At 38.1% G+C, this 282,455-nt stretch overlaps 2 protein-coding genes across 10 annotated transcripts; one reads left to right on the top strand and one right to left on the bottom strand.

Annotated features, from left to right (window-relative positions):
- The first annotated feature begins 44,652 nt into the window (after positions 1-44,652).
- On the top strand, positions 44,653-187,699 carry MME (membrane metalloendopeptidase). 9 transcript variants are annotated; one of them, XM_079922158.1, is made up of 24 exons: positions 96,537-96,605; positions 100,840-100,863; positions 101,558-101,727; positions 102,460-102,495; positions 128,767-128,928; positions 129,893-129,973; positions 130,060-130,155; positions 130,275-130,393; positions 132,378-132,443; positions 140,377-140,511; positions 142,497-142,598; positions 144,270-144,406; positions 144,516-144,609; positions 145,758-145,886; positions 146,656-146,754; positions 149,346-149,426; positions 150,763-150,866; positions 163,789-163,847; positions 169,178-169,297; positions 171,008-171,141; positions 171,485-171,550; positions 174,508-174,603; positions 174,947-175,023; positions 185,732-187,698. In XM_079922158.1, the coding sequence occupies exons 3-24, from the start codon at positions 101,568-101,570 to the stop codon at positions 185,829-185,831; spliced, it is 2,253 nt and encodes a 750-aa protein (XP_079778284.1). In that variant the 5' UTR covers positions 96,537-96,605; positions 100,840-100,863; positions 101,558-101,567; the 3' UTR covers positions 185,832-187,698. The 9 variants fall into 9 exon arrangements, with proteins under 9 accessions (XP_079778289.1, XP_079778288.1, XP_079778282.1 ...); XM_079922160.1 differs by lacking the exon at positions 96,537-96,605 and adding an exon at positions 96,634-96,874; XM_079922163.1 differs by lacking the exons at positions 96,537-96,605; positions 100,840-100,863 and adding an exon at positions 44,653-44,946.
- Positions 187,700-274,596: 86,897 nt separating this feature from the next.
- Positions 274,597-277,144, bottom strand: STRIT1 (small transmembrane regulator of ion transport 1; the record flags this gene model as incomplete). The annotated part of the gene is made up of 2 exons (XM_079922817.1): positions 274,597-274,691; positions 277,132-277,144. The coding sequence occupies 2 exons, from the start codon at positions 277,142-277,144 to the stop codon at positions 274,597-274,599; spliced, it is 108 nt and encodes a 35-aa protein (XP_079778943.1).
- Positions 277,145-282,455: the final 5,311 nt, after the last annotated feature.

Genomic DNA, 282,455 nt, shown 5'->3' with positions numbered 1-282,455 from the left:
TATACCAGAAAGCAGAACAGACATGTCACTTGCCCTGTTGAAACTTAGATTCTAGCAGGGAGATAGATGGTAGATTAAACATCTATCATGATAAATTGTGGTAAGGTCCATAGTAGAAATAGGGGAGGGCACCATAGAAACTCATATCAGGGGTGTCTTATCACAAAAGTTGTCAAGTCAGGCTTCAGGAGGAAGTCTGACGTAAGAGTAGGAGTTGATGAAGTGACTCCTGAGGGGACTATTCTAGGCTGCCCGCTAGCTTGGCTGGCCCTGGAAGAGAATATCTAGCAGGTGAACAGTGAGTGACCAGAGCTCACAAACATCTCCCCCTTCTGCTTAACTTGTCACATCTTGTCTCTTCCAATCCACTGGTGAAAGTAGAAGTTGTTGGGCACAGTTGAGGAATGTGAGAACTGAGGCTCAGAGAGAAGAAGTCTGTTCAAGGTCACACAGATACTGAGTAGCAGAGCCAGGATGTTGATTGTCTCTGCCATGTTTGAAAGATCAGTAGACTTTATCTCATGATATTGAAATTCTGACTCAGAATCAGCTATCTAGGCTTTCAGCCACACTACAGGATACCTAAAACACTGCTTGGTGCACAATAGATGTTCAGTAAATATATCTTGAATGAATGAATAAATTCCAAGTTCAAAGGATCCCTTTGAGGAGGCATCCTCTACCTTTTGAATAATTTAAATTAATCCATGCTCCAGTCCTTGAATGGAAATTTAAGCGTCTTAAAGTTCTTACAGAACGTCAGAACCCTCCCAACCAGGTGTTGTGAAACTGGATTTATTCTTTCTACAAAATGCTAGGGGGGCATGATGGAATCTAAAAACAGCTCCAAAAGGTCCACTTGGGCTCTGAGATGTGTGAGAACAGACATTTTATAATAACTGTCCAAATTAAAAATTAGGAAAATAGGCTAAAGAATCAGGAAGAACCATCCAAGGATTGGGAATTTAGCTCAGAACATGGCTCCCTAGTATGAAGTCAATATGATTCATTTATTTGGAGCCGGCAAGAGAAATTTTAGACATATTTCAAAAAGATCATCTAGTTTTCCTCTTACTACATGAATTTGATTGTCACACCAGCCAAACCAAAGAATATAATACATTGGAGATTGTGCCTAACAATGAGAAACAGGACAGCATGACTTGCTCTTTTTTCTTTTTACCTAAGACCAAGGTGTGAGGTTCCTGAGAAATTAAAGCTTCAGTGCATTGAACAAACTCTAGTGCTTTCTGAAGGACTTTGGTCTTTTAGAATTACACTGGGTATACTTTCTAACATTTAAACGTGGCATCTACATCTTAATTGCCCTATTTTAACTCTGAGTAATCTAATCCTGGGAGGTAAATTAGGCCCTTTTAGTGGTCTATTAACTTTATCCTCCCCCTAAGGGGAAATTTATTAAATTCTCTTTAGGTGTTTCCAGAAAGCAAACCTTGAAACTTGCCAGTAAACTTGTAAGCGCCTAATGATGACTTCAGAATGAGTTTCCACCAGCTTTTATTGTCCTTTTAATTCATTCCAAATGTAGACTTAAACCATTAGCTATCTAGCTTTTTCTCTTTCTTTTCCTTTACGTTCAAACACGTGCACACTCTGTCACTATCCCTTTCTCAACAATACAAAGACTTGGATAACTCCTACTCACTTTTCATTTTCTGCTCATTTTCAAATCTCTCTTTTCCTCAATATCTTTTTCCTGACCACTAAATCTAGGTTCAGGTGTTCTCCAATGTGCTCTTACTGCAATTGCTTATTTGTCCATCTCCATACTAACCTGCAGACAGTATGACAGCAAGAACTCTGTTTCTCTAATTGGTCACTGTATCCCTGATCCCTGGCAAAGTACTTGGTATGTGGTTGGCGCACTACACTTTTGTTAAATAAGTGAATGAATGAATACATTAATCTTTTTTTTACTCTGCTGCCTGTTTAATCTTTTTTTAATTTAATTTTTATTTTATATTGGGGTATAGTTGATTTACAATGTTGTGTTAGTTTCAGGTGTATGAGTACATTAAACTTGCTCATGGATGTTTAGCAATATAAAGAAATATACTAATTAAATCAATTCTTTGACTATCCTCTATTACCGAAGAAGTCATTATTTTCTCCAGGTAAAAAAATTCTTCTTTGGGAACATGAAAACTTTCTCTCGAGAACCTCTGGAATAAATAGTTTTAATATTCAGACAAAAAAATATAGATAGTCAAGTTAACTCTATTTAATGACGTGTTTCTGTAAGTATTAGAAAACAGTTTATGAGCAATGTGATTAGCAGTTGTGAATAGCAATTATATGTTTGCAATATATATTCATTTCACAAAATAAGAGGAAAAATTCAGTGTTTTGATTCCCAGATTAATTGTCCTTCAATACACTATGCAGCTAACAGAAAGGCAATAGAAAAAAATCAAACAAAAATTCAGAATTGGCACAAAGAAACTATCTTTGGTGTAAATAAGCAAATAACAGAAGTTGGCTTCTACAAGTATGCACTGAAAAATGGAGGAAAAATATAGGAAAAATACCTTAATTATGATTTAGACCCTAGAACCAATTTTGAAGATGAAAACTTCACTTTACACCTCTTCATTTTACAAAATCACACACCAAGGAACACATGAGGTCATCAGTTCTTGGAAATGAAGTAAATCAGTGGTTTACCTCCCAAGGTCTCTCCCTGGTTTCTGCTATCACTGGCAGCAGAGCCAGTGTTGGAAGGCCACTGTGAAATCAAGAATTCACACGATCTGAAACTGCTTATGTCAGGCCTTTCTTCAGGGTGAAAATAATATTCGACAACTTTCAGCATATGCTTACCACATCTGCACCCATTTTGGGTCAATTAAAAAAAAAGAACTGCTGGAAAGAAATAAGCTACCCATTCAAAAGTAAAAACAGGGAAAGCCAGCTGCATACAAATCCTACAGATTGTGCTGATGAGCTCCATGGATGGGCAGAAAGAGCTGCTTCAGGAAAAGAAAATCTAACTTCTGAGCAGAAAAGCCTCAGAACATAGATGGACAAAAGTACTTACTCTCTACCAAAGGCAATTCCTAGGAATTAAGTGAAGGTATTTTCATTCCATTCCCAAAGAATGCTCAAAACAGTATTTCTTTTCCATATGGATTGATTGATTTGATGGACTGATTGATTGACTGCCCCCATCTCATTCTATTTTTTTTAAGAAAATACAGAGAAGCACAAAGAAGCAAAGATGAAAAATCACTCATAATCACATTACTCAGTAATACCCCTGTTAAATTTCCACCGATGGTTGAAACTTCACCAATAACTTTACATGGCTATCAGTAAATTGTAGGAAAGGATTTTCTACTAAACTTGCTTCCAAAAAATGTATGTTAATTCCTTCTTCAATCAAACCTCTCCCTTGGTGTGAAAGTTTTTAGTCAGCAAAACAATACTCAAGATAGAATCTGGTGTGTTCCATAGTTGTTCAGCTTGTTTAATGGCTTAAGTTTATTGCACTAGGTGAGTGGACTGAGGCATGATTATGTCAGAATAGGGGTAGATCAGAGTGTTTAGAGAGGTCTCAATGCACCCTAGTTTCTCTCAGAGACGTGAGTGAGGAAGACAGATGAATCCCAAGACTTCCTTCAGTGGTTCAACTGATGAACCACCCAAGTCTGCAACTGGTTAGCCTTCATTGCTGTCTGCTCATGAGGTCAGAGCTCCAGGTTTGATTGTGGCATAGACAGTTATTTTACTATTTCCCAAAAGCCACAGACTGCATTGTTAACTGGTTATCTCTCAGAGGGCGTCCTTCATTCATGAATGAAGAGATTGGGAAAGATAGTCTAGATGTATTGGTACAGAGTAATCCTGATGCATATTGTATCTCAGGCACCTTATCTACATTATTGCATGAAGTCATAGCAGTAACTCTACAGAATGATTGTTATGATGATTAGATGAGAAAAATGAGACTCAGTGAAATTAATAAGTAACCCAAGTTCACACTGTTATTATGTGACAAAACCAAGATTCAAAACTCCAGATTTATACCTTTCCCACTTTAACACCTTGCCTGGTTGGTGAGAAAAATCCTTAAATGCACTTTTTTAATGACAGATGAATGAGAACTTTTTCACCTGTATATATATGTGTGTGTGTGTGTGTGTGTGTGTGTGTATATATATATATATATATATATATATATATATATCACTGTGACTCCAAAATTCTTAAGGTCTTGTGATCCCAAATGGTCAAAATCCCTATAGGACTTTTAGTAAAGCACATAAACCTCATATCTATATGCTCTTTATGTTAAAATCACACCTCTCCTCATATAGTTTTAGTCAAACTTAGAGAAGAAAATAATTAGGGACAAGATATATAAACTATAAAGCACTGTGAACATATAAAATATTATTGTCTGCCAAGCCCTCAAGGACAGAGCTGATTTAAAAATAAAAACAACAACCTCTGCAAACAATAAACATTGAAAGTGTAGTCCAAAAAAATGTATATCTCTTAACTATCTAGTGAACATGTCTTTTAAATCCTGTTCAGTCATTCAACACACAACTATTTATTGAATTCATTTGTGTCTTGACCATGAGTCTGTACAGATGCAAATCCCTGCTTCACTTTTGTGAGATTTCCACAAGTCATCTGTCCGTAAACCTATCTAGGAATATAAGTAGAGCACATCTAGCAGCTCATGTTGTCATTAGTCAGTGCTATGTGATATGGAATAATGCCTACCCCAGTCTCTCTACTAGCTAAGCTGAAAATGGTTTTCTACATTCTCCTCACAGGACCTCTGTATATGTAGATGGAGAGCAGGTGTATCCGACCTGGACAACAAAACTGTTTACTTAGCTGATAGCATGAAGTAGCCAAACGAGCTGAAAATTGGCCAAGATAGCTGATTTCTGTCAATAACACTAATAAGATTCCTGGAACAAAAGCTCAACTCTAAGGATTTATATAAAGATTATATAAATGTATTATATAACTTTAAAATTTATATGAAGATTTATATAAAGCTGAACTTTATAAGAGCTAACATTTTCTTAAAGTTGCCCAGCATGACATGTACTGACCTTGTGAAACTGTTGGGAAAATCACAAGAAACTAAATTTTAGGGTAATTAACAGTATGGCTTTGGAAAAAAATTTTTTTTTTTAAAGAGAAATAAGGAGATGAAGAAAGAGGTGCAGGAAGACAAGGAGGGGACGATCAAGGAAAGAAAATGAGAAAGGAGGAAAGGGAGGGAGAGGGAATGGACTCCAGACCAAATGAATTCCACCACTGTTGGTATAGCCCCTGTCATGTACAGGAACCCGTGTGAGATACTGGGAGGCTACAGAGATAGATGAAATACATCCATTCAACAAATTCAAAAAATATGTGTTAAGCTAGGAGCGAGCAGCCATTTCACTATGCCACATCAGCTGGAAATAAATCTAAGATTACCTAAATGAGAGATAAATCAGAAGCGGACTTCAAAAACATCCTGCTTATTTAAACAATTATTAAAAGTTTTGTGTTTTTTTTTTTTTTCTTAAAGAAGCAGTCTTGGTCTTTTCTTTGCACGGGATTGGATGATGGCTGTTACCTGTGACTAATAGGACTGGGCCCAGATCTACCAGCCACAGAGGACCATTTCATTACCTGGCAGCAGGGCCTACATCACATGGACAATTTAGTGGTGATAGCAATTTCTCAGAGGTTTTCTGACTTTAGCACGATATAACACAGGATCAAGTGGGCTGTAGTTCAGATGCCTGAGTTCTAAAACTTAGCTATGTCACTAATTACCCTCAACATAATCAGAGTAGATTCTCCAGTACGTTTTTAGTTGTTGTTGTTTGTTTATCCTGACAAGTTTTGACTCAGTGTATATACCTCAAATAAATACAAATGTTATTTTGAAAAAAATTCTCAAAGAATTATATTTGGAAACAATATGAACATTTAATTCTTAGATCTTTTTACTTTGAATATACAAATACGAACGTATCGCAATAGAGAGGCTTAACACCTGGGTGGATCAAGAATCAATACTGTGAATATGGAAGAGTAGCTGACTAACTGAACTTTATCAGTTTACTTCTATATCTTGAACATATCCAGACACCTGCCAGCTAAGTCTTGAAACCTAAGTAGATCCATTGTTTTAAAGAATCACTACTATAAAACCAGTAGAATAGTATGAAAAATGATACTGCTCTAGTGCACTAGTTTCCGAATGAAGCATACAGCTCTGTTTTGACTGAACACAGTTCAAGAATTTATGCCTTTATTCTTGCCAAGATTTACTCAAAACATGTTTTCAGTGCCACTGGGAATGAAATTTTATCTGGAAAAGACAATAACTAGTACTATAAATAATGAACAAATGAGTACAAATTGCCAGGAAACACCTCAAATAATTCTCTATAAATCAAAAGGACATGGAATTGAATTCATGACATGTATATTTTAACTTGCTTCATTAAAAAACGTATTTTTATTAAAAATGTCATGGTCACTTTAGTAAAATGCTACTTGTGTCTAACCTCAGTTATATGACGTTGGTTCATGTACTGGAGAGGGCAACATTTTTCAAGGGTTAAAACAAGGCAAGGGTTACAAACTACATATAATACTCTTTACGCACAAAGAGAGAAGGGAGGTGAGCTGTTATGGGAAATATTTCTGTCCATTAGAGAGCATTATTCATGAAAATATTCAAAAGTATTAATAATCAGAAGAAGCAATCCTTGGAATAAGCACTTTTACATGACAGTTCTAAATATTCTAGGGCAAATAAACCTAGAGGAATAAGGAATGGAGGGAGTATTTGTCCCCTTGCTCAGGCTTTCACATTCAGTTGACTTCAGTCTCACAGAAGGCCCAGTTCCTCATCTCCTGGCAAAGGCCTCCGCCCAACCAATGCCATAAGCTTGTGGCAGCCCAGGGACCCTCGGCCACTGCTCCTTGTCTAAAACTTTTAGTACCACTCCTAGTCTCCCAGCAAGTTTTCTCCAGAGGAAAAAGAAAAAAATATTAAACACTAATCATGTCACCTACAGCTGCAAGGTCTATTTTTAATCATCTTTCATCATTTTAAATACAAGATAGATGGCCTTGTTTGGTTGATCATGCTGATGATGATAATGGTAGCAGAATGCTTTGTGTATATTTTACTACTTTATTCTTGAATTAATTTCTTACTATTTTATTTTAGTACAATTCAATCAGAATATAGTTATGAAGCATCTCCTTTCCTCCAGGCACTGTACAAAGACATGGACAGTGGCATATATTCTACTAACTGCAGAGCAAGGATATCAAACCCCACACTGTCAGTGTGCAGATAATGCTATGGGGACATTAGGGAGGAGCTAGTACTGTTAGGATGGAGAGAGAAAACAAAAGGCATTAAATCTAGAACTTTAGGGAGAGAAGGAAAGGGGCAAAAAGCAGAGGAGCGTGAAAGCGTAGGTGTGTTGACACACTAATAAATGGAAAGAAGTTAGGTTAAGAACATAGCTGTGGGCCATACTATGGAATGAAAATCCATGAATGTCAAGCTGAGGGATTCAGACTTTATTTTTCCTATAGTAAAAGGTGGGAGGGCCGGGGAGGAGGGGTGTGAGGAATGAAACTAATATTCACCATATGTTTTTAATTTAAATTTTATTTTTTTAGAGAGCAGTTTAAGGTTCACAACAAAATTAAGGGGAAGGCACAGAGATTTCCCATATACCTCCTGCCCCAACACATGCATAGCCTCCCCATTGTCAACACCTGCCACAGTGTGGAACATTTGTTACAATTGGTGAACTTACATTGATAGTCATAAATGCACAAAGTTGTTAGTTTACATTAGGGTTTATTATTGGTGTTGTATATTCTGTAAGTTTGGACAAATGTATCCATCATTATGGTATCGAACAGAGTATTTTCACTGCCCTAAAATTCCTCCATGCTCCACCTATCTGTCACTCTCCAGCCTCCCCTTCCCCCTGCAACCACTGATCCTTTATTACTGTCTCCATAGTTTTGCCTTTTCCAGAATGCCATATTCATAGTTGGAATCGTATGGTAGCCTTTTCAGATTGGCTTCTTTCACTTAGAAATATGCATTTAAGTTTCCTCTGTGTCCTTTCAGAACTTGATAGCTCATTTCTTTTTAGTGCTGAATAGTAGCCTGTTGTCTGGATGTACCACAATTTTTTGTATCCATTCACCTACTAAAAGATAACTTGGTTGCTCCCAATTTTGGCAATTATGAAAGCTGCTATAAACATCTGTGTGCAAGTTTTTGTGTGGACATAAGTTTTCAACTCTTTTGAGTAAATACCAAGGAGTGCAATTGCTGCGTCACATGGTAAAGCATTCACTATACTTTACTGATTCTAGGATGTACATTTTTGACAATTCTGGCATCACAATCTATCTTTCAATGGATAGAGTCTTACAGCAGGGTTTATGACATAATTGCATTGCCTATACCTATAGCTTATATTTTCCTCCTTATGCATTTACAGGGGTGATATATAATAAAAATCTGGCAAAATAAATTTTAAACTGTCTAAAGATAGAAAAAGTCTAAGTGATAAGAAAGAATTATTTCACAGCATTTTTAAAATTTGGTGATATATAAAATACCTATGAGGTAGTTTGCTTTTAATATATATGGGTCACAATATTAAGTGCTTAAACAGGGGAAGTGGCGTAATCAAAATTGTTCTTAAGGAATATCTCTGATGAAATGCTAAAGAAGGTATTGGGGACTGGTGGAATGGAGTCCAGTGACAAAGCTGGAGGCTATTCTAATAGTATAGACAAGAAAAGATGGGATATGAACTGTACCAGTGGCAGTAAGGATGCAAGAGAGCCAGGATTCATTTTAAAGGTACACTTAATGAGAATTAGTATCCGTCTGGATGTGGTCTGATGAGGGAGAAGGAGTTAGAAGTAACGTCTTCTAAATTTTTGTTGCGTTTTTGCTTTTTTGTTTTTTACTGTTATCTGCATTTCTTAATCAATGAAATCAAAGTTCTGGTGTAGGGACATAATCTTGTAAATAGCCATGCTGCCAAAAAAAGAAAACCAAATATCCTTCTCCGTTTGGCTTTGTGAGCAGACTTCTCAAACCTCCAGTTTATAAGAGATGTCATTTTGGTCCATCCACATAGTCTTTATGACCTTGAGGGTGACCTATAGTGAATACTGAGAATCTGACACATAAAACCACCCATCTAGACAATCGGCTGAGCTGTCAGCTCAAATTTCCCAAGAGATAACCCCTGCCCCAAAGATAGTAGGAAAAGCTCTGGAACATCTGTGTCATCTCCAAGGCCATTCTGTATTTATTTGAAGGGCTAAAGTCATGGGCTTCATCATACATGATTTTCTGATACTAAATAAGCCTCTTGATTGGCCTATAACATGGGCTGAAAAGGAAGTACAGCATGCCCACAGGAAACCTTCCACACATCTAATTTTGGAAAACTACCATAGCCTTAGACATTTTTATGACCCTCTTTGAACATGGTATAATAAGCGAACATAAACAAAGTGTGAGAGTTCTTCTAATGTTTATTTACCATTGATGAAGTTTTAATTAAACCAAAAGGCAAGGTTGAGATCTTCTAGAGAAGAGCTTTTTTTTTTCTTTTTTTTCTTTCTTTTTTTTTTTGCGGTACGCGGGCCTCTCACTGTTGTGGCCTCTCCCGTTGCGGAGCACAGGCTCCGAACACGCAGGCTCAGCGGCCATGACTCACGGGCCCAGCCGCTCCGCGGCACGTGAGATCTTCCCGGACCGGGGCACGAACCCGTGTCCCCTGCATCAGCAGGCGGACTCTCAACCGCTGTGCCACCAGGGAAGCCCGAAGAGCTTGATTTTTTAGGAAAGTAAAAAACTGGACTAGGGATGGAATGAGCTTCTAAAAAGTTCAAGGAACCTAACACATGGGTGATGATCACTTTTGGCAAAGAATCATCTCATGAACCTCCTTTGGTAACCAACACCCTGGACTCTGGAACTTCCAAGAGCAAAGACTCTGTGACACGTTTGGATCATGCCAGTCTCCAGACTGCCTGAATAAATGTTGAGTCTTGGGAGTCAGAAGGGAAAAACTAAATCGTTTACTTTTTTATACAAGTTCATAAACATAAATGAGGGTTCATTTGTTCATAAATTTTGTGTTTATATGGACATGTTTTAAAGTGTACTAACAAACATACAGATCTTGGCTTCAAATCCTTCCTCCCCCTGCTATTTTGTTAGCTCTTTAACAAACTTCTTAATTTATCTAAACTTCCGCTTCATTCTCTTCAATATCATTTAGCTATTCATTGTTTTGACAGTGGAATTAATCTAACAATATTCACTATAACTTTCCTCCAAATTTTCAGTTGAGGCCCCAACATTTTAGGTTAACTCTTAACCTGGCCTCACTGCATGCCACCCCCTCCCCCGAGACAAAATCAGAATCCTGCGCATATGACAGACTCATCAAATTTTTAGAGTGACATATAAGTAGGGTGACCATGTAATTTATTGTACATACCAGGACATTTTTGAGAGCAAAAGGGAACATTACTAATAATTACACAGGATCAATGGGTGTAATCCTACTCAAGATGAATGGTCATATTAGTTATAAGGCCCTGGGTGATCTGGTCTCTGACTAGGTGCCCAGCTTTATTTCTATGTTGTTGTGTTTTTTTATCTTGTTTGTTTGGACACATTTCTTTGCTGATTCAATAGTTTTGGACTTGAGCAAAGTTCTTCTTTGGAAAATCAAATTCTGACAACTACTTCCCAATGGTTCACTTTTTGGTCAAGTCACCTGAGTTGAAAATGAAAATATTTGGTTAAATTAATTTAGTATTGTGATCTAATATTGCTAAAACAGAGTTGGAACGATAAGGTTAAAGTAGCATTCCCCTGGGCGTGTTATAGAAAGATGGTTAGTAGGATTCCCAAAAAGTTCTGGGCCCCAAGGAGATTAAAAAACTCAGGTTAAATGACTTTAAAGTGGTTTCCTAACTGCAGGCCTCTTTAAAACCACTACTTGTGAATCTCCAAGGGAGTGGTGAACTATGCTATAGTTCTCCCAATTTACTGTTCCATGGAACACTTTCTGAGAAATTTTGGTCAAGAAAATAATTATAATTTATCTCCATTTAAGGGGCTAAGGTTTTTGTTACTTTGTTTGTTTCCATAGATAATGTTTTAATACTTATTTATAACCCTGAAGTAGTAGTTTAGGCTGAGTTGAGGGTAATTATTTCCCTTGCCAATTTACTTCTGTACCTTGGTATTGTTACAGTTAGGTTTGAGCAGATATGTAAATGTAGCAAGGAGACTTGTAGGATACAAAAATCATTGATATAGTGTGTTGTGGGTAGGAGTCTCTCCAATTCCATAAACTGCCTCTGAAGGTCTAAAGAATTTATAGCATTCCCTTCAAACTCTTTCTAATAACCAGCTTCCTCTTTAACAACATATTGTAAATGGACTGAAACCAACCTGGATGTTTCCTTTCTTGGTAATCAGGAGACAGGCCATGCTTTCTCTTAGTTTGATAAGACTATCAGGATGTGAAAAATAAATCTTTGCAGAGTTATTGGGATAAATCCTCAAACGAAACTCAGATAAAGTACACGTAAACTTAGTAACTGCATATCCTTTTGAGAAAAAAAAATTTTTAAATGCAATAAAAATTTGAGGACCAGCCATAGAAGACAATTTTTTTAAATGAAAATTTGGAAACATTGTCTCTCAGAGTATGATTTCTGAAAAAGACATACTTTAAACATGGAACTCTTTTGATAAGTGGGTAAGTTATTTCACTCTGCCTTGGAATTTTAAAATAATGTACCATATGTCATCTGATAAACCTGAAAAGGACCCCAAGAAAAGACTTTTTATTGCCAGGTTTATTTATTTTCCTTTGTTTTGTGGCCCCAAAACTTACAAAGCATTTTTACTACAATTAATCTTTAATTATAATTCTTTTAGAATGTACTTCCAAACACACACATTGACCACTAAATATCACACTCATCCACATAACATATCAAAAATACTCAGCTTTATGTGGGTAAGATGTTACCACCTTATTTGGAGAAGCCTTATACTAAAAGTATATTCATTTCCTTATTTGTTTCTAAGAGAATGCATATTGTAGTGGCCAAGACTTCAGACTTCAAGTCAGATATATCTGGATTTAAATCCTAGCTCTATCACTGAATACTGTAACATTCTACACATCTCTACGCCTCATCTGCTAAATGAAATGACTCGTTTATGAGCTTCTTGTAAGGATTTAATAAACAGAAATATGTAAAATTTTTGACTCAAGTTCTGGCATATAATAAACACTAAATAAATGTCAATATTAAACAGATTTAGTACATATAAACGCTTTCCATTAAGGGGAGTTTTAGTTGGCATGATACGTACCAAGATTCTAGCTTTCCAATAATTTAGCATTTAGCATGTCTTCTGTTCATAGCAGAAATGCATCTATGTTATCATACATCTTCCGTCTGTCACTATATACCAAGAATCAAGCTTTTACTAGCTTTCCCTATCTTTCTCCTCGCCTCTTTATTCACCAGCTTGTACTTTCCATTTTTTTTCTCCTTCCTCGGGTGGGTAGCAGTTTTGAAAATTCAAATCTGTTGAATTTTCAACAGTTGCCGTTGAAAGAAAATCTACAAAGAGAAGTCTAAATAAAGCAAGTGTTAGAGTCTGCCTGTCAGTGTTTCCAGGAATCAAAAACTGTTGCCCTCACCACAACCATACCCTAATATCACTCCAGAAAAATAACCCTATGTAAATTGTTACAACCAGTCAATATCAGCACCTAGTTCCATGGGACCATGTGTTAATTGGCTAAGGCTGGCATAACAAAGTACCACAGACTAGTGACTTAAACGAGAGAAATTTATTTTCTCACAGTTCCAGAGGCTGAAATCGAAGATCAGGGTGCCATCAGGGTTGGTTTCTGGTGAGAGCTCTCTTCAGGGTTTGAAGACAGCTGCCTTCTCACTGTGTCCTCACACAGTCTTTCCTCTGTGGTCATGTACATATAGAGAGAGCCCTCTGGGGTGTCTCTTCATCTTCTTATAAGGACACCAGTCTTATCGGAGTAGGACCCACACTTATGACCTCACTTAACACTGAATTACCTCCTTAAGGCCTTATCTCCAAATACAGTCACATTGGAGATTAAGGCTTCAACATATGAACTGAAGGAGTTTACACAATTCAGTCCATAACAGTCCTGCTTTTTCCCATTACCATGAGGATGTGTAAGCCCCTTCCCTTCTCCTATATTTAGACATCTTCTTGAAAGGAAAAGAAGGGGAGGAAAAGGTTCACCCAGGGAAGAAGGAAAAGATGGTAGATGGCTGAAGTGGTTTCAAATAATATATTTATTCTTTGCACCTTTTCAGATAAAAAAATCAGGATATTTTTTGGAAATTCAGAGTACGACACTGATTTCTCATCTGCTTTCTTTCCTTCTAATGAACATGTATAGCACCCTTCTGGCTCTCTCATAACACCTATCACCTCCTTCCTGGCAATATTTAGTTGCTTACATGTTCCATTTTTTAAATTAAAAGTGGAAGTGTCTTGAGAGTGGGATCTGTGTCCAGTTATTTTATTCCTGATAATAATTAAGTGTCTTTCAGAAAGCAATTTTTCATTTATTCAGTAATTTTTAATTCAGTGCCTATAAAGGCTAGGCCACTACTGCTTGATTAGAATTTCCTATTAAATGCATTAATAAACTTATAAATAAAAATTATGAAATAAATTTATGAATAAATTCATTAAAATGTGAAATAAGAATAGTTGAAAAATTGAATGTAATAATATTTTAACCCAACATTTGTTTATTTTTTAAATAAATTTACTTATTTATTTTTGTCTGCATTGGGTCTATGTTGCTGCGCGCAGGCTTTCTCTGGTTGCAACGAGCAGGGGCTCCTCTTCGTGGCGGTGTGCGGGCTTCTCTTGTTGTGGAGCAAGGGCTCTAGGAGCATGGCCTTCAGTAGTTGTGGCATATGGGCTCAGTAGTTGTTGCTCATGGGCTCTAGAGCACAGGCTCAGTAATTGTGGCACATGGGCTTTTTTGCTCCACAGCATGTGGGATCTTCCCAGACCAGGGCTTGAACCTGTGTTTCCTGCATTGGCAGGCAGATTCTTAAGCACTGTGCCACCAGGGAAGTCATTAACCCAACTTTTAAAACCTACCATCATTCCTGTCATACATATGAGCAAACATGGCACAGAAATATTTTTCTTTTGCTTCTGCTTGTACAGAATTTAACAAGCTAATATCCTGAATATTTCACAATGAGAGAAGAATACAATTTAAATTATTCAGCACTATTCCTGACACATGTTCATTGCATAGAAAAAGTACAGTTTATAGAAATTCTACATATTACCAGATAGCAGATTCCTTAAGGACAGGAATTGGTTTCATTTTCTTAATATATTTAGTTATCATAGCCCCAAAATGTTGTCTTCAGTTTAGCAGTTGTTCTAGAAATATTTATAGCATAGAATAAAACAGAACTACGTGTATTGGAAATGTTGTTTAATATAAGATGAGCTCTGAATAACTGTTCTTACTTCCCTTTGCTTTACTTTTCTAAATTAAAATATAGATGACATATAATGATATTGTTAGTTTCAGGTGTACTACAGAAGGATTTGACATTCACATATGAAATGATCACCACGATGTCTAGTAACAATCTGTTCCTATATAAAGTTATTACAATATTATTGACCATATTCCTTATGCCATATAGTACATCCCCATGACTTTTTTTATTATAAAATAGGAGGTTTACACCTCTTAATCCCCTTCACTTATTTTGCCCACCCCAACACCCCCCTCCTTTCTGGAAATCACCTGTATCTATGTCTGTTTTTGTTTTATTTTGTTTGTTAGATTCCATACTTAAGTGAGATCGTGTGGTATTTGCCTGTCAAACAATTCACTTAGCATAATATCATCTAGATCCATCCATGTTATCTCAAATGACAAGATTTCATTTTTCATTTTTTATGACTGAGTAGTATTCCATTCTGTATGTGTGTGTATGTGTGTGTGTGTGTGTGTGTATACACACACACACATACACACACACCATGTCTTCTTTATTCAGTTGTCTGTTGATGGGCACTCAGGTTGTTTCCATATCGTGACTATTGTATATAATGGTTCAGTAAACATTGAAATGCATTTATCTTCTCAAATTAGTATTTTTGGTTTCTTTGGGTAAATACCCAGAAGTGAAATTACTAGATCATGTGGTAGTTCTATTTTTAATTTTTTTTTTTTTTTTTGCTATATGCGGACCTCTCACTGTTGTGGCCTCTCCCGTTGCAGAGCACAGGCTCCGGATGCACAGGCTCAGTGGCGATGGCTCACAGGCCCAGCCGCTCCACGGCATGTGGGATCTTCCCAGACCGGGGCTCGAACCTGTGTCCCCTGCATCGGCAGGCAGACTCTCAACCACTGCACCACCAGGGAAGCCCTATTTTTAATTTTCTGAGGAACCTCCATACTGTTTTTTATAGTGGTTACAGTAATCTAAAATCTCACGAACAGTGCAGCAGGGTTCCTTTTTCTCCACATCCTTGCCAACAGTTGTTATTTATTGTCTTTTTGATAATAGCCATTCTGACAGGTGTGAAGTGGTATCTCACTGTGTGTGTTGTTGTTGTTTTTAACATGTTTATTGGAGTATAATTGCTTTAAAATGGTGTGTTAGTTTCTGCTTTATAACAAAGTAAATCAGCTATACGTATACATATATCCCCATATCTACTCCCTCTTGCGTCTCCCTCCCACCCTCCCTATCCCACCCCTCTAGGTGGTCACAAAACACCGAGCTGGTCTCCCTGTGCTATGTGGCTGCTTCCCACTAGCTATCTATTTTACATTTGGTAGTATATATAAGTCCATGCCCCTCTCTCACTTCGTCCCAGCTTACCCTTCCCACTCCCTGTGTCCTCAAGTCCATTCTCTACATCTGCGTCTTTATTCCTGTCCTGCCCCTAGGTTCTTCAGAACCATTTTTTTTTTTAGATTCAATATATATGTGTTAGCATACGGTATTTGTTTTTCTCTTTCTGACTTACTTCACTCTGTATAACAGTCTCTAGGTCCATCCACATCACTACAAATAACTCAATTTCGTTTCTTTTTATGGCTGAGTAATATTCCATTATATATATGTGCCACAGCTTCTTTATCCATTCATCTGTTGATGGGCACTTAGGTTGCTTCCATGTCCTGGTTATTGTAAATAGAGCTGCAATGAACATTGTGGTACATGACTCTTTTTGAATTATGGTTTTCTCAGGGTATATGCCCAGTAGTGGGATTGCTGCGTTGTATGGTAGTTATATTTTGTTTTTTAAGGAACCTCCATACTGTTCTCCATAGTGGCTGTATCAATTTACATTCCCACCAACAGTGCAAGAGGGTTCCCTTTTCTCCTCACCCTCTCCAGCATTTATTGTTTGTAGATTTTTTGATAATGGCCATTCTGACCAGTGTGAGATGATACCTCATTGTAGTTCTGATTTGCATTTCTCTAATGATTAGTGATGTTGCGCTTTCTTTCATGTGTTTGTTGGCAATCTGTATATCTTCTTGGGAGAAATGTCTATTTAGGTCTTCTGCCCATTTTTGGATTGGATTGTTTGTTTTTATGATATTGAGCTGCATGAGCTGCTTGTAAATTTTGGAGATTAATCCTTTGTCAGTTGCTTCATTTGAAAATATTTTCTCCCATTCTGAGGGTTGTCTTTTCATCTTGTTTATGGTTTCCTTTGCTGTGCAAAAGCTTTTAAGTTTCATTAGTTCCCATTTGTTTATTTTTGTTTTTATTTCTGTTTCTCTAGGAGGTGGGTCAAAAAGGATCTTGCTGTGATTTATACCATAGGGTGTTCTGCCTGTGTTTTCCTCTAAGTGTTTTATACTGTCTGGCCTTCCATTTAGGTCTTTAATCCATTTTGAGTTTATTTTTGTGTATGGTGTTAGGGAATGTTCTAATTTCATTCCTTTACATGTAGCTGTCCAGTTTTCCTAGCACCACTTATTTTAGGGGCTGTCTTTTCTCCATTGTATATTCTTGCCTCCTTTATCACAGATAAGGTGACCATATGTGCGTGAGTTTATCTCTGGGCTTTCTGTCCTGTTCCATTGATCTATATTTCTGTTTTTGTGCCAGTACCATACTGCCTTGATTGCTGTAGCTCTCACTGTGGTTTTGATTTGCATTTCCCTGATGATTAAGGATGTTATACATCTTTTCATGGATCGTGGCTATCTGTATATCTTCTTCAGAAAAATACCTATTTAGTTCCTCTGCCCATTTTTTAATTGAGTTGTTTGGGGGTTTCTGATGTTGAGTTGTATGAGTTATTTTTGGATTTTAATCCCTCATCAGATATATTGCTTGCAAATATATTCTCCCATTCAAGAGGCTACATTTTTGTTTTGTTTACAGTTTCCTTCACAATGCAAAAGGTTTCTAGTTTAAAGGAGTCTCTTTTGTTTATGTTTTCTTTTATTTCCCTTGTGTAAGGAGACATATCTAAAAAAATATTGCTAAGACCAATGTCAAGGAGCATATCACCTATGTTTCCTTCTAGAAGTTTTAGTTTAATGTCTGAAACTTAAGTTAAATGTGTCTTTAATCCATTTTGAATTTATTTTTGTATATGGTGTGAGAAAGTAGTCCAATTGATTCTTTTGCATATAGCCATCCAGTTTTCCCAACACAATTTATTGAAAAGCCTGTGTTTTACCCATTGTATATTCTTGTCTCCTTTGCCATAGATTAATTGACCATATAAGTGCAGTTTATTTCTGGGATGTCTATCCTGTTGAACTGATCTTGGCATCTGATTTTGTACCTGTACTGTACTGTTTTTATTACCGTAGCTTTGTAGTATAGTTTGAAATCAAGGCACATGATACTTCAGCTTTGTTCTTCTTTCTTAAGATTACTTTGCTTATTCAGCGTCTAACATGTTTCCATACAAATTTTAAAATTGTTTGTTCTAGTTCTGTGAAAAATGCCTTTGGTATTTTGATAGTGATTGTATTTAATCTGGGGATAACCTGGATAATATGGTCATTTTAACAATATTAATTCTTCCCATCCATCTGCATGGTATAACTTTCCATTTATATCATCTTCAACTTATTTCATCACTGTCTTATAGTTTTCTGAGTACAGATCTTCTCCCTGGTTAGATGTATACCTAAGTATTTCATTCTTTTTGGTACAATTGTGAAATGGTACTGTCTTCATAATTTCTCTTTCTATTACTCCATTATTAGTGTATAGAAATGCAACAAATTTGTGTATATTAATTTTAGATCCTGCAACTTTACTAAATCCATTTATTAGTTCTAATACTTTTATATAGTATCATATCATCTGCAAACAGTGACAATTTTACTTCTTCCTTTCCAATTTGGATTTTTTTTTGCCTGATTGCTGTGGCTAGGACTTTTAATACTGTGTAGAATAAAAGTGGTGAGAGTGGGCATCCTTGTTTTCTTCCTTGGAAATGCTTTCAACTTTTCACCATTGAATATGATGTTGGTTGTAGATATGACATACATGGCCTTTATTTTATTGAGGCATGTTCCCTTGATACCCACTTTTTGACACTTTTATCATAAATTGATGTTGAATTTTGTCAAAAACTTTTCTACATCTAATGAGAGGATCATACACTTTTTATTGCTCAATTTGTTAATGTGGCTTATCATATTGTTTAATTTGTGGATGCTGAACCATCCTTGCATCCCTGGAACAAATACACTTGATCATAGTGTATTATTCTATTAAGGTATTATTGAATTAAGTTTGCTAGTATATTGTTAAGGATTTTTGCATCTGTGTTCATCAGGGATATTGGCCAGTAATTTTCTTTTTGTGTGGTGTCTTTGTCTAGTTTTGATATCCAGGTGATTCTGGCCTCAAAGAATAAGTTCAACAGTGTTGCTTCCTCTTCAATTTTTGGAGTAGGTTGAGAAGGAGAGGTGTTAACTCTTCTATAGATGTTTGGTAGAATTCAGCTGTAAAAATGTCTGGTCCTGGAGTTTTGTTGGTTGTTTTTTTTTTTTAATCAAATAATGGATTTCATTACTTATAATTGGTCTGCTCATATTTTCTATTTCTTCCTGGTTCAGTCTTGGAAGATTGTATATTTGTAGGTATTTAGCCACTTCTGCTAGGTTGTCCGTTTTACTGGCGTATAATTTTTTGTGGTAGTCTCTTATGGTTGTTTGTGTTTCTATGATATAAATTTTAACTTCTCCAGATACATTTTTTTAAACATCTTTATTCATGTATAATTGCTTTAGAGTGGTGTGTTAGTTTCTGCTGTATAACAAAATGAATCAGCTATATGTATACATATAACCCCATATCCCTCCCTCTTGCATCTCCCTCCCACCCTCCCTATCCCACCCCTCTAGGTGGTCACAAAGCACTGAGCTGATCTCCCTGTGCTATGCGGCTGCTTCCCACTAGCTATCTATTTTACATTTAGTAGTGTATATATGTCCATGCCACTCTCTCACTTCGGCCCAGCTTACCCTTCCCCCTCCCCATGTCCTCAAGTCCATTCTCTACATCTCTGTCTTTATTCTTGTCCTGCCCCTCGGTTCTTCAGAACCTTTTTTTTTTTTAGATTCCATATATGTGTGTTAGCATATGGTATTTGTTTTTCTCTCTCTGAATTATGTATGACAGTCTCTAGGTGCATCCACCTCACTACAAATAACTCAATTTCATTTCTTTTTATGGCTGAGTAATATTCCATTGTATATATGTGCCACATCTTCTTTATCCATTCATCTGTCAATGGGCACTTAGGTTGCTTCCATGTCCTGGCTATTGTAAGTAATGCTGCAATGAACATTGTGGTATATGACTATTTTTTGAATTATGGTTTTCTCAGGGTATATGCCCAGTAGTGGGATTGCTGCATCGTATGGTAGTTCTATTTTTAGTGTTTTAAGGAGCCTCCATACTGTTCTCCATAGGGGCTATATTAATTTACATTCCCACCAACAATGCAAGAGGGTTCCCTTTTCTCCACACCCACTCCAGCATTTATTATTCGTAGATTTTTTGATGATGGCCATTCTGACCGGTGTGAGATGATATCTCACTGTAGTTTTGATTTGCATTTCTCTGATGATTAATGATGTTGAGCATTCTTTCATGTGTTTGTTGGCAATCTGTATATCTTCTTGGGAGAAATGTCTATTTAGGTCTTCTGCCTGTTTTTGGATTGGGTTGTTTGTTTTTATGATATTGAGCTGCATGAGCTGCTTGTATATTTTGGAGATTAATCCTTTGTCAGTTGCTTCGTTTGCACATATTTTCTCCCATTTTGAGGGTTGTCTTTTTATCTTGTTTATGGCTTCCATTGCTGTGCAGGTGTTTTAGTTTGTTTGTTTTTATTTCCATTTCTCTAGGAGGTGGGTCAAAAAGGATCTTGCTGTGATTTATACCATAGAGTGTTCTGCCTATGTTTTCCTCTAAGTGTTTTATAGTGTCTGGCCTTCCATTTAGGTTTTTAATCCATTTTGAGTTTATTTTAGTGTATGGTGTTAGGGAGTGTTCTAATTTCATTCCTTTATGTGTAGTTGTCCAGTTGTCCCAGCACCACTTATTGTAGAGGCTGTCTTTTCTCCATTGTATATTCTTGCCTCCTTTATCAAAGGTAATGTGATCATATGTGTGTGGGTTTATCTCTGGGCTTTCTATCCTGTTCCATTGATCTATATATCTGTTTTTGTGCCAGTACCATACTGTCTTGATTACTGTAGCTTTGTAGTAGAGTTTGAAGTAAGGGAGCCTGATTCCTCCAGCTCCGTTTTTCATTCTCAGGATTGATTTGGCTATTCGGGGTCTGTTGTGTTTCCATACAAATTTTGTAATTTTTTGTTCTAGTTCTGTGAAAAATGCCATTAGTAGTTTGATAGGGATTGCATTGAATCTGTAGATTGTTTTCACTAGTTAGTCATTTTCACAATGTTGATTCTTCCAATCAAAGAACATGGTATATCTCTCCACCTGTTAGTATCATCTTTAATTTCTTTCATCAGTGTCTTATAGTTTTCTGTATACAGGTGTTTTGTCTCCTTAGGTAGGTTTATATCTAGATATTTTATTCTTTTTGTTGCATTGGTAAATGGGAGTGTTTTCTTAATTTTAATTTCAGATTTTTCATCATTAGTGTATAGGAATGCAAGAGATTTCTGTGCATTAATTCTGTATCCTGCTACTTTACCAGATTCATTGATTAGTCCTAGTAGTTTTCTGGGAGCATCTTTAGGATTCTCTACGTATAGTATCATGTCATCTGCAAGCAGTAACAATTTTACTTCTTCTTTTCCAATTTGGATTCCTTTTATTTCCTTTTCTCCTCTGATTGCTGTGGCTAAATCTTCCAAAACTATGTTGAATAATAGTGGCGAGAGTGAGCAATGTTGTCTTATTCCTGATCTCAGGTAAAATGGTTTCAGTTTTTCACCATTCAGAACGATTTTGGCTGTGGATTTGTCATATATGGCCTTTATTATGTTGAGGTAGGTTCCCTCTATGCCTACTTTCTGGAGAGTTTTTATCATAAATGGGTGTTGACATTTTTTTTGTTTTGTTTTGTTTTGTTTTTTTGGTATGCGGGCCTCTCACTGTTGTGGCCTCTCCCGTTGCAGAGCACAGGCTCTGGACACGCAGGCTCAGCAGCCATAGCTCACGGGCCTAGCTGCTCTGCGGCATGTGGGATTTTCCCAGACTGGGGAACGAACCCATGTCCCCTGAATCAGCAGGCGGTCTCTCAACCACTACACCACCAGGGAAGCCCTGGATGTTGACTTTTGTTGAAAGCTTTTACTGCATCTATTGAGGTGATCATATGATTTTTTTCCTTCAATTTGTTAATATCGTGTATCACATTGATTGATCTGCGTATATTGAAGAATCATTGCATTACTGGGATAAACCCCATTTGATCATGGTGTATGATCCTTTTAATGTGCTGTTGGATTCTGTTTGCTAGTATTTTGTTGAGGAATTTTGCATCTATGTTCATCAGTGATATTGGCCTGCTGTTTTCTTTCTCTGTGACATCTTTGTCTGGTTTTGGTATCAGGGTGAAGGTGGCCTCATAGAATGAGTTTGGGAGTGTTCCTCCCTCTGCTATATTTTGGAAGAGTGTGAGAAGGATAGATGTTAGCTGTTCTCTAAATGTTTGGTAGAATTTGCCTGAGAAGCCATCTGGTCCTGGACTTTTGTTTGTTGCAAGGTTTTTAATCACAGTTTCAATTTCCGTGCTTCTGATTGGTCTGTTTATATTTTCTATTTCTTCCTGGTTCAGTCTCGGAAGGTTGTGCTTTTCTAAGAATTTGTCCATTTCTTCCAGGTTGTCCATTTTTTTGGCATATAGTTGCTTGTAGTAATCTCTCACGATCCTTTGTATTTCTGCAGTGTCAGTTGTTACTTCTCCTTTTTCATTTCTAATTCTATTGATTTGAGTCTTCTCCCTTTTTTTCTTGATGAGTCTGGCTAATGGTTTATCAATTTTGCTTATCATCTCAAAGAACCAGCTTTTAGTTTTATTGATCTTTGCTATCGTTTCATTCATTTCTTTTTCATTTATTTCTGATCTGATCTTTATGATTTCTTTCCTTCCGCTAAGTTTGGGGGTTTGGTGTTCTTCTTTCTCTAATTGCTTAAGGTGTAAGTTTAGTTTGTTTATTTGAGATTTTTCTTGTTTCTTGAGGTAGGATTGTATTGCTATAAACTGCCCTCTTAGAACTGCTTTTGCTGTATCCCATAGGTTTTGGGTCATCGTGTTTTCATTGTCATTTGTTTCTAGGTATTTTTTGATTTCCTCCTTGATTTCTTCAGGGATCTGTTGGTTATTTAGTAGTATATTGTTTAGCCTCCATGTGTTTGTATTTTTTACAGATTTTTTCCTGTAATTGATATCTAGTCTTGTAGCATTGTAGTCGGAAAAGATACTTGATACAATTTCAATTTTGTTAAATTTACCAAGGCTTGATTTGTGACCCAAGATATGATCTATCCTGGAGAATGTTCCATGAGCACTTGAGAAGAAAGTGTATTCTGTTGTTTTGTGATGGAATGTCCTATCAGTATCAATTAAGTCCATCTTGTTTAATGTATCATTTAAAGCCTGTGTCGTCTTCTTTATTTTCATTTTGGTTGATCTGTCCATTGGTGAAAGTGGGGTGTTAAAGTCTCCTACTCTTATTGTGTTACTGTCAATTTCCCCTTTTATGGCTGTTAGCATTTGCCTTATGTATTGAAGTGCTCCTATGTTGGGTGCATAAATATTTACAATTGTTATATCTTCTTCTTGGATTGATCCCTTGATCATTATGTAGTGTCCTTCTTTGTCTCTTGTAATAGTCTTATTTTAAAGTGTATTTTGTCTGATAAGAGAGTTGCTACTCCAGCTTTCTTTTGATTTCCATTTGCATGGAATATCTTTTTCCATCCTCTCACATTCAGTCTGTATGTGTCCCTAGGTCTGAAGTAGGTCTCTTGTAGACAGCATCTGTATGGGTCTTGTTTTTGTATCCATTCAGCCAGTCTGTGTTTTGGTTAGAACATTTAATCCATTTGCATTTATGGTAATTATCGATATGAATGTTCCTATTACCATTTTCTTAATTGTTTTGGGTTTGTTTTTGTAGGTCTTTTCCTTCTCTTGTGTTTCCTGCCTAGAGAAGTTCCTTTAGCATTTGTTGTAAAGCTGATTTAGTGGTGATGAATTCTCTTAGCTTTTGCTTCTCTGTAAAGATTTTAATTTCTCCATCCAATCTGAATGACGTCCTTGCTGGGTAGAGTCATCTTGGTTGTAGGTTTTTCCCTTTCATCACTTTAAATATGTCCTGCCACACCCTTCTGGCTTGCAGAGTATCTGCTGAATGGTCAGCTGTTAACCTTATGGGGATTCCCTTGTATATTATTTGTTGGTTTTCCCTTGCTGCTTTTAATATTTTTTCTTTGTATTTAATTTTTGATAGTATGATTACTATATGTCTTGGTGTGTTTCTCCTTGAATTTATCCTGTATGGCACTCTCTGTGCTGCCTGGACTTGATTATTTCCTTTCCCGTTTTAGGGAAATTTTCAACTATAATCTCTTCAAATATTTTCTCAGTCCCTTTCTTTTGCTCTTCTTTTTCTGCCACCCCTATAATTCGTATGTTGGTGCATTTAATGTTGTCCCAGAGGTCTCTGAGACTGTCCTCAATTCTTTTCATTCTTTTTTCTTTATTCAGCTCTACAGTAGTTATTTCCACTATTTTACCTCCCAGGTCACTTATCTGTTCTTCTGCCTCAGTTATTCTGCTTTGATTCCTTCTAGAGAATTTTAAATTTCATTTATTGTGTTGTTCATCATTGTTTGCTCTTTAGTTCTTCTAGGTCCTTGTTAAACATTTCTTGTATTTTCTCTGTTCTGTTTCCAAGATTTTGGATCATGTTTACTCTCATTACTCTGAACTCTTTTTCAGGTAGACTACTGTCTATTTCCTCTTCATTTTTTGATCTGGTGGGTTTTTACCTTGCTCCTTCATCTGCTGTGTATTTCTCTTATTTTGCTTAACTTAATGTCTTTGGGGTCTCCTTTTTGCAGGCTGAAGTTTAGTAGTTCCCATTGTTTTCGGTGTCTGCCCCCTGTGGGTAAGGTTGGTTCAGTGGGCTGTGTAGCCTCCCTGGTGGAGGGGACTGGTGCCTGTGTTCTGGTGGATGAGGCTGGATCTTGTCTTTCTGGTCAGGAGGACCGCATCCAGTGGTATTGGTTGGGGTGTCTGTGAACTTATTACGATTTTAGGCAGCCTCTCTGCTAATGGGTGGTGGTGTGTTCCTGTCTTGCTAGTTGTTTGGCATTGGGTGTTCTGCACTGGAGCTTGCTGGTCTTTGAGTGGAGCTGGGTCTTAGCATTGAAGCAGAGATCTCTGGCAGAGCTCTCACTGATTGAAATTACATGGGGCTGGGAGGTCTCTGGTGGACCAGTGTCCTGTACTCAGCTCTCCCACCTCAGAGGTTCAGGCCTGACCCCCGGCTGGAGCACCAAGACCCTGTAAGCTACACGGCTCAGAAGAAAAGGGAGAAAAAAGAAAGAAAAATAAATAAATGAAATAAAGTAATTAAAATTTAAAAAAATTTTAAATTATTAAAATAAAAATTTTTTAATTAAAAAAAAACAAGAAGAGAGCAACCAAACCAATGAAGAAATCCACCAATGATAACAAGGACTAAAAACTATACCAAGAAAAAGAAAAAGGACACACAGAACCCTAGGACAAATGGTAAAAGCAAACCGATACATACAAAAATCACACAAAGAAGCATACACATACAGTCACAGAATGAGGAAAAGGAAAAAAGAATTATATATATATACAAAAGAAGAGAGCAACCAAATCAATAAACAAATCTACCAATGATAACAATCTCTAAATACAAAACCAAGATAAAGATAAAACCAGAAACAAATTAGATGCTGAAAGCAAACCCGAAATATACCGTTGCTCCCGAAGTCCACCACATCAATTTTGGGATGATTCGTTGTCTGTTCAGGTTTTCCACAGATGCAGGGTACATCAAGTTAATTGTGGAGATTTAATCTGCTGCTCCTGAGTCTGCGCAGAGAAATTTCCCTTTCTCTTCTTTGTTCACGCAGCTCCTGGGATTCAGCTTGGAATCTGGCCCTGCCTCTGCATGTAGGTCACCCTCTGGCATCTGTTCTTTGCCCAGACAGGAGGGGGTTAAAGGAGCGGCTGATTAGGTGGCTCTGGCTCACTCAGGCTTGGGGGAGGGAGGGGTATGGAATGCAGGGAGAGCCTGCGGCAACAGAGGCCATCATGGTGTTGTACCAGCCTGAGGTTCCATGTGTTTTCCCAGGGAAGTTGTCCCTGGATCACAGGACCCTGGCAGTGGCTTGCTGCACAGGCTCCCATGAGGGGAGGTATGGATAGTGACCTGTGCTTGCACACAGGCTTCGTGGTGCCTGCAGTAGCAGCCTTAACGTTTCATGCCATCTCTGGTGTCCGCATTGATGGCCACGGCTCTCACACATCTCAGGAGCTCGTTTAGGCGGTGCCCTGAATCCCCTCTCCTCGTGCACCCTGGAACAATGGTCTCTTACCTCTTAGGCAGTTCCAGACTTTTTCCCGGACTCCCTCCCAGCTAGCTGTGGCACATTAGCCCCCTTCAGGCTGTGTTCATGCATCCAACCCCAGTCCTCTCCCTGGGGTCTGACCTTTGAAGCCCAAGCCTCAGCTCCCAGCCGCCACCCACCCCGACGGGTGAGCAGAAAAGCCTCTGTCTGGTGAGTGCTGGTTGGCACCAATCCTCTGTGTGGGAATTTCTCCACTTTGCCCTCTGCACCACTGTTGCTGTGCTCTCCTCCGTGGCTCCGAAGCTTCACCCCCGCCCACCCCCCATCTCCACCAGTGAAGGGACTTCCTAGTGTGTGGAAACTTTTCCTCCTTCACAGCTCCCTCCCAGAAGTGCAGGTCCCGTTCTTATTCTTTTGTCTCTATTTTTACTTTTTTCTTTTGCCCTACCCAGGTACGTGGGGAGTTTCTTGCCTTTTCGGAAGTCTGAGGTCTTCTTCCAGCATTCAGTAGGTGTTCTGTAGGAGTTGTTCCACATGTAGATGTATTTTTGATGTATTTGTGGAGAGGAAGGTGCTCTCCATGTCTTACTCCTCTGCCATCTTGAAGGTCCCCTCCAGGCACATTCATTTCTGATTTTATTGATTTGGGCCCTCTTTTTATTTTTCTTCATGGGTCTGGCTAAAGGTTCTTCAATTCTATTTATCTTTTCAAAGAACCAGTTTTTAGTTTCATTCTGTTTTCTATTGCTTTTTAGTCTCTATTTCATTTTTTCAACTCTAATCTTTATTATTTTTCTTTCCCCTAATTTTGGGTTTTGTTTGTTCTTTTTTTAGTTCCTCTAGGTGTAAGGTTAGATGGTTTATTTAAGATTTTTCTTATTTCCTGAGGTAGGCTTGTATTGTTATAAACTTCCTCTTAGAAGTGCTTTTGCTGCATCCCATAGATTTTGGATCATGGTGTTTCCATTTTCATTTGTGTCCAGGTGTTGTTGAATTTTCTCTGATTTCTTTAAGGACCCTCTGGTTGTTTAGTAACATGTTGTTTAGCCTGCATATATCTGTGCTCTTTGCAGTTTTATTCTCATAGTTGATTTCTAATCTCATACCCTTATGCTTAGAAAAGATGCTGCATATATTTTCAACCATCTTAAATTTATTGAGATTTGTTTTGTGACCTAGCATGTGATCTATCCTGGGGAAAGTTCCATGTGCTCTTTAAAAGAATGTATATTTGCTGCTTTTGGATTCAGGGTTCTATAGGTATCTATTTCCTGTCTGGAAGATCTGTCTTTTGATGTAAGCTGGGTGTTAAAGTTCCCTACTAATATTGTGTTACTGTTGGTTCTCCCTTTTTTGTTTGTTAGTATTTGCTTTATGCATTCAGGTGCTCCTATGTTGGGTGCATATATATTTACAATTGTTATATCTTCTTGTTGGATTGATCCCTCGATTATTATGTAATGTCTGTCTTTGTCTATTGTTTCAGTCTTTGTTTTAAAATCTATTTTGTCTGAATTAACTATGGCTACCCCAGCTCTCTTTAATTGCCATTTGCATGAAATACCTTTTCCATCTCCTCACTTTCAGTCTGTATGTGTCTTTAAGTCACAAGTGAGTCTCTTATAGGCAGCATATGTGGGTTTTTATTTTGTATTCAGCCACTCTGTCTTTCGAATGGAGCATTTAGTCCATATACATTTAATTATTGATAGGTATATATTTATTGCCACTTAGTTATTTTCTGGTTGTTTTTTGTAGTTCTTTTTTGTTTCTTCTTTTGCTCTGTTCCTTGTTATCGATGACTATCTTTAGTGTTAACTTTGGATTCCTTTCTCTTTTTGTGTGTATTTATTATAGTTTTTTGGTTTGTGGTTCCCATGAGGTTCATATATAGCAACATATATATATATATATATATATATATATATATATATAAACAATTATAAGTATATATAATTTTAAGTTGGTGATCCCTTAAATTCAAATGCATTCTAACCACTCTTCATTTTTTACTCTCCCTTCCATGTTTAGTGTTTTTGATGTCATATTTTACATCTTTTAGTTTTCTGTATACCTTAACTACTAATTGTGGGTATAGCTAACTTTACTACTTTTATCTTCTAACCTTCCTCATAGCTTTGTAATTGGTTGATTTGCTACATTTGCTGCATGTGTGCCTTTACCAATGAGATTCTTCCTTTTGTAACTTTCATATTTCCATTTGTGGTCTTTTCTTTTATGTTTAGAGAAGTCCCTTTAACATTTCTTGTAAAGCTAGTTTGGTGGTACTGAAATCTTTTAGGTTTGCTTACCACTTTATCTCACCTTCAAATCTGAATGACAGCCTTAATGGGTATAAGTTTTATCTTTCATCATTTTGGACATATTGTGCCCTTCCCTCTGGCCTGCAAATTTTTGTGAAAAGTCAGCTGATAATCTTACATAACTAGATGTTTTTATCTTGCTGCTTTTAAGGTTCTCTCTTTATCTTTTATTTTTGCCATTTTAATTATAATGTGTCTTGGTGTAGACCTCTTCAGGTTTATCTTGTTTGGGATTCTCTGTTCTTACTGGACCTGAATGTCTGCCTCCTTTTCCAGGTTAGAGAAGTTTTAACTATTATTTCTTCAGATAAGTTCTCTGTCCCTTTCTCTCTCTCTCTTCTCCTTCTGGGACCCCCTATAATGCAAATGTTAGTATGCATGATGTTGTACTAGTGTTCTCTTATTCCTACTTGTTTTAGTTCTTTTTTATTTCTCTTCAGCTTGGGTGATTTCCACTACATTGTCTTCCCTTTTGCTGATCCATTCCTCCGTATCATCTAACCTACTGTTGATGCGTTTTAGTGTATTTTTTTAATCTCATTTATTGTATTCTTCAGCTCTGTCTAGCTCTTCTTTTAACTTTTTGTTAAAATTATCACTGTGTTCATCCATTCTTCTCCCAAGTTTGTTGACCGTCTTTTTGATCATTACTTTGAACTCTTTATCAAGTAGATTACTTATCTCCACTTTGTTTACTTCTTTTTCTGAGGTTCTGATTTTTTTTCATTTGGAACATGTTCCTCTGTTGCCTCATTTTCCTAATTCTCTGTGTTTATTTCTATGTATTAGGTAGGTTAGTTACATTTTCTGATCTGAGAGGTGGCCTTATGTAGGAGACATTCTATGGGACCCAGCAGCACACTTCCCTCTGGTCACCAGAGCTATATGCTCCATGGCACCCCCTATGTGGGCTGAATGGGCCCTTCTACTATCAACACACTGGCAGGTAGGACTGGGCCCCAGCCAGGTGACTGCCAGTCCTTGCCTTTGTAGTGCCAGCCAGACCACTGGTGGATGGGGCTGTGGGAATCTGGAATTGGTGCTAACCTGCTGGTGAGAAGGGCCAGTTCCCTGAGCAGCTGGCTACAAGGTTCAAGGGGTACTGGGACTGATGCTGGTCCACTGATGGGCAGGTAAGCCCCTAGCACTAGTAGGCTACAGGAAGACTCCAAAGTGGCACTTTGTTGACACCAGTGTCTTTATGGTACAACAAGCTCCCCCAAATGGCTGTCACCAGCATCTGTGTCCCCAGAGGGAGTCCCAGGTGCCTCTTGCCTCTCCAGAAGTCTCTCCAAGATCAGTAAGTGGGTCTGATCTAAGGTACTTTCAAATTATTGCCTCTGTGCTGGGACCCAGAGTGTGAGATTTTACATCTGTCCTTTAAGAACAGTCTCTGTTTCATACAGCCCTCCAGTTCTCCTGTATGGAAGCCATCTGACCTTTAAAGCCAGACATCATGGGGGCTCATCTTCCCAGTGCAGGGCCCCCAGGTTGACTAGCCTGATGTGGCACTCAGACTCCTGATTCTTTTTTTTTTTTTTTTTTGCGGTACGCGGGGCTCTCACTGTTGTGGCCTCTCCCGTTGTGGAGCACAGGCTCCGGACGCGCAGGCTCAGCGGCCATGACTCACGGGCCTAGCCGCTCCGCAGCATGTGGGATCTTCCCAGACCAGGGCATGAACCCATGTCCCTTGCATCGGCAGGCAGACTCTCAACCACTGCGCCACCAGGGAAGCCCTCAGACTCCTGATTCTTAGGGGGAACATCTGCATTAGTGATTATCCTCCCATTTGTGAGTTGCCTACCAGAGAGTGTAGGTCTTGGCTATACCACAACTTTGCCCTTCCTACCCTTCTTTATGTCTTTAGTTGTGGAAAATCTTTCTGCTAGTCTTCAGGCCATTCTCATGGATAGTCGCTCTGTAAATAGTTGTAATTTTGGTGCGTCCATGGCAGGAGGTGAGCTCAGGGTCTTACTACTCTGCCTTCTTGGTCATATCCTCCTTTTTCTTCAGTTCCTTTTAACAGATTACCTCCACCATTAGCATAACCCTACTTTGTTCAATACAAGAGCCACTAGCAATATGTGGCTATTTAATACTTGAAATATGGCCAGTCCACATTGAGAGGTACTATAAGTGTAAAATATTCACCAAACTTCAAAAATTTAGTACAAATTAAAGATATTTTATTAATAATTTTTAATATTGATTACACGTGGCAATGTTAACATTTTTGTTGTATTGGATTAATAAAATATTATTAAAATTAATTTCTCATTTTTTCCCTTCTTTAATGGAACTGCTGGAAAATTTTAGATCTCGTAAGTCACTGGCATTATATTTTCAATGTACAGTGCAAGTGTGACCTTTTCACAGATGCAGGTTAGGTTATTTCGCCTAGAATTATACTATGCTAGCACAGTAAATGTTTTAAACTCTATTTTTGTAGAAATCCTTCACCTCTTAAAGCTTGTTAGAGGAAAAAAAGATGTAAATACTTGACGTGGTCCAAACAATATATTATTTTTCAGTACTTATGTAAAACAAGCTGTTGAATATTTTGGAAATTCACAGTGTGACATGGAATAGTTTAATTATTGTCACGTGGCTTCTCTACAATTAGTTTCTTAAACAGTACTCAGCTGTAAGCTAAATAAATTATAAATTGTTGTGGTTTAGTGTCTTTTATGCAGCATGAAGAAATTAAAAACTAGACACTTTATAATAACCACCTCTAGAAAAAAGTAATTGGGGCTCCTGTGGCAGTACCCATTTTGAGGAATTAAAAAAAAATATTGTCACAAAAAGGAATTTTTATTTAGTAAGCTTTTAAATACTATTTTAGTGAACTGATATTTACATCAATGGCATTTCAAGGTTGGTGCAAGCACTTGGGAGAGAATAAAATTAAGTTCTCGTATATTTGTTCAGTAGAGCTGACAAACTTCAAAATTCTTCTTTTATCTATTTACTAAATATATTTCCATATGTAATTTTGCTTTCTTTTCGATTCCTGATATCAGCATTCTGAAAACTGCTGACATCAGTTAACCTAAATCATTAGATAAGTCATCTACATCAAGCAGTTAACAATACATTTTCATGTTAAATGCAGAGGTCATTTTCTTCCACAATCAGTGCTTATAGGCCACCCATTCCAATTAAATACAATAATAGAGAAGCCTCAAATCAATAGAATTAGAAATGAAAAAGGAGAAGTAACAACTGACACTGCAGAAATACAAATGAGAAATTACTACAAGCAACTCTATGCCAATAAAATGGACAACGTGGAAGGAATGGACAAATTCTTAGAAATGCACAACCTGCCAAGACTGAATCAAGAAGAAATAGAAGATATGAACAGACCAATCACAAGCACTGAAATTGAAACTGTGATTAAAAATCTCCAACAAACAAAAGCCCAGGACCAGATGGCTTCACAGGCGAATTCTATCAAGCATTAAGAGAAGAGCTAACACCTTTCCTTCTCAAACTCTTCCAAAATATAGCAGAGGGAGGAACACTCCCAAACTCATTCTATGAGGCCACCATCACCCTGATACCAAAACCAGACAAGGATGTCACAGAGAAAGAAAGCTACAGGCCAATATCACTGATGAACATAGATGCAAAAATCCTCAACAAAATACTAGCAAACAGAATCCAACAGCACATTAAAAGGATCATACACCATGATCAAGTGGGGTTTATTCCAGGAATGCAAAAATTCTTCAATATACACAAATCAATCAAGGTGATACACCATATTAACAAATTGAAGGATAAAAACCATATGATCTTCTCAATAGATGCAGAGAAAGCTTTCAACAAAATTTAACACCGATTTATGATAAAAACCCTGCAGAAAGTAGGCATAGAGGGAACTTTCCTCAACATAATAAAGGCCATATATGACCAACCCACAGCCAACATCATCCTCAATGGTGAAAAACTGAAACCATTTCCACTAAGATCAGGAAAAAGACAAGGTTGCTCACTCTCAGCACTCTTATTCAACATAGTTTTGGAAATTTTAGCCACAGCAATCAGAGAAGAAAAGGAAATAAAAGGAATCCAAATCGGAAAAGAAGAAGTAAAGCTGTCACTGTTTGCAGATGACATGATACTATACATAGAGAATCCTAAAGATGCTACCAGAAAACTACTAGAGCTAATCAATGAATTTGGTAAAGTAGCAGGATACAAAATTAATGCACAGAAATCTCTTGCATTCCTATACACTAATGATGAAAAATCTGAAAGTGAAATCAAGAAAACACTCCCATTTACCATTGCAACAAAAAGAATAAAATATCTAGGAATAAACCTACGTAAGGAGACAAAAGACCTGTATGCAGAAAATTATAAGACACTGATGAAAGAAATTAAAGATGATACAAATAAATGGAGAGATATACCATGTTCTTGGATTGCAAGAATCAACATTGTGAAAATGACTCTACTACCCAAAGCAATCTACAGATTCAATGCAATCCCTATCAAACTACCACTGGCATTTTTCACAGAACTAGAACAAAAAATTTCACAATTTGTATGGAAACACAAAAGACCCCGAATAGCCAAAGCAATCTTGAGAACAAAAAACGGAGCTGGAGGAATCAGGCTCCCCAACTTCAGACTATACTACAAAGCTACAGTAATCTAGACTATATGGTACTGGCACAAAAACAGAAAGATAGATAAATGGAACAGGATAGAAAGCCCAGAGATAAACTCACGCACATATGGTCACCTTATCTTTGATAAAGGAGGCAGGAATGTACAGTGGAGAAAGGACAGCCTCTTCAATAAGTGGTGCTGGAAAAACTGGACAGGTACATGTAAAAGTATGAGATTAGAACACTCCCTGACACCATACACAAAAATAAGCTCAAAATGGATTAAAGACCTAAATGTAAGGCCAGAAACTATCAAACTCTTAGAGGAAAACATAGGCAGAACACTCTATGACATAAATCACAGCAAGATCTTTTTCGACCCATCTCCTAGAGAAACGGAAATAAAAACAAAAATAAACAAATGGGACCTAATGAAACTTAAAAGCTTTTGCACAGCAAATGAAACCATAAACAAGACCAAAAGACAGCCCTCAGAATGGGAGAAAATATTTGCAAATGAAGCAACCGACAAAGGATTAATCTCCAAAATTTACCAGCAACTCATGCAGCTCAATAACAAAAAAAACAAACAACCCAATCCAAAAATGGGCAGAAGACCTAAATAGACATTTCTCCAAAGAAGATATACAGATTGCCAACAAACACATGAAAGAATTCTCAACATCATTAATCATTAGAGAAATGCAAATCAAAACTACAATGAGATATCATCTCACTCCAGTCAGAATGGCCATCAGCAAAAAATCTAGAAACAATAAATGCTGGAGAGGGTGTGGAGAAAAGGGAACACTCTTGCACTGCTGGTGGGAATGTGAATTGGTACAGCCACTATGGAGAACAGTATGGAGGTTCCTTAAAAAACTACAAATAGAACTACCATATGACCCAGCAATCCCACTACTGGGCATATACCCTGAGAAAATCATAATTCAAAGAGAGTCGTGTACCAAAATGTTCATTGAAGTTCTATTTACAATAGCCAGGAGATGGAAGCAACCTAAGTGTCCATCATTGTATGAATGGATAAAGAAGATATGGTACATATATACAATGGAATATTACTCAGCCATAAAAAGAAATGAAATTGAGTTATTTGTAGTGATGTGGATGGACCTAGAGTCTGTCATACAGAGTGAAGTAAGTCAGAAAGAGAAAGACAAATACCGTATGCTAACACATATATATGGAATCTAAGAGAAAAAAAATGTCATGAAGAACCTAGGGGTAAGACCGGAATAAGGACACAGACCTACTAGGGAATGGACTTGAGGATATGGGGAGGGGGAAGGGTAAGCTGTGACAAAGTGAGAGAGTGGCATTGACATATATGCACTACCAAACGTAAAATAGATAGCTAGGGGGAAGCAGCCGCATAGCACAGGGAGATCAGCTCGGTGCTTTGTGACCGCCTGGAGTGGTGGGATAGGGAGGGTGGGAGGGAGGGAGATGCAAGAGGGAAGAATATAGGAACATATGTATATGTATAGCTGATTCACTTTGTTATAAAGGAGAAACTAACACACCATTGTAAAGCAATTGTACAACAATAAAGATGGAAAAAAAAAGAAATTTTAAGGGAAAAAAAATAATAGAGAAGCATTTCTAAGTGGTCGAGTGTCTCATTTAAACAGAAATGTAATGATATCTCTTCTGTGTCATCTGAAAAGGTATAGATGGAATGAGAAGATATTCTGTCACAGTTAAAAATGGAAGTTAAGTCTGAGAAGAATGCAAGAGTGAGATATTAGTGAGACAAAAGAGCAAGTACAGGGGCCATTTTCAAAGTAGAGGGATCATTAGAAGTGCAGAAGAATAGGAGGAACACTTGTCTCTTTAAAAAGAGAATGAGAAAGTGTCCGTTCTCAGAGATGAGTTCTTTAACTCCAGACAGCTGTGAACAGTTCATCACCTGTTCTCAAGTGTGGCAGAGTCAACCCCTGGGTCTTAGCCACATGGGTTGGGTACTGGTTTCCATGAGGCTGAACACACAAGAGGACACTTCTGCCTCAAGTATGTCCTAATTGTCATTGCAATCCACAGAATATCAAAACAGTAGAAGAGTAACTTACAAATTAAAAGAACTAGACTAATAGGCACCCTGGGTGCATGAAAAAATATCAGACCAGCAGAAACTAGCAAATAAAAGAGTGCACATTGCATGGCAGAAAAATCACAGCCATTTGATTCATGGCTCTGAATCCTGGCTCTACAATTTAATGTGTCATCCTAGGCAACTCCTTTAACTTCTGTGAACCTCAGTTTCTTCTATAAAACAAAAGTAACACACATAGGATTTAGAGAAATCATGCTACTTAAAGTTTCTGGGACATAATATGTCCTTAATATATGGTCGTATCTCTCTACAAAAGTAAACCATAGCAATAAATGCACTGATAAAACTTAGAAAGGGAATTATTTTGCTTTCACTCTTACAATCTTTGTGTTTTGATATGACAGCAGTATAATAATCTAGAAACTTTCTAGGCTCCTGCTTTGCTCCTCAGGTTTCCTTAAATCAGACAAGGACTGATAGAGCTAACCTTTTTCATCCACATGGCCCCTGAGTTACAATATTCCTTACTACCCATCTTGAGGAGTCCCTAGACCTTGTCTTCTGCTTTGGATTTTATTCTTAAATTCTTCTGGCCTCAAGTCGTGGTGTCAGCCCCCACTCTCACCCTCAGTGACAGGTGAGCTACACTACCACTTCTCCTTCCATGATCATTCAGTGCACCCACACAAGGACTGTCCAAAAGATCTGACAACCAAATATTGAAAACATCCCCACTGGACTCTAACTTCCCAGTGGAAAGCCCCGGGGCAGAATGGGGCTCTAACCTCTTAGTGGAAAGCCCCGGAGCAAAACTGTGTGTTCATAGATAAGCTAGCCACACCCTTCAAAGGCCAGGATCTGCCTTAGCTTGATGTCTGGCACCCATTCTGTTGTCCCAGGGCCCATCCCAGCTATCCAGGGACTATATCCTCCCTGTCCATCCAATGAATACCAGTCTTAAAAACAAAGCACCAGAATACGTATTATATTTAGTTCAATTTTTCTTACAATTCTAAACTTAATGTTGACTTCATCTTGTAGAGTTGAGGGGAGAATACAGAAATTTCCATGCACTGTGCAAAAAAAGTGACATTGAAGGCAATAGTAGGGTTGTGTTTAGGATTTTTAGGAAGGCAACTGAAAAGGCCTTGAATCAAAAAGTGAAATATACACTTATTTCCCATCTTCATTCTTGGTCCTCAGTTCTGAACTATGCTCAAACCTCCCTTTGGAGTAACTTGTGTTTCTTACTTGGATTTGCTCCTAGTGGCTCAAGGTGAAAAAAGAGAATTTTCATCCCTTAAGCATAACAATGAAAAACAAAGTGCTTTCCTTTATAACTCTGGGTAATATGTCTAATAAATTTGCCAGCAGTGAGGAATGAGCCTGTGAGGAAGTAACAAAGTTACACATCTAATGGAATCTAGTGACCTAATACAAAGGCCTGATTGTTGCTAATTTATGAGTTCAATGTCCTTTCTCTTATCAGCCAGGAGAAACAGTCTCACCATATTCTGAGCATCTGCCATCTCAACATGATTCTCCTGTATCTCTTTTGGAAACAACTGCAAAATGCTATAAACTCTCTGATATATGGAATTCTGTAGAAACTAGATATACTGGTTAATCCAAGAATTAATAAGCATTTTCCGTATGTATATGTGACAAAATAAGGACAAATCCACCTTGAAGTACCTTGCGCTATCTCTGATTCTAACAGCCCTGCAATCTCTCTCAAAGCTCCACAGTTGCTATTAAATGTCTCCACTATCTTTGTGCTATTGATAAGTGCATGTATGAGTTGATCAGGAGTTCTCATTGTTGGAATGCCAAGAAACAACAGCTATATTGTAGTTTTGTTTGTGCATTTTTAAAAAAGGGAGAATGTCATTATCTTCACAAGGCATATGGTAGTGTTCCCCAAGTTACACTAAGAGAACAAAGCCTGCTGCTGATTAAATAACAAAGTTCCTTTTAATTAATGCTCATGGAGGGTATGGGTTAAGTGGTATGCACACCATGTTCTATGAAAGCAAAATATACAATTTAAAAGGGCTTTTCCTTTTTTTCTGTTTTTAAGTTTGTTTTACTTTGCTTTATTTTTCCTATGGGATAAATTCTTCCCCCTAGTCCCCTCTTGATTTCTTTCAGAGTGATACATGACTAACTATGGATAGAAGTTGGTTGGGGGGGTGGCGGTGGTCAAGAAAGATAAAAAGATAAAGCAAGGTATATTTCATGACTTGTTTCATTTTAAACTCATGATCTGGGGAACTCCTAGGCAGTCCACTGGTTAGGGCTCAGCTCGTTCACTGCTGGGGCCTGGTTCCATCCCTGGTCAGAGAACTAAGACCCCACAAGCTGTGCAGCATGACCGATAAATAAATAAACTCATGATCTGAAACCTCAAAAGCATATTTAATATGACCCTGCAACTTCTTCATAGTGGGGGCTCAATAAATATTTCCTGATGGAATAATGCAAAGTTTTAGAATACTATATTTAAGCAGGAAGCACCTCCTACACATTTGAATTTAAAAGTTCACGCTGTATTTATTGGTCTACTGTAATTACTGGCTGCACAGTTAATGTTATTAAATGAGAAGATAGGCAAGTGTGTGTGACCTCATCAGAAACAGGAGGGAAGGGGGCAGGGCACGACCTTTAAAAGAATGAAATAACCACGGGACGTGACAAAGACCGGTTAGAACCAACTGGGTCCAAGATGGTGGAAGATTCGACTTCCAGGAGACCTTGAGCCTCATTATACGCTCATTGTAATACATTAGCATATGCTAAGTGACACACCCACCAGCGCCATGACAGTTCTGAGGCTGACCGTAAAAGGTCAAAAAGTGGGCAGTGGCCCAATTCCTGGAAATCTCTGCCCCTTCCCCAAAATAATTAGAATAATCCTCCCACTCATTAGCCTATGAAATTACCCTGCCCATAAAAACTAACCGTGCCATATTTTGAGGTTCTCTCACCTCTGAGATGGCCCGCACTCAGTATGTGGAGTGTGTTTCTCTCTAAATAAATCCACTTCTTACCTATCACGTAGTCTCTGAATTCTTCTGCGACGAGGCACGCACCTTAAATTCACCGGGAACATATTGGCCAAGCCAGCCAGGAGAATTCGGTAAGCCTCAACCTCTCACCTCCCTTGAGCTTGAGAGGCACTACCTTACTTCCCACCGTTACTCTCTCACTCTCTCCTACTCTCTCTCTTACTCTCTGTCTCTTTTGCTTTCTTACTTTCTGTCACCTTTTTGGACTTAGCCTCTCCCCTCCCTTGGGCTTGAGAGGTGTGGCCTTACTTCCAGCCATCTCCATCTCTCTCTCCCTCTCTTTCTCCCTCTCTTATAGTCTGTCTCATTTTGGACCTATTGCCACAAAAATGTGGGCTCAGGACAAGCAATTAAAAGCCATCAGGGTGCTTGCCACGGAAGAGCCTTCTGTGAGAGAATAAGTGGGTTGTGGAACGGACTAGAGAGATGCTAGGTCTGTCTGTCCACCTCAAGGCAATTACTACACAACAATTTCAGGCACACAGTTAAAAGAATAACACCACCCTCTCCCCGTGGCTACCCTCATAGGCTTATTATTGGTCCACCTATGCCTATCCATCCTTGTCTCAACTCTGCATCCCTACTTCACTCTTACTTTCCACTCTTATCTCGTGCCTTACTCTGCTGGAAGTGGGCAAAAAGAAATCTGCCAGGCATTTCCCAACATTGCTGCTAGGTCTTCCACTTCTTACTGTTACATATGTGTAGGACATGTCAGGGAAAGTTTCCAGCCATCCTCACAGGCAGCTAGGGACCCAAACCATAGGATCTTTGCCCTCTGGGTTTGCCTTATCCACCATTTAACTGTTAACAGGTCCAATTGTGTAAAAATATGAAATACAGCCTTACTTAGAGTTTGTGCCATGGTTGCGGCAGCTGCCATCCCTTCCGTACAGTACCTGGTCTGTGAACATACCCCCAGGTATTAGGAGGGGGATGGTCCCGCCACGTGGTTGGGACTCATGATGGTGGGACCTTCGTTCACCACCTGCCTTCTGGTGTTTGGCTGGCCCCCTCCTGGGTCTGCCCTGACCCCACCTCCACCCCACCCTCTTAGGGCAGAGTAGGCGACTCAAGCTGGGTGCGTTGCACACATGGCCACACCCCGGGGATACATGCCTGGGCAATGACCCACAGTTGCTGTGCTGGCCTCCCAGGGGTCGCACGATTGGGAGTGTCCTTCCAGGGTCACAGGGCCCTCCATTCCCCTAACTATAGTCACGGTGCCTCTGCCTCAGTTGCCATATTCGCCCCTGCACCCAGCCCCCCTGCCCGCTAGCCAGAGTACTGTGGGAAGGGGGGAGGGAGACGATGCCACCAAGGCCCCAGGGCTGCTGCCCACAAAAAGGAAGGGGAAAGAGAGGTTTCTTTTCTCTTTGTTTTCTTTCACAAACCATCTCCCTTAATGGTCAGTGCCTGTTTTCTGAAACTTACCACCCTTTTAGAGAAAAAGGCTGGGACTTAAACAGGTCCTAGAACTATGAGGATGTTTGTTCCAGGGGAACCTATCCCAGAACACAAGAGATTCATCTGTAGAAGCGATAGAGAAGCCTTTAGCTTCTCTACTGATGAGCCTTCTCAACAGATGAGCCTTCACTCATCCTGGGTACCGTGGATGCCAGGAGAGGACCTGGGTCCCAGGACACTGGGGCCAATGGGACTGCCACATGGGGGAGTAGTGGCAGTGGATAAAGTTGACAGGACTAGGTGGACAGGATCGCCTGGAACCAGTCGTGTCTTAGATAGCCCCCATGGGACCTCCTAACGCTAGTACTCCCCTCTGATACAGGAGCATTCTCTCCCTGAAGGAACGAGGGGGGACACCTCCTCCATCTCCAAGGACTCACCCTTCGCGTGCAGTTTGAGTCACGGGGACAAGTTTTCTCTAGATTCTTTAAAATAAAATAAGCTCATTTTCTTTTGTAATGAAGCCTGGCCCCAGTATAAACTTGAGGACGATGAGGCCTGGCCAGAAAATGGGAGCCTCAACTATAATACCTTCCTACAGTTAGACATCTTCTGCAAAAGGCAGGGGGAATGGACAGAAGTTCCTTATGTACAGGATTTTATGGCCCCGGAGCTATGCAAGTCCTATGTTAGGGAACCTTGCCAGCTGGGACCCATTTGAGCTTCACAAAAGCCCTCTCTAGTGGCACCCCTGGAAGAACAGGAGCCCCAGACAGAAGACCCAAGCCCCAACACTCTTCCACCATCTTCAGCCTCTCCCCCGCCCTGTAAGCCTCTTCACCCTTCCATGCCAGAAATGCAACCAGAGCCTCTTTGCCCCCTTCAGGAAGTAGTAGGTGGGCATCATGGGATTACCAGAGTCCACACTCCTTTTTCTTTGTCTGACCTTAACCAGTGCCGCACCCACTTAGGCAGATTCTCCGAGGACCCTAGCCGGTTCACTGAAGAATTCCAGGCACTGACTCTTTCCTTTGACTTTACCTGGAAGGATGTAAATATTGTCCTTTCCCACTGCTGCACATCCACCCAGGGTACCCTGTATGACATGTGGCCTAGGTTTCTGTGTACTGCCCAAACGGAACACATTTATTTTTGAACAAGAAAATATTGACTATCAGAATTTTGATTATGTATTTCTCTGCCAATATTTTGTATATGTGATATCACTGAAAAGTCCAAAAAGACCAGCAAGGGCCAAATTAAACACAAATGTCCACATGGAGAGACAGCAAAATTCCACGAATTGCTGATTCATGCATGTAAAAGTGCACGTAGACACCACATAAAATTGAGGAAAAATGATATTTGAATTAAATTCAAAGTGTTGAGCAACAGATTCAACTTCTGACAAAATACTGGGATTCTGAAGAAAAAAGCGTGATTGCAAAGAGTAACATGATTTGCAAAATGGGATTCACCACTCCCCAGAAATGCTAAGTAGAAGAGGAAGTGGAATGCCGATTGGATATTTCATGTACACTCATCCACACAGATAGTAACATAATAATGTTATCCTTGATCAGAAAAACAATGCCAGCCCCTTTTTATTTGTAGGTAATGTGGTTGAGTCACTCACAAAACACTAAACTCTCTTGTTTCTAAGTTGTACCCCAAAGTCATTCAAGCTTGATTAGTTTATATTGTTTTTACATTTTTAAGAACCACATTATAAAGTAGAACGATGTCTCCATTTGTTCTCTGTACTTGGTGATACCTTTCAAGAGTTACACATCGCTGGGTCAGTCTGGATTGATGCACAATGGTCACAGCCTGAAAATTCTCTGGGAAGAGTAGACGTTATTTCCATGCTATGGTCCACACTGGATTCTAGTTCTTAATTTTTATTTGCTCACAAATTACTTCTCCTGACAAAAGCTATATTTAGCTGACTATGTGATTTGATTTGCAAATCCTCCACCCACATACACATATATTTAAGTAATTGTTTCAAACAAGGTTCACAATCATAGCTTTGTAAGGAAGGAAAGCAGAGGGTATAAGTAAAGTGGGTTTAGCTATGTTTGCTTCTGCAACAAGTAAAAACGTCCCTAAATATGAATAATTAAGCAAATTCCTGTAGGTGAAAATTATTCCTATCATCTGGCCTTTGTGTCACACTTCCTTACAGTGTAAATAGACAAAGCTCTTCCGAGAATCACCCACACTGAGTAAAACTGCTTTGATAGGGTTCACTGCTTCTTTTGTTGTTTCAATGAAGATTCCAAATGATAGGCATAAACTAAATACAACTCCACAGTAAATAGGAATGTGCCCTCTGTCATGTTAATTGAAATAAACCTGCAGTGCAGTTTAGACTAGCAGAGAAGCATCATTAAACCTGAAGTCTGGAGATGATGCAGTCTGGCCCTTGTTCTGCCGTTTGCTTGCTGAGTGACACTGGGCAATTTGCTTAACTTTTCTGAGAAAATTTTGTTTGTGAAATTGGAGGGTTACTCTTAATCTTTACTCTTTCATGTAGCTATTTTAAAAATTCAGTAATCAAGGCATTGTTTTAATTACATTTTCTCTTTACATAGCAATATATTCTTGGGCGCTGGAGATATATAGATATGGACATAGATTTATAGATATATCTGAATAAGCATAGGAATGTCTAGGTACGTTGGGGGCCTTTATGGGTTTCTTGTTTGTTTGTTTTTTAAATGGGTGCTTGAACAAGTACATATCTTTGATGGAGTGGAGTGTTAAGTAATGTCAGTTAGATCCTATATTGATTGTGTTGTTCAGTTATTACTAGTTACTAGTTATGGTTGCATTTCTAGGGCATTGGGTCCACAGATCTTACACTGCCATTCTGGAAATGGAAACCCCAATAATGAGATTTTGAAGCAGTGTTTCCTTTGTCTTTTATTTACTACTGCCATTCTGCTAAAAATTCTCCTGATATTTTTTTCTTAATTTCCAAATGCTTTGGTTTGATGGTTTGTTTCATTTTGAAATCTGGAGGTTCACGTTTGTATATTGTATTATTTATGTCATTAGTCACTCTGAAAGAGTTCACATTAATAGTCTATAAAAATTTGAAGCCATCCTTACAGTTTCCAAGATGTTGTAAAAACTCATGTAAACATAGTTTAATTGATAAGAAATTTAAAGAGAATTTTTAAGGAAACAAATAGAAGTATACTGAGTAAAGACTATGTTTTTTTCTAGGGATTTTTTTTCCTTCAATTTTATTCTATGTGTTATCCTCAATATTCTTAAAATCCTCTTAATTTTCTATCATCCAAGTGGTTACTTTTCCTTAATATTTTGTATTAGTTTACTAAGGCTGCCATAGCAAAGTACCACAGCACGGACGGCTTAAACAAAAGAAATCTATTTTCTCACAGTTCTGGAGGATGGAAGTCCAAGCTCAAGTTGCCGGCAGGCTTGGTTTCTCTTGAAGTTTCTCTTCTTGGCTTGCAGACCACCACTTCCCTGCTGCCTCTTCCCATGGCCATCCACCTGTGCACACACATCTGTGGTGTCTCTCTGTGTGTCCAAATTTCCTCTTTTTATAAGGATCCTGATGCTGAAACTTGGCCTCTGTATACTGGTGCCGAATTGAATCTCGGAGACAGAGTTTTGGGTGAAGTAGAAAAGAATAGCTTTATTGCTTGCCAAGCAAAGGGGCACACAGCAGGCTCATGCCCTCAAAAACTGTGTGTCCCAACCCAGGGGGGTTTGTGAGGAGTTTTATAGTCAAGGGGGCAGTGTTGCTGGCATCACGTGATCTTGTGATCTGTAGTTCTCGAAGTTACTGAACTGTGACCTTCTCTCCGGAACATCTTCCATAAGGTAGGGGGTTTAGTTCTGCAGAAGAGCTCAAAGATATTGTTATGTGTATCCCTTGAGGGGGAACCAGGACCTGCCCCAAGGCTGCATATTGTTTCTTGACTGCTCCTCCCTTGTCTCTGTATCCGCTCTCTTCCCTGATTAACAACTGTTTGAACCTGCCCTTTGGAACTCAGGGAAGGGAACACAGAAACGGTTTTGTGCCCAGGACCCCCACAGGGTCCTGCTCAGTTTCAATACCAGTCAGAATGGATTAGGGCCCACCCTAACAGACTCATTTTAGCTTAACTTAATTATCTCTCTAAAGGCTCTATCTCCAGATACAGGAACAAGTACTGGGGTTATATGAATTTGGGGAGGGGCACAATTAAGCCCATCGGATATTATATTCTAAGTCTTCCTTGTATTGATATATTGTTTAGTATTATTGTAAAACTAACATATTTTCAACCTAATAATCACCATACAACTTCCTCTAAACAGACTTCTAGTAGGCATTGTAATTTTAATTACATGAATCAGTGCTTATAGGACTTTATGAGTCTTTCCAGCGAACATATTCATTTTTTCATGAAATGGTACAGTACAATAATTTCCTAGTTTCTTTTTCCTTCATTCTTATACCTGACAAGGAAATTTGTTAATAGCTAATCACTCATAAACCAGCATTACAGAAATCCTAGTGTCACCTCTGGTACTACATGATCATATGTTCCCGAAGGGTGCCCAGTAAACACTTGTTAGATTAATTTAGTTAGGTTTGGGGTATTTTTGGTTTTGTTTTTACTTGTAGGAACCTAAAGGCCAATAAAAACAGGGATAAGGATCTAGGAATCAAACTGCTATTTGCTATATGACACACAGTAACAACTGTTAAAATCGATGGTAATGGATGACAAAGATTATGCTCTCTGGTTCATGTTCTTCCTGTTGGTCGATGCACAGTTAGCAACTTCACTCTCCTGATACAGCCCTAATCACCTACACCTTGTCCCCATTAGAGTAAACTGTGATTATGAGGTTGGGACTGTGAAGGCAGTTTTTAGGATCTCTACAGAATCTGTTAACAGTTTTAGAGTCTCTCTCCAGGGTTTTCCTGGCCTTTTAGAGAGCTTGGGATGTTAGCCAGAACAAGCTGGCCAACCCCTGCAGGGACCTATTTAACCTCATCATTAGCAAGAAGAGAAAACCTAAGCAATTCCCATGTCCATTTGATAGAGGATGAAGCTAAAGGTGAAACAGACTAAGGATTTTGCCTGGTAAATTCAAAGTCATAAAATGAATAAGTGATGATGCCGCAGACTCCAGTTTAATGACTTCTATCCTGCAGTAGTTCCATCTCCTTACATGGGTGCCAAAGTAGGAACTTGGTAAGTTTTGCTAACTACGTAAGGTTATCAATGTCGTAACCATGTGTTAGGCACATAGATTTCTTTCTTTTTGCTGGAATGACGTTATCTAAACTGCTAGAGCAGATAATCTTGAGCAATCTCATTCAGCCGCCAGACTCAGATCTCAGGAAATTAGGTTATCTAAGAGATATGGGCAGACTTCTAAAAAAAAATAATTCGTTTAAAATTTTTTTTATTTTTTTTAATTGGATGAAAGATTCTTTAAATTCTAATAATGATTTACAATTTTCAGAAGTTTTATACACGTGATTTCATATAATCCCGTAATAACCCTTTCTCCCCCCACCTCTGTTATTGCTCTTCCTCTCTGCCCTCTCCCCACAGGTAAACGCTACTTTGTTTTCTGTACCTGTGAGTCTGCTTCTTTTTTATTTTATATACTAGTTTGTTGTATTTTTTAGATTCCACATATAAGTGATATCATATAGTATTTGTTTTTCTTGGTCTGACTTATTTCACTTAGCATAATTGGGCAGACTTTTTACAGCAGTTGATTATATTCAAAGATTTCTTAATTAAAGCAGAATAGAAAATTTGGTGTCCATTCTTCCCTAGAAGTGGACACAAGATAAAAAAAATTAGAGTTGCTACATGTATACAGGTCTGTAAACTAGTGGAAACTTGGTGGGGGAAAGAGACTAATCCAAAACTATTCCTGGCCCGTGCTAACCATCCTCTCCTTAGCAATGACCCAGTGCCTGGAAAATAGTAAGAGGCCAAAAATGTGTTAGCTGAAATAAATTAAAGAGTCAAGGATTTTCTAAAGTAATAGCCTCCCTGCTTCCCCTGTTGCCCTACTGCAGTCTCTTCACATCCAGCAGCCAAGTGATCCTTGAAAAGTATAAACCGGAGCATGTAATCAGAACTCTTCAGTGACTCCCATTCTTACTCTGAACAAAAGCCAAGGTCCTTGTAACAGTTTATAAAGCTCTGCAAGATCGGCCTCTCTGTCTCTTTGAACTCATCTCCTACTTTCAGCTTTGCTCGCACCCCTCCATCCACTCTGCCTTCTTTGCTGTTCCTCCAGCTTGCCAAATATGTTGCCATCTGGGGGAGCACCTCCCCACCTGGAACGCTGCTACCCTAGATTTTGCTGCTGCTCGCATCCTTTGCAGTGCATAATTAAAAACTGAAACAATTCTCCCCCCAGTTCCATATTCACCTCCCTAATTTACTTATCTCTACTATTTATGAATAATAAATAATTTACTTGTTTATTGTGCCTATCATCTATTTTATCCCAACTGGAATGTGAGTACCATGAGTGCAGGGATTTTTGTTTGTTTGTTTTTCTAGTACCAGGAACATAATAAGTATTCAGTAAACACTTACTGAAAAAATAAAAATAGTACAGGGAAATATTCTGAATTCAGTAAAATCAGTGTTTTTGTGGAATGTCAAAAGCAAAGTTAAAGGATCTGTTAACAAAGAAGAGAAAGACGAGAAAATATTTTCAGAATAACCTGGAGAGGAAGTTTTAGGACTATAAAGGAAAAGTGGAGCTTTACGGACAAAAGAAAGAAAAGAGGGAGGAGAGGAGGGAGGAAAGAAGAAAGGAAAGGAAAGTGACTTTATGTTGGCTTAACAGGGTGCTGTCTAAGACGTTCCTCTTCAAAGAGTGTTTCCAAGCTCCCTTCCATGGAGCATCATTGGTCAGGAGAGGAGGCAGCTAGGACTTCAGGCCCCAACATCCAAATCTGCCCCTTAATTTTATATCTTCAATATTTTGAGTTTCTCAATAAGATTTTGTTTTGAAAAAAAAGTACTTCAGATTAAAAATGATAACAGGAGAATGAAACTACTGCCACAAAGTGCGTTATGCTGGGCAACTTCTAAAAGATGTTCACTGAAGCCTGCTGGTAGAAAAGGTCAGAATCACAGAGAGTGGTCTGTAGAGAATCCCTCTCTCAGCAGCCAGCCTTCAAGTTCTGAAGCTCAGGAAAGAGAACGGCTCTAAGGCAAAAAAGAAGGAACACGTGGGTCTTCAGGGAAATGCACAACTGAACCTGGAGTTGAGGTGGTCCGGTGCAGCAAGAACGGAGAGGGCCAAGAAAGGAAAACTGCTCCCACAGTTCGGCGGTTTATCTGAGGGAGTAAGGGTGCTGCGCAGGGCATTTACACCCTCAGAGGACACCAAGATAAGAACACAAAGACATTCTTGGAAACTACTCAGAAAACATGAGTTAGAGCTCTGTGGAATGTGGTGGGAATAAAAAAGCAGTGGGGTTTTTAGTGTTGAGAACAATGGTGTGGCGGTCTCGCTGAATAAGGGTTGTTGATTGTCCTTGCTGGAAGCTGAGGAGTGGGATTCCTTATCCAACAGGAATTTGTGCCTGCACTGAGGGATTTGTGACAAGTATGTATGCAAGGATGTATAGTGCATTTGGAGGAGTTTATACTACCCAGGCTCTTGGCTTTGAGTAGTTCAGTTCCATTTTTAAAAATTATTATTAACTGTTGAAATTTACTTGGAGCTTTGAAATCTTCTCTACCCTGGTATATCCTATGCTCTTAGCATTTCACTTTATGCTGTTCTAAATATTCCCTGCCCATGCTTAATTTGGTATATGTGATGATTCATGTTGTTTGCACAAAAATAGTAAGTCTGGTAGTCTGAGGAAAGAACAAATAAAGTTGTAAAGAAAGGGCAATATTAATGTCATTCAGTCTCAGTCTTACATATTAATACTATTTTACTTTTTTCTGTTGGAATTGATATTATTAACATGTGACTATTTTGTTGATACTTTGTGCCCTGATATTGCCCTGATTTGGTGATTTGGGTTAAGGAATATAGGAATCTGAGTGTAACATAGAAACAGGGAGGATAAATTTCCTATAAAGATGCATATTGATATGTACAGAAACCATAATAGAAAGTTTTATTTAATGATAAATAAAAGTGGTCCTACCTATATAGAAGTAGAGGGGAATTGTAGCAAATATCTTTGGAAACACAGAGAGAGCTATGAAGCCACTGAAAACCATGCCACATGAGAAGCAGCTGAAAAACTAGGATTTCTTAACTTAGGGAAACTAGACCCACTGAATATAAAAGCTGTCTCCAAATAGTTGGAGGCTTCTGGAAGAATAAAAGATTGGGCTTGTTAGGTATGGCCTGAGGGGCAGATGATGAGAGATGCAGTTTCCTGAAAAAATGGAGCAGAATGTCTGTGACATTCACATCTCTGCTTCTGGCTCTGAGAGGAAATATAGCACCCGGGTGTGCAACCCAGCCACGGTGGCCACATGCCCGCCAATGGAGAAGACAAATAAAATGGGAACATATTGACAAAGTGTCTGCTCTGCTGACTGTGCCTGCACCATGGCCAGAGATAAACTGTGACCGGCTCCTGACTTGTTCTCCTGAAATCTGGCCCCAGGTGTAAAGGGGGAGATACATAAGCCAAAGTAAAGACAAGGTAGATAACAGGTGATGTCAGATTTTTGTAGAGATTAGCAGAAATCAGGTATCAGGTTTTTGCAAACCTTAGAGACAGTGGCAATTCCAAAGAAAAACCTATGTGAAGACCAAGTACAGATTCTTCCCATCTGGCCAGTGCAGCCATGGACATCCCAGCAGCACCTACGTTGATTTGGTCTACTGTATGCTTGCCCCATGCTGGTCTCTGGGAAAACTGCTGCCACAAGGATTTGAATGCTTAGAGTTTGGGAGTGTATATTTGATTTTGTCCTTAAAAGCTTAGTATCTGTTCCTGAAGGTCCTTGCAGCCCACGTGTCAGACGACTTGAGTAGTTAAAAGAACTGAAGGGGTTAAGAACATGTTACCCTATACACACTACCAAATGTAAAATAGATAGCTAGTGGGAAGCAGCCACATAGCACAGGGAGACCAGCTCAGTGCTTTGTGACCACCTAGAGGGGTGGGGTAGGGAGGGTGGGAGGGAGGAGATATGGGGATATATGTATACATATAGCTGATTCACTTTGTTATACAGCAGAAACTAACACACCATTGTAACGCAATTATACTCCAATAAAGATGTTAAAGAAAAAATGTTACCCCAAAGTATACTACACGCAGGGGCATGGTAGCATGCCTAATGCCACAGGGACTAATTGACATGCAAAACATGCTATAGGACAGTGGTTCCCAACCTTTTTGGCACCAGGGGGACCGGTTTCGTGGAAGACAATTTTTCCATGGACGGGGAGGGTGTGGGGTGGGCGGGGGGAAGGTTCAGGCAGTAATGCGACTGATGGCGAGCGCTGGGGAGCGGCAGGTGAAGCTTCACTAGCTAGCCCACTGCTCACCTCCTGCTGTGCGGCCGGGTTCCTCACCTGTCCACGGCCTGGGGATTGGGGACTGCTGCTATAGGATGTGTCTGAGAGGCAAAATGTTGTCCAGGGTGCCAGGGTTAAATCCCACTTCCACAAGTGATTGGCTGTGTGACTTAGGCAAATTCCTTATCTTCTCTGTGCCTTTACTTCCTCTTTTGTAAAATGGAGAGAACAATAATAGTAACTACATCACGAAATGAGGATTAAAGGAGTTAATTCACGGAAAGAGCTTATCTCAGTGCCTGGACATAGCAAGCAATTAATAAATGATTATTATTTGAGTATCAAATTGTTTTTATCATCGCTGTGCTTAAGTCAAAGACAGAATCATACTCCTGCTTCCCTGTAAGAAAAATAAGCCTAATCTAGTTATCTAAGTATTTGGGTATGATTCTTGACAAAGATGTAGAAAGACATATGCCCAGGGGCATGTTGATGTTTCCTACCTCTTTCTTCCTTGATGTCTCTAAACAAGAGTTTACCACAGACTCACTACTTTATTCTGTCCATCTGTCCACTCAGTAATTCTAACTTTAGTAAACATTCATTCAAATATTAAATTCCTCAGTAGATCTATAAGTCTAGGTATCTTGCAGATACCTCCCAACATTCCAAACATTGAAGTCTAGTTCTTCTCTTTGCATTTCTAATATTTGACAGTATACTTGGCCCTTTCCAGAATCATCTTTGGCTTAACAATGCTACCTTACCGAATTTCCCTCAAATCCATTTTTCTCTTTAAATTCCCTCAAATCCATTTTTCTCTTTAAATCTTACTATGGACCTACCCAGATTCAGGGCTTCTTGATTTATTGCTTGGACTACTAAAAAGGATTCCAGCTCTAACCTTTTATTGTCTCCTGTCTCTCTCCTTTCTTCTGCATAACACTTCCCTCTTCTACACGGTCATCTAGACCGCTCTAAAATGCAGATTTGATCAAGTTTATATACTCCTCATTGCCTACATTTTAGAGTCTAAAGCTCTGGGTGAGGTATTTATGGTTCTTCATGGTTCCAGTTTACCCTTCCAGTCCTGCCATGTCTTCCTGTGCTATTCAGACTTGAAGACTATTGGCTGATTCTTCCCCACTACCTCCCCTGTCCCAGACAAACACAGATTACCCAGGACCCTTCTGGGCCTTTGCTCATGCCAGTTATTTTCCTTAATGCCCTTTCTCCTTTCTCTACCCTGAAAAGCTCTCCTCAGTCTTTAAGATCCAGCTCAACCATCACTGCTGTAGAGGTTTCTTTGCCTTCGGCTTCCTTGCACAGAATCCCTTGGCATTGCTTTCATATAGCGTTTTGACAGCATTGAAGACATAGCTGGCTTAAAGGCAACAGATTAAATGCATAAGTGGCTTACTGTGTTGATTAGATTCGGTGCTTTTTAAATATATGAATTCTTTCTTCTTCTACATCTTAACCTCAGTAACTAGCTCAATCCTTAGCACACAATAGTTAATCAAGTAGGTTTATTGAATGAATTAATTAATTAATGAAATCTCCCACCTCCAGTATATTTTCACTTTTCATCAGCACAATCAAATAAAAGTTTGATTGGTTTGCTTTAAGTTATCTATTTACTAATTTCTAGCAATCTACTTGTGCATGGGTAAATGCCACACTAGAGAGATGGTTCTGCTTTTCTTTTGGAATGCCAGTGGACTCAGCTACAGGAAAGGGGTGATGACCACCATTTATTTATTCATTGCTTATTATGTGTCAGGCCCTGTTCTAGGCTCAGGTGATTCAGTGAAAAGAAACACAGACAATGCCCTTACTTTCCAAGATCTTTAATTCTATAAAGAAGAGACAGAAAATAATCAAGTAACCAGAAAAACAAGGTAATAGTGTCTAGCGATAAGGACAGAAAATAATCAAGAAACCAGGAAAACAAGGTAATGGTGTCTAGTGGTAAGGACTAAAAGGACCATAAAATTGGGTGATATGGTATATTGTAACTAATTAGGGATGGGGGTTAGAGTGGGTGGTTCCTCTCTGATGAGGTGAGATCTAAATGTTGAAAAGGAGCCAGTCATGTAAGATCTGGGAGTGGAGAGGACAGCCAGGGCAGTCTAAAGATAGGAACTGTGAAAAGAAAGGCAATAAGTGTGGTTGGCACATCATCCGCGAGGAAGACCATATAGTGCCAGATACTTACTACCTGCTTTCCATATTTCTACCTTTACATCTAATCGCATCCTTGGAAGAAGGCTGTCCACATTTTATAGAAGAGGAAACTGAGAGTCAGAGCAGTGAAATAACTTTCTCAAAGTCCCATATGTTGGAAATGGAAGGAACAATTATTCTAAACAAATTGTGACTGTCTCAAAAGTTCAGGATCAAAGTCAGGCTTAAGTAAAATGATTTTAGATATCATTGCATCATTACAGTCTTTTGATAAACTACTGTGTGAAAAGAAGCAAATACACTGACATCCCTTAATATATTGCTGATATTAGAAGAGATGATATTGCCCACCTTCAAGGGTAAATGTACTTTTAACTTTAAGCTTTTCCTTGTTTGCAAGTTATATATTTCAAAAATAATTTTTATCCATTTAGAACTATGGTAGAAGCTATGTAACAACAAATTTCATTTTAATGGAATTCTAATAGGTCAAATTAAAATGCCAATTGGTATAAACACCAATAAAATGAAAACTCATGGTTTGATGAGAATATAGACTATTTGAAAGTTTTTTTCTACTGAAGTATAATTCACTTATTATATTGATTTCAGATATATTACATAGTGATTCAATATTTTTATACATTACAAAATGATCACCCAAATCTGGTTACTATCTGTTACCATACAAAGTTATTACAATATTAGTGACTATATTCTCTATGCTGTATATTACTTCCCCATGACGTATTTTATAACTGAAAGTTTGTTCCTCTTAATCCCCTTCACCTATTTTGCCCATCCCCTCACACTCTCTGTTCTGGCAACCACCAGTTTGTTCTCTGGGTATATGAGTCTGTTTCTGTTTTGTTATATTTCTTCACTTGTTTTGTTTTTTGGATTCCACGTATAAGTGAAATCATACAGTATTTGTCTTTCTCTGACTTTGTTTAATATAATGTAATATCATCTAGGTCCATCAATGTTGTCACAAATGGCAAAATTTTATTCCTTTTTTTTTTTTTTGGCTGATCAATATTCCAGTGTGCAACTTCCCTGGAGGTCCAGTGGTTAAGACTCTGTGCTTCCACTCTAGGGGGCACAGGTTGGATCCTTGGTGGGGGAACTAAGATTCCACATGCCGCGTGACACAACCAAAAAAAAAGAATTCCTCTGTGTGTGTGTGTGTACTACATCTTCTGTCCATGAACATAGGTAAATAATGCTGCAGTGAACATTGAGGTGGCATATATCTTTTTGAATCAGTGTTTTCTTTCTCTATGGATAAATACCCAGAAGTGGAATGCTGAATCGTACAGTAGTTCTATTTTTTATTTTGTGTGGAACCTCTATACGTACCATTTTCCATAGAAGCTACACCAATTTACATATCCCCCAGCAGTGCACAGAGGTTCCCTTTTCTCCATATCCTCTTCAGCGCTTTTTGTTTTTGACTCTTTTGATGATAGCCATTCTGACACATAGGAGGTCATAACTTGTAGTGGTTCTGATTTGCATTTCCCTGATGATTAGCTATGTTGAGCATCTTGTCATGTGTCTGTGACCATCTGTACATCCTCAGTAGAAAACCTTCTATTCACGGGCCTCTGTACATTGTTTTTTTGGTCCCACAGCACTGGGATCTTAGTTCCCCGACCAGGGATTGAACCCACTCTACCTGCATTGGAAGCACAGAGTCTTAACCACCGGACTGCCAGGGAAGCCCCTGTACATTTTTTAATTGAATTGGTTTCTTTCTTTCTTGTTCTTCTTCTTCTTGTTCTTCCTCCTCCTCTTCTTCTCCTTCTTCTTCCTCTTCTTCCTCTTCTCCTTCTCCTTCTTTGTCTTCTTCATTTTTTGTTACTGAGTTTTATGAGTTTTCAAAATAAATTTTGGATATTGTTTGCAAATATTATCTACCATTATTGTTTGCAAATATTATCTACCATTCAGTAGATGGCCTTTTGTTTTATTGATGGTTCCCTTTGTTATGCAAAGGCTTTTTAGTTTGATGTAGTCCCATTTGCTTATTTTTGCTTTTGTTTCCCTTGCCTGAGGAGACAGATCCAAAAAAATAATGCTACAACTAATGTCAGAGATGCTGACTATGTCAGCTACAACTGCTACAAATGCTACAACTAATGTCAGAGATGCTACAACTAATGTCAACTAATGCCTATGTTTTTTTCCTAGGAGTTTTACGATTTCAGGTCTTCCATTTAAGTGTTTAATCCATTTTGAGTTGATTTTTGTGTATGGTATAGAAAGTGGTCCAGTTTCATTCTTTTGCATGTAGCTGTCCAGTTTTTCCAACACCATTTATTGAAGAGACTGTGCTTTTAAAGTTTAAGGATAAAATAAGAGGCAATTCAGTGTTAAAACACAACATTTTTCTGTTAAGCCTTGTTTCCTATTGATATTAAAACATTCTACCAATTCTTCAGGGCTGACATAGCACATTAAACTAATAAGAAAATGCAACCATGAAACAATTGTGGGCACTTCAAAAAGAGCATTCAGTTTATAGTGAATACAATGAAAAGATATACCTCTGTTCTGTTTTTAAAAATTAATCTGTCAGTGGTCAGTGATCATGAAAAGGCTGATTAAAATGTTAAAATCCCATGTAACTTTATTCCCTTGGGCCAGAATAAACTTGAGGTGATATGGAAATTAATTATACTAACACTGGGAGATATTTCTTAAACCAAAGGTACCAACAGATTCAAAATTAGAGTAGTATCTAAATTAATGGATATAGAAAACTTGACCAGCTGCCTTAAAGAATCAGGCTGCCAATTTCTAGAATGTACACGAGGAAAAAGTTGACCTTCAAAGTCTTGTCTAAGAAACATGTCTCCTCTCAGCAGTAAGATTCAAGTTTTGAGAAACTGTCTTGGAGAGGAACTAGTATAGGAAAACTTTATCTATCTGGCAACTACCAGGGTGTCGTGACCATAAATCATAAAAAGGAAGTAAAAAGGATTTGGGCCAGTGTGTTCCTTAACCATCAGAGAAATTTACTAGTGTAAATTCCTGAGTCTTAGACACATGGCAGAATGGGCAAGGGCTGTTTGCTGAGATTTATTTTTCGCTCCAGGTATGCTTTTCCTGTCCCAGTGATCTCCTGGTAATAATAAATATCCTACTTTACATCCAAAAACCTCATTAGAAATAAGGACCATAGTTATCAATTTGATTTTAGGAGCAAGAGATTAGAAGTGATGTTTCCCTGACTTTATACAGTCTGCCTCACTTCAGAAGAGGGACAGAGCTTTGTCCATAAAGGTGTCTCCTTATAAACAAAGAAACAAACAATTTGTAAGGTTTTCTGTACATGCCTTGGAGATCTGTGCTTGATTAGGCTTCGGGAGGCTAAGGAGGAATATGACTCAATTAAGTTCAGATTTTGTTAAGGCACAGATGAAGGAGAACTGAGAGTTTTATTTTTAAACCACCCCCCTAGGGTCTTAATAAAATACGAAGTAGTCATTACTTAACGTACTCTTTGGTCCTTCCTAACAAAACTGGAAGAACTTTAAAGAGCATGTGATTTCCATTTTACCCCATGGGTCCATGTCTCTTGGTCAGTTTGGAAATCAAGCCTAAAACAACAACCAAAGAAACTTTAAATTTACATCCAGGTTAACAAACAGGTTTCATATTTCCTGCCAGATCTCATCAATTAGAGGTGGCTGCCTGGAATTCTGTGTTGCACAGAACGGTAAAGTAGATTGACTCAGTGGGAAGGAAGCCAGGATGGGTTATTTTTGTTTACCATGGACTCAGGGAGGAACTGTGACAGGGCCTATGCCATGTGTTCACTGACTCTGACGGAGATATTCAAAGAGACAGTGAAGACAGATGATTGTTTCAGGGATCATGACGGAGGAAAAATAAAACTTCCATACCAAGAAGGGAGAAAACATAAAAAGTACATACGTGTATAGGGATTCCAGAGTAAAGTCATTTATTCATTCATTTAAAAAGTTTATTGCATGCTTATTTAATAATAATATTATAAAATATATTACATATAATATAAATATATTTTTATTTAAGATACTAATATATTAAATATATAAATGTAAAAATAATGTAAAGTATGCATTATATATGAATAATGAAACAATAAATATTTACTGAGTGTATTTTCCAGGTGCTAGAGATGTAATAGGAAACAAAACAAATTTCCAACTCTGCTATATTCCTTGTGAGGAAAAAAACAAACAAAAAAAAGCAGTTAAACAAATAAATACATGCCTGTGAGTTATAAAGGCTGAGAATAAAAATAAAGCAAGGAAAGGGAACAAAGATTATTGGGAGTGCTGTTTCATATGAAATGGTTGGTGAAGGCTTATCTGAGAAGGCAGCCTTTTGGGTCCTGTGGAGGACCCAAAAGAAGTCAGGGGCAGAGCTGTGCAGATGTACAGGGAGGGCACTCCTCCTTCAGGGAGGAGCAAGTGCAAAGACCCTGATGCCAGGGTGTCCTTGCTGTTTGAGGAACAGCAAGGATTTCAGTGGGGCTGGAGTCGGGACCACTGAGAGTGGAGGGGATGAGGTGAGAACAGGGGCAGATGATGAGGGCCAAGCCTAGTCGGCCATGGTGAGAAAGTTGTCTCTTATTCGGAGTGAAACAAGTTACCAATAGAGAGTTCTGAGTGGAACAGTACCATGATCGACCTGGCTGTGTAGGGAAGGGAAGGGGAGAAAAATAGAAAAGAGTAGACCACTTAGGAGGCTGCTACGATAACCCAGACAAAAATGATGGTAGCTTGAACCAGTTTAGTTGTGGCAAAGGTGAGGAGAAGTGATTATATCACGATATATATATATATATATATATATACACACACATATTTCCATACCCATATAATATTTACATTTTTAAAATTTTATTCAATTTATTTAAACTGGAAAGATAAACTCAGCTTGCCCATTTCTCCTGCTCCCCACCCCCGCCTCTTGTAGCCACCAATCTGTTCTCTGTATCTATGAGTTTGGGTTTATTTGTTTATTTGTTTAGATTCCACATATAAGGGAGATTTTACGGTATCTGCCTTTCTCTGTCTTACTTATTTTATTTAGCATAGTGTCCTTGAGATCCATCTATGTTGTCACAAGTGGCAAGATTTCATTCCTTTTTAGGGCTGAATAATATTCCATTGTATATATGACTCCATTAAGTTGAGGTTTTGTTAAGGCACAGGTCAAGGAGACTGGGAATTCTTTACAACTTTTCTATTCATTCCTCCATTGTTGAACACTTGGGTTGTCTCCATATCTAGGCTATTGTAAATATGCTACATGGAATATGGTGATATATATATCTTTTTCAAATAGTTTTCATTTGGAACCCTTATACTTTTTTCCACAGTGGTTGCACCAATTTACATTCCCACAATTTACATTCAAAAGGATGTATTTTGAAGGTAAAGGTGATGGAATTTGTTAATGGATTGGAAGTGAGATGTGAGAAAAAAATATCAAGAAAGACTCCAATATTTATGGCCTGAGCAGCTGGAGAAATAGATTTGTCATGTATTGAGATGGGGAAGATTGTGAAAGCAGCCGTTTTTCAGGAAAAATGTTTGGACATGTTAAATTCTTTTTAGCTTTTAAAATCAACTTCATTGTGGTATAATCCACAATAAAATGCACCAATTTAAAGTGTTCAGTTTGGGGCTTCCCTGGTGGCTCAGTGATTGAGAATCCGCCTGCCAATGCAAGGGACACAGGTTGGAGCCCTGGTCTGGGAAGATCCCACATGCTGTGGAGCAATTGAGCCCGTGTGCCACAACTACTGAGCCTGTGCTCTAGAGCCCACGAGCCACAACTACTGAAGCCCGCGTGCCTAGAGCGCGTGCTCTGCAACAAGAGAAGCCACCTCAATGAGAAGCCCACACACCACAACAAAGAGTAGCCCCTGCTCGCCGCGACTAGAGAAAGCCCGCACATGGCAACGAAGACCTAATGCAGCCCAAAATACATAAATTAATTAATTAATTTTAAAATAAATAAATAAAGGGTTCAGTTTGATGAGTTTGGGCAAATGTATACACTTGTATAACTACCATTGCAGTCAACATATATAATGTTTTCTGTCACTTCCAGAACTTGTCCTAGTCCTTTCCCCAGCCACCATAGGCCCCAGGCAACCACTGATCTGCTTTCTATCCATATAGTTTAGATTTGTCTATTCTAGAGTTTCATATGCATGTGGTCATATAGTATATAATTTTTGGACTGACTCCTTTCAGTCCAGAGCAATATTTCTGTGATTTCATCCATGTTGTGTGTATCAGTAGTTCATTTCCTTTTATTGCTGGGTATTGTTTGCCTTTTTATTACTGAGTTATAAGAGTTCTTACTATATTCTGAATATTACTCCTTTGTCAGATACATGCATAGCAATATTTTCTCTAGTCTGTGGTTTGCTCTTTTTTTGAAGAACAGTGCACATTGATGAGCAGAACTTTTAATTTTATTGAAGTCTGATTCATCAGATTTCTTCTGTGGTTTGTGTTTTTTGCCAAAAAAATGCTTGCTTACTCCAAGGTTGCAAAACTTTCTTCTATGTTTTCTTCTAGAAGTTTTATAGCTTTAGCTTTCAAGTTAGTTTTTTTTTTTTTTTCGGTACACAGGCCTCTCACTGTTGTGGCCTCTCCTGCTGCGGAGCACAGGCTCCGGACGCGCAGACTCATGGGCCCAGCTGCTCTGCAGCATGTGGGATCTTCCCGGGCCGGGGCACGAACCCATGTCCCCTGCATCGGCAGGTGGACTCTCAACCACTGCACCACCAGGGAAGCCCTCAAGTTAGTTTTTATATATGATGTACAGTTTATTTTTTTCAAATGGATATACAGTTTTTCTAGCACCATTTGTTGAAAATAATTTACTCTCCCCACTGAATTATGTGGACACCTTTTTCAAAATTCAATTGACCATAAATGTGAGGGACTACTTTTGGATTCTCTATTCTGGTGAATTGATCTGATTATGCACTCTCATGGCAGTTTCACACTGTCTTGAGTATTAGTTGTTGTTTTTTTTTGCGGTACGCGGGCCTCTCACTGCTGTGGCCTCTCCCATTGCGGAGCACAGGCTCCGGACGTGCAGGCTCAGCGGCCATGGCTCAGCCACTCCATGGCATGTGGGATCCTCCCGGACCCGGGCACGAACCCACGTCCCCTGTATCGGCAGGCGGACTCTCAACAACTGCGCCACCAGGGAAGCCCCTTGAGTATTAGTTTTATAGTAAGTTTTGCTTTGTCCTTCCAGGTAGTGGTAGTAGCTTATTGTTGTTACCAATATCTGGATTTTCTCATCAGCCCTTGGTTGGCTTCTCAGCTCTTCTAATTAACTGTGTTACTAACAAATACATTAAATTCCCTTTGCTGTAAATACTTCAAGTGGTTTAGGTTTTCCAGGTTTAATTTGACTAATATAAATTCTTACAAAATTGGTGGGTAAGTCCTATAATTATCCCCACTTTACAGATGAGGAAATTGAGGCACAGAGAAGTTAACTATTTTGCCTATACTTAAAGAGCTAGTAAGTGGTGAAAGGCAAGTTTCAAAGCCAGGTAGTCCAGCTCCTGAGGTTGTGCCTTTAACACACTTCTCTGCTGCTGGCAGACATCATTATACAGATGATATTCAAACCTTGAAGCTGAATGAATATATGCTGAATGGAAATAGGAAGAGATGAGGTCAGAGGACTGAGCCAGGAGAACTCCAATATTTACAGCTCAGAAAGATGAGGAAGAACCAACAAAGGAGACTGAAAAGAAGTAATGCGTGAGAGAGGAAAACCACAGAAAGGAGTGTCCTAAAAAGCAGGGGGAGAAAGTGTTTCAAGAAGGAGGGAGTGATCGACTACGTCAAATGCTGCTGGTAGATCAAATGAGGTGAGAATTGGGAAATGCTCGTTGGATTTGGCAACATAGGTTGTTGATGATCTTGATAAGAACAGCTGTGGTGAAACTGTAGGGGAGAATTAGCCTGATTAGAGTGGGCTCAAGGGGAGATGGGAGAAGAGAAAATGGAGATGGTATACACAATTCTTTAGCTTCATTGGTTTTGGGGGGTATGGGTGGTAGCTTGGAGTGATAGTAGTAGGGGTAGATGAAGTCACGTTTGTATGATGATGTGGATGATCTAATGAAGAAGAAAATATCTATGATGCAAAAGTGAGGAGAGAAAACTGCAGAACCCAAATCCTGGAGGGGGCAAATGAAGATGGGAGTTAGACCCAATGCCAAGAGGGAGAGTCAGCTGTAGGTAGGAGGAAAAATAACCCCTTTCTAGTAGCAGGAGAATAAGGCAGAGGATGTGGGTACAAGGTGGTTTGACAGGTTTTGTGGTAGGAATGTGTGGAAGTGCTCTTCTGGGAGCTTGTATCTTTTCAGTGAAATAAGAAGTTGGACCATTAGCTGAGAATGAAGAGAGGCAAGAAAGTTACAGCAGCTTAACAAAAATGGAAAAGGTATCAATTATGAGAGTAGGAATTAAATAGATCAGGGAAATATAGTAGAATTGCCAGGTGGTAGCACCAGGGACTTGCTTGAAGGTAATTATCAAACATTCAAACTGAGGTTCAGTCAGTTGATACTGAATAAGTAGCTCTCATTTTTTAAATGGCCACTTTCACTCCAGTAACCATGTTGGGAAAATTTAAAAAGCCAAATCTTTGAATTTTTAAAACGTGGCCAAAGGAATCTCCCTATAATTTTCCAATTAAATTATACTATTATATGAAGATAACTTCCTGATTTTGATCATTTTACTGTGGTTCTGTAAGAGAATTGGTTTTTTTTAGAAAATACACGATGATATTTGAGGGGAAAGGGACATTATCTCTGCAACTTACTCTTAAATGGTTCAGAAAAAGAATAATGGGTATGTAAATGGAATATTATTCAGCCATAAAAAAACGAAATTGAGTAGTGAGGTGGATGGACCTAGAGTCTGTCATGCAGAGTGAAGTAAGTCAGAAAGAGAAAAACAAATACCGTATGCTAATACACATATGTGGACTCAAAAAAAAAAATGGTTCTGAAGAACCTAGGGGCAGGACAGGAATAAAGATGCAGACGTAGAGAATGGACTTGAGGACACAGGGAGGGGGAAGGTAAGCTGGGACGAAGTGAGAGAGGGGCATGTACATATATACACTACCAAATGTAAAATAGCTAGCTAGTGGGAAGCAGCCTCATAGCACAGGGAGATCAGCTCGGTGCTTTGTGACCACCTAGAGGGGTGGGATAGGGAGGGTGGGAGGGAGACGCAAGAGGGAGGGGATATGGGGATATATGTATACGTATAGCTGATTCACTTTGTTATACAGCAGCAACTAGCACAACAATGTAAAGCAATTATACTCCAATAGAGATGTTAAAAAAAAGAATAATGTGTATATATAAATGTACATATACATATATACATGTATATATGTACATTATGTATATTGTGTGTATATATATGTATGTGTGTATATAGAGAGACACTGACAGAAAGGCAGGGAGAGCAAGAGGGAGACAGAGAGAGAGAGAGAGAGAGCGTGAAAATAGAGCAAATGTAGCAAGTATTAATATTTGGCAGAATATGGATAAAAAGAATCTAGGATTTGTTTACACTATTCTTGCAACTTATCTGTAAGTTCAAAATTATGTCCAAAAAAAAAAAACCCACAAAAAGACTGGCTAAAGATTTTTAAGCCTATCTTTGAGATGAAACACATTTGAAAAATTACTAAAATCTGATTCTTCCTATAACCTTACAATGCCACGATTCAGAAATTTTAAGTAACTATTCAGAAGTTATATTTGAGAAAAAAGTCAAGGCAGGATTGGTGCTAGTTTATTTTTAGTCTGTGTCTCAAAGCATTAGGAGTACTCTTCCATTGAGATATAAATGTCTATTATGAAGAAGGAACATGGTTATACTGCTTGTTGCATAGACCCTCTCTGTATTTGCATTTTCCCCAGGACTGTGCAGCATAACAAAGAACAACTTACTCAACACAAAATTCCAAGAACCATAGTTGATCCCTCTCACTCCGTCTGCACATCTAGTGCATCAGAATATGCTGTTGATTTGATCTCCCATATCCATCCTGAATTCCTCACGTCACTCCGTCTCTGTGATCTCTTTGATCATCATTCTAGTCCATGTCACCACCATCACTGCCCTGCAAACCTGTTTTCACTATTGCCTCCCCCTCCAATTCATTTTCTACATTCTAACCAAGGTCTGTTTAAAGTCAGTCATGTTTATGACTGTTAGGGAGTTTGGGATTGACATGTACACACTGCTATATTTTAAATGTATAACCAACAAGGACCTACTGTATAGCACAGGGAACTCTGCTCAATATTATGTAACAACGTAAATGGAAAAAGAATTTGAAAAAGAATAGATACATGTATATGTAAAGAAAAGTTTTTTAAATGATTGATGAGGAGAAATATTTTAGTTTTGAAATTTATTTCTAAATTTTCAAAGAGCAAATTGAAAGAGGACTCCCTTCATCAACAACAGCAAAAAATAGAGTCAGTCGTGTTTAGATACGTAAAATATTCCAATGCATTTGGAGTTTTCTGGGCCCTGCATAGGCGTCCAAGCATCTCTCCTCTCCTCCCATCATTCCTCACACTCCAACCACACCAAATTTTTCATGACTCCTGGAACAAGTCATGTCTGTTCCCATATCCGCTGTCTTGGCTGGAATGCTCTTCTCTCTCACCTCGCACATCTCATCATTCATGCAGCAAAGATTGACGAAGCACTTGTCATGTGCCGGGCAGTGTTCTAGGATTTGAGGTTACAATAATGAGAGTGCAGACATGGCCTTTTCACAGGGCTTACGTTCTTGTCAGTGACATACTCAGGATGCTTAGAGCCTGAAGTTAACATAAATTTGACAGGCCCTCACTGAGAAAAAAAGAACCTACAAATTACAAGTACAAAATTAGGTACAAAAGTTAGCACTTATTTAGAATAACAGAAGAAATTTCAACCACTTTCTTGGCCTTGGAGATCAAGCCTTCCTGATACAGCTTGCCTTCCCCTCTTCACCCTGAACACTGCACAGCTTCCAGAAACTCCCAGCACTTATAGGGCCCCCAGGCAAGACAGGGACTCTGAAGTTTAAACTTCACTAGCTTCATGGGAAACTTGCCCCTAATTCTGTGAACAAGACAGGTAATAAACAATTACACCAATAATATTTTTAGGGAGTGATAAGTACTATAAAAAATATAAAAGTAGGCCATGTGACACAGAGTACCTGGGCAGACAGTATTAAATATATTGGAAGTGAAGATCTTAAACTTGATTCCAGAGTAAGGATCATACAAAAGCCACAAGCCTTTAAAGGTCACAAGTTCTTTGCTTTCTTAACTATTTCTATTGCAGCACATTTTAAAAAAGTATTTCATAGAAGGGTAGCAGAAGGCTATGTTGCATTTATTATGATACAAAATCGTTTATGTCTTTAAAGAATCTATACATTTAGTTTTCAGAGAAAGGAAGGATTTTGCCATAAGATAAAGCAAGCAAGATAGGCAACTGTCACTTTTATCTTTGAGATTGTGTTTCAGATCATCTTGCAGGGTATTAAAGGCATATTAACCTACCCAAAGCCCTTTTGGAAATTGTCTTCAAACTCCAGGGCTTCTATTTAAACAGAAGCGCACAGTGCAGTATCTATTAGAGAAATTAATGGAAAGAAGAAATTGTCTTCAATTTTAATAGAAGACAAAGAGCTAGAGATGCGGATATAGGAAAAGAATATGAAAAACGTTTAAATTCTCAAGTACCTCACTGTAAATGGTAAAGACCCAAAGCCTGTGTGTCAATTTAAGCTACTGAAGGGTACGGTCATTTAGAGTCAGAGAGAAATGGAGATTGTCAGCAGCACTGTACTGTCTCAATCTGGAAGAAGAAAAAGATGAAAACTCTACATGTTTCTAGACTTTCATTGAACCACTTCTTTTAATCTACTTGAAATTGGACTTTGTCATTTTACAAGAACACTACTTAGCTCTGCAAGATTATCTTAACAAAAGAGTATTTCAATTCAGGAGTTTAGAGAAATTAATCAAATGGAGTTGGCTGTCATAATGACCATTCTGGCTTTCATCTTCACTGAGATAAAGTTATACACTTATAAACAGTCAGGAATGAGAGTGCTCCCATCTCCTCTTTCAAATTCTCCTGTCAGAAAAGTTCAGAACAATTGATGCAAACTAGTTGCAGAGAATTTTTATAATGGAATTCCTTCTGTCAGCCAGCTTTTTTGTTTGCTTGTTTGTTTTGCAAAGGGTGGGAGTCTGGCTAATTACTTTTTATTTCAGGTGATATAGACTATGGTAATTTATTTTTTTTAAAGTCAGTAGACAGAAACATATACAATGCAAAGTAAATCTCTCTTCCCATTTCATGCCCAATCTTTCTCCCCAAATGTAACTAATAAGAATAGTTTCTTATGGACCCTTCAGGGAATAGGGGAAAGATATACACACACACGTACACACACGTACGCGCACACACACACACACACACACACACAAAGGTATACACATGTTTAATGTTTTACACAAATTGCATTATACACCAAAGAGTGTTTGAATCTTTATATTGTTCAATTTGAATAACTGTTGCCAAATTACCTTTCAAAGGGATGGTATATTTTATTTTCCCACCAGAAATGTATGAATGTGTCTGTTTCTTCATACCCTCTCCAACATTGAATGTTAGGAAACTTAAAAAAATTTTTTAATCTAAAAGGTGAAAAAGATCATCATTTTTGCTTCTGCTAATTATGAATGAAAGTGAATATTTTTTCGTTTTTTTTGCCATTTATATTTCTCTTTCCATTAAGTACTTATCACCTTTGCATGTTTCTCTACTATATTTTGTTTTATGTGGCAATGTGTGTAAGCCATTTGTAAGTTTAGAAAAATCACCATTTGTAAATAATATCTCTTACAAATACTTTTCCAAGATTTTAAAAGCACCTCCCATGGTGCTGAGACCCAGTTGTTTCTTCCTCAGAGCTTTGGTATGAATACCCTCATTTTTCTAATTATGCATGAATTGGAAGAATTAAGTTCAGCTTTGGACAACCACAGGTATATGACCTTGCCTATGTGCTCTCTCATATCATTTTGTTAGAAATTCACCATATAAGAAAATGGACAAAAGACTTCAATGAGTACCTCACAAAAGAGGAGATCCAGGGACTTTCCTGGTCGTCCAATGGTTAAGACTCCGTGCTTCCACTGCAGGGGGCATGGGTTCAATCCCTGGTCAGGGAACTAAGATCCCACATGCTGTGTGGCCAAAAAAAAAAAAAATCCACACAGCCATCTCGGAAAATTGTTGGGTAGCACCTATCCACAGAATCTGACAATATGTATACTCACTGACCCAGAAATTCAACTTCTAGATATATACCCAACAGAAGTGTTTCACATGTTCACCAAAAGACATATAAAATGGGTTCATAGCATTTCTAAACTGGGAGCTACTCAAGAATGCTTCAACTATAAAATGTGATATGCTCATGCAATGGAATACTATACAGTAATAAGAATGAACAAACTAAAACTCCACACTATAATATGGATGAATCTCACAAAGATAATGTTCAGAAAAAAATAGAGAGAGAAATCTGTTATGGATTGAATGTGTTCATCCAGAATTCATATGTTGAAGCCCTAACCCCCATTATGACTGTATTTGGAGATAGGACCTTTAGGAGATAATTAAGGTTAAATAAGCTCAAAGAATGGGCCACGATTAGATAGGATTAGTATTCTTATAAGAAGAGACACTAGGGAGCTCACTTGCTTTCTCTCTCTGCCATGTGAGCGTGCAGCATGAAGAACTGTGAGAAATTAAATTTCTGTTGTTTAAGCCACCCAGACTATGTGGTTTTTTTGTTCTTTTTGTTTTTTAATGGCATCCCAAGCACACTAATACAGAATCTATCATAGTAATCCTCCATTTATGTAAGTTCAAACACAGGCAGAATTAATCTATGGAATTAGAAGTTAAAATAATGGTCACTCTTGGGAGAAGTAGAAAATGACTAGAAGGGAGCCCAGGGAGATGTCTGAGGCACTAGCAATGTTCTGTTTCTTGATGTGATTGCATGGATGTCTTAACTTTGTGAAAATTCATTGAGACATACACTTATGATTTATGCATTTTTCTAAATGTACATTATACCAAAAAAATTACAAAAATTGTCTTTTAAAAAATTTCAGTGCCTTAGTTCACTGCTCCTAGCCAGGACATAGTTTTCTGGGGGTCTTATTTATTTATTTATTTTACATGGAGCTACTCTTAGGAAATAGCTCATTCCCCCCATTCAGCAAATTTAAATAGAGAATCCCAGATCTTCAACTCCCTCACTGTCTTTCAACAGCTGTAATTCACAGTTCCCTCCCATTCAGACATTCTTTTTTAACTACAAAACATTAGTTCACAGAAAAGAAAATTAATTGGATTTCACCTGTAGTTGTCCAAGTGCCTCTTCTCTCAGATGATTTTATCTTATTTTCTTTTCTGGCATCCTCTATATTAGATCCCTAAACAACTTTTAAAAGATCAATTAATTTAGGAATTATTATAATTTTTTAGACTTCTTACCTAGCCTGCCTCCCAGAGGGTGAGCCCTGATGGACTTGCCTACCTCACTGATAGAAAGTGGTTTGTATTTCATACTCTCAAAGGATTTGGTATGTTTTGCCCAAGCTGACATCTTCATTTCTCCATTTTTCTTCAAACTGTGGTGATTGTCTGTAGGAGGGGAGGGGAGGCATGAAGGGGTGGAGATCAGTGATCCTTTAGGATACAATTCATCTTCTTTCCCCCAGATGCTTATGGTATGGATGGAGGATGCCTATCATATTCTGGTTCTCTTTCCCTGGCTTGGTTATATAGCTATTTGTTTAAATCCTGCTGCCATAATAAAATTTTCTTTCAGCCATGTCTGTAGTTTTCACTGTTTTAAACTTATTTTTAATTTTTAATAGTTTTTTTATTTTTGGACAAGGAAAGGTCTACAAATACAAATTTTTTCATTATCTTACCCCCAGAAAGTCCAAGTCAAGTTTTCCTAACTACCAGTTAATTTACTTAGTTACCATATCTTCTAAGATGCATTAGTAGGTAGTTGATTTAAAAACAAAAAACTTGTATAAACCCCTATAAATGACAACAATAATACATTTATGCTAAGTTAAAATTGTCAAAACTTTTAATAAAGACTCCTGATCATGATTGACCCAAAATGTTACATAGTAGAATTCTATCAGTTCAGACCCCAAGAAAGAGGAAGAACATCTCCTTCTCCTCAAAGGACATTTAACCACTGAATTATTTTTTTCTTGATGATGACAGTGTCCTATTTACTGTTCACTGTCCTACCCCCACTGCCAGCACCCTGGACAGTGTCCAGTTCTAAATAAATATTTGTGAGTGAATAAATAAACTAATGAATGGGAACGTAATCATAACCAATAAAATATAAATATAGCATGCTGAAACTATAAAAATAGAAAGGAGAAACATCTCTTAGCCATTTCTTCACACTTTTTTTTTTTTTTTTTTTGGCGGTACGTGGGCCTCTCACTGCTGCGGTCTCTCCCGTTGCGGAGCACAGGCTCCGGACGCGCAGGCTCAGCAGCCATGGCTCACGGGCCCAGCCACTCCATGGCATGCGGGATCCTCCCGGACTGGGGCACGAACCCACGTCCCCTGCATCGGCAGGCGGACCCCTAACCACTGCACCACCAGGGAAGCCCTCTTCACACTTTTAAAGCACTTTGCCAGAATGGTACCAAAAATCAAACTAAACATTTCACTTAATAAGCTAGAAAATTGAAACCCAAGAATAGAAAATAATTTTAAAGGATGACACCAGGAATGAATGGAAAATAAACACATAAAGAATAAGTTGGTAAACAAAACCATAACCTGACTCTTTGAAAATGCCACAAAATGAACTATTGTTTAAACCTCAACAGGAAAAAGATTGAAAGCAAAACTCTATATTGATATATTTGAAACATCTCAATATTTTGTAAATAGTAAGTGTAATTTTCCAGTAAAACACCCATTTCCAAAATTACTCCAAAAAGGGGAAGAAAATATGAATTTGTCAAAGCACTACCCTCTCCAAAAGATACCGCTTCCAGATGATTTCATAACTGAGTTATTTCAAATCCTCAAGGAATAAATAATTCTTCTGCTTTCTAAGTGTTTCCAGATCTAGAAAAAGAAGGATCACTTCCAAGTATATTTTACGAGGTTAACATATTGATACCAAAACCTGGCTAGAGAATGATATTAAAATAGCTAATACTTAAAATGACCTTTTAGTATAACAAGCACTATTTAACTGTTCTAGGAAGATCAATCCATTTAATTCTCACAAAATGCTTACGAGATAGATGCATATTATCACCCTTTGCAAATAAGAAAACTTAGACACAGAGATGTTAAGTAACTTCTCTAAGATCTCACAATTAGTAAATGGTGGAACTGGAATGCAAGCTAGGTAACTTGGTTCTAGAAAACAAGCTATTAACCATTATACTTCCTGCCTTCCATAGAAAACAGAAACTACAGCCCTACCTCATTTATGAATGAAGATGCCACCATCTGAGATAAATTACTAGCAAGTTTAATTCAAAAGTATATTAAATGGTAAAAGAAGAAAACAAACATATATCATGACCAAGGTAGGATTTATATAAGAAAATCAAAGAAGATCAAGAGTATAAAAACAATTTATATAATTCTAAAATTCTAGGTAAATTAAAATTGTATGTAGTCATTCAATCAGATAAGAGAACAAAATAAATCGTATATGAAAGAAGCAAAAATTATTTTTGTTCTTTCACACACATATATGAAAGAAGCGAAAATTATCATTATTAAAAGAAAATATAGGGAACACAAAACAAAATGAAAAAAATGTTTAATAATATGAAAATTCAGTAAAGAGGTTGTTGAATAGATTTGACTGGGGGCAATTAGACCTAGAGTCTCAAAGCAGGAGTTGTTAATCAGTTGATCACTTTCTTGAATGATAAGGATAGGATAGAAGGTGGCCATAAATACAATATATGCCACCTAAAATTACTTTGGGCACTCAGTCAGAGGTTACTGACTTTAGGAATAGACCTTCATTCATACTTGCCCTTTGGGAAGCTGGGGCAAAAATAATGTTCTGAGACATTGCAGCAAAAGTATGTAATTTTGTGTACGTAAAACAGCCTCTTTGATCTGCAAATGTCCCTTTGGGCTAGCTAAAAGCTGAAACCACGTTATAAAGATCCTTCTTTTTAGCTAGAAGCGTTCTTTATGTGTTAAGTGAAATGCCTATGGTCATGATGGTTTACTAAGGCATTTCTACCCTAATGCAGGTAATTTAGAGCAAGTATGTTGGCCTCTTTGGTCTTCAGTTTGTTCATTTGTAAAATGAGAGGGGTTGAACAAGATAATCTAAGGTTTTTTCCAGCCCTAACATTCCTGTTACTAATTTCTAGTGTGGGTTTTTTCCCCCACACCAAGCAATTCCCTGGCACCAGCTAGGTGTCTGTAAATTTAACTCAATTCTGACATTATGTACCTGGAGATAGCATCAGATTCCATAGTTAAGAGTTCAGTCCCACAAGACTGCCCTCCATTTTAGGTGCCAATAGCAAGTCCAAATTATTACCTGTGTTTCTAATGAACTGGCTATAAATCAGAGTTTCCCATGACCCCGCTCCTTGTGTTCAACTAATTTGCTACAGTGACTCACAGAACTCAGGAAACCAGTTTACTCACTAGATTACTAGTTTATTATAAAAGGATATAATTCAGGAAGAGCCAGCTGGGAGAGGTCCACAGGGCAAGGTATGAGGAAAGTATGAGGAGCTTCGATGCCTTCTCTGAGCACTACTCTCCCCAAATCTCCATGTGTTCACCAACCCAGAAGCTCTCCAAACCCTGTTGTTTGGGGTTTATATGGAGACCTCATCACCTAGGCATGATCAATGAAATCTTTGACCATTGGTTATTAAACTCAGTCTCCAGCGTCACCCGCTTCCCCAGAGGTCAGGGATGGAAGTGGGACTGAAAGTTCCAACTCCAGGGTTGGTTTCTCGGGCAACAAGCTCCATCCTTCGGTGACTAGGGCCTTTCCAAAAGTCACCTCATTAACAAAGACACCTTTATTATGCTCCTTACTTTGGAAATTCCGAGGGTTTTAGTAGTTCTGTGCCAGATAGAAACAGAGATCAAATATGTATTTCTTACTAAAAAACCAGAATATCACAACTACAAACTTGTATTTGTTACAGGTATATAGAAATGAAGTTTTTTTTTTTTTTTTTGCGGTATGCGGGCCTCGCACTGCCGTGGCCTCTCCCGTTGCGGAGCACAGGCTCCGGACGCGCAGGCTCAGCAGCCATGGCTCACGGGCCCAGCTGCTCTGCGGCATGTGGGATCTTCCCGGATCGGGGCACGAACCCATGTCCCCTGCATCGGCAGGCGGATTCCCAACCACTGCGCCACCAGGGAAGCCCGAAGTTGATTTTTTAATATTTACTTTTTATGTGTCTTATCCTTACCAAACACATTTATTAATTCTAACAATTTATCTGTAGGTTCTTTTAGATTTTCTAGGTACATATCATTACATTTGAGAATAACAACAGTTATATTCGTTGCTTTCTAAAACTTATAACATTTTTATTTCTTCATTCTGCCTTATTGCCCTAGTTAGGATTTTTTTGTTTCATGTTAAATTGAAATGGTGGTAGATGGCATCCTTGTCATATACTGTAATTCTTTTGTACAGTTAATTTTTATACAATTAGCATTTATTTAGATTTACCTGTTTACCTTTGTCTTGCTCATCATTCCTTCCTGCCTTTCTGAGCTTTCACCTGCATACTTTTCCATACTTTAACATTTCTTTTGGTATGGATCTGTTGGTAACAAATTCCTTTAGTTTTTCTTCCTTTTTGAAGAACCTATTCTTTCAAAACTTTGAAGACTATCTTTCCATTGCCTTTGGGCTTCCATTCTTCATGTTGAAAATTTAGCTCTCAGCCTAACTGGTCAAGAGAGTTAGTCCCTAGTTACCTGTAAGAAGCAAACATAAATCTTTGTGGAGAAAGGTAATATAGGCTTGGAATTATATCGCAAAATTTTTTTTGTCTCCAGCACTCAATCAAAACTAACCAGGCATCTGAGAAGAAAAGAGAACAGAAACAAAACTTTGGAGAAACAGTGGACAAAACTGACAAAACTACAGGTAAAATCCTGCTTCCTCAGCCCCCACTGCTCCTCTGTTAACTGCTTTTAAGGCTTTTCTCCTTGACTTTGGCTCTCAGCGTGGTCACTCTGACATACCTAGTTATGATTTTCTTCTTTTTTTCTTTTCTTTTTAAATTTAGCTTCAGCTTTCTAAATCTGTGAATGATATCTTTTATCAGTTTGGGAAAATTCTCAGCCACTATCTCCAAATAATGTTTCTTACCCTACTCGCTCTCCTCCTCTGGGAATTCAGTTACAAGTATGTTACATCCTCTCAATGTATTCTGTATCCTCCTGCCTTTTACCTTCTTTTCTTTATTGCCCACCCCTTTGTCTCCCAGTGTTTCATTCTGGGTATTTTTTGGTTTTTGCTTTGTTTTGTTTTATTTTACTTTTCTGACTTAGGTTCAGGGTCATTAATCCTATACTTATCTTCAACTTAGTTCCTTCTTTTTTAAAGTTTCCAGTTGTGTGTCAAAATGCTCATGCTTCTCTTTTATGTCTTGTATCATAATAAGCATAATTATTTTAAAATCTATTTCTGATAATTCCAGTATCTATTTCTTCTCTATCACTTCTATTAGAGGTCTATTGTTTATGGAAAGTTTTGTTTCTGTTCCCTTTTTTGCTCGTGTGCTTGGTTATTTTTGATTGAGTGCTGAAAATTGTGTATAAAAAATTGTGAAATAATTCCAAGCATAGTATAATATTATTTTTCTCCACAGAGGATTTAGATTTGCTTATTTACTGGTGAGGGAATAACAATCTTGGTTTACCTTAATCCAGTTTAAGGGATAGATGTGTTTGACACTGGACTTCAGTTCCTGGAATAAAAACAGATTATTTTCGTACACCCTGATTCTTAACGTGTGGCCCTTTGGGTCTCAACCGAAAGCACAGAGACATTTACTATTTTGTTTGTTTGTTTGTTTCTTTTGGCAGGTGCTAGCCTCAATTTTTTTCTGTCTAGCTGTACAAAACTTTTAAAAGGACTGCTCAATCTCAGGCTCTCAGACATCTTTTCAAGAATTGACATATGACCCTAGAGGAAAAGTGCTCCAAATTGAGGACTCACTTCCTAGGTTACCTTTTTCTCCTAGATCTTGATCCTGTGACTTTTCACTATCACTTTTCACTATCTTCCTTTGTTTTTCTGTTGTTCACAGTGGGAATTTTGTTCTGAATTATGCAGTCTTCTATTATTGATAAATTTATTGATAAATTTTTCTTAACCATAATATAGCTGGATAAAAGTTACTGACTGAGTGATCACAGAAGTACCTTATACATTGTATATTAAAAGAGGTAAAAGGATTTTAAAATTATATTTCTAGTTCTCCAAAGTATAATTCAGATAGAAACATTTATCTTTCAGGCAGGAAAACATGACCCTGTGTTCATTATGTGATTGATTTTGTTATACCAACTGATCTCAGCAAATTTTACACCATATCATCCTCTTACAAGGGATATAATAATTGTTGTCAGGCAAAGGCAACCATACTACAAAATAATATTTAACAGAAAGTTATTTAGAATCACATTGTATCATATGGTGACCTTTCTGTCAGTGAGATATTTAGAATGTAGCAGTTAAATGTATAGCCTTTGGCAACAAAAACACCTGTGTTTGAGTCCTAGGCCCATCATTTGCTGGGGTAAATTAATTTCTCCAATCCTAATTTTCTTATTTGTAAAATGGGATTCATAATGCTATGTACCAAATCAGGAATATCTTGAGGTTAAAGAAACCACTATTTAGAAATGAATTATTTAGCATAATGCTTGGCATATGGTAAATATTTAATAAAGATATTTATTATTAGCCATTATGCTAGATCACAATTTTCCAACCTTGGCTCTATTGACATTTTGGGCTGGATAACTCTTTTTCTGTGCAGGTATTCTATATATAGTAAAATTTTCAGAGGTATCTTGACCTCTATTCACCAGATGCCAGCAATATCCCCTCAGTGGGACAACCAAAGATGTCTCCAGACATTGTCAAATGTTGCCTGGAAAACAAAAATTTCCTGTTTAAGAACCTCTGTGCTAGAAAATCATGTATATACAATTAGTCATCCTATTTAAGTGGGAAAAATGCTAAATTTGAAGTTAGAATATCTGAATTACTATCCTAGATTTTCCCATTATTAATCTATGAACTTCAGAAAATTCCTTAATTTCTCCCATCTGAGCTTCCCCACTGTTTCTGTATACACACATATGCATATATATGTTCATATGTTATATAAATGTGTGCAAATATCTGTAGCTATTTAATATACATGGCAGTTCTTTTTATCCTTAAAAGGATCATACATGAGCAAACTGTGAAAAATAGCTTTGTAAACTTTCTCAATATTTCATTAGCTTGGTAAAGAAGAAAATAATAACTGCATACCTCCAGTTTTGAGACTTATAGAAACAGAAAACTGGGCATCACATGTCTTTTACAGTGAAGTAGAATCTTACTGAGAAGTTAGGTCAATTCAGTGGGTAGACAAAAATTAGGTAGAGCCAAAATTACCCTTGAAAACCTATTAGAAAGGTGCTAAATTGGAGACCTTTTAATGACCTCTTAGTAATTAAAATATATCCAACGTTTAGTTCATATTGGAATAGATATCTATTTCTTTAATTGAGTACCAGATGAAGTGTTTGGAGGCACATTTTTTTTTTTAGGAGGCACATTTTTTTTTTAACTACTGTATTATGTTTAACAACTGTATTAACCCTCCAATTAGCAAAACACTCAATGATGGGAGGCATAAGCGACAGGCTAAAGAAAAGAAAAAAATCAGGCTAAAGTTTGTGTTTCATTTCTATTGTTCATTCTGAGACAGATATACTCAATTGCATGGTATGATGAGGATCATCACACACTGGTTGTTTATTCATTATTCATTTAACCACACATATGTCGAATTTAAGTAACTCAGTTGTATTGATGGGACTCTGAATACTCTTCGATTCCTTTGCCTTTGAACATGCTGTTACCTTTACCTGGAAGACTTTCTCCTCAATCTACCTAGTGAGCTTCTAGGTATCTGGATTCGTTTTCTAGGGCATCTTTAGCAAAGTACCACCACTGCCAGCTTAAAACAATCAGAAATTTATTGTCTCACAGCTCTGGAGGGCAGAAGTCCAAATGCAAGGTGTAGGTAGGGCCAGGCTCCCTCTAAAACTTGTAAGGGAGAATTCACTCTTGCCTCTTCTAACTTCTGGTATTTGTTGGCAACCCTTGGCATTCCTGGGCTTGTAGATGCACCACTCCATTCTCTTCCTTGATTTGTTGCATGGTTGCCTTTTCCCTGTGTGATTCTGCTCTGGGTCTCTTCTCTTTTTATAAGGATACCAGGCATATTAGATTAAGGCTCACTCTAATATGATCACATCTTAACTAATTATATCTGCAACGACCCTATTTCCAAATAAATTCACATTCTGAGGTTTCAAGAAAGACATGAATTTGGGAGGAACACTATTAAGCACAGTAGAGTAGCGTTCGGCAGTTTCCTCAAAGATAATCCCTGTGAATTCTTTTTTGTGTTTTTAAATTGACGACTTTGGGCCTTCTTTCATCAGCACACTCAGGTAGCTGTAGCAACTGTTTCTCATTATCACTCTCTCCCCTACCAGACTGAGACTCTTAAGGAGAGAGAACACATTCTGTTTATTTTTATATCTTAAGCACCTACTATATACACTAGCACATGTATGTCCTTGATAAATGTTTGTGAAATGAAATGAATGAATTATGCTTCACCTAGATCCTGAAGACCATCCAGATATAAAGACAGGTGGAACTGTTCTCCTTTAAATCTCAGCTAAGGTAAAGTGGAATGGAATATAATAATACACAACTTTCAACAAAGTACAGGCTATAATTATCCTTAATTCTTTATAAAATCTATGTCAATAAAGTGAAATTTTGTCTCTTTATCTGTTACTACATAACAAAAAATAGCATAACAGAGTCTCACAAAATTTGAAGGGACATTGTCTAATTTAAAACATGAGCTATATGACATAAACAAAATCTACTTTGTAGAGCCCTGGGAGGTGCTTTAAATAGACAGGCAGTCATCGTCCAGAGCAGCCAAAGCTGAGGTAAAGTGAGGGCAGTGACTAATTAGAAGAAGCATTCCATACATAATAAGACACTGTGGTCATAAAAGAACAGTGTTTTCAAATTTGAACCAAACTGTACTGATATGGGCTGATGTTCCAGATTACTGTTGTTGCTGTATATGGAGCTGCTTTCACACAGGCAGCTTCGTACGTATGTATAGTGTCTTCCAGGATGAATAAAGAGGGATTGATTTTTTTAAGCCATTTGGGAGCTTCTAGCTGGTTCACTTAACAGAATCAAGGACTGTTAGACCAGGAAAGTATGTTAGATATCATATAGTCCAACTTGCATTTTGTAGAAGTGAAACTGAGGTTCACAGCTTAAATAAATATTCTGAGTTTCAAAAGTCAACTTTTAAAGACTATTTAAGATAGAAAATAAATATTTCCCAGTATTTATCTCTTAAAGAAGTATATAAAATTGTGACATAACCTCATTTATAAAATAATGTATATGAACATAGAAAAAGAGTGGAAGATGTATAGTAAAAGCATATACAAATACAGATGATTATTGTCTTCTTTACATTTTCTGATGTTTCCTATTTCCTATAAATAAATAACATGAGCTGCTGTGGTTGATCCCAAGGCTGGGCTCCCTAAAGTTGTTTGTTCACCTCTCCTTGCTCACCCATTGCCAATAGTGAAGGCACCTCCATGTAAAACTTAATTTTCTGTGGAGCAGAGTTTTAAAGTAATTAGGATGAACATTAAAGCAGTTTTTCCCAAATTTCAGTCATTTGTATATCATGTTAGTGAGTTTAAAATATCTGAGTACCAGCTGAATATTACTTACCTTACTGAAAGTTTTTAAAAATTATTTTTGAACAGACACTTTAGCAACAAGATATAAGGATACCAAACAGGCACATGAGAAGTTATTCAAAGTCACTAGTCCTTAAAGAAATGTAAATTGAAACCACAATGAGACACACTACACACCTGTTCCAATGGCTAAAATTAAAAGATTGACCATACCAGTGCTGGCAAGGATGTGAACCAAACGGAACTCTCATACATTACTGGTGAGAATAAAGAAAGCTCAAACCACTTTGGAAAACAGTTTAGCAGTTTGCTAAAAAGTTAAGTATGACTATCATATCCAGCCATTGCACTCCTAGGTATTTATCCAAGAGAAATGAAAGCATATGTTCATATAAAGGCTTGTACATTAGTTTTTATAGCAGTTTTATTTGTAATAGCCTAAGTAGGAAACAACACAAATGCTAATGGACAAACAAACTGTGGTGTATCCATACAATGGAACACTACTCAACAATAAAAAGAATGAACTTTTGCTATTACATGGTTGAATATAAGAATAACTATATTAAGTGAAAAAGCCATACAAAAGAGTATACTTTTATAAATCTAACTACATATATATGTGTATATATATATATATGTAATGATTACATTTACATAAAATTCTAGAAGGTGAAAACTATCATATAGTGACAGAGAGCCAAAAATTGTTGCCTGACCATGAGAGAAAGTTAGGGGAGGTCAGGAGAGGAAGATTATCAACGGGCAGGAGGAACTTTTGGAGAAGGATGGATAAATTTATTATCTTGATTGTGGTGATTCTTTCATGGATATGTACATATGTCAAAACTTATCAAATTGTACACTTAAGTATGTGCAATGAATTATATGTCAATTAAACATTTATCACGGTGTTGAAGCCAAAATAATTCCCCCCAAAACTTGGATACTGTAAGCCTGTCTGATACAGTATCATTGGTGTTATTAATCAGCTACTTCTTTTGAAGTCGCTATACTTATAACCACCTTTTCCATTCCATTCTAGCTGGACTACCACTCACTTAACAGAACAAGTTTTACTAAATTTGGCTTAGCGTAAGTGACATTTGAGACCACAGAATTTTACAGCAGTAGGGAGTAATTGAAAGTTTTTGAACAGCTGAGGAGTGAAATAATCTGAGCTTCTGTTTAAAATAATCAACCAGGGAGTAAAGTGAACAATAAATTGGGATAAATAAAAGATGAAATTGTGCATTTGTAAGGATAATGATTAAAATGTTAGTATAATAATTCAGAAAAAAATAAGAGCATTCATGCTGGTTAATGTTGGCTTTGGGAATGGCACGTAGGGGAAGAATTCAAGAGATCCTGTGGAGATAAAAATGTTAGTACTTGGAAACTTCCTGTATGGGTAGTAATATAGAAATCATTAAAGATCACTTGGATGTGTCAAGCCTAGATGAACTTGGACAATGTTGATTCTATAAAATGTATGGGTTCACAAAAGCATGGGTATGTGAAGTGTCCTGCAGATGGAAGGATAGGTGGGTCTACCACTCAGGAAATACACTGGACAAACTGATGTAGACTTGGTAGTTGTCTGTCATGAGATCATAGCTGAGATAATGAGAAGGGATAAAAATAATCAAGGAAGAAATGGTAGAGAGAGATTGGTTCAAGATGGTGGAGTAGAAGGACATGCGCTCACTCCCACATGTGAGAGCATTGGAATCACAGTTAACTGCTGAACAATCATCAAAGGAAGACACTGGAACTACCAGAAAAGATACGCCACATCCAAAGACAAAGGAGAAGCTGCAATGAGATGGTATGAGGGGCGCAATCACAATAAAATCAAATCCTATAACCACTGGGTGGGTGACTCACAACTGGAGAACAATTATACCACAGAAGTCCACTAACTGGAGTGAAGGTTCTGAGCCCCACATCAGGCTTCCCAACATGGGGGTCCGGCAATGAGAGGAGGAATTCCCAGAGAATCAGACTTGGAAGCCTAGCAGGATTTGATTGCAGGACTTCGACAGGACTGGGGGAAATAGAGACTCCACTCTTGGAGGGCACACACAAAGTAGTATGAGCATCAGGACCCAGGCGGAAGGAGCAGTGACCCCAGGGGAGACTGAACCAGACCTACCTGCTAGTGTTGGAGGGTCTCCTGCAGAGATAGGGGATGGCTGTGGCTCACCACGGGGACAAGGACACTGGCAGCAGAAGTTCTGGGAAGAAGATGGTGGAGTAGAAGGATGTGCGCTCACTCCCTCTTGCAAGAGCACTGGAATCACAACTAACTCTGAACAATCATCGATAGGAAGACACTGGAACTCACAAAAAAAGATACCCCACATCCAAAGACTAAGGAGAAGCCACAGTGAGATGGTAAGGGGGCGCAGTCACAATAAAATCAAGTCCCATAACTGCTGGGTGGGTGATTCACAAACTGGAGAACATTTATACCACAGAACTCCACCCACTGGAGTGAAGGTTCTGAGCCCCACGTCAGGCTTCCCAACCTGGGGGTCTGGCAATGGGAGGAGGAGTTCCAGGAGAATCAGACTTTGAAGGCTAGCGGGATTTAATTGCAGGACTTCGACATGACTGGGGGAAACAGAGACTCCACTCTTGGAGGGCACACACAAAGTAGTGTGCTCATCAGGACCCAGGGGAAGGAGCAGTGACCCCAGGGGAGACTGAACCAGACGTACCTGCTAGTGTTGGAGGGTCTCCTGCAGAGCGGGGGATGGCTATGTCTCACTGTGAGGACCAGGACACTGGCAGCAGAGGTTCTGGGAAGTACTCCTCAGCATGAGCCCTCCCAGAGTCTGCCATTAGCCCCACCAAAGAGCCCGGGTAGGCTCCAGTGTTGGGTCGCCTCAGGCCAAACAACCAACAGGGAGGGAACCCAGCCCCACGCATCAGCAGACAAGTGGATTAAAGTTTTACTCACCTCTGCCTGCCAGAGCAACACCCAGCTCTACCCACTGCCACTCCCTCCCATCAGGAAACTTGCACAAGCCTATTAGATAGCATCATCCATCAGAGGGCAGACAGCAGAAGCAAGAAGAACTATAATCCTGCATCCTATGGAATAAAAACCACATTCACAGAAAGATAGACAAGATGAAAAGGCAGAGGGCTATGTATCAGTTGAAGGAACAAGATAAAACCCTAGAAAAACAACTAAATGAAATGGAGATAGGCAACCTTCCAGAAAAAGAATTCAGAGTAATGATAGCGAAGATGATCCAGGACCTTGGAAAAAGAATGGAGGCAAAGATCTGAGAAGATGCAAGAAATGTTTAACAAAGACCTAGAAGAATTAAAGAACAAACAAACAGAGATGAACAACACAATAACTGAAATGAAAGTTACACTAGAAGAAATCAATAGCAGAATAACTGAGGCAGAAGAATGGATAAGTGACCTGGAAGACAGAATGGTGGAATTCACTGCCACGGAACAGAATAAAGAAAAAAGAATGAAAATAAATGAAGACAGCCTAAGACCTCTGGGATAACATTAAAGGCAACAACATTCACATTATAGGGGTCCCAGAAGGAGAAGAGGGAGAGAAAAGACCCAAGAAAATATTTGAAGAGATTATAGTCAAAAACTTCCCTAACATGGGAAAGGAAATAGCCACCCAAGTCCATGAAGTGCAGAGAGTCCCAGGCAGGATAAACCCAAGGAGAAACATGCCGAGACACATATTAATCAAACTGACAAAAATTAAAGACAAAGAAAAATTATTGAAAGCAACAAGGGAAAAAAAAAAAAAAAACATACAAGGGAACTCCCATAAGGTTAACAGCAGATTTCTCAGCAGAAACTCTACAACCCAGAAGAGAGTGACATGATATATTTAAAGTGATGAAAGGGAAGAACCTACAACTAAGATGACTCTACCCAGCAAGGATCTCATTCAGATTCGAAAGACAAATCAAAAGCTTTACAGAAAAGCAAAAGCTAAGAGAATTCAGCACCACAAAACCAGCTCTACAACAAATGCTAAAGGAACTTCTCTAAGTGGGAAACACAAGGGAAGAAAAGGACCTACAAAAACAAACCCATAACAGTTAAGAAAATGTTAATAGGAACATACATATCAATAATTACCTTAAATGTGAATGGATTAAATGCTCCAACCAAAAGACACAGGCTTGCTGAATAGATACAAAAGCAAGATCCATATATATCCTTTCTACAAGAGACCCACTTCAGATCTAGGGACACACAGACTGAAAGTGAGGGGATGGAAAAAGATATTCCATGCAAATGGAAATCAAAAGAAAACTTTAGTAGCAATACTCACATCAGATAAAATAGAATTTAAAATAAGGAATATTACAAGAGACAAGGAAGGACACTGCATAATGATCAAGGTATCAATCCAAGAAGATGATATAACATTTATAAATATATATGCATGCAACATAGGAGCACCTCAATACATAAGACAACTGCTAATAGCTATAAAAGAGGAAATCGACAGTAACACAATAATAGTGGGGGACTATTATTATTAATAGTGGGGGACTTTAACACCTCACTTAACACCAATGGACAGATCATCCAAACAGAAAATTAATAAGGAAACACTGCTTTAAATGACACAATAGACCAGATAGCTTTAATTGATATTTATAGGACATTCCATCCAAAAACAGCAGATTACACTTTATTCTCAAGTGCGCACAGAACATTCTCCAGGATAGATCACATCTTGGGTCAAAACTCAAGCCTTGGTAAATTTAAGAAAATTGAATTCATATCAAGTATCTTTTCTGACCACAACACTATGAGATTAGAAATCAGTTACAGGAAAAATATGTAAAAAACACAAACACATGGAGGCTAAACAATATGTTACTAGATAACCAAGAGATCACTGAAGAAATCAAAGAGGAAATCAAAAAATACCTAGAGACAAATGACAATGAAAACACGATGATCTTAGAACTGCTTTTGCTGCATCTATGGGATGCAGCAAAAGCAGTTGTAAGAGGGAAATTTATAGCAATACAAGCCTATCTCAAGAAACAAGAAAAATCTCAAGTAAACAATCTAACCTTACACCTAAAGGAATTAGAGAAAGAAGAACCAACAAAACCCAAGGATAGTAGAAGGAAAGAAATCATAAAGATTAGAGCAGAAATAAATGAAATAGAAACAAAGAAAACAATAGCAAAGATCAATAAACTAAAAGCTAGTTCTTTGAGAAGATAAACAAAATTGATAAACCATTAGCCAGACTCATCAGAAAAAGAGGGAGAGGACTCAAATCAATAAAATTAGAAATAAAAATGGAGCAGTTACAACAGACACCACAGAAATACAAAGCATCATAAGAGACTACTAAAAGCAACTCTATGCCAATAATATAGACAACCTGGAAGAAATGGACAAATTCTTGGAAAGGTATAACCTTCCAAGACTGAGTCAGGAAGAAATAGAAAATATGAACCAACCAATCACAAGTACTGAAATTGAAACTGTGATGAAAAATCTTACAACAAACAGAAGTCCAGGACCAGATGGCTTCACAGGTCAATTCTATCAAACATTTAGAGAAGAGCTAACAGCCATCTTTCTCAAACTCTTCCAAAAAATTGCAGAGGAAGGAAAACTCCCAAACTCATTCTATGAGGCTGCCATCACCCTGATACCAAAACCAAAGATACTAGAAAAAAAGAAAATTACAGACCAATATCACTGATGAATATAGATGCAGAAATCCTCAACAAAATACTAGCAAACAGAATCCAACAACACATTAAAAGGATCATACACTATGATCAAGTGGGATTTATCCCAGGGATGCAAGGATTCTTCAATATATGCAAATTAATCAATGTGATACACCATATTAACAAACTGAAGAATAAAAACCATGTGATCATCTCAATATATGCAGAAAAAAACCTATGACAAAATTCAACACCCATTTATGATAAAAACTCTCCAGAAAGTGGGCATAGATGGAACCTACCTCAACATAATAAAGGCCATATATGACAAATCCACAGCGAACATCCTTCTCAATGGTGAAAAACTGAAAGCATTTCATCTAAGATCAGGAACAAGGCAAGGATGTCCACTCTTGCTACTATTAATTCAACATAGTTTTGGAAATCCCAGCCACGGCATTCAGAGAGGAAAAAGAAATAAAAGGAATACAAATTGGAAAAGAAGAAGTAAAACAGTCACTGTTTCCAGATGACATGCTACTACCCATAGAGAATCCTAAATATGCCACCAGAAAACTACTACAGGTAATCAATGAATCTGGTAAAGTTTCAGGATACAAAATTAATGCACAGAAATCTCTTGCATTTCTATACACTAATGATGAAAAATCTGAAAGAGAAATTAAGGAAACACTCCCATTTACCACTGCAACAAAAAGAATAAAATACCTAGGAATAAACCTACCTAGGGAGACAAAAGACCTATATGCAGAAAACTATAAGACACTGATGAAGGAAACTAAAGGTGATACAAACAGATGGAGAGATATACCATGTTCTTGGATTGGAAGAATCAATATGTCAAAATGACTATACTACCCAAAGCAATCTACAGATTCAGTGCAGTCCCTATCAAATTGCCAATGGCATTTTTTAAAGAACTAGAACAAAAAAATCTTAAAGTTTGTATGGAGACACAAAAGACCCCGAATGGCCAAAGCAATGTTGAGAAAGAAAAACGGAGCTGGAGGAATGAGGCTCCCTGACTTCAGACGATAATACAAAGCTACAGTAATCAAGACAATATGATACTGGTACAAGAACAGAAATATAGATCAATGGAACAGGATAGAAAGCCCAGAGATAAAGCCACACACCTATGGTCAACTAATCCATGACAAAGGAGGCAAGGATATACACTGGAGAAAAGACAGTCTCTTCAATAAGTGGTGCTGGGAAAACTAAACAGCTACATGTAAAAGAATGAAATTAGAGCACTCCCTAACACCATACACAAAAATAAACTCAAAATGGATTAATGACCTAAATGTAAGATGGGACACCATAAAACTCTTAGAGGGAAACATAGGAAGAACACTCTTTGACATAAATCACAGCAAGATCTTTTTTGACCCACCTCCTAGAGTAATGGAAATAAAAACAAAAATAAACAAATGGGACTAATGAAACAAAAGCTTTTGCACAGCAAAGGAAACTATAAACAAGATGAAAAGACAGCCCTCAGAATGGGAGAAAATATTTGCAAATGAATCAACAGACAAAGGATTAATCTCCAAAATATATAAACAGCTCATGCAGTTCAATATTTAAAAAACAAACAACCCAATCAGAAATGGGCAGAAGACCTAAATAGACATTTCTCCAAAGAAGACATACAGATGGCCAAGAAGTACATGAAAAGCTGCTCAACATCACTAATTATTAGAGAAGTGCAAATCAAAACTAAAATGAGGTATCACCACCTCACACCAGTTAGAATGGGCATCATCAGAAAATCTACAAACAACAAATGCTGGAGAGGGTGTGGAGAAAAGGGAACCCTCTTGCACTGTTGGTGGGAATGTAAATTGATGCAGCCACTATGGAGAACAGTATGGAGGTTCCTTAAAAAAGTAAGAATAGAATTACCATATGACCCAGTAATCCCACCACTAGGCATATACCCAGAGAAAACCATAATTCATAAAGACACATGCACCCCAATGTTCACTGCAGCATTATTCACAGTAGCCAGGTCATGGAAGCAACCTAAATGCCCATCGACAGATGAATGGATAAAGAAGATGTGGCACATATATACAATGGAATATTACTCAGCCATAAAAAGGAATGAAATTGGGTCATTTGTAGAGATGTGGATGGACCTAGAGACTGTCATACAGAGTGAACTAAGTCAGAAAGAGAAAAACAAATATTGTATATTAACGCATATATATGGAATCTAGAAAAATGGTACAGATGAACCAGTTTACAAGGCAGAAATAGAGACACAGTTGTAGAGAACAGACGTATGGACACCAAGTGGAGAAAGTGGGGTTGGGGGGGTGGGGGGATGAATTGGGAGATTGGGATTGACATGTATACACTAATATGTATCAAATAGATAATAACCTGCTGTATAAAAAAATAGATAAAATTCAACAAAACAAAAGAAAAAAATAAGAAAAAGAAAAGAAATGGTAGAGAGATGAAAAGAGAAGAAAGATGCTTAATTTACTGGACACAGAGAGGGAAAAGAGGACAGGGGAGGCTAGTGTAGGCACAATGATAGCATAGTGTTGCAGAAGCTGAGAACTGAAAGTTCAAGAAATATATGTGTTAAAGATTTCCGGACTAGAAATGATGGAGAAAATTAAAGCAGGTTTTCAGTAAGAAGGGTGAGAGTGGACAGCTCAGAGTTAAGAGAGGTTTGTCCAGGCCCGGGATAAGGTAGGAGGGAACGTGGGCATCCCTATAACAGAAGAGCACTAACCTGACACTATTTTTTTGAGGCACTTTAGGAGAATATTAATCATTTCTTGCTAGAATGTGAAATGGTGCCCTAGCAATTTATTGAAGATATTGGAGGAGGAGAAAAATTGTACTTTATGGAGAAATCTTTTTTATTTTTATATTAACACCTACTTCAAAGAGTTACTGGAGAAATTAATCTGGCCCTGGATTCCTTAGCAGAAAGAAACTCACTAAGTTTCAAATGAGTAAAAAGCAGCCTAATGGACTGGGAAGAGGCTCCATTACCTTCAGCTATTTTAATACCCAGATACTGGCTCAATTTAGCAAGAATGTGACTGAACTTATCCCTTATCTTGTGACGTCAGGCAATCCTAGCAAGAACACCTTACTGAGATCTGCCTTCCTACCCAGCTCCAGAAGCAGCTAGAAGTGGGCATAACCAGAGAGATCAGGAAGAGATTATTTTCCCTTGGGAATGTAACTGCCACCTCTACCCAAAGCCAACAGGTATCACAGGTGGACTAGGGGAACAGACAATAACTCTTCTATAAAAATACAATTTGTTTGATAGGACAGAAAACATGACAAACCACATTGTTTAATAGTTTTGAATCTTTCAAGTACATCAGTTTTGTCCTATTCAAATTTCTTTAATTTTCCTGGCGTAGTTTTGAAAGTTACAACGTATTAATGTGTATTGAACAAACTATTGTGAAGTAGCACTCCCAAATCACCATACTTGAAAAGATTTTTTACTTTAAAAAGTATCTTGGGGCTTCCCTGGTGGCGCAGTGGTTGAGAGTCCGCCTGCCGATGCAGGGGACGCAGGTTCGTGACCCGATCCGGGAAGATCCCACATGCCGCGGAGCGGCTGGGCCCGTGAGCCATGGCTGCTGAGCCTGCGCGTCCGGAGCCTGTGCTCTGAAACGGGAGAGGCCACGGCAGTGAGAGGCCCGCGTACCGCAAAAAAAAAAAAAAAGAAAAAAAAACAGCATCTTGCAGCAATGAGCTGTTAGTTTTACTTAGGAACTGGCATTCAAATATTTTAAGCATTCTTAAATAATACATGCACTAAAAGCCACTATGTACATACATCTGCATGTACAGATCAGATTGAATTTTAACAAGTTTTCTTTACAGTTGAATTAAAGAATGTAGGTAAATGCAATAATCTGAGTCGGTAAGAATGTCTGGTGGAAAGGATAAAGCGATGGGGTTAAAATAAGCTTTATCTTTGCAAATGAACTGGTGTAGCATAAAGCAGAAAACATGAGTCTAAAATCAAGATATTTCTATTTCACTTGGCACTTTTCCTGGAAACATTAGGGATTCAGGAGAAGTTGGGAATCAATTATATTTAAAATATGAGTATATCAAGGTAAGATGCAAACTTTCCCCTTCACGGGTTACTTAGAAGCCACATTTCTTTCCTTTATCTTACTTGTCCTAGTTTTGACTATTTGTAAACAGCCCTCTCCCCCTTCCGCAGTCAGAGTCAGAAAGTACCAGAGATTTAAATGTAAACTGTGCCAAGGCTAAACAGCTGTCCCCAATCTGGGTTCTTCCTGTGGCTGCTGCTGTGTAGTACTCAACTCCCTGCTCCTACCCCGAGTCAGGGCCACAGATGTCCACAGGAAATGCATCAGAGAGGTCTGACGGGAGTGAATCAGATGCATATGTTTCTTGGTATGTGGTGATAGGCATCCTCAAAGTGCCTGTCACAGGCAGTACTCCCTCCAGGCCAGAATTTGTGAATTTAGGTTCCAGGCTTGTGGATGCCAAGCATCCACACAAGTTTGCTGTGAAACCACCTCTCCTTCCCCTTTTCTGTACATGATCAGTTACGGAACTTTGGAGAGTTGCCGTGATGAAACGTGTAATCATTTTGGGATGTGGAGGGATGAGCACATCTTTGCAATTGAGCTTAGTCACGTCCTCATGTGAGGGGGGAGTGCAGGCTGTCCCCAGAGGGACTTTACTGCCCCGCAATATCAGAGCACATGGAACAGTTTAGCCAGAGAATAGGCTCAATTCCACGTTTTAAAATGTAATTTTCATTCAGTTATAGTCCGTCAAAAAACTGCTTGATGGGTGAAGCTTGAAGTTACGATGTTTCTGAGCCTTATTTGTCCATCATCACAATTAAGTATTGCCTTTGGCACATAACAAATATTTAGATGTTTTGCCAGATTGTCAGAAACAACAAACATCCCATTGTTATGTTCTGTCATATGACAGAAATGCTACAATTTCAACAATTTGTTCAACATTCTATCTACAACTCACCACCACCAGCACCAAGTATTCCCTGTCTCAGTGAAGTGATAGATCCAACTATTTGCCCCAAACTACAGGAGTCCTTCTAGATTCCTTCTTCTGTACCTTCAATATTAAAAAATCCTAAGGCCTATGGTTTCCACCTCAAAAATCTCTCCTTTGATTGCCTTTGATCATGTGTTTTTAAGACACCTCTCATAAGAATTACTGCGCTCGCTTTCTAACATCTCTCTGCCTTCATTTTTGCCTCCTCTGGCCATGCTTCTCATTACCATCAGTGCGGCATAGGTATTCTCATGTACAACTCCGACCTTATTGCTCCCTTGCACAAATTTTACCATGCTTTGTATTGCATACATCCAAATGTAAGCAATTTACAGAGCATACAAATTCCTTCATTATCTGGTTCCTACCTCTTCAGTCTTCTCTTGAGAAACTGCTCCCCCCTCTCCTCCCTCCCCATGCCTTTTATACTTCAGCAGTACCAAACTGCTCAAAGTCAGCAAAAGTTTGCAATGTACCTCATACAATATTCAAGACATAGAGAAGGTTCTCTATGTTCTCTCTGTCTTGAACGTTCTTATCCTCTCCTTTTTCTGCCAAATACCTCCAATCAAGTAAGAAATGTGTTAAGTGATGGAGTGTTCTAATGTACCCAATGGTAAAAAGTTGCCCTCTCACATATTTCAAATGAACTTTGTATATATTACTCAGTTATAAAAATAACCATGTTCTATTGTAAATGCTTGTTTGCATTTCTCTTACCCACTAAACTATGGCTTCCTTGATTACCGAATCATCTTATCTTTTGTTTTCTTTGTATCTACTCAGTCTTGCAAAGGATTTGCTTGCTTTTTCACTCAACGTTATCTTTCTGAGTCATCCATATCGATTCGTTTAGCTGCAGTTGGTTATTTGGCATTCTGGGTAGTATTCTAGTATTCCATTTTATGAATGTATTACAATATTTTATCCATTTTTCCATCAATGGACTTTTGTTTTCTTTCTAGTTTTTTTCTTCTTATTATTATAGACAGTGCTGCTATGAAGCCTTGCGCACATCTCCAGATGCACATGTGCACAAGTATGTATTTGAAGGTAGACTTGCTGGATTGTGAATCATGTACCTCTTCCATTTTTCTAGATAATGCAAGTATTTTCCAAAGCAGTTTGCTAAAGTGTAGTTTTGTTTTTTTTCAAAACTATATTGGCCAGTCAAAATTTTATTGGCCAATGTCAGTTAAATGTTATGTTTGGGGTTATCTTTTCAATGGAAATCAGTAGAATCTATGTCAGAAAAAGTTTATTTGCATTGTTTTAAAAACAATCATTTCTATTGCTGTCGGTTTCCTACAAATTACTAAATCTTTGAATACATTTACATTACTTTGATTTCAGAGTTGTAAAATAGCATGGCCTGTAGAGAGTCAACTGCTGTATAGACCAATAGAATCAGTTAATCCTGGAGGATCTGCTAGCCAGGGATCTGCAAACTATAGCTGGCTGGCCAAATCCAGTAGTAGCCTGCTTTTTAGGCCCAACATACTAAGATTTTTTTTTTACATTTTTAAAGAGTTGTAAAAAAAAAAAAAAGCAACAAACATATGTGGACAAAGCCTAAAACAATAACTATGTGGCCCTTTACGGAGTAAGTTTTCCTACCTTTGTGCTAGCCAATTCCCCAAATTCCATTAAAAATAATCTCTTTTTTTTTGGGTAATTTATTTATTTATTTATCTCAGTTTCCCCATTTTTTTTAATTTTATTTTTTTAACACACACACACTGTATTTTATTTTTACAAGAGATAAATCAGCTGACACCAAGCATTGTTAATGGATGACCACAACAAAAGCAGCAATGATTGCAATTACCAAACACAAAACACACTCATACTATGTCATAATATTGACATGCAGTCCAGTAATCCTCCACTGTAACATCTCCTTTACTTTGCAGTGAAAACTGATTTGTATATTTTTTGCCTCTGAGTCCTTGTGGGATCTCTCTTGTCCTTTATAAGGACAATTTTTTTTTCCTCCAGGCAGATTGTACAAATTAATATTCTTACCAGTGGTGTGTAAGAAGTCAGATGAGTAAAATTTGGTTTTATGTTGGAATTTTAATTGGCATTTGCCTATTAATTAGTGAGATTGTGTATCTTCTTATATGCTATGGTCATTTCTATTTAATATTCATTTTAATGCCTGATTATGTCTCTTATTCATTTGGGGTGATTATTTGGCCTCCATTTGCAGTTCTTTGTATACTCTAATAATTTTCCACTTTTATGTGTTGGAGATATCTTTCCCTAGTGCATCGCTTGTCTTTGTATTTTCTTTGCAAAGTTTCTTTGGCAAGCAAATAGAATTTAATTTGTAATTAAACTTATCAGTCTCTTTATGTTTTGAACTTTTTGGGCTTTGAAATCACTCCATATCACAAGGTCATAAAGATATTCTCATATATATTTCTAACACTTTTAACACTTTAAAAAATTTTGCTTACCACATTTAAATTTCTAATTCATGTATAACTAAGTTTTTGTACTGTGTAGAAATGCAGTATTTTTCCAGCTGAGGTCTCATCACAATTTAAAGAATTTTAAATTCTTTCTATTTGTAATATCAACTCTGCATATATCAAGTTTTCTTAAATACATGAGTCTACTTTTTCTATCCCTATTTTATTCCACTGATATATTTTCTTTGAACCAATAAACTACTGCTAATTAGTAAATTATTATTAAAATTACTTTGTAAGTCTTGTCATCTAGAAGGTCAAATCCTTTCTAGTGGTTCTTCTTTTTCAGGATTGTCTTGGCTATAATTTTCTCTTTGTTCTTTCGTGAACATTTTATAATCAGCTTATCATCTTTCAAAAAAATGTCTTGGGCATTTGATTGACATCTAATTTAATCTATAAGAATAACTGATATTTCTATGATATTGAATATTCAACTCTGAGTTCTTGATTTGTCCCTTAGTTTACCTGGTTTTCTTCAGTAACTTTCAGTGAAGATTTATAACTTTCATGTCTTTTATGAGATTTATTTCTAGGAAATATCTTTCTGTATCTATAATTATATTTATATCTATCTATCTATACAAATATCTGTATTTGTTACTGTAGACAGGTCTTTTTAAGGTTACATTTTCTAAATTTTTATTTCTGTTGTAGAAAAATGCAATTAACTTTTTAATACTGACCTTATATTCATTGATCATATTACTCTTTTACAAATACTAATTTTTTTTATTGATTGCTTTCATTTTCCAGTATTGACGATCATACTATTTTCAAACAATGGAAGTTTTGCCATCATTTGCTTAGTTCTTTCCTTCTTTATTCTTTTCTCCTTCCTCCTGCCTTCCTTTCCCTGCCTCCTCTCTTTCTTTCTTTGATTACTTTCTAACTGTATCGTCTCAGTCCTCTAAATACTGTACTTAATGTTGAACCAAACTTGTATTCCTAGTTTTTGGGTCATTCTTATACATTGCCTGCATTCCGTTTGCTATTATTTTGTTTTTGCTTTGAAACTCATGAGTGAGTCTGATCTTAATTTTCCCTTCAGATACTCTCCTGTTATTGGTGTCAAGGTTATATTAACCCATAAAATGAATTAGGAAGTATTCTTCAGGAAAGTTTGTATGAGAATGGAATTGTCCATTAATAAGGTAGAATTTGCCTAAAAAAAAAGTGTAGGCCTGTTTCTTTTTTCTTTCTTTATGGGAAGATTCTTAACTGTTAGTTAATTTTATTTAATGATTATAAGATTATTTAGGTTCTCTATTTCTTCTTGAAACAGTTTTTGTAATTTGTATTTTCCTACGCAACCGTTCATTTTATCCAATTTCTTAAATATATTGGATATAGCAGAATATAACATTTTCATGCTTTTTTAATTTCTGCTCTATTTTTTGTTTTTTCTTTTATTCATGCCATATAATGTTCAATTACAACCTCCCGACTCATCCATCTTATTTAGCCTTGCCAGTTTTATTTGTCTTTTCAAAGATCCAACTTTGGATTTGTTGCTCTTCCCTATTATATATATTTCATGAATTTATTATTCTAAGGTAATTATTTATTTCCTTCCATTTTCTTATGATTTATTCTGTTGTTCTTCTTCTAAGTCCTTAAGTTAGATGCTCACCTCATGAACTTTCAGCTTTTTTCTTCTAAAATAAAAACTTTTAAGGCTGTAAATCTCCTTCTAGATAAGTCAATTGTTATTGATATGCAGTATTTTCACTGTCATCCAGTTATGTTTTTTTAACTTTCGCTATGATTTCATCTTTCATTCATGTGTTATTTTAAAACACAGTTCAATTGAGTAAAATATAAAGATCTAATGGTATTTATCCAACGATTCAGGAAAGAGGCAGCATTCAACCTAGCAGGTAGATTGGAGCTCTGAAGAGCTATACAGGGCAAGAAATTTTATAGACATAAGGGAGCAGGAATATGGCAGTTGTACTAGGGGAAGAAAAGCAGATTAGATATTCCTTTGGAGGATGGTAGTGGTCCACCAGGCAGATTACCTAACTAGTGCTGATCAGGCAATCCTGATTGGCTAGTTTAAAATTCCATTTTTGGAGTAGCCAAACCTGTAATTACGTTCAGTCTCACTTTGGTGTTGTGGGGCTTAACATAAGCTAAACTCCATTTGGGGCCTGTTATCTTGTCTTTAACGTATTTAAAAGTGTCTGTGTGCATCATTTAACAATTTCTAAATGTACATGTGGTTTTGATTTAGCTTTCCTTAGTTGTGCTAAGTTCCAAGAATGTGTTATTTATAATGAAAAGTCTTTGAAATTCATTGGACCTTGTTTAATGGCTTGGTGTATAATCAATGTTTATAAATATTCGATGGATGCTTTAAAAACGTGTGTTCTCCAATTCTTGGGTAAAATATTCAATACATTTCCATTAGACAAGCTTTTAGTATTGTTATTCAGATCTTCTGTATCATTACTGATGTGTGCACATGCTTTATCAAGTATTGTGAACAGTGTATTAAAATCACCCATTATCATGGGGAATTATCAGTTTCCTCTTGCAGTTCTTCTGTTATTTTTTATAGTACACAGTTCAACTTTATGCTATTGGATGTAACCAAGTTTAGAATTGTATCACCCTTCTGAACTGATTACTGTCTTCTTTGGTAAATTGTAAGTTTATTTTGTCTGATTACAATATAGCTACACTACACCAACTCTCTTTTGGTTCAAATTTGTTTGACATATCTTTTTTCCATCATTTTGCTTCAACCATTCTATATTATTATGTTATAGGGGTGTCTCTTAAACAGAAGATAGCTGGATTTTGTTTATTTGTTGTATTACAATCTTTGTCCTCTAACTGGAGAATTGGATCCAATTATATTTATTGTGATTAATATATTTGGATTTATTTCTACCATCTTATTTCTAATATTTCATTTTTTCTCTTTCCTTATCTTCATTTAGATTGCTTTTTATTTAATTCTAGTTTTTTTCCTTATGCGAAATTTGACCTTATACACTCTATTCCTATTTTTTTGGTGGTTACACTAGTAATTTTTACATGTATAATTAATTTAATAAAGTCTAAAATTAATCAGTATCATTATCCTCCTTTGCAACAACATAAGTAAGCACTTTAGAGTGCTTTAACTTAATTAACACTTTCGCAAGTTACAATCACCATTGTCCAGTATTTTAGTTGACGTTTTCTCCCCCACACATTTTTTTAGTCAATGTTTTCTTAGATTTACCTATATTGTTACTGTTTGCTTACCATTCCTTTTTGCATATCAGATCTTCTATCTAGTATTATTTTGTTTCACAAATTCATTCTCAACAAGTTCCTTCAGTGAGAGACAGGTGGCGATAATTCTCTCAATTTTTGTTTGGCACAGTCTAGATGGGACCACTTTACTATAATTTTTAACTTGGGAATTTTCAGGTCGCACAATTAATATAAATCTCAGCCCTACATCCATCTGAAGTCTGATCTGATCATGAATTTTCACCAGAAGCTTTTTGGTATAAATTTACCTGCCTGAAGTAGAGGCTAAAAAAGCAAATATATTTATGTTTGGGGACTGGGAAAGAGTGGAAATGGGATTTGAGTTTTTTCTTTTTTCTAGTTCACCTCTTCACTGCAGATGTTTCTTTTCAGTAGTCTCTGCTTTATGTAGGAATCTCTGACCTGATTTTCACCTTGTTCTGCACTAGGTTTTGTAAGAAGTCACAAGCTGTGTTAAAATTGAAGCTCTAGGTCACCTAGGTTTGACAGGGCCTCCTGAGATAGGTAAATGTCCCTAGGGCAGCACCATCTTCATCACTCAAATACCCTTCTGGATTCCTAGCTCTCCATTTTTTGGCTTCTCATGTTTTCCTTCCCTTTCTTGCTGGCTCAATGGTGCATTTAAAGGGGCTTTAAAAAATACTTTATCAAGCATTTGTAAGTGTTGCATACAAGTACAGCTTTTAAGGATCTATTCTGCATCTTTCTAGAACCAATGCATTCCACTCTTAATAACTTATGCATGGCAGCCAGGAGGACTACTGTTGTTACCAAAAGGGGGACCCCTTCCAGGGCCCGAGAGTGGGCTCTTGTCTAACACTTGGAAATGAATTGTCTGAGGAGAAATACGTGCTGACAAAGCAAAAGACTTTATTGGGAAAGGGCACCCAGGTGCCCTAGTAGGTGCCCTACTACCCTGGAGAGTAGCAGGGTAAGGGAACCCAGGAGAACTGCTCTGCCACGTAGCTTGCTGTCTCACGTTTTATGGTAACGGGGTTACTTTCCGTGTTGTCTCTGGCCAATCATCTTCTCCGTGCCCATATTTAGCCTGATTCAAGGCCCTCCCTGACAGTGCGCAAGAATTTCTCAGACAGGATGGTTTCCAGCACAAGGATTTCTGGGAGGTTGGTGGGACATATTATGGACTGACATCTCCTCCCTCCTTTTGGCCTCTCCCGAATTCTCCAAGTTAGTTTTCAGCGGCAGCACTGTGTTCCTTATCGTGACCTCCTGTTGTAAAACAACTTACGCAAGTGGTTATTACCATGACTGGCCAAGGCGGGCAGTTTCAGTCAGCAGTTCCCTAACATTTTCTCCTCCATCCCTGTAACTCACCAAACTGCATGCCTTTGGACAACCTCCGCAAACCTCAGTTTTCTGAGTTTCCTTATCTGGTGCCTCCTTATTAGATCCGTTAAAACAGAAATTTTTTCCGTTTACATAACCTCCTTCAGGGAAGAGATTTAGCATTTTTGATAAAACCCTTAAATTTCTGGGGACCTTTAATAAAATTAAGACTTCTTGTAGGAAACACACACTTGCTAACAGGTGAAAGTCTCAGTCTAAAAATAACTTTACACTTTGATTTTCGTTAACTGTATACTCTATCCCCATTCTTTTCCCCTATGAAATACCCTTATCAAGAGTGAATCTTTGAATTGGATTCCTGCAGGGCTTTTTTTTTAATCTTACAATAAGATAGACCTAAATATATGATATATGATCATAACTGAATAGTCTGAAAAGTTTTTATTAGCTAATCTTTCATTTATAAGAAAATTTAAATGAATTTGTTTTCATCTTTCAGCTCTAAGTTTAGAGGCACTATAAACAAATCAGACTATCTTAGTTTCTACTGGAAATAAGATATTCCTGAACTGCAAAGATAAATATTACCTTCCAAAGGAACTTTTTCTGTTTTAAAATTTTGTGCAAATTTGAAAACAGAACCTAGCTTGAAAAGTTTAAACAGAAATGTTAAGACCAAGCCCATAAGTTTTACTTGCATTTCCTGTTGATATGCAAATTTGGTGATTATTCTGGCCAAGGCATTCCCCCTCTACCACAAACTTTCATCATTATGTTAATCAGAAGAAATGTATTAAATTTTTAATGACCATGGCTCCTTATGAAGAAACTAAGGACTGGCTACATGAAAAAAAGAAAAGACTTTTCTAGCTCATTTTAATTTATTGTTAATTATGTAAGTTTGAAATAACATGTTGATGATATAGCTGAAAAGTAATAAAAATTAAGTACTGGAGTGTTAGAAAAGCTAGATTTCTCACAGATTGAATTTGAGTAAATCACCTTTCTATGCTTCAGTATTTTCTATAAAGGGAGGATAACAGTATCTCAGCATTTGAGTCAGAATGAACTGGATTCAAATTCCTGGCAGTTTGAACTTAGAAGAGCTCCTTATGCTTCTTTGTGGGGTAGTTACATCCATACTGTAAGGATTAAGTAGTGTCTGCACCATGCACCAAGAAAGAGTAAAGAATAAAGATATGAGGAGAGTACTTTTGCTGCCGGTGAATTTAAGGTCCTTTCCTCCTCGTGAAAGAATTCAGAGACAAAGTGATAGGTAAAAAGTGGATTTATTTAGAGACACCACAGACAGAACATGGGCCATCTCAGAAGGCGAGAAGCCTTGGGGGAAACACACTCCACAGACAGAGTGTGGGCCATCTAGGAAGGCAAGAAGCAAGAGGCCTTGAAATATGGGGTGGTTAGTTTTTAATGGGCTGGATAATTTCATAGGCTAATGAGAGGATTATTCCAACTATTTTGGGGAAGGGGCGGGGATTTCCAGGAATTGGGCTATGGTTGACCTCAAAACTGTCATGGCACTGGTGGGTGTGTCATTTAGCTTATGCTAACGTATTACAATGAACATATGATGAGGCTCAAGGTCTACTGAAAGTCAAATCTTCTGCCATCTTGGATCCAGTTGGTTCTCACTAGTTGTCATGTACTGTGGCTATGTCATTCTTTTAAAGGTTGTGCCCTGCCCCCTTCCCTCCTGTTTCATTTTTGATTTTGCTATATTAATCTAATTATTTAATGATTGTTTTAACTTTTTCTTAATGTCTCTCCACTGTATTCCCTTTACCCTTTCATTAGCAAGTACCACTTTTTCTCCTTGCTTTTCAACTTTCTCTACTATAAAAAGGATGCAAAATTTGTCAGTGCAAAGGGACATCTCTCAAGCACTGCATCATTTTGATGTTAAAAATAGCAACTGCATGTTCAGGAAAACCCACCTGTATTTCCCTATTAATTCCCCAGGGTGTGTGTGTGTGTGTGTGTGTGTGTGTGTGTGTGTGTGTGTGTGTGTGTGTGTGTGTGTGTTTGCAAATATATAAGGAAAAGGGGATCAATGTTAAAGCTACTTATATACTTGGCATTGATTCATTGAACCAAAAATCATGGAAGCAAAAAAAGAAAAAATTAGGAGAGCTTTAGTTCTTCTGAGTTTATAGCTGCTAAAAACAGCTTTTATAAAGGAATCGCCTTTGTGCAAAAAGTATTTTCTTGTTTTTTACGCCCTTGAAAAGGAATCACATATCATACATGAAAATGGTGTGCTGCTTGACTGCATCAAAATGACAAGGGTCCAGCAGACACATTATAGCTAAATTTTAGTAGGTAGAGCAGACACACTTGAGCTTATTTTTCTCTGACTTTCTCACTCCCCATTCCAGCCCCTCGGGTACGCACGTTACACGATTCCCTAGAGTCAGAAGATGGGATTGGAGAGTTTCAGTACAGAATGTAGCTCTGGACATCACCAAGAAAAAGGAAGGGAAGAAAGAGAAGAGAGGGTAAGCAAAAGGGAGGGGGAAAAGGAAAGGAAGGAGAGAAGGAAAAAAGGAGGGAGGGAGCGCAAGAAAAGAATGAAAGAAAAAAAAACAGAAAGCAAGGAGAGAAAAAAAATAAAGAAAAACTGAGAAAGGAAGAAGCTTCGCTGAAGGGAGGAAAAGGAGCGAGGAAGTGGAGAAGGAAGAGTGTGAGAAATGTTTTTGTCTCAGGTCCATTAGAGAGAGAAATAGAACCCTTATCAGCACTACAGAATCTCGAAGAGGCAGTGTATTTTCTTGAAAGCCCCGAAGCTAAGCAATTCCAAGAATGTTTGGCAAAGCCTTTGGCGAAGGGTGAGGGGGGGGCGGGCGTGGGGGTGGGGGCTTTCTCACACCCCCACCCCTGGCCCCCTCACAGGATGTGACAGGATTTGGGAGACCTAGAGGAAACCTTCAGGTCACCCAGGGAACTGCTCCTCTCGCTGGTCCTGCAGTGGCGAGGCGGGGTGGGGGTGGGGGGGTGAGAGCGCCGAGACGCGCGGGGCGCGGAGATGTGCAAGTGGCGAAGCTGGACCCAGCGCAGGCGGGAGAAGCCGCCCGACTCCCGGCGCGGGATCTGCTGAGAGACCAAGGTGAGTCTCTCCGGGTGCGGGTCCGAGAGATGTCCGGGTTCCCCGTCGCCCCCGGGCCCGGGCCGAGGCGGGCCCGGAACCTCCCTGGAGTCCGGCCTGGGCTCGGCGCCGCCGCCCGCCGCCAGGAGCCCGCGCTGCTCGGGACGCGCCTGGGCGGACGCACCGACCGACCAGCGCTCTGCGGCGCTCCCCGCCGCCCGCAGACCCAGTGCGCTCATTGGTCGGGATGTGTCTGCTCAGCAGCCTCCAACTTCTCCCGAATCCCATGGGTGAGTCCCGAGAAAGCGAGCTGGCACCTGGGAGCTGGGGGGAGATGGGTCCAAAGGGTGCGAGATTTCCCTCGGGGGCGGTGGGAGCCGTTGGGACGGGAGCCGGAGGGGAGCGGCGGCCGCGCGGAGCGCCTGCGTGGAAAGCGCACGGAGCAGGGTCCGTGGCTCAGGTCCGGCGAGATCAGAGCGCCCGGGACCCCGCGGCTGTGGGCGAGGGAGGCGTGCCCTGGGAAGAAGCTGCAACTGAGACTTGAAGAGTGAGGGACTGGGGTTAGAGAGGGTGACCTGGACGAGGGCTCTGCAAGTGATGTCAGGTCGACTCTTCAGGTTCATTTCCATAGCTTCCTGCAGCCTCCGCCTGGGAGAGTTACGTCCGGTTACTGAGATCAGCGCTACGAAATTGCAGGCTGGCTGATTTGGGGGCTGGGAATTTGCCATTCCGCTGTAAAGACACTGTTTGTTTTTGTTTTTTGTTTGTATTTTAAAGTAAGGTTTGTTTTCATTTTGGTTTCTGTCAGATTTTCTTCTCATTTGTAACTCACTTGCCTATTTTTACTTTCCCTACCCTGAAGATCTTTTCATTATCCTGCTTCTTCATCTTGCTTTAAACCTTAGTTTCCTCTTACATAATTTATGCTGATAGAGTGCTTAAATCTCGAGGGTTGGTTGGTGGGAGTGGTGGTGGGAGTTCTTTTGCAGATGAAAGTTTCCTTAATCTGTCTTAACCTATTTGTAGTATTTGAACAAAAGAGTAATTGCAACTGAAGTGTTCTCTTTATTTATTTATTTTCCAATAAATTTATTTATTTTTGTCTGAGTTGGGTCTTCTTTGCTGCGCGCAGGCTTTCTCTTGTTGTGGAGCACAGGCTCGCGGGCTCAGTAGTTGTGGCTTGCGGGCTCTAGAGCGCAGGCTCAGTAGTTGTACAGGACTGGCTTAGTTGCTTCGCGGCATGTGGAATCTTCCCAGACCAGGGCTTGAAACCCTGTCCCCTGCATTGGCAGGTGGATTTTTAACCACTGCACCACCAGGGAAGTCCCAAATTGTTCTCTTTAGCCTCTTGGTCAAGTTTACTCCTCCTCCATATACGATGCAAATGGTAATTTTATTAAACTGAAAAGAAGTACCTCGATATGCAGTGTCAGCATTTGGAAGCTACTAGTCTGCACACCGACTATGAAGGCATCTAGCTGGCATTATTGCTGGGTTCCAGCACTTAATCTTGGACTCCATGCTGTGTCTTTTGTTGTATAGCAACACTGCACATGGGAGTAATATGTTTGGGGCTTTGCGTTCAGAACTCCGTATTATCAGATCCAGGAAACACCTACAAGTTTCCCTTGTCCGGGGAAACAAGGAGGTGATTCCTCTACCATATGTGCCTCCTCAAATCTGCAGCTATCGTCTAAATATGGAACCTGTTTCTCTCTGTATTTTTTGAATTGAAGTACAGTTGATTTACAATATTGTGTTAGTTTAAGGTGTATAGCATACTGATTCAGTATTTTTGTAGATTATACTCCATTATAGGTGGAACCTGTTTCTCTTGCTTCCTGTGCCTCAGTTTCCGTAATACAAACTGTAATTGCATAGTGTAACCTCAGAGACTTGCAGAAATGTTAATGTACTAATGTGTTGTGAAGATGAACATTGCTTTGGTTTATACTTTTCAACAAGCCAGTTATCCTCTGGGTTCTTTGATTTGATGATGTGATAAAGTAATGTGTACACTCAACTGGTATAAAAATTGCTGCTGTATATTGCTTTGAAACTCAGTTTCTATTTAGGCAAAATAATCTTTTATTCTTTTGGAGATGTTGTCAAGCTGAAGTTTGCAGTATTCTCGTTAGGGTAGATGTCCTAATCCTCTATCCTCTCTTGCGGAAGTGTCTACTTTTTGGCTTGAACTTTCCAACATATCTCCAATTGAGGTGGAATACTTTAAGGATGTAGGTATGTTTGGGGATATCCTGCTTTATATGGGACTACAAGTATCGACTTTATAATTTTTGTATTCTTTTGTATAATTGCCTCCTTTTCCCCCTCTCTAAAATGGGGTTGGGTGTGGTTGCATTGGACATCCAGGTATCTGAGGGATGGTGATATGTTTTTTCCTGAGGTTCAAGATTCTGACCCCTATTTTCTTAAAAGAAAATAGTGAATCAATTGGAATTACTGGAAATGAATGACAAAGTTAATTAGGAGGTTAAACTTGCCTCATTTCTGCTTTGGTCAGTGCTGTTGAAAAGTGCTTCTTAGGAGCAAAAGACTGAAAATTTGCAGGATGTTTATAGGAGGGGCAGATGGAGAGTTTGCAAGTGATTCAAAGATGATATTATTTTGATTCAGGTATAAGGACTAAACAGCTTCAGTCACTGCCTTTATTTTCCCCTGTAACAATTTCTGCTAAGGTGCGGAACCATTAAGAGCCCAGCTGCCTCAGTACCCCAGTCTCAAGGGTAAGAAGTAGACGCCCGGGAAAAGTAACCCAGAAGGGAGAAAGACATAACTGCCTACTAGTTTTCCTGCATGGTGAAAACCTGGTGGCGCAAATGAGCAGCTTCAATTTAACCCATGGCTGCCCTGGTTCCTGGCCCTAGATTTTACTAGAGAAACTAATTGTTTTTTCTAAGAAAGAACTAAAAAGAGAAGTGGGTCATATTATAATATATCAGGAGAACGTTTCTCTAGATTGTTTTCTGAAATATTATCAGAGCAGGGGGAGAAATACTCAGGAAATGGAAATACTCAAGCAAATGCGATTAATATTCAGATGCTCTTGAAGTCAGTCTTGAATTCATCTGGGAGAAGCGGGAAAATTATTCTTTATTGTTTACCTCTCTGTATGGTGTCCAAGCGTTAAGTATGTTTCCATCTTTTCTTTCCCCACCCACCTCCCCTATTAAAAATCCAAGGGCTACTATCAATGCAATTCCATATCATAACCCAAGAAAGAGGCTGTGAGACTAAGCCAACATGAGTCATATAACCATTAAGACATTTTAACATTCAGGTACACTACATTCCACTTTTATTGAGCAGACATGGTTTTCATGGTCTAATAAAATATTTTTATTTGATAGTCTGTCCTTGGTTATAGCCTCATGTAATCCCAGGGACAGCATGCTTAAGACTTTGTATCCAGAACTTTAAAGTCCACCTGTGACTCACTTATTAATAACTCACTGGGGAAATTAAATTCCTAGTTATCTGCTGATAACTGATGGCCTGATCACCCAGGCCATACTTCAAACGTAGAATCCGTTTCTACTTTATCCTGTGCCTCAGTTTCCGCAAAACACACTCTCAGAAAATTATGTGTATTCAACAAAGATTTCTAACTATGAGAGCATCTCTGAGCAGTCACTTCATCTAGGAACTAAATTATATGCTTAATTTGCATCAGGCTATACACAGCTAATCTGTTAGTTTACAATGCTCTTTTCTACAGTCAGGCAGAAAAATTGAACTTGTGTGTTCTAAGCTTTGGTGAATAGCTGATAAAGAGTCACTAGGCCTCTAAAAGAAATATAATGAAATCTAATATTTAGGCTAATATCCCCTTAATTTTACCCCCTAGACTTCTGCAATAAGGTTTAAAGTAGCTATCATTGTATGATGATGCAATTTTCTTTCAAAATGTGTTCTTTGTAATTGTATTCTTTGAAATGTGTTCATTGTAAATGTGTTCTTACTTGTGTAGCTTTGGGCAAGTTACCTGGCTTTTCTGTGCCCCACTATCCTAAGGTATAGAACTGGAATATTCAAATCCGCCTTACAAAGATTCAGTGAAGTAGTACATGCAAAGCACCAAGAACTGTGAGTGGCACATGGGAAGTACTCAATAAATATCAGCTATAATTAGCAGAAGTATTAATATTATTAATTTAAGAACAAGTTAAGTATCTTAATTGTTATCCTGACCTGCAAGGTTGAATTTTTTTAATCATATTTTCTTCTTCTTCAGTTGCACAAAGAAACAGTACTTACGGTTAGTATCTTTCATCCCAGATTGTAAACCATGACTTTTGGTCCAGTGAGTGACCATTTTCAAAATGTTGTCTAAACAGTTAATAGATACCCATATTAGCAGTTGTTGTAATTTTGAACTGTAAAATTAAAGATGTTTTTAAGATGAAAAAAAATACTACAAGTGTTTGTTCCTTTTTGTTTTTATCTGTATTCATATTTAAAATTATTGCTTAGTCAAAACCTCGAAGTATTAGTCATTGATTTCTAAGCTTATAAAGGAAGCCAGTGGAGCAAGCTATAAAATTCACCTTTGATGTTGTACAAAGTTCAGAAGGGTGAGTTTAAAACTTTCCTTAATGATGGTACAGAAGTTATTTGCTTATGAACTGCTGAAGGAATCGTCCGTGAGTATTTAACTGAGTCTCCTTGTCTGATTTTGCTTGGATCTTCAGTGATATGTCAAAAAAATCCAAAAGATTGTGACCAGAATCTGTCTAACTTATGTGACTATAGACTCTTTGCTTTCAGAATCAAAATTTTGACTTTCAGCAAAAAAACTTTTATTTCTAATTTAAAATGAGTTAAGCTTTTACTTTATTCAGCCACATTAAGCATTTAGAAAATTGTATATAGATCTCTTCTTTTTATCTATTGATTAATTTATTATGATTAGTTTGAAAAAAACTTTTTAACGTGTTTTTTTTTTTTTCCAGACTTTAGGTAATGGGCAGATCAGAAAGTCAGATGGATATAACTGATATCAGCACTCCAAAGCCAAAGAAGAAACAGCGATGGACCCCACTGGAGATCAGTCTCTCCGTCCTTGTCCTGCTGCTTGCCGTCATTGCAGTGACAATGATAGCTCTCTATGCAACCTATGATGGTGAGTTACTCACACACCTGTGCCCACAAACATGCAGAAGACAGTGAAACCTTCATCTTAGGTTTTTCCCATCTATTAAACAATGTGTTAAGGAAAGAGACACTTAAAGATGGTGATATAAAGATTCATTTATAAAATGTAACATCAGTATGCCAAAACACCTAACTTTGACTAAAGTACAATGTGTTTTATGCTTGAGGTAAGTTATTAATTGCCAAGTATGTTTCGTGCACTCGTATGTATTTTAATGAAGATTCTAATGTATAATTTTACTTGATGAAAGTATTCACAATTTTATAGCCAACTTCAATTAGTCAACTTCTGTTGTGTCATTGAAATTCGAAACGGCTTTACAAGAATTTAAGAGGTCTAATTTGAGCCTTAGAAGTTTTTCACAATAAGGATTAGAAAAGGTTGGTTCATTAATGGAAAAAAAAATGATTACCAGACTAAAACAACTGATGTTTCAACTTAATAGACCTAGGGCTTAGTGGTCAGGGATGATATAAGAAATACATTTTTTTCCTTCATTTAAAAAATTTTAAATTTAGGATTTGCTTATTTTATTCCTCTATATTTTCTTCTAACTACTGTCAATGATATATAATACTTAGGTTTTAGTTCTTGCTTTAAGGAATTGATTATTTAATTGGCCGTTTATAAAAGAACAAAAGGTAGGGAGAAAGAATATGTGTATTGCAAATATTTATGCATATATCCTCCTTTTTCTAGATGGTATTTGCAAGTCATCAGACTGCATACAATCAGGTAAGAAGATAGTTTTTAAATTTAATAGTTTTACAGTTGATGTATAACATTTAAAAATCAAATGCTAATAGATCTCTATATTTGCTTTGTGTATATTTTTATTTGTTATAGGTCATTAATTAATAGTCAAAGAACATCAAAATATACTTAAGTAATAGATTTGTTAATTTATTCATTCCAAAAAAGAATTCACTCTTTTCAACCCCAGAGTATATGGTAGGGTAGAGATGGAGAACTATATCTGTAGCTTTATGGAGCTTGCCATGTAATTGGAGAAAAAAAATCAGCACTTGAAATGGCACGCATCATACCATTAAGTGCTAAATTTCTCAATTCAGATCATTAGAGGGGTAAGAATGAAAAAGGGAGTGACATATAGTTCCGTAAAGCAAGGTGGAAAAGTTAATTTGGGAGGGGTCTTGAAGCAGGGCTAGGATTTGGAAGTGGAGGTACAGAAGAGGGAATTCCAAACTAGAAGAAAGAACAGGAGTAAATCGTGTAGAGAAGCAGTGAAAATGTAGGCATGATAGATAGGGACACGTTATGGAGAGTTTGAAAATTCATATTTAGCCTTGATTTTGTAGTAAAAGAGAAAAGGATATTTTCCTGAACAGATCACTCGTTAAGGTAAAAGTTGGAAGATGATTCTGAGAACGCTAGGCTGGGTGGATTGAGTGAAAAGCTAGGGAGGGAGGGCAGGTAGGGGCTGCTTCTGTAATCCAGGTGTGAGCTTAGGAGGGCTGCTTGCAGTGGGATGAAAGAGCTCTGAGACAATGTGAGGAACAATTGGATGGCTTAATAGCACTGACTTGCTAAATGAAGGCTATGAATACTTTGAAAATGACACCAACTTTGAAACCTCAAGGGACTCAGGAGACCGTGGCAGCTCATACTGGAATAGCAAAGTTACGAGGTAAGTTTGTTTTAGGGAGGTTGTGATTAATGTGGATTTAGACCTATTGCGTCTAAGTCAGGGGTAACATCCAAGTGGTGATAGACAGCAAGAAAGTAGAGATCAAGTGAATTTAGGATCTGTCAGCCAAGGGGTGATAGCTGAAGCCTTGGGAATATTTGAGTTCCTAAAAGTAGAAGAAGTGTAAGAGCTGAACTTAAGAGGACATCAAGAATTAGAGTAGAAGGAAAAGAAAAGTCAGAGAAGGGAACAGAGAAGTGTATGGAGCTATAGAAGTCACATCAATTAGAATGTGGTGAAAAAAAGAACATTTTGACAAGGAGAAGAAAGGTGGTAGCTGGCATAGCACCTTGGATATGATCACAGTGTTTATGCCCTTTGACAAGAGATTCTAAACTTCCTTTCTGATGTCTACATTTCTTCCAAGAAATAATCTGTCCCAAATGATTTTTAACCATTTTCTGTTGGATTGTCTTATCTGGGTTTTTGTTATTCACTGACCTTTGCAAAATAGTAATGGGAAAATATTGTGGGATTCTAGGTTATAGTCTAATGTCCTTAGTATGTATGTGCTCTTTGTTTTTCTGTATTGCTTTTTGCCTTTTTTCCCCCCCGCACTGCATCTCAAGTACACTGACCACATGTACACTCTGGGACATGATGTGGGTAGCTTGAGGGAGACCTGATTGGGATACCAGCCATTTGCTCCTCAGTGTAATAACATGCACTTTCCCATCCAAGGGCCTTCCCAGAAACAAAAGAAGTTTCTTTATTCCTCAGGGAAATGGCTGCACAGGTGCCTTGGCTGGGAGATGTCCAGGGTCTCTGTGCCAGAGTTGGTATGTGCCCAAGTTGTCAAAGTTACCATTTGCTTCTCCCTAAATCCTATCTCTCCTTTCTCTCTACCAGCTGCCCTATTATATGCTCATGCTATTCTGTTTTGAGTAACTCCCACTTATGTGTTGCCCTCTAATTATCTCTAAGTGTCTCAGTCCTCAGTATACTTGATGCATCTATTAAGTCTCTTAATCTGTATGTTCTCTCAGATTTTTCTCCCTCTCACTCTTTTTTCTTGGATTTTATTTTTGAAGAAACTAGATCCTTTGACTAGGTAGGCATATCTTTGTAAAATCCTACAGGTGATTGTACCCCAGAGATCTGAGCAGGTTCCTTTAGTGGTACCCACCTAAGGAGCAATATGACATTTGGAATCTGGAATCTTACATGTGACTTAATGTTTAGAGGTATGGCTTTGGCTTTTTTTTATACTGGTTGGCAAGGCTTAACTCATTAAAATGTATTTAAACTGTATCCTTTAATTGTAGTTTAGAAATCATACCAAATGTAAAAAGCACCGCACAGAACTATACCTTGGCAGAGAAATGTATACAATAGAAGTAGCTTCAGTGGTAAACAAGGTTGCTGAATAGCTGTGTGTTTTTCTTCATTCTGCTCTTTTGGTTCACAAGCTGCTAGAATACTTTCATATTCATAGTTACTCTTCCTCCCTGGGGGGAAAATGATGAAACTCACTCTTATGGATAAAGCTTTTACGCCCTACACACACACACACACACACAGAGAGAGAGAGAGAGAGAGAGAGTCCTCTACTGGTTAGAAAATATTTTCTGCCACAGAAAACATAACTATTGCTTTTAGAAGTTGCTTCAGATTAAGAAAACTCTAGGGGAAATCTAGGACAGAAAAAAAAGGGAGAGAGTGAAAGAGTGGAGTGGATGGAAAGAAAAGAAAGACAGAATAAAAGATGTTGAAAAAAATATAAAGTCTCCTACCAGCAATTCTATAGATTACTTTAAAAGATTGGGAGAATTCAAACCTGAGCACAGAAATTGTTGAGAATTAGAAAAGTTAGGTATTGATACCCAAGGCGCTTATTTCAAGTGAAAGTTGGTTTTAGCTGAAATCTTTCTCCTCATGGAAGGGAAAGTCATGGCAAATGCACTTCTCTCTTTGATCCTTTGAAGTCAAGGCATGGAGGTCAGGCCACACCAAGGCAAAAATAAAATACTGCAGAAAGCTTTGGATCATCTTGACATTTGTTTGGTGTTGGGTCCTTTAAATCTGAGCCTCTATAAATTTAAATATTTGTAATATACATAAAATGCTGTTTACAAGACGTACTTTAAATTAACTTGCCTGTATAAGAAATGCATCCCTCTGAAAGATTACACCAGACCTAAAATGAAACAAACACTTCTTAACAAATTACAAGTTAAGGCAGTGTTCAAAACCCTACTATTAAAGTATGAGTAATACTATTCATCTCTTATTTACTATATAAGATTGTTAAAAACATGGAATTATAGAGCTTGGATGTGATTTCTCAAACGTCTCTGTGTAAATCTAAATCCTGAAACTGGCGTCCATTGCATTGCAACCTTACTAAGATTTCAAGGAATCATATACTTTAAATCAGAATTTCTCAGCTTCATCACTGTTAACATTTTGGGCTGGATAATTCTTTGTTATGGAGAAGGGGCCTGTTCTGTGCATGGTAGGGTGTTTTACAGCACCCTTGGCCTCTACCCACTAGGTGACTATCAGCACCTTCTCCCAGCTGTGATAACCAAAAAGTATCTCCAGACATTGCCACATGTCTCCTTGGGGCAGCAGTATCATCTCCACTTGGGTACCACTGGCTTAAATAATCTCAAGAGATCATCTAAGGCTTTTCCCTTTGTGGTAGACAGAATAATGCCTCCCTAAAGATGTCCACTTCCTATCCCTGGATCTTATGAATATGTTACCTTATAAGGCCAAAGGTACTTTGCAAAGGTGATTATTAAGTTAAGGATATTGGGGAAATTATCCTGAATTATCGGGATGGTCTTATGTGATCACAAGGTTCTTATAAGGGGAAGGGAACAGGAGGGTCAGAATCAGAGAGAAAAATGTAACAACAGAAGCAGAGGAAGCCAAGTTTGGAGTAATATAGCCATGAGCCAGGGAATGTGTGCAGTCTCTAGAAGCTGGAAAGGGAAAGGGATGGTTCTTCCCTAGAGCATCCAGAAGGAATGCAGCCCTGTTGACCCCTAGAGCCATAAGATAATAAATTCGCGTTGTTCTAAGTCACTGCATTTGTGGCAATGTGTTGTAGCAGCAATAGGGAACTAATAATACACCCTTCCATAGTTCTTTTATTTGGGGGCTGTCTTTGAAGAGTTAAAACACACACACAGTGTTTCTTGCTAAACTAGTGTTTTATTACTAAATTGAGGTATGTAATATAATAAAGTAAAAATAGAAGATAAAATAGAATAATAATAGCTAACACTTACTGAATGTTTATGTGTCTGACACTATTGTAAGCAGTTTACATTGGATCCTCATAATGACCTTGTGAGGTAGGTACCATTATACATTCCTTTTACAGATGAACAAACTTGAGCTAGGATTGCACTCCAGGCAGCCTGACTCCAGAACCTGTATTCATGACCACTTTTCCCTGTTGCCTCAAAGGAGACCAGGAGTCTATCAAACTTTTAATACTCTATGCCTGTACGTACAGTATTTGAGAACAGATTGCCTCCGCTCATGCTAGAACTTGGAACTAAAGGACATAAGATGACTCTCAGAGAGTTGAAATAATTAAATACAGACTAAGAAGGAGGAGAATGAATATTTCTTTGACCAAGAAACAAGCTACTTTACTGAGAACAGCGGATCAGCTTCATCAGTGATTTTAGTACATCAAACACAACATGGAATTAAGGGGTTTAAAGAAGCAAACATTAGCAGTGTAGTCCTAAACTCTCCAGGGGATAGAGAAACCAAGTTAAGATACACGAGCCATACAGTACTCAAGAGAGAGCAAGACCATCTGTACAGTTGTGCAGGTTGTACACTGCACAATTGTGGCAGCCCTGAGGGACAGGTTTGTGGAGCATCAGGACCTGGATGAAACCCCTCATAACTATCCATTTCCTTTACTTTAATTCTTTACTCATCAAGCAAACTTTGGATGAGTATTTAAATATTAATACAGGGAAAGGAGGCATTCTGTTCACTTGAAAGATATGTTAAGCTTGGTGAGATTATGTATTCATATTCTGATTTATAATCACTTTTGTGTGGCTTGAGCTGTAACCCTTGAAGTAAATGAACCTTCCAAATATCTGAACATTTCTTCAAGGACCAGATCCTGGTAGTGCCCTAAGTGAAGTATCTTGTTACCAGCTGGCCTTTTCATGGCAGCAACAAGGAATCTCTGCATTGCTGTGGGCCATGGTCCCTCCTTTCTTGCCTGTTAACACCCCAGAAGCCTCCACGGAGAAAAATGACACAACTAGATGAGTACAGGAAAGACCGCAGACAGACTCTTGAGGGCTGCTAGGCATGTAACAGCCTTTCAGAGTGGGAGATGAGGCTATTTCATTATGTAATTCAGCTTGAAAAAATCCTTCAGGCAATAACGCAGCCGGCATCCTAGTGGAAAGGCTGCTGAAGCACACCTTTGTTAATTTAAATGTGGCATGTGGCAATTTGCTTTGGGCGGCTTCCCTGACACCATTCTCCTGACAATTGTGTAGCAATACTTGCTTCAAAAATTCTCCAGTCAAAATTAGCATCTGTCAATCACATCCTTTCCAAGAAAGGGAGTCAGTGATGTGATGTGATAAATACACACATATGTAACTTTTTTTTTTTTTTTTAACCTTCTGGGTAGATTTTAAGCAGTAGTGCACCATCTTTTTTTAGTGCAAGGTCAAGGTATTGAAAACATAGTATAGTTGGACTAAGTGGTTAAAAGGAAAGAAAATTAGCAATGCCTGATAAGCTTATTTGGAATCTTAAGGTTTATTTTACAACTGCGAACATTACCTGTGAGTAAAGGAGTGGATATAAACGCTAGCTTGCAGGGGGTGGGGTGAGGACCCCAGCTTTATGTTCAACATTGTAGAATGAGAAATATGGGAGGGCCCCTCTGCAGTTGAAGGGTCTTGCTTTGTCCTGCTCGCCAAAATCCATGGTGTAGCAAGGTGCTTCCCAATAAGCCTTTGATATAATATGAAGCTCCAGTTAATAATATTGATAGATTTTTAAAGGGAAATTGAAAAATAAAGAGTTACAAAGACTGTAAGGGGAAAGTTACACAAGCCCTTGAATCTTGAAAAATTTTGTTCTCTGAGATCATTCAGAAAAGGAAATTCTGGGGTGGGGGGTGGTTGTTTTGAGCCGATTTCTGACTGATTGAAAACTGGAATAAATTCTCTTTGTTCAAAACACCCTCACCCCATACCCACTAGAAGGGCTATAATAAAAAAGATAGACAATACCACGTGTTGGTGAGGATGTGGAGATTAGAACTATCATACATAGCTGGTGGGAACGTAAAATATTTCAGTCCATCCCAGTGCGATATATAAAAACCATTTTGGAAAACATTTGGCATTTTATGTGGAAAATTAAACATACACTTTCCATAAACCCAACAATTTCACTCCTAGGTATTTACCTAAGAAAAATGAAAATACATGTCCTCAAAAGGATTTCATGTGATTTTTAAATTACAGCGTTATTCATAGTAGCCAAAACATGGAAACAACCCAAATACCCCTCAACAGGTGAATAAACAAAATATGGTATGGGTATAAACGGGAATACTATACAACAGCAAAAAGGAGCAAACTGTGATACATGCAACAATAGGAACCTCAAGAATGTTATACTAAGTAAAATAAGTCAGACAATAATAAAACCTGCATATTATATAATTTCATTTATATGAATTTACAGAAAAGGCAAAACTGTAAAGGCAGAAAGTAGAATAGCTATTGCCTAGGGCCTGGGAGTGGAGCAGGGATTCCTGCAAATGGGCAAAAGGAAACCTTTTGGGGTGATGGAATTTTTCTAAATTGGATTGTGGTGATCACTGCACAGCTGTATAAGTGTATTAAAAGTCATTGGGTGAATCTTATGGTATGCGGATAAAAAGCAACAAAATCACCCTTATCCCTTTTTTTCCCATCTCTCCAGTGTCCATTTGTAAGTAATTATCTTCTGTTTTGATCTTATGCTTGTTATTGTAATTAAATATTGAGTCCGTTGATTCCTATTTCCACAATTCAAAGTGATTCTGTGTAGTTTTCAGTGCCTACCAAATCACTAAATAACTTAAGCGTCTCAATTTGAGTGAGTACCTATTATTTCATCATATTAGTGTTATGTTGATGAAAAGTCTGTGGAAATTGTAAATCAACTAGGAAGTTGAAGTTATTTCGGAATTAGACATTGGAAGCATTGTTTCCATGTGCTGGAGTTTCACTTTCAGAGCAAGTGAGAGATATATGTGGTATGGTAGGGCCAGGTGGACCTGTCATCTGTCAATCAAAGGCGGAATACTGAGTCTACCACAAAGTGGATACTGGTGACAATCATACTTCTGGGAAAATGTGTTGGTTTTTATAAGGGTTCTATGAAGTGTTTCCCTTTTCACCTTGACTACTAGTGTGTCAAGAGATCTGTTTTTAACCTATAATTATAATCTTTGTATACATTTGATTCATTAGCATTATTCATGCCCTCCTCCTTCTTTCTCAGCTAATGTATTTGATTTTATTTCCTGTATCCCTGTAAGGCCACTTTGAATTCTTTTATGAACAATGTAGGTTAATAATTAGATGACTAGAATATAGATAAATTCCAACAATAGATATGTGCAGGAACAAGGCTGTTAAATAGTAAACTTTATTTCAAAGAGATGCAAGTGTTATGAATAATTAAGGCACAATCTTTTGAAAGATTACAGCTTCTTTTTCCACTAAGCCAACAACATGGTAGAACTAAGATGTAAGTCCAGGCCACATCCTGTGTTGTTAGTATGCGATCTTAATTAAGTCAGTTTAGCCCTCCGCGTTTCATTTTCCTTACCTACAAAATTGAAATTAAAAGTGTCTTATTTTACAGAGAAAACAGCAAAGATTAATGACAGCCTATTTCATGTTATGCATCCTTCAAGGAGATGCACCACAGGTATAATGCACAGATATATCCCATTTAATGTGTTCTTTCATGAAAGTAACAGATGCGCTACTTAAAGCTATTTATTGAGGGGAAAAAAAGCTATTTAGTGAGAATCAAAAGAAAGCAGTCAATATATTTTTTAAGTGGAAGGTGTAGCCAAAAATAGAGAGAGGGTAGGGGGTGGAGGGAGGGAGAGAGAGAGAGAGAGAGAGAGAAAGTACATTTTAGATAGTCTCGGGTAAAAATGTCATCTCTTATTAACATTTTCCTTGGCTACTGTGCTCTATGTTAGCACAGGGAGTGACAGTTCAGCCTGTGAATGAACTGTGAAATGAACACAATCAGAAACGGGCACTTGGATCCATGTTTCCTGTAAAGCAAAATGCTTTTTTTTGTTTGTTTTCTGTAAAGCCAGTCAAGCACAACTTGATTTGAACACGTAGCTATTCTGTGCTCACCCTTGCAGACATTCACTGTTAGCCCTTTCCTCCCCAGTGATTAACCCCTCAAAGTAAATAAGCCAGAGGCCTGTGGTAAGAGGAGAATAACTAGATTCTTGTTATTCAAAGCGTGGTCCACGGTACCATCAGCATCAGCTGGGAACTTGCAAAAATGCAAATTCTCAGGCCCCACCTCAGACCTATTGAATCTGCAGCTGCATTTTTAGTAAAGTCCCCAGGAGAGGAGAGTGCACAGTAAAGTTTGAAAAGCGCTGAAGACTAGTGATTCTCAACTGTGGCTGCTTATTAGGATAATTGGGGAAACTTTTCGAATATACCCATGCCAGACCTCCCTCCTCTCTGACACACAGAGTTCCAGTTCCTTCAGCGGAGTGGTCTCTGATAAGTGTTGGGGGAAAGGAATTTAAGTAAATAAATTGACATTAAGATATGTAGGAATTCCCTGGACATTTGCATTTTTAAAAGGTACATGTTAACCAACTGGTTGCTTTAACGGGTGCGATTTCAGACTGTGCCGCTCAGTAAAAACTAAGTCAGAGCAGAGGGTCATTAGGCCTGTTTTTCTACTAATAATGGAGAAGCTGAACCTGGACTGTCCCCCTGAATTTCCCCAGTAGAATGCGGGCACAGATGTTTTCATAGAGACTTCAGAACAATGTCTTTCCTCATCCATTCATCTATTCATTCAGTCATTTTTTTATATTTCTCAAAATCATTAATTGTGCACCTTCTAAATGTTGAGCACTTTTCTAGACACTGGGAGTATGAACTAAGATAAACCCTGTCGTCAGGAAAGTGACAGTCTGGTCAGCATGACAGACCAATAAACAAAATTACCATACGGTTTGGGTAAGTGCTAAGGCAGAGAGAAGCAGTGCTACAGTCATTCTGAGAACAGGGCGCCTAAACCACATCAGTCATTATAGACTGGCAGCTAGAGTGATTGTAACTAACAGGGCCAGGAAAGCATTCGCAAGAGGAAATGTCATCTGCTAGTTCAGAAGGCCACTCAGAGGTTGCCAGGCCAGTGGAGCAGAGGGCAGCATGTGCACAGGCTGGATGCAAGATGCATGCAAAGGCTGGGTGAGTGTAGGATCTGCAAGTGGTTCGTGATGGCTGGCGTGTAATGTGAAATGCACTGGGTTATAATTCCTCTTCAAGTCTATAGAAAATGAATAAATATGTTATGGGGAGCATCTAAAGGATTTTAAGCAGAAGTGGAACATATTCAAGCTTGCCTGCTGGCTAGCACAGACTTGGTGAAGCGGAGACAAAGATTTACCCACACAAGGGAATACTATTTCCAGGTCCCGGGTATGAGGGAGAGCTTAGCAAGGTTAAAGAACTGGAAGAATGGCTATAGGGCTGAGTCACAGTGGGCATGAATGTGGATGTGAGAGTGGGGGTGAGAAGGGTGTTTGAGTGCTGGCACAAGAGATAGGCAGAAACTGAATCTTGTAGTCTGTGGTAAAGTGTTTGAGCCTTCCTAATAGCAATGGGAAGTTACAGAAGGAAGGGTTTTCAGTGAAACATGACTTGATCCGAATTGTTGAGAAGGGTCACTGACTGTACCTAAAGAATGACTCTGGGCAAGGAATTGGGCTACTGCGCACTTCATCTGGATGAGAGCTAAGGGTTGCCTGGATTTGATGGTAACAGGGTGGAAAGAATAGATGGATTTGAGAAATATTTAGGAGGTAGAATTTATAAGGCATAGTGTTTATGTAAATATGTGAGGTTGTGAAAAAGGAGTGAAATGTAACTCAAGTTTCTGGCGTGAGAAACTAGGTGGTAAGTGTTGCCAGTCACTGAGCCAGGGAACACAGAGGAAGAGCTGGTTGGATAATAGGCTGGGGCCCATGCAGCGAAAAGTTCCCTTTGAGACAGTGTAGATTTGGGATACTGGTGAGTCTTCTGTGTGGCGTAGTTCAGGGAAGTCTAGGTTGGAGATAAGGATTCAGCAGTCATCAGCATAGGGGAGAGGTGGTTGAGATTTCCCAGGAAGGAATGGAGATGTTTTCAAAGAAACTGAAGAGGAAGAGCCAGGGAGGTACAAGGAAAATCAGTAAAGTGTAAAATCACTGAAGCAAAAGTTAGAGAGTATGTTCAAAATCAGAGTCTGATCACTGGAGTTAAATGCAGCTGAGAGGTTGAGTAGGACAAGAAATGAAGGCAGAAAGGAAGAGGTTGAAGATTCCATTGAAGATGGGAAAGTTGATGGATCTTGTTCCTGGGGATGTAAGAGAGGATATATCCAGAGAAAAGATGGCAGGACCCCTCTTAAACAGAGGAGGACCCCCTCTTCCTCTCTTACCAGGGGGAAAGCAGCGATGATAGTGTGCATGCAAGTACGGTTAGAGGCTGAGAAGGATGGGAAGCCATGTGGCTCATCCAGTTACTTCAGTTTTCTCTGTGTAAGAGGAAGTAAGGGTATTGAAGGCTGGAAAGGGCCAGTGTATGGAGTGGAAGGGAAGGCTAAGCAGGACCACGTAGAAAGGCTGTGCACAGAATTGATGGCCCTGTTGAAGCTGAAGGCCATAATTTGAAATGGCATTAAACCAGGAAGTTATGGGGTTTTCCCAGCATCACAGGTAATATCTTCCACAGATATTTATGGAGTACTGTTCTAGTTGCTGCAGATGCAGAAGTGAACAACACAAAGTCCCTGCTCATAAGGAGCTTGCAATAAAGAAGTCAATCAATAAATCTGTAAAAAACATTCTTAAATATCTTAGCCTAGAGTTGGAAGGGAAAAGGTAGGCAGCTGGGAAGATTCAGGGTAGGCTCATGTGCAGGGGCGAGGGAATGAAATACTTTGCTGAGTTGATGGTTTAAATGATGACACCACAGGATGTAGGCTGGATAGAAGGTGAAAGAAAGGCAAAGGAAGAACAGAGTGAGCATGAAGTGAGAATTCTCAGGAAAGTAGAAGAGCAGGTGCAGAGGGAATAAAGAAATGAAAAAACTTCTAAGGATGGGAAGGCCAAAGTGTAGGTTACTCAAGTTGAATATTTCTTGGTGTTAACAACATTAGGACCATGAAAATTCAGGTACAGATGTGGAATGGAGGTGAAGGTCATGAGAGTTTCTAAGGTTAAGAAATTCTTAAGCCAGAGAGTAGCAGAGATTGTCCACATAGTCCCTGATGTTACTTGGGAAGATGGTAGAACATTTGTGGAAGGGAAGACAGAGCGAGGTGTTGAGTCTTTAATAAACAAAGATGAATGTCTAGGAAGTTAGTGGATGACAGAGATAAAGTAGATGAGGTGGGTGGGGCTGGTCAGCTGGCAGAATCCTAAATAAACACAGTGGAGAGGAATGATTTGGAGGCTGCATAGAGTGATAGAAGAAGACTGGTTTTGTTTTTCAGTGTGCAGAGTGCTGAGGGAGAGAGAGCTTCAAGGGAGAGGGTTTCCCTTAAATCAGAGAGCTGAAGGGAGTATCCGTGAGTAGGCTCAGGGCTTAATAAATCATGCCTTCTTGCCCAAGATGACTCTAGAAATGCTCTTCTAATCCTGTTTCCTCATACAACCCAAAGCCCTTTCTTTCATTCTCTAGAGGTAGGATTGTAGGAGATACCCTTCTGAATGGAGGGAAGTGTTTGCTGACAAGAGTCAGATTCTAGAATCATAGGATATGCCACCCGATCTAGAAATTAGTCCACACGGGGTAGGGTTTTCGACTTCTTTGTTGTCATATGTGATAATGTCACTCCAGTGGATCAACAGCAGCTGGTAAAAGGACACACTGGAGGGCTGCCTGTCTGGCATGTTGTGCGGGAACTCCGTTTGATGGAATTCGAATTACTCATGAATTCATTTTTATTTGTTTTTTCACCAGCTTAGATAAAAACTCAAAGTGAATCAGTGAGTTCTTATCTCAAAACAAAATGTTTGTTTAATCATTTTTCAGAGGCACCATCTCCCTTCAAAATTAAAAGAAACAAAAAAGTCCAAACGGAACTATCACATTTCAGATACTTTTCAATCCAGAGAAGTCTGACAGTAGGTACCTTAGCTTGAAACTAATAAAGAGAGGTTTGGTCCACAGCACAGACTAAAGGATTAGGAAGTCAAACTGAAATCAATTAGCAGGTAACCAGTAGCCAGCAGTGCATCTGTTCCTTTGTGCTTGATGCTTAAAGCAAAAACAAGCAAGCCAACTATAAAATGGTGAAGATGGCTTAGGCCATATCTTTTAAGTAGTTCCCTTTGTTAATCAAGGCTTTCTTGAACTTCAAAGAAATTCTTATTGAAAGAACTCCCAAATCATTAAAGACTTATAATAAGATGTGCTTGAGGATCTAGTAGTTATTTAAAAATACTTCCAGGAAAGAAAGTTTTTGTAAAATCTAGGGGCTTAATCTTCTGGTATAATGAAATTAATTGAGTGAAATTAGGATGTTTCTGATACCTCTGCCAGTCTGAAGCCAAAATGAATTCATTATCCCTGAACACATGTATATAGCAATCAATGATTTCACTAACTTAGAAGCCAAGAAACAAAGTATTAACAATTGTATTTGTTCAGAGAAATAATTTAATTATATTTAAGTGAATCAAATAAAAAAGCAATATATGAAAAGTCATTAACTGAACAGAATATTTCTCAAAGCCCGGTGTATATAATATTCTGTAGCAAGGAAATGACAATGTGTTGAGAAGAAATGGCACAAGTGAAACCTTGAAAGTCTCCTTAAACTCGTATCCATGCAAATATGAATCTTTAAAAGAGAATATAAGTTAGCAGCTATAGATACTATGCAACTTTACATGATGTATTTCAACAACTATGTAATAAAATTAAAACAAAGAAAAGAAGTGGGAGGATTTGCAAAGCTGACGAACTGGTTGAGTTCCATGAAGGCCCTTGTTGCAGGATCAGCCCCTTTGCAGGCCCAGGCCCTTACTAAGAACAAGGTCAGCGACTCTGGTTCCATCTCCAGTCAGTCTCACGTCTGGTGAGCTGCCTCTGACCCCAGCTGTAGTGAGTGGGTTCCTACCTTGTCCCCTGGGACCTCACTTCTGGCTCATTCCCTAGCTATGGAAATTGAGTTTCTGCTTTTTCTTCCCCGTCTTCTGGGACTGAAACCCAGCTTAATTCTTAACCTCATTGCCTTTTGCCTGAAGAACTTTCTTGGATCACCACACTGTCTGCTGGGTACAGCCCCCTCGTCACAGCTGCCTGCAGTTCCTTGTCCCTGTGTAGCTTCTCTCCATTGCTCTTAGCCAGGAACTTCCTCTGTTGCTGATTCCTTGTGGTCTATCTAAAATAAGATTCAGTCTCACTGGATTGGCTCAGACTGCTTCTACCTGAGCCCAGTTTATGTACATGACACACATTTTATATGGAAGAAAAATGTTTCTTCATTTGCTGAGGAAGAAACAGCTCACTAATGTTATATGCCAACACAGAAAGCCAAGGATCCGGCTTTTCCCTCAACCATCAGCCAACCACACCTATTAATTTTAAAAACTTAAGGAGGGAGGAATCGGTTCTTTGTCTTGTTTTATTTAAATATAAGAAAATCTAATTAAGTGTTGAAAGTTCAAAATTTTTCAGATACTGCCTATCCGACTTTAAATGAACAATAAAAGGCATTTTTATTCGAGTGTAGTAACAGGCATAAGAAACCAGTATCAAAATATTTTAAGATCTGATAAAGTAAAAGTATGGCTTTTAAATAACAGGTGGTGATAATTTCCTAACAGAAGACTTAACTGAGAATGAAGGATTCTTTTGGAGTGTCTGTTATGAACTAGTCATTGTGCAAGGTGTTGGAATTAGAATCGTTGCTGTGGGTAGAGGGTGTACCTATAATTATCATTGTTTTTATATTCTGCGGATTACCTGGTAATATACTTTGAGCTATTTCTTAGAAACTGCACATCTCATACTGATAACTTATTTCATGGTTGATGGTCTAAGGCTCCATCTCTCACCTAGCCATACAGTCATACGAATGATGCCATGATGTATGAACCTTACAGAAGAGGTCGTCCCGCAGCTTAACATCTGCAATCCACGAGAACTCTGTCTAGATTCATGGGGACACCTTGTCCAAACTAGGGCTCCTGAAAGCCTAAGTTGACTTGGCAAGGGCATGTGTTGAAGAGATGATTTGGAACTTTTTGACCAGCCATACAGATAGATTGAGGATGAAAGGACCCGCTTCTATTAGATGCCCAAGATAAGGACTTCTAGGACAAGGCTGGCTGTTTCCTGCAAGCTCAGCAAGAGTAAATCTTTCTTCCCATGATCAGATCTCTTTCCTAAACTGGACAGGGTGACAAAGGCCAAGCCCCTGACTATTAGTTCCCACAGGTCTCTTTCCACCAATCAAAGACAGGTAGGGTTCCTCCTGGGATTCTGAGGCCCTGGGGATCTAGCTCTTCATTCTTTATCTATCCTGTGTCCTTCCTTCTGAGAATGGCCTATCTTTCCACACTCACAGAGAGCCGCTCTACACTCCAGTCCTCTTTCGGTTGCCTCTTTTATCAAGGCTGTCACTCACCTTCTCTGCCTGGACCACAACTCTGTTCCTGACTCACATATCTGTTGAATGAATGAAGGAATGAAATGGCTTCCCTCTTCCATCTTTGCCTAGCTAACTCTTTCGCTCCCAGCACATCCTGTATGCTTACCCATGACTCACGTCTCACTTGTAGTTAGTTGTGCAATGTCTAGTTTTGCCCCTGTAATAACTATTTCTATCTTACTTATCACTCTGTTTCCAGCAGCTAGCAAGGTGCATGGCACAGAGTAAGTTGTCAATAAATATTGGTTGCATAAATGAATATTTAATTTATTTTTTATATTTATTCTGTCAGGTTCCTTATCTTGGTCACAAAACCAATGTTGTCTAGGCAAGGTGTTTGTTAGGGCACCTGATACACAAATACAGCAGCAAAGAAGTGGTCTCATTCGGGCTTTGTCTCACATACGTAAATTAGATTTCTCAGTTCTGTATCTCCCTCTCAAACTCTTTTCTGTCTGATCTATCTCCTTTGCTAGCAGTAAAGTCAATTACTCTCTTCCTTGGTTGTTTAATTTACCTAGTTAATTCTACCCTCCTAAGCTAGAACTGGGTCAACAAGGAAACAGTTTCTGTATGCATTTCTCTTTCCCACTATTTTCCTGTTTCAGGGAGATTTTTCAACTAATCTCCTACTCAGGTAAGCATTTCCAGCTCCCTGCGACCAAAATCTCCATTAGTCTGGGCTTTCTTTTCCAATTCCAGTTCTCTCAGAGCTTCTTCCTTCTCAGTAACTCATCTCTGCTCTCCTTTAATGAGGCCCTGTGCTCGCCTTCCCTTGAGTGTCTCTGTTTGGCTAAGTGCTGCTGGTTTTTGACCATCGTCCTTGAAGGTTCCTCTATCCCAGGTTGCTTCACTCATAGTACGCTCATTCAGACTCCTGGTCAACTCACACATACACGCATAATAAGCTTATTTATAGATGCACACTGCAAGTGACTCCTTACCTCTAAGTTACATAAAATAGGAGCTTTACTTGTCAACTGAATACTACATAAGTTCAGGAATTGGAAATGAGAACAGAGCATAACAACCCTTCATTTCTAGATATAGTTACACTATAGGAGTTCATATGCATCATAAAAGAAACAGTCTTGTGTCAGAGGAAGACCTGCAAATTCTGTGAGGGCAGAGATTATATCTGTTTATTCGCCATGACATATATTCAGATCCCAATAGTGTCAGACATGTAGGGGTACTCAAAAATCGTTGTTGAAATGAAATGAAAAGTTTCAGAGTCTTTTCATGGTCCACAGGGAAAAAAATCTTTTTGGAGAAGACAAATGATTTAGCATAACCCTCTGGGTCTTCTATAATAGAACAGAGATACATATTCATTAAAAAAATATAAACATGTGGAGCCTAATACCACCTTGTGTCAACTAAATGCCTAGTTTGTTAATACATACTAAATTTCATAGTGCCCACTGGAGAAGAGTTTTTTTTTTGTTTTTACAATTTTGACCTCGTTTGAGGTAGCATTCTACAGCACCAGTGACCCAGCTAATCCTTTTGCTATGATCTTCTTGTACCACGCCCTAACCAAAATTGATGCAAAGGCAGAATGTTTTGAGTTACTCTCAGTAATTACATATTACTGAAGTTGGACTGATCATTTCTGTTCAACAATGTGATCCAAAATTGCAAAATGTTTAAATGGGAGAAACATGGGTATGTAATTTCATTGCTTCCTCTTCAGAAACATCCACCAGTGTCCAGGAAGCTTGGGATCTAACTGATGAGAGTTACTTAGGGAACAGTGTAGCCTTTTCATAACCTTCTATATCTTTCCTTAAAAAAGGAACATTATTATTCATTAACATTATAATCAACACACAGCCTTGATAACTTATTTTAAGTGATATATTGTATTTAAATTGCAGTATAATCTCTAATAGCTTTTTGCCAGCAAAGACTCTTTTTGGATTTAAAATGCAAATTGGACTTGAAAAAGAAAATTTATTTTTAGACTTACGACACTTTAACTTAACTGTAACACAGTTTCAGGGCTTCCATTTGTTCACAGAATGTTTCTGGTTGTCAATTTTGGAGGAATCCCTACTGGAAAGTTATTGAATGTCCTCTCTTGGCTGTGAGTCATTCATTTAAATGGGCTATGAGATAAGGCTGAAGAATTTCACTAATTTGGGGAGAGCCAACTAAAGATTATTACTGTAGGTCCATTAGACTTGAGATTTCTGTAATTATCTCAACAAGTTCTAAAAATCTGGGGTCAGATGAGGTGAAAAAGTTTATGTAGCTATGCTCATGTTATGGAGCAATAAAATCTTAATTGGGCATCAGAAAGACAGTGATTGCTACATAATTTAATTTGGATTCTCTCTCTGTGGAGCTTCCAAAATTTTTTTAATGCTATTTGGAGTTACAGAAGGATGATACTGTAGAAAAACATCAGTTTAAAATTAGACCTAGACTCTATCTAAAGTCATATTGGTGGCTTTGGGCATGTAACCACTCTATGCCTAGGTTTCCTTAAAACAGAGGTAACATGTCCTATTTATAGAGCAATGGGAAGATATCATAAGGAAGAAATATAATCAAAACCAGAGAAGCAGTTTAACATCATAGTTAAGAGCCTAGGCTTTGGCCACCAGACTGCTTGAGGATAAACTTCAGTTTTGCTACTTACCAACTGTGTGACTTTGGATACAGATTCCTTACCATCAATTTCTATAGCTAGAAAGTGGGGACAAAAATATTGTTACCATATACAGTTTAAATGATAAACAAAGTCAAGGAATTTAGAAAATTGACTCGCGTGAAGTAAGCACTTGGCGCCTGACACAGGTCAAACATTGACTTGTTATTATTATTATTACATAAGCATCTTTGGCTGAACGCTAATGAAAATCCTATAGTTTACATTTTGCCTATAAATCTGACAGTGAGTTTATCTGTAAATCTGATAGCAACTGGATTCCAGGTTAACTATGTATAGCTTGTGCCTATGTGTATGTGGGTGTGAGTGTGCGTTTGTGCTTATGCGTTCAAGGTAAATTGGTCACATGTGTACATGAAATACAATTATAAACTACTCCTCAAGCTAAAACACAAAAAATAGGTCTCCTTTCCTGAGAATTGCAGCTCTACAGAAAAAATTCACTATCTTGGAACTTGCCTCAAATCTACCTGTGTAAATACACAGATAATTTCTGCACAGTTATATAGAGATGACTTTTCTTGGTGCTGACCAATTGGGCTAGTGCAAGACTTGACCTTGGCTTAGCTGGAACTTACCCAGTGGCTGACAGGGAGTGTTTGACTAAATGATTAACTAGCAGTCCTGATTACATCCAGCATTGGGTGTTCCCTCCCATTCTTCCCCCCAACCTTTCTTCAACCAAGATATCACAAAAGCAATTTGAAACAGGGATTTCGTTTAAAAGGGAGGATTGGATTTTGCAAGAATCCAGAATGTTTGTAATGAAAACTGTTTGGTTTTATTAGTATTAGTTGGTGTGCTTGCTAATATTCAGTGGTTTTCTCTTTAGGAATGGTCCCCCAGATTCTAGTTTCCACATTGTTGCCTTCTGAATGGAGTCCTTTGTGACCCATTGTGATTACATTGCATTTTCCTTGTGTTCTTTCAAAACGTTCTGACTCTGCCTTAATTTTGGTCAGGGGATGGTGGGAGGAGGGTGGCAGCGGGGAATGAGGTCAGCAATACTTTCAGAATGTTGTCAAAGGAGATTTTTAAATTGTCAAAAATTGCCTAGTAAGTAATATCAAGCTTGGTATCTATTAATAAAGCAAACATTTAGGATAGGAGTTTGGGTCAGAAATGAATGTCCTAAGGCCTTCACAGGAGCATTTGCTCCTGGGTGCCCCACCATTTCTCTGACCTCTTCTGGACACTTCCATAGCAGTCATAAGCCAGGCTGATGATTACAGTGATTTTTAAGATACCAAAATGAAAATGTTGGGTGAAAATGTTTTGGGAGCAAAAAACCAAGGGCGTAGGCCGATTGGGAGAGAACAGAGCTGAAAACAGTTTTGCTCATAAAGGCTTCCTTAAACCTTACTTATGCAGGGCAAGAACCATCAGTGAAGAAATTGTGCCACCAAGCCAGATATGTGGCATATATGTTATAAATAGATGCCTGGCCTATTTAAAATGTTCAACACCAAAATATATAGTGGCCAGGACTTTTTGAAAAATACAGTAGTAATTGAGAAAGAAGTGATTTGAAACCATTCCCACTTAATATTGTTGCTTCTTGTGCACATTTTCCTGGATATTTTTTAAAAGCCTCAAAGAAAAAATGGACAAAAGTGTAGTCAATCCTAATCATTTACAGATTTCCTATTTGCTAATTCGCCTACTGGCTAAAATTTATTTGTTACCCCCAAATCAATACTCACGGTGCTTTCGAGGTCATTTACAGACATACACAGATTGATGAAAGATTTCCATCACTCTGCACACATGTACCCAGCTGAGGTCCAACAAGGAGACTGTAAACAAGGGTCCTTCTCTCAGTCTATTTAGTGCCACGTTTTTCACATATTCTGTGCTTTTTGTTAGTGATTTAACTGTTTAAAATGGCCCCCAAGCCTAGAGCTGAAGTGCTGTCTAGTGTTCCTAAGTGCAAGAAGGCTGTGATGTGCCTTACAGAGAAAAGACATGTGTTGAATAAGCCTCATTCAGGTATGAGTTGTAGTGCTATTGGCTGTGACTTCAGTGTTAATGAATCAATGATATATATTAAATCAGAAATTAAACAGAAACAGACATAAAACAAGATTATGTATTGATCAGTTGATGAAAATACTGTGTGATCAGAGGCTCACAGGAACCTAACACTATTTTCCAAAGGTCAATGATTCAGTATTTGTTAATTCAATGTTAGTGTTGACTTTAGAACAAAACCCATCAAATAACGAGAAGCAGCCCTATTCATAATTCCTGTTAATCCATTCGCATGGGAAAGCATCAGTGATCTACTAAGTAGGGATCCACGTTAAATAAACTTAAACCCACAATTAAGTGCGAGCAGAGAGGTTCATGCTATCCACTTTATTCATTTGCTGCTTGTGGCAATCATATTTATTTGAGATTTTCATTATTTTACTGAGAGTTTCCCCAGGATTACTTGACACATGCAGAAATCTCTTTAAAACACACATGAACATTCACACACACAGCACCAGAAAAGTAGCCTCTGTGGAATGTACATGTGTCAACATAGAAATATTTCTTGTGTATAGTGCCTAAAATTCTATTTTCAGTTAGCAAGCTATTGATGCTGTTGGAAAGCATGGCATATAGATAAGAAAGGGGGATCATGTGACATTGGAAGCCATTGGCATTCAAAGACAGGCCAAGGATTGCCCCTTCTTGAGGTAGACATGTAGCAGGTTTCCAGTGTATCTGGAATTCTGCCATGTCTAATCATGTCTGGCAATGAGTAGAGTGGTTGTGTCTCTGGTCTGTTGCCTCAGAGGGCCAGGAGCCTCCTAAGATAGAGAGAGCTCATCTCAGAGGAATAAAAAGTCAAGCTCAACAAAAATGTCCCTTGAATAAAGCCTTTCCCATCGGAGAAGTGATTCTGAATATAGTTCAGCTTTTGCTGTTGCAGTCTTCCCCCAAACCAGGCCCATTGGTCCTTGTGGTTCTTGGGAGAGGGAGGTATGGAGATAAAATCTAAGAGAGCTCTTCACCTGGAGGCACCATGAGCCCTCCTGGGAACTCCTCTAGGACAATGATGATGGAAGAGAGGCATTCTCCCTGTATCACAGGGCTCCAACCCCAGAGGTTATGGATGGAGTCTGGGGCAGGAGGTAGTAGAGGTAAAGCCAGTATAGAGAGTGGAGACCTGAGGAGAGTGGACTTGTACAGGAGACACACGTGTGGCTCCCTGCCATCCTGTGCCAGGGACTCAGAAGGGACAATTGTACTTAGAAATATGGGTTGTCATGACATGGGCCCATTTGTACTTACAGACTGGAAAGGCAAGAAGAAATAGGCCTGATTCATCTAAGTATGGGACCATCTTTACTTCCTGATATTAGATTCCCCTGTTTTCATTTTCCGTGTTTCTCTATTGTCTAATCTGATAGTTCTCCCCTGGATGGACATTAGAATCACTGAGGAAGCCTTAAAAAATGCCTAGACCACCTCAAAGATTCTGATTTAAGTGATCAGGGATCTATCCTTGGCATCTGTATGTTTAAAGGCTTCTAAGGTGATTCACATGGTTAGCCAGGGTTGAAAAATACTGCTGTACAACATATCACTGAGAATTTTCACCCTCCATCATCCATCCTGTTCTATCCAGAGGAAGGTTAGGCAAGAACCCTGCTACGTGTCCACCTCAAGAAGATGCACTTCGGGGTGTGCCTTTGAGTACGAAACGCCTCCATGCCACTTTCCTGTCTGTTTGCCCCACTGTGAAGAATTCATCTGTTTTTTACCCTTTCTTCCCGGCCACTACAGAATTCTGATGCTTTCTTCTTCCGTGGACTCAGCATTAGTTGCTGGTGATAAGGCTGACACTGAGGAGGGAGGGACGCTGTGGCGACAGGAAGGCAGGGAGCAGACAAAGTAAAGAAGGGGGCGTGGCAAGGGGAGAATAAAGGCTAATTGGGAAAGTGGAGGAGGAGAAAGCAATGGAGCATGCTCACTGCTTCTCACACACTCCCACCTAATGTAGCCAAAGTGTGGAGGGGAGAGGGTGAGCTTGGAGCCACGCACACCTAAGTGCAAGTCCTGGGTTTCCATCATTTACTAGCTGCTTGATCTTGGGGAAACTACTTATTCTCGTACAACAAAGAAGTGGGAAAGCTCAGGGATTCAAAACAAGTCTGCCTGATTTAAGCACTCCAAACACTTTCTCAGCTTATACAGCATGTCCTAATCCATACCCTCACAATAGACCCTGGTAATGAATACAGTAATTAATAACATCCCAGATGGTAGTTGAGCTTGTTTTTAAATTCCTATGATCAAATAAGTTGGGGAAATGTTACAAGAAGATTAGTTGGGAAAAAAATGATGTGCCACTTATTATCAGCGTAGAACATTCAGAATTGTCATTCATAAGAAGTAAGCTCATTACTAATAGATTACTTTTCTTGTCTTTATGTGACTATTTTCTTGAATTAAAAACAAACTTTTTTCTTACTGCAAAAGCAACACATGTTCACCTAATACAAATTGGAAAATAATGATAAGCAAATAAAACAAAATTAAACACACTCATAATCCCTCCACCCAGATATAACTGCTGTAAAGGCCTTTTAGACTTTCTTTGTCTATACAGATTTTCAAAAATCGTAATATACACTTTCTTTCACTTTATAAACATCTGGTCAACAGCATTCCACGCCAATACATTGGCCTTTACTACATCATTTTTTATGTCTGCTTACTAAGGTGAAATAATTTTATTTGTTTTTAAACCACATTTGTTTACTCAGATGTCAGAAACCCACAGATAAGGAAACATCTGAAGAGCCCAGGTGTGTCTATGTGGAGAGGTTGAGTAATTCAACGTGCAAAATATAAAACCAATTTTAACCAGTTTGACAGTGGTGCGTCTGTTTCCTATGGCCCGTCTACCCATGAGTCTACCGCCAACTTCAAAGAAAAGTCAGCACAGAGGGGGTCCAGAGGATAAGGTGCAAAACGAGAATCAAACCCATGATAAGAGATTAAAGGAAGGTTGATCAAGGCCCCAGCATAAAAGTGCTAGCCCATGACTTGCCTTGGCCCATGGCCCCAAAATATTCATCAGAGCAGAGCTCTCTTTGAAGTGATTGGAAGCGCCTGTGCTCAGATGAGCTCTCTGCTCAAAGTGGCATAGAAGGGGTTGGCAGAGCTGCCTCTCCCTCTCTTGTCTTCACATCCCTCACAAATTGCTTGAATGCTGCTTCTTTGGTTTGTTGTCCAGATGTAAGTAGTGTAACTGGGTATCAAGTGAGCAAGTCAACCTAAGAGGGAAAGGATCAACTTTTTCCATTATGGGAGATGTGGGAAGTAGGGCTGCAAGAACGTGGCAGTGGACTTGCGCTCATGAGCATGGAACTGCAGCCACTGCTCGTCCTTTTCAGGCAAGGCAGGTGGTACTTCCAGAGAGGCAGTGAGACTTGTTCATTCCTCTCCCTGTTCGTTCTACTTGCTCGTTACTTGTTTGCTGCTCTCCCAAATAGGAGTTTTTGGCTCTTTGTGGTGTTAGGACATAAACCATCCATTTCCTCAGAGAAGAGAGGAAAATAGAAGTGCTCCCAAAATGGCAGTTGCCTTTACAACATTCAGCTTACATTTTTAAAAGTATGTTAAAAGACAAGAGTTATATAAAATTGCTAAAAATGTGTGCTTAGAATGTCTTTAGGTAGCAGTTCTTTCAGGCTCCAATTTTCTGGTTTTTCACTCTACACGATAATCTTCTGTTCTTTAGGGTCTTTATTTTTACTTCCCCTGTCATCTAATCTTCATTTCCTTCAAAGTGCAAGGGATTTGCATTTTCTCTCTACCTTTTTAAGGTCAATTTCTTACTCTTTACTTGAGGTTTCACGTTAGAAATTTTACTGACAAGTCTTTACTGAGCACAACGTTAGGCCCTGAGAGAAAACTGGAAAATGTATCTCCTCCTTTACTGGAACCACAGTCCCGGTGAAGAGACAATGGATTTTCCAACAAAAAAATGAATGTGATGTCAGCCGATATGGGCTTTGTAAGGACGATCCTTCATGAAGAAGGAGAATTTGAACTGGGCCTTGAATATACCTGAATTATGGTCAAAGTTACAGAAGCAGAGAACTGTAAGGTGTTTCATAGCAGAAAATGAATACATTCATTAAATCGGGGCAGATGGCTCATGTTAGAAAGTAGTGAAAGAAGCTTCACTAGGTATAGTGAAGTAGAATAGTTCAGAACTATAGTTCATAGTTAGAATGTGCTGTGACTCTGGATTTTATTATGAATGCAAGAGGATTATACTGAAAACTTGGAAGTGGAAAATAGCGTACTGAAATGACAGGACAATGTGAATCTGACTGACACACAGGATGAATGGGGTGGGGAGAGACCCGGGGCCATAGTTTGGTTGAAAGGGCATGAATAGAGCCTGAGAGAGGAGGGCCCAAGAAAGAATAGAAACTGGGACCTGGAAGGATGGATGGACTCTGGAGGCTGTGAAATGAGAGCTGGTCTGACCTGCAGGAGCTGGGGAGGGGGGCGTGTAGGAGGAGGGAAGAAGAGGCTCACTGATGATTCAGTAATGTCATCACACATAAACTTAACTGCATGACTTTTACTGAAGTGCTAGGTGATGGGATTACAAAGAGGTTAAGTTCATCAACAGAATGGTTAGGAAGACACAGTAGGTATTCACCTGAGAAATTCAAAGTAGCCTCATCTAAAGCCTCTTTAAGACTGAGTGAGGCAGTGAGCTCTCAGGAGTTCAGAGAAAGAAGTTTTCCCTAAAGTTTGGAGTCATGGGAGCTTCAGGAAGAGATGGGACATAAGATGAACCTTGAATAGTGGGTAGAATTTGGAAAGAATGGGAGGAGGAGTTAAAAGGGTGGGGTGAGGGGGAGAGAAACAAAGGCATGAGGTAGAGAAGCACAGGAGTGTTTGTGGCATGTGGAGTTAGCCCATCTGGCTGGAGCAGAGTTTGTATGAAAACTCAGAGAGGAAAAAAAAAGAGAAGGTAGAGACTTTTGATTAGCCAAGTTAAAGAGTTTGTAATTTAACCTGGGCAACGTCAAGCCACTGACATTTTTGAGCAAGGGAGTGGCCAGAGCAAAAGGGTATTTGGTGAAGTTTAATCTGTGAACGATGCTCAACATATGTATAAAAGTAGGGAGACAATACTAGCAAGAGGAGTAGTTAGATGAGTTCTGGTCAAAAGGGATGAAGATGTAAAACTGATCATCTAAAGAGTATAGAAAAGAGGCAAAAGAGTTACTGATAAGCCCAAGGGAGAGCAAGAAATACAGAATTTTACTCGAGATTTCAAACACCGAAGGCTGTGATAACGATTGTGCTGTAGACCGAAGTATGAACGTCCAGAGAGGACTGGTTTGGAGGCAGCCCAGAGAGTTTAGTCTTAAAGAGATGGAACCTGAGATGACAGCCAGGCAAACGTGTCCAGAAGCGGGGGCTCGAGGCTCAGCTGAAAGACAGATTTACCATTCCAAGTTGGAAAATTCCACAGAGCTCAGCAATTCTTAAAAGTGTTTAATTAACTTATTTATTCAGAAAGTGAAGTATTTTCAGAAGCTCACTTGAGAATTTATACTCTCTTGATGCAGATGAATTCTCAATTGCTCTTTTGTTTTCCTTGCGAAACAGTTCCACTTGTATGAGAAAGAACGAGGGGAGGGCAGTGGAAGGGTTTCCTCACTATTCCAGGTGTAGAAGTTGTGGGCATTGAGCCTCCTGTGCGTAATATTCTTCTCTTCAGTGGTAATACTTTATGAAGATTTTATACATCTTTCTGTCAATTGCCACACCCACCACAGTCAGTGTTTTGCACACTGTAAATACTCAGTGTTGGTTGATTTGCACTTTCGTCATAAATCGCAAAGATAAAATAGTGGACATAAGAAAAACTAACAAGCTTACAGCTAATCTTATAATGACAGACTCTACATAGACAAATGCAGAGCGGATATCAAATTTGAATTGCAAAAATTTTGTAAGCGAAGTACAAGAAGCAATCACTGTAGCTTCAGATCTTTACTAAAACGATAAAATCCATTAACAATCCCACATGCCTTGGAGCCAGCCTCCTAGACATTCAAAGGTCACAGCACCTTGAAGAGCGGAGTCAGCAGCCCAAGTTATCAGAGTGAAGAGTGACTCCAGGCCCAGGACGGCTAAGGCAGACCTTTATTCTTTTTTTTTTTTTTTTTTGCGGTACGCGGGCCTCTCTCTGTTGTGGTCTCTCCCGTTGCGGAGCACAGGCTCTGGACGCGCAGGCTCAGCGGCCATGGCTCACGGGCCCAGCCGCTCCGCGGCATGTGGGATCTTCCCGGACCGGGGCACGAACCCGTGTCCCCTGCATCGGCAGGCGGACTCTCAACCACTGCGCCACCAGGGAAGCCCTGCATTCATTTTTTCATCTGACATAGGAACTAGCAAGAAGCTCAGTTATTTAAAGGAGGGGGTGAGATATAGGATAGGAGGACCCAGACCTCTCAAGAATAAAACCAACCAACTACAGTAAAGGAAGGAGGACTATACACAGATAATATTCGTCATTCTACCTGAATCCATGGTTACACAAGTAAAAAGAGGAGCATCAGTCTGGTTGACTAGATCATAAAGAAGCAATGTGTCTCTTTTTTCCCCTTCCAAACTTACAAAAATGCACCCTTCATTTTATCTTATCCTTTCTCTGGTCTTTCAGCCGCTCGACTGATCCAGAACATGGATGCCACTGCTGAGCCTTGTACAGACTTTTTCAAATACGCCTGCGGAGGCTGGTTGAAACGCAACGTCATTCCTGAGACCAGCTCCCGTTACAGTAACTTTGACATTCTAAGGGATGAATTAGAAGTCATTTTGAAAGGTTAGTGGAGTTTGTGTCTATGCATCAAAGATTTCTCTCTTAATATATCCATTTCTTAAGATACAGCTCTTAGCGATTACACGGAGTATCGCAAAAGACTAAAGTCGATAATCCCTCCAAGGTTTGTGGACCACCACTGAGTCACTCTGAGGGTGGTAGACGCTGAAATGGGTATGTTGGTATCTCTTAGCATTCCTGCTTTCATTTGTAGGTACACACGATAAAGCTCTATTATCCCTGGAGATGGGACCTTTATGCCATTTTACAGAAGAAATTAAATTATTGCCAGTAAACACCACCTGCATGTTCTTTCTACCCTGGCCCTGTGTTGAGGTCACTGTGAGATGTTACTGAGATTTGCCTTCCCAGAGTAGGTATATCTGTTCTAACCCAGTTAAGACACTCTCCCTGGGAAGTTGAGAAAGCAGTGTCTAGTCCTTTGCTATCCTCCATTCTCTGTTCTCCTCTTTTAGAAGTTACTTTGTAAAAAAAAAAAAAAAAAAAAGAATTCGCTATTTTCTAATATCCAAACAAGAAGAACAGTACATTCATTTCATCTGGAGCATGGACAGTACTATCACACAAAGACAGTTATTTTCAAACCATCAAGAAGACTATCACATTAAATTCCAAATTCCTCTGTAGTATTTGTTTTCTTTTTAATGTCCATTTCCAAAAAGTAACTTCTCTGTGGAACATCACTGTTCACACACACACACACACACACACACACACACACACACACACACAAAAAGCTAAGCTGGGTGATGAAACTAACTCTCAGTTCTGCACCAGGAATAATGATCTGGTGTAAGGGGTTTGGTTTTTCCTATAGGGTTTTGGAATGGGAGATGTGTGAACATATGTACAAAAGTTTTTTTTTTACCAAACCTGCATTGAAAATGTTAATTGCAGCTGCAAATAAGCAATTATACTGATGTGTTTTATCAATACCCTATTTCAGATGTCCTTCAGGAACCCAAAACTGAAGACATAGTAGCAGTGCAGAAAGCAAAAACACTGTATAGATCTTGTATAAATGAATGTAAGTGCTCTGTATTTTATTTTATTAGGAGTGTGCCAAAATATGCATAGTCTTCATAATATATTTATATTCATTATTTTCAAAAGCTGCTATTGATAGCAGAGGCGGAGTTCCTCTACTCAGACTGTTACCAGATATATATGATTGGCCAGTAGTGACAGAAAACTGGAACCAAACATATGGTAAGGCAATTTTCCTTCTTTTAAAAAAAAATTATTTCCATATAAAATCTGTTATTATTACAGTATCATATTAATGCACTCAAGCATCTAATGATATACTTCACCTTTCATTGCTTTAGGCTCTTCTTGGACAGCTGAGAAATCTATTGCACAGCTGAATTCTAAATATGGGAAAAAAGTCATTATTAATTTCTTTGTTGGCACCGATGATAAAAACTCTATGAACCATGTAATTCATGTAAGTTTGTGTGGCCAACAGCCAAAGTTACTTTAAATTGCAGTAAAACTTCCACACACATTGTTGTTATTGATATTTAGAAATAATGCATATTCTCATTTGAATTGCATGAGCAAGGTGGTAATAAGTTCAAGGACAGATGCCTGGATTCCCAATTTTGAAAGTGTTTTCTTGATGCTGTGGTTTAGACATTCAACTCTCCTTCCTGCTACCTTTGTTTTAGATACCTCTCCCTTTATAAAAACAAATGATAAGAAAGGAAAGACTCCAGGTCTCTCCTGTTTAGAAAAAGCACCTGATTTCTCTGTATGTTCATGAAAGGAGCATGGTCTGGTTTACATAAGTAATACAGGTCAGAAATTAGAAATTCCTAATTGATTCCAAAAAGATCATAGAAATGGGATTTTTAACACAATTTTGGTTCTTGCTAAAGAATGTCTGTACTTTTTTCTCAATTAAGGTAAACAGAATCCCATTCTTTTTAAGTGGCTTTATTTGATTTTTTTAAAGTGTAAGCCACTCATTTAGGTTTACCTAGGACAAGATTTACTTAACTGAGTATGTTCGGAATAGAGTGAAACATCTAGGGACTTTTGTTTAGTCTCCTGTAAAAGAAACTAACCAAAAGTTGCAGGTCACAGAAGCATAATTATGTCACTGTTGCATAAATCTTTATAGTCATTTTTATTAAAATCATGAAAGAGACTGAACCCAACTCTTGCCTACAGTGGACCCCTTTCTCTCTTCCTACGTTCTCTCCTTTGGCTCTCAAGTGCCAGTATCCTGCATGATCGCCATGAGGGGGTTTCCTAAGGAGGGTCAGGAGGTTGAAGAAGGGGCAGGGCTCTTCCCGTGGGGATGCCTTTTGGCTCTTTCCTTACTAGTCCTCTGGGTTCTGTTTCTTTTGTATTGGCCTGGCCCTTTACAGCTGCTAGGATTCTCACTCTCACCCATAAATGCTCTAGTTTACCTCATCCATCTTACCGTGCGGCGCGTAAGAGGGACTCTGACAAAGCCGCGAGTATGTCCACAAGTTTTTGCTAGGTATCCAAGGTGTCCAGAAGTTTCTGCTAGGTATCCAAGGTGGACTGGACACACTAGAACCGAGATGAGTTACCTCTTTCACACACTCAGCTGGCAGCTGGGTCTGCTGGCGTCCTGAGCAGGACAGCTTTGGAGAGAACTGAGGAGGAATCTCCTCTATCCCCTTAGGGTAGAGGATCTCAAAATAATCAAGATTTCTGCTAGCTTAGAATTTCTTGACTTACCATAGAGGTTTTCCACCTTTTTTTTTTTTTTTTTCTGTCCCAATTAAGGGTGGGGGTAGAAGAGAATGTCCCTCAGGGAGCATATTAGAATCTCAGGAAGCCAAAATGTCCTGTAAAAGTGTAATGCTCCCTAGTCCTAGATTCTAACATGTATTTGTTCACCTCCCCCTTTGTTATGCATTAAAAATCCTTCCCCGTGTGTGTTTTTTTTTGTTCAAGATTTCTTTGGTTTTTCTCAAATATCTGCAGCACAGACTTCCAGATTTATCTAGCTACCCATCAGTTTAACACTTGGAAGCAGTAGCGTGGAAACCATTTCCTATGTATTCACTCAGTGTCTGCTTGTTACCCTTATAAAGAACAAGAATGCTAGGATCTTTTTTGTTTTTTTAACATCTTTATTGGAGTATAATTGCTTTACAGTGGTGTGTTAGTTTCTGCTTTATAACAAAGTGAATCAGCTATACATATACAAATATCCCCATATCCCCTCCCTCTTGCGTCTCCCTCCCTCCTACCCTCCCTATCCCACCCCTCCAGGCGGTCACAAAGCACCGAGCTGATCTCCCTGTGTTATGCGGCTGCTTCCCACTAGCTATCTATTCTACATTTGCTAGAACACTAGGATCTTGCTCATACACAGATAGGCGTGCTTGTAATTTGTCCAACTGTTCTATATCAACTGAATATTTTCTTCTTCGCATATTTTTGTATAGATTGACCAGCCTCGACTTGGCCTGCCTTCCAGAGACTACTATGAATGCACTGGAATATATAAAGAGGTAAAAACAAAAACAGAAATCCAACAAAATAAAATGAAACTACAGAATTTAAACTTAACGCTCTATGTCCTTCACTCAGGCAGATACTGAAAATCACACATAATAGTGAGCTTCCTTTGACTGAATGAATATTCTAAACTAAGAAACAAAGAAACTTGAAATTCCTTGTTCGTGTCTTGACCTTAGTACTTAAGTCACGTGACCCATTTTGAAAAGTCAATTTTAAATGTTTTATTTTCTCTATAAATTTGATCATTTAAAAAATGAACAGGTTAATCATGGTCTAGGTCAGTGCCAGTGAGGACCAGGGAATGGTCCAGTATCAGACACATCATACTCTGCAGCACTTTTCTAGAACCTTCTGATTTGACTTTCAGAGGACTACCCAGATAGGGGCACTGGGTTCAGACAAACCTTTGCAGTCACCTTCTGATTCTAACATTCATCATACCGCACAGAACTGCTTCGCTTTGCCTCACAGCCTTGCCTCCCTCAAGCTGGTGTTGATGTGCTTTTGCTTCTTGATATAAAGGAACCATAGATGATAAACTTAGCAGTGTAATATATTATTAGGTATTTGGGGAAGGTGTTGGTTCCATAAATGTTTTCCTCATTATTTTGTAGCTCAGAAGTAAGTTAAGTTTACCTTTGATTATTCTGATGGGTCACGATGGTGGTGTGGCTGAAATTACTTCTTAATTAAAATTATTAGCTTTATATGTTTATACCGAGTGTGCATTTTGCCTCATTATTAAATTCAAAATAGCATGGAATAAGTTCATTGTAAAGTATCTTTTTGAGTAGCTACACAGCATTGAAATGAAGAAAAAGATGTATTGTAAAAGTCCACAGTTAATAACACAGACAGTCAAATGGGTATGGGACATTTGAGTTCATTACAGGTATTGTGTGGCTTGCAGCTATTGGCTTTATGAGCTGTCTAGCTGCTTCCTATTGCAGAGTTGAGGGTGAGTGAAGAATTTTGGCTCATTATACTACATTTTCATTGTCATCAACTAGGATGTTTTTCAAATTTAGGATTTTGTCCTAAAAACATAGCAAATTTGTCCAATCCTAAAAAGATGTATTTTTTTTTTTTGTATTTTAACATTCCTGATATCAAAGTATACCCACCAGTTAGTGTATACATTTAATGTGGTAAAGTTTCTTTTTTGTTTTTTTTCTTTTGGAAAGGATCCTGTTGTTAAGATGATGGTGTATTTGTGCATTTTATGTTCAACGCTATCTCATAATCGAAAAAAGGTCATAATCTAGAGCTGTCTTTCATAGGCTTGGGTCATATGGAAGCATTTTGTTTAACCTGTGGCTGTTTTTTTTTTTTTAATTTTAGATTAGATTATATTTTGAGAAATGCATATTGTATTCCTCTGGTTATTTTAAACTTAAATACCTCAGTTCCTTTTTGTTTTCTGTACTTTCCTTCCTAAAGAGAGAACAGGCCTTAAGGCAATAGAAACTCAAAGGTATTTATTCTTGTAGTTTTTACATGGCAGAATGGTATGTTTTCTTACTAATTAAGGTTACTCATGCACAGACTTTAAGAGCTAAGTGGGACATTAGAGAATTTAGTTCAACCCCTCATTTTACAAATGAGAAAACAGAGACCCAAATAAGTAAAATGATTTGCTTAAGTCATGGATTAGAAGATCTATGTGTCAGGAACATTAATTGTAAGCAATGGAAACCTACTCTAACTTAAATTCTGTAAAAAAAAAAATGTTTTCTGTTTGTCACACCTAAATGTAAAGTTCTAGGGATGAATCAGGCATGGTTGGTTCCAGGGGTTCAACTGAACCATCTTATCTCTTTTCCTGTTCTCAAGGTGCTACTTTCTTCTGTGTTGGAGTCCTTCTCTAGCAGGCTTTCTCCATTGTAGCATCAGAGATGATCCCTGGCAGCCTTACAATCCAGAAAAAAGAAATTCTATCTCTCTTATTCCTATCAGTTTCTGAGGAAAGGGCTCTGATTGTTCCTGCTTGAGCTACCTGCCCTTCTCTTGACCAATCACTGTGTCCCGGGAACTGGGCTCTCTGATTGGGTAGTTGGTACTGCCAACCCATCTCTACAGCTCAGGAAGGGAGACCCCTTGATCAATAGTTCCACCAAGAGGAAAGAGAATAGAGGGTTCTGTTATGAGCAGATGAGGAGAAATATCTACTATAGCCCTCCTCATCATGATCCTGTCTCCTGGTTCCCAATCTATTTTTCCTTCTAGATGGTGCTATTTCTATAGAAAAACCTGGAGAGCAAATCTCATTGAAAATTATGAATTAAGCCGGCTCATGTGGATGACACAAGGTGCCAAACAAGACTACATAAACACTCTTTTTCCAGGAGTTTATAATGTAAATTTAATAACACAGTGTTCCTACCAAATGTAAAATAGCTAGCTAGTGGGAAGCAGCTGCATAGCACAGGGAGATCAGCCCGGTGCTTTGTGACCACCTAGAGGGGTGGGATAGGGAGGGTGGGAGGGAGACGCAAGAGGGAGGAGATACGGGGATATATGTATATGCATAGCTGATTCACTTTGTTATATAGCAGAAACTAACACACCATTGTAAAGCAACTATACTCCAATAAAGACGTTACAAAAAAAAAATAACACAGTGTTCTATAGGCCAAATCTTAGGCAGAAGGCCACATAGGCATCTATATAAATACTGAACAAATCCATACATTTATTTTAAAAATTGGGATTTATCTGTGTGGCACCTTGTTGTATAAAGTGTCCTTTCCCAGGAAATAAATAGAACTTCCTAAATGTCGTGGCAGACGAAACTGTTCTCAAAATGGGTTCATCAAGGAGCCACTCATGCTGGATGTCTCTTGTTAAAGAGATAGAACCTTATTTCTGAGGTATTCTGATTATCTGAAGAGATCACTTAATGACACATTGCTACCTCAAAGGACAGAAGTAGTGAGATTTGAAACAATCCTATCCCATACAAGAGTATACATTTCCATGCTAGGAAAACAATATGAAAGATACATATTGCCCATAAAAAATAATCATCCCATTCATGGAATTTTAAAATGGAACCAACCAATTACTTCATGTGAGAAAGCTCTCGCTTATTGATTCACTGAAAGTAATGACAACCTTAATTTTCTTGAAAAATCACCACCTCCAGAAGAGTCTCTGAACTCTATGGGGATGAATTGGAATTGGTCTTAAAGTTTCCCTTTCTCTACCTCTTTAGCTTTTCAAGGCTGATTGCTGCCTTGTCCTTCTTCATAAGGAATCTGCAGGTTAGGTACCCAAAATATTTGAGCATAATTGGATCACAGATATGTTTATGTTCTGTGTCTGTCTGAAAAGGTAAAATTAGCCAGGGTAGTGGTTTCTGAACCTAAGGACCACTTTGTGTGTGCCAATGACAGTGCTCTGTGTAGCCACACCTTCATGTTTACGTTCTTCAAGATTCATTTTACTTATTTATACATTAACAAAACATTATTTGAACAGAGCATCTCAGGGCTAAAAGAAAAGTGAGAAAACCACTGATCTAGCAAGTGAGAGCCCTAGGAGGTAACAAAGGAGTTGGAGATTAGAAGCTATATAGTATAATGCTATGGGGCCTGGCAGGGGTGGAGGAGGCCAGAGTCATGAAGAAATTTACAGTGCTTAGAAAAATTTGATGTTCATTAAAAAAAAAAGGGAAACATTTCAGGGATGAAGATAGAGGACTTGGAATATGGCCAGAATGGTTAGAAGCCAAAAAAGAGGTGATCCGGGGCCTCTTTCAAACACAGTCCAGGGAAATTCTCTAAGCTGTACCTGCTCTGGAAAGAGCACAAGCTGAGTTTTGCAGTCCTTTAGATGAGCAGGTATTGGAACTGAGGGTAAACCTAGAGAGGATTTTGTTTGCCCACTTACCCAAAATACAAGCTCAGAGAAACTGCTCCGGACTTGGACTGCGATTAGAAATCTGATGACATAGGAGGTGAGGGAAACTTACTCAATATACTTACAATTTAACTTTATTTTTATTGAGCTTCTACTATGTGACAGATGCTTTTCTAGGCAGTAAGGATACCAAGGAAACAAGGCAGAAATGGTCCTTATTCACATGGAACTCATGTTCTAATCGGAGGAGATAGATGATAAAGAAACAAGTAAATAAATTAAAGAAACAAGATAAATGGAGATAGTGTTATAAAAGAAATAAAACTGGATGATATGATACAAGATGAATGACTGGGGGTAGGGGTCGGTGGATAATTTAGATGTGATTTGATTTGGTTTTAAAAAGATTGCTGTGACTGCTGCTTGGTTGACTTGGTAAAACGGATCCTGCAAAGGAAGCGGCTGACCTCATTTTGTACTTTCTGGGCACCAGGTGACTAATAGTCAGGAGGTTTCACCCAGTCCACAAAACCTAAAGGAGCTTTTGAACTTGAGACTTCCTGGATATGACAAAACAAATTTTTTAGATCAGCTGAACTCAGTTTGTACAAAGAACTACATGCACCTTCCCAAACATATGCAACAAACCTTAGAAGTTACACAATAAGTTCTCTCATATGAATCTGCAGGCTCTCTCATTAATAACTTGATGAAAGCCCCCACCAGTCCCCATGCTGGTCCGTAGTGGATCCTCTTGTAACCTGTGTTTCTCCTACTCCAGAGCCCTGCTAGGATTGGGGGCTGTTTCTCACTTCCTGTCCCCAGGAATGGCTGCGGGATTCTCTGTGTCTGTGCCCTTCTTTGGGGAGTAAGCCTCTGTGTTCTGGCAGCTGCATGATCCCTGACATGCTGCTTCAAGTGGGAAAAAATCCCAAGCCTTCTGAGAGGAAATATCTCTCTCCTGCTGGGGGCCCCTTGTGTGTTCCCTCAGGAAACTTTTCTGTGTAACACTATTAAATAACACCACCGGCATCAGTGGCTAGGAATAAGACAGTTCTGTGACTTTTCGATCACTGCATGCTCCACATTATGTCTTGGAAAGGGAAGGGCAGAAAATTGGTAAGAGCTAGGTGTCCCGGAACAGAAACTTTCAAAGTGAAACCCCTGGTCCATAGCTGTTGGCACACCAAGGTACAGAAATATTGGCCAACCTGTCCAGAGAGCTCTCTGTTCCTCCCTGGCACTTGCTGTTACTTATTAACAAAGATACCAAGTATGAAGGACAATAGTGGAATGGCATCACTCTCTTGCTCTTTGGCAACTCTAACAAATATCAGCTTTCTTCTAAGCAGAAGTCCAACTTCTGAACAGAGCCAATATATAAATATTATTGCCTGGTCCTGCAATATGAACATAGTCCTAATTAGAGTAACAGTTCATGGTGTTGGGTACCGGTAAATATCATCTCACCAATAGTGTGTAATTTAAAAGTTCACAAAACTGCAATTAGGGATTTTACCCAACCATTTAAAACCAATTAGCGTCTTTGAACCTGCTATTGTAAGCATTAGAATTTGCAGTGTTTTATTTTTAAAGGAAGGACTACATAGACATTTAGGTTTTGGGGTTTTTTTCATTTGTTTTTGTTTTTGTTTTGTCACATAAAGGATTCACTGTATCAAAGCTTCAACTAGGCTACCTTACGACTGTCGAAAAAGGTAGCTAGCTGCCTCTGACCCTTATCGTAATAACTAGTTGCTCTCTTAGTGACAGAAAAGAAAAATTGACATCTGATTTAAAACATATCCTGGCCAATGTACTTTTAAAATGTTAAAATATGTGTTGATTACTTTTTCGCCAAATTATGACAATTGCTATTATTTGGCATTTTAAAAATCTAGAAGTATCTCAAGGAAGAAAATCAATACCTTAAGGTAGAATCATATCTTGTAGAAAGGGTTTAACAGCAGCAGTAAGCCTGGGTTCTGACAGCTACTAGATAAATTTGGAAGCCAGGAAAGATAATCACGATACTAAGACATGTTTTAATCAGTCACATTGTAATAGGTTGCCAGGTAGTAGAGCTCATTAAAGGAAGTAGTGTATTCCATGTAAGTGTATTAAATATTCAAGCATCTCAGAAGTTCATGGTATAATATGCTTCCAGTTTTCTGGGAAACTTTACCAGCTCAGAAGACTAGAAGCATTTTCCAAAGTTCTTCTGCTTGCCAAATTCTATGGTCTTTAAATAGATCTGTAAGGATAAAGATACTGGAGTTAAAACCAGTTTGCAGAGTCAACGAAATGGAGGAGAACACTCTTATTATTGTTTTCTCACCTCATTAATGAAAAAGCATCCCATAGAGTAAAAAAAAAAACTCAGTAGATTGATACTGGAAAATTTTAATTACCATTTCCTTCATAGTCAGTAGTAATTCCCTGCTGAATGCAGATGAATTTATATGATTTGAAATGCAGTTAATTCAAAGCACTGCATGCTTGTACTTTGGAATAGTTGGTCCCATGAGGTATGAACTCAGACATATTTGTTTTCTTCAAAGTGAAACAAGAATTCTGATTACTTTTTAATAGGAAAAGAATGGAGTTGGCAAGAATATACATAAAAACATCCTTTTATCCCTGTTACCTTAGTGATTTGGTTTTTAATACAGACACATGGCTGAAAAATAGTTTGTTCTATTGAGTAGCAGATCCATGGATAGAGATGCCAGCGAGACAGGCTCACAATCGCTGGGTATCCTTGAAAGAGAGAGCCCTCTCCCTGGGAAATTGTTTACTTAGCATTTAGTAAAGGTCATGGGATGCCAGTATCTAAAGGTGTCTTCTTGAATTTCAAATTAATAATGACTTTGTACATTTTACTTAGGTTCTTGCTTGATAAAATATTTTCATTTTCCCTATAAGTTTTATGTTTGATTCTCTTAATGAGTCACTGTGAATTTAGATGTGCCTTTGCACTCACAGTGACTAGAAGGGTGCCCCTTTCACTGATAATCAACTAGTAGGGTTGTAAAAGCCCCTTGAAAGTGTGGAATTGTTAAGCACTCTACAGCTTTCCTTCATATTTACCCTGTGTGGACAAGTCTTTGAAGCATAGGACTACCCATCGATCCCAAACTTGTGTGGTATGGCTTTCCTAATTCGGTCATCTGCGTGTCACCAAACTGGTGCTGGGACTTGAATGTGGTGGGATCATAATTTATTTTAACTGCTCATAGAAAATAATAACTAAATAGCAATGTTATGAAAGTGGTATTAAATTTCCTGGGTTCAGTGCCACTCTGAACTTGAATAAGGTATTTATATATTCTATAAAAGGTCAATAATAAAACTAGTTTATAGCTTATCTTCATAAAGTTAAAATGTGTGTGAAGATAAAATGGAAAGAATTTGAGTTCTCAGAAGAAAGCTGATATTCAAATCTATGGTATCTTAGAAATTTCACAGTAATGACAGCCAGCTTTGGAATTAACTAAAACCCACAGATTTGTGTTGGAGGAGCTCATGAGAATGCATTCTCATTAAAAAAAAAAAAAAATACTGCTTGGCCAGAGAAGACAAATAAAAGATGTCCTGATAATGTAATATGTTTGTGGCCATCTCTTCATGGATAGTTGAAAAATATATATATATGTGTGTGTGCAGAGAAAACCTGTTAAAAGGAAATTTGGCAAAAGAATTTATTATTTAAGAAAAAAATACTAGGTTATTGCTTACCAAATGTTTTACATCTGCATTCTTATTAAAGCAATTTGTTTGATTAAAAGTTGAAAGTTATAAAATCTCCGTAACCAAATGGTTATAAGTTACTTAATACTTTCAGAGTGATCCTTTATTGTTCTGCTATAATTCAAAGACACATTGACTTTCTGACAATCTGTACAGGTCATTTCTTTTAGGATTCAGGAATGGATTTCTATTTTGTTGTGCTTTATCTGTCACCAAAAATTAATACTGAATGGAAAATAAGTTTTAAGTTAAAGCACCATGATGAATATTTAGAAGATTCTTCAGCAATGTACTGTCATTTATTTCTTGCAGGCTTGTACAGCATATGTGGATTTTATGATTTCTGTGGCCAAATTGATTCGTCAGGAAAGGGGACTGCCTGTCGATGAAAAAGAGATTTCTTTGGAAATGAATAAAGTTATGGAATTGGAAAAAGAAATTGCCAATGTAAAACACATTTTCTCTGATACACTGAACAATGTCAACCACTTTTTATTTCTTTCTCTTCTCTATCGTATTTTAAGGGTAAAATGTACATCTCCTTAACCAAGTGATAAAAATGCATAGCTCGGGAATGGATCATTGACTTCAAGAGGACCTTTAAAACTGGAATTTTACAGTAAACCAGGTTCCAGACATCCAGGAGACATACTTAATTTGACAAATATTAAACTAGATCTACTTAATGACCTATTATAAGTGGATTACATCAATATCCTAACCATTTACAGTCAAACTGTTGTTGAGATGCCCTTGAGATTCAGGACACACTTGATTGCTAGCTATTCAGCAAAGCTGTTTTAGTTTTGATATGTACAGTTTTACTTTATTTTATTTTAAAGTTTAAGGTGACCACAGAAATTGTCTCTATCCCTTTGCTAAGAAGTATTTAGCCTCTGAACGTGGCCACACTACAGTACGATATCACTGAGTTCAAACTGTCAGGCTGCTTATTAGCTCAGGGGAGATCCAAGAGGAGGAGTTTATCAGCAAAGCCCAAGGGGTGTGTTCCTGAGTTTCCCCTAGTTCCAGGTCAATCCTTAGAGTCTGAGTTGGCACATTCTTGTCTGAAGTTCCTCTGACGGGGTCTGCAGTCTCAAGCGAGTGAGCTCTGTAAACAGCATCCGGGTTATTGATTGAACTCACGGTCAGTTTCAGTCTAGGATCCACAGAGCTCTCTGACATTGCAAACAGCAACCTGCACTCCTAAATCCCCGTCTGCTTGTCACTTTATCATCAGAATCTCGAAGACTGAAGATCTTGCAGGGAAATTTTGGCTTTCCTGGGGCTACATGAAACCAAAAGTGTAGAATCAGAACCAGACTTTGCTTGGAGCTGCAGCTGGATGAATGGCAGTTTGATGGGTTACATGTGGTTCTGTGTTGGAAACAGAATTTTTAGAGGAGAACAGTTTATTACCCTGGGTTTTTACCTCTGGCACCTTCCAAGACCGTGTTCTCCTTTGATCAGCCTCAGCTTCTGTAGTAGTTGTATCTTACCTCAGAATTCTTTGTGTCTACATTTTCTCTCCCCTCTGACACTCTGAGATTGTAGTGGGGTCTCAGTCCTCCCTGAATCACCTATGTGTCTCTAACAGTGTCCAGCACGTTATTGCGTGCAGATGTTACAAACATAATTTTTAAATGAATAAATAAGTGACCTAAAGGGGAAATTGGAGCCATTGTCACTTGAGAAATAATTCCCATTTTTACATTTTGTTTCTTTTCGCTTAAAATTGCTTTTACTCCTTTCAACCACTAGTTGAGCAGTTGTTATTGAAATTTTCTTTTTTGATTCAATGAAAAAAGTAATACTGGATGCTGTTGATAACACTGAACTCGTTAGGCCAGATGAGCGGACAGTCACAAAAGTAGATGCTAGAACTCTCCAGATAATTTGCCACCTACCTGTGTTATGTACTAGGAATTTTCTCAGTCTTACTTGCTTTAAATTCTTGTAGAAATCATTGTGCTTTTTTCTACTCTTTTTCCCGTCTGAATTTTAACTGGGACATTGAATGGTGGTAGGTGAGAGAAAGAGTATTTGAGAAACTGGAAATGACTATATTCCAGAAAGTCATTATCATATGAAATAGCCACAGACACAACTGAGCTGCCCATTTGGCCATAGAAGGAAAGAGGCCTGTAAATATTGCTGATGTGGTTTGGCAGTTATGAAAATATAAAAAGATTTTTGAAAAATTTTGTACTTGACACTGCAGCCAAATCTTGATAATTGTTACTGAGTATACTTAAAATCTCTTATATTTCTCTCTTCTTCTTGATAAGACAAAATAAATTATAACACAAATACAGAATAGAACTTAAATATAATTTTGTTGTACCTATGCCTATTTCTTTTTCCCTTGTATATAGTTATATTTTTCTAAAGAGTTCTTGACCTAAAATAATGATAAGAAATTAAATCCATAGGCTACAACTAAATCTGAAGATCGAAATGATCCAATGCTTCTTTATAACAAAATGACATTAGCCCAGATCCAAAATAACTTTTCACTAGAGATCAGTGGGAAGGTAAGTAGCAGTTTTATGTACTCTCTTATTGTGCCATTTTCTAAAATTATAATATTAAAATGCAGTTTGTTAAAATTTAATGATTTTTTAATTTATTGAAATAAATTGAACATCAAAATGAATTTAGACGACATCAACCATTTGACTTCATGAAAAGACTTGAAAAAAAAACTATTTGACATAATTATATTTAATTAGTGTGAATTTCAAAGGTAAAAGTCCTTTCAAGGCAGCTATGTAATAATATTAGAAATTATCATAGAAAAGGGTTTGGAAACATTAAAAGCAAAAATCCTTCTGAAGGACCATTATATAGCCATTGGACTTGGACAGTCAAATAATATAAGTACCAGATTTCTTTTTAACTCTGAAAAAGGATAATTTATTCATAGAACTTGCCATGTTCTCATCAAGGCCATCTATGGAGGTGTTCAGAGCAATAATGGAGAAATAGAACATAAGAAACAGAAAAATCTATAGGTTCCATTTATAAACATCAATTGACATCTTTTTGCTTAGTTGTAATTCCTTAGCTAGTATTTGATAATCTCTTTTAAGGCTATGAATGTATTCTGTGTATTAGTTGATGCACACAATCAGGTAATGAAGCAACATTCATGGAAAAATCTACAAACCACCACATTCAGTGATGGAATTCTCTTTGTCACTAATTGCTGAAAACAAGGACTTTTTAAAGGCATAACCTACTGAGTTAGGAATTTCTTACATAGAGCTTTTTAATATAATAAGTTTTTAATAAATATGTTTTGAAATAATGGGCCAAACTGCCGAAGGAAATCAAGAAAAGTATGTAGCATGTCACACTTAGTAAGTGATCAGTGTATTTATATACTTCTAGGCATATATATATAAAATTACAGAGCATAAGATATTGGTAATCCTAAACATTCTCAAACATTGAAATGTGGCATTTCAGCAAGATCTGCATAATCTCCACTTCTGCTGTTTTTTCTTATATCCATTGGTGGTTGGATAACCACAATTCCCATTTAAAGAATAATAGATAAGACTCCATCTTCTGGCAACTCCAAATCCAGCTTCTGACGTGTGAGAACTGCATGCCTGTAGACCTGATATTGATGGCTTAAAGTACATTTTGTTCGTCTTCATTGGACCATCTGTGTTGTATCTATACATTTACTATACCTCTGCTAGGACAACAGTGTGCTTTCATTTACAACACCAGCTCCACTGAGATGTATTACTGTGTTTAAATTGATTATTTATTAATATCCACCTTTAAGAGAGAAACATTTTATACCCATTTAAATTTTTGCATAAACCTAGGAAACTTTATGTTTACAGCTAAATTTCTTTTTCTTTTTCTTTCATATTGGTTAGACCAAGAATTTGACACTGAGCCTAATTTCTAGCATATGTTCACTACACTTAGAAGCTTTGCTTTTGCTCTTAAATGGTTGGTTTAATTCTTTTATTTAAATAATTATGCTACAGAACTAATTTTTATTCAAAAATTGATTGAAGCAATTAGAGAAAAATCCCGAACAGATATCAAACTGACTATTGTGATAATTATATAGTGATGCAACTGACACTGTAACCATGTCTGACCCTGTAACCATAACTGAGTCTTGGACCCAAGAAGAGAAATCCATAATTACTCAATGTCTTGTGCCTGCTTTTTTCCAGCCATTCAGCTGGTCAAATTTCACAAATGAAATCATGTCAACTGTGAATATTAATATTCCAAATGAGGAAGCTGTGGTTGTTTATGCTCCAGAATATTTAACCAAACTTAAGCTCATTCTTACCAAATATTCTGCCAGGTGGGTATGTCAGAGTGCCCGTGTTCCCAAAGTTTACATTTAATATCACGCTTTAGAAGCTTTGCAGCCTCATCTTTTCTGTTGCTGGGTGGTGGGTTTTTTTATGCAGAGATCTTCAAAATTTAATGTCCTGGCGGTTCATAATGGATCTTGTAAGCAGCCTCAGCCGAACCTACAAGGAGTCCAGAAATGCTTTCCGCAAGGTGAAGAAAAAATCTCTCTTTTCTTAAGACTTAAAGCATAAAGCGATCCATGGTTATGAAGGCTTGCCATGTACATTACTAGAAGTGGTAAACTTTGCCAAGAGACAAAATGCCAAATGCTGGGTACGTTGCCTGTACTTAAGCCATGTTGCCTAGGAAAGCCAGTTTCCAGGTGCTCTGTGGTCCTATGATTGTCTTCTCTGGCACCGTGATTGAATTGCCCGGACGGGCATGTATTGGTTATTTGAGCAGTTCGTGGAAGAATACTAGCTTGGTTTTTTGTTGTGTTCAAAGTAATTTCAGGGGTATCTATCTCAATTAATTTGATTTTTCTGGTGCTTATAACATACTAGACATTCAGACAGTTGGACTACATTGATGTGGACAATCCCCTGAGAATATACCTACCTGGAGATAGCCTTAAGACCTTTTATTAGACTGTACCTGCATTATTTAAAGAATCATCATTTTCGTCCTATTGTGAGGGGAGAGGGCAGGAGGGATTGAGGAAGGAGAAATTCTCACAAATGTATTGGTTGGTGTCACGGAAAGGAAATAACTCCCTGATTGATTGAAATTTTTAGTTTTTACCCTTTAAAAGAAAATGTAGACATATTTTTTAAATTAGAGAATGTAAAAATGGTGTTTTGCTAAATTTCCCTTCCGTAAGTTAATCCCTTTATTGGTTCTTAAATTTGTACACATGCAGTTCTTCTAAGTACTGGAACTTCAGCAAAAACTTTAGAAAACAGGAATGTGTTTTCTTGTATACCACATCTCTCCCCTGTTACATTTATTGAATATTACTTCACATTTATGTTTATACAGTGGCAACAGTGTTATTTTGTTTGTTTGGTGGAGAGGGTTGTTGTTTCTAACCCTGTCTAGAAAGATATTGACTTGCAATAGCCAACAGTTTTTCTAGGACGTGCTACTGAAAGTATACCTTATTTCCAGATCATAGTAAGTAATAATTCAATTGGATTACATTTTATCCTATGCAAGGACATCCTGACATGTGAGGAGAAGCAATGAATATTGCAAGAATTTAGGAGACATAAAGAACAGAGTCCTGTGAAATTTGTGCTCTTACCACGCTTCGGCCATGTACTCCTGGTCAAATGCCATTTCCTTTTTCTCTCCCATAGGCTCTTTATGGCACAACATCAGAAACAGCGACTTGGAGACGTTGTGCAAACTATGTCAATGGGAATATGGAAAATGCTGTGGGAAGGCTCTATGTGGAAGCGGCATTTCCTGGAGAGAGTAAACATGTGGTAATGTTTTCTGCACAATACTCTATCAGCGTGTGTTTGCAATGATGGGCAATTACAATAGTCCATCATTTGGTTAAAATTTTATTAATTGGCAGAGAACTTCTGAATCACAATTTGCCATTATTTCCCAATAAATCTTATTCTCCTTCCCCCATGGGTCTGGTTATGTTTCTGATCCTAATATTGTTTAACCGAAAACCAATTGTCTGTTTTCCAGAAGCAATGTATTCACAATACCCAGTCACGTGTTCTAATGATATAGTCATTTGTAATCTCTTCTGTTATCAAAATTGACTAAGAATTAGTATTTTCTTAAAAACCAGAAAGTAAACCAGGGTTTATTTGAAGTGTAAGACATGTACTTTATTTTTTATTGTTACTGAAATGAAGACAAGGGAACTTAAAGACATGGTGAAAGAATCTATTGAAATGCTACCTCATGCTTAACTAAACTACTAATAGTAATGACAGTATTTTATGTTAGTTCGTCTTTCGTGATAATGGAAACCATACATTCTGAAGATGATTTTTATTAATGTATGCATTAAGACCTATTTAATCATCAGTGTTGATAGTAGCAGTGTTGCTTTAAAAATATAATTACCCACATATATCCATTTGTTTAGATCACCAGTTTGTTTATAAGTTTACATTTATTAACATATCATTGAATCATATAAAGACAGCTTATAGCTCTATTTTTTTTTAAATTTGTGTTAGAAAAAATTAATTCATGGCCTAAATTTGCCTTCTGTTCTTTTGGTTTAAGGTTGAGGATTTAATTGCACAGATCCGGGAAGTTTTTATTCAGACTTTAGATGACCTTACTTGGATGGATGCTGAAACGAAAAAGAGAGCTGAAGAAAAGGTAAAGAGCAAAAGGCAGGGCGAATTATCAAAGAAAAATCTATAAGAAAAGATTAACTTTTAAGAAATTTGGGGAAAACATAGTATTCAAAGATTGCATAAAATAAAAGCAAGCTCCTTCAAGCTGCAGTGTGTCCAGGAACACTTTTCAGGGATGAAGAATTTGTTTTCTATGACTTTCATCTTTTATTATCTCTTTGTAACTAGCTCCTACTTTCCATGTTTGGCTCAAAACTTTGAAAGATCTCCAATTTTCCTCTTTTTTTTTTTTTAAAGGAAGTCTTCACAAAACAAGAGAAAAATCTTGTGTGAACAAGAAAGCATTAGAAGATATTATCAGTGGTTCATGTTTTTCCTCCTTTTATGAAAAATATTTAAAAGACCTCACCAATATCTAAAAATATCCCCTAATCTTTAATGTAAATTTCTAGCTAAATTTTTTTTAAAACATGCACTACTTAGTTTTTTTTTTAAATGACCTAGGGAGAAAAATACTAAATTTCTATTCAAGCAAATGTAAGGTAGTGCATTGAGTACTATAAGGTGACCTACAGTTAGAGGGATGTTGAAGGAGCTTTTTATAACTATTCTTATTTACCCCCATTGTGCACCTTTTATTGGGACTCTTAGTATCTTGCATTAGAATAAAAGTGAGATGTCTAAGGAAATCTCAGGTTTAAATTTACTATGCCATTGTGTTGATAACTATATAAACCTAAAAGGAACATGTCCAGTGAAAACTGTATGGGTTTATGAGCAGTATTCACATGCAGCCTGATTATTCCTCTGTAGTTAGGGTAACAGGAAGAACAGACCGTTCTTCGAACTAACACAGAAAGAGTCCATAAATCTATTATAATAAGAGGATCAAGCTGTAGTCTAGTTCTCTTTCAGGATTAGATCACATGAAAGGATTATCTTTTTCAGCTATCACAGAGCCCTGAGTGGGTCAGGTCTAGAATTTGGCACCCCAGTATAGCTGTCTTTCCATAATTCTGTAGGTCCTCAGAAGTTCAGCCTGGATTTGCTCCTTTCATGTTCTAGCTATCAAACATGGTACTATTTGATGGTAGCCAATCAAATTGTTCTAGGTAATCATTCCCCAAGGTGGTGTCATGAAACTCTGGACCTGCCAAGTAGCTCTGTGAAAGATTCCCATGGTCAAAAAGAGTTTAGGAAACATTTCCTGCAGGAAGGCTTCCCTGATCCCACCCTCGACTAGGTTCTATACCTGTAGGGTGTGATCTTATGGCACCATACATCACACTTGAGAGTTAAGATTCATTTTATTGCCTACCATTGACCTTTATAGTAAACTCTCCAGGGGTAGAAATTTTTGCCTAGCATTGTATCCTCAGCCTCTTACAAAGTACCTGGCTTGTTGTATACCCTTGAAGACAAATTGAATGAATAAAGAGACAAATTAATTCATCCCATTGGGCACTTACAATTACTTAATTTTAAACTCTAAGTAGTCTTTCAATGAAGAAGCCTGCTTAACGTTTTTGTCACAGTATCTACCCCAAATATTTGACAATATATCCTTTTCATGTAGTACCTCTTATTTCTGTAGATTTTGTATCCCTTAGGACACCTTTTGGGGAAATACCTTCTAGCAAATAAAGTGCCATTGAGAGGGAGATGATTCGTTATGGGCTGATGGTATGGAAAGGAAATGGGCTTGGCCAAACTGCTTTAGTGACACATCTGTCTGATCCACTGGGGAAATCCTAGGCTTATGAAACAGATTTGTAACAAAACCACATCCATTTGATGGTAAAACAAATAATTCAGAGATGCAAGCTTAATATCCCATGAAAATATTAAATTAGTTAAATTATTTAAGAGCAATGTGATAGGATAAAATCAAAAGTCAGCTATCTTTGAGAAAAATGAGAGAAATAAAAAATAGAAATAGGAATAGCAAATAGTAAACAAGTGGTACTGATGAAATAATTACAATAAGTAAGCAATTTTAAAATAATAAAAATAGAAATAGTAGTAAGGTAGTGGTAAATATGAGATGGTATAACAAGGAAAACGCTGTTTTCTACTTGTTTAACTAATGTCATTCATTTAACTGCGGGAAGTTAGGTACACTACCTCTGGAGACCAAAGGAGAACATAAAAACTCCAGGAACCAATATTTAGGAAGAATATTAGCATTAAACCTGTAAGCCCACATCTGTTTTCTCAGCCAAATCAGTGAAGTGGAAAGATAATTATAAGCTGCTAGAATGGAAGTTCTAAATATTACCCCTCCTGTAAAATTGAAGAAAAAAGCCTTTCAGAGAAAAAGTTCATAAAAGTACAATACATGTGGAACAGTGACTTGTCAGTTTTCAGTTTGGTTTTCTTGGGAAAGCTGTAGCCTATGAGAATAGGGTATTAGAAGCTAAATTTCAGAACTATTTTTTGTTTATTTTGAACTCCAGGAAAAAGCCAATGCAAAGATCTCTGTTTAAACGTTGTCAGATAGTCATCTTGTAAACAGTATGGCTCAGGTTATTCAACTGCTGTCAAGGGCAAATTATAATGTTTGCATTTGGAAGTTCATAATCATGCTCACATTCAATATTCTAATTTTCATAGGCCTTAGCAATTAAAGAAAGGATCGGCTATCCTGATGACATTATTTCAAATGACAACAAACTGAATAATGAATACCTTGAGGTAAGTCTTTATAAAGACTGCACTGATGATGCCTGGGGCTGGTGCCAATGTCATTTCTAGCTATGAGGGGGGCCAGAAATTATATGAAATGCCTACACCCAGAGGTCTTATTATATTGATACTAAGCCTTTAACACTGAAGCCAGAACTATGTTTGTTTTAGTTTTAACCTATTGTTTCATGGGCTGGTCTGTATTTGGTTTTGTTATTTTGCTTTCCATATATTCCATTTTAAGAGTAGTGATAAAAATCTGGTGTTTTTTAAAGAGCATTAAGACATAGACATTTAAATGATGAACAGGCAGTACTCAGGCTTCTTATCTCATTTTATACATGTCTGAAAGTCAAATCTTCAGCTTTCCTTCCACTTTCTAATTATTCCTCCACTGGGTAAACCAGGTCATGCCTTCTCTATTTGAAAGAAAATCTACTATTTGAGAATGGGGAACTATTTTATTCTCCTTTGGTAATGTAACAATGAAAAGAAAACAGAGTTGATTGAAGTCACTACAGTATTGATTTCAGACTCAGCTAAAGGTCCTGTCATTAACCTTGCAGTCACCACAACTACTTGAAACCCTGGTCACAAGGTGACCCTTGCCTAGATCTGGGGATGACAGTGATTCCTAATCTGTTGATTACTAGCATAACACGGGAGTTTGCAAGGCATAGTGTCCTCTTTTCTTTTTCCATTTGCAGAAAAGCTTGACTTTTTATAAAATGAGCTGGCTGTAGCATGTGAGTCCCCGGGGCCCTCGTGGCAGGAGTCTAATGGCTGAGCACACAGTCTCACCGCTGAATTGCTTGGGTTCAAATCTCAGCTACACCTCTCACTAGCTGGCTAAGAGCATAAGCTCAAAGTCAGACTCCTAGGGTTCAGATCTCAGCTCCATCACTCATTAACTTGGGCAAGTGACTTAATTGCGCTTCAGTCTCCTCAGCTTTAAAATGGTGGTAACAGCCCATTTTCATAAGATTATTATGGGGATTCAAAAATGTGATATATGAAGTTCTTATAACATAGTAGGTACTAAATATGAATGCTTTTATCTTGTCTGTCCTGTAAGGATTAATATCAATATAGAAAAGCTTGTTTGACATTTAGTTTCGTTTAATTACAAAAGAATAGACTGAAGTAGTGATTCAGCCAGCGCAGCAGTGATCTGTAATATAGAACTAAGCTCGTTGGAACTTAACTTTTCTTTGGCAAGTTTTGGTGTTCTCTGTTAACTTTATTAAGTGATAGAATGTAAGAAAATATCTCTTAATGTTATTTAGCAAAAACTTTGAAGATACCGGTTTTAATATTTTTCCCCAAATCTTTTAAATCACTATAGTTGAGCTACAGGGAAGATGAATACTTTGAGAACATAATCCAAAACTTGAAGTTCAGCCAAAATAAACAGCTAAAGAAGCTTCGAGAAAAGGTGGACAAGGATGAGTATGTATATTTCAGTTTTTTCTAAAAATATGTTCATTCAGAAGAGGGACCTTGTTGGATTAAGAGAAAGAACCTGGTTTAGAATAATGTTAAAAGGTGTCATGTTCTCTTTCTATCGAGTACTTCTAAGAGCATCTAAGACTATACCAAAGATGAGTCAGGGATTTAATCAAAATTTAAACTTTTTTCATTAAGGTGTCCTTAGATTACCTTCGGTTTCTCCTCATATGATTGTCTGTCCCCTCTACTTTGTTTGTGGACAGGGCTCTCAAGAACACTTTAGCCTAAGTAATCCATAGCTCCTGCAAGCCTTCTCTGAGGCTGTATTACTGTACACGGCATTATCACCTGCCCTCAGCCCCACCTGTTTTCTATCGGTCCATCATCCTGCAGCTCCATGCCCTTCCTAGATTGCTCCAGGTAACACTTCTGTCAACCTTGTGGTAGCCAAATATGAGATATCAGGACTCACTCTCATTTGTAGTTTTCAAATGCTCTTAATCTCTGCTTACTAGTGGCATTAGTACATTGTAGTACCTATTAGTTTAATGTTCATTTTTCAGTTAAATGGATGTGTCTAACATATTTATCAACATAAGTGTTTATGCACTTAAATCCCTAGAACTGCTTGTGCTTTTAGCTCCTAGAGAGCAAGGGACCATTCAGCACAGTGCTGAACACATAGGAGGTTTTCAGTTAAAACTAAATTAATGAATGAGTGAGCAAGTGAAAAGTAAATATACTAGTTTGCTTTTTGTGGTAACTGACACAATGCCATACCAAGTCCAGGTGTCATTGGGAACTGGGAGAATCAAAGGTGAACTTTGATTGTATTACATTACATTACAGCAGCAGAGGATATGAAAGACGTGTTATAATAAACTGTATCACCAGGAGGAAAATGTGCCAAGAAAGGTACAAAGTGCAGAAGGACTATTTGATAACAGGACTCTTCTGTTAGTAAACCAAGTCCAGGTTGGACAAAATTCCTAATATGGAAATGCCAGTTTATTTCAATCCCTGTACGACATTTTGAGCCCTTAAGGTACCCTGAAAAAGAGATTGATTTCTTTTGCTGACCTCTATGTTTACACTGGAGCAAATGTTATATTGTCTGGTGCTAAAAATGAGACAGCAAATGTCACACAATGTTTAGTGTCCCAGGTGGGAAAGAAAGATGGAGAATGGGCACATATGGTTTGTGTTATAATCAGTTGTCAGTCCTAGCTCTAGAAACAAACAAAAAGTCATCAAAAATAATATCCTGTGGGAAAATTTATAATCTGAGAATCATTATAAGTCTGAATATTTTTATTTCTTTAAAACTACATATAGTTACACTTAATGGTTGTTAGCACTGAGTAAAATATCTACATAGAAATATCATCGAATATTCTTTCTGAAAATAGCTAATATAACCTGCACCCACCTGACCCCAGAAGATTTCTTCATAATTTAAAAAATAGTTGTTGAATTATTGCGTGATGTTTTCTTTAGAAGTTAATATAGTCCCAGCTCCATAGTCATTTCGTAAAATGGTGTGCAGTTTTCATTCCTTTTTATCGTATGTGTTGACTTTCTCTGAGTTTTTTTTTCTTTACTATAGATAATCGAAAGTGACAATTGTATATAATATTTAAATGAATATTTGCTCAGTAGCATGCATAGCTCAGTAGTACTTTTTGGATCCTTTCTGTGAGCTTCTGACTGTTAATCACAAGTGCAATATGATGTATAAGGTCTTCTCTGCCATACCAGGCTAGTTTTTCTTCCTTCCCTATCTTCTACCTGTATGCTGAGTACAAGGGTTCAAAACTCAGGCTGCACTTTAGAGTCACCTGGGGCAGAAACAGAGACACAGATGTAGAGAACAAACGTATGGACAGCAAGGGGGGAAAGTGGCTGGGTGGGGGTGTGGTGAGATGAATTGGGAGATTAGGATTGACATGTATACACTAATATGTATAAAATAGATAACTAATAAGAAACTGCTGTATAAAAAATAAACAAAATAAAGTTAAAAAAAAAAAGAAATAGTACTGATTCCCCAACTCTACACCACCCTAGATTGTGATGTACATACCTGTAGGCGGGGACCCAGGTATTGGTATTCTTTTTAAGTCCCACGCCCCCTTCTCAAGTCAGAACCCCTGCGTTAGTGTTTGTTCCTTTTTGTGTTGACTCATACTTGCTCATATTCAATTTTGTGAAATTTTTTTACAAGGTGATATCTTTAATTTGGCAATTTAGCTTTAAAATTTAGTGTTTGTCTTCCAAAATATTGGAAGTACTTTTGACAGTGATTGCATTAAATCATTAGGACTGTACCCTGTAGATTACAGCATAATAAAAGTTCTTCCTATTTTATTGAGTTTTCTTATAGTGAAAGTTTTTGACTTAATTTGTACCTGCTTAATAGCAATAAGGTCACTATGTTTTCTTTCCTTTTTTATATAGCATCAAGTTCAAGTCCTCACTGTGTATGTTCAGGCAGATAACATCTATTGCTTCTACTTTATTCATGTAACCTGCAGTTAACTCAGAGAATTACATTTTCAGATGCTCAAGTCCTCACTCCTAGGGTCTTGCGGGACAAACAGGTGTCCATATCCACAGTAGAGGAGACAGAGATGAGAAAAGCTATTGATTATAGTAGGGTTATATTGTAGGGTATTATAGAGAAATGATGATGCATTAAATTTTCAAGGCAGCAATTAATTTAAATAAATTCAGTCAATTAACCAAAGAGTAAGCTTCAGGACTTTTTCTTTTCTCACTCCACATGCTCTCACTGGGCAAACTTGTATACTTATTTGCATCCTCTACTATCGTTATGACCCCTGAATACATGTATCTGGCCCAGGTCTGTTTGCTGTGCTCCAGATCCAAATGTCTAGCTGTCAATGAAACATCTCCATGCAGGTGTTCCATTGACCCTACAAACACAGCATTTGCCTTTTCGAGAAAAAACTTGTCATCTTTCTCCCTTGATCCCCCTAGTTTCCAACTTCTATCTTATTGCTACCAAGACAGAAACCAGGGGTTCATCATCCTAGACCAATCCCTTTCTGTCATCTCTGATATCTACAGTGATACCTACTTCAAATCCCATTCAAAAAAGAAAAAAAGTTTACATCCACCAGCTGCTAATTAAATATTTTATAGGCATGAGGGGGTGTGGATCTCCATCTTAACCATCTCCATTGTCATGCCGTAATTCAGACATTTCTCATTGTTCACCAGAGTGATGATAATATTTTCCTAATCTTATCATCAATCATCTCACAATCCTTCAGCTAACTCTCCATGCTACTGCCTTAGAGAGCTTTTAAAGACACAAATTGAGTCATGTCATTTTCTGATGAAAACCTTTCCATACGTTTGTTTTGCCCGTCTCATGAAGCGTGTACCGAGCTCTGCGTACCTCCCTGTAACAGCACTCCAGAATTCCTCTAGAGTCACCCTACCCCACAGCATTGCCCCAAATCTCCACCCGTAGGAATTACTGTAAAGTCATCGCTGCATCTCTTCCTCCTCCTTATCCCTTACCAGGGCCACCCTTTCTGCCCTGTTCATTTAACAGAAACCAGCACATGGTGTGATTCAACTTGAGCGTTATCTCCTTACTCATAGCACCCCCTTACATGATCCTCTTCATCTTGTCCCTGTGCTATCCCTTACACACATTTTAGTCACAGCACCAGTACATCTGATTACATTTAGCTGGAGTAGGCCTTGTTGAAAGCAGAAACAGTGTATTTGTGTCACCAGAGATTGAACATTGATGAGCAGAACGTCGACCTCTCCTCAATGATGATGGAGTGAATGATTGATAAAATTGCCAGTTTGTAATAATGCTTACAAAGTGAACTCAGCCACTAAAGTAAATATTGACACATCCAAGCATTTCACCATCATTGTTGGTGAAGATGTCCAACATGATCTCTGCTGTTCTCTCTGCTTAAAAATTCAAAACATCAAGGAGGTCCGGAAGTCTGCATGTGATATGCCTGAGTTAATCATCTGGCTAAAAGGACTTCTGCCCATTTGAGCCCCTGGCAACTGCAAAGGACAAAGGTTTAAATTTAAAAGGCTCTTGGCTCATGTGGTTTCTGAGTGCCTAGCTTGTGTTTCCAAAATTATCTCAAACATCATGTTCTCTGGGGACTTAATGGCAGTTTGTAAAGAGTTTCAAACGCATCATGTTATCAAATAGTAATAATGTTAAATTGAGACTGTAATATCCATTGGCAAAATTACTTAGTGATATATCTAAAATGACTTACTGCCAGTAACATGATTATTCACTTAGACTCCATGGAACAAACGTAAACCTCTGAAAAGAAACAGTGTACGGGAACAAAATAAAATGAATTCCTTTTCTTATTTTTAGACTTGATATTATCTTGTTAGTTTCTCAGGACAGAATTTTCTGTAATATAATTGGGACAGATAGTGCCAGTGTTTGTAAATTATGACCACTGAGCATGTGGAGTTGCATTTTGTAAACTACGAGGACTTATTCCATTGCTGCTTCTTTCCTGCTGTTGTACATCAAAATAAAAACAAGCTGACATTAACAGCAGCCAGCTCAATAAACATTTTATCCAGCAGCTACAGTGTGCAAAGCACTGTGCTAAGGATATAGCACAGTAAAGTAATGAGTAAGGATAAAGAGGATAAAGTAATGAGTAAGACTCACAGCCTGTAATCTAGTAGAAGAGGCAGGTGAGCAGCAATGAAAGCTGATAGAAAGCAGGGTTGGTTGGTGCTATTACAAGACAACAAAGTGCTAAGATAGCACTTTTTTAAGCCACAATTAAACCTTTGCTTATTAGTAAAACAACTAATTGTTGTTTTACTAATTGTTGTTTCTCTGGAAACAACATGTCTGCATTTAAATTAATATTGAGGTGAACAGAGGATTCACTTAAAACAAAACCAGACAAAATGGTTGGTTCATTTCTGTCTTCTTCATTGCTTCAAGTCTGCTGTCTTTTCTAATCTGGGCTAATTGAATGTTTGCAAGCCCCTGAAATGAGTGTTGGTACTGAGGTTGGCAGCCCAACAGCTGTGGCTTTATGTGGTTCTTCCTGAAAGGCCAACACCATCAAAAATAGCAGGGTGGCTGGTACCAGCATAGTTTTGCCACTGCTGTGAGTTACTATCACTTTTCCATGTCTCAGTTCTGCCAGTTACTATCTATGGCCTTTTAAAAGCCATGAAGTTTCCTTATTTATAACATGAGCAGGTTGATTTAGACTTCGTAACATCTCTAAGGTTCTTTCCAGCACTAAAATTTTATGGCCCTTACTGTGAAGTTTTGACAAGAGCCAGGATGTTTTACTCTCTGGCTTCTCCACATCAAGTGACCCAAGAGAAAAAGAACATATTCTTGGGAGTTAGGGAAGTACCTCACTTCTTTCTAAAATATCTCTTCTGATATTTACCCTTCACTAATGTTTCTAGACTCAATCTTGTAACTAACTCTGTATCATTGAACTTAAAGAAGAATAGTTATAGAGGACTTATGTGGGTAAATGAGAGGGCACACAGGTGGAGAGTTGATAGGACCTGTCCAGGGTGGGCACACAGACTGCTGGAGACTTGGGACACAAGTGACTCTCCATGATGTAGATGTATGGGGAAGATACACAAAACAGATTATTCGGCTCATCAAGTACTACTCAGCCAGAAAGACAGAATAACAGATAAACTAAACTTGGACAAGTCACTCTAATTCCCTATGGCAGTATCTGCCCTGGTGTGCCCATGTTATACACATATTATAATAGATTAAAATGTTAGAGTTCCATCTTTTAGATTCCCATTAGGCCAACAGACTATGCAATTTTTCAACATGTTTTTGGGTTATAAGCAAAATACATTTTACCACTAAAAACATTTCTGCATTTTAATTAGCACCCAAGCAGGGTTTTGTTTTCAGAGGGGGAAGAAGAGGTAGGGAGGGAAGATAAAAGTTAAAAGGTTTAAACAGGGAGAACTTTGCAAAAGAAGTCTAGAACTTTATACCAGTGAACCCTCTTGAGAGGGCAATGTCCAGATAGTACATGACTTCCAGTTTCCATGGCTCTCTACAGCCTGCATAACACCTAGGCTTAGTGCCCTCCACCCTCCCAGGGTCCCAAGGATGAGAAGGGTCAGTACTCTTGGGGCTTGGAAGGACCCACTGATATGCCAAGACCCAAATATGTGTTGAGTGCCTATCATGTTCCCAACACTGTGCTAAGCCCTAGAGATACTATTAAGAACAAAACATGAAATACACAGTTGGGACTACATTGAGATTAAAAGCTTCTGCATAGCAGAAGAAATGAAAAGGCAACCTAAGGAATGGTAGGAAATATTTGCAAATCACATATCTGGTAAGGGGTCAATCTCCAAAATATACGTCACTCCTACAATTCAATAGCAAAAAAACTAATAACCCAATTAAAAAATGAGCTAAGAATTTGAATAGACATTTCTCCAAAGAAGACATACAAATGGCCACCAGGTATATGAAAAGATGTTCAACATCACTAATCATCAAGAAAATGCAAATCAAAACCCCAATGAGTTATCACATCACTACCGTTAGGATTGCATATTGTTTTTTTTAAAAAAAAAGACAAAAAGTGTTGGTGATGATATGGAGAAATTTGAACCCTTGCACAAATGGTTGGAATACAAAAGGGTGCAGTAGCTATGGAGAACAATATGGAGTTTCTTCAAAAAATTAGATATAGAACCACATGACCCAGTAATCCCACTTCGGGGCATATAGCCAAAAGAATTGAAATCAGGATCTCAGAGAGATATTAGCACTCCCATGTTCATTGCAGCACCATTCATGTTAGCTAGGATGTGGCAACAACTTGTTTCCATCGACAGATGAAAGGTGAAAGAAAATGTGGTCTGTATATGAAATGGAATACTACTCAGCCTTTAAGAAGGAGATTCTGCAGTATGCAACAACATGGATGAACTTAAGAACATTATGCTAAGTGAAATAAGCCAGACACAGAAAAATAAATACTGCACGATTCCACTTATATGAGGTATCTAAAATAGCCAAATTCATAAAATCAAAGGAGAGAATCATGATTACTGGGAGCTGAGGGGAGGAGGACATGAGGAGTTGTTCATCAACAGGCATAAAAATTCAGTTAAGCAAGATTAATAAGGTATAGCATCGTACCTAAAGTCAACAATAATGTATTGTACACTTAAAACGTGTCAAGAGGATAGACCTCATGGTGAGTGTTCTTACCAAAATTTTAGAAAAGAACAAAACATGGAACACCCCTGCCTTCATGGAGTCACTGTCTAATGAGCTAGACAACAATGGACTTATAACATCACGTTATATCATTGCTAAGAGTTATACAGGATGTAAGAGCTTTCAATTCTTTCCTGAAAGATCGCAAGGTTTTTCTTAACCAGGAGAACAAGTACCAAAAGAAAATTCTGACAGAAAAAATCCACCCGCCCATATATGTTCCAAATTGGGCATTTCTCTGAATTTGGCCCGTGACCCACATGAGGGCACACGTGCGTGCATGTACACACATATAGAATTATTGAAGACTAAAAAGATGGAGTCTTGCTGCCAAACTTAGAACCACACACAACCAACTGATGACTTCTAGGAAGAAAATTAGAGTAGTGATTTGTGTTGCTTTCTGTTGAAAGAGAAGTGGATTCTCCCAATGTCATGTCAGCATAGGAGTCCTGGCTCTCACCTCTCAGAGGATCAGGTGAGTCACTCAGAGTACTTCAGTCATGTAAACAACTCTTATGCAAAAACAATGAACAGTGGAATAGGCTCTTTGGTCCTACTGTGCTTTTGCCTTTGGGTAAAATATTGTACCTTAGGCAGCAGTGGAAAGAGCTTGTGCTCTGGAGTCGGGGCAGTGATGGGAGGTGGGGGCTAGAGGGAGTGCGCAGTCCTGAGGTAAGATTCTTCCTCTGCCATTTATTCGCTGTGTGAACTTAGACAACCTACATAATACCTCTGAGCCTCAATGATTCCTTTATAAACTGAGGATAATAGCATTTATTTTTGCCTTGTGGGTCATTGTGTTGTGTAATGTGCTTGCCACGTAACTTAGGTGTTCATTAAACAGTAGCTATTGTTGTTAAGATCTGGTCATGATGAGACTTCAGGGTGGCATAGAGGCCAGCATCCTAAAGCTTCTTAGGGAAAGGGGCAGCCCTAAATGTGAAGCAGTCTAAAAATGAGCACTTTCATTTTAGAAGAGGATGGCAAGGAAATGGCATTCATTTTTGTGATGAAATTTTATGTGTGATGCAGATCAACATGTTAGAAGTAGGGGATTTGATTGGAAGATGAGAGTGTCCTCTTTCTCCCTAGTTTATATATCCTTTTCCCTGTTGTATTGCTAAATCTGTAAGTAGGAAAAAGAGTTTGAGCTATGATGTGCCTTAGTTTCTACACCTGAAAATTGGAGGTGTCATCTATCTTATTCGTATGGTTTGAAAGGTGAATGAAAATATATAGAAAAGCTTGAAGTTTTGATGAGGGAATATTAATAAATGTAAAGCATTACAGTGGCAACTGCAATTACAAAATGAGAATTCTCCTTTCCAGAAGTACTTGAGGAAGACAGAGAAAACCAATGTATTGTACTGCTGATGTCAAAGGAGTTGCTTCAAGGCCACAAGATGCTAAGAAATTGAATGCTTTCAGGGAAAGGAGCATTAATGATTTTGTTGCTTAAATTTTTTAAGTTGCACATGAGTGAGCAAAAGAAGTTTTATTCCAGGTGCCTTTGCAATCCAGTGGGTTTATTATATCCATAAGGCTATAGGATCAGTCTGTAGACTTCTGCTTTTCTTCCCTGCAGTAAAAATGATCTCTCTGTTCTTTCATCTCATCACCACTTAGGTTCTTCAGGGTAATAAGAGATAGAAGAGAAACACACCTGGTCCCCCTCTCAAGGGTATATCATTCATATTTCCCAGCTACATTGTTAGTTCAGCTTCGAGGGCCATGCTGCTTATAGTGGCCTGTGTCCTACTGTAAATGCCCCCAAACAAGAATAAGATTACCTGACAAAATTATGTCTCAGAAATTTTAAATAAAGTTTGCTTACTTCTTGCTTCCCCACCCTTCACTTTATACCACACACACCCATCCATACTCCTACACACATACCGGAGGCAGGAAGAGAATTCAAAGAACAGGGTGATATCTACTCCATCTCTCAGGTTCAATACCTGCTCTAGGAGATGCTCGTGTCTGGCCTCCATACTTTAAAGGTATCTTCAGATAACCTGCACTATCCATTATGTTAGTGGATACTTGGTTTTCTCTTTAGTTGTGCAATTTCTCTTTCCTATGCTGCTATTCATGGTCAGATTTGTCTGTTTTCCATAAATGAAAGCTTCTCCTGAAACTTGGAGGCTGCATCCAAATCAGAAGAACTTACATATTTTGTTACATCACCATTTACTTTGAAAAATATTTTTTGTCCTATTAATTTAGCTTTTATAGTAACATAGTGAAATATTTCATGATTGACCACAAATATTAGACATTGAGTCTGTAGCTGTTATCATCACACTAAGATGTAATGATCCAGTCACAGTACCTCGAGTTCTGATCATTCCCAGGGACAAAGAGCCCTGTACTTTTGAATCTGGGTAATTACCCAGGGGTAGTCTGAGGACGCACTGTGAAAGATCTCAAGGAAGAAAAGGCAAACACTGCACACTAGTGCTCTGTGAACCTAACCACCATAATTCTAATTTTATTTGAGTGTCCTGTGGTCATAAATAGCTACCTATTTTCGTGAAGGTGTAATTCACAGTGGACATTTTAATATGTAAAACCCTCCCTGCTGGAAAGTTACAAACATTAATCAAAGTGCAATCTTAACCCCCCTCAAAGTAATGTAACAGAAGAGCAGAAAAATCACTAAAACAAAAGATGTGACATTTATTTTTACAAAAGCAATAAACATGAGATGGGTAATATAAACTTCATTCATCTGTGTCCTACTTCTGAGATCTGTTGCTATCTGAAACATTAGTTTCCTGTATCTAGTTCCTTCCCTCTGTAATATAATAATTTAAAAAAAAAAAAGCATTTTGAATTGGGACCTTTTGTATTTCATTATTAGCATTGTGCCTGAGTCCAGAACCAGCAATTTGCATATTATTTGTTATTACCCATTAAAGTCCATGCAGAGTATACCATCACTAAATCAGAAGTTCATAATTGAACAAATGAGACCTGAAAATATGTTAAATTCATTTTTATAACAATTGAAATTTAATAACTTTAATAATTATAAGCTGTTTATGCATAAAATCTACTGCCATATTTGCTATTACCAGGGAGGAAGAAATTTTCCTCTACCCTTCCAGGATCTTCTGGCTGGTCTAAGAATTAAATTGACATGAGACAGATTAACAGGAGAAAAGTCAAACAAAGTTTAATAACATGTATATATGGGAGAGACCCAGGAAAACTGAGTAACTTGCCAGGATGGCTGAATCCCTCACCTTTGGTACCATCTTCAGCTAAATACAAAAGGAGATTGGGGTAGTGGCTGGAGACTTCAACGGGGAGGAGGGCAATTCACAAGGAGATGGAAAAGCAAGTGTTTGGTAAACACTTGTTCTCTGGGTCATGCTGAGACAATGGAATACAGAGTGGACTCTGACCTCTGGGCTCTGTCAAGTTTCTCCCACCACACCTGGCCCATATTCTTTGAACTTACCTCTGGTGATGGCTCTATTCCAGGAACAGGACCTCTATCTAAAAATTTTTTAGGCAGTTAGGAGGCAGGTCAAAGTCTCTTCCTGAGTCTTTTGGGCCTTGATTTGTTTTCAAGTCAAAATAATCCTCATACCAAATAGACATTTGGGGGTGGCAAGTTTTGCTCTCCTACACTATCAGAATGTTGAGGACACATCAGAAATATCTTTCTAAAGTCACTGCAAGGAACAGCGTTTCTCCTCAGGAGTAGTATGAGCACATTTCCTATTTTGCCCCTCCTGCCAGACAACCTTGAACCATACTTGAGTCATAATAACTGTGTGAATATATATAAACAGAGTCCTAATACATCATTTTCCCTCATCCTGAGTTTTATTTATACAAATGTTTTGTTTCATGATCTTTTGGGTCACACAAACAAAATCTACCTGTCCTATGTAGTTTCTGATCTCTACATTTTAGTCTAACACCCCTGGGATTACAAGTATACGTTTTTGTTGTGAGTCACCACAAAGCATGTGGGAAAAGGTGGAGTTTAATTAAAATAAATAAAATTATATGCTTATAATCAACAACCTGCAAGAAATTAAAATATTGATGACTCAGCTGTGTTGAAATTAGGGAGGACTAAGCTATCTGTCACACCATCCTGTATGAAAATGTTTTCTGTTTACAACAACAATATCAAACCAAAGAAGAAACACATTGATCAACTATTCCCCCACCCACACCCTCCATCTTCAAAGTTATTTTCTTCCTAAAGAAAAATTCACAGAGATTCTATCTGGATTTTCTTTTCAAGTCCCAAATCCTTTATATGAATGTCTTAGTCATGTTATTGGAGACAGAATTCATGCTTAATTAGAATTTATCAGATAGTTATTATATGTCGCCCTCCCTGAGTTATTTTTAAGAGATCAAAATAGGACTCACATCTGAAATCTGACAGTAGTTATTGAAATTGTAGCTAAAATGCTGATTTAGGGGTGCTGACCTTGTATTGCTTATCTTGCAAAGCAGGGTCTGGAAACAGTTCTGATTTAACCTCATTGCACTAATTACTATAAACTCCTTCCATGAGTAGGATAATAATTGCCATTCTAATTGTTGCCCTAAAAGTGGAATAACTACAATGCAGCCATTAGATAATAATATATGATTGTCTTAAGTGTATGCATGTGTGCTGACATTTAAGGAGGTATCTGAAGTCAAGCAGTACCCATTTTTCAATGAGTATATGAGGATATGTGTAATAGTCTATTAAGATGGTAATATTACTCCTGTTGCACAAAAGTGTTTAACAGTGATTATTGATGTGCGGTCTTCATAACATCTGAGCAGAAAGACATTGGAACACTGGCACCATCCTTTAGCTTAACGCTGGCTGGGTTGTTGTTGTTTTTTTTCTCATTCTGTCTTATATTATAGTTATTTATGCCTCTTTATCATCTCCTCAACTAGAGTTTTCTAAAGTCAGGAATTGTATTTTATAAAATCTTTAGATTCAGTATAGAGCCTAATTCATGGCATACACGGGCAAATCTACTTAAGAACCACCTGAATTTCATTTTACAGTCATTGTACAAAAATATCCCTTTGCTCTCATACCTGGTATGCCATATTTTAAAGAAATAATTTTAAATGGCAATAATCAGAGGAGGCACATTACCCAAAACTAAATACCTGCCAAAGGGATCTCTTAGTCCCCAAAAAGGCTCCTCGTAAACTATGAATTTAAAAAAATTTAATTCATAGTTTACAGTCTGAAATTTTAGCAACCTGCATTTCGATATTCTGTCAACTGCTCCAGAATTGTTGGCATAGTTTACCTAGTATCAGGAACACGGAGCTAAACACATTTCAATATAATTTTAATCCATTGCAGTTTCCAAAGAGATACATTAGAATGGGTTTTGTACTGTCAATTGCCTCCATTAAAAATTTATGCAAATTAAAAAACAGATTGCAGACCTGGATATATTCCTGTATTTCAAGAAGTGGAAATACTTTCAATGAACTCTCTCACCTAGTGAGCTAATTTTAATTTGTTGATCATATTTCAAACAGAAAGTTAAGATTCATCTAGGAACAGTGATAATGCTTTTATTGTGGTGAGCAGATTAAATCAGGTAATGCAGTATCGTTTGTAACAAGTTCTTATGTTTTCTATAGGTGGATAAGCGGAGCAGCTGTAGTCAATGCATTTTATTCTTCAGGCAGAAACCAGATAGGTAAGGTCTACTTCTAAATAATTATTTAATATTTCTCTGTTGTTCCCAAGCGGTAGTGCTTTGCGTGACCAATTTATTATACTCCCCATAAAAGCACAGCGAGGCTGAGTTACGGATTTATTGAATATCCTCCTTGAAAGTAAATGCATCCATGTACCTCTTTTCACTATAATAGCAAAATTTAAATCAGTGTAAATCACACTAAGTAGTTTTGTTTCTTTTACAATATTCTCATTTATAGTTGAATGGTTTGTCTTATTTCTAACTACTTTTATTTTATTTTTAAATACTTTTTTAAAGTCCCTTATATCGCCATAAAGTTATATTAACTTTAGGACTTTCTAAGTGTCAGCATCTTAGGTGGTTTAACATTCCAAGAACCAAATTTTCAGAAATCCAATTTTTTTGTCGATTTTGTACACTGGCACTGGTAGAGATGGTCCTGTTCTTTATCATCTTTTTTTCTAGAAGATTCCAAGAGGCTCAGAAAGTTGAAAAGTCAATTATGCTAGGTTGAACCATATGAAATTTTATTTATTAACCACTTCTGATCAAAAAAATTTTATATGTTCCCTAGTAGTAGTATCACAGAAATATGCATAGAAATTAATACATGAGTGAATAATATAATGAATAATGAAATGGCTTAATATAACAAAGATATATTTTTTTCTCTTCCTGGGAATACTGCGACATCTTGAAACTCTCTCTTAAGTATCTCACAGATAGACCCATTTTTTCCCAAGGGTTTTTAGTATGTAGAAAGGCAACCAACTGATTCAGTACTTCAGTGGGAGTATTCTAAACAAACAGTACAGCCAGCTTCTCCAGGTGTACTCAGTCCAGCCCTTCATTTCTCAGTGTAGTCAAGAATCAAGAGGGAAGATAAAATTTGATGACACTTTCCCCCGTTGCCTTTATTTTATTTTTATTTTATTTATTTATTTTTTTGGCCACGCCACGCAGCTTGTGGAATCTAAGTTCCCCGACAAGGGATTGAATCCAGGCCCTTGGCAGTGAAAGTTGTTGAGTCCTGACCACTGGACCACCAGGGAATTCCCCCCCACCCCCATTGCTTTTAAACCTAGGAAGTGTTGTTAAATTAAGAAATCATCCACATTTTCTTCTAGTATTTTTATAGATTTTTATTTTTGGAGCAAATCTTTAGTCTATCTGGAGCTTATTTTGGTACATGAGATTAAAATGAATTATGATCAGAAAAGTTTGTCTTTATATAACAAATAGTTAATAATTAAGGCATGTGTACTGGGTTAAAGTCAGTTAGTTCGAAGTCTAGGGTAATATATCTCCCAGCTAGTGAAATGATTACCTAAACCTAGATCAGAGCCTGTTTAATGATCAACTCAGAACCCATGCAGTCTATCTTTGTTATGTATTCCTAGACACCATTCAGACCTTTTCTTAGAAGCTCCATTATCTTGGGAGAGTCTTCACTTTGAAGACCTCTTGAGGTCTGTCAGTGTAAGATCTAGTTCATTGTAGACTTGGACAGAACAGGATAATTGACTTTTAATGGAATCCCAGGGCAAATTGAGGTGGCCTTGACTTGAATTCTGCATTAGGGCAGACTAAGGGATATTGCTTTATTTTAATCCAGCTCAGGATCCTATCAGACCTGACACTGATTCATCCCCATAAGAAGAGCCATACAGACCTGTGGGACCATTCTGGCATGTTCATCCTTTCATTTCTTCTCTAGAGCAGGTCCACCCAGTTTAGGTCAAGATGGGCCTAGTTTGGCTTTGAATTACCCCATAGCCCTGAGGCTGGCTCAAAATTGGTCTGCCTCAGAGATTTCCTGATCTGAGAAGACCTGGGAATGTTCTCATTTTGAATTTAATACATTCAAACCAAACAAGCGTACAGCAAAAGGAAAAAGAAGGTAAAAGTGTGCTAACATTTCACAAAGTAGACAAATATCCTCTGAATAGTCAAGAAATGGCTGTGATAAACATTCTTAATATATAAGAAAGACCTTTTAAAGATACTCAAGGTAAATTCATATGATGGAAATAAGAAATCTGAAAAATTGCTAACGTCTTTTCATATGCTTTTCATATGCTTATCTGCTAATAAAAGCAGTTCAGAGAAAGGGAAAGTGTCATGCAAGAGGAGAAATATTTGACATGTATACGTTTTCTCCTTAACAATTCATTTAAATCTCCAGAGTGGGGATCGTCTTAACTAAAAACAATTGAAGATCCAGATCTGTATCTTTCTTCTTGATAAAAGTGTATTTGTGTGTCTATCTATACCTAGAGATATAACTTTTGCAGCACTGTCTTAATGAGCTTGATATGATGTGCATTACATAATTAGAATTGGTATAGAATAACATGTCTCATAAATGATCCTCCCACCTTCACACAAATACCCTAAGCTAGATCACATACAATTTCTAATGGGATTGGTCTTTTTGTGTTATGGTGATAAATAACTTGTTTTATTATTGTATAGGGAGTTATTCATATTAGTAATTTCTACTGTTTAATTCAATTCCCACCACTTTTGTCATAACTCATAGTTACTCCATGGAGCTTTAGGAATCTTTCATGCCGTTAGGAAAGCTGTGCTTGCAAGTTTTGTCAAATGTTTCTCTGTAAGTTTCAGACACCACTCAATCATCCTATTAAACTTTCAAGTCGTTTCCAAGGAAATGATCAAGTCATTTGGGAAGTCTTACTACTGCTGCATTCTCCTTTTTCATTAACAAGAAATTTTTTTTAAATTTTAGGAAATTTATGGATTATTTAGTGTACTCAGTCTGGGTGATCTATGACTACCTTGACATAATTAAATTTTCTAAACTTGTCTTAGTCATTCTTAGGAGTCTTATTTTCAGACTTGAGAATTAAGAGTAAATGTTTCTGAACATATTGCTATTTCATTTAATATAAAAAACAATGTTTAATTTTTTCCACCAAAATTGAGTTTATCTGAATGCACTCTTGAGCTTTATATCAAAGATTCTAAAGTCGAATTGCTTGCAGCCTTAAAAAAATAAACCAGGGCAGTGAGGGGCTGGGGGTGAGTAGAAACAGCCTTTTGTTTCATGGACCAATGACTTATTTAATTAACTAACTTGTTGACAATCATGAACATAAAAAATGCACAACTAAGCAGTTGGTTATTATCAAGAGTTGTGATGCCTACTAGTAACAGTGATAAGGCTAATGGGGAAAATCCTCATCATAGACATTTAGCTGACAGAGTAAAAGGAGAAATCATAATTTGCAAAGTTGAACCTGAAGACTAGTATTTAATATGAGCCATAAAAATCTTATCACTTGCCTGAAGAATGGCATATCAGGGTATAATTAAAGCAGCAGGATCTTTACAGTTAATGTTTAGTCTTGATAGCACATTTCATAAGAGCATTTTATATAATGGATGGATTTTAATCAAAGTACATAGTGTGGGAGATAGTGTTCACTTTAAGTTAATAAAGTACTGCACATAATTTTTATACTTCAAGCTAAAAATAATTTCTTGGCACTGTTGATAGCTCAGGCAGCTACACGTGAGGTATAACGTTCATCAAAATCCTCCAAGGACAAAAGTATTTTTTTTTTGTAATTTTGAATGTTATGGCAACTTTCAAGATTTTTTTTAAAGATCTGGAGAGCACTTAAATTGCCCAGTGTATTTTAAAGTCTCCTCTGTAAATATCTAATATTTATCCCTGAAACCTTGCAAGGTTATGTCATACTCACTCCACCTGAATGACAAAGAAACAACATTTGCTACTCTGTATTAACTAGGTCTTAAATTTCTTAAGGTCAGGGCCTTTCTCTTGTATTCTTGATATCCCATGTAGCAATGGCCCGGGGCTTTGCATGCATAGTAGGTGTTGAAACTAATGATTTTTTTTTCGATTACAGAACATAATGCTTCAGTGGATACTAGAATTGTAGAACATGAAAGATACAATCACAAAACCATGGACGTTATGAGGGAAGGGGAGAGTATGGGGGAGGCAGAGAAATAGAAGTCCATAGAGACAAAGGCCAGTAAGAAGAGGCTGTATCTAGTTAGATTATCTAGATTATCTATCATGGCAATGATAAGCCATCAGAGGTGTTCTAGCAGAGGAGAAATAATGACTACAGTGGCACTTTTATTGGCAGACAAGATAGGTTGGATTTAGGATAGATTGTAGTAGGGTGAGACTGGAAGTAAGAAGACCGATTAGGAAATTAAGTTCTTGAGGCAAGGAATGAGAGTGTGAACTAGGAAGGTGGCAGTAGGACTGATAGGAGGAGATAAACAGAAGAGATGCTACTGGAAAGAAGGTACATGACCTGATCTTTTCCTAAATAGATCATATGAGACTTCGTAAAAGAAAGGAGACATCGAAGATAGACAGAAAAATGTTCAGTTTGGGTGACTGAGAGCCTTCACATGCTATTAGCAGAAATAATAAAGTCAGAGTGATGGCTTCGAAGGGAAAATGATGAGTTTGATGTCTGACACATGAAATTTAAATAGTGTGAGACACCTAAGTGTAGAAAGTTAGCAAGGTAAGACAGATGTCAGGGTAGACATAAAAATTACAGTTTATTTATTTGCAAAGTCTTTAGGACACCGTAGGAAATTCATTCATTCATTCATCATCATTGATTATTCATTTATTCAGCACATTTCCTGAGCACCTGTTATGTTCCAGGCACCATCCAGTTTTAGGTGCTGGAGATAACGAACTGAGAGTTCAAATGGACTCAAAAACAAACAAACACATGTATGTACAAACAAATCTGTGCTCTCAATGAGCTAATATTTGAGGTGCCATGGGGACAGACAAGAAAAAGAAGGACAAAACACCCATAAATAGTCATACATGCCTTGATGAAAATAAATAAGGGTGGTGTAATTGGGGGATGCTTTTGATTGAGTGGCTCTGTTTATTTACTAAGCTATTGTAGATGGATAAAATGTTAGACACATTAAAAGTAATACTTCCATTGTTAAGTAACTATTTCTCCCAAATATTTGCAGTTGGGGAAAAGACCTTCTGCATGAAGATGATAATTTTCCTTCGCTCTAAACTCCTTACAGTGGGGAAACAATCTTAATAGATGTTACAAAGTCAATTATGATTATAAATCACAGATGTGGTGCCATTCTGGGATGAACTCTTTACTGTCATCAACAATAAAAGACCTGCATTTGTTTCTATCACAGAAGATTTTTGTACACAATTAAGTGAAACTGACATACTGGAAAACAGCTTAGCAGGCAAGAAGCCAACCCCAGGCCTGTCATCACAGAATAAAACCACAAGTAGTCTTAACTGTCTTCTTTCTTCATAGTCTTCCCAGCTGGCATTCTGCAGCCCCCGTTCTTCAGTGCCCAGCAGTCTAACTCATTGAACTATGGGGGCATCGGCATGGTCATAGGACACGAAATCACCCATGGCTTCGATGACAATGGTAAAGTGCAATTGATGCTTTTCTTTGGCTGAGATATACCCTAGTAAACCTCATTAAGAGTTATTATAATTTATCAATACAAAAACACATTTATTCATCAGCATATCATTGGTCTAATAATCACCACACTTTTAGTGTTCCTTTTAAATTGTTGCTTAAGAAGATCAGAATTTTCTAATAGCGAGGTTAGCAATGTGTGCTTTTTACTCTGACAGAATAAAACAAATATTCACATTGAGAAAACACTGTGATATTTGTCAACACCAATGATAATGTTTGGTCTTATTTCATGATTGTTTATGTCTTATCTCTCTAGACTTTTAGAGGGCAGAGTCCACGTCTTAAAAATCAGATGTAAACTCAGAAAGTAAGGTGCCCACAGGACTTTTAACTGCTTGTGGTCAGAGACATATTTTTTGCTGCATCTTGCACCTACTACCTAGTTCAGGACCTTGAAAACAGTAGGCAATTAAATGTTTACATGCTGCCCAAAATGCAAAATAGTTTTAGAAATGAAATTTGAGAGGAATAGAAGTAAGGATGTAAAATATGTGAAGAGGTAATGGTTGAAGTTATAACAAAGATCGATTCACAAGTGGAAAGAAAATAACAAGAGAACAGTAGAGGGAAAATAATGAAGCCTTAATCCAACTTTAGAGGGACAGAGGAAGAAAAGGAGACAGGAAGGACTTAACTAAGCTTCTGTTAACTCAAACTATACAACAAACTTCACAGGTAGGTATTAATACTCTTTCCATTTTTCAAACAGAAAAATATAGATGCACATAAGACTTGCTCAAAATTACAAAACTGGAAATTGGTGGAACCAGGATGTGGGTTCAGGTAGCTTGTCTTTATATCCCTTTTCTTATTCACTACACCATAGATAACTGTTTAAAAGATAATAAAATCAAGTATCAAACATATGACGTATATAAATGCTGCTAAAGCTCAAAAGGGGAAAGATCAATGTAGTTAAGATTAGCAAAGGGGAAGGGTTGGGCGGAAGGGATAGTTAGGGAGTTTGGGATTGACATGTACACACTGCTATATTTAAAATGGGTAACCAACAAGGACCTACTGTATAGCACAGGGAATTCTGCTCAATATCATGTAACAACCTAAATAGGAAACGAATTTGAAAAAGAATAGATACATGTATAACTGGACCACTTTGCTGTACATCTGAAACTATCACAACATTGTTAGTCAACTATACTCCAATATAAAATAAAAAGTAAAAAAAAAAAAAAATTAGCAAAAAAGCTCCAGGAGAAAAGGTGACTTTTTCTTTGTACTTGAAGTATAGCAAAACTATGAGTCTGCAATGTCTAATGAAGGGTTTGAGATATGAAATGAATGCCAGAGTGAAATATTGACATCTTTACAATCTCAAAACATCAAATTAAACAGACCATCCAACAGAAGCAAGTCATGATTTCAGGAGTGTTTGTCTGATGGCCTTGGCTGAGACATCAACAGCCAAGTGGGTGACATACCTGGATTAATACTAAGGCATATCAGCAAAGAGAGTCCCAGCAGCCGGGGTTTCATCAATTCTGGTTGAGAAAGCAGAACAGTTTATCTCATCATCTGTCCAGTTTAATGTTCTCTCACATACTGGTATTTCAGTCCTTGCACTTTGAATTAAAGATATCTTATTGCAATTGTAATAAGTTCCCATTTTAGTTAAATAAATATATATTCCAGGCAGAAACTTTAACAAGGATGGAGACCTCGTTGACTGGTGGACTCAACAGTCTGCAAATAATTTTAAAGACCAATCCCAATGCATGGTGTACCAGTATGGAAACTTCTCCTGGGACCTAGCAGGTGGACAGCATGTATGTCATCAGCATTCTCTTGAAAAGTTATATTCAATCTTAAGTGAATTATTGATGCTTTCTTTTTTTTTTTTTTTTTTTTTTTTGCCGTACGCGGGCCTCTCACTGTTGTGGCCTCTCCCGTTGCGGAGCACAAGCTCTGGACGCGCAGGCCCAGCGGCCATGGCTCACGGGCTTAGTTGCTCCGCGGCATGTGGGATCTTCCCGGACCGGGGCACGAACCCGTGTCCCCTGCATCGGCAGGCGGACTCTCAACCACTGCTCCACCAGGGAAGCCCTGTTGATACTTTCTTAACAATCTAAACATAGTTAAGGGTCTTTAAGTGTCTTTTTTTTTTAACAGCTCAATGGAATTAACACACTAGGAGAAAACATTGCTGATAATGGTGGTATTGGCCAAGCATACAGAGTGAGTAATATTTTCTTCCCCTTTTAGTGATTGGAGTGTATATTGATCATATTTAATCACTCATTTAAAGCCTTTTGCAAAAGACATAAAATGTAAGCAATAAATGGATGACAAGAAAATGGAAAATTCACAAGGAGAAAGGAGATTGTAAATATGCTAACCAGAAGGGGCAATACAGTTGATATGATTGAGCTGAATACCAGTCTCTAAGTTTTGAAGAAGCCAAGGAGAAAAGGAAACACAGAATATTTTAATGATAGAATTGAGATAAGCAAGTTCCACAGAGGAGGCGATATTTTTCTAAGAAATAACCTCTGAAATAGTTATTTTAGAAAAGATAGTATATAGAAAGGTTTATTTCAGAGTCATTGATTGATGTACTGAGCATGACCCTCAGTTTCATGGCAGATGAAGCAGTATTTGGGAACAATAATCAACATAAACCACAGGCATAATATTAAACTACAGTCCATTACAATGACAGCGAGGGACTGAAGTGATGTGGTCCCAGCATGGGGCCTTGTCATGGTGTAAACCATTAGACTCAGAGGAATGTATTGTTGGAGCATCCCTTAGAATCTCATTTGGACTTCCCTTCATTCTTAACGTTCGACGATACTTTCTGAGGGCTTTACTATGTGTTTGGCCCTTGGTACTGGAGATCCAGCTTCGCACCCTCCATAAAATATGCCATTATTTGATGATTTGAACAAGGATTAAACATGGTCTAGTGGATACTATGTGCACAAGAAAAAGTAGGGGTTTTCACAAAACAGTGGAGGAATAATGGTCGTGGAAGCAGCAAGGAGTGAGCATGATTTTGAGTTGTTTTCCCAATGCTGAGGTAGCCCACATGTGGGAGAAAAAACAGAGTCCACTTGAGAGGATACAGGGGACAAGGTGTCCACAGGATAGAATCAGGCTACTGACATAAAGATGGATGGAATATTCATTGGAGTGGGGGAGGATATAGGGTTATTTGTTCTCCATCGAGATGTTTGGGTTGGAGGGGAGGAGGGAATTATCAGAGTAATGCAGGAGAGTTGACTGGTGGGGCCTGTGACTTGGCAGTGACCCTGGATGATCAAAGTGTGAGGCTTGGGAAATTAATCTGGCTGCAAAGTTTCCAAAAGAATGAGTTCCAGCCAAGTCCTGGGAGATGGTAGATTACTGCTTCTTTGAATACTTGGAAATTTTTTTGCTGGATGCCAGACGTTGTGCATTTTACCTTTTTGGGTGGTGGATATTTTTGTTTTCCTCTAAATATTCTTGACTTTATTCTAGGATGCCATTAAATTCCTCAGAAATGGCTTGGTCCTTTTAGATCTTGCTTTTACAATTTGTTAGGCATGTCTGGGGTAGTGCTCAGTCTAGGGATAATTATTCTTCACTGCTGAGGCAAGGACCTACAGTGTGAATCTTTTGTTCTTGTCTTGTGTGATACCAGACGTTTTTATCTCTAATCCTTTTCTGTAGTTTCTTCCCTAGCCTTGGGTAGTTTGCTCACATGCACACTCAGGTACTCAGCTGAATACCTGAGGGGCCATTGATCTCTGAGAGTCTGTTTCTCTGCAGCTTTCTCCTCTTCATTACCCTTTCCTTGGTGTCCCTGAATTCTCAGCACCTTCTCCTCACCCTCTCAAGGAGTCTGCCAGGCTCCCACTGGGGTTTCCTGCTCTATTCTGTGGCCTGGAAATGCTCAAGTCAAAAAGCTGGGGCAATCGTAGGGCTCCTCCATTTGTTTACCATCTCCCAGAGATGACTTTCCTTTTTGCCTGATGTCTAGTGTCATGCAAACCATTGTTTAATATATTTTATCTATCATTTGGTCATTTCAGTGGGAGGGTAAATTCAGTCCCTGTCACTCCATCTTGCCTGGAAGTGGAAGGCATTGGGCCTTCCTCCATGGTGATTCTAATATGCAACCAGATTGGGAATCACTGCTGTAAAAATTCAGCCTAAGTCTGGGTTAAGGGTACTTGCATGGAGACCCTCATGTAGAACAAGTACAGATTTATAATAATGAAGCAAATTACAATTGTACAAATATGTTATTATATATGAAATCTTGACTTGTAATGCTCCCTGCTAGATTATGAGCTCCCTAAGAGGAGTAGGCTCAAGTTTTTCCCATATCCCCAGCATCTTTGCACATTACAGACTCAATAAATCTATGTTGATGGCAAGTAAGAAGAAAAGAAATATATCTTCTGTGTATCTAATATCACCTTTCTTTGTATTAAACTGAAACTAACACATCTCAGAAAGTTTGTTGTCAATCCTTTTCGTAAGTGTATTTAGTAGAGGAAAACTACATTTTTCAATAGTGTCTATAGATCCTTAAGAATTAAGAAAATTTCCTGATGTTCATGTAATCTAAATTCCTTTTTCTTAATGTGACTGAGGTTCAATCTATTTTGCCCTGTCTTCAGGGGGCCGTAATAATTGCACATCCTTATTCTTAGAATCATAGGGTGCTAGGCCTCTAAGGGCTGTTAAGAGACTCCCTTGACTTTTGTCAGGAATCACTCATATGAAGTCTGGTGTGAGTCTCTTTTGCTGAGAGTAGTACCCAGGCCAAGTACAGCAATTACAGACTCCATTGGCAATCTTTTCTTCCAACTGGCTAGACTCACCCATCTATATAACAACATTTAGATAAGTTTTTCATCACTATTTAAGTCATCCATTCATTCAGCTAACATTTGCTGATCATCTGACATATGCTAGGCTTTTATCATCTGTTAGTCATTAATCTTGTTCTTTTCAGAGCATTTGTAAGTAAATACTAGTTTTCTTTCTAATCCATTAAATACTTGTAGGTTGCCATAACTAAATATATTATTATGGTGATTCTGATATAAAAGTTTAATTACTTGGTTACATGATCTTTGCATAGATTTATATATAAATTTGGAAATTATAAACATCATGTTTCTCTTTCATTAACTGCCTAGGCCTATCAAAATTATGTTAAAAAGCATGGTGAAGAAAAATTACTTCCTGGACTTGACCTAAATCACAAACAACTGTTCTTCTTGAATTTTGCCCAGGTATTGTATCTTTCTTGATTGATAGATATGAAAATCATCTTGAGTTATAATTTCATAGTACGTTAGATATTGCATACTGAGTTTTCTCGTTTTAATCCATTGTGGCAGAGCATTTGATTGACTAACTTTCATTGTGTGTAACAGACCGTCAGACCGTATTAATGATAATTATGTTCCTGGCTGCCTATTATTGAACATTATTTGAAGAGTAATTGGTTGAGGAATGCAGAATTCCAATTTAACTTTTGCGATAGGAAGTTTGCTTTTCCTCCAGATTGCCCAAACAAATAATCCTTGATGGAACCTAAGTATGCTGCTTTCTTTTTTCTATTTCTGTCCCTAGGTGTGGTGTGGGACCTATAGGCCAGAGTATGCAGTCAACTCCATTAAAACAGATGTGCACAGTCCAGGCAATTTTAGGTGCGTGGTTATGAATATCTGTTGAGGTGCTCCAATATTGGCTCCATTATTTCAAATTTGGAGGGTTTTTTCTAACTCAATGATTCTGTAAAATTTGGAAATCCAGTACTTCTCTTTTTCCTTCTTTTTTTTTTTCTTTTTTCTTTTTTCTTTTTGAGGGTCTCAGAAAGGAGTAACAGAACACTTCAAGATAAATGTCATGTTTACACAAGCATAGCCGTGACTGCTGTTATCCTCAGAATATATGTGACCTAGGTCCAGTGCTTGATGAATTCCAACAAAGATGTCACCTCAGAAGAGTGACTCTATTTAAAGCTAGAGAGACATTTCTAAGAGGTTGCAAAAGGCTTAGGCCTAGAACCAATGAGTAGCTGTTCCAAAGAAAGATTTCCATTTAACACAGAGAGAAACTTTCCAGTAATTAGAGGTCTCAACCTCTAATAACTTTGGAGCAAAGTTATCCCCAAAGCTCCAGGAGAGAGTACCATGAAGGAGAAGTCAGAGAACAATCTGCTAGGGATGCTGGAGAAAAATTCTGTGCAGAGTGGAAAGTTGAGTTATAAGATATCTAAAATCCATCCCAAATCAGAAAACCTAAGAGAATACTGGATTGAAAGAGAATCAAGCAACCAGCATTTGAATGTCAAATTCTAGACCCCCATGTATCTATTTTAGGACTGAATTCCTAATTCCTACCTCTTCTGCAGGCACTAAAATCTTCATCACTGATTCATTGATCAACAGCAGCACCTCTCAGGCATGAGTGTGTGAAAAACCAGTTAAAAATTTTGTAGGTTTGTTGGAAAACAGAGTTTGAGAACAAAAGAAAACTAATGGGCCAATTTTAAAAGATCTTCCTAAAATAGATATGAACATACTGCCCAGACTATTCACTCCTGGGGAAAAAACTCATGCAATTGTGAAACAATAAAATAGCACATTTAAAATTAAAGAATTTTCTCAGCTTGTTCTAGTATCATCATCATCATCATTTGGTGTTTGCCTTAGCAGTTTTTTCAAAATTCATTCACTCAACAATTGATTATTGTACGCCTATTATATGCATAGTGCAAGCTAAATTTAGTCTTGCTAGGATATACAAATTAGCTTCTTTTTCGGTAATGAGCAACGAAAGTCCCTGGATCAATTGTCATTATGGTTTTGTAACTTTTAGTTTTAAATTTTCTTTTCTTTTCTTTTTAAAATTTTTCTTCCAGTTTTATTGAGATAATTAACATACAGCACTGTATAAGTTTAAGAGGTACAGCATAAGGGTTTGACTTGCATACATCATGAAGTGATTACCATAATAACTTTATTGAACATCCATCATCTATCTCATATAGATACAAAATTAGATGAAAAAAACATTTTTTCTTTGTAATGAGAACTCATAGGTTTTACTCTCTTAACTGTCATATATAACATACAGCAGTGTTAATTATATGTATCATGTATATTACATCCCTGGTACTTATTTATCTTATAACTGGAAGTTTGTACCTTAAGTTTGTACCTTTTGACTACCTTTATCCAATTCCCCTCCTCCCCACCTCCCACCTCTGGTAACCACAAATCTGATAGCGTTTTCTCTGAGTGTATTTGTTTGTTTTTGAGCATAATTGACTTACAACACCATGTTAATTCCTGGTGTACAACAATAATTCAATAGCTTTAATTTTTTAAAGTTGTCTTTTTCCGTACTAACGTTTCAGAGGTTAAGATCTAACCATCTGAGGATAACAGATAAGCTCACACAAATGACCATAACAATCTAATTTGTCAAAGCTCTGCACTACATATCCTCATGAACAAAAACATATATCCATAAAAAGCCTAGGTGGATTTAAATAATATTAATATAGTACCTTCTACATCTGGCATCCTCAGAGAACAAGAGGTGGCACATTCATTTTTGACAGCTAACATTTGTCTCTTGAGTATTAACATTTTTATCTTAACCCGTGGATTAAAATTTCTCTGTTTAAAATAACTTTTCTAACTTCCTGCCTTATTAACACAGTATCCTGAAGAGAACCTAAGTTTTCTTTTTTTGATGACACAGACTTCTGTTATGACTATTACTTATAGTTTCACTGTTTATTGAGTTAGTGAAAGCCTCAGAAGCTATAACATGTGGCGTTATTTATTCCTACCCTACAGAGCCATTAATGGTGATTTTCTTGACTTTTCAGTTTATTTTTTTTATTAGAGTTTTTCTATTGGTTTGTCTCTTCCCTAGTTCTCTTTCTTGTTAAGGTATTGCCTGCATTCAACTGTGCCATTCCTCCATTCCAATTAGCTCAGAAAACATATCATTATACTTTATAGTAAAACATGAATGCAAGCTTTGAAGTAAGAAACCCTTGAGTTCCATCAATGGCTCTGCCGTTTATGAGCTATTCCTTAACCTCTGGGTCTCAATTTCTTGATACATAAAGTGAGGATTAAATTATCATGAGAGCTGCTAGGAGGATTAATGTTAATATATATGAAGTGCCTGTTACATATATGTGTTTGAAAATTAGTACTTGAATTACTTTTACATGAGAGAGATACGAACAGGATAAGAGTTCCTATGAATAAAGTATATGGATTTTGCAACATTCCATGTTAGCTGACAGTTAAGGACTTTTTTTTTTTTCCCCTCATTTCTTATGTCTGCATAGCTCAAAATGTCAGTAACTGATCACTGGTTAAGTGATCATGTAGGTAAATATGTAATTGTTTTATACCCCCAATTTTAAATTGAAAAAAGTATTTTATTAGAAACATGTAGAATTATTTGTAACTTTTATTTTCTTTGTTCTGGTCCAAAAGATGCCTCTTTGACCATTTTTCATTCATAATAAGAGAAGTATGTGTTGATTTTTTAAAAGGGTAAATGGAATGCCAACCTTTTGTCAAGGAAATTATTATTTTCTCTGGATGTAAAGGGATTTCCTTGGCAAAAGGTTGAGGTCACACTTAGTTTTGGAAACAGGCTGCTTCCTGGCTGTACAAAGTAAAACACATTTTTTTAAAGAACCTTAAAAACTAATAGACATTGAGTTGCTATTGAAAAATTGTGCATGGTAGTTTCTGTAGAAACATTTCTGAAACAAAGGGCGATTTTGTAACCTTATGCTTAAATAACCACAGTATCAAAAGCAAAAGGCAAAGTATAACTGTAAAGAATCTATAAAACTATATAAAGCTGAATCTATAAAACCATGTTAGGTCTAAGCTATAATTATTTTATTCTTCCTAACTAAAGTTTTTTGTACTTTAAAATAAACTTCTAAAACTTCAGTATTTAAAGCAAAGCCGTTTCCTTATGATATTCTAGAAATTTAAATGACTTCATTTTGGAAATCCACCTTCTGTTAGCTGTCTACAGTCACTTCAGGGAACGGTTGTTATGATAATATTTACTATATGATCTATAAATGTGTTTCTAAAGTTATTCAGATATAATATTTCTTTTTTTAACATCTTTATTGGAGTATAATTGCTTTACAATGGTGTGTTAGTTTCTGCTTTATAACAAGTGAATCAGCTGTACATATACATATATCCCCATATCTCCTCCCTCTTGTGTCTCCCTCCCACCCTCCCTATCCCACCCCTCTAGGTGGTCACAAAGCACCGAACTGATCTCCCTGTGCTATGCAGCTGCTTCCCACTAGCTAGCTATTTTACATTTGGTAGTATATATATGTCCATGCCACTCTCTCACTTCATCCCAGCTTACCCTTTCCCTTCCCCCTCCCCACGTCCTCAAGTCCATTCTCTACATCTGTGTCTTTATTCCTTTACGGCCCCAGGTTCCTCATAACCATTTTTTTAAATTCCATATATATGTGTTAGCATACAGTATTTGTTTTTCTCTTTCTGACTTACTTCACTCTGTAGGACAAACTCTAGGTCCATCCACCTCACTACAAATAACTCAATTTCATTTCTTTTTATTGCTGAGTAATATTCCATTGTATATATGTGCCACATCTTCTTTATCCATTCATCTGTTGATGGACACTTAGGTTGCTTCCATGTCCTGGTTATTGTAAATAGAGCTGCAATGAACATTGTGGCACATGACTCTTTTTTTTTTTAATATGTGGTCTTAATTAATTAATTATTTATTTATTTTTGGCTGTGTTGGGTCTTCGTTTCTGTGCGAGGGCTTTCTCTAGTTGCGGCAAGTGGGGGCCACTCTTCATCGCAGTGTGCGGGCCTCTCACTATCGCGGCCTCTCTTGTTGCGGAGCACAGGCTCCAGAGGCACAGGCTCAGTAGTTGTGGCTCACGGGCCCAGTTGCTCCGCGGCATGTGGGATCTTCCCAGACCAGGGCTCGAACCCGTGTCCCCTGCATTGGCAGGCAGATTCTCAACCACTGCATCACCAGGGCAGCCCACATGACTCTTTTTGAATTATGGTTTTCTCAGGGCATATGACCAGTAGTGGGATTGCTGGGTGGTATGGTAGTTCTATTTGTAGTTTACTAAGGAACCTCCATACTGTTCTCCATAGTGGCTGTATCAATGTACATTCCCACCAACAGTGCAAGAGGGTTCCCTTTTCTCCACACCCTCTCTAGCATTTATTGTTTCTAGATTTTTTGATGATGGCCATTCTGACTGGTGTGAGGTGATACCTCATTGTAGTTTTGATTTGCATTTCTCTAATGATTAGTGATGTTGAGCATTCTTTCATGGGTTTGTTGGCGATCTGTATATCTTCTTTGGAGAAATATCTGTTTAGGTCTTCTACCCATTTTTGGATTGGGTTGTTTGTTTTTTTGATATTGAGCTGCATGAGCTGCTTGTAAGTTTTGGAGATTAGATCTCTGTCAGTTGCTTCATTTACAAATATTTTCTCCCATTCTGTAGGTTGTCTTTTCATTTTGTTTATGGTTTCCTTTGCTGTGCAAAAGCTTTTAAGTTTCATTAGGTCCCATTTGTTTATTTTTGTTTTTATTTCTGTTTCTCTAGGAGGTGGGTCAAAAAGGATCTTGCTGTGATTTATGTCATAGAGTGTTCTGCCTATGTTTTCCTCTAAGAGTTTGATAGTGTCTGGCCTTACATTTAGGTCTTTAATCCATTTTGAGTTTATTTTTGTGTATGGTGTTAGGGAGTGTTCTAATTTCATTCTTTTACATGTAGCTGTCCAGTTTTCCCAGCACCACTTATTGAAGAGACTGTCTTTTCTCCATTGTATAGTCTTGCCTCTTTTATCAAGAATAAGGTGACCATAGGTGCGTGGGTTTATCTCTGGGCTTTCTATCCTGTTTCCTTCATCTATCTTTCTGTTTTTGTGCCAGTACCATACTGTCTTGAGTACTGTAGCTTTGTAGTATAGTCTGAAGTCCGGGATCCTGATTCCTCCAGCTCCGTTTTTCTTCCTCAAGATTGCTTTGGCTGTCTGGGGTCCTTTGTGTTTCCATACAAGTTGTGAAATTTTTTGTTCTAGTTCTCTGAAAAATGCCATTGGTAGTTTGATAGGGATTGCATTGAATCTGTAGATTGCTTTGGATTGTATAGTCATTTTCACAATGTTGATTCTTCCAATCCAAGAACATGGCACATCTCTCCATCTGTTTGTATCATCTTTAGTTTCCTTCATCAGGATCTTATAGTTTTCTGCATACAGGTCTTTTGTCTCCTTATGTAGGCTTATTCCTAGGTATTTTATTCTTTTTGTTGCAGTGGTAAATGGGAGTGTTTCCTTAATTTCTCTTTCAGATTTTTCATCATTAGTGTATAGGAATGCCAGAGATTTCTGTGCATTAATTTTGTATCCTGCTACTTCACCAAATTCATTGATTAGTTCTAGGAGTTTTCTGGTAGCATCTTTAGGATTCTCTATGTATAATATCATGTCATCTGCAAGCAGTGACAGCTTAACTTCTTCTTTACTGATTTGTATTGCTTTTATTTCTTTTTCTTCTCTGATTGCTGTGGCTAAAACTTCCAAAAGTATGTTGAATAATAGTGGTGAGAGTGGACAACCTTGTCTTGTTCCTGATCTTAGTGGAAATGGTTTCAGCTTTTCACCATTGAGAATGATGTTGGCTGTGGGTTTGTCATATACGGCCTTTATTATGTTGAGGTAATTTCCCTCTATGCCTACTTTCTGGAGGGTTCTTATCATAAATGGGTGTTGAATTTTGTCGAAAGATTTTTCTGCATCTATTGAGATGATCATATGGTTTTTCTCCATCAGTTTGTTAATATGGTGTATCCCTGACTGATTTGCATATATTGAAGAATCCTTGCATTCCTGGGATAAACCCCACTTGATCATGGTGTATAGATATAATATTTCTGTATAAGATATAAGGGTCTGATCATTTTTTTTAATAAATAAATTTATTTATTTATTTTTATTTTTGGCTGCGTTGGGTCTTTGTTGCTACGTGCAGGCTTTCTCTAGTTGTGCAGGCTTTCTCTAGTTGTGGCGAGTGGGGGCTGCTCTTCGTTGCGGTGCGCGGGCTGTTCTTCGTTGCGGTGTGCAGGCTTCTCATCATGCTGGCTTCTCTTGTTGCGGAGCACGAGCTGTACACACGTGGTCTTCCATAGTTGTGTCATGAGGGCTCAGTAGCTGTGGCTCATGGGCTCTAGAGTGTAGGCTCAGTAGTTGTGGCACACAGGCTTAGTTGCTCTGCCGCATGTGGGATCTTCCCGGACTAGGGTTCGAACCCGTGTCTCCTGCCTTGGCAGGCAGATTCTTATCCACTGCACCACCAGGGAAGTCACTGATAATTTCTTAAAGTAAGTCCAAATAGACAAAGTGATATCAGTGTCTGCTACCTAAATAGTATGGTGCTAATTTAGATACCTATATTGCTTGAGATCATCTTCCAGTCAGAATAAAGGACACTTTATAGAACCTACGCCACTAATAATGCTAGAAATGTTTTCCACAGCTTAATATCTGATACTTTTAAAAAAATATTCTTTCTAGCCTTTTATTTAGACATTTTAAAGTAATATGGCTATTTTGTTCCTTATTATTCTATGATTTAGTATGCCTAAGCTAAACCCTCTTTGAAATACTGATGTTTCCTCCATTTACCTTAAATATTAGCATTGGTTTCTGACATTTTATAAATGGTGTGGATTTTGGTGGGCCTTGAAGAATTTCTATTAGCACTTATTAATCTTTAGCCCATACCTGGGAATCTATTCAGGCATTTATTTCTTCATGAATTTATAGAGGAACATGTGTAGACCAATGTGACCTTACTTTAAAAGAATCCTGAACATCAGTTAATGATAAAAATTGGACAGTTTACTCATGAATGAAGCTGGTTAACCTTGTAGCCTAGTTGTTTATTTAAGAGACGTAGCAAAAGATTGTCAGAGAACTCATTAATTGTAAAATGCTCATTCAGTAATGAAAAAGAAAAAAAACAGTTAAATTCAAGCAGGAGTAGTCAGATATAAAGTTCATTGTTGGTTACATGATCTTCAGCTCCACATATCTTAGGTATTTTCAATACAAGTGATTATTTGCCATGGGAATAAATAGCAGTAATATGATAAAACAGCAGCAGTATATATTTTATATATTAAAGTAAAAATTTCAAGTAACTTACTCTAGGAAATAATCAATAAAAACTTTTATTATATTCTGTTATTATAAACACAACACAAAAACTACATAATTTTCATATAGCATGAAATTCATTTAAAAATGAATTATGATCCCACTCTTAGTGAAGGGATTCACTTTAATAATGTATCCACATTTTGAAATAGATTATGTCATCCATCCAAAGATTTGATGTTATAAACAACCAAACACTAATTAGAGTCCTAGGAAAATAAGTGAAGCCTTGGTACATTGTTGACCTAATTATTCAGAATCATATTATCTAAATGGAAGTTTTTGGATGGAAAGAGAGGAGCTGGAATGGAGACAGAGGGCTGAGTGTGCATTAGTTTGGGTGTTGCTGCATGGCCAAATCCCAATGGTGTCTTGTGAAGACTTTCTTGTTTTAAGGTTTGTGTGTTTTTTTTTAATTTCTTTAATATTTTTAAGAGAAATGTAGAATTAAGTCTTGGGTTTGGACATTTTTACTGAAGTACTTATCTCCATGCGGTGATATCTAAGACAACAATCCCTTGAAAAAATGTTAATAAAGTAAAAAACAAAAGAAAAAGCAGCTCTTTCAGCCAACGACCCTCAAATGCTTACCCTGTCCATCAGGGAGCTTGCTCCCCAGCTAGAGGAACAGTCAGACCACCAGAATACTGTCCCTCAGCCAGTGTATAGGGCTTCCTAATGTAGGAAGAGGATCAGATTAAATGAATCAAAGCACCTCTGTACCTCAGAGTCTGTGAGCCTAGAACCTTAAAGGTACTAATATAAATCCCCGACATCTAAAATCTTTATATTCTTACATATATGATCACTTTGACCATGTATCAAGTGAACTTGTTCGAACTTTCAGGTGTAAGAAATGACATATTATTATTATTATTAATCAAATTAATTCAAACTCTAGGCTCCCACCCGAAGCCAAGAGGTGAGAAATTTAATTTCAGTCATTTTCAGTGTACTCCTTTCTAGGGTTATACTGGAATCCAAAGGCATCTCATGAGCCTAGAAATTAGGGAATAACCTCCTTTCCCAGCCTGCGATGGGTGCTGACATCCTTGCAGTCTGATCGCCCTATCTGAAGTCAGGTGGCTCCATTTCCTTCCATTGGTCACGGTCAAGGGAGGCAAGAACTGCCCCTCTGGACGTTCAGCCTCCTCGACAGCCACGTACCATCCTATCAGAAGTCCTCTCGGGGCCCTGCTCACAGTGACAGGCACGTCCTTGTCATTCATATAACCTGCCTTTACTGGGCCCCTCTTCAGTCTTGGGGAGGCCAGTCTTCTCCCTCTCCAGCCAGTGGACGAATAGATGTAAATTCTTCTGCTCTACCCTCCCCAACTTCAACCCCCAACCCTTCATACCAGAGAGATTCCTTTCCATCTTTAAGAGTCCTCTAGGAGTCCTCAAAAACATACAACCAAAAAGGTTTTCCTCCCTGAAGGATAGTGGGGTTTGAGAAATAGCTGATGTGGTGATGGGTGACACAGTAGGAAGGAGAACTTTTAGAAATTCGACGTGGAATGGAGATAGGGAAAGGAAATGCTTTCTTCCTCTCTCTGGTTGGTCCACAGTAGCAAATAAACCAAAAACACTGAGCAGTATTTTTCTTCGTAATGCCCTGTTACTCTCTGCATATAATCACCATGGCCAGGTGACGGGCTCATTCATTATTTCCGGAGTCCTGCAATAAGCAAAGCACTGTGCTGGTCTTTGGCGGTGCAGCCGGGACCAAGGTATACACAGTATTTTGTCCTCATAGAGATTATAGTGTAGAGAGTATGTCGGGAAGTAAAGAAGGAGAGAAAAATCATTGCACATTGTGATAAGTGCTGTGACAGGCTAGCACAGGTGGGAGAGACTCACGTGGACTGTATTCCAAGAAGACCTCTGAGGAGGTGTGTTGAAGCAGCGGCATGAAGGCTGAGGAGTTAGCCGTGTAGGCACTAGGGAGTAACTTTGCAGGCAGTGTGGTTGGCAGGAACAGCAGGTCCAGAAGAGGGCAAGAGCTTGGCAAGTTTGCGTAATGAAAAGTGAATCTGTGTAGTTTGAGCTTCATGAGGAACCGGAGGAGAGACAGACCATGAGGAGGCTTGGAAGGTAGGCTGGAGCCATAAGGACGCTGGAGACGTGGAGAGGAGTTTGAATATCCTTCAAGCCCCTGGAGGGTTTTAAGTAAGAGAATGACTGAACTTGATTCAAATTTTAAAGCTCACTCTGACTGCTGTGTGGAGAAGGGGTCAGAGGGGAGAGAAACGCTAGGATGTATACATGTCCACACATCTACCATGTAGGGAGAGCTCAGTAAGCCCAAGGTGGCTGAGATGGGATGGTCCCAGTGGGAAGAGAAGGGAAGGAGCTGGTTCAGGGTTGATGGGAAAACATCACCTCTGCATCACTGTACTGACCTGTCTGTCCCTCAAATGCTGCTTGGTGCCAGTAATGGGCTGGACAGTGTTGTTTTTGCCTATTGGGGTTAGAGTTAAGAGGAAATTGACATGTTGCCAACCCTTTCAGGCTGAATCCAGTTTCTGATATCTATGGGGTTCTTTTGGGAAAAAAGAAAATAATTGTTATCTTCCCTATTAAATCAAATATCTATTTAAAGTCTATTATATTGAAAGTTATTGTGTGAGGCCTTTCAAGATACAGTAAGAAATCATAATTTTATTCTTTAACCAAATTCTTCTTAAAATAACTGCAATTCCAAATATGAATTATTCACTTTTCTTACAAACACATATAGAGTGTTTATAAATTGACTCCCCATACCAAGCCTAAGATGCAGGTAATATTATTATATGCATTTTACTGAAAAGGAAACTGAGGCACAGAGAAGCTAAATAAATACGACTCATAACCAGGATTCAAACCATGCCATCTGTCTTCAAAATCTGCTTTTAACTCCTGTAGTTTGCTACCTCTCCATTTAAACATTCTGTTAATGAAAAGGAAAGGGCTCATTCTACCAGTTGTTTTTTTGTTTGTTTTCTTTTTAAATTTCCTTTTAAACTGAAAGTTCCAAACCTACACAGCTGGCCTACATAAAAAAAATTCTGTAGAGCTCCTGCATGGTATGGACGTGAGTATCAAATGCTGATGGTGACTTTTGTTTGTTTCACAGGATTATTGGGACTTTGCAGAACTCTCCTGAGTTTTCAGAAGCATTTCATTGCCACAAGAACTCGTACATGAATCCAGAAAAGAAATGCAGGGTTTGGTAATCTTCAGAAGAAGCGGTGCAGTCCTTGGCTAGACTTGCCCACATCACAGAAATGGGGAACTCTATCTGAGAGAAAAAGGACCAGAGAGGTCACTGATTACGTGGAGGTAGTTCACAGGGATGAGAGCAATAAAAATGAAGCTAGGTTACTCTGGAAAAATGTGGAGGGAGGAGAGGTCTAATGTCTATCAAATCAATCACTTCTCACTGTATAAATAATGCTTAATCTCTAAAGAGAATATTGCCATTCATTGCTGTTTCTCATATGATCTGCCAGTTTGATGTTTTCTCTTGATGTAGACCGGCATTTCTAATCAAAGGGAGAAAGAAGAAGTGGAAGAATTCAGTTGACACCAAAAGCACAGCAGTGACGTGAGAGTTAAAAACATGTTGCCAATGTACTTATTTTTACTTTTATTTGCAAAATTTATGCTCCTTCAAAACTCTTCCAAAGAATTCTTATACATATTGGGGCCTTGGGCCGTAAAGTAGTTTTAATCTAATTTTGCCAATCATCAGTTACTCATTCTGAGAGCATTGTATTTTAAGCACTCTTAGGGCAAAAGTGAGTGTCTAAAACTGTTTTTTGTTGTTCCTGCTTTGACTGATAATGAGATTCTTGAGGCTCCCTGCAATTTTCTAAGCAATTTCTTGTTCTCTCTCTCTCAAAACTTGGTCTTTTTAAGAGATTTGTAGTAATGTGTAAATAATAATTTTTATATTTAATTATTAACTACACTTATGACTAAGGAATTGTTATTATAGGTAATCATTGAATATTGAAGCTTCAGACCAAGATAAATAGTTATGAACCAAGATCTGTAAAGTGATGTACAGATAGAAGATTTGAGACTTTTTAAACTTATAAATCATATTGATGAAAAGCTTTAAGCACAAACTTTGGGTTAAAAATTGCCATTGGACAGTGGTCTAAAGATACATGAGAGTTGTGGTTTACAAGCAGGATTTTCAAAATTAAATCTGTCCCTGAAGGTGGCCATGATAAAAGGGCAACACTGCATCTATGTAGCTCTGCATCTCCTTATCTTTTCAGGTTTGTCATCTGATGGAAATATTTTGATAATAAATTGAAATTGTGAACCCATTACTCACTAAACTTATTGTGCCAGCCATCTAGCTTTGGAAAGCACATTTCTGGATAGAAATGAGAGGCTTCTACACATCCAATGGACTTGCTTCTAAAATTCTAACTCACCTAGAGTTCTGGGAGGGGGAGGTCTAGTCCCTGATAGCAACTCAGCTCTCAAGGCTTTTATGTTCTGTTTTCCTGTCCTGTTTGCAAGTTTAGTTCATTTCATTACTTGATTAATATTTTACAAAAGGAGTCCAAAATCCTTATTTTTCCTAACAAAGCATGAAAATGAAGGAACATCCAAAATATGAGTGTTGGTTTTCCTGCCTCTTGAAAAATGTCCATTTACATGTTTTTTTAAAATGGTATTAAAATATAACATATATAACAAAATTTAAAAACATAAGCGTACAGCTCAATGAACTTTCTCCCACTGAACATGTCCCTGTAACCAGGACTTCTGAGAAACAGAACATTACTAGCGCCATAGAAGCCCCTTCTCCCAACTATCACTTCACTCGTCCAAGGACAACTACTGTCCTGACTTCTAATATCATCCATTAGTTTTGCCTGTTTTTGTCTTTTATGTAAAGAGAATCATTCAGCATGTATTCTTTTGCGTCTGGCTTCTTTCACTCAGCTTTCCGTTTGTGAGATTCATCTGTATCGTTGCATGTGATTGTGGATTCTTTGTGCTCATTGCTGAACACTATTCTGTTGTGTGTGACTGTACTACAATTCATCCCTTCCATTGTTGATCCACTTGAGGAGTTTCCAGTTTGGGGCTGTTACAAGTAGTGCAATTATGAACATCCTTGTGTATTATCATCTTTATGTACTTGAGATTTTAATGGACTAATTTCCACAAATCCTTCCTAAAATTATTATAAATATTGAAAATACAGTTTCAAGCTATTCATGGATAAAACTTTATCTTTTTCTCCTTTAGCACTACCACCTTTATTGTGGATAATTCAAAGTATACTTATGTGTATATTTCCTTAAAGTAAACTTAAGACATTCCTAAGTAGTATTAATAGTTGGAGCATCCAGTGCTGAAGAGAAAAGCTATCTCTGAATTATTTAATTTCCATCCTGTCAGAGCAGCTGAAGAACCAGAACTGAAGAGTGACTAGTACAGATTATAAAAAGGCACTAGACTCCCCAGCTCTATAAAACATCCGGCTCCCATCCTTATGAAATAATTTGAGTGAAGTTTTCTGGAAAAAGTTTCTCCAGTGCCTGGATCTTTTCTCTCTAGAAATATAAGACTTTCTGAGACCAAGGGCTAGACCAAAGTCAGAATACCAATACCTCCCCTGCCCTCACACGTGCAGCCATCACTAAGTATACGTGGCACAGTTGTTGAGTTGTATGGGACGTTATGGTCTCTCATAAACACTCCCAATCACTTGGTGTTATCCCATCAGTTAAAACCTATCTGTCATGATCTCACATGTTAAGTCTAACCATGCCCGACTCCGGGTCAAGAAAAGAGTTAATAAGCTGAGACACCAAGGGTTGGGAGCTGATGTCACTCAGGGATGAAGATAGAAATGTTCTTGGCAACATCATTGGTAAGGTGTCTGCTCCATGCTGCACTGTCTATGTAAATTCTAAGTGCAAGGTGGAAAGGACACTATCCTGGGAGAAGAGTCTTTTCTTATTCTAATCTGATTCTGCCACTAATGACAAAGTGACCTTGGGCATTTGATATCTTCTCTTGGGCCTCTGCTTTCCCCACCTGAAATAAAGAGAATTAGGTTTTGTTAGTACTTAGTAAGAGAGGGAGAATACATCCAGTGCTGTCTTAATCTATTCCCCAGTTAAGACCCATTGGATAAAATGATCTCAAAACTCCCATGTAAATGTCTGAGTCCAATTAAACCACATTATAATCCAAAGAACAAAGACCAAAGTTTCATTGAGATTGGGTCTGTGCTGTTGTTAGAGTTTCCTCAAAAGCCTTTATCATTCCTGTTGTCCCAGATGTAGTTCTCCAAGTAGACGATAACTGTTAGTTTGGAAATAAGACTCCACCCTGCCAAAGATGGAAAATCAGGAAGTTTTATCAGGTTCCAGTCTTAAAAATAAAAACAAATATTTTTCATACTATTGCTTTTATTCCTAGTCGGCTCTGTTCCAGCCTCCCCACCACCATCCCTCCCACCCCACCACCCCCCATGTAAATCCTCACAGCGTTTATGTCTTGAAAAATGTTAAGGCCAAATGGAGCTTTTATCTCTGTAACCTTACACTTCCTGCTAGCTTCAAATTGAATCTTTTAAAACTGAATGATAGGGCTTCCCTGGTGGTGCAGCAGTTAAGAATCCTCCTGCCAATGCAGGGGACACAGGTTCAAGCCCTGGTCTGGGAAGATCCCACATGCCACAGAGCAACTAAGCCCGTGCGCCACAACTACTGAAGCCTGTATGCCTAGAGCCCATGCTCTGCAACAAGAGAAGCCACCGCAGTGAGAAGCCCGTGCACCGCAACAGAGAATAGCCCACGCTCGCTGCAACTGGAGAAGGCCCGTGCACAGCAACAAAGACCCAACGCAGCCAAAAATAAAATAAATAAATTTATTTTAAAAAAAAGAATGATAGAAACTATTTGACCAATATTTTCTTGTTTTCACCACCCCATTCTTGCAAAGATACCACAGTTTTCTGATCTGATTTGTTTTCAAAAGTTAAGAAAAAAAGGTGGCCAAGTGCTATAGGGAATTACAGGCATAATCAGGTGATTTAGGCGGGAGCCAAAACTGTTTTTGTGCTGTGCCTGGACTGAGGGACTTGACTTTTGGTCGATCAGGTGAAGAGAGGCGCCACATGTGACTGGTGTCCAAGTGGCACACGTTTATTGCATTCTGATCTCTTCTTTAACAGTGTTGTCTTAATTTCAACTTTTTTTTTTTTTTTTTTGCATTTCCTCTAAAACAGTGAGAAACTCCACTAGCGTTTTCATCCTTGTAGCCAAACTTGCTTCTGTTTTATTTGACCAAGCAGATCCTCTAGGTTGTACAGGTGAAGTCTGGCAGAAGAATGAGCATTGGCTCTTGCTGGAAACAAGGTTGAGCTCTCATCCTAGGCAGTGAAGAAAGACGAAGTTCAGCCATTGTGACTAATTTTTATACTTCTGGATTTCCTTTCTAGCCAAAACGAACCATTTTTTTCAGGTCTATCAGGCATATTAACATCTGATTCCACTTCTGTAAGTACACTTGCTGTCATTTCTGACTTGATCATCTCAAATTATAATGCATCCTGAAAGTTTACTCTACATCCAGAAGGCAAAAATGGGGTCAAGTACCTGGATTATCGATTACCTTGGTGTTAATCCTTCAACACACATGCTATCCAAGCTCTATGTTCCCTACAGTATGTCGTCAAAGATGTAATGGCAAGATGGTCACAGCAGCTTTATCCATGATATCAAAGAAAAAAACTAAACAGCAGAAAATGTTTAGATTTGTTCAAAGAAAATATGAAAAGGACATAGTGCTGAGTATGCATAATGATTTCAATCATGTTAAAATACTGTTGCATAGGAAAAGAGTTGGAAGAATATATGCGAAAAATTAATAGGGAATATCTCTGATTGGTGATATTACAGGTGATTCTTATTTCCCTTTTTTCCTGAATTTTAAATATTTCTATAATGTGAAAACAGTACATTTTAAGAACCATTTTTAAAATGTCATTTGGAAGAAAAGAGGAAGTATGGGAGAAAAGATGAAAGGGAGGGAATGATGGAAAAGTTGACCAAAAAGAGAAATAGAGGGGCTTCCCTGGTGGCGCAGTGGTTGAGAGTCCGCCTGCCAATGTAGGGGACACGGGTTCGTGTCCTGGTCCGGGAAGATCCCACATGCCGCGGAGCGGCTGGGCCCGTGAGCCATGGCCGCTGAGCCTGCGCATCCGGAGCCTGTGCTCTGCAACGGGAGAGGCCACAGCAGTGAGAGGCCCGCGTACCGCAAAAAAAAAAAAAAAAAAGAGAGAAATAGAACTCCCCTGGTTTTAAGCTGTGTTGATTTATTTTAGAAGCTATTCACTTTGGTATCTCAGTCTACGTAGATTCAAGGAATTCAGGGCAGAGAATTTGGGTCAGAAGCTTCCCCCACCCCACGACAGACCAGATCTCAGATTTATGGGGTGGCTTTTATACACACAGCTTAACGTAGGGCAAAGGGATTTGGCAGACTTCCCACTGACTACTCGAAGTGGTTCTGTGAGAACAGAGCATGTACTCTAGAGGGGTCTGTTTGGGTTCTTTTACCCTGAAAATGCTAAAGGGATGAACTGATCTGGCCACACTCTTCCATTGGTCTCCCTCCATACAAAACCCTAGCATTTGCCAAACACTGACAAAATTAAGGATACAGTCTATGACTGTGAAACAGAAACCAGTAAATTATACAGTGATGAGACCTAAATGCTCCACCTGGTAGGCACCATGATTTACCTGGGGGTCAGATGCTAACGTTTAGAGGTGGATCAGGGAGGAGGGAGCAGGATACAGCTAATTCTAGGCCATTCACTGCTTATATTTGACTTTGGTTACAATCAGACTCATACTAGTTTAGCCAAAACTGGAGATTGTGTTGATCCCCATAACTGAATTTGGGGCAAGTAAGAGTAACTGGGCCTTCTTTCCATGTGGTCTACTTTATGATTGCCAGTCGACTTTCTCCAAAAGGAAGCCATGCTGGTCAAACATGACAGGGTCAAAGATTCTCTGCTTCCTTCCCAGGGGAAGCACAGCTTCTAACTGCAGTACCTTTGACAAATCCTGGAGAAAAACCAATTAGCCCATTTTGGAAACATGCCTACCCATGTGAATAGGCCATGGGGAAGTGAGAAAGTTGTAGAAATCATGATCATTGATCCCCTACAGAGTAGGAGAAGGGCAGTTTCCCCAAAGAAGAAAAGCACCATTCCTAGAAGAGAAAGGAAAAGACACAGATGTCCAAAACACCAAATTATACTAGATATTTCTTAAAAGCTTTGGAAAACATCCCAGTTTGGATTACGTTGTGCATATTAAATTTCAAATGTGTCAATTTTAATTTTGTTTGACCAAAATGAAGATATCATGCATTTTACTTAGATTTAATTTTTAAGAAAAAAGTTTTTAATAAAAAAGGGTGGGAAGGAAGGAAATAATACATTTTACTTATTGTGAGTAAAGCCCATGATTTAGGTTGTTTGTATAAAGTTTCCATTTAATGTAACTTTCCTGTGAGTTAATGTTAGTACTCCTATTTTACAGATGGTGAATTTGAGTTTCAGAGAGGTTAACTGATTTGCCCAGATTCACAAAGATAGTAAATGACAAGGGACCAAATCAAGGTATGTTGAAGTCCAAAATCTATATAAATTTACTATCAGAGTTTTCTGTGTCACTAAAAAATGCATTTTAGCCTATCAGAATCAACTCATTTGTAGCTAATAATTCCCAAAACATATCTTTTATAAGAAACAATATATTTTCTAATTTATTACTTTACATAAGCCTTTGTTATTTTTAAAAGGATGTTTAGTGTTTTAAACAATTATAGCAGTGAACACATTGAGCATCTGCTATGTTCAAGGTACTATATTAGAAGGAAAAATAAAAATAGCTAGAAAAGAAAAACAAGATAAACTGATATTTTTGGTTGGCACTACAGTTGTCCACTATACACATTCACTTACTCATTGACCAAATGTTCAGCACCTTTTATGTGTGATGCACTATATCACATATAAAAGAGTCCTTAGAAGATTATCTTCTACTGGGGTCATTAGAAGATAAAAATAAATGAAAACAGCTGGACTTTTAATTTAGTAGAGGCATTAAAATGTACACAAACACATTATGCAGCTGAATGTGTGATGTGTCAAGAGATACAGAGAAAACACAATTTGAGAATTCAGGAGAATTTCCTACTATGGCAAAGACATCCAATGGAAGTAACACATTGCATTTGACAGTATGGATGAGGTTTTGAAAATTGAAGAAGGAGTTAAGGAAATATTGCTGTGTACGCCTCATATACAAAATTAGGCAACTAAAGAGCAAGAACCAAATTAGTCTAGGTAGAAATGCTAATTCTGGAAGGAGACAGCCAAGGGGAGTATGCACTCTGAGATTGACACAATTGTTCATTATTCACAGTTGGCTCTTGACATGTCTTATACCAAGAAAAGCTTTTTAAATTTTTTCAGGTATCTTATGCTGTTCTCAAAGTTTATGCATTATCATTTTACTTTGAAAGAAGTTCTGTGCATTTCTTGCATTTGCTAGAAGTTGGGTGATAGGATGACATTTGTTTCTATTCTTGGGAAGTTAGAATACTACTCTTATTCCAGTCCTGTTGCTAAGTCACTGCATTGAGCAAATAACTAATTTCTCTGCATTTTCATTGTCTCAGAATTAAAATCAGAGTAAAGATCAAGCCCTTTTCCAAACCAGAAGGCAGGCAGGTGAAATGTTTTGCAAATCAAACCTTTTGGAGATGGCGAAAGATATCAGAGTGCAGAACTAGGGCACAGTGTCATGGAAAAACTTGAATCCAGAGTGATCCATACAGACCCAGGGACACGCAGGGTCAAAGCAAAGACCAGCCAAATGGCTACATGGCAAGCATTTGACTCCTCTAAGCTTCAATTTCCTCCTCTTCAGAATGGTCATAATCACTGTACCGTTCTGGAAAGGGTATTGTACCAGTTGCCAGCAAATTGTATTTTCAACCACATTGAAGTTTAATATCTTGATTAAGCCTGTAGGCCTTTAAAAACATGAGGACTTTTGGCTTAAAGACTAGAATTTTATTTTTTCTTTTTACCATATTGTCTGTTCTGTTGCTCTAGGTGAGTCGCTTACTTAATCCCTGTTGAATCATTCTTCTCACTAGACACTCTTGAAACAGAAAAGGCACAAAACGTGCAATCCTTTAAATAGCAGAGGATTTCTTCAAAAGTAAAAAAAGCAAAAGCAGCACACTCAGAACAAAATTGAAGTTTTCAGCGAGATGACAATTTGGGGGAAAACAGTTTATGCAAGTTCCTTTACTTTGCTCAGAAAATGGCATTGGCCCAGAGATCTTGGGAAAGCTATTTAACCCCTTTGAAACTGTTTGCTCAGAGGTAAAGTGTAAAAATGTAAATGTATTTTTGTCATGTGATTATGTAGTGGGTAGAATAATGCCCCCCTCCCCACTCAAAGATATCCATATCCTGATTCCCAGAACCTGTGAATATGTTAGGGCACGAGGTAAAGGGGAATTAAAGCTTGCAGATGCAATTAAGGTTGCTGATCAGCTGACCTTAAGGTGAGATTAGCCCAGCTTATCCAGGTGGGTCCAATGTAATCACAAGGGTTCTTAAAAGTGAAGAGAGAGGTAGAAGTCAGAGCCATGTGATGTGAGAAAACAACCAGCTGTGGCTGATTTCGAAGATGAAAGAAGCGGGTCACAATCCAAGGAGTGCAGGCAGCCTCTAGAAGCTGGAAACGGTGAGGGAGCAGATTCTTCCCTAAAGGCTCCGAAAGGAACCAGCCCTGCCAAGACCTTTATTTTGGCCAAAGGAGACCACTGTCCGATTTCTGACCTACAGAACTGTAACGTAATGAATTTATGTTAAGTCATTAACTTCATGGCAATTTGTTGCAGCAGCTATAGAAAATACACGCTATAAATAAATATTCAGTGTATAATACTTCAGAATTATTTAAACTTTTTGAAAATTATGCCAAGCTTAGGTATTATCTTCTAATGGTAAAATATATGCAACTATAAAAAGTTGGTCAAAAATATTTATTATTCTTCACTTATCTGTTATTAGATTGTGAAGTATATGGATACAACACCAGTTTGAGATAACTAGATATGAGTTACCAGTATTTTCAACTAATGTGAGTAGTCATAATTGATTCACTCATGCAAAGACTAAAACATTGGCCTTTATAAAATAAACATAATCCATCTTACAGAAGTTAGTATTTGACACTTAACGAGCCTTGCCTATCACCACCTTTCATCTCAGCATGCAAACTAATTAACCACAAAGAGGACCTTACTTGCATAAGCATTAATATGCCAGGAAAATATTTATAGCTTTATCCACTAAAGTAGCTAAAATATAAATTGTTTAGGCAAAACTTTGAGAAAATAGAAACCCAGGACCATGGAAGTACTAACAAAGCAGCCTTAAGATTTTACTGTACTTGACACGTTACATTTTCCTGAAAGGTTATTTATAGGTATTAATCTTACCTTAGGCAAGCTAATGAATTGCTATATTCTCAGAAACTTCTGTACTTCAGCCTCAGAAGTGTGTCGTAAAAAAGATATGTTGCCCCAATGCTCAAATATTAAATAGTTACACTGGCAAGTGCTGTTGTCCTTGGTAGCAATGCCAAGAATGTTCCTGGGGCTTCCCTGGTGGCGCAGTGGTTGAGAGTCTGCCTGCCAATGCAGAGGGCACAGATTCGTGCCCCGGTCGGGGAGGATCCCACGTGCCACGGAGCGGCTGGGCCCATGAGCCATGGCCACTGAGCCTGCGCGATCCGAGCCTGTGCTCCGCAACGGGAGAGGCCACAACAGTGAGAGGACCGCATACCGAAAAAAAAAAACAAAGAATGTTCCTAATTTTTTAATGTACGATACCTGTAAGTTTCATATTTATGTTACTTAGGGCTTCTTCAATATTTATTGAGTTCTGTAGATAGCAAAAATGAATGAACAAAGCCCAACCCATGATGTTCAGGAGTCAGCTCTTACTAGCTCATGAGAGCCCATTTTTAAATTTGCACGGATTTTGCAAGCCAGTTGATGTCATCTTGGTAGTTTGACATCAGCCAACACTACAAATCAGGGTTGTTTGGTTGGTTAGTTGGTTGGTTGGTTGATTGGTTGATTTTCCCAGAGAGCCGGCTATTCAAAATTTACCAACACACCACTGACCATGACCAATGGCAAATCACAACCTAGTAAGTAAAACCAGAGTGACCATCTAAAGGCCAACACTATCTAGGAGACTTCTTACATGTCTTAGATATAGTAGATTTGTATAGTGGTAACTTTTTCCACAGATGGCTGTATTTTTTTTTATTCTAACATGTTACGACAATTTTCTAATAGATGAAAGTAAAGTATCTTGAGGAGGGGGTACTTTTTTCTAATTCACCCAGTGGCAATGTGTGGGCTAATGGTAATTTAAGGGAGTTAAGTCAGAATAACTATGGTATAGGATTTAATCATGATACAAATGCTGAAGGAGTTCAAATGAGGAGACCACATCTATTTGCAAATATTTGCAAAGGCTTTAGGAAGATGCATCATTGAGCTAGGTTTTAAAGATGGAGAGACCTTCCTCAGGGAAAGTAGCAAGACAGGAATTCCAAGAGAATAGAACAACCTGGATCAAGGTTGGTAGTTGGGACAGTTCTTCAAAGAGCCAGTTGGGTTGTCTCAAACTAACCAGAAGAAAATTCGCTTCTCAAGGTAGTTTGTGGCCTAATTGTAGGGATCTAGAATTCCAAACAAAGAAGTTTAAATTTGGAAGTGCATTTGCGTTTTTAAAGCCTGATTTTCTGCCAGAAAGGGGGTTGTACTAACATGAAACAAGAGACCTAGTAAACAACATAAGAATTCACATCTGTTTTACTCACCATTGTACCTTCAGGGCTTGGTATAGCACCCAGTTCATCACAGCACTCAAATTTTTTTCTGTTTGGGGACCATGAGCTGAGTTTATGCCATTGTCCTTAATCCTTCTACCACAAAACACACTTGTTAAAATACTTTTAATACATCCCAACTAATCCAATACTAAACCATTTCTTTTTTTTTTTTTTTTTTTTTTTTTTTTTGCGGTACGCGGGCCTCTCACTGTCGTGGCCTCTCCCGTTGCGGAGCACAGGCTCCAGTCGCGCAGGCTCAGTGGCCATGGCTCACGGGCCCAGCCGCTCCACGGCACGTGGGATCCTCCCGGACCGGGGCACGAACCCGTGTCCCCGGCATCGGCAGGCGGACTCTCAACCACTGCGCCACCAGGGAAGCCCATACTAAACCATTTCTTAAGTCATTTTATAAAGTGACTTTTACGTTCTTTCCTCTGGTAAGGTATTTTGCCAAATTAAAATTAAGAGGTTAAAGTTAAGATGCAAGACTAATGATAAGGAGACATAATTAGCGTAGAAAATTGTGACAAAAGGCTAGAATAAGGGAGACTTGCTTAATAGTGTGGCCCTCATTCTTTCACTAGAGCCTTGAATCAGAACCAGCAAAATGGTACTCAAAGAGTGGCCAAGACAACAAAAGAAACAATGGAATTCAATGAAATGGGAGGATGCTTTAGTAAAGAGGATCATTTAATTTCAGCCTCAGGATCATTTGTTCCTTGAATAGAAAGTGTGCTAGGCTGGAGCCCTTCCCTCTTCTGAGAGTCCAAGCAAATCAATAACAAAGGCCAAGGGTGGTAGGGTAGCAAGGTTTGGAGCTCTACCAGATAAGGCCTCAAGCCCTAGATCAGATAGATCAAGAACATTAGCTGTGAGGTCCCTATTTATAAAACAGGGAGAGATGGTAGAGAAAATGTCACAGTAAGTGTCACTAAACGGTCTCCCTGTCTTCACTCCCATCCATCATGTAGGAACAAATTCCTGATCCCCTCAACTTCCTCTCAAATATTTCTGAGAGTCCTATAGGGACCTCACACATGTACCATGTCAAACCAAGTTCAGTACTCTTGACCACTCAAGAATTCTCTCTGGCTCCACTTTTCTGCAAAGACTTCTGTTAATGCCAATTCCTTATGCAGCAGCTATGTTCCTATGATCACAGAGGAGGCTACTGCTGCTAACCCCCACAAAGGCACAGCCATGTCCCCAGTGATACAGCTCTCAGAGTGTTGAGCCAGACACTGAGGACATTGTCATCTGACTGAAGGGCTCTGTCTCTTGTTACTGCCAAAGACTCCAGCATGGAATCTTTCCATTGCATCAACTACCATGTTATTGACATCTTGTGTTCCCACGTCCCACAAAGACTTTTATTTTTATTGAGGAGGAGGGAAAAAAAAATATGTGTATATATATATATATATATATATATATATATATATATATATATAAAATGATGCCATATAATATAGTTGCTATCTATATAGTATTTGCCCTGTTATTGCAGACCCCTTGACTTAGGACTTAAAATTTGAACTCATGACAACATTCTGAGTGACAGACCATGCACAGTCTCCCTTCTTCCAAACTCTTGAATCTCGACTCTCACTTCCCTGAGGATAAATTATTTCTATGAGGCTCTTCACTTCACTCTAAACAAACTCCTGTTGAGCTTTCCCCATCCTAGACAGGGCTAACACTCAGCTGGTAGGTGTCTATGTGGGTGTGCCGTCTGTTTACAGCTGGCACCCATCCTGATTGATTAGTAAGAAATATTTTGGCTAGTCTCCTGCTTCCAGAACTGCTTAAATCCGAGGGAAAATACAGTGGAGGCTCACAGAATGACACTGTTTTTTTTGTTTTTTTTTTTGCGATACGCAGGCCTCTCACTGTTGTGGCTTCTCCCGTTGCGGAGCACAGGCTCCGGACGCGCAGGCCCAGCGGCCATGGCTCATGGGCCCAGCCGCTCTGCAGCATGTGGGATCTTCCCGGACCGGGGCACGAACCCGTGTTCCCTGCATCAGCAGGTGGACTCTCAACCACTGTGCCACCAGGGAAGCCCAGAATGACACTTTTAAAACTATCACAGGAAAGTATATTTTCCATGTCTTCATTCCTTAATAATGGGAAAAATATATAAGATTGCTGTATGATAAAGGTATTGATTATTAATTTCAGGGAACGTCAATGCTTCTCATTTGTAAGGGTATTTACTATAGAACAGTACAAAATATGGCAAACAGATCCCTTCTGATACTGAAACATGGCCAAAGGTTCCAATGTGGTTAGGTAAAAACTGCTGTGTTCCCATGTCCCTTCTCCTCTTCTTCCTTTTTATAAAAGAATTTCTGAGTTTTGTCTGGGCATATGGCTCTTCAGCTTGAGACATATTTTCCAGCCAGGGGTGGTCATGTGACTATTTTTCAGCAAATAGAATGTGAACAGAAGCCATATATACAATTCCTGGGTCATGTAGTTTAGGAAGGAGATTGCTTGCACTCCATGGTGCGGACTCAGACATACAGATATGATGCTGATGAGCTAGAATCCACCTGGGATGGAAAAGTAACAAGATGGATAGAGCCTGGGCCCCTGGGCGACCTCACTCTGGGCCTATTCTGGACTATTTAATGAGAGAGAAATAAACTCCTATCTTGTTTGAATCAGAGCATTTGGGGGTGAAGAAGAGGACTCTGTTACAGCAGTTTAGTCTGTGTGCAAACAAATACAAGGAGTCATTATAAAGTCATCAGACTCTGGAAGGAAGACACAAAGGTTTAAATATCTGTATTTGAATGACCAGAGAAACTATATCATACAGCCTCAGGGACTGTGCAGTCTATGTGGGAATAATAGCTATTGAGAAAAAGAACAGTGGACTTAAACTTTAGATGTGCAATATTACATTACAAACTACACAATAGTCTGGAAATCTACATTTAATATGACAAAAGAGAATTATATTAGAGAAATTTTCTGATGTCCTCTAAAGCCACCACTTCATATTAATTCCTAGGCCATCATAGTCAAATGAATACATAACTAAAATTTAAAAGACAGTTGGCTGTGTCTAGGTAATTAATACGAGCTACTGTAACAAACACTCCTCAACCTGGAGAGCACGATCACAGAACTTGTCCTTCACATGAAATCCACTGGAGCTGGGCAGTTTTACTGGGTGGCTCTTCTCTTACCCATGACTGTTACCTGGCTCCTTTTTGTATTTTTACCCACTGTCTTAGAATTCCTTGCTTCCCACCACATGGATGGGGGGTGGGGGATGGGGATGTAGAGAGAGGGCCTGAGGAGGATACACAGAATACACTATCACCCAGGCCTAGAAGTGAGAGCCAAAATTTTCACTCACATTTTATTGACCAGAACTAGTCAAATAGAAGACTGCGAAATATAGGGAGCTCATCAATATTCATGAGTATTTTCAGTCTCTTCCACAACAGCCATTTTGAAAGCAACAGCCCAAAACATATTGGTTATAATCTGTTGTCCCCTTAAACACTTGATCCCCTCAACTCTGTGAAGTATACCCTGAAGTGTAGTCTATAACATATGTCAGAGTTAGGAAGGATTCAGAATAGCCCCCATTCTACAACATTGGTCCTAATTTTATGAGAGCTGAGAGATTAAAATTTATTTTCTCATTATTTCATTTGAAACCTTGATGAAATGCTGAAATTACATTTTAACTTAGTTCCAAGGCAGAATTTAATTGGCCTTTTCAAGTTATACCCATAAACTGTTGTAGGCAGTGATATGCCACCTTTAAAAAAAAAAAAAGCTGTGTCAGGAGATAGAAGACTTGTGCTGTCAATCAAGCTGTGTCCCTAACTGGCTCTGTGGATTTGGGAGAATCACCCTGTCTGGGCTCCCTTTTCTCATCTGTGAGAAAATAAGCGAGTAAAACATTAAAGACTAGAGAGAAAGGAATTGAAATTAATGATTTCTGTGGTGTCTGCCACATCCAGTATTCCATGGATCACTAATTTTTTTTTATTTAAAAAAAATTTTTATACAATTTTTCAAGGTACTTCCACTTATAGTTATTACAAAATTATTGGCTATATTCCCCGTGTTGTACAATATATCCTTGAGCCTATCTTAAACCCAGTAGCTTGTACCTCCTACTCCCCCCACCCCTGTATTGCCCAGCATCCCACTCCCCACTGGTAACCACTATTTTGTTCTCTATACCTGTGAGTCTGCTGCTTTTTGTTATATTCACTGTTTTGTTGTATTTTTTAGATTCCACATATAAGTGATATCATACAGAATTTATCTTTCTCTGACTTATTTCACTTAACATAATGCCCTCCAAATCCATCCATGTTCCTGCAAGTGGCAAAATTTCATTATTTTTTATGGCTGAGTAATATTCCATTGTATATAAATACCACATTTTCTTTATCCATTCATCTGTCGATGGATATTTAGGTTGCTTCCATGTCTTGGCTATTGTAAATAGTGCTACAATGGACTTTGGGGTGCGTGTATCTATTCAAATGACGGCTATCTCCAGATACATGCCCTGGAGTGGGATTGCAGGATCATATGGTAGCTCTATTTTTAGATTTTGAAGGAACTTCCGTACTGTTCTTCACAGTGGCTGCCCCAATTTACATTCCCACCAACAGTGTAAGAGGGTTCCCTTTTCTCCACACCCTCTCCAGCATTTATCATTTGTAGACTTTTTGATGATGGCCATTCTGACTGGTGTGAGGTGATACCTCATTGTAGTTTTTATTTGCATTTCTTGAGTAATTAAAGACGTTGAGCATCTTTTCATGTGCCTTTTGGCCACCTGTATGTCTTCTTTGGAGAAATGTCTATTTAGATCTTCTACCCATTTTTTGATTGGGTTGTTTGGTTTTTTTGATATTGAGCTTCATGAGCTGTTTGTATACTTTGGAGATTAATCCCTTGTCAGTCACATCATTTGTAAATATTTTCTCCCATTCTGTAGGTTGTCTTTTCATTTTGTTTATGGTTTCCTTTGCTGTGCAAAAGCTTTTAAGTTCAATTACGTCCCATTTGTTTATTTTTGTATTTATTTTTATTACTCTAGGAGACAGATCCAAAAAAACAAAATATTGCTGCAATTTATGCCAAAGACTGTCCTGCCTATGTTTTCCTTTAGGAATTTTATAGTATCTGGCCTTACATTTAGGTCTTTAATCCATTTTGAGTTTATTTTTTTGTGTATGGTGTTAGAGAATGTTCTAATTTAATTCTTTTACATGTAGCTGTGAGTTGTCCCAGCACCATTTATTCAAGAGGATGTCTTTCCTCCATTGTATATTCTTGCCTCCTTTGTTGTAGATTAATTGACCATAGATACATGGGGTTTTTTTCTGGGCTTTCTATCCTGTTCCATTGATCTAGAAATCTGTCTTTGTGCCAGTACCATTCTGTTTTGATTACTGTGGCTTTGTAGTATAGTCCGAAGTCAAGAAGCATGATTCCTCTAGCTTCATTCTTCTTTCTCAGGATTGTTTTGACTGTTTAGGGTCTTTTATGTTTCCATACAAAATTTTAAATTATTTATTCTAGTTCTGTGAAGAATGTCATTGGTATTTTGATAGGGATTTTATTGAATCTGTAGATTGCCTTGGGTAGTATAGTCATTTTGACAATATTGATTCTTCCAATCTAACAACACAGTATATCTTTCCATCTGTTTGTGTCATGTTCGATATCTTTCATCAGCATCTTACAGTTTTTGGAGTATGGGTCTTTTTTCTCCTTAGGTAGATTTATTCCTAGGTATTTTATCCTTTTTGATGTGATGGTAAATGGGATTCTTTCCTTAATTTCCCTTTCTGATCTTTCATTGTTAGTGTATAAAAATGCAACACATTTCTGTATATCAATTTTGTATGCTGTAACTTTACCAAATTCACTGATGAGCTCTAGCAGTTTTCTGGTAGCAACTTTAGGATTTTCTATGTATAGTATTGTGTCATCTGCAAATAGTGACAGTTTTACTTCTTTTTTTCCAATTTGGATCCCTTTTGTTTCTTTTTCTTCTCTAATTGCTGTGGCTAGGATTTCCAAATCCATGTTGAATAAAAGTGCTGAGTGGACATCCTTGTCTTGGTCCTGTTCTTAGAGGAAATGCTTTCAGCTTTTCACTTTTGAGTATGACTTTAGCTGTGGGTTCGTCATATATAGCCTTTATTATGTTGAGGTAGGTTCCCTCTGTGCCCACTTTCAGGAGAGTTTTTATCACAAAGCGATGTTGAATTTTATCAAAAGCTTTTTCTGCATCCACTGAGATGATCATATGATTTTTATTCTTCAGTGTGTTAATGTGGTGTATCACACTGATTGATTTACAGATATTGAAGAATTCTTGCGTCCCTGGGATAAATCCCATTTGATCCTTTTAATGTATTATCAGATTTGGTTTGCTAGTATTTTATTGAGGATTTTTGTGTCTATGTTCATCAGTGATACTGGCCTGTAATTCTATTTTTTGGTGATATTTTTGTCCGATTTTGGTGATGGACAAAATCACAGGGTGATGGTGGCCTCATAGAATGAGTTCAGAAGTGTTCCTTTCTCTGCAGTCTTTTGAAATAGTTTCAGAAGGGTAGATGTTAACTCGTCTCTAAACATTTGGTAGAATTCTCCTGTGAAGCCATCTGGTCCTTGACTTTTGTTTGCTGGGAGTTTTTTAATCACAGATTCAATGTCAGTACTTGTAATTGGTCTGTTCTTATATTCTATTTCTTCCTGGTTCAATCTTGGGAGATTGTACCTTTCTAAGAATTTGTCCATTTCCGCTATGTTGTCCATTTTATTGGCATATAGTTGCCTGTAGTAGTCTCTTATGGTCCTCTGTATCTCTGTGGTGTTTGTTGTAACTTCCCCTTTTTCATTTCTACTTTTATTGATTTTGACCCTCTCCCTTTTTTTCTTGATGAGTCTAGCTAAAAGTTTATCAATTTTGTTTATTCTTTCAAAGAACCAGCTTTTAGTTTCATTGATCTTTTCTATTGTTTTCTTAGTCTCCATGTCATTTATTTCTGCTCTGGTCTTTATGATTTCTTTCCTTCTACTAACTTTGGGTTTTGCTCTTCTTTCTCTTGTTGCTTTAGGTGTAAGTTTAGCTTGTTTATTTGAGATTTTTCTTGTTTTTGAAGGTAAGATTGTATTGCTATAAACTTCCGTCTTAGAACTGCTTTTGCTGCATCTCAAAGGTTTAGGAGCATCATGTTTTCATTTTCACTTGTCTCTAGATATTTTTTGATTTCCTCTTTGGTTTCCTTGGTGATCCATTGGTTGTTTCATAGCATTTTGTTTAGCCTCCATGCGTTTGTGTTGTTTGCAGTTTTTTTCTTGTAGTTGATTTTTTTTTTTTTGCAGTACGCGGGCCTCTCACTGTTGCAGCCTTCCTGTCGCGGAGCACAGGCTCCGGACGCACAGGCCCAGCGGCCACAGCTCACAGGCCCAGCTGCCCTGCGGCATGTGGGATCTTCCCGGACCGGGGCACGAACCCACGTCCCCTGCATCGGCAGGCAGACTCTCAACCACTGCACCACCAGGGAAGCCCCTTGTAGTTGATTTTTAATCTCATATCGTTGTGGTTTGAAAAGATGCTTGATATGATTTCAATTTTCTTAACTATACCAAGGTTTGCTTTGTGGCCCAGCATGTGATCTATCCTGGAGAAAGTTCCATGTGCACTTGAAAAGAATGTGTATACTGCTGCTTTTGGACATGGATCACTAATTTTAAATTTTATGTCAGTTCTAGAAACCAAGGCATTTTAACAGCTTTCTAGACCTTGGGTATTTTTACTTTTAAGAGCTTCACCCTACTTCATACCAAACATATTGAAATGTACTCAGCTTTTACATAAAATATAATTTATGTGTATCTATACATGTGTTTCATACTTTTGAGCCAGAAACTTTTTTCAATTATAAAATATTTCATTTACCTTAACACTATGCATATAGGTTCCAATGATACATTGATCCTCCAAAGAACCATTCTCCGGATTCCCACAAAATACATTTCAGTATGACTCAGTGGGTTCCACCATGGAGAGCTCCTCCAAAATGAAACATATATTAAAACACTCTATTCTTAAGAAATGGTGGCCACACAAGTCACTACACTCACTAGGAAAATCAAAGCAGCTGGAATAAGAATTGGCAGAAACGGTAACCTAACAAGATGAAGAGACCCAGAGCTATTCAAGCAATGTGTTTCAGCAGGCTTGATGACTCTTATGTGCTCTAAGAATGTGACTGTGGGAAGACGTTAGGTGCTCTAAGAATGTGACTGTGGGAAGACGTTAGGTGTATTTAAAAGGGTCTAGAGATTTGAAAGGGAATTTTATGTGAAAACATGATTTACAGCAGTTGAGGTACAAGAATATGAGAAGTAGTCACATGTGTTATCAGACTACATGTGTTATCAGACTAATTGGTCTCTGTTCCAAAGAACTTCAGTGGGTTGAACCCTTCCTACAAAAGGTTAGGCAGCTAACTCAATCAATATTTTGCACCAACTTCCATGAGCCCCCAGAGAGAATTGTTGCTAAGACTCGATCTGCTCTTTAACCCAGAAGGGCAGTCCAGCTGGAGACACTACTTAGGGATTTTTGAAAAGAACACTTCTTTAAAAGGACTTTCTGCCCAGGAATCTTCAGACCCTGAGCAGAGATCAGGAAACTGCATGGCCTGTAAACCCAGACTCAGCCCAGCCAGGCAAGTACCCATTTATGCTGCTCATTTCTTAGGATTCTAGCTCTTCCTTAATAAAGTCATCTAGGAGTCAGTGAGAAAATCTGAGCTGGTGAAGACTTTGTCAACACAAGAAATTCTTAATAGGCTTACCAACAAGAGTCAAAATGAAACAACACTTGTGGCAGAACAGACTTCCACGATGTCTGTCACCACAGGTTGACCTGGTGACCAATAAGCTCAATCACGTGGGTCTGCAGGAGGAAGATAGGGAATGCTTCTTTCTTGACACTAATAAAACCGAATATTTATTCAATAAATGCCTGCAAGATACTAGCTTTATTAAGAAATACAGAACTAACATAATAATCCCTTTGTTGGAATGCCTGTGGCTGATGTACCATGTAGAACAAATTTAGAATTATTTGGCATTCCCAGACTTGATCATTATAACTCTTTTTTTTAACCCAAGATTACAAACAAAGTTACCATGTAAGGCCAGTAGTAAAAATTAGTGAAAAATATTTTAAAACCATGGTTTATTCTGAAATCGACTGAATTTGGAAAGTATCTAACTAGTTACAAACCTATTTTGTAACTTGGAATTAGGCCAAGCCATTAAGATAGACTGTACAAAACAGGCCAGGCTAATATAAAAGGAATTCAAAAATTAGGATGAACCCAAAATAAGCAGAGCAGCTGCCTAACACCTGGCAGTTAATGAAAATCAAAGTTAAATGGTAAGAATAACTAGCAAAATGGTTGAAATATACACAGTAATAGACCATGTCAAGACAACTATTTATAGAAAAAGGAGGAATACTGCAAGGAGGAGGAAAGGATTCAGGTTGCCCAAGGTAATGAATTCTATTTCAGACAACCCAAGCTCAAATCACAGAGAATCTCAAACCAACCAATAGCTTAATTTTGATAAAAGTGAGGAAAATATAGGAGAAAATTCATGTCCCATGTATAAGTATATATAGAGAAATTGACAATTATAAAATTAAAATCTTATTACTGTCTCTTATCTACAAGTCCAAAAGGAAAGAGAATAGGACTGGAAGTAAGAAAACCTGTTATGAAGGAGGCTGTGACCTTGGACAAGTTACTTAATCTCTACATGCTTCAATTTCTCTTCTAAACTGGGGGACTTGAACTAGGTGATGTCTAAAGTCTGTTCCAGCTCTAATATTGTATTTTACCAAGACATTTGCGAAGTCTCAGCATGATTAACTAAGGGGAATGGTACGTTACAGTAAGAATAAGAGCCCAAGGGGGCCCCATGCCCTCTTCATTTCTTATCATTGAATTAGGCCCGTAGTGCCTAGATTCAAAGTACTCTCCTCACTTCCTTAATAGGACATTGTTTCCAGTGTTTCGTAGACAATATTTATGATATCACGCAAAGTTGCCTAGAAAGTTTTCAGTGTGCTGTTTTGAAGTGTATTCTTAATAGTATAGCCATAACAAAACTATCGAGACTTACCTTATCACAATAATCACCGTTTAAAGGGCAGTGTTTACTTTTTTCCTCTTCCATCAGGACCAGTTCTAAGATGTAAGCGAGTCTTGGGAGCCTAACCCTTATCACCCATAACTTTAATAGCATCTTTTCCTCAGGACCCTCCCTGTGTACTCACTGGCACTTACATACAGGACCGTACTTGTGCAGACACCTCTTGTCCACAAACACATGGGCTTCTCGTGGGAGGAAAAAGTAAACCTTGTCAAAAGCAGCCACCAGCACTGATCAGAATGCCTGGCAAAGAGAAGGAGCTCAATTGATACCAGGTGAATGTCTCACAAGCATTTTAGATGTAACAAACCTGATCTTATCACATTCCCTCAAGACCCTCTGGCTCATCCAATAAATAACCTCCACCTCCACGCCCCCTAAGAGTCATTGGATGGTAATGTGTTCATGTGACAATCTCCCAAGTCAGAGGAAAACAGTTTTTAAAAACTGTTGAGACTAAATGCCTTCAGGCTAAAGCCAAACCCAGGAGTCAGAATGGGAAACAGAAGAAGAGTTCAGAATCATTCCTTTTTTAAAAAATTTTATGTATTTATTTATTTTTGGCTGCATTCCATCTTCACTGCTGCGCACGGGCTTTCTCTAGTTGTGGCGAGCAGGGGCTACTCTTGCAGTGCGCAGGCTTCTCATTGCAGTGGCTTCTCATTGTGGAGCACAGGCTCTAGGTGTGCGGGCTTCAGTAGTTGTGGAGCACGGGCATAGTTGCTCTGCAGCGTATGGGACCTTCCCAGACCGGAGCTCGAACCTGTGTCCCCACCATTGGCAGGCGAATTCTTAACCACTGTGCCACCAGAGAGGTCCCCCATTTTTACAATACGTATGCAGCCTCATCCTTCAGACACTTATCTTAAAAAATTACAATATGATGCTATATATTTTTCACTTATTTAAAGTCATTAATACGTGCAATTTTAAGACTTAAAGCATAAAGGGAAGGAGAATGGAAAAGGGACTGGGAGAGAAGGGAAGTTCTATTTTTGAGCTGGGCTCAAAAATTACAGGTACAGTTCTGGGTGCTTTACATAGAGTATCTCATTTTAGCCTCAAGCTGTTAGATCTTCTGTTTACAGACTAGGAAAAAGAGGCTCGCAGACTTTGATTTGCTTATACAGCGTTATTTAGCTGGAAGAATGGCAGAGCTGGGACTGACATCCAGCTCTTTTTTTGTTTTGTTTTGTTTTACTATTTATCTCTTTTAATAAGACCTTTCCACTTGTGCTTGGCTCAGGTGTGACATAGTAATTAAAGGAATCAGAGTGAATCTCTATTCCCATGGCTTGTGAAGTATTTTGTCTCTCTCCACCAGCCCTTGTACTCTGCCCCTTCAGGGCCCAGCTCAACACTTGAAAGAGATTTTTATTTCTTATTCACTTTGCCTTACACCAATCCCTGAAAATAATATGCTACTGTTATGGATTGAATTGTCCCCCACCCCACCCCCAACCCCGGAAAAGATGTTCAAGTCCTAATCCACAGTAGCTGTGAATGTGACCTTATTTGAAATAGGGTCTTTGCAGATGATCAAGTTGAGCTCATTAGGGCGGGCCCTAATCCAGCATGACTGGTGTCCTTATAAGAAGAGGAAACTTGGACACCAAGGCAGACATGGTAACGGGGAGAACTGCATGTGAAGATAAAGACAGGGTTCAGGGTGATGCAACTACAAGTCAAGGGATGCCAACATTTGCCAGAAATCCACAAGAAGCTAGGAAGGAGGCCTGAAACAGACTCTCCTGCACAGCTCTCAGAAAGAACTATCCCTGCTGACACTTGATTTTAGACTTCTAGGCTGCAGAACCATAAGACAATAAATTTCTGTTGTTTAAGCCAGTCCACTTTGGTATTTTGCTATGGCAGCCCCAGAAAACTAAGACTGCCACTGTGCAGTAAACACTATAATGTTATGCTTAGGGCAACAAGAGAACAGCTGCAAATTATATAGCATAAAATTATTCAGAAAAGTCAAATAAAAATTCAGAAGGCAAAAGTAATCCAATATTTGATCAATGTGTATTTATTCTACTTTGATCAGTACAGTATTCAGAAAATGAGGCAATCAGATGTAACCAAGTATTTTAATTATATTAATTGCTCACAAAAATAAAAGCTTTTAGTCTGGTAAGTAATTTCAATGCCTCCTAAAACTGTATTCTCTAAGATTCATGCATGTGAAATTGGCAAACGTGTTTTCAATTCACAGAGGAAATCAATATTGCCCAGAAACTGAAAGATAAATAACTATTGAAACACAGTCATAGCTTTCAGCTCAGTGCAGGCAAGTTGTGATTCTGAAGCTCTAGGGAACGAATGGTGACAGGCAAGGACAGCCTTCATAAATACCTTTTTCCAGAATCTTTAGGAGTAGCTTCTAACCATCAAACTCAGGCCATACTTTCATATGCATTTCTAGTTTGCTTAAAAGTATGAAGGGAAAGAATTCAAATAATATGAAAAACAAGATTGTGTTTTAGTGGACCCAGTTTAGTTTGTTGGCAAATATTGAAATTCATTTGTAAATTAGTTGGAAAATCACCAGACACAGAATTAAGATAACCATGATTCTATTCTGTAGCAACTGAGGTTAGTTGGTACCAAGAAAAGAAAAAGAGACCATGATAACAGGTTATATAGATTAGCACATTCTGCATTTTTCTGTCTTATTTCTCATCAGCCACCAATCACCACATTTCTTCCAGCTCTAGCTTATAAGAATGTATTATTCAACAAACTATTGATATTTTAAAAATTTATTGGGAAGCTATTAATCCTTTTATTAATTCAACAAATATTTATTTTGCTTCTATAGTGGGCCAGGCACTGTCCTAGGATATACTGATAAACAGAATTACACTTTCTGCTTTTATAAAACCTACCCCTTGAGCTCATTTGTAAACTTGTGTTTTATACAAAGGAGTGCATAGCAATGTAGTATTCCCGTGAGAAGTTTATGGTATATTGCCTTGGCCAGCCATACCCAAGAGCTCTCAACAGTGCAATATACAGACAGGGTTAGGCCAATTGGTGATGTTAACAATTACTGCTGAGTTAAGGAAAATCACTGTTTGTCACAGACACCCATTGCTCTTCTACCTGGAACCCCTCCTCTATGAATTGTCCTCATCATCACTCCGTTTCCATGACTGCATCAGAGGCAGCCACATTTTAATGTGACTCTGACCCCAGGAGCTGTACACATAACCTACAATCATCTTTAATCTAAAATGGATTGTGATAATTGGTATAATTGCGTTGAAGTAGATAGCAGCTAAGGTTTTGCTGTCACCTGAGATGTAAAGAAAATTGGCTTAAATCCCCAGTTTTGTCCTGTGCCTCATAAATATTTTCAGCCCCCAAGTTCTGCTCTGCTGACTGCTTTTTTTTTACTCTGCCTTGTGAGTATACCTTTCCACTGTTTCGACCCAAATATACCTCTCCAAATGAGTAAGTTAAAAGCCTCACTTTCATGAGGACTTTCAATGTGTGCCATACTCTACTGAAGGCTTTAGCAATACAGGTAGGATGTATCTCACTGAAACAGAGACCCTTCAATGGAATATCAGTGTCCCTATCCCAGCTCTTTAGGCTTCTCAGCCATGTTACTCAGCTGTTTCCCCAAACCGCACACCCCCACCCCCAGTCACTGCAAACTCCTATTCATTTCTCATGCACAGCAATTGGGCCACTTACTTTATTGCCAGGTCTTTTGCTATTTGATTTCCTGTTTGGGGGACGATCAAGACCTTTTCCTAAACAAAGGCAAATTCTTCCCTAAAAAAATTCTGTTCCCTGCTAATGAGATTTTTTTTTTATCCCCACTACAGGCTAATAACCAAGTACTTTGGAAAAATATAAAAAGGAGACCATCATTCTGAGAAGACTTAAGTGAAGAGGTGATATTTAGTTGGGTTTTAAAGGATTAGCATGTTTCCTCAGGCCAAAAATGAGATGAAGGGCATCCTGAGTGGAGGGGATCACATAAGAAAGGATAGAGAAATATAAGAATACAGAGCAGATTCCAAGAGTCATTAAGTGATGTGACAGGCATGTCACAAGTAGGATTCCAGGTCAGGTTGAAAGGTGACTTATGGTGAGATGGGGAGTCTTGAAAGACTGGCCTTTATTATGTTGAGGTATGTTCTTCCTATGTCCACTCTCTAGAGAGGTTTTATCATAAATAGATGTTAAGTGTTGTCAAAAGCTTTTTCTGTATCTATTGAAATGATCATATGATATTTATTTTTCAATTTGTTAATGTAGTGTTTCACATTCATTGATTTGGGGATATTGAAAAATCCTTGTATTCCTGATAAATCCCACTTGATCATTTTGTGTGATCCTTTTAATGTATTGTTGGATTCAGTTTGCTAGTATTTTGTTGAGAATTTTTCATGTATGTTCATCAGCAATATTGGCCTGTAATTTTTCTCTTTTTGTGATATCTTTGCTTTTGGTATCAGGGTGATGGTGGCCTCATAGAATGAGTTTGGAAGTGTTCCTTCCTCTGCAAATTTTTGGAATAGTTTGAGAAGGATAGGTGTTAACTCTTCTCTAAATGTTTGGTAGAATTCACCTGTGAAGATCAGGACTTTCATTTATTGGGAGTTTTTAAAATACTAATTCAATTTCATTACTGGTAATTAGCCTGTTCATATTTTGTATTTCCTCCTGGTTTAGTCTTGAGAGATTGTACATTTCTAGGAACTTGTCCATTTCTCCCAGAATGTCCATTTTAATGCCGTGTAATTGTTCACAGTAAACTCTGATCCTTTAGTATTTCTGTGGTGTTGGTTGTGACTTCTCCTTTTTCATTTCTGACTTTATTTATTTGGGGTCCTCTCTCTTTTTTTCTTGATGAGTCTGGCTAAAGTTTTGTCAATTTTGTTTATCTTTTCAAAGAACCATCTCTTAGTTTTATTGAACTTTTCTAATTTTTTTAGTCTCTATGCTGTGATCTTTATGACTTCTTCTACTTACTTTGGGTTTTGTTTGTTCTTATTTTTCTAGTTCCTTTAGTTGTAAGGTTAGGTTATTTATTTGATATTTTTCACGTTTCCTGAGATAACGTTTGTATAGTCTTGTATTGCTATAAACTTTCCTCCTAGAATTGCTTTTGCTGCATCCCACAGATTTTGGATCATTGTGTTTCTATTTTCACTTGTCTCCAAATATTTTTTTATTTCCTCTTTGCTTTCTTCAGTGATCCATTCGTTATTTAGTAGCACATTGATCTACTCCTTTTGAATAATTTCCATTTCAGCCACATCTTTTTGTGACCTTCTTAAATATATCTATCATACTATATCCTTCCCTTGTCACAGTATCCACCATCCTGTTCTAGAAATACTTTATTCCCCCACTAAATTGATGTCCAAAAGGGGATTAACCATTGCTCCCATTAGATCTAACATCCAGGATAGTGCAGATGGTCAATAAATGTTTATTTAATGAAGAGTTGGATGATTAAATACTGGGTTGTCTGCTCTCTTTAGATGGCTTTACTCTCTGATAAAGTCCTCTGACCTTAAAGGAAATCTGTTAACAGGGCTATTCCATGAAAAAAGTTACATCTCTTTTCATCCTCACATAAGTCTTTTATATTGATAGCTCAGCTCAAAGAGTTTCTGTAGAAAGCTTGGGTTGATCTCCTTGATGTCAAGGTTTAGACCAAGGCATGATCTAGTTTTTCTCTGTTCTCATTTTTGTCTTTGTCATCCCTCAGCAGTTTGTCTTATCTTTTTTTTTCTTTTTTAGTCCTGGGGGTTTTATATTTTTTTAATTTTTATTTTAATAAAAGTTTAAAATGTACATGGTTTAAGAAGTCAAATGGTTTTATAAAACTTGTTATGAAAAACAGCATTCCCCTAGCCTCCCAACCTATTCCTCACTCTCCAGAAGCAACCATTTTCAAAATGTTTAGCTTTCTAAATAGCACACTTGTGCTGATACGTTTTGATGTTTTATTTTTAACCATTATATCTTGTTTTCCCACCATAGGAAAACACAACCCTTTCACAACCCTCCCACCACTGCACACCTGTACACTTCCTTTCCCCCTCACCCCCCAGTTTTCAGTTTTTATGTAAACTCTTTTCACAGCTGAGACTCTTTTCATGCAGTAAACTCTGATAACGCTTCCTTCCCTGCATATTTTTGCATCCATGGTGTTAATTTTCTTCTTTTTATATTTGTTTTGTTTCCTCTATACCTATCACTAACTCTATACCAAACTCTCTACCAGTTGTCCAAATCTCCTCCCTATCCTTTGCTGTAGATATTATTTCTGCTTCATCTATTTGAAGAAAATTTTTATGGAGTTTTCCAATAGGTCGCACTCTATTCTCAGTGTAGAACTTTTGTCCCAGCATCCCTTCTCTATCACCATGGGGAATTCCCTTCCTGTCTCTTGTTTCTTCCATATCTACCTTGGGTGTACATAAAAACCATCTGGGGAACTTAAAAAAATCCTGATGCCCAGGCCTCATCCAAACCAATTAATTCAGAACTTTTGGGGATAGGGCCCCTAAATCAGTACTTCTTAAACCATTCTGGTTGATTCCAATGGGCAGCCATGGGTGAGAACCACTATTCTATGTGTATCTTTCTTTGTTTACTTTCTAATTTTGGTGAACTTCTGGGAAAAAGTACTTAAAAGATAAAATTTTGAGATTTTGCTTATCTGAATATGCTTTTATTCTGCTCTCCACTTGACTTATAATTTATCTAATGCAGAATTCATACTCGGAGATAATTTTTTCACCAAATTTTTGAAGGCATTGCTCTACTAGCTCTCAATGTCGCTTTTGAGAAATCTGAAGGTGTTCTGATTCCTAGTCTTTTGTATATGACCTGTGCTTTCCCCTCTAGATTTCTATAGGATCTTCCCTTTGTCTCCGTATTCTAATTTTTTTTAACTAATTGCCTTGGTATGGGTCTATCTTCATCCATTTTCTTGCATATTCATAGCACCTGTTAATCTTGCAACTTGGGTCCCACAATTCTGAGAAATTTTCTTAAATGTCTTTATTAAAGACTTACTTTCCTCTTTTTCTTCCTGTTCTTTTATTCTGGAGCTCATATTTTTCAGATATTGGATTTTCTTGACCTATCCTCCACCATTCTTTACTTTTCTTTCCAGTTTTCCATTTCTAAGTCTTTTTGGTCTATGTTATGGACTAAATTGTGTTCACCCAAATTCATATGTTAAAGTCTTATCTGCCAGCACCTCAGAATGTGACTGTAATGTGACTGTATTTGGAGACAGGGTCTTTAAAGAGGTAATCAAGTTAAAATGAGGTCATTAGGGTGGGCCCTAATCCAATCTGACCAGTGTCCTTATAAGAAGAGGAAACTAGGACACAGACACACATAAAGTGAGAATGCCATGTGAACATGAAAGTGGCTACCTACAAGCTGAGGGGAGAGACCTCAGAAGAAACCAAACCTGCTTACACCTCGATCTTCAACTTCCAACCTCCAGAACTGAGAAAATATATTTCTGTTGCTTAAGCCACCCAATCGGTGGTGCTTTGTTATGCCAGTCCTAACAAACTAATAATCTGCTTTTCTCTATTTTATGGCATTAATTTTAAACTTTTCTTCTATCTGCTACCACTTTTTTAAATTTCCAGGTTTCTTTTAGTGTTCTTTGTAATAGCATCTTGCTCGTGCTTCAAGGATGTAATATCTTTTCTCATCTCTCTAAGGATATTAATGGTAATTTTCCTTTCTATGTTTTCATGTTTATGCATAGTTTTGGTTTCTTCAGGTTGTCTATTTTTAGTCTTTAAAGACTAAAATGTGTGTGTGTGTTTTAGTCTTTATCTTTTTTGTTAAGATTTCTCAGGTATCAGACTATCTGCTCATCTTTTAAGAAAAAGGTGATAAAAAAGTCAATTTGAAGCACTGAGAGGTAGAAGGGGTTTGTTAACTGTGGGCTTATGCCCTTTGATCTTTAACCCAAGAGTTGAAAACTAGCAGTCCACAGGCTGAGTCTAAAACAAATATGTCTGTGTTTTCTTTTGTTTTTCAATTAGAATTGGGTGCCTCTATCTGGGAGTGTAACCTTTAACTACCTGCTCATCACTCCTTTTTGTTTTGTTTTGTTTTGTTTGCTGTATGCGGGCCTCTCACTGTTGTGGCCTCTCCCGTTGCGGAGCACAGGCTCCGGACACGCAGGCTCAGCGGCCATGGCTCCCGGGCCCAGCCGCTCCGCGGCATGTGGGATCCTCCCAGACCGGGGCACGAACCCGCGTCCCCTGCATCGGCAGGCGGACTCCCAACCACTGCGCCACCAGGGAAGCCCCATCACTCCTTTTTGATTCAAGCTACTTGTAAGCTTGAAATTCCTACCTAATACTTTTTTCTACTAGGGAAATTCTTGCTATCCTTTAACACAAGCTCAGATGTCTCTTCCTCTGTGATATCTTCTCGAATACCCTCAGGCTTTACCCTTTAGCTCCTCTGGATTTCACCATGTTTCATTTCTCCATTAGAGCCCTTTGCCATGGTCCTCCTTCGTGTGATAGACACTTGATGTGTATGTTGGATACTCCATGCGACTGTCCTGTGGAGGCAGGTACTCTACTTCAGGTGTGTTAGTATCTCATATAGAAGCTTTGGTAAAAGCTCAAGAAAAGTTACTTGAAAACCTTTATGCTCAGTGGGGTAGTGAGGGAAAGGGGGAAAAGGAGAATGGGAGCATAATTTGCTGTTCTTCCTAGAAGATCACATTTTATACTCATCCCTGAGTATTTGATTATTAAAATCATGAACTGTAATTCCCCCCACCCCACCCCTAAAGTAAGCAACATGCCATACCAGGCTGCAATGTGGCTTTAATATATGTCCAGATGATTGCACAGAGCATGATCTGTTTCACATGATAGAACATTTCTCAAGCTGTAACGACGGAAAGAAGAAAAAACACAAACTATCTAAATGAAAGAAGGAATCTTTCTGCATTTGGAGAGGTAATTTATCCTCATTTGTGAGCATGTGCCCTTTCAGAATTCAAATCAGATAAAGCATATATCTTGGCACATCTTCAAAAATGCCCAGTACAATAAATCATAGTTTCTGGCAATATTCTGAAAGCAGTGTTCAGGTATCTGAGTCCTTAGCATTTCTACTGCTTTTATTTCACCATGGTCTCGGATGTAAAATATCCTCGATGCTCCTTAGCCGCATGAATTTTTGCCATGCTTCCCATCCATTTCCACTTAAAGCTCCAGGAACACAATCTACCCTCTCATCCTGGTAGCATCCCATCCATAACTGAACTTGTCTTTTTCTTTTTTTACTCAGCCACTCATGCTGGCCCAGTTAGACAGCATTAGCTAACTCTTTGTTCTTATTAATCTTTCCCTCCCAGGACAGTTTGAACGTTGTGGTTTTTAAATTATTAAGAGAGCCCAGGGGGTTGCCAAATATAGACTCATTCATGTGAACAGTAAACAAAGTAAGTTTGGATTCACACAAGTTTATGACTCTGCAAAGACCTTGAAGCCCAGATGGGTGTTAAGAACTGTTTCTCCAAGTACTCTAAAACTGGACATGCTGTTTAAGGGTAGAATGCGGTACAGACAGCCTGAGTTCCCAACAAGGCACTGCTTTATACAAACTGGGTGGCCTCAGGAACGATTAGGCTCTCTATAAGCCCCAGTCCCCATCTGTGAAATGGGCAAAATAACTGCACCTATTTCAGAAGACATTTGTGGAGATCAAATGAAATAATGTGCTCGGCACACACTCTGTAAATATCCTTTGCTCTATTTTTTTATTAATGAGAACATCTAGGCTGAAACACAGCATCATACAAATAAACTACAGGAACCATTGTCCATAGTTTGAGAAACCAATTAGACCCCTATACCTGACAAGTCCAAGCTGGAATAAACTGGTTGAATGAAACCAGAAATATTCAGAATTTAATATTTAAACAAATAATTTTTAATACAACATTTGGAAACTAGAATAATAAAGGAAATGGCAGCACATGGCTTCCAATTTTTTTATTATTATAAAGAAAACTTCAGAAAAAAAGCAATAAACTGCCAGGTTTAAACCAGTGTTTCAAGAATCTTTTGCTCTTATTAGAAACGTAAATTTGATGGACCCTAAAATTCAAATCATTCCTCCTTCCCAACATTGTATATTGTGGCCCATATACAGAAACCAGCCCACTTTCAGGAAGGAGGGCCTGGCTGGTAATGACAAAGGCCATGGCAAGTCAAACTGAACAAAAGAATAAACCTTTGCCTAAGAGAGAATTAGCTTAACCACTTTTTTTTGCCCTTCTAGGTCAAAAAAAAAAAAAAAAAGCAATATTTTTAAGGCAGGAGCACATTATAAAATGTACTTTGCTTTGCCTTCCATTTGTTCATTGTGTTTAGGCTAAGTAGGTGGTAAATTGACATACACAATATACAATAATGTTGTTTTCCCTGAGTATTTGGATAAATTGATTAATTTAAAATTAATCTAAATTAGCCTTTCCCTAACTGTCAACCACAGAACAGTGTTCCTAGAATGTTAATAAATATGCTAGGAGAAAAATGTACCAGCACAAATAAGTTTGAAGTAGAGGTGTTCATTACATACATTTATCAGCATGTCAAAAGCACATTAGCATATAAAGGACTAAGTTGTCCTGTGGTGAAGAAACATATTTTGTTCTTCAATCCACATTTTCCCAAAATTACTTGAGCCTGGAATCCAGCTCCCTTTTAGCATCCTACAGAACACAGTTTGCAGAATTCCAGTTTGGGGATACATTGAGTATATTTGGACAAGGCTCATATTGCAATTAATCGAAAGGCTATCGAACTAAAATTTGTCAGGGTTCCACATATCAATAATAATAATAGTAGGTACCACTTGTTGCGCATTTAGTAAATCTTAGGGAAAATGCTTCTTCCGCACTCCTTACCTTCTTTTTTCTTTGAGGAGGATCTGCCCCTCAGCACCCCTGGCTTCTTGTCTCACTCTCTGAACTTTTCTCCTTGGAGGTGGAGAGCTCTCAATGGCTATCAGAATAGCCATTGATCAACATTTCTCAGTTAGATGGAGCTAATATGTCAAAAGTGGGAATGAACAAAGACACTAAGCCTTTTCTCTCTCCTCTGCATCTGGACCAGGGGCACTTAGTACCCTGGGTTACATGTCTGCTCCCATGAAACAAAACTTCCCTCAGATAGATTATTCCAAGACCAAGAATGGGAGGTAGGGAGTTAGCAAGCCCATTTTTTGGTCAAACTAAGTTATGTCTTACAACTTAGCCTCATCATTAATAATGCTGATATCTCAGTTCTTCATGGACTAACTTTATTATATTGGGTTGGCCAAAAATTTCGTTCATGTTTTTCCATAAGATGTTTTTGGCCAACCCAATATTTTAACAAGTTCAGAACTTGGGCAGTGAAGAGGAATATTGTTTTGAGTCCTACTCATAACCTCAACAACATATATCATGAATTCTCCATGATATTTTACATGCATTATTTCATTTAGTCTTCACAACAAATTTTTAAGGTAGATACTAATATATCCCCATTTTATAGATGAGGAAATTGAAACAGAGAAGTTAAGTAACTTACCAGAGGGGATGTAGTAAGTGACTGGATCTCAACATTTTAATGAATGTAACATCATGCACATTATTTAATTGTACTATTATTATAACTATTACTAGTGCATCTCATAAGGTGGTGTTTATATTTGGACCCCTTTCTTATTTATCTGTCAACTTCTCTTCTATGATGCAACATGCATATTGATCTATAAGACCAGTCATGTGGAATGAACATAAAAAAAGAAAACATAACCTTGGTCAATGACTGAGGTACTCAGGGAAGGTTGAAAGTCAGAAAGGTCTAAATCTGAAATTTCAAACTGGCAGCCAGCCCACAGACATGTTTTGTTTGGCTCCCGAAGTGTTAAAGATTTGAATTGGCTATTATGATTAAAACATAAATTTCTGGCTTCTCAGAAAAGTGTGACCGTCTGGGCGGCCATGAGCCTGAGTTGAAGCTCTGCTGTCTCCTTTGCATAGAGCATGTGCAGCACAGTTCACCTCGGTCCCCATTGTGTTACTTCATTTAAGTGCTTTGTCTGCATGTGCTCCCGTAAACATTCCGATTTGCCACCCTGGTGCAAAGTAGGATGCCTCCCACCCTTTCCGCATTCTCCCTTGAGGAACTTCACAGCCACTGCAAGAGTCCTGAGGCTGGATGTCAAGTCTGCCATCAGGGCACTAAGGAACAGTAGATATCTTGCTGTGAGACAGCCAAGCTGTAAGTGGCAGCTCTTCAGAAGGCAGGCCATTCAGCGCAGGGGCTCATCTCAATCCCTCTAGAAAAAAATGTTCCAGTTACACTCTGGAGAGACTTCAGGGAGTGAGGAGAGCAGCTGGACTGAGGGGTCTGAGTCCACCACATACACTCAGCTCAGTCTGCATCTGCTTTAGGAAAGGGACATCTATATAAATGTTATTAAAGTATGGGCTTCTTTGGCTTCTAAAAATATTATAAAACCATTTTCCCCATTTTCCCTGAGCCCTCTATAATCTGATCCCCAACAGTAACCTTTCTTTCTACATCATTGTCTTTTATGTAGCAGTTGCTCAATAAAAATTTTAAATGAGTAAATGAATAGACAGACTTTGTAAATTCTAGAGCAGATAATTGTCCTTGCCTTAAGAAGTTTATATTTGAATGAGTGAAGAATGTCCGTCAAGCCTCTTTCCACCCTTTTGTTAGCCTCTGTTCTTTTTTTTTTCTTTCTTTCTTTTTTTTTTTTTTTTTTTGCGGTACGCCGGCCTCTCGCTGTTGTGGCCTCTCCCGTTGCGGAGCACAGGCTCCGGACGCACAGGCTCAGCGGCCATGGCTCACGGGCCTAGCCGCTCTGCGGCATGTGGGATCCTCCCGGACCGGGGCATGAACCCGTGTCCCCCGCATCGGCAGGCGGACTCCCAACCACTGCGCCACCAGGGAAGCCCTAGCCTCTGTTCTTTAATCTCACCCCGACTCCATCACCAGGAGGAGCAAGGCTATTTCCCATTAAGGTTAGGTATTAACTTTTCCAAGCGAATCTACATTCAAAGGATTCTGTAATGCTAACATGAAAAATATGTCCCCTCCTGTAGGGATATCAGGCATCAGAAAACAGGTGGAGTAAATATTGGGGGGGGGGGGAACACATTCTCACTCCAGAATCAAGTCTTATAGACCTGAATATAAGATCAAAAGAAACGGTGAGTTCCAAATTTCAATAAACCATGGCTTATATTTAAATATGTAAAACCATAGAATCACAGAACATTAGATGGAAGGAACTTTTGCAAGAAGCCATCAAACCCAAAAGTCTGTCATGGTAATCACGACGTTCGTTAAAATGCCACCTGCACCAGATTATTATAAATATCAATTTGCTGAATGGCTGTGCAGTGTTAAGTATGGTGTGTTTCTTGAAAAAGCTGGTCATCGAAGAATGATCAACATAGAATTTTAAAAAGGGAAATATTTATATAGTGCTTTAGTACAGTATAAACCTGTTGGAGAGAAGGCATGTTCTGGGGGTAATGGTAGATAAACACCTTATTAAAATTATATTTCCTTATTAAAAATATTCAATTCCATTTTACAAGGCTTAGCTTACTAATTATTTGATAGGGCTGAAAGTCATATGAAAATCTTTAATTTCAGGTGATCAGAACTGCCTTCCAAACTGCCAGAGGTGCTGAAATAATCTAAGTAGCCCAAGCCCGACAGGCTTCTTAGGAGATTTCTTAAAGAATGTGTCACTTTGACCATTAGAAAGAGACTTTCTCACGTTATGAAGTTCTTGCTGATAATTGTTTTTAAAGTTTACAATACATAATAATAATTAATATGAGCATGGGGTTTGAACAGTATTCTTATAAGGGGCACTATGTTTTACAGCTGCAGAAAACAGCTGGGCAATTCCTAAGGGGTAGAAAGCCCAGGGAATTCAAAGAAATCTTTTGTTTCATCCTCTTTTAATATAGGGGAAATCAGCCTCAAAGCTACCGCTGGGGATCTAATTTGACTCACCCTGGAATCACACTGAGCGCTGGCACATGAGGAGGTATGGCTAGAGTGTATCCATGTATCTGTCAGCAGGTGGCCTGCCCTTCACAGTTAAGGGGACGATATTGGTCAGCTAACCCAGCTCACCTTTCCATCTCTCTTCCCCTTCCTGCCACTGCCACGAAAGCTGGCAAACTAAATACTCGCTTTTCCAACCTACCCCCCTTGCATTTAGGAATGGCTGTGTGACACAGTTAAGCCAATGAGGCAAGACAAGAGTATGCTGGGGGATTTAGGCAAAGTTACTGTTTTTTTTCTTATAAAAACCATGGCTGGCACACATTGCCTCCTTTTTATCCTCCTTGGAGGGGCTTATGCTTATGTCTGTTCATGTCTGGGGCTTTGGAAGAAATTCTGTGACATTTTTGAGTCTCTGAAGCAATGTCAGAGGCCTGCTTCCTCCTGGTTATGGGACTATGAAAAGGTTTTTTGTTACTTGCAGCCAAAGTACACAGGTGAGGACTAGTGACAACTTCTCTTTGTGGTTTTTAGTCTCTTTATAATAACATTTCACTGGGTGGATTTCTCTCTCTCTGGGGGAAAAAAATCTTGAAGCACTCATAGTTCATGGCTGGTCCACTCTCACTTTGGAAAAATGTATCTGAAGGTCCCTGTTTATTACACAATTTGCTTGGTAAGTTTTCCTGTTGTGTTTGGTGTGGGATGGTCTGTAGTTTCCTCACTTTAGTTTGACCAAATGTTATTTTTATTTAAAACACTAATTTTCCACATGAAATCTGCACATTCTTGCTTTTTCACAGAGGCTTTTAAATTTTATTTTTTAGGTAGGTAATACAGTCATTTGGTTCATAAAACAAAACAGTATAAAAAGGATTGCAGTGAAAAGTCTCCTGCTCCATTGTTAGAACCAAATTTGAACTATTGTCAGATATCTCTCTTTTAAATAAAACTATTAGCCACATGGTGATTGCAAAACAAACAAAAGAAGTCTCACGCCCACTTGCTCCCCTCATCCTCAATCATTTTATTAGTTTCTTATTAATTCTGAAGAATTTTAATTCAAATACAAGGTAATAGGAATGTGTACTCTTTTTTTTTTTCTCCCTTTCCTACACAAAAGTTAGCTTAGATAAGCTGCTCTGGGCCTTACTTTCTTTGTGGAACCACATATCTTGGCGGATTTCCATTTCCATGAATGGCATCCACATGTTTACAGTGGCAAAGTATTCCATTGTTTGAATGTATCTGTCCTCCCTTGTTGGATGCTTGAACTGTTTCAACACACAATGGTGGAACTGAAAACTTCATACACACATCATCTTGCACAAGGTAAAAAAATACCTGTAAGACAAATACCCAGAAGTGGGCTTGCCAAGTCGATGTGTAAATGCAGCTATAATTTTGATCGTTAGTGTCAAGTGACTCTCTGCAGGAGTTGTACTAATTTACATTTCCACTAGCAACATAGGAATGTATCTAAAGGCAAACTCAGATTTTTATCAATCCAACTAGGTGAGAAATGGTATCTTAATATAGTTTTAACTTGCATTTATTTGATTGTGAGGAATTTTGGACATCTTTTCATAAGTTTTAGGGACCATTTATATTTCTCTTTTTGGTATCTGTTCCTATGCCTTGCCATTTTTTAAAAATTATGTATACTTTGTCATTTAAAGCAGGGGTCCCCAACCCCCCGGGATCTAATGCTTGATGATCTGAGGTGGAGCTGATGTAATAATAATAGGAATAAAGTGCACAATAAATGTAATGTGCTTGAATCATCCCAAAGCCACCCCCCCACCCCTGGTCCTTGGAAAAATTGTCTTGCACGAAAACAGTCCCTGGTGCCAAAAAGGTTGGGGACCGCTGAAGGGAGCCCTCTCTAAACTAGAGATATTAGTTTTCATTTGTAATATGAGCTGAAGAGCATTTTCTGTTTGTTGTTTGTTTTTTAATATATTTCTGGTGAATTGTTTTGCCATGAGGAATTTTTTATTTTTACTTAGTGAACCTTTTAGGGAGTCTGAAGTTTGAATCATATAAAGACCTTCCCTATTCAAATATTATATTTTAAAGAAATTTATCATTGTGTTCTTTTAGTAATTGTATGGTTTCGTTTTTTTTAATTTAAACATCTGGTCCATTTGAAATTTATACCAGTGTACAGCGTGAGGTAGAGACCCAGCTTTTTTCCCCCCAGTTATTTACCCAATTGTACCAATAGTAGTTACTAAAAAGTTCATGTTTTTAGTGTCCTTAAGTATGAATTTTAGATGTCTGGCTAAATGTAGTAAAGTTTTGTTATTTTCTAAGCTAAAATTCATAAAAGAAAAGGGTCTAGGAAAGTACCCACTGGTCTGTACACAATCCACATGAAGATGGCAGGAAAAAAATGTGAATTTGCTCTTGAGAGTCTGTCTTTAAATAAATAGTAAATAGATGAAAACGAACATAGGACGTTTTATAGGGAAAATGTTAGGTTATGTTAGGAAAGTTTTGCTGTGGCTTTTCATTGTTTTCCTTTTACAGATTTAAAGCAATGATTACACATGGGACTTGGAGAAAATAACCATTTTCATTATAAGTGAATGAACAACCTAAAACAGAATTTGATACAGTCTGATTCGTTGTACGATCTGACATTTCCTGGCCCTACCCTTGATCTATGGAATCAAAATATCTAGAGCTGGGACCAGGGGATCTGTTCTTATAAAAAGTTCCCAGATGATTCTAATGCAGATGGGGCCTGCAAAAGTCAGTGAACTCACCTCAAAGTACCTCTGATTTCTAGCCTGAAAAAGAAAGGGCAGAAGCCAAGTTTAGAACCCCAGGGTTGGAAAGAATGTGAAGGCATGACTGAACCCAGCCTGTCTTCATTCTAATTAAAGGATACAAAAGTGACTGTCCTTTCAAAAGTCTCAGTAATCCACAAATGACAACAGAAGCTCAATTTCAAAGTCACCACCCCAACAATCAAGAATTCTTGTCTTTCCACAAATGATCTGTCTGCCTTTAGTTTGAATCACTTTCTTTTTGATAAATCCTACCCCAAGAAAAGAGAAAAGAACAAATGCTCCTTGAGCTTTGAGAGTACACCAAGCACTTCACATACCTTAATCTTTTAATTTGGTCTTTCCACAGACCTTGTGAAGTGGATACTACAGTCTCATGTTTACAGTTAAGAAAACCGAGGCTTGGAGAGCTTACATAACTAGTCCAAGGACACTCGATAAGTGCTAGAATAAGTATTCAGGACCCTTTTGTCAAATCTTTCTGTAGAGAAGAAAATGATTGATCATCTCTCCCTATGACTCTTCAGACAGTACCTATGATCATTTGAAGATAAAGTTATCAAGCAAATTTTAGCATTTATATACTTAATTTACATTCTCTTAAATACTATTTTGGGCCTTAAAAGCCTGTTTTTAAAAAGCACCCCTCCTACCTTATCCCTCTCCATCTCTTCACCTGTTTGGTGTTTCCTCAGCGTACACCTGACAGTTATATGCTCTAATCTACATGCATATTGCCTGCCTTTGCTGGCAAAATGAAAGTTTCTCCAGAGCAGTTGCTTGGTCTGTCTTCTCCACTATATCCCCTGGGTTTGGAACACTGGAAGCGCTCAGTCAATATTTGCTGAAGGCATAACTGAAACTGAATTCTTCACTAGTACTGACTTGTTCTCCTTACACCTCCCCAGGTTTGAGATTTTGTTTTGTTTTCAGATCCTGGGCATAGAGCTAGATGTTTGGTTTAATAGCTGCTTTAGTCACCTGCTAACTCTAGAATCTCCTTTCTCTGCTCCGTAGAAGGATGAAGATCTACAGGAAGCAGAGCTTTGAAAATCATTTTCATCATATCTCAGCCTTCTTCTCTTGACTCACTGGTGTCCCTCTGCTTTTACTTTTTTCCTTTCTATATTAGTCCCCTTTCTCTCCGTTACACATAATCTAGAACACTCATCTACTGAGGACTCCTCTGTCAGCCAGGGAGTATAATTTGTGTTTTATAAGGTACCTCATTAAATCATCCCCAAAGTCTCAGTGAAGTGCCTTACCCCCGTTTTTTATATAGGAATACAGAAGTTTGAAGAGATTAAGTCACCTGTTCAAGGAATGGGCGCTGGGATTCAAACCCAGATTTACATCCATTTAAATCCCAAGCTTTCCTCACAACATCTTCACAGTGTAAGCCTGATCGGCTATAACATCTCAATGGGCTCTTATGTTACTATTCTTCAAAGACCTGATACTAAATGATCTGCTTCATGGGAAAAAAAGTAGGGGAAACATCACATTTCTTTACTTTCCTAAATCATATTCAATATGATTCATTCCATAACCCACAAAGGTCTGTAGGAATTGTAATCTCAGTAATTTTGTGGGATGTATCAGTTAGGAAAAGCCTCCAGCTGTATGTAACTGAGACTTAAAGTGGCTGAAAGATATATAACAGTTACTTCATCAAGTGAGAAGAGTCTGGAAGTAAGGAATCCAGAGGTGGAATCTCCACTAGGTCTTCTAATTCCCTGGATCCTTCCGGTTTTCTGCTCTGCCATTTTTTTTTTTTTTTTTTTTTTTTTTTTTCCGGTACGTGGGCCTCTCACTGTTGTGGCCTGTCCCGTTGCAGAGCACAGGCTCCGGACGCACAGGCTCAGCGGCATGTGGGATCTTCCCGGACCGGGGCACGAACCTGCATCTCCTGCATTGGCAGGCGGACTCTCAACCACTGCACCACCAGGGAAGCCCTCTTCTCTGCCATTTTTAGTGCACAACTTTCATTCACAAAATTGACTGCTGGAGCTCCGCTTGTGACATCTAAATTCCAGACAGACAGCAAGGAGAAAAGGGGAGGGGACATGTCTTGTTCAAGAACTTTTCTGGAGGTCCAACCTATCTAATTCCTCCTCTCTCTGTACCAAATGTGGCCACGGAAACCTTCCCCATGGCTTCCACTGACTGGCACTTGGTGCTCAGTTTCCCAATAACCGTGCAGCATCCTTGAATATGAGGTTTTGTTACTTCTAGGTTATGTTGAAGAAAGTTCATGGCTGAGATAGACCAAGATGCAAGTTTCAGCCACCAAGTTACCCACCACCAATCCATTATTCCCAATCTTAGTCTACCTGTTTCAGTTATCTTTTGCAGCATAACAAGTAACCCCTAAACTGAACAGCTTAAAATACCACCAGATATTTGCTCATGATTCTTCAGTCTGGGCAGACCTTGGTGGGAAAGTCTCATCTTCCTTCCAGGTGGTGTTGACTGGGAACATTCACACAATCGCTTTCAGCTGGGAGCACTAATGGAGCTAGAAAGTCCACGATGGTCTTCTCTCTTCCTTCAGGGCCTCTCTTTGTGGCCTCTAATCACTTAGTGGTCTAGTCCATACTTCTTACATGGTGGCTGGGTGCAAAGAGGGAGTATTCCAAGAAGGAGTGTAAAGAGGCTGACAGTCCTGAAAGGAGCTGGGTCTGGAACTGATGAAGCATGACTTCCTCCATGTTCTATTGGCCAAAAGGATCGTAAGGCTAGCCCAAATTCAAGGGGAAGAACCTCCACCTCTTGAAGGAATGTGGCCAGTGTAATCCACCATTCTATGGCCTCCCTTTGACATTAGATCACTCTTCCTTTCTTTAAACATCTGCTTCCCTATACTGCATCCTTTCAGGACAAGCCCATGATAATTTCCTAATGGACCTAACTTTTCAAAACAAAGATTTCCGGGCTTGAAAGACAAAAAGTTGCTAACACAACACACCTGTCTCCTTCTAGGCAAGGGAACCAATAAAAATAGCCTTCTTATAAAAAAGAATTGTTCTTTTCTTTCCTTTTGGAAATGAAAAAACAGCCTCAAAGTGTCAAGAAATTTATTATTTCCATTTATCCAGTTATGGTCACATTCATTTTTTAAAATATAATGAGCTTGTAATTCTCTGTTGTAGCTTGGTACACACATAAGGAAACAAAACCTAATGATGTTTATAAAGATTTATTTTGACAGCTTCATCCTCATTTTTTTTTAAACGTAGTTATCATACCCCTTCAAAGGAGTAGAAAAATCAGGATATGAGTTGGCTCTCATATCCTTCCCCTTCTCATTATTTAAGAAAAACTATGGGGAGTCACTAGTATAGAAAATCAGCTCAAAGTAGCTCGAGCAAAAAGAGAACTTATTGGTTCCTAAGCCTGGGAAATCAAGTGGGTCTGATTTGAAGTGTAGCTGGATGCAGGTGCTCAAATATTATCATCACTGCCCTTTTTGCCCTGGCCTTGGCTACAATTCCCAGTCACTTGGCTGCTTTCCCTCCAGCTGCAGATGAACTTCCTCCATGTAACTGTAAAGATAGTTGCCTGCAGCCCCAACAGAATTTTCTGCAAGATTAGCCACTCCCTGGAAAAATAACTTCTCCTCCCATCCTAATAATAATCCCAGGGAAGGCCTTAATTTTCCTGTTGAGGTCACACATCCATCTTTGGATGGATTGCTTTCCCTAAGGGTGGTGTATTGTACAAAACAAGACCCCGCCCCCGAAGATATTCACATTCTAATCTCTTCAACCTGTGAATAGTTTCTTTACTTGGCCAAAGGGACCTTGCAGAAGTGATGAAATTAAAGATCTCATGATGGGGAAGAGTAGCCTGGATTATACAGGTGGGCCCAATGATGTAATCACAAGGATCCTTCAAAGAGGAACGCAGGAAGTGTCAGAGTCAGAGAGAAGGTGTTTGATGATGGAAGCAGAGATCCCGTTGATGGGCTTTGAAAATGGAGGGAGCCAGAAGCCAAGGAATATAGGTTATCTATAGACGCTGAAAAAGCCAAGGAAACAGATTCTTCTCCAGAGCCCCCGGAGGGACCCAGACCAGCCAATACTTATTCTGGACTCTGGCCTCTAAAACTGTAAGAGAGTACACTTTTAATTTTCTTATTCTAAGCCACTAAGTTTCTGGTAATTTGTTACAGGAGCGATAGAAACTAATACAAATGTGTTTTCTGATTTGGCTCAGTTTGGTTAACAGTTTTTGACGTGTGGTCAAGAAAGAAGGTGGGAGATGCCAGAGGGTGACAGGGGTGGGAGTACATGTGGTCAAGAAAGAAAGTGAGAGGTGCCAGAGGGTAACAGGGTTGGGAGTACACAATTGATGGTATAATCCAGACCATATCAAATCAGGGAAAATTTCTCCCCAAATAAAATTTCTTTGTTACTAATGGAAGTGGATAGAAAAGAAGGCTTAATAAATAAAATTAACAAGCAAACAACAACTCCATAAACAATAGCTACCATAATCTAGTACTACCGAGAAGAAAAAATGCTGAGTCAGGAAGAAGGAACGAACTAAGTAAGGGAGGCAAAAGCCTGTAGGACTTCCAGCTGGACCTGGGTAATCAAGAATTTACAGACGTAGGGCTTCTGTGGTGGCGCAGTGGTTGAGAGTCCGCCTGCCGATGCAGGGGACACGGGTTCGTGCCCCTGGTCCGGGAAGATCCTACATGCTGTGGAGCGGCTGGGCCCGTGAGCCATGGCCGCTGAGCCTGCGCGTCCGGAGCCTGTGCTCTGCAACGGGAGAGGCCACAACAGTGAGAGGCCCGCGTACCGCTAAAAAAAAAAAAAAAAAAAAAAATTCACAGAAGTAACAGCCATTGTTTTCCTGCTCTAATGCCCTGAAAGAGCATTATGAAGAATAAAGCACATGTTTTAGGATCAGGATTACTTAAGCTCAAATGCTCCACTAAAAGCTGTCAGTCTAATCTTGGTTTTCAACAGTAAAGTGAGAGAGCTTGTGCTTCAGAAACTCCTCCACAAAGAAGGCCTAATGTCATAGGAGAGGAAACTGAACATAAACGCTGAGAACCTGGGAGTCTTACAAGGGAACTTATGCAAGTGAAAGTTTCCTTGAGTATGAGTTTTCTTATTTAAAATTCAGGTTATTTAATATAAAAATGTTATAAAATTATTAAAAATCCTGCATATTATCTTCTCTTTTAAATATTTAAGTTAATTGATACTCCAGGAAGGTTTAACTTTTTTAGTCTAGCTTCAAATACTCTATGATTTCAATGATTTGTATGACATGTGTAGCCCAGCTATGGGACTAGGACCAGGTCCCTTCCAGACCTCAATCACCATAGCTCTGCTGTCTCCATTGTCTGCCACCTGAGACTGAGCTAGGAGGACAGCACTGTCAGCAATAGTGAGAATTTAATTGTGGTGATGAAGAGGCTGCAGGCAAATTCCCTTCAGAAAACACTTCACAGCTACACAAAGGGAGGACTGAAGTAGTTGCAATTTTTTGGTTTTTTTATTGAAGTATAGTTGATTTACAATGTTTTGTTAGTCTCAGGGGTATAGCAAAGTGATTTAGTTATACATGTATCTATATACAATATAGTCATTTTTTTTCAGATTCTTTTCCATTATAGGTTATTAAGATATTGAATATAGTTCCCTGTGCTATATAATAGGTCCTTGATGGTTATCTTATTATTCCTCACCCCCACTTTCCCCTTTGGTGACCGTAAGTTTGTTTTCTGTCTGTGAGTCTATTTCTGTTTTGTAAATAAGTTCATCTGCAACATTTTTTTAGATTCCACATACAAGTGATATCATATGATATTTGTCTTTCTCTATCTGACTTCACTTAGTATGATAATCTCCAGGTCCATCCCTGTTGCGCATATGGCATTGTTTCATTCTTTTTTATGGTTGAGTAATATTCCATCACATATATGTACCACACCTTCTTTATCCATTCATCTCTCCATGTACACTTAGGTTGCTTCCATGTATTGGCTATTGTAAATAGTGCTGTTATGAACATAAGGCTGCATGTATCTTTTCGAATTAGAGTTTTCTCCAGATACATGCCCAGGAGTGGAATTGCTGGATCATATAGTAACTCTAATTTTAGTGTTTTAAGGAACCTCCATACTGTTCTCCATAGTGGCTGTACCAATTTACAATCCCACCAACAGTATAGCATTCCCTTTTCTCCAAACCCTCTGCAGCACTGGTTATTTGTAGACTTCTTGATGATGTCCATTCTGACTGGTGTAAGGTAATACCTCATTGATTTGCATTTCTTTAATAATTAGCAATGTTGAACGTCTTTTCTTTGTGCCTGTTGGCCATCTGTATGTCTTTGGAGAAATGTCTATATATATATTCTGCCCGTTTTTTGATTGGGTTGTTTGTTTTTTTGATATTGAGCAATATGAGCTGTTTGTATACTTTGGAAATTAACCCCTTGTCAGTTGCATCATTTGCAAATATTTTTCTCCCATTCTGGAGGTTGTCTTTTCACTTTGTTTATGGTTTTCTTTGCTGGACAAAATCTTATAAGTTTGATTAGGTCTCACTTGTTTATTTTCTTTTGCCGTGGGAAAAAAGGTGCCACTTCTTTTTTCTTTTGCCTTGGGAGACTGACCTAAGAAAACATTGCTGCAATTTATGTCAGACAGTGTTTTGCCAATGTTCTCTTCTAGGAGTTTATGGTGTCATGTCTTATATTTAAGTCTTTAAGCCATTTTGAGTTTGTTTTTGTGTGTGGTGAGAGGGAATGTTCTAATTTCATTGATTTACATGTAGCTCTCCAGTTTTCCCACTTGCTGAACAGACTGTCTTTTCTCCATTGTATATTCTTGCCTCCTTAGTTGAAGATTAATTGATCATAGGTGTGTGGGTCTATTTCTGGTCTCTCTATTCCATTGATCCATATGTCTGTTTTTGTGCCAGTACCATACTGTTTTGATTACTGTACCTTTGTAGTATTGTCTGAAGTCTGCAAGGGTTATGCCTCCAGCTTTGTTCTTTTTCCTCAGGATTGCTTTGGTAATTCTGGGGCTTTTATGGGTCTATATAAATTTTAGGATTATTTGCTCTAGGTCTGTGAAAAATTCCACAGGTAATTTGATAGGGATCACACTAAATCTGTAGATTGCTTTGGGTAGTATGGTCATTTTAACTATATTAAATTTTCCAATCCAAGAGCATAGGATATCTTTCCATTTTTTTTTGGAATCATCTTTAGTTTCCCTTATCAGTGTTTTATAGTTCTCAACATAAGTCTTTCACCTCCTTGGTCAGGTTTATTCCTAAGTAATTTTTTATGTGATTTTTTTTAAAGATTTTTTTTTTTTTTTTTTTGCTTTCCCTTTCTGATATTTCATTGTCAGTGTAAAGAAATGCAACAAATTTCTGTATGTTAGTCTTGTATCCTGCTACCTTGCTGAATTCCTTTATCAGTTCTAGTAGTTTTTGTGTGGAGTCTTTAGGGTTTTCTATATATGGTAACGTCATCTGCATATAATGACGATTTTACCTCTTCCCTTCCAACTTGAATACCTTTTATTTCTTTGTCTTGTCTGATTGCTGTGTCTAGGACTTCCAATACTATGCTGAATAGAAGTGTTGAGAGTGGGCATCCTTGTCTTGCTCCAGATTTTAGCAGGAAGGCTTTCAGCTTTTCACTGTTGTGTACTATGTTTGCTGTGAGTTTGTTATTTAGCTTTTATTATGCTGAGATATGTTCCTTTTATACCCACTTTGGTAGAGTTTTTTAATGAATGAATGATGAATTTTATCAAATGTTTTTTCTGCCTCTATTTAGATGATCATGTGGCTTTTGTCTTTCCTTTTGCTTATGTGGTGTATCATATTAATGTTGCATACGTTGAATCATCCTTTTGACCCTGGGATGAATCCTACTTGATCATGGTGTATGATCCTTTTTATGTGTTGTTTGATTTGGCTTGCTAATATTTTGTTGAGGATTTTGCATCTATATTCATCAACAATATTGGCATGTACTTTTCATTTCTGGTGGTGCCTTTGTCTGGTTTTGGTATCAGGGTAATGGTGGTTTCATAGAATGACTTTGGGAGTGTGCCCTCCTCTTCAATCTTTTGGAAGAGTTTGACAAGTATTGGTATAAGTTCTTCTTTGTATGTTTGGTAGAATGCCCCAGTGAAACCATCCAGTCCTGGACTTTTGTTGGTAGGGTATTTTTTAATTCAGATTCTATTTCACTTCTAGTGATTGGTATGTTCAAATTATCTGTTTCTTCTTGAGTCAGTTTTGGTGGAATGTATGTTTCTAGGAACTTGTCCATTTTTTTTCTAGATTGTCCTATTTGTTGGCATGTAACTGTTCATGCTATTCTCTTATGCTTTTCTGTATTTGTGTAGTATCAGTTGTTATTCCTCTTCTTTCATTTCTTATTTTGTTTACTTTGGTCCTCTCTCTTTCCTTGGTGAGCCAGGCCAGAGATTTATTTGGGTCTTGTTTTTGTATCCATTCAGCCAGTCTACGTCTTTTGGTTCAACCATTTAGTCCATTTTACATTTAAGGTAATTGTCCATATGTATTTATTGTCATTTTGTTAACTGTTTGGGATTTGTTTTTGTAGGCCTTTTTTTCCCCTTTTTTGTTCTCTTGTGATTTGATGACTATCTTTAGTGTTACGTTTGGATTCCTTTTTCTTTGTGTGTATATTTATTCTAGACTTCTGGTTTACAGTTACCACGAGGTTTTTATGTATTGTTGCTGATCTCTTAGTTTCAAAGACATTTTAAAAACCTTGCATTTGTACTCTCCTCCCCTCATGATTATTGTTTTTGATATAAATATTTTACATCTAATTGTTTTCTGTATCCTTTAACTGCTTATTGTGGATACAGATGATTTTGCTACTTTTGTCTTTTACCCTCCATACTAGCTTTGTCTAAATAATTTCCTACATTTACTGTATGTTTGCCTTTACTGGTGAAGTTTTTCATCATGTAATTTTCTTGTTTCTAGTTGTGGCCTTTTCTTTTTCATCTAGAGAATTTCCTTTAACATTTGTTGTAAAGCTAGTTTGGTGGTGCTGAATTATTTTAGTCTTTGCATGTCTGTAAAGCTTTTGATTTCTCCATCAAATCCAAATGACAGGCTTGCTGGGTAGAGTATTCTCTGTAGGTTTTTTTCCTTTCATCACTTTAAATATAGCATGCCACTCACTTGTGGCCTGCAGAGTTTCTGCTGAAAAATCAGCTGATAGCCTAATGGGAGTTCCCTTTTATGTTATTTGTTGCTTTACCTTTGCTTATTTTAGTATTCTCTGTTTATCTTTAATTTTTGTCATTTTGATTACAATGTGTCTTGATGTGTTCCTCCTTGGGTCCATCCTTTATAGGACTCTGCACTTCCTGGACTTGGGTGATTGTTTCTTTTCCCAGGTTAGGAAAGTTTTCAGCTATTATCTCTTCAAATATTTTCTCAGGCCCTTTCTCTCTGTCTTCTCCTTCTGTGACCCCTGTAATGCAAATATTAGGGTGCTGGAGGTTGTCCCAGAGATCTCTTAAACTGTCTTCATTTTTTTCACTCTTTTTTCTGTTCAGTGGCAGTGATCCATCCTTCTGTGTCATTTAGTCTACTCTTGATTCCTTCTAGTGTATTTTTCATTTCAGTTGTTGCATTCTTCATCTCGTTTGGTTGTTCTTTATATTTCCTAACTCTTTGTTAAAAACTCCTAACTTCTTGCTCTGTGCATCCCTTCTCCTCCTGAATTCTTCAATCATCTTTATAATCATTACTCTGAACTCTTAGGTAGATTGCCTATCTTCACTACACTTAGTTCTTCTTTTGGGGTTTTATCTTGTTCCTTCGTCTGGAACATATTTCTCTACTGCCTAGTTTTGTCTAAATTGCTATTTGTATTTTTATGTTTGTGGTAGGTTAATTATGTTTCTCCACCTTGGAGAAGTGGTCTTCTACAGGAGACGTCTTGTGCAGCCCAGCAGTGCACTTCCCTCTCATCACCCAGCCTATATGCTCTAGGGGTTCCCCCTAACAGGGCTGTGTGGGCCCTTCTGACTATGTGGGCAGTCAGGTAGGCTTTGTTGTCCCCTAGTCTGGTTGGTTATCAAGCCCTGCCTTGTCTGGTTGCTGCTGGCTGCTATTTAGTGGGACCTGGTCATGAGGTGGCTAGTGCTGGCTCACTGGTGGGCAGAGTCAGGATCCTGAAGATTCTGGGGCTGTTGCCCACCCACTGGCAGGTGAAATCAGATCCTGGGGTTATGGCTGGACTACTGGCAGGCAGAGCTGGTTCCTGGAGTCTGGCTACAGGGCCCAGGGATTCCAGAACTCATTTCAGATCATTGACTGGGGGGGAGCCAGTTCCTTACCCAGGTGGGTATGGGGTCCAGGGTGTCCCAAAAGTTGCATTGGCCTGCTAATAGGCAGGGCCAGGGCCCAGCTGGTCCCAAGGTAGGGTCTGGCTTCTTGTTGGCAGACTCGTTGTGCAGGCTGCGGGACCGTAGTTTTCTTGCTTCTGTTGTCTGTCCCCTGGTGGGTGAGGCTGGTCTAGAGGCTTGCACAGGCTTCCTGGCATGAGGAGCTGATGCCTGCCCACTGGTGGGTGGGTGGATCTGGGTCCTGGCCCTCTGTTGGGCAGGGCTGTATCTAGGGGCATGTCTAAATGTGGCTGTGGGCTCAGGAAGACTTTAGGCAGTCTGTCTGTTGATGGGTGGGGCTGTGTCCCTGCCCAGTTTGTTGTTTGTCCTGAGGCATCCCAGCACTGGTGCCTATGGGCTGTTGGGTGGGGCCAGGTATTGGCACTAATGAGCCAAGATGGCATCCACCAGCAGCTGTGTTCACAGGGCTGAATATTCCCAAATATGTCTGCCACCAGTGTCTATGTCCCCAGGTGAGCTGCAGCCAGCCACCCTTCCACCCCCCAACACCCATGTCTCTCCAGGAGACTCTCCAAAACCAGCAGCTAGGACTGTCCAGGCTCCTATCAAATTACAACTTTTGCCCTGGGTCTCAGTGCACGTGAGATTTTGTGCCCTTTAAGAATCAAATCTCTATTTTCCCCAGTCCTGTGGTGCTCTTGCAATTAAACCCCACTGGCCTTAAAAGGCAAGTGCTTTGCAGGTTCATCTTCCCGATGCCAGACCCCCAGACTGGGGATCCTGATGTGGGGCTCAGAACTCTCCTGTAGGAGAACTTCTGCAACATAGTTCTCCAGTTTATGGGCCACCCACCTGGGTGGTATGGGATTTCATTATATTGTGAGTCCATCCCTCCTACCCGTCTTGTTGTGCTTCTTCTTTAGACTTTAATTTAGAAAATCTCTTCTGGTAGGTTCCAGTCTTTTTCATCGATGGTTGTTGTGAAGATAGTTGCGATTTTGACGTGCTTGTGAGAGGAGGTGGGCTCAAAGTCTTTCTACTCCACCATCTTGGCCACTCTCCCCTAAGTTGTAGTAGTTTTAAAACATGTCTGCAAATTCGTTGACAGTCCTCTCTTCAAGAGGTGGATTCAGTGTCCTCTTCCCTTAAAACAGGGCAGGCCTTGTGACTGCCTTGACTAAGAGAATGCAGCAGAAGTGAAACTTCTGGGATTTCCGAGTCTAAGTTAGAAAAGGCAATACAGCTTCCACTTTCCCTCCTGGAATTTAGAGCTTAATGCCCAGCTGCCATAGTGTGAGGAAGCCCAAGCCAAATGGAGAGGTGGCATGTAAGTGTTCTAGCCAACAGCCTCCACTAAGGTTCCTGCCATAGCCTTGATCAATTGTCAGACATGTAAGTGAGGAAGGCATTGAGCTGACTCCAGTCACAGTCATTGTCAAGGAAGCCTTTGAGATAACTCTAGATTCACTTACTGTCTGACTGCAACAGCAGAAAGACCTTGAACAAAAACAGCCTGACTTAGTCCCCTCATCCCAAAGAACCAAGAGAAGTAAATAATAATAAGTTATCATTGTTGTTTTATATTACTAAGTTTATGCAGCAATAGATAATCAAATCAAGGGTAGAGTCTGTAGGACTGAATCCCTGGAAAGGGAAGAGGATGGAATATGTAGCTCAGAGAGCATAACCTTCATATGTCCTGGGTCCCAGATTCTACTACTTCACCTCTATTTGTACTTTCCATTATGGATTATAAAGTGTCTATTTACTTCTTCATCTCCCTTTCTGGAAGATAGTTGGGTACTTCATAAATGAATGGGGAAAAGGGAGTTGAGGGGATGGGGGAGGCTGAGAACTGAACCCAGATGATGCAAGCAACAATCTCAGGACCCCACTGAAATCTCTCAGGGGCTGAATTTGGTGAACAGCTCCAAGTAGTACAATGCTGCCTGAAGTTGCTGGTGATACCACCAACTCCATCACCTACCGAGTGACCATGGTACTTCATAGCCTAGGGTATGTTTCTCACACTGGAGGACATAATACAACAGAATCAATAGGGCATATCTTCCAGAAGTACCAATTGTACTCTAGTCATTCATTTCACAAATACTTATTGGAGACCTGTTATATGCTAGGCACAAAGGTAGGAAACTCAAAACAAAATTTTAATTAAAGTAAATACAAGTATATTATGGAGAAGAATGTTAAATTAGCATGGATTTTTAAAGAAAAAAGAAAAAACCCTCAAAGAACATTTATCCTTACAGTGCCATTATTCTTTATGCCCAGAACCTTGGAGGTAGGAGTGCAGAGTTTTAGAAACTCCCATGTAAGACATTAATGAAAATGTTTATATTGCAGCATTTCCCTGTACCATAGGTCAAAAATTGGTAGCTCATAACCTAATCTATAGACATATCTTATTTGAATCACAGAGTGATTTTTTTTTTTTTGGTTTGTTTTACAACTTGAATTAGTGGCTGATATTTTAAAACCAGAGTGTCATTTACTAAGTTGTATTTCTAGCTTCTCCTGAAAAAAATTGGAAGAGCTAGAAATCTTGGGCCCACCTCCTCATGTGGCCACGGTTGGCTGATGCCAAGCTTTCTCCTTCTGTTTCAACAAGACCTGGTCCCAGTACTCGCCATGGTCCTCATTACTTTCTGTCTACACAACCCACCAGGTTTGTGGCCTTCCTCTCGTGTCCATGGTACTTGTCTGGACCTGGGAAGTATTTGAATCTACATCCCCAGTTCTAGGTTGAATCGTTTGGGTCATTTTTCAATATTTAACACTGACTGTTCCAAATTTCTAAAATTTTCAGTATACTACTCTTTTTTTATAATTATGTACTCATATTGTTTTTTTTCTTCCAGTTTTATTGAGATATAATTGACATACAGGACTTTGTAAGTTTAATGTGTACAGCACGATTTCACTTATATACATCATGAAATGAGTACCACAATAAGTTTAGTGAACATCCATCATCTCATAAAATACAAAATAAAAGAAATAGAAAAAAAATTTTTCAGGTTACTAGATTTAACAGTCAGATCCAGAAATTTAACCTTATCTGCCCAAGTCCCAAATCAGAAAATTATAGAGCTGGTGTAGACCCACTTTTCTGATCATGGTCATAGGATTCTGAAGGCTGCCACATAACCACAGGGCTCAGAAACAGCCCCCAAGATTATCTGACTTACTCTCAAGGAAAGAATCAGTCTCAAAGCATGCATCTCCCCCAAACCTAGAGTCCCAGGAAAATCAGGCAAAGAGGGAATAAAAGAAGGTCAAACCAGGTTATTGTAGAGCATGCACTCTCCTTATGGGACACAAATGCCTTCCTGCAGTGTTGGGAAACAGGGAAAGGGCTCCCCAAATGTCTTTGGATTCTGTCAAGAACAAGTTGGGGTGGGCTCCTCACCAGCACATGGATAACTAGGTAACTAAGTCCAAGTTCCTCTGGTAGCGTGTGTGTATGTATGTGTGTGTGTGTGTGTGTGTGTGCGCGTGTGTGCATGTGTGACCGTATCCACCTTGGGGGCAGTGAGTGTTCACCATGAGTCATGGTTTTGTTTTCTGCACTCAGTGGCCTGTGGGCTGGCAAGGATTGAGGTCTGGAATTTTACAACAGCTGTTCCTGTCACCTGGGAAGGCAACTGAACATGCACTGGGATCTTTTTTTTTTTTCCACTGGGATCATTTTTATCAGCTCATGAGCATAGGCTTTGCCTGCCAAAAGGCCATAATTCTCAGCTAGAAGAATAACATTCCTATCTGAAACCAATGTAGAGTCTTAAATGTCAGAGTCTAAATTCTTATCTTATGTCACCGAGTCTTAAATTGCTCACATGCTAATTCCAATTTAAGGTGACTAACTACTAAAAGGAACAGCTACAACCTCTTTTCAGATGCTACCATAATGTGGAGAGAATCCATCAGTAAACAGAGTGGAGATGAAGTCTCATTCTACTTTAACTTATCTTAAAATGACTTTCATGTTGTTTCAGGAAATAGCCACCCTGTCCTCCATCCATGAATTTACTATACAAACTTCTCTGCCTGGCAACTGTTCCAGGCTCGTTTATATCACCTTGCAGCCCTGGTCTTTCCAGACATAATTTTTAGCCCATCATCTATGAAAGTTACCTTAATCCCTTGATCTTACATTCACCTCTCCCTGGACCCTTTCCAGCCCGTCCGTGGAGAGAGGCACAATGTCCTTTGGACTGTAGCCATGGGAGAAATGCTGATTATGTGATAACCACAGGCACTGCCTGTTCCCTGCAAATGGCACACAGCAATGACAGAGGGATGCCACGGGGGAATGCTGACTCCCCTCTTGCTGGGGAAACCTGTATTAACATGTTTGGGATAATGAAACCAATTAGTCTGGTCAGCAGATGTAACATAAAAACACCAAACACCAAACATATTTAGCTAGCAAGCCAAAGATCTGAGCCATGATTAAGTCTTGCAAGACAGTTAAAAGTCTAAAATTCATAACAGTTCTATCAATACCACTAATTGGGAACTCTTCAAAGCTCTCTCATCTAAATGCCTGCAAAAAAAAAAAAGTTGCTTATTTTGAAGGCTGCCTGGTGTAACAAAGCGAAGTTTTAAGGCAACAAGCATTTACATGTATGTAATACTGGAGGAGAGGAAAGTGGAAATTTTTGTTTAGGTCAGTATTTAATAAAATTATTACCTGCCTGCTGTTTCCAGATCCAACAATAGTATTAACAGAAAATTCTAGGTAAGATTATTGCTGCAAATATGTGCAACTGTCACTTCGACGTGCAATGATTTACTTTTAATAGTAATTCTTGGTCTCATCAAATCTGGGCCTCTTATTACGAAGCAGTGACTCCTGCACTAATAATTCTTCTACTGTAACATTTTTTCCTCTGCTTCTGGAGTTGTTAAGGGTTTTGGTCTTCAGTCCTATCAGATGCAAATAATACTGAGAGAGAGCATATCTTTTGTTATTGTCAGTGGGTATCATGGAGGAAAACAATAAAAACTTAGAAAGGATTGATTGTCAGAGTATAAAAAGGAGATTCAGGAGACACCTCATAGGCAAAGAGAGAGGGCAAGGAATGAAGAGTGTGTGTGTGTGTGTGTGTGTGTGTGTGTGTGTCTGTGTCTGTGTGTGTGTGTGTGTGTGTCCAAATTTAGAGGAAATGGCAGGAGGCAATTCTAGAAAGGAAATGAAAAACCTCTCCTCCTCCTCCTCTTTCCTCATTCAACTACTTCACAATTTTGCTACAAGTTAGCCCTGCCTCTAAGGTCTCTAGCGACTTGCTCACCTTCCATCTTATTCAACTTAAAAATGAAGAAGAAAGCCCAGGATAGCTGCTCTGTGCACAAATCAGGGAAAAGGTATTGAGAAGAGTAAACAAGGAAACTAACTCTAAGTGGCTCAACATTACATAGGGACAAAGAATAATGGACTGATTCCCAGAAATGCCACACCATTCAGATGAGGCCACAGGTTGCCTGTTTCCAGGACACTCATTACTCCCTGGAAGGGACTTGTGGCATGCAAGCCTATGAGAAGCCAAGCATGCCTGCCTGATGAAACAGCAGGCCAGCATGACAGCAGATTAGGATATTGTTCTGGGACAAAGGGGAACACACATAGGCTATTCTGAGAAGGTTAGAAAGTTCTGTTTACCCCACGGATTGGCCCAGACAATTAGTGTGTGGGCATTGCAGAAGAAAAGTATTTTTATTAACATAATTTTCCTTTTTATTTAATACAAGTGGTAATTCTTTTCTAATTATCATGAGTTGAACCAACAAAGAGCAGAGAAGAAATATTTGCTTTTGATTATATGCATTGTTGTTTTCCTTGGGAAAGGGGATGAGTGGGGGTGAATATTGAAATGAGGGAACCAGAAAGCATAAACGAGACCATATTCTTGGCTCCCACTTAGAAGGAAGCAGAATGTTTGGAGCAGTATCACAGACATCTGCTAAACATCCATGTTCCTTGGTCTACCACAAACTGGTTCTTTTCAAATCATAAATATATAAATGTTTTTCCAAAAGAGAAGAATCAATACTATTGTTTATTCACACTAGTTTTCTTAAAAATGTTAAGTTTCACCAGACATACAAAATTTTGCAGAATCTTTGCCAACTCTTGCCTATTTTTCCTTCTTAAAAACAGTTAGGGTTCTTGGTGTGAGACTTGTGAACCTTATTTTTGAGGCAATTTCTGTAAATAAACTAAAACATTATGTTTCATGGATAATTTTCCTCTCAACTAAAACAGTTCATCCATTTCAGTTGACATTGGCAAGAAAATATCCACCTATTTCATCTTGATTGGTTATTTCCATCAACTGTAAAAAATAAATAAATAAAGGGAAGAATGCCTCAAAGATACTTATGTCCCAGAAGATGGTTAAGCAAACGGGTAAAATGTACAAAAAGAATGCCATCTTGTGAGCTGCACCACCAGAATGACAATGAAACATCACCCTAGGAAGTAATGCCATGGTTTCCAAACGTGCCCTCATGTTATAATATGAACCATTGAGATACTGGCCCACACTGAGAGGACCACATCCTTTGCCTACAGGGATCCAGATGCTATCTTGTCCTTGGGCCCCAAAGGGAATGACCTTGTTCAGTCTGTGACCTAGAACCAGATACCCTGGAAAAGCAAACGATTTGGAGAGACTTACCAAGGATTCTGATCTATTTTGGGCAATGCCACTGGGTGTGATATTGAGTGGATTAGGGAGCCAAAGAGGACTGATTACAAGATGACTAAGGAAAGGCCCAAGGGGCTTCAGGTGAATTCTGAAGAGCTGCTCTTTTTTTTTCTTTTTAACAAACTGGACTTCTTGACACAAACTTACCCAAATCCTGGAAACAACAACTAGGGAATACCAGTTAAAATGCATGAATTGTTTTGAGCCAAGTCGTGGAAGAAGTAAACTCAGTAAGCATTTGTTATTTTAAAATGTTGATTCACAATTTAAAGGAAGGGTTTAGATAAATTCATGGTTTGTAGGTCCATAATGTATCATTAAGAAAAGCTGATGATGTTTAGGATACATTTTGTGGTTGATGTCTACAAGGTTAATGATATACTTTCACAAAACAAAGACTTAGTTCTTTGAGCTCAAAAGGCCTGAAAGGTCATGCAGTTCAGTCTCTTAATTTTACTAGAGAAAGAAAATAAGGTCAAGAGAGGCTAAGTGATGATAGCCAACTAATGGCTTAACTAGATGCCAGACCTGGGGTACACAACTTTATCCAGATGCTATTCCAAAAAATCTATACATCTATCTGTAGATAGATATACATATGTATACATATATAATCAATAGAGATTCAAAATGTGCATTATCATATAAAAAACTCTGAGTAGTCTTTCAGTAAAGAAATCTGTTCAGCTTTACTAAACTTAGCCTTTCTAAATTCACTTGACCACAAAGCCCTTTTTGCCATGCAACAATTACTAAGATCCCATGAAACTGGATCATGAAAATGCTACATGAAAACTTCATTTGTGTCCATAATTATTCTATTTGGTTTGCTGGCTCTTTTTTTTTTTTTTGACGATATGTGGGCCTCTCACTGTTGTGGCCTCTCCCGTTGCGGAGCACAGGCTCTGAACGCGCAGGCTCAGCGGCCACGGCTTATGGGCCCAGCCGCTCCACGACATGTGGGATCTTCCCGGACCGGGGCACAAACCCGTGTCCCCTGCATCGGCAGGCAGACTCTCAACCACTGCACCACCAGGGAAGCCCTGCTGGCTCATTTTTTAACCTACTTAATTCAAGCTAGAAATACAGGTAACACGTAAAAATAGATTTTTAAATAAAACCCCACACAGTTTTTCACTCAGTCAGGTCATTAAAGTAATAGTGAAATTACAAGGTTACTTCTATGCAGATCTGCTGCATGGCCAGAACCAATGGTGACCTCTGTATTTTTTTTTTTCCTGTACGTGGGCCTCTCACTGTTGTGGCCTCTCCTGTTGCAGAGCACAGGCTCCAGTTGTGCAGGCTCACAGGCCTAGCCGCATGCGGGATCTTCCCAGACCGGGGCACGACCCCGTATCCCCTGCATCGGCAGGCGGACTCTCAACCACTGCGCCACCAGGGAAGCCTGGCTTCTGTATTTGTATACACTTGCCAACTAATACAGCATTGGCCCACTTTTTTCAAAGGCAGATAGCCATAGCATTACACATATGCAAACTGATTTGAAGAGAATTGTCTTCAAAACTTACAGATATTTTGTGGTATAAAACAGAAAGTATCCCACTCAACAGGGCAATGTCTGCAGACCTTTAATGTATCATTAAGTGTATATTTATTAGTTTGAGCTATATCCTTAACTCTAAATTAAACAAAAAGAGCTTAATGCCTTATAGAGATTTATAAAAGCTTCATTCTATTTTAAAACTTAGTTTTAAAAGTTCCTGTGGCCTTGTCCTTTCATCTTTGTGAAATGGAAATATTAGGCTGTCAGATGGTATGGAAATTCTTATATCCTTAACTGTTTGTATAATCTTCTGGCTCAGGAAAACCAACCTGGAGAGGAAGTATTCACTTCTGCCAAATGCTGCAGAACCCTCTGTTAGCTACACTGACACTACTCATTTCATCCCTCATGGCAGAATAATTTCTAGTAGAATCATGCATACACTGGCCAGTATTAATGTCATCTGTGTTCCCTCGAGATGAGCGTATTTCACACACACACACACCAAACTCACAAATGCCTGGAAGGTATTTGACATCCCCTTAGGCTTAAAATGTACCCAGCACCACTATCTGACTTAGTAGTTTTAGTAGTTTTAGGAGCCTTAAATGCCTAGTCTAGTCAATATTCTGCCCAAGCGTCACATGTAAGCAGTCTGTATTCATATAGATTCCCTGTAGACCGCTTCTCTTGAAATAGCTGCTAAATGAAATAGAAAAGTATCTAGATAAACTCATGTGATTATCATAGTCTAATACTGCTAAATTGCAACCCATGGGATAATTTAAGAGGAAATTACATTTACACCTCCAATCAGTGAACAAATGTTATGACTCATTTTGTAACCAGCAATTTTTTGACTTGGCTCATCTCCACCCTTGAATGGATGTTTTTAGACTGAGGCAGAAAGGATTATTTGTTGTAGTCTTGCCCTTAATACTGCTTTGTGTATGTTTCCATACACATAATTGGCTCTGTGAGAATTGGAGGATAATAAGATCCTTAATAAGGGTTAATATTGCTACAGTTCCATAGGAAATGTGAGTTTCAAAGAATTTACGAAACTTGAAGTAATTGTCTTTTTTAAAAAATAATTTATTTATTTTATTTTTGGCTGTGTTGGGTCTTCGTTGCTGTATGCGGGCTTTTCTCTAGTTGTGGTGTGCGGGGGCTACACTTTGTTGCAGTGCACAAGCTTCTCATTGTGGTGGCTTCTCTTGTTGTGGAGCACAGGCTCTAGGCGCGAGGGCTTCAGTAGTTGTGGCACGTGGGCTCAGTAGTTGTGGCTCACGGGCCCTAGAGCACAGGCTCAGTAGTTGTGCCTCACGGGCTTAGTTGCTCCGCGGCATGTGGGAATCTTCCCGGACCAAGGCTTGAACCTGTGTCCCCTGCATTGGCAGGCGGATTCTTAACCACTGTGCCGGGAAGCCCGAAGTAATTGTCTTTGATGAGTGGTTTCTCTCTTACTATCTGCCTCATAGAATAGTTGAAATCAACCTTGATTTCTTTGTAGGTCTGGTAAATTGAGTAACTGGATGTCCTATATTTTAGTTCTTCTAAGAATGCTTGCAAGCCAAAAAAGTCTGAACAAAACAACAAGATGATATGTGATACTAAGGCCAGGTCAAGTCAAGTTCTACAATAACTCATGCTTTTTGGCACTAATAGATTAAAATAAATCTCAGTAGAACTAGAATTTAGCTATCTGAATAAATAATGAATAAAAATTTGGTGATATTTTCAATCAGTTTTCTTCTAGAAGAGGCAGAGAAGTACTAATTTCTATTGAGACTGAAGAAGATGTTTCATTTGATGTAATAATTTTAAGATGGTATCCCTACATTTTTGAATACCCAATATCCTTCCTACCTGTATTTAGCATCCATTTTAAAATTGCATACACATAATAAAACAGTCTTTCCAAGAAAGAGCTATTCTTTTTTACCCTATTACCAAGGCAGCTAAAATCTACCTTTTTTAAAAAAACTTACCATCTCCTTCATTTTCCTCTTCTCTACAATCTCTTAATGTTGGAACATGCCAGGGCTCAGTCCTTGGGCCTCTTTTCTACACTCACTGCTTTTGGTGATTTCATCCATGCAGTAAATATCACCTATGTGCTGATAGCTCCAAAATTTATATCTCCAACTCAGATGTCCCTCCAAAATTTCCAAACTCCTATATCCAAATTCCTAGTCAACAGTTCTACTTGTATTTCTTTTATTTTTAAATTGAAGTATAGTTGATTGACAATATTAATTTCAGGTGAATAACATAATGATTCATTTTTGTTTTTGTGGATTATATCCACAAAATTCATTTTTGTTTTGTGGATTATACCCCATTGTAGGTTATTACAAAATACTGGGTATAATTCCTTGTGCTGTACAGTAAATCATTGTTGCTTATGTAGTTGCTTATTGCCAACTACAATATATAGTATATATTGTATATACTGTATATACAGTATATTGTATATACAATGTATATATACATATATACAATATATACTATATACTGTATATACAATATATTATATATTGTATATATTATATATACAATGTATATATTGTATATACAATATATAGTATATATTGTATAGTAGTTTGTATCTGTTAATCCCATACTCCTAATTTTTCTCTCCCCCCACCTCTTCCCTCTCCCTTTTGGTAATCATAAATTTGTTTTCTATGTCTGTTAGTTTGTTTCTGTTTTGTTATAGATTCACTGTATTATTTTTCAGGTTCCACATATAAGTGATATAGTGCCTGTCTGTCTCTGTCTGACTTATTTCACTAAGCATAGTATTCTCTAGGTCCATCCACAGGCATTGCTGTCTGTGGCATTATTTCATTCTTTATTATGGCTGAGTAGTATTCCATTGTGTATTATACCACATCTTCCTAAGCCAATCATCTGTTGATGGGCACTTGGGTTGTTTCCATGCCTTGGCTATTGTAAATAGTGTTACTATGAACATTGGGGTGCATTTATCTTTTTGAATTAGAGTTTTAATTTTTTTCTGGATATATACCCAGGAGTGGATCATATGGTAATTCTATTTTTAGTCTTTTAAGGAACCTCCATTCTACTTTCCATAGCGGCTGCACCAATTTACATTCCTACCAACAGTGTAGGAGGGTTTCCTTTTCTCCATATCCCCTCCAGCATTTATTATATGTAGACTTTTTGATGATAGCCATTCCAACAGGCTTGAGGTGGTTTTGATTTTCATTACTCTAATAATTAGCAATGTCGAACATCTTTTCATATGCCTATTAGCCATCCGTATGTCTTCTTTGGAAAAATGTCTATTTAGGTCTTCTGCCCATTTTTTGATTGGGTGTTTGTTTGTTTCTTTGTTATTGAGCTGTATGAGCCATTTGTATACTTTGGAAATTAATTCCTTATTGGTCACATCATTTACAAATATTTTCTCCTATTCTGGGGGTTGTCCTTTCATTTTATTTATGGTTTCCTTTGCTGTGCAAAAGCTTTTAAGTTTGATTAGGTCTCATTTGTTTACTTTTGCTTTTATTTATTTTGCCTTGGGAGACTGATCTAAGAAAATATTGATACAATTTATGTCAAAGAGTGTTTCATCTGTGTTTTCTTCTAGGAGTTTTGTGGTGTTATGACTTACATTTAGGTCTTTAATCCACTTTAAGTTTTTTTTTTTTTTTTTGGTACGCGGGCCTCTCACTGTTGTGGCCTCTCCTGTTGCGGAGCACAGGCTCTGGACGCGCAGGCTCAGTGACCATGGCTCACGGGCCCCAGCTGCTCCGCGACATGTGGAATCTTCCCGGACCGGGGCACGAACCCGCGTCCCCTGCATCGGCAGGCGGACTCTCAACAACTGCACCACCAGGGAAGCCCCTGAGTTTATTTTTTATATGGTGTGAGGGAATAGTCTAATTTCATTGTTTTACCTGTAGATCTCCAGCTTTCCTAGCACAACTGTTGAAGAGACTGTCTTTACTTCATTGTATATTTTGCATCCTTTGTTGTAGATTAATTGACCATAGGTTAGTGGATTTATTTCTGGGCTCTCTATTCTGTTCCGTTGATCTATGAGTCTATTTTTGTGCCAACACCTCCACTCGTATTTCTAATAAGATCTAAATCTCACCCTTCCCAAAACTAAACTGCTGATCTTTCCCACAAAAGCTACTTTGCCCATAGCTTTCCTCTTCTCAGTTGATAGAAGTTTTGTTCTTTCAGTTGCTCAGGTAAAAACCTTAAGTCATTCTGGACTTCTCTCTTTCTTTCACATCTTACAACCAATCTAATTGGAAATCAAGTTGGTTCTATCATCAAAATAGATCCAGATATCAGTATGAACTCACATTTAGTTTAGGAAATAGATAGATATATAAATAAATGTAGTATGTATATGTATGCGTATTGGTAGGTAGAAGAATGCCCCTTCCACAAAGATATCTACATTATAATCCTTGGAATCTTTTACCATACATGGTAAAAGGGACTTTGAAGATGTGATTAAGTTTTAAACCTTGAAATGGGGGGATTAATTTGGATTATCTGGGTGGGTCCAGTGTAATCACAACAATCCGTAAAAGAGAGGAGGAGATGTGATAACAGAAGCAGAGTGTCAGAGTGATGCAATGTGGACTTGAAGGTGTTATGATACTGACTTTGAAGATGGAAGATAGGGCCATGAGCCAAGGAATGCAGGAAGCGTAGAGAAGATGGGAAAGGCAAGGAAACAAATTTTCTCCTAGAACCTCCAGAAGTAACACAACCCTGCCAACACCTTGATTTTAGCCCACTGAAATCCATTTCAGATTTTGACTTTCAGTGTTGTCAGATAATGAATGGGTATTGTTTTAAGTCACTAAGTTTGTGGTAATTTATTACAGCAGCCTAGGAAAATAATACATTTGTCTTAGAAATACACATCTATTTCCTAGCTCTGTCTGCAGAGAGGGTCTAGAAGCAGTGACCTCCCAGTAGTAATGAGTCCATCTAATGTCCATATCCTGCTTTCTGTATATTATTCTCCAACACAAGGCACCAGGGCTTTTTGGGAAAATGGCTGATTCTAGAGCTGGGGCAGAGAAAAGGCAAAATAGTTTGGAGCGTTTTATAGCACCAGAAAACAAGGAAGTGCTCTAAAACATGGGACACTTCAAAAAGGCACAGGAACAAGACTGAAAGACTTTCCAATGGCCAAAACTGGAACAGTTTGAGCAACAACATAACAATAGTATTGGATTACAACTCAAAGGGGAAAATAATCCATGAATTTATACTGATATAAATAAATGATAAGATACATAAATACATTGGTGAATAGACACAAATCCTCCTTTCAAAAAATATTCCAATTAATGAATGTGGAAGGAATGAGGGATATAGAAAATCACCATTACAACCCCACAGCAATAATTTTGCAGGCAAGATCTGCTTAGTGCAAAACTCTAAGGAGAAACAAGATATTTGCAAAGTAGTATCTCTCCCAAAATATTTACTAACTACTATAGTAATTTTATCATATGTCCACAAATTCTTTGCTATTCCTCCCTCTAGGAAGTAAAGCTTAATTCTACAACACTTGAGTGTGGGCTGGACTCAGTGACTTGCTTCTAAGGAATAGTGTATGGGAAGAGGGAAATAGTAACTACAGAGAAACCTAGAAGACACCTCTTCAACCAATTGACCACAGTTGCATTACTGGTAATAAGTCATGTTGATATCATGTATCCTCTGGTAGGATGTGATGAGAAAGGCCCATCATCTTTGTGGTATTCATCTCCCTAATCTACAATCAATATCAAACCCAAATTGAGAGTCTATGAAATCCTGACTAGTACTCAAAAGTGGCAAGGTCAGAAAAGACAAAGCAAAACTGAGAAACTGCCACAGACTGGAGGAGTTTGCATTGTGACAACCAGGTTCAATGTGGTATCCTGGATTAGATCCTGGACCAGAAAAAGACACTAGCAGAAAAAAACTGATGAAATCCAAATAGTCTATTTCTCCACAATAGAATGTCAATTGCCCTTCATGAGAACAGGAATCTTTGTGGTTTTTTTCTTTTTTTTTTAATCCAGTGATATATCCCAAGCACCTAGAACAGTATCCGGCACACAGTAGATACACAATAAATTGTTGTTAAATTGAATTTAACCTGACACATTCAGATCCCTAGAATATGAAACAATCTTCAAATGGTATCAGAATCCCTAGAAGCTTTCATGTAAATTCTTTCTCTTCAAGTCCATATACTTATATGCTTTGCCTTTAAATAAAAGTTTACTACTTAGGTTTAATAATGTATTCAAAATTCATGATATATTACCTTATAAAATTACCATTTTTGTAGATCAAAATAGGTGAGCATTACAACTTCATATAATTCAAGCTAATGAGATAATTTTGATCAGTTGTTTACTACTAATAATTATAACTCAATTCAGATGATTTTTAAACCACTTTATTGAGGTATGATTGACATACAAAAGTTATATACATTTATATACAACTCAATGAGTTGAATTTTAAGTATACATTTGTAAAACCTTACCATAATCTATGCCATAAACAATATCCATAACCTCCTCTACTTTATTTAGTATTATTATTTTATGTGATAAGAACATTTAACATAAGATCTACCCTCTTAGAAAAATTTTAAGTGTACAATACAGTATTGTTAACTATAGGAAGTATGATATACAGTAGATCTCTAGGACTTATTCATCTTGCATAACTGTAACTTTGTACCCTTTGACTAATTATTACATCCCTGTTTCCCCCTTCTTCCTGTCCCTGGCAATCACTATTCTATGCTCTATTTTATCTATTTTAGATCCCTCATGTATTGTCATGAAGTATTTATCCTTCTGTGTCTGACTTTTTTCACTTAACATAATGTCCTTCAGTTCATCCATGTTGTCACAAGTGACAGAATTTCTTCTTCTTTAAGACTGAATAATATTCTTTTGTATGTATATACCACATCTTCTTTATCTATTCATCTATTCACCTGTCCATGGATAAAAGTGTCTGATGTACAACAAAGTGATTCATTTATATAATATATATATTCTTTTTCAGAATCTTTTTCATTATAGTTTATTACAAGATATTGAATATAGTTCCCTGTGTTATACAGTAGGTCCTTGTTGGTTATCTATTTTATATATAGTAATGTATATCTGTTAATCCCAAACTCCTAATTTATCCCTCCATCTCTTTCCCCTTTGGTAACCATAAGTTTGTTTTCTATGTCTGTGAGTCTGTTTCTGTTTTATAAATAAGTTCATTTGTGTCATATTTTTAGATTCCACATATAAGTGATATCATATGATATTTGTCTTTGTCTGACTTACTTCACTTAGCATAATAATTTCTAGGTCCCTCCATGTTACTACAAATGGCATTATCTCATTCTTTTTTAAGGTTGAGTAATATTCCATTGTCTCTGTGTGTGTGTGTGTGTGTGTGTGTGTGTGTGTGTGTGTGTGTGTATGTCTATGTCTTCTTTATCCATTCATCTGTTGATAAACATTTATTGTTGTTCCCATATCTTGGCTCCTGTAAATAATGCTTCAGTGAACATTGGGGTACATGCATCTTTTTGAATTATATTTTTGTCCAGATATATGCCCAGGGGTGGATTGCTGGATCATATGGCAACTCTACTTTTAGTTTTTTGAGGAACTTCCATACTATTTTTCATAGTGGCTGCACCAATTTACTTTCCCACCAACAGTGTAGGAGGGTTCCCATTTCTCCACACCCTCTCCAGCACTTGTTATTTATAAATTTTTTAATGATGGCCATTCTGACCAGTGTGAGGTGGTACCTCATTGTAGTTTTGATTCTAGTGTTTATCTAATAATTAGTGATGTTGTGCATCTTTTCATGTGCCTGTTGGCCATCTGTATGTCTTCTTTGGAGAAATGTCCATTTAGGTCTTCTGCCCATTTTTCTGTTGGGTTGTTTGGGTTTTTTGTTGTTGAATGGTATGAGCTGTTTGTATATTTTGGAAATTAAGCCCTTGTCAGTTGTATCATTTGCAAATATTTTCTCCCATTCTGTAGGTTGCCTATTCATTTTATTTATAGTTTTCTTTGTTGTACAAAACCTTGTAAGTTTGATTAGGTCCCATTTGTTTATTTTTTCTTTTATTTCTATTGCCTTGGGAGACTGACCTAAGAAGACATCGGTATGATTTATGTCAGGGAATGTTTTCCCTATGTTCTCTTCTAGGAGTTTTATGATGTCGAGTCTTATATTTAAGTCTTTAAGCAATTTTGAGTTTATTTTTGCATATGGTGAGAGGGAGTGTTGTGACTTCATTGATTCACACGAAGCCATCCAACATTCCCAACACCGCTTGCTGAAGAGACTGTCTTTTCTCCATTGTATATTTTTGCCTCCTTTGTCGAAGATTAATTGACCATAGGTGTGTGGGGCTCTCTGTTCTGTTCCATTGATCCATATGTCTGTTTTTGTGTCAATTACCATGCAGTTTTGATTACTGTACCTTTGTAGTATTGTCTGAAGTCTGCAAGGCTTATGCCTCCAGATTTGTTTGGGGTTTTTTTTTTTACCCTCAGGATTGCCTTGGTAATTCTGGGGCTTCTGTGGGTCTATATAAATTTTAGGATTATTTGCTGTAGTTCTGTGAAAACCGTCATGGGTAATTTGATAGAGATCACACTAAATCTGTAGATTGCTTTGGGTAATATGGCCATTTTAACTATATTAATTCTTCCAGTCCAAGAGCATGGGATGTCTTCCCATTTCTTTGAATCATCTTCATTTTCCTTTATCAATGTTCGATAGTTCTCATTGTATAAGTCTTTTACCTCCTTGGTCAGGTTTGTTCCTAAATATTTTGGGGTTTTGATGTGATTTTAAAAGGAATTTTTAATTTTTTTTTGCTTTCCCTTTCTGATATTTCATTGTTAGTGTAAAGAACTGCAACAGATTTGTGTATGTTAATTTTGTATCTTTCTACCTTGCTGAATTTGCTTACCAATTTTAGTAGTTTTTGTGTGGAGTCTTTAGGGTTTTCTATATATGGTAACATTATCTGCATATAATGACAATTCTACTTCTTCCCTTCCAACTTGAATATATTTTTTTTTTGTCTTGTCTGATTACTGTGGCTAGGACTTCCAATACTATGTTGAATAGAAGTGGTGAGAGTGGGCATCCTTGTCTTGTTCCAAATTTTACTGGTAAGGCTTTCAGCTTTTCACCATTGAGTGTTATGTTAGCTGTGGCTTTGTCATAAATAACTTGTATTATGTTGAGATATGTTCCCTCTACCCACTTTGGTAGGTCACTTCTCATTGCAGCAACTTCTCTTGTTGTAGAGCACGGTCTCTTAGGTGTTTGGCTTCAGTAGTTGTGGCACACAGGCTTCAGTAGTTGTGGCTTGTGGGCTCTAGAGTGCAAGCTTGGTAGTTGTGATGCATGGGATTAGTTGCTCCACAGCATGTGGGACATTCCTGGACCAGGGATTGAACCTGTGTCCCCTGAACTGGCAGGCAGATTCTTAACCACTGAGCCACCAGGGAAGTCCTTTCATTTTTATAATCTGTCTTTCTGTCTGCTGTTCTGATTGGGTGATTTCCATTATTCTATCTTCAAGATCACTTATTCATTCTTCTGCATTATTTGGTTTGCTACTTATTACCTCTAAGTTGGCTTTCATCTCAGAAAGTGAGTTTTCTAATTTTTCTTGGCTCCTCTTTATAGTTTCTAGTTCATTGTTACAGTGATCTGCACTTCTATTGATAGCCTTTCTTAATTCCTTCAGTATTTTCATTACTTCCTTTTTGAACTCAGGGTCTAGTAGACTGGAGAGGTCTGTTTCATTGGTTTTTTTTGTTTTTGTTTTGCTATACGCGGGCCTCTCACTGTTGTGGCCTCTCCCGTTGTGGAGCACAGGCTCTGAACACGCAGGCTCAGCGGCCATGGCTCACAGGCCCAGCTGCCCCGTGGCATGTGGGATCTTCCCGGACCAGGGCACAAACCCGCGTCCCCTGCATTGGCAGGCAGACTCTCAACCACTGCGCCACCAGGGAAGCCCTCATTGTTTGTCTTTACAGGGGAATTCTCTAGTTCTCTGAATTGGGAGTAGTTCCTCTGCTTCTTCATTTAACTTATATTTCTCTGACTCTATGTATTTAGGAGGAGCAGTTATCTACTGTGACCTTAAAGGACTGTTTTTATGTGGGAGCATCCCTGTGTAGGCTGCATGAGTCTAATATTTTTGGTGCAAAAAAATATTTTTATTTTAGTATGGATACCTGCCACAACTTTCCTCCATGTGTGCTGGCCATTATCCCCTTGATAGAGGTTGTAATTGGCATTGTGGTGACCAGACGTGTGTGTGTGTGTGTGTGTGTGTGTGTGTGTGTGTGTGTGTGTGTAATGGCCATCCTAACAGATGTGAGGTGATATCTCATTGTGGTTTTGATTTGCATTTCCCTGATGATTAGTGATGTTGAACACCTCTTCATATTCCTTTCAGCCATTTGTATATCTTCTTTGGAGAAATGTCTATTCAGTTCCTTTGTCCATTTTTTAATTGGATTATTTGGCTCTTTTGCTTGGGTTATAGAAGTTCCCTATATATTTTGGATATTGGTTTGTGAATATTTTTTCCCATTCCATACATACCCAAACTGGGATAGTTGGTCACCTTTCCAATGCCCATGTGGAGCTTTACCAAAGACTTTAAGCTATGTAAGCCAGTTCTGTGCAAGAGCCATCTGATAGTGGGCATCTAGACAGTAACCCCGAAAAAGATGTCTCAGGGAATTCTGTATAATGGGCCAATACTTCGGAGAAAGGTCCCATACCGTATCCATCATCCTTGTAGCCACCAGAGAAAGGCATGATTAAGTTCTAGCTCTGAGGATGTAACCATAGAGCATTTTGTCTGACCCAGGTACTGTGTTGTTGTTTTTTTTTTATTAATAGACAGCACTTTAAATGTAAAGACTTCACATTTTTTTTAAAAGATATTTTTAGCTTCTCTTGAAAAATTGGAAGTTCTGATAACATTTGTCTTAAGCTCTTACATGCCAAAAATCTGTTTCAGCTAAGAGTAGTGACTTCCTAGTTCAGATGGGTCATTTGTTCCCAAATCATCATAGTCTCCAACCAACAAGTTTTACTCTTTCCATCACCTGAACCTTACAGGCATTTGAGTTTATAACCCGCTGATTTAGTTGAAAAGGGGAACAGAGGAAGGAAGACATGCTTCAGAAACTAATGATTCAGATTTCAGTTCTACAACTGGCCAACTTCTTAGGTAAACTTTTAGAATTTTATCTACTCCATGGTTGAAAACACCAGGGTATAGAGAATTTCACTGTCATCAGAACATAAACATATGAGTTTTAAAACATATAAATGATCTTGTTTGAAAGAAAAAAGATAAAAGAGAAACTTTGTCAATTATACTTCAAAAACAAACAAACTCATAGAAAGGGAGATCAGATTTGTGGTTAACAGGGTGGGGGATGGGGAGGGAAGAGGGGAATTGGATGAAGGTGGTCAAAATGTACAAACTTCCAGTTATGATATAAATAAATACTAGGGGTGTAATGTACAAAATGATAAATATAAATAACACTGCTCTATGTTATATATGAAAGTTGTTAAGATAGTAAATCCTAAGGGTTCTCATCACAAGGAAAAATATACTTTATATATATTTTTTAAAAATTTAACTGTAGGGCTTCCCTGGTGGCGCAGTGGTTGAGAGTCCGCCTGCCGATGCAGGGGACACGGGTTCATGCCCTGGTCTGGGAAGATCCCACATGCCGCAGAGCGGCTGGGCCCATGAGCCATGGCCGCTGAGCCTGCGCGTCCGGAGCCTGTGCTCTGCAACGGGAGAGGCCACAACAGTGAGAGACCTGCGTACCGCAAAAAAAAAAAAAAAAAAAAAAATTTAAGTGTAGTTTATTTACAGTGTTGTACTAGTTTCATATGTACAGCAAAGTGATTCTGTTATATATATTTTTTGTTTTCAGATTCTTTTCCATTAGAGGTTATTACAAGATATTGAATATAATTCCCTGTGCTAGATGGTAGGTCCTTGTAGTTTATCTATTTTATATATAGTAGTGTGTATATGTTAATCTCAACCTCCTAATTTATCCCTCCCCCTTCCTTTCCCCTTTGGTAACCATAAGTTTGTTATCTATTTCTGTGAGTTTATTTCTGTTTTGTAAATAAGTTCATTTGTATCATTCTTTTAGATTCCACGTACAACTGATATCATATGAAATTTGTCTTTTTCTGTCTGACTTCACTTAGTATGGTAATCTCTAGGTCTATCCATGTTGCTGCAAATAGCATTATTTCCCTCTTTTTTATGGCTGAGAAAATATTCCATTGTGTATATACACCACATCTTCTTTATCCGCTCGTCAGTCAATAGACATTTAGGTTGCTTCCATGTCTTGGCTATTGTAAATAGTTCTGCTATGAACATTGCTGTGCATGTATCTTATCAAATTAGAGTGTTCTTCAGATATATGCCCAGGAGTGGGATTACAGGATCATATGGTAACTCTACTTTCAGTTTTTTAAGGAACCTCCATACTGTTTTCCATAGTGGCTGCCCCAATTTACATTCCCACCAACAGTACAGTTCCCTTTTCCCCACACCCTCTCCAGCATTTATTATTTGTAGACTTTTAAATTATGGCCATTCTGATGAGTGTGAGGTGATACCTTATTGTAGTTTTGATTTGATTTCTCTAATAATTAACGATGTTGAGCATCTTTTCATATGCCTATTAGTCATCTGCATGTCTTCTTTGGAAAATATGTCTATTTATATCTTCTACCCATTTTTTGATTTTTTTTTATATTGAGCTGTATGAGCTATTTGCATATTTTGGAAAATAGTCCTTTGTTGGTCGCATAATTTGCAAATGTTTTCTCCCATTCCATATGTTCTCTTTTTGTTTTGTTGATGGTTTCCTTTGCTGTGCAAAAGCTTTTGAGTTTAAGTAGATCCCATTTGTTTATTTTTATTTATTTGTTTATTTCTATTACTCTAGGAGATGGATCCAAAAAAAATATTGCTGCAATTTATGTCAAAGAGTGTTCTGCCTATGTTTTCCTCTAGGAGTTTTGTAGTATCTGGTCTTACACTTAGGTCTTTAATCCATTTTGAGATTATTTTTGTGAATGGTGTTAAAGAATGTTCTAATTTCATTCTTTTACATGTAACTGTCCAGTTTTCCCAGCACCACGTATTGAAGAGGCTCTCTTTTCTCCATTGTATATTCTTGCCTCCTTTGTTGTAGATTAATTGACCATAAGTACATGTGTTTATTTCTTGTATTTCTATCCTGTTCCATTCATCTATGTGTCTGTTTTTGTGCCAATACCATGCTGTTTTTATTTCTGTAGCTTTTTTGTATAGTCTGAAGTCAGGGAGTATGATTCCTCTAGTTGGGTTCTTCTTTCTTAGGATTGTTTTGGCTACTTGGGATCTGTTTCCATACAAAAGTTAAAATTATTTGTTCTAGTTCTGTGAAAAAATGCCATTGGTAATTTGGTAGGGATTCTATTGAATCTGTAGATTGCCTTGGGTAGTATTGTCATTTTAACAATATTGATTCTTCCAATCCAAGAACATGGTATATCTTTCCATCTGTTTATGTCATCTTCAATTTCTTTCATCAGCATCTTATAGCTTTCAGAGTACAGGTCTTTTTTCGCCTAAGTAGATTTATTCCTAGGTATTTTATTCTTTCTGATGCAATGGTAGGTGGGATTGTTTCCTTAATTTCTCTTTCTGATATTTCATTGTTAGTGTATAGAAATGCAACAGATTTCTGTATATCAGTTTTGTATGTTGAAACTTTACCAAATTCATTGATGAGCTCTAGTAGTTTTCTGGTGGTGCTTTTGGAATTTCTATGTATAGAATCATGCCATCATCAAACAGTGACAGTTTTACTTCTTTCTTTCTAATATGGATTCCTCTTATTTCTTTTTCTTCTCTAATTGCTGTGGCTAGGATTTCCAAAGCTATGTTGAATAAAAGTAACAAGAGTGGGCATCCTTGTCTTGTTCCTGATCTTAGAGGAAATATTTTCAGCTTTTCACCATTGAGTATGTTAGCTGTGGGTTTGTCATACATGGCCTTTATTATGTTGAAGTATGTTTTCCTCTATACCCACTTTCTGGAGAGTTTTTTTTTTTTTTTTTTTTTTTTTTTTTTGCGGTATGTGGGCCTCTCACTGTTGTGGCCTCTCCCGTTGTGGAGCAACAGGCTCTGGACACGCAGGCTCAGCGGCCATGGCTCACGGGCCTAGCCGCTCCGCGGCATGTGAGATCTTCCCAGACCGGGGCACAAACCCATGTCCCCTGCATCGGCAGGTGGACTCTCAACCACTGCGCCACCAGGGAAGCCCTGGAGAGTTTTTATCATAAATGGATTTTGAATTTTACCAAAAGCTTTTTCTGTATTGATTGAGATGATCACATGGTTTTGTTCTTCAGTTTGTTAATGTGGTGTTTCACATTTGATTGATTTGCCGATACTGAAATATCCTTGCATCCCTGGGGTAAATTCCACTTGATCATGGTGTGTGATTCTTATAATGTATTCTTAGATTTAGTTTGCTAATATTTGTTGAGGATTTTTGCATCTATCTTCATCAGTGGTATTGGCCTATAATTTTCTTTTTCTGTGTGTGATATCTTTGTCTTGGAAATGTTCCTTCCTCTGGAATTTTTTGGAATAATTTCAGAAGGATAGGTGTTAACTCTTCTCTAAATATTTGATAGGATTTGCCTGTGAAGCCATCTGGTCTTGGAATTTTGTTTGTTGGGAGTTTTTTTTTTAATTAATTTATTTATTTTGGGGCTGTGTTGGGTCTCCGTTTCTGTGCGAGGGCTTTCTCTAGTTGTGGCAAGCAGGGACCACTCTTCATCATGGTGCGCGGGCCTCTCACTATCGTGGCCTCTCTTGTTGCGGAGCACATGCTCCAGACACGCAGGCTCAGTAGTTGTGGCTCACGGGCCTAGTTGTTCCGTGGCATGTGGGATCTTCCCAGACCAGGGCTCGAACCTCGTGTCCCCTGCATTAGCAGGCAGATTCTCAACCACTGTGCCACCAGGGAAGCCCTGTTGGGAGTTTTAAAATTACTGATTTAATTTCACTATTGGTAATTCGTCTATTCATATTTTCTATTTCTTTCTGGTTCAATTTTGGGAGATTGCACATTTCTAGGAATTTGTCCATTTCTTCTAGGTTGTCCATTTTATTGGCATATAGTTGCCTGTACTAGTCTCTTATGGTCCTTTGTATTTCTTTGGTGTTGGTTGTAGCTTTTCCTTTTTCATTTCTACTTTTATTGATTTGGGCCCTCTCCCTTTTTTTTTTTGGATGAGTCTGGCTAAAAGTTTATCAATTTTATCTTTTCAAAGAACAGCTTTTAGTTTCATTGATCTCTCCTATTGTTTTTTAATCTCTATTTCATTTATTTCTGTTCGGACCTTTGTGATTTTTTTCCTTCTACTAATTTTGGGTTTTGTTTGTTCTTCTTTCTCTAGTTCCTTTAGAAAATTCGAGATTTTCTTGTTTCCTAAGGTAAGCTTGTATGGCTATAAGCTTCTCTCTTAGAACTGCTTTTGCTGCGTTCCATAGGTCTTGGATAGTCGTGTTTTCATTTTCATTTGTCTCTAGGTATTTTTTTATTTCCTCTTTGATTTCTTCAGTGATTCAGATGTTGTTCAGTAGCATATTGTTTAGCCTCCACATGTTTGTGTTTTTTGCATTCTTTCCTTGTGGTTGATTTCTATCTCATAGTGTTGTGATTGGAAAAGAAGATTGATATGATTTCAATTTTCTTAAATTTACTGAGCCTTGTTTTGTGGCCTAGCATGTGATCTATCCTGGAGAATGTTCCATGTGCACTTGAAAAGAATGTGTATTCTGCTGCTTTTGGATGGAATGCTATATAAATATCAGTTAAGTTCATCTAGTCTAATGTGTCATCTAAGGCCTGTGTTTCCTTATTGATTTTCTGCCTAGATGATCTGTCCATTTATGTAATTGGGGTGTAAATCTCCCACTATTATTGTGTTACTGTCGATTTCTCCCTTTATGTCTTTAATGTTTGCCTTATATATTGGGGTGCTCCTATGTTGTGTGCATATGTATTTATAATTCTTATATCTTCTTCTTGGATTGATCTCTTCATCATTAGGTAGTGTCCTTATTTGTCTTTTGTAACAGTCTTTATTTTAAAGTCTATTTTGTCTGATATAATATTGCTACTCCAGCTTTCTTTTTATTTCCACTTTCATGGAATACATTTTCTCCATCCCATCACTTTTAGTCTGTATGTGTCTCTAGATCCGAACTGGGTCTCTTGTAGACAGCATATATATTGGTCTTGTTGTTGCATCCATTCTGCCAGTCTATGACTTTCTGTTGGAGCATTAATCTATTTACGTGCAAGGTAATTATCAATGTGTATACTCTTATTGCCATTTTGTTAATTGTTTTGAATTTGTTTTTGTAGGTCTTTTTTCCCCCTTTCCTCTTTTGTCCTCTTCTCTTGTGATTTGATTACTATATTTAGTGTTGTCTTTGGATTCCTTTTTATTTTTTGTGTGTATATCTATGACAGATTTTTGGTTTGCAGTTACTGTAATGTTTTGATATAGCAGTCTATATATGTACATGATTGTTTTAAGTTGCTGATCTCTTAATTTCAAATGTGTTTTAAATATCCTTCATTTTTATTCTCCCCCTCTCATGCTTACTGGTTTTGATTTCATATTCGTGTGTGGATGACTTCCTACCTTTACTGTATGTTTGCCTTTACCAGTGAGGTTTTCATTTTGTAATTTTCTTGTTTCTAGTTGTGGCCTTTTCTTCTTCACCTAGAGAATTTCCTTTAACATTTGTTGTAAAGCTGGTTTGGTGGTGCTGAATTTCCTCAATTTTTGCTAGTCTGTAAAGCTTTTGATTTCTCCATCAAATCTAAATGAGAGCCTTGCTGGGTATGGTATTCTTGGTAGTAGTTTTTTCCCTTTCATCACTTTAAACAGTCATGCCACTCCCTTCTGGCCTGCAGAGTTTCTGCTGAAAAATCAGCTGATAGCCTTATGGGAGTTCCCTTGTATGTTATTTGTTGCTCTTCCCTTGCTGTTTTTAGTATTCTCTCTTTATTTTTAAGTTTTGTCACTTTGATTAAATGTGTCTTGATGTGTTCCTCTTTGGGTTCATCCTGCGTTGGACTCTGTACTTCCTGGACTTGGGTGACTCTTTCTTTTCCCAGGTTAGGGAATTTTTCAGCTATTATCTCTTTTAATATTTTCTCAGGTTCTTTCTCTCTCTCTCTTCTCCTTCTGGGACCCCTAGAATGTGAATATTGGGTGCTTAATGTTGTCCCAGAGATCTCTTAAAATTCTTTTACTTTTTTCTGTTCAGTGGCAGTGATTTCCACAACTCTGTTTTCCAGCTCACTGATTCATTCTTCTGTATTATTTAGTCTACTCTTGATTCCTTCTAGTGTATTTTTTTTTTCATTTAATTTATGTATTCTTCATCTCTGGTTAGTTGTTCTTTATATTTTCTTACTCTTTGTTAAAAAATTCTAACTTCTTACTCTATGCATCCATTCTCCTCCTGAATTCTTTGATCACATTTACAGTCATTACTTTGAACTCTTTTTCTGGTAGATTGCCTATCTCCATTTCACCTAGTTCTTCTTCTGGGGTTTTATCTTGTTCTTTCATCTGGAACACATTCCTCTGCCACCTCATTTTGTCTAAGTTGCTATGTGTATTTTTATGTATTTGGTAGGTTAGTTATATTTCTTGATCTTGGAGAAGTGGCTCTCTGAGGAAATGTCCTATGCATCCAAGCAGTGTCCTCCCTTCTCATCACCTAAGCTATATGCTCTAGGGGTTCCCCTAGAACCCCTAGAGCATGTGTCCATCTGGTGTTGTGGGCTATGTGGGCTGTCTGGTAGGCTTGGTTGGCCCCTCGTCTGGTTGGTTGCCAGGCCCTGCCTTGTGCAGATGCTTCTGGCTGCTCTTTAGTGGGGCCTGGTCACAAGATGGATGTTTGTAGAACCATGGGGGTCCCTGGGGCTAGTGGTGGCTCACTGGTGGGCAGAGTCAGGGTCCACTCACTGGCAGGTAAAGATAGATCCTGGGGTTAGTGCCAGACTGCTGGCAGGCAAATCTTGTTCCTGGAGTCTGGCTGCAGGGCCCAGGGATCCCAGAGTTTGTTTCAATCATTGAAGGAGGAGGGCTGGTTGCTGATATGGTTGGGTTTGGGGTGAGTGTGTCTCAAAGGTTGTATTGGCTTGCTAGCGGGAAGGGCCAGGGCCAAGCTGGTCTCAGTGTAGGGTCTGGCTTGTTGTTGGCAGACTCATTCCACAGGCTGCAGGATCATAGTTTTCTTGCCTGTGGTGTCTTCCCCCTGGTGGGTGAGTCTGGTCTAGAGGCTTGTGCAGGTTTCCTGGCAGGAAGGGTCAGTGCCTGCCCACGGGTAGGTAGAGCCGGGTCTTGGCCTTCTGATGGGCAGGGCCATGTCTAGGCAGCTGTGGGCTCAGGAAGTCTTTAGGCAGTCTGTCTGCTGATGGGTGGGGCTGTATCCCCACCCAGTTGTTTGGTCTGAGGAGTCCCAGCACTGGTGCCTGTAGGCCGTTGGGTGTGGCCAGTCTTGGCTCTAATTAGCCAGCATGGCAGCTGCCAGGAGTGTTCATGCAGTTGAATGTTCACTAATATATCTACCACCAGTGTCTACATCCCCAGAGCCTCAGCCACCCCCTGCCTCTCCAGGAGACTCTCCAAGACCAGCAGATAGGTTTGGCCCAGGCTCCTATCAAATTACTGCTTTTGTCCAGGATCCTGGTGTACATGAGATTTTGTGTGCACCCTTTAAAAGTGAAGTCTCTATTTTCCTCCAGTCCTATGGGGCTCCTGCAATTAAACCCACTGCCCTTTAATGTGAAATGCTCTGGGGGTTCATCCTCCCTGTACCATGCTCCTGGGCTGGGGAGACTGACATGGGGGCTCAGAACTCTCACTCCTGTGGGACAACCTCTGTGAAATAATTATTCTCCACTTTGTGGGTCGCCTACCCAGCAGGTATGGGATTTGATTACATCACAAGTCTGCCCCTCCTCCCCATCTTGTTGTGGTTCCATCTTTATGTTTTTAGTTGTAGAAGATCTTTTCTGGTGGGTTCTAGTGTTCTTCCTCGATGGTTGTTCTGCAGATGATTGTGATCTTGGTGTGCTTCTGAGAGGAGGTGAGCTCAGGGTCTTTCTACTCTGCCTCTCGGCTGCTCCTCCCGGCCCCCATCCCAATTTTTGCTCTTAAAATCTGCCTCCCCTCCTGTGTTTGTGGAGATCTCTCCTCCAATGCCTTACCTTAGTAAACTTTTCACTAGTTTGTGGTTTTCCTAGGTGGAACTTGTTTTTCCTTTGTGCTTCACCTAGTTTCACTTGCTCATTGTGTACCACAGGCAGAAGCCTTGTACCTGGCCCTTCAGATTAGAGTTCTTCCTGTGAAAATCTATATTTCTTTAATTTTGTATCTGTATGAGATGATGAATGTTCACTAAACTTATTGTGATAATCATTTCATGATATATGTAAGTCAAATCATTATGCTGTATACCTAAAACAAACAGTGCCATATGTCAATTATATCTCAATAAAACTGGAAGAGAAAAAGAGACCCTTCCTCTAAATTTTATTTAAATGTATAATATAGTTTCCAGAAGCCCAGTGAAAACAAATATAATCTTTAAGCTAAAAAAAAGTCTCTTTTTCAAATTTTGAGGTGAAGGAGGGGGGGGAGTATTTGTTAACTGGAAAGCCAATATCATCTCTTCAAAGGGAAAAAAAAAAACCCAGAAATGTCATTTTCTTTTATAAACCTTCATTAGATGAAAGGAAATCAGTAACACTTGCTTTACTTATATTAACTTTTTATCCAAAAGCCCAAGAGTCCTGTATAGCAGTGATCTTAGATCAAAAAAGTAGATCTTACATTAATTTTTCTGCCTCCCCACACTTTGATTTCTTTACAAGTTACAGCTGTCTTGTATTTGCTCTTGCATATATTTCTTAACTTAATGCTAAGTGAAATCAGATGAGGAAATAAAATCAAGTCATTGTAAAAAGATCTCAAAGCCTGCACAAGTCTTTAAACTTAGTTATAAACCCTACTTTGGTTTCCTAAAGTGTAACTCAAAGCAAAGAATTTTACTGTACTATACATTTTTATTTTATTTACATATATATGTAATTCCAACAGCAATCAGAATTAAAATCACTATTTACAAGTTCTTTCCTTGAGAGTAGACTTTAAATGGATCTTTTTGTTTGTCTTATTGGCTGCAGTGTAAACCAAAGGTTGTAGGAAGATATGTTCTAACAGACAATATTCTTTGAGATATGTATTTCAATGAATTTGAGCAGGAAGGAGTGAACTCTCCATTTGTTCACAAAGTTGTCAGTATTCCCTGTTTTTCTTATATTGGTTTTCCATCTCTCTCACTTCTGCTACCTTGCTGTCCCCAAAGGCATGTGAATCTGGGACCCCTAAATTATCGACATGTATATTAATGTAGAATTCACCATGACTAAATTAGTGCCAGATTCAGAAAGAGAGCAAAAACCATTTTGTAATCTTTAATTTAAAAAGAAATTCATGGATTTCAAAGAAATAGACTGTGTCAGTATTTTTTATTGATACATGCCCAAGCTGAGATGATATTTTAGGAAAGTTAGAGAGATGGCTTGGAGACATGTGTGCATCGGATTCTCAAACTTGAGCATGTGTGCCTCGGATTCACTGGGAAAACTTGTAAAAACACCAATTGCTTGGCCCTACCCTCAAAGTTTCTGATTCAAAGTATTTGCCTTTCAGGCAGGTTTGCAGATGATGCTGATACTACTAGGTCAGGGACCAAATTTTGAGAACTACCGGAGTAAGAAATACCCAAAGACTTGATATAGTTTTAAAAGGAAGGAAAGGTCTTTGTCAAATTTCTCTTTCAGGAGACACACACATAGCCACACAGACTTTATTTTCTTTACTAAGTGATTAAAATTCCTTTAGATAAAACCCAATGGGAGCAAAAATGATAGTAGTGAATTACTGAAAAGCAATAAGTAAGATTTAGAGGGATGTAGAGGGATGGGTTAGAAAGGTGGTTTGAGGGGTAGGCTTTATAAATACAGAGTGCACTGACTTGAGAGAAACCAATCCTTACCCATGCAACACCAAACAACAATATAGCTTTGGATGCTTATTTGCAAAGATAATTCATACTACACAGATCCCTGGTCTGGTTGTAAAACACATTTTCATCAACTTGCTAGGGAAAAATCTCCCTTATACTCCTTTATCAAACTATGGGCCAGACGTGAAAAAAAAAAAAAAAAGAATACATCGAGTAGTTTTGTCAGAAATCAGTCTAACTACAACATGATTGATCATTACTGAGCCTTTAGGTTTCCATCATTCTTCAAGTCCTTCTTCTATAGGCAGTCACCAACTCATACTTCACCTATCTCAAGGGCAGAACAATTCCAACAGTTTTTCCAGAGCTGAGTATTCAGTCAGATTTTTCCTTTACTGTTTCTTAGACTAAGATGATTAATCAGAAGGGCACTAATGCTTTCACTCCCTGGGCTATGGCCTTCCCCTAAAAGAAGAAATTCCAGCTGATAACTGTTAAGCAAAATTATCATAGGCAATGAGTTTCAAATGCTTCTCGGTAGCTAAATTTCTTATATTGACATCAGTGAAAACTGGGATATGGTTTGAAAATGTAACAAAGAGCTCTGCCCTACACTTGACCCTGCATCTGCTTTCCTCCAGACGATGCATCACAAAACCTTGCTGTCTGCTTTGACTCCACTCTGTTCCTATGACCTGACATGTTTACACATCACACCACTTTTCTTCTCAGAAGTTTTCCTTGTCACTAACTGTGTCCATAAAGTTACAATGATTAATGAGTTGTTGCTGCTGTTGTTATTGTTTTAAAACCTCTTTGGATTCCTGTATTAGAATTACTACTGAAATGCCCACTGATTTATTTTTTTCGCTTTTCTCTAAAGTGAATTTATGTAGATGTAGATTTTTTTAAGGTCTTCTAAAGGATTATTTTTGTGGGTATTTTTGTATCACTTGTAAGTCCCAAGACTGTGAAACAAAGTCCCTAAACTTGAAAGTTTTAAAATCATTACTTTCTAGAGACATATTCCAGGCAACCCCCAGGGAGAATTTCAGAGCTCCCACATCATCGTCACTGTACACCGCCTTTAGTGGATATACAATCAAGAATGGTGGGAAAGTGAATACATCAGCCTCTGCCTTAGAAGAAGAAGAAAAAGAAGCGGGGGAGGGGAGGAAAGAAGGTAGACTATTGAGCACCTCACCAAGGAGAGCTGTTTAGAGTGCTTTAACTACATGACGAGACAATCTAATGGGATACAGAAATATAAGCAATATAGATACGTGCAGCAGCATAAATAAGATCTAAATCATTTGCTGTAAGAGTACAATGCTCTCTGAAGCTCTACCAGGCTTAAATGCACAGGCTTTGAGACAGAATTTACTATAGCAGAAAGAATATACAACATAACATAGCGATCTCCAGGCTCAAAAGGTTACTGCCTGGGTTCAAGTTCTGATAGTGACAAACTGTGTGACTGGAGCTTGTTACTTAACCTCTCTGAATCTGTTTCTTCATCTTTAAATGAACATAAAAATCATACCTAGTTAAGAAAGCCATCATAAAGATTAGATGAGCTAACACAGGCAAAATTCTTAGAACAGTACTTGGCATGTGATTCAGAGCCCTAGGTCAAGAATTTAAGTTCAGCTGAGCTGGTGACCAGCTGTGAGATTTTGGGCAAGTCTACCTTCATAAGTCTCATTATACACATCTAGATACACTGAGCTTTCATGAGAATCAAGCAAAATAATGTATAAGAAAGCATTTTTACAATTATAACATGCAAACTATTTTGTAAATGCATTGAAATGATTTTTGGATTGATACCCACTAAATTGCTAATTGTGGTTATCTCTGACCAGGGAGTAGAATTAAAGATAGGTGAAGGGAATCTAAGCTTTTTACTTTCTTCTATAGTGTTTGAAATATGTTTAGAGAGAAGTCATTTATTGCATATGTACCTTTTGATGACAGTCTTCTGCATATGTTATTCTTATTAGAACTATGCAAGCATCTAAAAACTCTTGATATCTAGGGATTATAGTTTTACTTCCAAACGCCTGTGTAAATATCTCTGTACCGTACTGACAACATGAAAATTCTCAACTACTCTCCGTATCTGCAGATATAGAGAAAGGTTTAAAGTTCTATGGAGGAGATTCATGTTGAGCCAAAATTTAAAGGGTGGAAGGAAGTATCGACAGTTGTAGAAATGTAGGTGTTGGGAAGAGAGGTGGAGTATGTTAGGGCCAATAGTGGTTCTTTTTGGAACAGAATGTGCAGAAGTGGCCTAGAGCTATAAGAGAGAGCAGGCAGCCCAGATATAGAGCTGGTCAAGAACCTTAAGTTCTATGGTACAAGTTGCCTTTATATCAAGGGACTGTAAGAAATCTAAGAACTTGAAAACATTGCACAGAAATAACAAACCAAAAGGAGTTTAAAAGAGGTAAGGGAGATCTTGCTAAAGGATTTAACTGTGGAGACCAAGAAACATGAAAATGAAGTATTGCCCAGAAGAAACATGTAGCTGTCAATTCCTTATTTAGGTCAATGATTTCCTTCCCCTGAAATCTGGTGCATCACACAGTATACTTGGGGGGGAAAATCTGGTAATTTGGTGATCATATAGTATAGTTAAAGAACAATTTGTAATTCAAAATCAGAAGATGTGTGTTCAAGTGCTGGTTGTAATAATATTAACTATAATAATCATGAATAAGTCTCAACATCTCTGCACTCCAGTTCCCTTATCTCCACAGCATGGAGATGATGATAACATCTACTTCACAGAGTTGTTGGGTGCAATAAATAAGAATGTATGTAAGAAGTAATGAGGAAGTTTATGATACTAATAATGACTAAAATAATCTCATACAAATTGAACATTCAATAAGTGACAGACATTGTGCTAAGAGCTTCACAAACTTGATATGTCACATGAGGCTGTTTGGTTAAAGGCAATGTTCAGGCATTCATTCATTCACTTGACATATATCTGTTGGACATTTCCCTGTTATTTCCAGTGAATCCTACTTTGTCACATGTCCTACACTGAAGAAGTTTACCATCTAGTGGTGGATGCAAAAGGGAAATTGTCTCACTTAGGAAGAATAAAGACCCTAGATGGGTGTGTGTGTGTATGTTTGGAGATATGGGTGGTCAGAGAAAGCTCTTACCAAGATAGTAATGTCTAAAGACACTGAATTCTAAGTAGTGCTTTTCAAATTGTTGGTCAAGTCACTGATTTTAAAATCAGTTTGGTGGGTTGAGACTTGTATTTTGTTTTAAATGATAACTGACCCCGCTTGTTTGTATCAGAGGACTCTGAGAATCCAGATATGTTACTAGGGTGGCAGTGAGATCCAAACAGTTCTCAGCCTGTTTGGCATCCTAATGGGGCCACTGAACTAAAGGCTTCTTGCAGAAACCTGAGCAGCCCCTGGAAGAACTCATCTCTGTCAGAGAAAGAGCCAGGCTTGAGGAGCTTGGTGCAGCAATTGTGAATTCAGTGTGGCGGGTGAGTCCATCTAGGCCTGCCCTGGATATATGTCTGGGTTCTAGGGCGAGAGAGGAGAGGCTGAGGATAAAAATGGAAAGAACTATTTAATTAAGCTCTGAGGCACATTGTGGCCTAGGCAGTACTTCTTTAGAACTCCACGAACAGCAACTTGACTGTAGACCACCACACAAATCCAATGAGAGCTTTGATGGGAGAGGTAGGGAGAAGCGGGAAAGCATCCATGGTGCCTGGGAGAAACTGTGGGGCTCTGCAGAGGAGAAGTGGTGACTAGAAGAAGCAGACATTTATTTATATGCCCCCATGAGACCCTCCTGGGTTCCTCATCAGGAGGGAAGCAACAACTAGGGAAGTTTGAATTACTGGTATTAAAGGTGATCCCATTACTCTGCACAGGCTACTGAAAGTGGAAAAGTGTGTTGGTTAAATATGAGAATAGGAAAAGTGAGAGAATATTAAATAAAAGAACAGGAGCAGAAAGGGAAAAACAAAATTGGATGGATCTGGCCACTTGCTTGAAGAGGTGATCGTACTCTGACTCCAAAGCAATCTGTCAACAGGCTCAAAAGCAAGTTTCTACCTTTAGCAATATAAATGAGGAACATGCCCAATGTCTACAACATGCTGATGAGAGTACGAGGTTTATTAGACTAAGGGATTGCATTTTCTAAATCAAAATGCATCCTATCCTGAGTATACCTTCACATGATGCAGATGAGAGAAAATGTGGCTTTGAGCACATCAGTATGCAAACCACTAAGAAGCTTATTTCCATTTACTCTTCACTTCTGGACCAATTTTACAGAGCGAGTAACCTATAACAACTCAAAACAGTTTCTCCATGACCCTGTTTCATTCAGCATAAAGACTGCAATCAATATCTAATTTCCTTTAATATTCATAGACATAAGCTCCAAAAAGAACTTTGACAGATATATATTTGTGTCATTTGGAATTTTGAATTTATAACGGCATGTATGTCCAGCCCAAGAAAATGACTGAAAATGGACTTAAATCTAGGATAATGATGAAAGTCTTAAACTCTTGACTATTTCTGACCTTCTGAAAAAAAAAAAACCCAGCTCTGTGCCCACACAGGATTCATTCAGATGATTTATAAGAAATTGCATACCCATCTCACTTTTGCAAACCAAGAAGTCACTTTCAAAAGAGAGTGGAATAAAAGTAAAACATTCATCCATCTCATTCTCTGGGAAATTACCAACTCAAAATATTATTCTTCAGCTTTCGGTATTCTTTCCTATAAAGGAATCTTAGGCCGATGTATATTTATGTTTTAAGTGGAATTCCTCTGCTTGTCCAAAAAAAAAGAAACAAAGAAAAAGGGGGAGGCAATGTCTGAGAAACAGCAATAAGCAATAATAAGGGATAATAAAATAAATAGTAAAAATGGGAAATAATTTCCTCAGAAAATAAAAAGAGAAGATTTATTTAACTACAAGATCTACAGATAGACATTACAGTCTTCCCTGGGTATCTGCATGGGACTGATTCCAGGACCCCTGCAGATACCAAAATCCACAGATGCTCAAGTCCCTTACACAAAATGGCATAGTATTTGCATATAACTTATGCATATCTTCCTGTGTACTTTATTTTTTTATGTATCCAATTTTATCTTTTTAATTTAATCTTTATCTTATATTGAGGTATACTTGATTTACAATGTTGTGTTAGTTTCAGGTGTACAGCAATGTGATTTAGTTATATATATAAATATATCCACTCTTTTTTAGAGTCTTTTCCCATATAGGCCATTACAGAGTATTGAGTAGAGTTCCCCGTGCTATGCCGTTGGTCCTTGTTGACTATCTAACATATATATATATATATATATATATATATATATAGTAGTGTCTCTCTATATATAGTAGTGTCTATATGTTAATCCCGAACTCCTAATTTATCCCTTTTTCCCATCTTTCCCCTTTGGTAACCATAAGTTTGTTTTCAAAGTCTGTGAGTCTATTTCTGTTTTGTGAATAAGTTCATTTGTATCATCTTTTTAGATTCCACATATGAGTGATATCTTATTATCTTTGTCTTTCTCCATCTGACTTACTTCACTTAGTATGATAATCTCCAGGTCCATCCATGTTGCTGCAGATGGCATTATTTCATTCTTTTTTATGGCTGAGTAATATTCCATTGTATATGTGTACCACAGCTTCTTTATCCATTCCTCTGTCGATGGACATTTAGGTTGCTTCCATGTTTTGGCTATTGTAAATAGTGCTGCAGTGAACACTGCAGTGCATATATCTTTTGAATTATGGTTTTCTCTGGGTAGCTGCTCAGGAGTAGAATTGCTGGGTCATATGATAGTTCTATTTTTAGTTTTTTAAGGAACCTCCATACTGTTCTCCATAGTGCCTGTACCAATTTACGTTCCCACCAACAGAGTAGGAGGGTTCCTTTTTCTCTACACCCTTTCCAGCATTTATTGTTTATAGATTTTTTGATGATGGTCATTCTGACCAGTGTGAGGTGATACCCCATTGTAGTTTTGATTTGCATTTCTCTAATAATTCGTGATATTGAGCATCTTTGCATGTGCCTCTTGGCCATCTGTATGTCTTCTCTGGAGAAATGTCTATTTAGATATTCTGCCCATTTTTTGATTAGGTTATCTCTTTTTCGATATTGAGTTGCATGAGCTGTTTGTATATTTTGGAGATTAATCCCTTGTTGGTCACATAGTTTGTAAATATTTTCTCTCATTCTGTAGGTTGTCTTTTCATTTTGTTTATGGTTTCCTTTGCTGTGTAAAAGCTTTTAAGTTCAATTAGGTCCCATTTGTTTATTTTTGTATTTATTTCTATTACTCTAGGAGACAGATCCAAAAAGATATTGCTGCAATTTATGCCAAAGAGTGTCCTGCCTATGTTTTCCTCTAAGAGTTTTATAGTATCTAGTCTTACATTTAGGTTTTTAATCCACTTTAAATCATTTCTATGTTCCTTATAATACCTAATACAGTATAAATGCAATGCAAATAGTTGTAAATACAATGTAAATCTGTGTAAATAGTTGCTGGCATGTAGCAAATTCAATTTTTGCTTTTTGGAACTTTCTGGAATTTTTTCAAATATTTTAGATTTGCAGTTTGTTGTATCCACAATGCAGAACTCGTGGTCACAGAGGGCCAACCGTAGATGGAAACACTACTGTGGGTTGTGCACAGGGATCTCACCTCTAACCTTCTATTCTCTAGTAAATTTCCTCAGCTCTACCAGGCTTGGTTGCTCATGAGGAGTTTCCTTAGATATTTCAAAACTCATTGGAATTTACCTCTTATTCCAGACATGGCTAGTAATAAAAAAGCTTTCTTTGAGAGGTTTTTATGTCCTAATTACAGTATAGAGAAAGTAGTATTCTCAGCTCTGACATCAATACATGCCTTGAGGGGGAGGGGCACAGAGTGAGGGTTGGTGATGATGTAAGGCCGAGCATTATGCAATCAGAAAATTTTAAGAAACAGTTAACTCATTAAACTCTTCTTCTCAAATAGTTATAGCTGCAGTTTGATAGAATGTAAGCTGAAGGTTTTGGAAATTTAAAAGCATGTAAGATTCTATGCCTTGTGAAATCTGTATGTCATCACCTACCTAATCCTATTGCTCACAGATCAGTAATCACTTCTTTGAGAATTCCAATCCAGCTTACATTGCTCCAACGACATTTTGAAAGTTCAAAGTTAGAACATCAACATTGTGCATTCAATATTGTAAGGGGGAAATAATTACCCATTTGCTACATATTTGTTAGTTGTCTGTTTTGTACTATGAGTTGGAGAGATGAGAAATAGATTCACTCATAAAGGGCTTCAATTTAACAGAGGAAAAAACTCACATATATGAAAATATTAGTGGACAAATAATATGTATCATTATACTTCATTTAATTAAAAAGTATAATGTAATGTAAGCTAATATAATAAAGTGCTAACTTTTTGTTGCAGCTATAAACAGAAAAGTGGTTTGGATTTACTGATATAAGCTGTCATTGATCAGGGTCTCATGTACCAGGGAGTAATGCCTACATACACACACACATATATGATAGGTGTGTTTCCAAACTTCTGTGATACTAAAAATCACCTGGGGAATTGATTTCATAATAGGCCTTCTCTAGACCTAATGAAATGAACTCTCCAGAGCAGGAGCTTGAGAATCTGTCTTTTTAACAAATGACTCAATTGTTTCAGTTCAGGCAGGTTTAGAAAACACTGCAGTCCTCACAACAATCCCATGAAAATATTCTTCTTCTTTTATCGTTGAGAAACTAAGGTTAGAGAGATTAATTAACTCCTCAAAGGACTCCCAAGTTAGAATACAACAATCTGACTTCCAAAACTTTTGGTCTTTTCACTGCACTAAGCTTTCTTTGTTCTCTGAGAAAATGATCAGGTTGGATGTGTAAACATGGAATTAAAATACTTATTATAGGGAAATTCATTTCTACTGCTGCTTAAAAACAACATTACAGTCTGCTTTAAAGTGCTAAGGAAAAGAATATTGAGCCCTTGAAATAAGAAAGTCTTTGTCAAAGATAGATAGAAAATTAAGATTTATGGGAATGCTGAAGCTTTTTGTGTTCCAGGGAAAAGTTGTGCACACATTTGAACAAGAAATGAGATAACCTATAGCTTCGAAGGGCTAAAGAAAAGGACCAGTACGTGTGGAGAAAAAGACTCCAGACTAAAGAAAGTAAAGTTGTTCTGACGTAAAACATAGGTTGCCACAACTTTGTCTTATAACTTTCTAACCAAATGGCAAGACTCTGTGGTATACAAATGCAAGAAAGATGACAGGTGATGAAGGAATGGTGTCGGCAGAAAGATGTACAGAAAAACCCAGTCTCTAGCCAGGAAGAAAGCTAAAATATGAGTTGATGTCCTTAACCCCAAGGGAAACCAGAGCCCAGCTGTAAAGTAGCCTAAAACCTTTAGAAAGTTGGTGACAGCCCAGGGGCTACTCTACCTAGGGAGTCTTTTAATGGATTTCAGGAAATCCATTGAAATAGCATCTTGAAATAACATCTACAGTTTTGTCTGAATGTATGTATTCTGAGAAAGTCTACTGCTTTCATGGGTTTCTTATTAAAGTCTATAGCACAGAAAGAGGTCAAGTGAATAGAAAGACCATATTTTTAATTAACTCAAACAGAATGTTAAGAAGGGGAAAAAAAATAATAGATGGTCTTGAAGCCCTCGCAAACCATATAAGCATCAGGGAAGTCTAGGGGATTCAGGTCAGGGGTGTACTTAAGAACTGGCTGTCCACTGGGAGGAAGCCCTGATTTATAGTACTTGTTGATTGCTGTGATGTAAATACTCCCATGTGGCCAGTTTCCAGCTGCCAATGAGATGTAACCTAACTTTCAAAATTCCTGAAAAGTTAACAATCAGCTTTCACAACACTGCAGGAGCCGTATCCAGTAGCCCTCTGATTCAAGGTGAGTTCATTCTTCTCAAGTCTGGAGAAAACTAAAACTCGGTCAAGTTGTTAATGAAAATAGTCGAGCCTAATTTTATACACATTTTATGTTAGCATTTTATAAATATTTCTTTAAACAGAAGTTTTTAAAAAGCTTTTTTGAAATGTTTAACCAAGTTTAAAAGATAAGATTCAGTGAATAAAGCCAAAGTTTTCTCTAATTGTTTTGATGAGATTAATTTCAGTAGGAAAATTAATTGAATAAAAAAGGATGCTATAATTACCAGGAAGAAACTGGGTCCCTTCTTGTCTTGGTCCACTTGGGCTGCTATTTCAAAACAACACTGATGGGTGGGTAGCTTATAAACAGCAAATGTTTTTTGCTCACAGTCTGGAGGCTGGAAGTCCAAGATCAGGGTGCCAGCAAGGCCAGGTTCAAGTGAGGCCCTCTTCTAAGGTTGCAAACTTCTCATTGTGTCCTCACAAGGTGAAAGGGCTAGAGAGCTCTCTGGGCCTCTTTTATAAGGGTGCTAATCCCATTCATGAGGACTCCATACTCATGATCTAATCACCTCCCAATCCCCACCCTAACACCAAATACCATTGAAGTTGGGGGGTTAGGATTTCAATGTGTGAATTTTGAGAGGACACAAACATTCAGACCATAGCACTTCTAGAGCAGTAGTTCTCAAATTATGGATTCTGGACAAGCAGCATCAACATTACCTGAAAACTTGTTAGAAATGAAATTCTCAGGCCCCCCACACCAGATCGCTGAATCAGAAACTCTGAGAGTGGGACCCAGCAACCTGTGTTTTAACAGGTCCTCCACCAATTTGATGTACTATTAGATTTGTTTCAATTTGCTTTAAATTTGGGGATTATGTTTTTCTTTTTCTTTGTTCTTTTAATTTATAAGATATTTACTTGATTCGAAAACAAGGGACACTCAGAGATATCTAGCCATTTGTGGCTCCTCTGTTCCAGTATTTTAGTATAAGCAGGTATGTGTGCATATTGGCATAACCCCTCATTTTTTACACAAAAGGTAGCATACATTGTTCTGTACCTGTTTTTTTCACCAAATACTTTGCCCTGGAGATAACATCACATCAGCATATAGAGAACCCCCTTCATTCATTCCTTTCTACAGCTGCTTAAGTGCCACATTATGTAGATAGACTACAGTTTGTTAGTCTTCTATTAATAGATATTTGGCTTTTTCCAGGGTTTCATTCTAACAGATGATGCCAGAATGAATAGACTTGTGCATATACCATTTTGTATTTTTAGCAGTGTACCTGTGGAAATGTCAATATTCTTAGAAGAAGGATAGCTGGGTCAAAAGTTAAATACATATGTAATTTTGGTATTTTGATTGCTGAACACCCCTAAAAATGTTGTACCATTTTGAATTTCTAAAGGCAGTATATGAGAGTGCTTATTTCCCCACAGCCTTACCAAGACATATATTGGTATATCTTCATTTTTTCCCATCTGACAGATGAGTAATGGTTCTTCAGTGTGGTGTTATTTACAGTTCTCTTATTGTAAGAGGTTAAGGGTCAAGTTTACATTCACATTTTCGTTTTCTATGAACTGTCTCTTCTTATCTCTAGCTCATTTTTTCTGTTTTTCTGTTTTTTGAGGGGTGGCCAAAAAATTTAATGTAATTTAATTTACCAAACTTTTTCCTATTGTTTATACATACTAAGTAGGAATATTTTTCCTACTCCCAGGTTGTAGAGAAATTCATCTATATTTTCTTATAGTCACTATTTGTACCCAGAATTTTAAACATGTTTCTGAAGAGATTCTTATGTCCACTGAAGTACCAGTTTACAAATGCAAGTTTTATAAACTGATGTCAAACATTGCAGTTATTTACATGAGAAACATTTAATAATCTGTCATTTCGTGCTTTTTTAAATTCTTCTAAATGATGTCAACCTGAAGTCTTCTTGCCTGCACGATAAAATGTTCCATTAGTAAAACAGAAAAGATTATTTCTGGAGTAATGTGTATTCTTTGTGAAGAAACATATTTAATTATTGAAAACTTTACCTTTCTAAGAGAAGACAACATAAACCATTACGATGCAGCCCACAATCCAGCCAATCAAGAGAAGAATAGGGACCAGAAGGTGTGAAAATGTAGTCGTTGCTGGAAAAAATAAGAGGAAGCAGATCAGGTAGGTCATGTTGGTATTAAATCTTCTGAATCAAAAGGATAAGAGGAAGTCTGATATAATATCAAGGGAAAAATACACTCTCTAATCACATCCATACAAGATTATTATTTTCTTTTCTACAAAGGGACTTGTGACTCAGCTGGGTATTTGGAATAGAAGACCTGTGTTCAAACCATAGGCCTTCCTTTTACAGTTATGTGACCTTGGACAATCCTGAGCTTGAACTTCCCTATTTGTAAGATACAGAGAATGAAACTTGTGATATACACCTCCTGGAGTTGTTGTGAGGATCAAATGGCATCACGTGTTTACAAAGGCTTTGTAAACTCTGATTACTGTGTGGGTGTGGGTGTAGTATATACAGAACAGATTCATGCATTTGTTCAATAACACAAAGACCAGCTGTTTACATAGAAACACTGGAAAGTGACTGAGGTAATTCTTACTAAACTAGTCATAACATAGGGAAAGGTGTTGAAAATCATTCTTAGACTTGATAGCTGCCTTTATCATAGGAAAAGGAAAGCATTATACCTTATGTAATCATTGAGAAAAGATATTCTATTTTTTTAACGGGCTCAATACGGCAACCTACACTGATCCAACACACGCGTAAAAGACAAAAGTATAATAATTCCTCTTGTGTCTCCTATTTGTACCCTTACCTGTAAAACAGCAACTTATAAAAGTATCTTTTTTTAATATTCACCGCATCTCAATCTTGTTACAACCAACACACCACACAAAATGATTCAAAACAGCACAGAAACACATAGTATAGAATTAATGTCCCTGTGTTAAAGCCTCAGATATGTTCCTAATTGAAAAACACAGATTTTATGCCATTAGCTAACAAAGAAAATGCATATTCTTAGCAATTGCATTCCTATTACAATTTCCGTCACTCTAAAAGTGAAGTTTTTTAAGTGCTATTAAAATCATCAGGAAATGAGACACTTCTAAAATTAGAGGACACTCATAACAGCAAATATTCTGAAATTAAAATGGATTTTTATAGTTTAAATCTATTTTTCCAAAAGTTTTGGAGTCTCTCAACTCTCACAAGTTCAGCAGCTTTCCTTGCTTGTCCATCTCACTGTGACCTTGAACAAAGCGTTAACCTCTAAATGAAAAAAACCCTTTCTTTCTCGTTACCTGCCATGTGGTATTGCTTTAAGGATAAAGGAAACTTTATGATATGTTCTTTACTCTCATTTGGATGAAAGCCTTTTTATGAATTAAGGTAGCATTACAGTGGAAGTGCGTAGTAATTTCTTGAACTCCTATATTGATTTAGTATTTTTCCCAATTTCAAAGAACTTATAAATGCTCAATTAAAATATTGGAATTAACTTTTAAGTATTTTATACAAGCATATTTTAATACAGTTCTGAAATTTACATATAATAAAGCACTAAAAGTGTATCTCATTACTTATTATTCTTTGTAAAACAATACAATTGACTGTGCATTTAAATACTCAAAGTATACCTGCATTTGTGTTCTGTTAACAGTAGTGTTTTAAGTTTTATTATAATCTGTAGCATTGGTTTGAAATAAGAATATTTAGGAACACAACATACTCTGCATACGTCACACTAGTAACACAAGTAAGCACAAAACCTCTTTTTAAATATGAACAGTAATTCCAAAATTCTTCTCTCCGGGTTTAAAACCTGGTGCCACCACGCTCTTATATGTGACCTCAAGCAAGTTACTAAACTTTGCTGTGCCTCAGTTTCCTTATCTATAAAATGGGAATGATGATAACACTTCATATCTCATGAGATTGTTGTCAGGATTAAAAGCATCAATTCCCATAGGCATTTGAAAACTTACTTGGACACTATATATATATATATATTCAGCCCATTTTATCATTTATTACAGTCAATCATTTTTCTTAAAAATAAAAAACATTTAAAAAACAGAAAAAAAGACATTCAGATGTGAAGCATACTAAGCCTATTTTATTTATTTTTGTTTCAGAGTCAGAAAACACACTCAGAAAGTTAGAGGGACTTCCCCCAAACTCACATGGCCATTTAGTAGCAGATCTGACACAATTCAAATGTCCTTAATGCTAGCCCAGCACACCACAACGCCTCAAATCCAGTACAACACTGGAGAATAACTGGCCTCTAACTCATCTTTCAAAACAAGCATGAACAAATTAAGCTCTTTTGTTTATCTGATCCTTTCGAAATTATTCACGTAACGTATAGACATGGTCCATAAATTGCGTATCTAATGCATTTTTTCAGCCACACTAACATATACGGTTAATGATCCTTTAGCAGAGATACCACACTCTTCAGAATAGCTAAGAAACAGAAAATATTGTGAAACAGAAAATAAACCAGGGAGCCTGGGGCCTTTTTTGCCAAGAGAGTTGGACGTCTTAAATCTTACCTTTTTCAGCCATTCTTCCTGTTGTGGGGTGGGCTGGTCAGGGCCACGCTTACCTCTTTGTTATTGTTATCCAGCATCTCTTTGAACTTTAAATAGACATCTGAAGAGTGTGACAGCTGCCTGACTCCTGGCTGCCAATTGTCTGGGTGATGTAAGACAGTGGAAAGCAGAACTCCTCTGTCGCTTTCTTTATCCTGTTACTGTGGAGGAAACAAGGGGCTACATGACCTAAACAATTAAGTTGAATTATCCTAACCCAGTGATAGGCAGATTTTTTTTAACTCACCCAGTGCCTCAGACAACATGAAGGAAATGTTGGGAAGGGGGTGTACAGAGGAAAGATGGCATTGCGATTAGAGAAGTCCTATTAAAGAGGAAGGGTGGTATATTGGAAAGAAAGGACTTTGGAGTTGGAGAGACCTGGCTTCAAATTCCAATTCTGCTATTTCTGTAATAAAGGCCAGTTGCTTAACTGAGCATCAGCTTCTTTGATTTTAAAATAAAGATAGTAATAGCTACCCAAGGAAGAAGTGTCATAAAGATGAAATGAAAAAGTTATATCAAATAGAGACAGTTCTTTATTATATTACAGAATACAAAAGATAAAATAGTGCCCCTTCCTATGAACCATTCTAAAAACAGAAAATTGTAGTATAAATGTGCTAGAAACTAAAACAATAAAACGCTGTGGTATTGCCTAGACTTTTCAGAGAGCAGTCATAGCTTGTTGTTTTTATTAGCAATGTATAAAAATAGGACATTCCATTTTTCAAAGTCCAACCTGGCTTATGTAACATGACCTAGATTATGCTCTAGATTCTCATTGGAATAACTTTTGGGTCTGGATGGAAAGCTTTTGCAAAATGACCTTGTAACAGACTTTGAAAAAATCTAACACAAGACTGAGTGTCCTCCTCTGAAAACAAGATTTACCTGATCAGATCTACCTCCACACAGTTCCAAGAGTAATGTTTCCTGCAGATGACCACATGTCTCATCACTGGTCAAAACCCACCAATGGGGCTTCCCTGGTGGCGCAGTGGTTGAGAGTCTGCCTGCCGATGCAGGGGACACGGGTTCGTGCCCCGGTCCGGGAAGATCCCACATGCCGCAGAGCGGCTGGGCCCGTGAGCCATGGCCGCTGAGCCTGCGCGTCCGGAGCCTGTGCTCCGCAACGGGAGAGGCCACAACAGTGAGAGGCCCGCGTACAGCAAAAAAAAAAAACAACAAAAAAAACAAAAAAAAACAAACCACCAATGGTTCTCCATCTCCTAGAGAATAAAAATCAGAACTCCTTGTCAAGATACCTAAAAAGCCCCACCTCTTTACTTTCCCATTTGCAATGATGCTTCGACCACACTGAACTTGCTATTATATGAATGCAGAATGCTACAACCCACACAGGCAAGAATAACATATGAATTTCTACCTCAAGTCATATACCTATAGATTAGAGTGTGCAGCCAAAAATCTGGTAAATTTGTTGCTTGTTTAATGTCATTTAAGCCAAGGTATCGTCTCTCTCTCCCTCTCTCCAATTTAATGTTGAAAAAATGCCTGTCTATACCAGATAAGAAAAGAGATTATGTAGAAAAATCCCTGATAAAGTCAGGAGGTTTTTCCAATATTAAATAATTACATATTGAACAAAAGTCAATCGAGGGCAATTTCACTTAAATGCTGAAATTTTTAACTAAATAGGCTCAAATGAACACCCTTTCTTAAAGCCAAAAAAAAAGAAAAAAGGTACTTAAAAAAAACAGTAAGGTACACTCCAAAGAACAAAGATACATATACTCGGGTAAAATAATCTGCCTGAAGTGGATAAAGATAGAATGTATGAAAATATTTCTACATTAAAAATATTTATTTCCATGTCAGTTGTCTTAAACTTTTTTTTGATATGAAATATTAACATTACTGCTACAAATTTGGATTCTGAGGAGGGATTACTTTATAACTCATTTATTTTTCTTTTCTATAGAAAGAGACAGGAAAAAAAAAATTACTTCAATGAAAATGAATTGCCCCAATCTCAGAGAAAGTTTCAATCTAGAATCTCATTTCCTTGGTATTCCTTCAGTTAAAAAAAAAGTTTTATAGTATTTATTTAGGAAAAAAATGTTTTATTCATTATTGGACTAGTTTTGCTTTGAACTCATAAACCCGATATTTTACCATTTTCTAATCTTCCTCTTAGGGCATACCATTTAGGTACGTAAGTACATTGTCTAATTTGCATTTTCTTGAAGATTTAGCTCTCAAATCCTTTATTATCAAGGTGACATTAGATTGTTCTAGGGTATTTAAGCTAAAAAATTCAAATACTTGGCTCCTTATTCAAGATAAATCAATTTATTCACTTTCCAAACATTTTTAACTATCAGTGTCGAATTATGGTAGAAAGATCTACACATGGTAGATTAAATGGACAAATTCCTATAAAGATATAAACTACCAAAACTGACTCAAAAAGGAATAGAATATTTGAATAGACTTATAAAAAATAGAGATTGAAGTCATAATCAAAAAATTGTCCCACAAGGAAAAGCCCTGGAACAGACGGCTTCACTGGTGAATCCTCCCAAACATGTAGAGTTAACACTAACACTTAAAAACTCTTCCAAACGTAGAAGAAGAGGGAAGACTTCCCAACTCATCCTATGATGTCACTGTTACCCTAAAACCAAAGCCAAAGATATCATAAGAAAGCTGCAGACCAATCTCGCTAATGAAGATAGGTGCAAAAATTCTCAACAGTAAACTAACCAACCACATCCATCAACATCATATAAAAGCATTATACACCACAACCAAGTGGGATTAATCCCAGGAATGTATAGTCCGTACAACATTCCAATTCCAGTTAATGTTATACACCATATTAATAGAATAAGAAACAAAAACCACATGATCATCTCAGTAGATGCAGAAAAAACATTTGACAAAATCCAACACCATTTCAAGATAAAAACAATAAGTTAGGAATAAGTGGGAACTTCCTCAACCTCACAAAGGGAATATACAAAAAACCCACCGCTGGCAACACACCTAATGGAGAAAGACTAGGTGCTTCCTCCACAACATGATGAATAAGACAAGGATGGTTGCTCTCATACTTTGAGTCGGTATTGTACTGGAGGGTGGAGCCAGGAGAATTAGGCAGGAAAATGAAGTAAAAGGCATCCAAATTGGAAAAGAGGAAATTAAACTATCACTGTTTGCAGATGACATGATCTTATAATAGAGAAAATCCTAAAGAATCCACACACACAATCTTTTTAAAAAAACAAATAAATAAATTTATTTATTTTTGGCCGTGTTGGGTCTTCGTTGCTGCATGCGGGCTTTCTCTAGTTGCGGCTAGTGGGGGCTACTCTTCATTGCGGTGAGCGGGCCTCTCATTGCGGTGGCTTCTCTTGCTGCGAGCACGGGCTCTAGGGGCACAGGCTTCAGTAGCTGTGGCTCGCGGACTCTAGAGCACAGGCTCAGTAGTTGTGGCGCACAGGCTTAGTTGCTCCTCGGCATGTGGGATCTTCCCGGACTAGGGCTTGAACCCGTGTCCCCTGCATTGGCAGGTGGATTCTTAACCACTGTGCCACCAGGGAAGTCCAGGGAAGTCCCCTCCACACACAATCTTTGAGAGCTAATAATCAAATTCAGCAAGGTTACAAGATCAACACACAGTTGTATTTCTACATGCTAGCAATGAACAGTTTGAAAATTAAGAAAAAAATGACAATTACAATAACATCAAAAAAATAAAATACTTAGAAATAAATTTAACCAAAGATATACAAGACTTGTAAATGAAGACTGACCAAACATTGCTGAGGGAAATTAAAAATCTAAATAAACAAAAGACATTCCATTTTCACAGATTGAAATGCTTAATATTGTTAAAGGTGGCAATACTACCCCAAGCAATCTACAGATTCAGTATATTCCTATCAAAATACCAATGGCCTTTTTTTTTTTTCAGAAATGGAAAACCTAACCTTAACATTCATATCGGGGACTTCCCTGGTGGTGCAGTGGTTAAGAATACGCCTGCCAATGCAGGGGACACGGTTTGAGCCCTGGTCCGGGAAGATCCTACATGCTGCAGAGCAACTAAGAATGCGCTCCACAACTACTGAGCCTGCGCTCTAGAGCCCGCGAGCCACAGCTACTGAAGCCTGTGCCCCTAGAGCCCGTGCTCCGCAGCAAGAGAAGCCAATGCAATGAGAAGCCCGTGCACCGCAATGAAGAGTAGCCCCCGCTCGCCGCAACTAGAGAAAGCCCGCGTGCAGCAACGAAGACCCAACGCAGCCAAAAATTAAATAAATTTCTATTAAAAAAATTCATATGGAATTACAAGGGAGCCTGAATAATCAAAACAATCTTGAAGAGGAAAGAAAAGTTGGAGAACTTAATTCTTATTGATCTGAATACTTACTACAAAGCTACAGTAATCAAGAATATATGGGACAGGCATAAGGACAGACATATAGATCAATGGAATAGAATTGAGAGTCCAGAAATAAACCCAAACACTTACAGTCAATTGATTTTCAGTTGACTATCAAGAGCTACCAAGACAAAATATTAGGGAAAGAATAGTCTTTGCAACAGATGGTGCTGGGACAACTAGTTTTTCACATGCAGAAGGATGAAGGTGGATCCCCTACCTCATAACATATTGAAAACTTTACTCAAAATGTACCAAGACCTAAATGTAAGAGCTAAAACTATAAAATCAGAAGAAAACATAGGAGTGAATCAGGCAATGATTTCCTAGCTATAACACCCAAGCAGAAGCAATCAAAGAATAAGTAGGTAAATTGGCTTTCATCAACATTTAAAAGTGTTGTACATCAAAGAACACCACCAAGAAAGTAAAGAGGCAATCTATGGAATGGAAACAAATATTTGCAAATCATACATCTGATAATGGTTTAGTATCCAGAATATATATATTTTAAAACTCTTATAATTCAACAATAAAAAAACCCAAGTAATCACTTTTAATATGAGCAAAGAATTTGAATTGACATTTATCCAAAGAAGATATACAAGTAGCCAATAATCACATGAAAATATATTTAAATCATTAGTCATTAGGGAAATGCAAATCAAGACCACCATGAGCTACCACTTCACCTCCACGAAGATAATTATAATAAAAAAGACAGCCGATGACAAGTATTGACAAATATGTGGAGAAACTAGAACCCTCTAGTGCTGATGGGAATGTAAAATGGTACAGCCACCTTGAAAAAGTTTTGCAGTTCTTCAAAATGTTAAATATGGAATTACCTTATGACCTGGCAATTTTATTCTTA

The sequence above is a fragment of the Stenella coeruleoalba genome (genome assembly GCF_951394435.1).
Source record: "Stenella coeruleoalba genome assembly, chromosome: 5".
Classification (NCBI taxonomy): domain Eukaryota; kingdom Metazoa; phylum Chordata; class Mammalia; order Artiodactyla; family Delphinidae; genus Stenella; species Stenella coeruleoalba.
Note: the sequence above shows the minus strand (reverse complement) of the source record. Positions and strands in the feature narration are given on the sequence as shown.

What these genes read in the sequence shown, in the direction of transcription:
- MME (XM_079922163.1), top strand. Translation starts at nt 101,568, where the DNA reads ATGGGCAGATCAGAAAGTCAGATGGATATAACTGATATCAGCACTCCA. An exon ending in TCTCTATGCAACCTATGATG is followed by an intron (nt 101,728 to 102,459) that starts GTGAGTTACTCA and finishes TCCTTTTTCTAG; the next exon opens with ATGGTATTTGCAAGTCATCA. An exon ending in GCACTGGAATATATAAAGAG is followed by an intron (nt 132,444 to 140,376) that starts GTAAAAACAAAA and finishes TATTTCTTGCAG; the next exon opens with GCTTGTACAGCATATGTGGA.